This window comes from Uloborus diversus, chromosome 5, assembly GCF_026930045.1.
Source record: "Uloborus diversus isolate 005 chromosome 5, Udiv.v.3.1, whole genome shotgun sequence".
Lineage (NCBI taxonomy): Eukaryota > Metazoa > Arthropoda > Arachnida > Araneae > Uloboridae > Uloborus > Uloborus diversus.
Genome location: NC_072735.1, coordinates 94,953,948 through 95,197,740, shown reverse-complemented (window position 1 = coordinate 95,197,740; position 243,793 = coordinate 94,953,948). Strand labels below are relative to the sequence as shown.

Here is a 243,793-nt window from a genome sequence, read left to right as displayed (position 1 = left end):
ACTGAGCTTCGGCAATCAGTTAAACGACCCGAATTAGTGTTATTTCTCAGTCCACTTGTTAAAGTGCATTCCATCCATTTTTATTATGTCTTTTAAAAAGTCATATTCTATGAAACTATGTGTCATTTAAAATAAAATGACTTTTAAATTAATTCTTTCGTAAAGTTTTGACTTGGAATTGCAGTTTGATTAGAATGTGAGTTCTTATCTCATAAGAAATAACTAGTCGTGTGTAAAAATAGAACAGTAAACATTATATTTTTATTTTGCATTTAATACATATAATTTTTACAACAATGATAACTTATTAATGTCATTTTTACAAGGATTTCAAAGTGATTTCTTCGTAAAACAGTCTTACAAAGAAAATCAATGCAAGCCGCGGTTTTGCTTCCGAGGAATAAAACAGCGTTGTAACAACAGCTTCAAACATGCAGAACCTTCACTAAAAACGTAGAATTAGCATGCGTACCACACAATCAATTGAAGAGTTCTAAAACCAATGCAAACGAAAGTTTGTGCGACTAAAATGTGCCAACTAAAAACAAGTTTAAAAAGGGCTTCAGCTCTTTCAAATCAAATGGCGTCAGCAATGTAGTGTCATACATCCGTCGAGGTCATTAGAGTTGTGGCTTCAGGAACGAGACAAAAATACCACTTCCGTAGTTACCCTGACATTAGTTTCCAAACCTTCTGAAAAAGAATATAAACTAGTCTTAATGACGTAAGAAATAGGTATACAGAATATATATTTAAAATATGCAAGTATATTTTTAATACTATTGATTATCAATTTCAAAATAAAAACTTTTTTCAAAGTTTTTATTTTGAAATAGTTTTTTCAAAAATAAAAAAATTGAGGCAGTGAGAATGTAAGTGGACATTTTCAAGTTTTGAGTAAAACGCGTTTAAAAATAAGGTCCTAGGTAGACTTTCACCTTTCATCGATTTTTTTTTTTTTTTTTGAATCATGCTGAATAATAAAACCTGTCAGGACTACTAGTACTATCTTCTGCCCCAAGACAGAGCAGAGGTATTACCTACTATTTGTACTGGTTATCTCCAAATTTTTTAACTTGCTACTTGTATCCCTTTGCTTCACTTATTCTAAAAACAACTTGAAGTAATGGATATTATTTTATCATGTCGATAGTTAGTGATATAAATAACTAAATAAAATACACATAGAGATGATCGAATTCGGCACTAATTCTGTATACAAGAAAAAAAAAAAAGCTCACAGCCTTAGTTCTTCGCAAAATGCTCCGTTTTCTTATTGTAAAGAGTTGTAGCAATAGTTTTTAAATTTACTGGTCTTAGAATCTATACAAGTTCTACATTTCTTTTTCGACCGCCTGTGGTAATTTATTTGATCAATAAGTTTCTTTATCAAAACAGTAAAATTGGAAGCAAGAGTATTGAAAATACCTTTATTTTGCTAAGCTGGAACGATCATTGTCATATTACTCAATTTAATATACCTTTAATAAGAGTTAAACATCAACACTTTCCTTTAATGTGCATGTTTTTCCCCAGTATAGTGGTAAAGTTCGATCATTGGATTTTTTTTTCATGCAGGCTAATGACTAGTGCAACCATATTTTACCTTCTAAGAGGAGGGATTAGCCACAACGCTTCTAACATATGAATGTACAGACATATTACGGTTAACATTATTAGTTGAAAACAAATGTTGACGCCCTCTCCCCCCCCCATCCTGGATGTACCCTAATACTAATCATTGAACAAAAAATTAGATGTGCTTTTAATGTGCTTGAATGTTTGTTTATAAACAGTAGTCAAAATACCTAGTACTCGTAAATAGAACGTCGTTTTAGAGAAGCGGTAAGATGTCTAATCTCAGGAATAACAATAAAAGGTATCATACTGATGCTTTGAAGCGACGATATTATCTAAAAAGATGTATGCGTCATAAACACGCGGAATTCATCAAACTACGAGAGATTTTCCTAAAACTTTATTCCTCGGTGGTGCGTCGACATCAACATGAAGTAATAGACTGGACTATACATCAATAAAACATGATAACGCTAATGAATGTCTAAAAATGTATAATGCTTTGTGTCAACTAATACATATCACACCTCTGCAATGAAAGTTACATAACTTAAAATTTGGGGGTAAACGTACTACTTAAAATCTAAATTTAAGGCCTTTTCTTGCCACAAAACCCCCACAAAGTTAACGTACAAAACTGGTGTGCATTGTTGTAAAAACAATGTAATCAATATGACACGTCAATAAAATCTCATAATTTAGGAAGAAAACTTTCGAACTTTAATTATGTATTATTGATTTAGACAACAAAAACTAACCACTAAACATCAAATTATATATATATATATATATATATATATATATATATATATATATATATATATATATATATATATATATATATATATATATATATATATACACTGATAAGCCAAAACATTATGACCACCCAGTCAGTAACGCGTTGTGCCACCTTTGGCCTGCAAAACAGCTGCGACTCGCCTTGGCATGGATGCCACGAGCTCTTGGTAAACGTCTGAAGATAGATTGTACCAAATGTTAATACAGCGATCACGCAAAGTTGAGATATCTTGACATGGTGTTGTTACAGCTCTGAGCTACCTTTCCATGAAATCCCAAATGTGCTCTATAGGATTTAAATCCGGCGAATTTGGTGGTCAGGGCATTGATTGGCAACCACCTTAGGCGGTTACTTCCATCTGTACGTGATTTGTTCCGAATCGGTAGCGTTCCGATATCGGAACATCGTGTTTCCGAAGCAATATTCCGAGAGCGAACCATGAGCTTACTACGAACGCACCAAAATTCCCAACGTGGTATTTTTGAGACATCTGGGGGCGAGGTTACCCAATTTTTCCGGTACCGGACCATATTCAACCAATCACAGAGCGTCTTCAATTTTTACGTCTTGTTTACTTACGCCATTGTGGTCTTCACCTTGTCATCTGTACTTTGCTGAAAGAAAGTTTCGCAGCAACATAGTACTCAAGGATTAAAATTAGTTAAATAGCGACAAAGCGGCAAAAAATAAGTTCTTTTAATATTTCTTACGAGTATAATTTGATAATCAATGCTAAATCATACATATATTTAGTGTTAGCCGAACAGCTGTACTTAAATGTTAGCGGTGCATTTCATACGATATTATAGTTTTAAGTTTGTAGTTCATTTAATTTGTCTTAAATTTGTAGAAAAAAAAAACTATTTCTCTATTAAATACAATGCATTTTCAACGAATATTTATGGAACATAAAATCTGTCAGTGCAGCGAATATTATTATTATTTTTTTTTGTTGTCGTGAAGATGTATTGCTTATTGATTTACTAAACAACTTCTTACTTATATTTTGATTTTTGTACTACTTTGATCACTTCGACACTTTTACTTATAGTTATAATATACTGCGAAATATAATATATTGCATACATTCGTGCCATTCAATCATGGGTGCAATTTTAGTGGGAAATAAATTCATCACCTGCGGAGTTGGACATTTGATGGCTGTAATTCTTCTTTTATCAACTCATAATTCCGTCCCTATTAGGTTTATATGGGTGAGAATGGGTGGAATGGCTTCCTCTAGATATCCGAAACGCCTACCCCCAACTTTTCAGTACTGACCTTGTTGACATTGACAGTTCGGAGGAGATATAGACACACGCACAGAAAGTTACGCAACGGTATTTTTGCGCAAGTACTTAATAGTATTGATTAAGTGTGATTTATTCTTTTATTTATTTATTTATTTGTTTTTTTTTTTTTTTTTCAAAATTTCTGGTTTAAGATCTGTTTTTGATAATGTCAAGTTGTTTTTAGCTTTCAGATTTTACAAAGCTAAAACGCAGAATAAGAAAATAATAGACAAGTAAAATGTTTACTTTTGCACATTAAGTTACAACATATAATAACAACGTTAAAATTGCGCAAGTAACAATCAGTCTTTTCGTTAAAACCAAAAATGTTTGCAAGAAAAAGAAGTGGTTTTTCGTAGTCTTGAAACACATGCCTGTAATTTTTGTTTATGCAATTTTAATACAATAGAGTCCCGAAAACTCGGCCTAATATGGACCGAAAAGTGACCAAGTTTAGGAAAACGCTTGGTTATCGAGAATGCACATGCAACAGGTTTTTTGACGGCGAATTTTACGCCCTATGGTGGCCAAGTTTTCTGGATTCTGCCTGGTTATAGAGTGCCCAGTTTTTGGAGCTATCCTTTATTGCCAACATTGTTAGTAAGAAATATGTGCACATTGATCTTGATTTCACACAGATAAACCTGATTTAATATATATTAGTTAGAACATGGAAGCATAAATCTTAAACCTTTATACCAGTTTTTTTTTTTTTTTAATTTCGTTAATGTTTACAAAAGTCAAAATACTTTTCAAAATTAAAAAAAAAAAAACATAGTTATTTCTTACCGTTTTATAATTGTTTTTAAAATTTAAAAATTATTTTCTTTAACTTTTTTTTTGACGAATTATCACGGAGATGAGTCTGTAACGTGCACTGATACGACTAAAAAGAGGTTCAAACCTGCATTGGGGGTTGGTCATATAGCGTACAACAGTGTAAAGCTAATAACTCGTTGATTTTTTTTTTCTTTCGGAAAATTGTATCAAAAACTTTTTTCACTAAAAATATTTTGTTTAGAAACTTTTCAAGAATATTTAAATTTATTATCTGATTAACTTTGCAATATCAACCTTCCAAATGTACAATCATAATTCAATTTATGCAGAAAGGATGTACCGAACAATTTATAATATATTTAAATCACAAATGTAGCTCTCGTCGCTATAGCAGATGTATAAAACTAATCTATCTATCCGGCATCGGAACTGAAATTCAGAAACATATTTTGTTGTCGGTAATTTTTAACCCTTTTCCGAAACGAATTACCGAAATTGAAATATTCCGAACAAATCAAAGTAAGAAATTTCGGAAAGATGACGTCATGCGTCACGTGACAGCTTCCATTTTGAGAGTGGAACACTTTCCGGATAGATGGAAGTAACCGCCTTAGTGATTAGTATTGTAAGTTTCTGTCAGAAAAAGTCTTGGCTCTGTTTCGGCATACACCACAGAGGACAAGACAGCTGAGGATAATCAAATTCATGTGCGTTCAATTCCGCTTCTGTCAATCTCTTAGTGTTTGGACTTATGTCGTCAAATGAACAGTACCTTGATTCAATCGCTACTTGTCTTTTTGTCTCTAATCAGAGTACAGTAATCTAATTCAGAATAGTAAAACATTCTGACGAATTCAATTTGTAGTTATTTTTTTCTTCATCTTTATTCTATTTCTTTATTTCATCGTTTTGCTCTTGTTCTTGCTTTGTAAACTCCGCCTTGATCAATCAATTGAACTTTTACAGTTAGAAGAAAAATCTTTTTTAGTGATTTAAATATAATTTAGAGACCGTTTCTGAAGTTAAGTAGTAAAAAAGTTTAAAAATGCAGGAAGAGTTCTTATCTAAATGACTCTTAAAGTCGGTAGATAACATAAGTTCGAATAAGTCATAAATCTACAACTACCTTTTAGCTAGTTAAACTTTCGTGAAGTACGTTGCTATCTATGATAATTAAAACTTAAAAACATGATAATTGAGCTCATTCATAGATATTTGGCAATACAAATATTGTATTTAAGAAGCTCACACGGCAAAAAAAAAAAAAAAAAGAAATTGTTGGCATTGTAGGAATTAATCAGGGTGATTCAAAAAGATGGGCACAAGTTCAAATTGCTATATTTTTTGCATTGTACTTGAGCTCTGTCGAGTATATTTGAAAGAAGATGCTGCAAACGTTTGAGTTCTAACTACTAGAGTGTTCCGTACTGTTCTGTAGCGTCAGTTGTTATTGAATTACTGCTTTAACAGTTGTAAGCGACCTGCTTTGCTCTTGGCACTTCATTTCTGGCCACCGAGATCCCCTTCTCTCCTTATTGTTTAAAAAAAAAAAAAAGAAAAAAAACTATATTCACTTTTATTTTAATATAAATGTATAAAGAGAGAATAATTTATATTTAATTTGCTTTAAAGATTGTAAGTTTGTCAACTCAAATTTGAAACAATTTTGAGTAAGTATATATATAGAAAAAAATATCTTTTAAAAACGCTATTATACTACTGACTGGACTAGACTTAAAGAAAACTTCGGAAACCGGCATTATTTTGTGGTTAAATGTAATCCAATTACTAAAAATGAACATTTATTTGATATTCCAAATAAAACGCATTACGTTTGAAAGTAATTAAACAGTCCCTTCTACTAACAATCTTAAGTTTCATACTACAACACCATTCTAGATACCGTGCCTCAGCCAAGCCAGCCGGAGACTTGAAATAAACTTTACCAGATTTACATTTGCTATTTCTGTTGAGTTCAGGCACGTTTCCACAATTTGAAAAGTTTCCGATGCCCAAAACTCACAAACATATGCTTGCTTTAATACAGCTTTGAAATTAGATAGTTTACTTAATAAAATCAACTTGTTTACAATGGAGTTGTTTCCTTCAGTCAAAAGTAGTACTTTTTGTCGCTGAAATTGATAGAATAAGCAGAAAAAAAATGACATGGACCCAGAAAATACTTTTATTTTCCCAACAGTTATTTTTTAATTAATTTTTTAAAATGTCCTATTTTTGAAACAAGGCGTGGTCTTGATGACGTCACAAATGATGCACTTTGCCGCATCTTTCTACCGCGATTCCACGTTATGATAATCAAGAAGCGAATTAAATTGCGCTATACGCTTGCTATCAACCATATCGTTGCCGATACAGGTGAGTAAAGATGAGAATTAAATATTTTGCTCTCTGAATGGCAACACAGAATGGCATTTCATCATTTGTGATGTCATCGGACAGAAGCATAAACATTGAAAGGGCGCCAATTTAAGTATTTTTTTAAAAATATTAAACTCAGACAAAATATTTAAAAAATGGTCAGATCCTATGTTTTTAAGCATGTTCTTTCAGAAAAAAATACTTTTAAAATTTTGGAAACGACCCCATTGCTAGTACTTTTCATTATGTTTTGCAACTAAAAAGCGGAATCGGCAGATCTTGGAACAGAGGAAATAAATTAATAAGAAAAAAAAAAAAGATACTCACAGCGTCTTGCCACGCCAGGATTCAGATGAGCCTTCGTTCAGCAAAGGGAATGACATTGAACCGGGTGTAGCACACCCTGGGTTATGCACTTCCTCATGCAGTCCGGGCCCCTTTTCCTGAAATCAATCTGAAGGCGCCAAGGGACTAGGGTTCGTTCTCTGCCGATTTCTTCATCCTCCTCTAGGTCCTTTAGAGATGCTGCTGGAAAAGAATAAAAGAATTTATATATCATTTCGGCATCCAACCGTCTTATGGCAGAAATGACTTATCTATTTCAAGTGGATGACGTATCGCTTTTTACAAGTATTGACGCATCTCAAAAGGTTGACAAAGTGCACTAAGTAGCATCGATATGAAATCTGAATTTAATAATCATTCTTACCACAAAACTAGTTAACATAACTAGTGCGTGATGATGTAGCAACAATGTAATCAATAGTGGTACATTTTCATGTAACTGGGAGGTAATTTTGAGGCACAGTTTCCCTTTTTTAATCAGTAATTTATGATTATCATTTTACACTAAATATAAATTTGCTATAATTTATTATAGAATAATTCTGAAATAAGAAACATTTCAATTTAAAAATGTAGCATTTTAGAAAAAGTAACCCACACTTAAAACGAATGATAAATAAGGTGGTGAAAGGAAAATAAAGAAATCGTCAAGTGCCGTTATACCCCTAAGCTCTACTCTTACCCAAATACTATATTACGCAGTGACTCGTTTTTTAGAAGTTCCGAAACAAGTATATGTTTTGTATTTGCTCTTGACTTTGTATACTATTTGTCTTAGTAAACTTTGCCCAGAAAAGCTATTTTGTGCAACTGAAGTATAAGAGCTAGTGTAACTTGTTTTAAATTACACTTGCTCATAATGATTGAAAAAAAATCATAAATATATCACGCAATATGCATTAATTTGGACTTTTGTGCCAATACAGTTTGAAATGTGCACACGAACTGTTATAATACAAAAGCTCGAAATAATTATAAAATTAGTGTTTTCGGAGCAAATAACAGTTAAGTAACATTGGAATGACAAAGAGAAAAACAATACTAGTCTTTTCTCTGCATTCGTATTCGCAATAGCATCGACTGCGACTGCACTGCACGATAGAAAGAGTACGATGAAATATGCAAGACATAACGTAAAAGAATACTTGCAGGAGTAGAAAGGGAAAACGGATTTTATTTTTGAAATCACTACAATTTATTCTTGGTAACAATTCAACGGATGAGATTTTCAGTGAGGGCTCTTCTCGTATTTTTAGATCAGAAGAAAATATTCTGGATTGCCTTCAACTCTCGCCTTCAACTCTCGCCTTCTTGAACATTAGCAAAAAAAAATGTTAATATTCATTCATACAATAAACACATCTAAATGCATGGAACAGCATGAAAGTAGTTCCCATTTTTAACTGAATTCAATTAATAGAATGAAAAGTTATTATTCCACAAGTGCCCTAAATTTCTTCCTCGGAGTTGAAATTTAAATGACGTTATTTAAATTTGCGTGATTTTGTTAATTTCTTTCCTTCTATTATAATTAATGAAAAAAGTGTTGCAAACCAGAAAGCTTACACAATTATCAAATAGTGAAAAATGAATAAATAAATAAATAAGTAGCTTTTGAAAGAGTACGCAGTAAAATGTTTCTGGACGCATAAATTGTTCACCATCGTTTCCCCGTTATCGAAATATGAGGTGTTAAAATCTGTAAATTTTTAAGAGAACTCACCATATTTAGCGAGTTTCTTGAGTAATGGAGGACAGCTTTCACACACTTTGCGAGTAGATATCGTGCTACATTTTGACGGTGAAATCACGTGTACCTTAAATGCCTCGCCAAGTCTTTGAATTTGGCGCTTTTCTGAAAATTTCGGCTGACTTTAAGATCTTAAGTCTCAAAAACGGGGACACGAGGGCAAATAATTTTTGTGCCTAAAAATGTCTCAACGTGCTCTTTAGGCTGCTATTTATTTGAACTTCATTATCACACGTTCATTATTACACTCTTCATGTGGTTCCCCGGTAAAAATCTTTTGATGGAACACTATAAATATCTCGTAAATCGCGAGACTTGATCCTCACTTACTCTAAAGGTAAAAAAGTGCTGAAAAAAAGTGAATATTTTAAGAACTACTTACGTGTTCTTTGAACTGTCGCACTTCCTAGCTGATTAGTCTTCCAAAAGTAATGAGTTTGCTGCGGAACTAAGGGGAATAAAGAGTGAAAAAGGTTGGACATCTCTTTCATTGCTGCATCTGTGTCGCGGTGTATCCGGCTGCCATCTGCATAGAAAAAAGAAATTTAGTTCACCAGGTCATGAAATCAACAGCAGCAGAAAAAAAATATATTTTTAAAGTGAAACTATCAAACACAAACTGTTCACGAGATAAAAATGTAAAAGAAGTCGCTTGCGATAACTATATACTGTTTGTTTTGGTTTATTGACAACATACATTTCGAGTTCCTGTACTTGGTCACACAGGACCCGTTTATGAACTCACGTCCAAGATGACAGATAGCACAATACAGGCACATAATGTAGGACAAAATTTACAGCACAGAGAAGGAAGTTACAACCAGGTCAACGGCCGGGAATCGAAGCCATCATCTCGGGATTACTACAATGACGCGCCAACCAACTTTGATACCGAGACCCCACTACATACTGTTCACGGAAAAAATAGACCGAAAGTAAACAAATAGTTTGCCAGAAAATTTGCTACTTTGGATAACTTTTGGGGAATTTCTCTGGAATAAAAAAAAGATAAACCAATACTTTTAGCTTTTGTCGCCTACTTGACACCTTTTGATCTTGTTCAAATTTAATTTTACACCTCATTGAAGCAATTCCAGAACATGAACTATTAACTAGTATACAAATGATAGCTTTAATTCTTTAGCAGGGAAAACAATGCACCATTCGAGTTAAGTAATTAATTGCATTTGAATTATTCCCAATTGATACTTTAAAGGGGAAAAAAAACAAAATAAAGTGTAAAAATTCTGGATCCAGCTAAGGTTTCCCAAACATTAATATGCGATTCAAGACAGCATGCTTCGATCGATTTTTTCAAAGTGTTTGAAAAAGATAACACAGAAAAAACATTTTGAATACTCTGCTGCATTTACAATGTAGAAAGACATTTGAGATTCAGATGGATTTTTGAGTCTATTAATGATGTCTAAAAATAGAAGACACTTTTAGTTTAACTGAAAAGGGAAATAATGTTTCCAAAAATAGAATCTCTGCAATGGAAATGTAATTGACTTCGACTCGGGGAAGAATGCAAATAAAAAAAGTCCTATTTTCACTTTCTGATTTGAGCACGTGCCATCTAAAATTATTATCTAAGCCAGCGAAAGATAATATGGTACACATAACCTCAATCGTTTTTCAACTGATTTTGGTCTTGCCCGTTAGGAATAAAAGCAGAAATATCAGATATATTTCCTTGCCCTTTCAGCAAATGATGCTATTTAACACAAGTAGTTGAAACTAAGAGTGCGGAGGAGAGGAGAAAGTGACCAATTCCGACTCCAACGCTTTGAATTTTTGAGTTTTCGACTCCGACTCCTTTACCCCAAAACTAATACGAATCCACGATTCCGTCTCTTACTTGTTAGCCATGGAAGAGCTGTGTACAAAATGACAGACTCCAACTTTGACTCCTGGAATTTAAAGCCGACACCTGTAACCGAAAATCAGTACGACTCCGACTGCGTAGCCCTGGTTGAATATTCAATATAGCCTACTGCATTCAAAGTTATCCTGCCACTTAGGGGAACTTTAAGCCACGTAAGAACTGGGGTATAAAAATAAATAAATAATTAAAAAAAATAACGAAAGTAGTGCAACTTCAAAGCATACAATGTTTTGAAGTAAAAACTTCTTTAGGCGCGTTGAGCCCTTTTGAGGTGGAGAAAAACCAACTATTTCATGACACCGAAAAATCGTCACCTCACCATACAGCGCATGCGCGATTTTTCTCTGCTCCTTTACGTGCGATTTTTTCGTTAAGATTACGAGGCTGTCGATTCTCACCCTAGTGAACGCTTATTTAGGCGCTGGGTATTTTGTGAGATGAAAAAAGAAGAAAAAACAATGTTTCTGATATCGGTAAGATATTGTGTTTGCCGTTGCCACTGTGAAAATGGATAGCTAATTGATATAGTTGTGGTTTAATGTCACTGGATAAGTCTTCTAGCGCAATAGGAGAATTTCTGTAGAAAAATGAATTTATTTCTTCTAAAGACGCTATTGGGCCCTTCTCCAGAAAATGTAACTTTTGAACGCAAATAGTTTTTGGTTTCGAAACCTTTTGTTTTCTTTTTTTTTCATTATTACATGAAAATGTTACCTACCAGAAGTAACCATAAATAATGACCCAGCTAAGTTACAATAATTTTACTCATACATAAAAAAAATTAAAAAATGCCTTGTTCATGGAAAAAAAAAAAAACTTTTAATGTTTAAAAATTGAGGTCAGTTAAATATCAGAGTAGTAATTGTGCAAACAATCGGCTATTTTAATGATTAGTGGGAACATAATATTAAGCTCTCTTAATTAAAGTACGGCTTGATTAGTAGTTTCATATGTATGTTAAAAAATAGCATTTAGCAAATTTGAGAATATACTGGCAATTTATAATTTTGGTAGAATGCCTATTATTGATGTATTTCCCCTTCATCATTTATTTTCACCTCAGAAACAATGACATTCATAAAGTCAGTCACGGAGGTGAGGATTTTTCCATTCATATAGGCATAATAGATACATTTTTCAGGGATTTTTTTTTTCTTCGTTGCTACAATCTGCACATGTTAAGCATATGAAAACATGTTCCCTTCTTTATACTTCCTTTTACAAAAATGGAAGTATTGTATTCGCGAAAAAATTGACTCATGACTGCCTATTTTCTTTTTCTTTTTTCTCTTCAAAATATTCAAAATTTTCTCTTTGAATACAACATCTCTAGATTTCTATCTTTTATAAAATTTCATAGAATATTACAATGTAGGAAGAGCAATTTGAACAACTTCAAAAATATTTTCCAAACTAAGAACAGGATTATTGAATGATGCAAAAAACTTTGTACAATATTTCAAACTCATTTACTTATTTATTCATTCATTTATTTATTTATTTTTTTTTTTTTTGGTAAAATAAAGAGTTGGAATCCTTTTTTATCACCTTGCCAGGAGAGTGCAGCACTAGAAATTTTAGTTTTTTTTTTCAATCAGGCGTTATAAAAAACAATTGAGGTGGAGCAAAGTTGAACGACAAGGCTGAAAATTTCTCCAAATAAATGTACTTGAAATATAGAGTACTGTATTTTTCTCCATGATATTTGTTCAGTTCAAGCCCAGTGGCTTAAAATGCGAAACCTTAGGCTTCGTGCTTCCACGCCGCAGCATGGTCAACTGAACTTTTTAGCGGGTTGATAAAATGAGTACTAACTGTGCTTGGGAACTAAACCCTAGGGTTTCCGCGTTTAGGTCACCACCAAACCAAAACCTCTGCTCTGCATCCTTAAAGCCCTCTGTCACGAGAACTGAGATGGGAACCCATGGGCTGCTGTACTATTTAGTTTAGATTTTTTGTAGTCGCTCAACCTCAATTTTAACCAACATTCAAATGATAAAACTGTAGCCATTTTATTTTGCGTTATACTATGCTTAAGTGGCATAAAATGAGTGGAAGAAAGAAAAAAATATGTGCTTTCTAAGAAACTATAAGAAGGCCAAACTTCTGAATTGATTTTTTTAAAAATGCAAAAACTAATGTGTTAATTGTGGAAAATAATTTATTTTTTTAACTAATTGGAATACGTTTCTTGATTTTTAATGACTAATTCACGTAGACATAATTACATTATTATAATAAATTTAAATGGGATATCCTATCTTAATGTCTCTGAATTAATTAGTTGCATTAAAATATTTCTTTTTCACCGAAATTAATTAAGCCTTCACTTGACTTTTTTTTGGCCTTCGAAATATTAATTTGAAAGTTCAAAGTTTGGTATTAATTGAAGATCTTGTTTACAAATGGCGTTAAGTCGGCTCTTTCCATTCTTGAAAAAAACGCAATTTTTTTAATGTAAGATTTATTATTGAATTTAAAGAAAAGATAATTATCTCCTGTTATCTATAGATGATAATAAATTCGAAATTAAATGGTTAAAATAATCCTTACAGTAAAGTTATTTATAAATGGAAAAAAAAAATGACATAACCCTTTTTGGAACAAAACTGGATGACTTACGCTCTTTTTGGAACAAGCCGAGAAAACAAAGATGCTCAACAAAACGTGTTAAAAAAAATTGCCCATCCTAAACATCATTAAATAAACAAAAAATAGTTTCTTCAAAAAAGAGAACTGCTTTCTTGATTCCAATAGTTTATTTGAAGAAAAAGTGCGAACTTGATTTTGACTTGTATCCCCCCCCCCCTTACAAATAATCTCTTTCTATGAAACAGCACAGATCATTCAAATTTATAAAATTTAGATCAATTAAACATTAATTCCTCTTACCATCAAGCACAATGGACCAAGTTTTAAAAAAATGACAAAGCTCAAAATTGTCTCATGTTTTGATTGGAAAACTAGTAAAACTAAAATTAATTCCAAGTTATGAACAAGAAGTAGTAAGAGACACTACTAATTAAACCTAGTATACTTGGGCATTCAATGGCTTCTGGCCCTAAAAAGTCTTTACTTCTAAAGATTTCTCCTAAACGTCACATAGTTTGAATTAGTAAACTGACAGGATTTAATTCTTTTTAACTCCTTGAAGGTAAGATTATTTTCCAATAACAAAGCGGAAGAATCAAAATAGTTTTAGCTCATCTGCAGTAGAAGAATTGTTTGGAAATTGTTTTACATCTGGTGACCAATTGACAAACCTGTGGAATAAGTGTCGTTATCGATTCCCCAAAGACCGCGAGATTTCGATATTAAGTGTGACAAAGGATAAAGTGAGCGATGAAAATTATATTCAGGCCAGGATCTATAAATTTTGGACCCAACTGCAACGAAATTCGTAGGGCCCCTCCCCATAGGCCAGCAGTGTATATTGCAACGTTAATAAGTCTTAGTGCTAGTCTTTTTCAATTTTTGCAAAAAATTCTCGGGCCGTTGGGCCCCTTAAGAACATGTCAACCCCCCCCCCCCTCCTTCCGCACTGCGTGATCCGCGGTTACGCAGATTCGGATCTAACTACATTACTTAAAAAAGTTTAATTATTTCCAAACGCAGAATAGCAAACTCTATTGTTACTTCCTTTTACAAAAAAGAAGTGTTGTATTCGCGAAAAAATTTTCACTCAAAATTCGGCCATAATTTCCATTTTGCTCACTCCCGAATTAATGTTGAGTTTTTTTTTCAACTCCACCACACGCGGATAAGTGCCTAAGAACGTATAAAAACCCGAAGTATCCATTCTGACATTCCCCGAGTTAATTACAACGACTTTTCTCGTAACGTCCGTATGTACGTATGTATGTATGTACAAATGTGCGATGTGCGTATGTATATCGCATAACTCAAGAACGGTAGGCCCTAGAAAGTTGAAATTTGCTACGTAGATTTCTAGTGGGGTCTAGTTGTGCACCTCCCCTTTTCTTTATATTTTTTTCAATCCCACCACACGTGGATATAAGCCTAGGAACATACAGACACCCGAAATATCCATTTTGACGATCCTTGAGTTAATTACAACGAGTTTTCTCGTGACGTCTGTATGTACGTATGTATGTGCGTATGTGTGTATGTATGTCGCATAACTCACGAACGGAATGTCCTAGAAAGTTGAAATTTGGTACGTAGACTCCTACTGGGGTCTAGTTGTGCACCTCCCCTTTTGGTTGCATTCGGGTGTTTCGAAAGGGATCTTTTGCCCCTTTTTGGGAGAAAATCATTGTTAATTTCGATGTATACTCAAGTGGTGTTATAATTTGGCGGACACTTGGCGATGTATCGCCAATCTTTTGGTCGCCAAGTTTTGTCGCCAAATTAGCGGCAAATTTGGCATTTTTTTTTTCTTTTTTTAAATCTGGTTTCAATTTGGCCACTGGTGGTGATATTAGAGAGCAAACTATTGAATCACATTAAAATTGCCAATAATGGGAAAATGACATTAAAATTGGAGTAAAAGGAAGTCATGTGATGCACACATCAGCTAGTTTTATTGTAATGTAACATACATGTGTATCTGATACTTATACACATTTACATCTTAAGATAACTTATGGGTCAATCCATTTGAAATCACCCAAAAAGAATAAAATTTGTTGCTCGACATTTTTGATTTTCCTAATTTTTTACTAGTTATTTCTCACTTCTAAGTGAGTTCAAAAGCGTTGAAAGAAATTTTTTTAGGATCATACTTTTTTTAACGACCATTTTTGAGTTTGCTTAGTTGCCGTTTTTGGACCAAAAACAAGTTTTACGTAAATGCATCTAACTCTGTAAATTTTACAGATTTAAGACAAAACAAAATCCTACATCATCAGAATAATGTCCTAGATATGATTCGTTCGCAAATATTATTTAAAGGGTCAGAAAGGTGAAGAAAAAAATTAACTAAAAACTGTAAATTAGCATAAAATACGAGTTTTAGTGCTGCAAAATTAGTAAAAGGAGGAGAGTCTCAGCTCTGTTTTTTTTCTTGTGTAAACATAATATAGGGCTACTTGTTGTAAAAATTTTAAGCTTGAGAACTTTGTCCTTTTTTTTTTGCAAAATTTTTCAAAAATTGCATTTTGGCAAAGTTTAAAGTCAAATATCTCAAAAGGGACTGAGTGAAAAATTATGAAATTGATACAGGTAGCACCTCTGTATGAGATACGAATATGATAACAATTTGATGACTGAGGCTCAACTGGTACTAGAGTTATGGGGCATTAAAGTTGGCCAAATATTATATTTTCGCAAAGTTTAAAGTGAAATGCAAAGTTTAAAGTGAAATATTTCAAGACAAACTGAGTAAAAAAAAGTGAAATTAATACAGGTAGCACATTTTTATGATATGAACCTGTGATAACATTTGGTGACAGTGATTACTGGTATCAGAGTTACAGTGCATCAAAGGTGGCTAAATATTGCATTACACATAATGTTAAAAATTAATTCATAGAAAAGCTCCTCTTTCCAAACATATAACAGCACCAAGTGTTCCTCTTCTTTCATAAATTAAATTCATGCAATAGAAATATGCACAAAAAATAAGCAAATGAAGAAATGAAATAAAATGGACAAGCATTTCAAAGCATATAACTCTACATACGAGGGTTGATCCAAACGTAAAATTCCCATCAATTTTACAAATACACAGCACTGTCTATTCTCATTGAAGTTTACATCGTTAGAAAGAAAAAACGTTTCTCTATTTTTATACATAATTGCCATCTTTTTCTCTGCATTATTGTCGACGGTACCCTAACTTCTGTATCGAGTGTCACAGAATATAATAATTAGCAATATTAATTCATTATTTTTTAAAGCATAACAAAAACTATATTATAGCATACCGTACGTCAGGGTTCGTAGGGATTTAGAGAAACTTAATACTAAATTATCAGGGATCTTTTCTTTTTAATTTTCTTATGAAGTAGAGAAAAAAACGGTTCTTAAGCAGAATAAAAAAAAAAGAGCTTTTGATATTTTTAAGGTAAGAGAATCTCATCTTTCGAATGGCTTAAAATATAGTCCACGCTGCTTTAAGTATTTAAGTATACCACCGAGTTTTCTTTTAATTAAAGAAATACCCTTTTCAAGCGAAAACAAGGAATAATTGCGTATTTTCAAGATCAAACGGCCAATTAGCCATTAGTTACAGCAAAGGGCTCTCATATTTATTCCACGCAAATTATTATAATAAGGTACTTGAGATCCAGTATGTAAGAACGTTCATTAAAATATGTATTAGCTAGGACTTCATATTTGGTCAGGGCACTTTGTTTTGTGGTTATGATGTCTAGTTTCGTTTAAAAGACTAAATTCAATTACAGGTATCCCTCGTATAACAAGGTTAATTCGTTCCGTGTAATATCAAAACCGTGTTATACGAGACTTTTTTTTATAAATACTTTTTTACTTATTTTTTAACATAATTAATCATGTACATATCATAAACCATGTCAATGTGTACCGTGTTGTATCGAAACCATGTTCCGTGTTATATAGAAATCGCATTATACGAGACCTTGAAATAAATGTAAATCAAGGAATGTGTACCGTGTTATATCGAAACCAAGTCATAAGGTGCAAATTTTAAAATTGCTGAAATTTCGGCTCAATAGAATATACAAACGAAGACTGGCTACCAGAACATACAAAGACCCACTGATTTAAAAATAAGAGTTGTTATAAACAATAAAACTGAATTATTTTACATACCTCAAATTAAAACTGTTATGCACAACAAGAAAAAACTTGATCAACTCTCTTTAACAAGAACAAAACGCATTCTATAAGAAAAAACTCCGAGCTTTACTATACCAGTAAAGTTCGTCTGAGCAACAACAACAAAACAAAATATAAAATTCGCAACTCCAATAAACTATAGAGGGCATTTTGGAGGTATTTTTGCCACTCAGTGTTATTGGTCTAACATGCAGATTTGTTTCGAACCCATTTCATTGGAAACAACCTTTGATGTAAAGCATTTACAGAAAGTTATTTTTATTTGATTGTCTTAAGATGATTTTCGAACAACCTAAAAGAGTTTATTATAAATGCCTAGGAGAGAAATTCGAAACGTTTGACGTAAGCAACGAAATAAACAGAAAGAAAAAAAAACGTTACCTATGAAAATTTAAATTATTTTCTGCATGCGCTTTACATTAACCGACTTATTTATTGATTCAGCAACTCTATAACTATGTATACTTTTCACACAAGCAAAAATCTGCAAGCCTTTGGTTTCATTTTTTAACAGAAATGATTGAGTTTTTTTTTTTTTTTTTTTCATTTCAAATCTTTGATGTTATCAATCTTATTCATCTTTCTTATTTTTGGAAACGATTAAATTCAAACTATTTACATGCAGAAAAACGATTTAAATTTCAGAGCGATTTGTTTAAAAGTAGGTGCTTTTGTAAAGCATGTATAGAATTATTTTTACTTTGTATACTTATTTTTTACTTAATCAGAGTCGAAATTTTTATATTGAAAAAAAAAACTTTGCTACTATAATTAGTTTCTTCTAGATTTGTCTATTCCCATATAAAACGAGAAGTCATTTGAATTGAAAATATTATTATAAAAAGCATTAATAATTGGAACATAAAACACTTACCAATCTAAGATAATGACAGGAATTTTTTCATTATTGTTTCTCTCTTATGTAAATAACAAATTGGTTTTTTATATTAAAACTACTTTTTACTTCCTTTTACAAAAAAGGAAGTATTGTATTCGAGGAAAAAAATTTCACTCAAAAATCGATCTTAATTTTCATTTTGCTCACCCTCGAATGAATATTGAGTTTTTTTTTTCGAATCGACCACACATGGATAAGTGCCTAAAAACGTATAGACACGCGAAATAACCATTTTGACGATTCCCGAGTTAATTACAACGAGTTTTCTCGTGACGTCTGTATGTACGCATGTATGTATGTGCGGATATGCGTATGTATGTCGCATAACTCAAGAACGGTATGTCCTAGAAAGTTGAAATTTGGTACGTAGACTCCTAGTGAGGTTTAATTGTGCACCTCCCCTTTTGGTTGCATTCGGGTGTTTATAAAGGGGTTTTCCCCCCTTTTTGGAGGGAAATCATTATTGATTTCGATGTAAACTCAAGTAGTGTTATGATTTGGCGGACACTTGGCGATATGTCGCCAGTCTCTTGGTCGCCAAGTTTTGTCGCCAACTTGGCGACAAATTTGGCGTTTTTTTTTTAAAATCTGGTTTTAATTTGGCCATTGTTTGTGATATTTAGAAAGTTAACTCTTGAATCACATTAAAATTGCCAATAATGGGAAAATGACATTAAATTGGAAGAAAACTATTGGAATTGGATTTAAAATTGGATTAAATTGGATGCACACATCAGCTTGTTTTTTAATATACATAATAGAGATAAAATTTAAACTCAAAATTGATAATAGGTACTAAAAAAAGTGCATCTAAAAGAACTTGGAGTGCAAAAAAATTGATAGTAATACAGTTGTTGCTAGGAAATTGATGTTAGTGTGCATATCAGCTCATATGTAATTTCAATAATATTCCTTATTAAATTTTACTGTTTTTATGCTTAAAGTTTGTCTTTGTCCTTCATGTTCCTTGAAATTATGTTCTTGCTAATGATAGTTTGAAAATACCGCAACCAAAACATCACTTCATACTAAAAAAAAAAAGTTTACCCACTTGTTTATTTATCTGTATTATGAATTTTTGGATGGCTTAAAAAACGTTTTTTGATGGGACAATTTTTTAGCACGCGTGCGGTGCAATTTCTTTCCCCTGACATAAGGTCATTCTTACCTCATGTTGCTATTTACAACAAAATAAATTTTCTAAGCCTGATTTCTATAAAAAAGCGAGCGTAGTGAACGAATGAGTGACGATAGAAGGAAGATTCTTTGAATGGAATATGAGCATGTGTTAGCACATAATTTTTACTTTAAAAATAAATAAACTATGAAATAATTGTAATTGCGACACTCTACCGCATTGACAATGAAAAATAGCAACTATCAAAAACTGACGGTAATAAAAAAAAAGCGTTCTTCATTATTCAATGTCTAGATTTTATAAGAGGTAATAGGTTGTAGTGGAAGAAGTTAGGTTCTTGCTTCATTTTTTTTTTTTTTCAGAAAAGGAGATCTTTAAGTTGAAATAAAATATACCATACATTCAATGTATAAATATACGATATATTCCGTATTTAATTCATTTATTTTCATTTAACTACTAAAAATATTCTTTTTAGCTCAACTTTTGTCATTATTCCATTTCTATCAAAAATTAAAAAAAAAAGAAATACTGCTTACGTTTTAATTACTAGTTTTTAGAAACAACAATTAAGAAATAATAAAACAATAGTTACTATAATTCAACAGTGTGAAGAGCTGACACCCCCCTCCCCCAGTTTGTAAAAAGTAAACAAAATCTGAGAAGCTTACTAGAAATAAAAAACAATAAAATTTCTCACGTGCTAAAATTATTGTCATTCTTACGAGCATCACAGAACACGTAGAAATCACTGCGAGAGATATGTTTTTACTTTTACTCTTGAACAATTTTTCCTGAGTTTGCCTTCAGTAATCACATATCCAGAGAAAGATATTGTTTCTTCAATAAAAACGACAGAAATATTTCTCTGATACACTCTCCTTAATGTGCAAAGGCGAAAAGAATTCGTGTTACAAATGATGCCAATTTAAACATCGGAATCTTTAAATTACGTTAGCTTCTTTGATGTCGTCTGTCGAACTTTTGTTTATCCTTAAATTTATTAAACGTAGTGAATTCTATTTCTCGAATACTTGAATTTAAAAACTTTATTGGGATATGAAACGGAGAATACTCTGTTTCTTGAACGGGTTTGTTTGTTTTTTGCTATACATGAGATATTTTTAGTTAGTATATATGATTTAATACACACATAATGAATCTAGAAAGGCAATTACATATTCGCAACTCCAACGAACTATAGGGGGCACTGCAGTCACTGACTAATGGCGAACGAAAAAACTAAAACAAACGCGTGTGGTAACGAAGAAAATTGTAATAAGTCTAGTAAATTTTGTTCGTATGCATGATTTTTTCGCTTTATTCTTTTTAAATTAATTTTAAAAGTCTTGTGGATATTCTGGCCCACGTAGAAAGAAATGAGATTCCAAGAAGCATTACTAAACGTCAAAGATTAATGCAAACTACGTAGTTCGTAGTTCTAAGCAGCTATTTCCACGATGTTGAATTCGATATTTATCAATTCTTGATAAAACTAAATAATTGTGGCCTGACAAGAATAACAATTTATGCTAGAAAATTCAATATGACATTACAAATTATTATCGAAAGAAGATGATACTTTTTTGCCTTGCTTGGCTAGCGCTTATTGTTTTGCATTTGTAGCTGAGTTATTTCTCTCGAATTCCCGAATCGGTTAGTTTAAAATTTTTCTGTTTCGATTTTTCTAATTTCTGAGCTACGATTTAATTGTGTCATGTTATGCGAATCATCAACAAAATTCTCACGGATATATGGTGGTAGTTTTCTTTTCAGTTGATTGACCATTATTTCTTTTTACTTATCGAATTCTGTAATCTTACTACCATTTTATTCCACTCATGATAAAAATTAAAAATGGTTTAACTAAAAACGCGAAATCTCGCCAAGGATACTTAGCTCGCACAATACTAAAACTATAACCCTAAACAAATTTGGCGAAACCTTTCAGCTGAGAATAAAAGTGACAAAATAAATTCTTTATCGGTTAAACATTTTTCATTTCGTTCTACGATAATATATTCACGAAAAGATTTTGCATACTGTCTATTCCAACTAAATGCTGCTGTAAAATATGGTTTGTTAAATTAATTTAAGATAAAAAAAAACCCATATTCTTACAAATTCACACAAAACAATAAAATTTTTACCTGGTATAACAATATCCAAGTTTGTTAATCCAGAGTTTTCTGGTGTTAACGCGCTTTCACCATTTCTCAATCAAATCACTTTTTAGAGGGAAATAATGAAAACTAACATTATTTTGAGGAGCTCGAACACTTTCTGTTGCTGAAAGCAATCCAAGACACATCGATTGCGTTAATAAATACTCAGAACAAACTGCCTATGTTTAAGTCAACAGACTTACGTGGAACGCAATGTGGCAATGTTTTAGTTTTTCCGGCAGTTTTGTAAATCACCGCAAGGTAGCGTATTCGAGCGCTGGATTTGCGAATTAAAATTTATTTATCTTATATTTCAACTTACTTACAGTGGCTCCCAAAAGTGTTTGTACACCTATAGTCCGGTCAATTTAGACAGTGGAAATAACAAAAATTCCGGGAAAGCTAAATTTTTCTAGAGACCTTGGGTTTAGCATTACAAATAAAGTGCCAAAAGTCCCCGTCGATCCCATGTGCGCTAAAATAGTTATTCAGGGTCAAAGGTCAAAATTTTAGGTTTTTTGGATTTTTCTCAAAAACGGTAAGTTTTATCGAAAAGTAACTCAGACCAAAGTTGTAGATCTCGAAATTCTCTACAAAAATGGTCCTTATGATTTTTATCTCCAAGACCAAACCATTTTCCAGATATTGCGTACTCTCAAAAGACAGCCAGTCACTTACAGAATCCCCTCTACTCGCATGGCCTTGAATAACATCTGGCTATTCTAGTCCGTGTGGCGTCGTTCACATACCCAGGGGTGCCCAACCCACTAAGGTCATGGGCGCACCCCTCAACATCGCGGAGCACCCCTCAAAAGCAAGAACCCACCTCCAAAAACTGAGAAAAATACCCCTCAAAACAATCCCCCTAAAATTTCGATGGCTAAGTTTGGGCCATGACCTCTTCTAGGTGGGCTGACGTACATGCTTCTTTTAGAGTTAAACGTGCAATTCGAGTGAATAAACGTATTTATTACAAGCGTCTATTGTTTGTGCTGATCAATATTTAAGAAAAATTTCACAATTTTGCTTTATTTGCAACAAACTTTTGACTGAAGGTGAAACTGTTGTGCTTGGTCGTCGTGGAATGACAACTTTAATCGATGCAAGTGTCGGGAGAAGTTATAAGATTACTGATTATTTAAGAAGTCAAAAGTCCGTTACAATTCGTGTGGATTGCATAAAATCATACACCCGGAAAAGTTCAATCTCTGCAGCAACGTGAGGATTTAATTCGAAGACCAAATACTTCAAAAGTAAGTCCTCCTCGTACTGCAGTGCGATTAAGTGAATTTGTATCCTGCTTTTGTTTTCAAAAACACTGCTTATTTTGTGGCTGTGAAGCGGATGAGGAGGCTGAGAAGAAGAAAGCGCAGAATTATCGCAGAAATATTCATAAAGCAGCGACTAAATCATACTCAACATTAAAACGTGCAAGGGCAGCTCTTGGTACACCTCCGAACGATCTTTAGCTAATTTTAAAAGGGATTCTTTGAATGCAAGTGTAGAAAATTTAAGAATTTTTCTGCGATAATTTTGCGTTTTGTTCTTCTCAGCCTCTTCATCCGCTTCCTCGCCACAAAATAAGCAGTGTTTTTTACAACAAAAGCTGGATTCATATTCACTTAATACTGCTCTAGTACGAGGTGGACTTACTTTTGAAGTACTGGATATGTTCATTAGGGAGGATTGAAAAAAATCAAAATCTGATAAACGCTAAGTAATAACCCGGAAAAGTTGTCTTTTGTAGAGATATTTGGTTATGGCAAAAAGATTCCGTCCGCAAAAAATATCTTGAGGTGTCGCTCCGCCTTGAAATTGATTATAAATGCATAAAAACTGGAAAAAGCTACAATAATTTCATCAAGTATCAAAATTTGATAAATTTGATGTTATCGCTCTTAAGAGCAGGCTTTTTGTGTACACATTGCATAAGATCATTTTAATAATAAACTGTATTTTAAAGTTTCACACATGCGTTGAACCTTGAATTTGACCAATATAGTGCCAGAATTGATTAACACAGTGTTGCTCCGTACCGAAAGAAAAAACATTAGAAGTTATGATTTGTAAAAGTTTGCTTTCATATTAATTAATTCTTACATAGATAAGGAAAAAAAGAGCAATAAAAGCATTTCTTATCTAGTAAAAAAAATGTTAATTCTCCACTTAGCCCATAACTTTGGCTCAAAATGTCAAATTAACCTATGAAGAGAACGAAAGTTAAGTATAAAAATTTTAAAATATAAATGTGACTTGCAACAGCCCACATAAGTCACCCTTTAAAACAAAAGACGTTGCCAAAGAAACTTTAATGGGTTTTGAGCCCTCAAACTGTAACCACATTGATTACAAATAAAACATAAGTTTGGCGTGCGAGTTGAACTATTTTGCTTCTCATAATTTTCAGTCTTGATTGAAATTGTGGCTTGATGGTATTGTAGCTTAATATTTCTAGATTCTAATCTGAATCGAATAAATCCATCCCTTTTGGTTAGACAACAAACTGTACCTGACACTTCTTTCTCTTATTTTACCTATCGTCTCGCTGCTTTAGTATGACATGTGAGGTTTTGAAAGCCATACTACTCAGTAGGTACGCCATCAAGCAATTTCTTTCAAAGTTTTATCGAAAGTCCCCTTTTTGAAAGAGGGAGCTGCCAAGTTTAACCAGTTCTGCTTATCAATGAGCTCATAGTACTCTCTCAGCTTCAAAATTGAAATCTGGAATTATAAATGTTCTTCGTTCATCTTCGAACTGGTCGTCGTAATCCGTCTCGAAACAAGTTCTCTGATGGTCATTCGCAATACCTAGTGTTATATTTTTTAGATTCTCAAAGTAACCAGTTTGCAGAACAAGAGCTGATGATCCAAACATAATACGATGACAATTTGAAGAATTCGATTGTACAGCGAAAATTTACAATTCCAGATTTCAACTTGAGTTCTTTGATAAGCAGAAGTGGGAAAACTCGGATCATATTCTTAAAAAAGGAATATCAGATAAAACTTTAAAAGAAATGGTGCTTGATTGCGTAACTATTGAATTATATGATTTCCAATATCTCACGTTATACTAAAGCAGTGAGACGACGCGCAAAATTAGATAAAGAAGCGTCAACCACAGTTTGTTATCTAACCAATAGAGATGGATTTTAGAATCTAGAAATCTTAACTACAATGTATCACTAACTCCAAGCATTGTCAGGAGTCAAGATGATAATGCGACTCGCCAGCCAAACTATGTTTTATTGTATGAAATGTGGTTACAGTTTGAGAGCACAAAAAACATTTAAGGGGGGGGGGTTAGAGGAGTATTTTTCTCAGTTTTTGGAGAACGCTCTTGTTTTTGAGGGGAGCTCCACGATATTGAGGGATGCGCCCATGCCCTTAGTGGGTTGGGCACCTCCGGGTACGTGAACGATGCCACACAGATTAGAATAGCCAGATGTTATTCAAGGCCATGCGAGTAGAGGGGATTCTGTAAGTGACTGGCTGTCTTTTGAGAGTACGCAATATCTGGAAAATGGTTTGGTCTTGGAGATAAAAATCATAAGGACCATTTTTGTAGAGAATTTTGAGATCTACAACTTTGGTCTGAGGTACTTTTCGATAAAACTTACCGTTTTTGAGAAAAATCCAAAAAACCTAAAATTTTGACCTTTGACCCCGAATAACTTTTTTAGCGCACATAGGATCGACGGGGACTTTTGGCACTTTATTTGTAATGCTAAACCCAAGGTCTGTACAAAAATTTAGCTTTCCCAGAATTTTTGTTGTTTGATCACTATTTTTATGTCTAAATTGACCGGGCTACTACGACTTTCAATGAAATAGGACTCTATCCAGTGGTTAGAATTAATATTTCGGAATAGGTATTTAATTATAACATCTATGCTCGATTTTCAACAAAACTACATGAAATTTTTTTAAAAAATATTAAAACCTAATTTTTTAAAAATCAAAAACCAAAAAGTGCCGGAAATTTTATCTCACAAAAGTCTTCCTACACTTTAAAAAAGTCTATATATTATTGAATAATCTAACTTTTTATTAAGTTATTATTTAGTAGAATATCATGCAGTATCAACAACTTTTTTTAAACGTCTGGGAATAAATTTCATTCTTTTTTTTTTTGAGCAATCACGATTGCTTATTGTTCTCACTTGACCGTTTTTGGCGTCCGTGCCTTTTTCAGCTTGGACCAGGCCTGCAGCACCACCGTCCACCGGCGGCGGCGCGGCTGGTCCTGAGCACTGTCCCCCGAAATCCACTTTTGCTGGGCGGTGGCGTCCATGTCCCACACACACGAACGCCTACACACACACACACACGAACGCCTACACACACACACACACACACGAACGCCTACACACACACACACACACGAACGCCTACACACACACACACACGAACGCCTACACACACACACACACGAACGCCTACACACACACACACACGAACGCCTACACACACACACACACACGAACGCCTACACAGACACACACACACACACACACACGAACACCTACACGCACACTCACGTACACAACACTCACTCACACACATGCATACATACACTTACGCACCCACGCACCCACACACATGCGCCTACACAAACACACACGCTCGTGATTGCGAAAAACATAATTTGAATTCAAGATGCCAAAAATTCAAATTAATTTTTTTTTTTTTTTTTTTTTTTTTTTTTGCGTAATTTCTGAGTAAGTGCTCAACTACACTTCGTCTTCTGTTTCTAGCTCTATTTTAGTTTCAAAGCCGTTTTTTCGTAATATAGTCTCCAGATATATATCTCTAAATATGTTACATTAAGTTTAAATATAGAGATTGAAGGGATATTTTCTACTCTTTAGGACAATTTTTGAGGCACCAGACGCAAACGTTGAAAACCGTGTGCTTCTTATCGTTATTTTGATAAAAACAAAGTTGCTTCCGATAACCAAATTTTTGGCTAAGCGTTTAAAATTGGTTTTTAAAATATTTAAATGAACAGCTTGATTTATTATTTCATCAAAAATTCCAAACTACCAAGTCCTGATGCTGATATGCACCCTCACACTAGAACACCTTCACCGTCCTGATTAACTGGTCAAACTCAGTTCAAGATTAAATTCCTAATATTTTCTTCTATTCACAATTATACAATAATTTAACCAAAAATGTTGAATTTATCTTCATCTGTAAGTAAGACGTAATGCCAAAACGTTTTGAGCTTATTTATCATTGATTTTGCGACGAAAAACGTTAACTTTCTGTTTTTCGCACGACCAAGGCAATTTCTGCGGGAAGAGGTCCCATTTAATCTAGCTAATCAGATAACTTGGCGAATAATTTTAGGTGAAAATTAAATGTAAAAAGTTTCATTTAACTCTGCAGAAACCTTTACAGCACTCAAATGTGTATTTTTCATAAACTTTTTAACTGCAATTGTCCGATCACGCTTTGTCAATTTTACCGATCGACCTTTTCTTACCTTGTTTTCGGTGCAATTCTTATATTTGAAGCATTTTTTCAAGCACTTTACTATAGAATGGAATGAATTAACTAATTTAGAGACATTTCAAACCATTTTACCGCTACTGCGAGGAAAAAATTCAAATTTCGAATGGTGTTTGTGGTTTTTTTTTACGAATACCAGCCATTTTAAAGTAATAAGCACAATATTAAAGAATAAATTAACAAAAAATTAAAGCCAAATGACTTTTAACGGTCCACACAATGCAAAATAATAAAAAAACGACATAAGATAATTTTAATCATGAATTTATTCGAAAATATTTGAGTGTACGATGACTTTTGTGGCGTATTATTTCTCTGTCTCTTCGTTTTTTGACCCATTTCAAAAAGAAAATCCGTCAATATCTCGAAAAAACCAGAGGGTTTTATTTAGACTGACATAGGAATGATGTGAAAAAATATTGGACTTCGAATTCAGTTTCGCGTTATTTTGGTTTTACTAAAAAATTTCAAAGTGTACGAACACTTTTGGGAGCCACTGTATATACCAAAATAACGCAAAACTGAATTCGAATATGAAGTTCAATTTTTTTTCACATCATTCCTATGCCATTCTGAATAAAACCCAGTAGTTTTTCTCAAAATATTGCCAGATTTTATTTTTGAAATTTCTCAAAAAACGAAGAAAAAGAGAAAAAAATACGCCAAAAAAATCTTCGTACACTCAAATATTTTCGAATAAATTCATGATTCAAATTATCATATGTGGTTTTTTTATTATTTTTGCATTGTAATGACACTGTAAAGTCATTTGCCGTTAGTTTTTTGTCTATTTATTCCCTAATATTCTGCTTATTTTAAAATGGCAGGTATGCGTAGAAAACAACAAACACGGTTCGAAATTTGATTTTTTTCCCCCCTCACAGTAAACATAAATTGGTTTGAAATGTCTCTAAATTAGATAATTTATACCATTCTATAGTGAAGTGTTTGATAAAATGCTTTAAAGACAAGAATCGGATCAAAAACAAGGTAAGAAAGTGTCAACTGGCAAAGTTAACAATGCTTGATCGGAGGTTTACAGTTAAAAAAAATATGAAAAATACACATTTGAGTGCTGAAAAAGTTTCTGCAGAATTTAATGAAACATTTTACGTTTAATTTTCACCTAAACTTGTTCGCCAAGCTCTCTTATTAGCTGGATTAAATGGGACCTCTTCCTGCAGAAATTTTCTTGTTCGTGCAAAAAACAGTAAGCTTACGCTTTCCGTAGTAATATCAATGATAAATAAGCTCAAAACATTTTGGAACAAAGTCTTACTTATAGATGAAAATAAATTTAACATGTTGGGTTAAATTGTTGTATAACTGTAAATAGAAGAAAAAATGAGGAATTTAATCTGAAGAACTTAGTTGAATTAGTTAATCAGGACGGTGAAGGTGCTCTAGTGTGAGGGTGCATTACAGCAACAGGACTTGGAAATTTGGAATTTTTTGATGAAATAATTAATCATGCTGTTCATTTAAATATTTTAAAAAGCAATTTTAATCTATTAGCCCAAAATTTGGTAATCGGAAACAACTTTGTTTTTTATCGAGATAACGATAAGAAGCACACGTTTGCGTTTGGTGACACAAAAATCGTCCTTAAGCTTAGAAATATCTCCTCAATCGCCAGATTTAAACTTAATGGAACATATTTGAAGATATCTGGTAGCTAGATTAGGAAAATACACCATTGAAACGAAATGCGAACTAGAAACAGTAAGACTCGAAGTGCGGCTGAACACTTACTCAGAAATTGCACAAAAAAATAAAGAAAAAACAATAAAATCTATTCCCAGATGTTTAAAAGCTATTGTTGATACTGCATGATATTCTACTAAATAATAACTTTGTAAAAAGTTAGTGAATAATCTAATTTTTTGACATTTTCTCAAAGTGTACGAAGACTTTTGTGAGATAAAATTTCCGGCAATTTTTGGTTTTTGATTTTTTAAAAATTAGGTTTTAATGTTTTATTAAAAATGTTCATGTAGTTTTGTTAAAAATAGATCATAGATCTTATAATAAAATACCTATTTCGAAATATTAATTCTAACCAATGGATAACAGCCTATTTCATTGAAAGTCGTAGGTGTACGAACACTTTTGGGAGCAACTGTATGAGGAAAGAAACTAAGACGTTATTCCACTATCAGTATTTGTTATTGGTTGAATCATTTCTTTTGATTTTCTAAGCGTATAAATTTAATGAGACTTTTTTTAGAATGTGAAAAAGTTATGTGCATTAACATGATATTATACACTTAAATATTGAACTAACGTATGTTTGTTTTTGTTTGTCAAACACTGATTCTTATTTACGATGTTTTGCATACAACTACTTTGGAACACTTAATACCTTGTGAAGAGCGTTTGGATTTGCGAATGCATTTAGTGTAATGTTTCGTAATTCAGTTTTTAAGAATATTTACAGATCTATATTCATTTTTGGAATGGAGATGATTCTTTTGTTGTCAAGAAACTGGTTTTGGAAGTCCTGCACTATCGAATTACTCCTAATAAGTTTACAGAAAAATAACCACTACGATTTCGTTGACTAACATAAAACAATAACATATAGGGTAGACCAGGGCACGTTTACGTAGATTTTTTTCAATGAATTTTCTAATTTTTATGTTTTAACTTAGGAAATTTTAATCATTGCGGTTTTATGAAGCAATTAATAGAGTCCAAATCGGTATATTCAATTTTGACCGATTTGTCGTTCAATTTGTGTTTTTAATGTTTAAAAAAATTATTTTTGATTCCAAGTCGGTTACATAAACTTGCCCCAGGCATGGAGCACGTTTACGCATATTTATTTTGACACCTAACGTGGTTCTGTTAGGGTTTTTAACATAATGTCTTACCATCTCTAAAAGAAAGCAAATTTATTACAGTCTGAATAATGTATAAAGTTGAAACTGAAGGAGCATGAAGACAGCACTATGATTGCAAGCTATAAGATACGAATGTGTAACTTAATTAAAAATTAAGTGGTAATTTTGAAAACTAAATAGCCTGAAAATACTAAAGTTTTGAGACAGTTCGGAGATAAAAAAGTCAGGGCACGTTTAGAAGTACGACACAGTAAGAATGTGCTTTTATGGTGTCAGACGTCAACGCGTAAACTTGACCCGTCGTCAAGTTTGGATTTATTTTTAACGTGCAAAACATTTTAATAAAATTTTAGTTCATACAAATACAATTCTCAAAAAATGATAAAATTCTGCTGATTTTTATATATTTGTTCTTTTTTAACTAAGTATTATTTATTCACATTAAGCTCGACTAATGTTCAAAAACTTGTGAGAATGTTTTCTAGGGAGTAGCATCAATATATTATAACTGTTGGTTCTCCAGTTATTATTCGTTTTAAAACGAGCTGATGTGTGCATCACATGATTTTCTTTTACTCCAATTTAATGTCTTTTTCCCATTATTGACACTTTTAATGTGATTCAATAGTTAACTCTCCAAATATCATCAACATTGGCCAAATTGAAACCAGATTTTTAAAAAAATGCGACAAAACTTGACGACCAAAAGACTGGCGATATATCGCCAAGTGTCCGCCAAATCATAGCACCCCTTGAGTTTACATCGAAATTAACAATGATTTCCCCCAAAAAAGGGGCAAAAGACCCCTTTAGAGAAAACCGAGCACAACTAGACCCCACTGGGAGTCTTCGTACCAAATTTCAACTTTCTAGGACATACCGTTCTTGAGTTATTCGACATACATACGCACATATGCACATCCGCACATACATACGTACATACAGACGTCACAAGAAAACTTGTTGTAATTAACTCGGGAATCGTAAAAATGGATATTTCGCGTATGTTTTTTGCGAATACAATACTTCCTTTTTGGTTTACCAAAGGAAGTAAAAAGGGCACTGCGTAAACGTGCCCCGGTCTACCCTACACTATATGACCAAAAGTATTGGAACACTTTCAAAAATTCACATTTTTAAAGGTTTCTCAAGAACTAAAAGACAAAGTGCTTTCTAACTTTTGCCACGTAAAATATATGCTCTAGGTGTCATTTTCCAAAAAAAGTTACGTAACTCTTGTGTTTAGAGGATCAGTAACAAATTGAGAAAAACAAAAACGGTTTCTGATCATCATTCATCATAAATAGCTGAGAATAAGCAGTAAATTTCAGAAATTAGCTAGCTGATTATGTACAATTATTTTACGTATTTTTGAGCAAGTATCACTGATATTCACGAAGATGTGAGCATTTCTTTGAAAACTACGAATTTTTTATCTGACGGTTTTGGGCTCATAATACACAACGTTTTTCATCAAAGCTTAACAAACTTTCAGAAAAAGTGACAGCATACAAGAGAAGCGTGATACTAAAGTTTGAAGTCAAAATAATGAAGATTTGATGAACTATGGAAATTTAAAGCAATTAAGTTTTTACTGCGCATGCGCGACAGATAGCAATTTATAGCTTTCTCAATCTAAAACCCAACCAGATTCTTTAACTCATAATAAAATTCCAGTTCAATATCTTAAAAATTCAGAAAGTTATCAGCGATTTCATGAGCTGACTTTCAGCAATTCTTGGCCAGACGACGAGTCGTGAAAGGTTGATCGCAAGTTTGCAACATTTGCTTGCAATTGTTCATTGTAATTCATGATAAAAACAGATTATTTACGTATAATAATTAATATTGCGCTGTTAAAAAAAAGAGAAGAAAAAAAAAAGAATGTTCGCATGATGTCTCTACGTTAGGATTTCGGAATTGTTTATTAAATGTCGCTACGTCAGTATTTCGCAATTGTTTGCTGTTAATTAAATGTTTGTATTAAGTATCAGTTTTCAATCACTATTTTACACGCTATCATCATCTTATATCTGGCTATTAACATTTACTACAAAAATAGAAATTTTAGCAAAACAAAGTTGTTATCGTGTAAAAAGTAAGCAAGATTTTCAAAGAAAATAAGTAACTCAAAAAATAGCACATGTCAAATATTGATACCTCTTAATTGGAATGGCAAGAAACATGACGTAAATGATATTTTCATTAGTAGTTTTGAAATAATGCGATGAATAGTTTTCCTTTTTTGTCTTTAAAAAAAAAAACTAATGGGAAAACAACAATGGGATAGATTTTCTGTCAAGAATTTCCTAAGAGCATTGAGAAAAATACTTCCGACGAGCTGAAAATACGAGCCTTTATAATAATAAATAATGAGGCTAGTTATAACAAGTTAATACGCATATTATTTTTTGCAGGATATATAGTTTTGAAAGCCCGGCATCTAAGTAAGTTTCGTGATTATTGCCAGTGTGTTGGAAAACACTTTATTCCAACTTTTGCTTCATAAGTACAAATTATTGCACTTTCATATTTTGTTATGTATAGAGTAGGGGAATGTGGGGAAGAGTGAAATACCGGGGCAGAGTGAGATGGTGAAATACTTACTATGTTTTTAGTGCCACTTATCTGGTAATATTTTAACAATCTAGTCGCACGCGTAATCTATTCCAGTCAAGAAAAAAAAAAAAAAAAAAAAAAAAAAAAAAAAAACGAAAATTAATGCATATGATAAGATAGCCAATTTTTTAAAATTGATTCTTATATTGTAATATTTTGTTGTAAGTCAAAAATCTTTTTTAAAATTATAAATGATAAAGTCCATGTTATATATATATATTAACATTTTAAGCAATACTTAAGCCCTACAAACATTCGGTGCAGTATTTATTTGTTTAATATTAAGCATATTTCTATTTTAAATGCTTTGTGCAGTTAGTCAAGGGCATGCGGGGCAAGGTAAAATACAGTAGACTCTCGTTTTAGGCGGGGGTTACGTTCCACGGAAATGCCGCGTAAATCGAAACCGCGTAAATTGAGACCTAATACTAGAGTTAAAATAGGGCTTTGGTTCCGTAGATAACAAAATACTTCCCTCTAGTGATGACTAATTGTATAATAAGTTTAACGTGTAGTTATATCGATTTTTGTGCACAACACATATAAAGAAAACATAAATTAATTTCGTGTTCTGTTTATAAAGTGGAGCTGGCTTTGATAGTCTGTTGGCACTCATTAAGAATTTTTCTCTGTAATTCTTTGCCGCATTGACCCATGATCACTTGCATCATTTCCCTGACAGAATCTTCCTTCACTAACAAATTAGAGACATCATTTTTATTGTCTAGGAAAGCCTCAAAATTTTCAGTGTGAACGTTTTTGGTTGTGCGTCACCGACGTCGGTATCGTCGTTGGTTTCGGTGTCCTTTGTCACTCCTAAAAGCTCTACTTCCAGTGAGTTCTGAACTGTGAGAGTTTAATAACTTTACTTCTGAAAAGAGCTCTGGAATCAATCGCACAAAATTTCTCCAGTGACCCAAGCTCGATTATTAGCACGCCAAAATGCAGTTGATAACGCGTAATCTGCAATCTTTAGGAGTTTGGATTTTGAAAGAGTGGAAAATTTTATCTGTTTGCATTGCCGTATCCGCGTAAAACCGAAACTCATCCGCGTAAAATAAAATAAAGGTGTCAAATCTTAAACCGCGTATAATCGAAACCGCGTAAAATAAACACGCGTAAAACTAGGGTCTACTGTAGTTTATTTCCTTTACTGATTCAATAATTTACAAAATCACTTACGTATTCATTTGTTAATCGATTCATTTAAGTTCCTTCACTTAGTAGTTCACTTTTTTTATTCATTCATTCATTTTATCACTCAATCACTCTTTTACTCACTCATTTTTTTTCAATAAATTAATTAATTTATTTAATTATTCGTTTATTACTGCATTATCTTTCTATTTGTTCACTCCACCTTTTATTTAATGATTTATTTGATAAAAAAAATATTTTTTTAATAATCGAATTGAAAATATTTTATTTAAAAAATATTTTATTTGTCAAAAAAAAAAGGGAGAGAGAGAAAGAAAAATTTCCACTTTTTTTTTGAGGGTGCAAATTTATTTCCAAAAAAAAAAAAATTTTAATGCAACTTCTCTACATAGTATAAAATGAAGTGTCCAAAAAGCGTCTGTTTGTTTGAACTCTTAAAACTCGAGAACTACCCAGCCGATTTTGTTGAAATTTTCACAATTTGTTCCTTTAAGTCCTGAGAAGGTTTGCAGACAAGTTCGAAAACAATTCGATGAATAGTTCTTTTTTTATTCCAATTTAGGGAAACTTTTTACATAAATTCCCGAATATGGGGGTGAAAAATTACTCGCAATTAGTAATGTTATATATCGTTGGAAAGAGAAGAATTTTCTGCGTTCAACGCAATTTGTTCCAACGCTCTAACTTAATTGCGGTGGGAGTTATTTAAGTTTTTAGCTAGAATTTGTTTAGGCTTAGCTGAAATTTAGGCACTATTGTCTTCATTAAATTTATCAATAAAAATTGAAGGAATTGTCCTACAGTTTTCTTTTTGACACCATTGAACAGAGCTACCTTTTTTACTCCAGATCTAACTCGACCTGTGGTCGGAAGTTTAACCCTCTATCTCCATTAGAAAATAAAGTTACAAGCGAATTAGCTTTGAATTGATGTTCAAAAATCTGTTCTCTATTCAAGTTTTTAACCATTTTATTTTGCGTTTCCACGGTAACGCTTGAATCCGTTGTTTAATTTCTTCTTTCTCATTTTCAATTCTTAAACTTATTTTACTGTGTTTCCATGGTTACGCTTTTTCAAACCATCTTTCTCATTTTATTTTAATTTCTAGAAAGTATTTTAATATCTGTCGTTATTGTTTGGAGGGGAAATTTCGCATGATGTTTTTTTTTTCTTTCATTTGAGCTTGGTTATTGAATGTACTTCACTTGACACAAGGGTTATTTTCAAGGTACACCGGGCAAAGTCGGGCAACGCAGCTAGTTTATTATAAAATACAAAGTTCTTTCTTTATATACTGTAGTTTTCAAAATAAATTTCTGATTTGTTCATTTTGGAAATGTCCAGCCCCCTAAACTATTTCACTTTGCCCCACATTCCCTTACATATTATGAACGAGTCCAAGAACTCTTGGCTTGAAAAAAAATCTGCTGCCTATCTTGGCAAAGAAAAAAATGGATATGATTTTAGATTTTAAATTGTTTTAAAACTTATGAGAACAATTGTATTATATAAATTAGTTACAATTATATTAAAAAGCAATTAGTAACAGAAAAATCCTTTAGGCATCAATCAAATAAATCTCTCACTGCTAACCAAACGTCCTTCTATCAAACAAACTATTTCAGTTATTTTTTTTTCGGCAGGGCTACGGAGTCGGAGGAAAAATGGCCGACTCCGACACCGGGAATTTTAGAGCCTTCGACTCCGACTCCTTTACCCCAAAATCAGTCCGACTCCGACAGCTGGTAGACTTTTGGTCTTTGAAGGAAAATGACAGACTCCGACTCTTGAAATTTGAAACCTTTGACTCCCGACTCCGACTCCTTTAGCCCAAAATCAGTCAGATTCCGACTCTTCAACTTACAGACTCAGACTCCACACTCCTGGTTTTCGAATCCTTTCTTACAATTTAAAACTTATTAGAAAAACTATATGAGGAATTAGTTACAACGATATTCGTAGTCAAATGGAGTCGGGTAAATCTCTTATCGGAGTATTTTAGGCGTTTGTTAAACACATATCTCAATGATAGCAATATATGCTTTCTGTGAAATACAGTAAACTCCCGATTATCGGCGGTCGGATTATCCACATTCGGATTATCCGCGGGTCTTTTCACATTTTCCTCAACGACGACAACTTCGTCATTACCTCAAGCCGACGATTTTCGTTTAAAATAAGGATCTTACAAACAAATCAATGTTAGTTAAACTGTTATCCTGCCTTGCTCCTCTTTGCATGTAAACTGCTTGCCGTAATGAGCTTTAGATTTTAAAGGTTTTTTTTTTTTTTTTTTTTTTTTTTTTGAGGCATAGAACTTTAAGTCGGGAACACTGTTTGATCTGTGGGCCATTTTGATAGTTGTCACTTGTTTTGTGTTTAGTTTGGTTTGCCATTTCATCATGAATAGACAACAGGACGGTGCAACACGCCACACAGCGCGTGTCACAATTGATTTATAGAAAGAAACTTTCGGTAAACGAATAATTTCGCTTAATGGACCCGTGAATTGGCCTGCGAGATCGTGCGATTTAACTAGAGATCCTACATACGGACAGATTGGACAACTTCAGAACGGCGGCTATCTTATGTCCAAAGATGCTCAGTCCTCGTAGACCGTAATGCATCTTCTACCCCAAATATCACTGCACATTGTATCGAAAAAATTAGAGGCTGGTTCTGATTTTATGAAATGAAATGTGAAAATCACAAATATCTGTTTGTTTTTTATTTTTATGAACAAATTTTTTAGAAAGCATTTTTTCTTTATAAGCGCTATGACGATACGAAACGATTGACGCCGGGTTTCCCGACTTTGAACTCACTCAGTTTAATGAAAATACGAGGAGAAAAAAAAATAAGTCTGTATTTAAAAGGTTTAATATCATATATTCCGTGGGAAAGTTAGAAATTCACACAGCACAGCATTTCGGGCTGACGACACTTGGACTAAACATGGCAGATAGCGGCGCGCTGTTGTCCAATCTCTCCGTATAGAGGATCTCTAGATTTAACTACGCTGGACTATTTTTTGTGGGGCTGTGTGAAGTCTCAGGTCTACACCGATATAGGATCTCTAGATTTAACTACGCTGGACTATTTTTTGTGGGGCTGTGTGAAGTCTCAGGTCTACACCGATGAGCCACAGACGATTGACGCCTTGGACAAGAACCTTCGCCACATATCACTCACATACGGCTCCCATTACTGCAAAAAGTGATAGAAAATTGGACTTCCCGATTAGACTTTCTCCAAGCCAGCCGAAGTGGCCATATACCAGAAATCACATTTAAATAAAAATGGCAAAGAATCATCTTTCGAATAAAGGCGATTTATATCATTTAACGGTGTTTCATTTGAACCTGAAGTTCTATACTTCTAAAAAAACACCCTTTACATATATTTTTTACATTCAATGTTATCCTTTTTAGCTATAATTTAAATGTATGTGTGAGTATAATTCATATTTTTTAGCTATTGTATTCATTAGTATCGTTTATTGCCATTTTCGCTTAGCTGCGGCTACCTTGCCACCTTATTCCGCGTATAATCGGGAGTTTACTGTAGTTGCTTTTCAGATATCTAACTCCGTGAATTGTTTCACACAACTTTATATAACGTATACGTCATTTAAAGACATTTACCTAAACTTTTACTTTCAGCAGTGGTTTGTTTGAAAGGAAATGCTGACGCGTGAAATAAAGAACTTTCGTAGGATGAAAAAAACAAGAGCGAAAGCAACATGCAAAGTGGATTTTCATGTCAAGAAACGTGAAATTATTCCATTCATTGGAATCAATTAAGTGGAACCTGTGTGATCTCGGCAAATAAGTCTTACCAGAATGGTAAACATGGAAAGGTAACCTTTAAGAAGATTTTGAAACTTTTATGCTATATTTAGAACGTACCTAACAGCTAAATAGTTGCTGTCTTTGCATGTGTAGTCCTAATTTGACTGTCTTGCTACAGAGTCTGATAAAAGCATAAGAATTCTCAAAGATGGCAAATAATTCAGTAATTATGTCTAAAAATAGTATTTTAATGTAGGGTAGACCGGGGCACGTTTACGAGGATTTTTTTCAATGAATTTTCTTTTTTTTATGTTTGAACCTAAGAAATTTTGGACATTGTGGTTTTATAAAGCAGTTAATGAAGTCAAAATTTGTATATTCAGTTTTTGCTCAGCTTGTGTTTTTAACAGTAAAAAAAAATGTTTTTTGAGTGCAAGTCGATTGCGTAAACTTGCCCCAAACACGGGGCAAGTTTACGCATCGAGCGGGGCACGCTTACGTATAATAAAAATGGTACCAAGGAGTAAGTGACATAGATATTTAACCAAATTTAAATGGTTTTTTTTCTCTTAAAACACTTTGAAAATAAGAAAATCACAAATAATTGAAGAACATTTTATAGGCTAAGTTAAAATCATAGGGCTGTTTGCTAATTGAAAGCAGAAACTATTTAGTCATCTTCTTTATCATTGTTAGATTTTACTGACAAAAATAAAGTGTTTCTTTTCGCATACTTGTCATGGGACTGCGTTTTAACATCTAAGACATTGATCCCTGTCTTGTCCTTTTTTCGATTGGTTGTCTTTCAAACAATAGATGCAAAAACAATTTTCGAATTCGTAAACAGAATCGTTCATTCATTTCCTTTTTACAGAGTGTACTGACTTTTACCCTATTGCAGGTTTTGGTTTCATACTTTTTTCTTTGATATCTTCTATTTCTGCTTCAATAGAAACTTGTAAATTTTAAAGTAATTTCTTCTTTTTTTTGTTCTGCCCACTTTGTTTTTTTCTTTGTAGCTTCTAACTGCTCTTGTCTGAGGGCTTCTTTAATCGGAGTATTAGTTAGGGGGGAAAGAGGATGCTCACAATCCTTTCCTGGTTCCTAAGCTTTGGTCCTACTTTTTCAAATGGTCTCAGTTTGGGTAATCCCTATGTGACGATGTGGAAGGCCTAGCGGGAGAAATACTTGGATTATCGATAAGCCTTTTCATTATATCTAAAGTGGTTCTGTTAGTGTTTTGAACATAATGTCTTACTACCTTTAAAATAAAAAAATAAGTATTACAGGCTGAATAGTGTATAAAATGAAAGCTGAACAGGTATGAAGACAACACTATATGAATGAAAGCTTTAAGATACGAATCTGTTACTTAATTAAAATCAATGGGATTTTTAAAACTAAATAACCTGAAAATACTAAAGGTTTGAGACAGTACAGAGCGAAAAAAGCGTCCGGGGCTCGTTTAGAAGTTAAAGCCAGAGTAGTAAAACACAGTAAGAACGTGCGTAAATGTGCCCCGATGAAAATGCGTAAACGTGCTCCGTCGGCGTTTGGATTTATTTTTAACGTGCAATTAATTAAGCATTATTTATTCACAATAAGCTTCAAAACGTTCAACACAAAATTTACTCGGTAGAAAACAGATTTTCCTTTCCGCATGCTAAACCGAAGCTCGACTGATGCTCAAAAACTTGTGAGAATATTTCCTAGGGAGTAGCATCAATCTGGTATGATTGTTGGCTCTCCATTTATAACTGGTTTTGAAAAAAAGGCACTGCGTAAACGTACCCAATGCGTAAACTTGCTCCGGTCTACCCTATATTGTACTTTTATTGTGCTGTTTTTAACGTGCTGTAATCTAATTAAGAACACATGGAAGTACTTTCACTTGATTCCCGTTAAAATTGAAATCAAAGTATTTCAAGTTTTCAGTTAATCATACTGGAAGAATATCAATTTCTGCAAGAGATTTTGAAGAAGTTATAAATTTCACATTTTACAGTCAACAACTTTTATGCGGATTTTTTCTGCGTTGTGTGGGTGGGGTTGATAATTTATAATTCCTAGACTAAGAGTTAGAAATTACGGAACTTTAAGGCTAAACATTTTTAAGGAATGAATATATCTCTCACATAGCAGGCTAGAGTTTTCTTATTTTACGAAGGAGATTTATTTTTCTTGGAAATAAGCAATTCAATCGTTTAAAAGGTATGCTTGAAATAGATACAAGTCAAAAGATAGTTATAAGTTCGAGTTTTCTGCATGGGTAAGTAGATTTTTATCGGTTTTGAACAAATTTTTGATTTATATAAATTTCATTCCCATCGTTATGCATTCGTATGATCGTAGTTTCATATAATCTAAATTACATGAATCTACGATCATAAATTCTACACCAAAAAATATTCGTAATGGCCCTTAATTCATTTGAAATTAAAATAAAACGTAATTCAATCGGTAATAGGACTTAGTATTGTTATATAGGATATCTTCCCAACAAGCATTTCGGCAATAAACTCCCAGGCTTTCTTTATTTATTACTTTTTAGCTTTTATCAAGTTTATGTTAAATTTAGAAACTTCCAACAAAACAAAAGAAAATCGAAATCAAAAAGCAAAGACGAAAAAAATATATCTTGACATTCCAGCTCAATTATCTGAAATAACACGAGGGTTGAAGATCATTTAACAAACACATAGAACAGTTGTTTTCTAAAAAAAAAAAAGTGTTTGATTCAACTGTTCTCTATAACCTCATTTCAATAAAAGAAATGGAAAAATTTGAATCAGAATTGTATTCATCACGAAACCTTAATATATATTAAGCCAGCAAAATAACTTGCTTCCTAAATAGTTTTAAAGAAATATAGCTCTCTCTCTTTACCTTTTTCTCTCAAAAATACTGCAAATTAGCTAAGAATAAGCTGCAGTAATTTGCTGTAAAAGTGATATTTATAACAGTAATATGGATAATTTAGTCAATCATTTTAAACAAGGAATTTTGTTTTCATTTGCTATCTTAGAATTCGGTATTCTGATTTGCTAGCATACGTGTTATAACAGGAGAAAGTCCATAGTTATGTTCCTTTCTCTAACGGATACCAAACATATTCGGTTTTTAGGTTAAATTTAAGTCTGCTGCTCATTAATGAAATATATTCGATTTCTTTTTAATCTAATTTAACATTAAACGCCCTTGAGATCGTGACACTTTGTGCTATTTTTAGAAGAGCATTTTTCACGGGGTGCAGTACAAAATCTGCAATATTTCATTCACTGTAGTATTTCTTTTTCAACTGCATGTTGTATGAATACGCCATTCTTACACCCTTCTCATGAACTTTCCTCAGATTACTGTTTTGTACTGCTCTAGATTAGTGGTCGCTGGTCACCAACCTGTGATCATTTCATTGAAAATTGCTACCAAAGAATCAAGCCTCATACGCCGAAAGTGGCGTTCACGTGTTTCTATTTTCACGTCTTTAAAACAAAAAGTATTATTATAAAATCTTGATATCATTCTTAAAAATAATATCGAGCTACGACTACACGCTACCAATCCTGTTTGATCCCTTCTCTTGAGTCTCTAGTAATTGTTATCTCGATTTTTTACAAATATTTTTTTTTCGTCGTTCATTTCCGACCGAATATTTCAAACTAAAGTAGTAAAATCAACGATTTTTGACGTTTTTACATCTACTCGTATTTAAATGGTTCGTTTTTACGATCATAATTTTTCTTTATTTGTTCTTTATTTATTTATTTTGGTAAAGGGCTCGTTTTTGCATTTACACCTTTTACAATTCTTAACTCCCTGAAAAAATATAATATTAGGTAAAAAAAAATTCTAACTAATCAATGAAATGAACTTTGTATGAGCTCTCATTTGCTTTCAATTAGTAATAATTGCCTACATTTGTTATTTAAAAATTTGTAAAATATTTCTCCCCTTTGTTGTGTACTTATATATTTATATCAAAAATATATCGAGTGAAATGCTGTTTGTTATTTTTGTAGAGTGTTAATCTTTTAAGTTGTTGCTAATATTCCTAATAGCAAATAGGGTCTGTCGGGGTAATTTGGGTATAAAAACGACCTACTTTGAACTTTCCAGTATTGTAATAAATTTATCTATACATATTTTTTTTCTTGTTCTTGTTTCAGCTTAGCATTATGATTTTCCAGAATAGTTTTCTACAAACTACATGTTAATAGACCCATTTGCATATAAATGGTAAACATAAGTTTCACTATACCCAAATTACCCCATGGATGGGGGAATTTGGGTATAATAATGGTTAAAGAGCAAAGCATAATTTTAATAACTATCTAACTCGATGTTTTTTAACTTAGGTTGAATGTAGGTACAACAAAAAAATTGGGATAGTATGAAAACTAATTTTTTTAAGTGTTAAGATGGATTTTAGACTGAAAATAGCACAATATGACAAGCCGTTAATGGACGGGAAGTAGTTTTTTGTTACAGAGCATTTAAGCAAATTTAAACAACCTTCCAATTTGTTTTTAGCATATATGACCTTGGGTAGTGGGGATGCACATACATGTCTATGTTTGTAATCCAATAAAATTATTATTTGTTCTTCTGATTAGTAAAATGTAATGTATACCCAAACTACCCCATGTTTTAAAATCATTAATTACATGAAAACTAATTACGTTAAATGTTTCAATTAAATGCCAAATAAAAGTAAACATATGTAATGTCCACATACTTAAACTTGAGAAACATACGGTCACAAGTTAATTAGCAGTACACTATTTGGAAGTAGTTCATTTGCATTGCATTGACATCTCCGAAAAGTTGACTTTTTTTAATCAATTTAAAAAAAAAAACTGCTGGCAGCATTTTTTCAGCATGTATTCATAGATAAGGATGATGTTCACAACTGTGAATTTTTGTAAGTGTATCAAATGAATAGTTTTCATTTTCCTCAATAAAATATAACTTACACCCAAATTTCCCCGACTACCCAAATTACCCCAACAGACCCTAGGTTATTTCCTTTTTGCGCTATCTATATACTTTTTTAAAAATGGCTACCAAAATTGCAAAAATGGTTACCATTTTTTTGTGACTTTGGTAGCCAGTGACTACCATTCAGAATTCCTAGTCTAGAGCTTTACCGTTTTGATACGCATCTGTAAGTGACATCTACACATCCATTGAAACGGCTGATAGTAGCACTTCTCTGAGACAATTTAACTTCCGAGGGAGAGGCATAAGAGGCGAATAAAGATCGCCATTTAACTGAGACCGTGACTTCGTCCCAGGCGAAGGCGCAAACATTTAAATAAACCCAGCAGCCGAGGATAATTGCTCAGAGAAGCGGCGAAGTTTGCCCAGTGGAAAATTTATTGGTTGGCTGAATCAAATTCATTTGTCCAACAAATTAAGTCTCCGAAGGTGGACGGTGGCGATGCGTTCCGTTGTCAGAAAGGGGATGTCTGGGTGGAGAGTTGACGGTTCTCCCGTTAAATTCGAACTTCCTACGAAGAACGATCAAGATGTCAGAACGTTGTTTATAGAGATTTTCTGTCAATACAAAGTTGAAAAGATTGTCGCGGCGGAATCAGTTCACTCTAGTAAAATTTCAGAGTCAGAAAAGTAATAAAAAGTACAAACGAGGCAGTTAGAAGCAAAGGAATGTTAGTGTCAAAACTAAAATTTTGGGGATAACTAGTACATATGGTACTTGGACCTCTCCTCTGTCTTGGGGCAAGAGATAGTACTAGTAACCCTGGTAGGCACTGTTATACGGCATGATTTAGAAAAACCTTTCAATGAAAACCTACCCAGGACTGCAACTTTAAACGCGTTTTACTCATAACTTGAAATTGTCCATTTACATCCTTTTTCTTTTCACTAACTCAAATGGAAAAGACTAAAAGAGGCATAAGTAAAAGAAGAGTGATATAGTAGCGGAGTAAAAGAGATAACTATCACTAAAATCAGACGGAGTGGTAATAACTACGAGAATGGGAAAGAGAACTTTTTTTTTTGTAATTTAATTTTTTGTTTCCTTAGTTGTTGAGAACCTTTCTGTTGTACACTGATGAAAATAATCAATTTGCTAACTTCGAATTTCTGCAAATTTTGTGCCTCTTTGAGTTTTTTTATTTGGGCTTTCAATCATGTTGTGGTATTTTGCTTCTCAGATTTTCATGTAAACTCTTAAACTTTTTTACATACAGAAAAACATTATATATTAACGTCAGACAAATCTCACTTTGTACAATCATGCCTGCGTATGCTTACATATCTTCTCCTAATATAGAATACGCTCTGTTTCCTATTCGAAAAAAAAAAAATTAAACGTGCTTGCCTAGTTTTTTTATACAAATCCATGTATGGTAATGGTCCCCTGTAAATTATACAGGGGAACAGTGATTTGGTTTTCATAGATCTGTGGCTTACTTTTGACTAATATATATCCTCTGAGTTCAAAAATGATCTCAGCTTTAGCCTAGCACGACAAGTTTTAAAGCTACATAGATATCAAAGCTACGGATTCACAAAATATACGACAAAAGAAAAGCTTTAGGCAAGCTACAATTACATGCACTGCGTACATGATACAACAAAACTACCCTTTTCTGTTAGTAACGAACACAAAATTATCATACATTCCTTGCTGGATATAATTTTTTTTTCCGTGATTATGAAGTGAATTGAAATTAATCACAAAAAAATAAATAAATAAATAAATAAACGCTTGGTTTTAATTTAAAAACGTTCATATCAGTCGTTAGGAGAGTAGAATCTGTAGTTCTGTGATACTCGCTGTTCCGTGGAAAGTGGTCACGGTCGAATGAAGCTTATAGAAAAAACCTGAAGAGGTGGACGAAAACTAATTAGTTTTTAACCAGCATGCCGATTTTTTTCCCAAGCGACTTAAAAATTAATCTCAACAGAAATTACGTTTTTTTTTAAGCTTCTTTTCGACAATCTACTTAACTTCCCCCACCCGACAGTGCGGTGCAGTGATTAGACGCTGGTCTCTTACGCCCAAAGTCACAGGTTCGAACCTCGCACCAGGCGTTGGATTTTCAAGTTGAAAAAAATTGACAGCGTCCATATCGTATGATTTTGTGGCATGTAAAACATCACTCGAGAACTCGTTTGGCTTGGAGTGCTCTTGGTAAAATTAAATTTCTAGTATAGTTTCGCATCGAAGAGAACCATTTTATGGGGAAACTAGCGTCAGAATTCTCATGGCAAGGACATGAGCCTATAGTGGTGCTACATAAAGGCAGGGGCGGCAAATAGGGGGGGGGGGTCAAGAGGGGGCGGTCGCACCCCCAAATTTTATGAGCAGAATGATAGAAAATGGGTGAATTCAATATATGTAAATCGGAAATCAATGTTCATTTTTAAAAATCTCACTGGTTCTCAGTAACTATTTGATGAAACTCGACGCTACTAGAGACCCAGATTAGAAAAGGTGTTTTTCGTTATTTGGATGATGACTTAAATTCATGAAGTATTTTCTGGCCCTTTCAGAACATAGAAAACTGATAGAGAACCATGGTTAATTTTAACTAAAGAAGACATTGCCTCATTTTGGCTAAATATTTCATACTTGTGTGCCCAGTGTAACGATGGTATGTCCAATATGAGGCTCGTGCAAAGTGGTGTGGCTGCATGGTTTTCACAAGAAAATTCCTTGATATTTTACATTCACTTTTACGCTCATTTTTTAAGTGTATATTTATTTAACGAGGGTTCGTCGCTTTCTTCTGCTAGAAACACGTTTCAGCTGCTCAATGCATTATATGCTTTCATAGAAACTTTTTAAAAATGCATGTGATTATTGAATTAAAAAAAACATATCAACAAATACCTTTTATGGGGCTATATAATTATGCAATCGCGGAGTGACACAAGATGGTCTTCAAGAGTTAAAACCATAAAATTTTTTCTCTATAATTTCAAAGCAGTGATTTGACGACTGGAAGAATTATTGCAAAACGATTCTTTCAATGGTGAAAAAGTTCATGCCCTTTACCATGTATGACTTTGTTTCAATTTTTATTCAATTTGTTTGTATTGAGGAATTTTTTTGAAAAATGCTTTACTCTACCAAAACATCTTCAATCTGCTACCCTTAATTTTCGGACTATTCAAACCACAGTTCAGTCTACAATTGATCTGTGCAGCATACTACCATAGTTCAATCTACAACTGAACCTGAAACTAGATTTTATATGGATGCATATTTCAGTCAATCGTGAAACTTTTCAAAAAAAATCTTCTTCCGAGCCAATTTTAAAAAGGCGCAAAAAAAAAAAAAAAAAAAAAAAATGTGACGGAAACTCACATGATGTAAAGTCAAACATTGTTTTTTTTTTTTTTTAAATATTTTGTATGAAGTAATCGATTCAGTTTCGAATGAAATTAACACAAGATTTGATGATAATTATTTTTCTGTATGGTTGGCTCTATATTATCTGGATTGGATGTTGAAAACGAAAAATAAAATATTTCAATTATGAGTAAAATTTTTAGCATGAGGCAAGAAAAATTACAAGCAATGTACCGACAGACCAATTATCACATCCAGACTGCAGTTTCGTCCTTGTTATGGACTCATCAGTCTGGAATAGTGAATAACAGAGCTGGATGCAGATGACATTTCATTGAAGCTGAGAGCGCCGACAAGACTAGATTATTCAATAATTAAAACTTAAGCCCCTCAAAATTTTTGAAATTGTCTGGGTGATTTTGAAGAGCAAGATATAAAAAGTGTTTTCATACATAACTTTGTTACTTCAATTATTTTTTAACTATTCCAATCAGCTCGGCTAGAAGAGAAAGATTTTTTTTTTGTCTCAGGAGGTTAGAAAATTATTTTCGAAACACAATCGGCAAAAAAAAAAAAAAAAAAAAAAAAACTTCTATTTTTTTGTAGTGACAAAACAGCACGACACTGGGCACTGACAGATTAGTAACACGATTCCCTACTCTTCCGAATTCCAAAAATCATGCATTAAAACTTTCCCAAGAGGTATAAAAACTTTAGTATCGAGATGTTTTGTATGATAACTTATTAGAAAATGAATCAAAATTTTAATTGTTTTCAAACACAAATTTTTATTCATAGTAAACCGATTTTATGACCACTCCCTGTTAGCTAATGTGTGTTTTGTACCGCACTGTAGTAATACATTTTTAAGAAACTCGACCCCCCAAATGAAATGCTGAAATGCCGCCCCTGCATAAAGGAATGGTTGCAATACCGGGGGATCGTACTAGAGAAAAAAGGTAGTGCCTCCATCGCAGCCTCATTAAAGAAAAACAAATTTAAATTGTCTCTAGGCAGTGGAACATAGGCTTGCCAGACGTCCAGGTCTGACCGGGACAGTTCCGGTTTTCAGGTAAAATCCCGGTGTCCCGGCCGGTTTACTTCAGGTCCCGAAAAAAGACAAATTTGATTCGATAACCCAAAAAGTCTAAAAATAATTAACTGTGAAGAATTATTTTGGATAATAACTTTATCATTTAAAACATAGACTTGTAAAATTAATATCAGCTTGTGAGGATTTTTACAACATTAAAACTAAAAAAGAGTTTCGAACTCAAATCCTAGCGAATAAAAAAATAAGGTAAATATTTTGTTCAAGTATATAGTAAATATATTAAACTTGAATAAAATATAAAAATGTAATATTTTTCAAGTATATTTATATAATAATGTTTGTTCAAGTATATTAATAATAAATATATATATAAATAATATATATTTATTATTAATATAAGGTAGGTGCGGGTAATAAGGCCTACCTAAGGGAGATTTGGAATAAAATGGGAAGAAAAGGATCCGAATCAGCAAATTGCAAATTTAATTAAAGTACCATTCAATTACTACACGAAAATAACAAAAAACGGCCTTTCTTGCCGAAAACAAACATAAAATTAATTATTTAAAAAACCTTCAATTAGGCCTTATTATACTACGGTAGGGTAATAAGGCCTAATATTTTAACACTCGTAAATAATCAAAATAAGCTATTAACATTGGTAATTGAAATCATTTGTAATATCCTTAAGCATTACTCATGCTGAAAATCTTCAAAATAACAAAACAAAAAAAAAAAAAAAAAAATTGAAAAAAAAAAAAAAAAAAACAGCCGTCAGGGCACTCAAAAATATCTTTGTCATCGGCTGTCAAACCGACGCATTGCTCATGATACCACCTGTTGCATTTTGAACAGGGCCTCATGTCAATAATTTTATCCTCCTCACAAGCGTGACAGTACCAACTAGCATCGTTTTTTTTTTCGTATTTTTTTTATCGTCTTTCTTTGAGGGTTGACGTCATTTTTTGCTTTTTTCTCTTTTCTATATTCATCAAACAGTTCTTTGGTGACTTTAATTCCTCGATAATTAATAGATTTTCTTCTTAAAATTGATGTTTTTTCAGTATTTTTCACTGGAGTACGCATAAGCTCCTGAAATGCCTTTTTTTTTAGTGGAGCTAGTGGTACATTGTCCTCTTCATCGTCCGAACTAGAACCGTAAACCATGCCGTACGTCGCTCCAGGAGGTTTGTTTGGGGTACTGTTAATTATTTCATCTTGTGCTGTCGATGTGGAAGGCCTTGGGGTTATTGGCGTGAGGGAGGTGCGAGGTTGCGAATTTTTTTCTTGAAATTTGTCAGCTTCGGGAGCTGGAATTTCTGTTAATACAGACGGAGCAAAAGCTGTTTCTGAAATAGCCTGTGGATTCAATGGATACAAACCAGTGGCTTTAAAGCCGCTTGTAATGTTACTATGTGTCATGCATTTAGACCAGACATTTGAAAGAATAACATTAAACCGTGCCTTGTTGAGCTTTTTGTCTGGGTTTTGTTCCATAAATGATAAAACTTCTGCATCCCAGTGGTGTTCAAATGATCGATAGACGGCTTTATCAAGGGGTTGGAGTTCATGAGTGGTGTTCGAAGGTAAACAGTATAATGATATATCGAGAGAATCGGCGACTTCAACGATTGTTAAGTCTAGGTGACAAGCCGCTCCATCAAATATTAAAAGGGACTTTCCTGCACTTTTAAATCTAGATAGGTGTTTTAGAAATTCTGTAAAAAGTTCATTAGTCATGTAACCCTTTGTAGATTTTTCTACCAAAGAACCCGGTGGCAAATTATCATATAATTCTGCCTTCAACCGTTTGCCTTTAAATATTATCATTGGTGGTATAGCAGTACCAACTGCATTTACACATCCAGCTATTGTGACACTTTCGGCGTGTTCCGAAGACTGTAAATGCACTCTTTTAGTCCCCTTACAGTCTGCTGGTGGTGAACTGTGAGACGGCAGCCTTTCTCATCCATGTTGTATATTCTTTCAGGATGACTTCTCAAGTCCAGATTATCATAAATTTCATTCAGTCTGTTAAAGTGATCATTAACGATAAATTTGTTAAGCTTTTGAGCTCTGGCCGGGTTCATAAATTGAGCTTTTCGTCTAGATATTTCCGGGTGTCTTTTCATAAATGCTTTAAACCAATCTTTACCAGCAACTTTAGCAAGTTTATTAAAATTATGCTTTATGTTATTAAGCTCACAAAATTTATAAACCAAGCGTCGGAGAATACGTGGTGTCACAGGCAACCCTACTTCAGCAAACCTCAAAATTCTGATGACAAGATCAGCTTCCTGGTCATCACTGAGAATAGATTTTCTACCAAGTGTTTTTTTCAAACTTCCGGTCTGGAGATGGTTTCTAATGGTTCTCCTGGGAACATTATACCTCACAGCTGCTTTATATGAGCTCAGCATACCTCTTCTTACTGCTTGGACAGCCGACACTAAGTCATTATCAGACCACAGTGCTCGTTTGGGGGGCATCGTGATGTAGGCACTAAAATAAGAATGAACCAAGTCGTAAACAGCCGCAATTACTAATAAACACTCATACCATGTTGAGAAAGGTTCAAAATAAGATGCACAGCTGAAAAACTACGTTACAAAAAAAAGGAGTATAATAAGGCCTACGGTCAACTTTCGTAGGCCTTATTAGCCGCTGACGTCGAATTTAAAAAAATACAAAAAAGTACAATAATTCGATCATATTATTTCCCTCAGACATGAAATATCGATAGAAGCATTCACGACAGATAACTGTAGCGCAAAACTATGCATAAAAGTATGATATTACAAAAATTACTTACATTTCAATCTGACGATTTTTTATTATTCGTGTCTTACAAGCGTTCCGTGAAAATGAATCTGGGCTCGCTGGTCAAAACAACTGAGCATGGCGTTGCGACCAGTTTGAGGTGCCATCTGGGAGTGTAAACTATCTACGATAGCGTTTTTGAGCGGCCACAACCATTTTAAATTATATTTTCGCTGTTAAGGCCTTATTACCCGACAGGCCTTAATACCCGCACCTACCTTATATAATTTATATAGGGAAAGGTTGCCGTCAATGAACCACATAACAGTTTTCGATTTTTTTAGAAAGGAAATCTGACTCAAATTTCCCGTTAATTATAGGAATAATTTCTCAGTATATTTCTCTTTGAATAATAATCACTTTTATGATAAATATACACAATAAAGAATGAAAATTAAAAATAAATATTTTAACATGTGGTCCAATCAAGAATATCGGTTGCTATGGATGGACCATCGAGTTTCTATCGATGAACCATCTTCTCAAATTAAAAAAAAAAAAAAAAAACAGTGCATAACTTACAAATATTTATAACTAATGATCAGTAAACACTATACATAACAATAAGTTACAGAAAAATATATTTATTTTCTAAAATGTTTTATTTTCGGATAAGAGGAACATAAAAAAAACTCCAGCACTCACACAACACACAGCTGTTGTCATCACACCTCGTTCACCACTTGATATTTTCCCAACCTGTGCAACACTGTTCTTAGCTAACATCTTTTCAACCTCTTTTGAACTGTTGAGAATTTTGTTAAGTCGATTTTGAAAATTTTCGTTTGACGCAAGATTGTACTTGCTCTCTAAAATGCCAGAGAACATTTTTGACCATTTTATTACTGAAACCAGAAGCTTAGTCTCGAACTACCAGAGACTATGGTATTAACATAATTTTTGTCTTAAATAAATCTGTGGGACATGTTATTTTTCTCAGCCTTTTGAAAGGCCAATTCCCCCAATTTTTCGGAAGTAATTCCATAAACTTCTTCTCCAGTTTCAAAATATGATTCACTAATCATATTCCTATTTCGGAGGGCTTACTCTGAAATTTTTAATAAGTGACTAAGGTAAAAACAAATCAGTTTTTATCTTCCATGCGACTGTTTAAAGTTGCTTTCAGGACTCGGTATTGTAGGCAAACATTGTTAAGGTCCACACCACCATTTCTGTAAGCTACTGTAGCACGTTACATGCTCTCACTTGTCCACTGACCATATATGAGCCGCTCAGAAGCCAATGCGGTTAAGTCCATTTTTGGATATTTTCTGATTTTTGGAAATTTTGACGAAATAAATATCAATCTTTTTAGTTATTAAAGGATTTACTCGTTGGTTATTTTTTTCATGGTTATACAGCACTTTTTTTAATAGCTTCTGAACATATTGTATAATAATTTCAGAAGCCATTGTGAATAAGTCCACCTTTTATCAATATTTTTTTACATAAACTTTGAAATAAAAAATAAATTATTCTTCTTCCTTCGATATTTGTTGGCAACACTGAAAAACAAGAAATTCATTGTACAAGAAGTCATAATCCAGTGGCAGATACTTGAATTCAGATCTTTCTATTGCAAAAATGTATAACCTGTATGTCGAACAATGTAATGAAGAGCAAATTGTACCAGTAAAGGAAAAGTTTTATTACCATTTATTTTCGACAAAAGTTAACTTACAATTTAAGCAACCTTCAAAAGATACTTGTGCAAAATCTGATTATTTGGTAATAAAAAACAATCTACAATAGATGAAGAAAAAAATGCAGCTGAAGTTAAACATACAAACACTTGCGAAATGCAGAAATTGCGCGTAATTGAATAGTATGGCTAATGATCGACTAAGAGCTTCAGACGAAATATACGTGTTTAGTTTTGATTTAGAAAAAGCATTACCATTTCCGAAACTATCCACATCAGTGGCTTATTACAAGAGAAACTTATTTATATACAAACTTGGTTGCCATGATTTAAAAACTAACGAGGGCTACATGTATGTTTGGCCTATAACCCAAGCATCGCGGGGTTCACAAGAAGTGTCATCGTGTTTAACTAAACACATTAAACTGTACGCAAAGGATTTTCAAAAAATTATAATGTATTCAGATTCATGTTCAGGACAGAATCCAGAAGAATTTCTTTCCACAAAACCATTGGAAGAAGCTGTTACCAACAGAAAAAAATCAACAAGTGGACTAACAGTCAATTAAGTGGCTTAGTATGAGATGCATAAAATTGGAAAGGTCAAACCCAAGCAGCATTAAGTTCAAACATAATTTTGACGAGGATGATACCTTTCATGTAATTGATATAAAAAAAAAGAAAAAATAGGTGGCCAGTGAATTTAAAAAATATAACTCAACCTATATTCAGAACAATTTCAAGAGAAACAAAAAAAAAAAAGACATCATATGTTTATTAAAGTATACACCTCCAATTAAACACAACTTTTACAGGACATTAAGGACAACACATGGAGATCAAGATTTACATTTAAATAACTCGTAAGAAGATGGTGTTTGTTATGATGAATAAACATAAAACTTTTGACAATAAATGTTATTTTATTATTTTTACATAAATTTCTTATATTTTTCATCTGCCAAAAGGTATAAGTCCTAAAATTTTTAAGATGCTGTCATTATTTCAATAAATACTTACGTTTTTATTTACACATCCTGAACATATCTTGTTTTTTTGCAGAGTTTTCATTTTGAAAAAAGATTTTATACACTTTTCTAATTAAATTAATACACCAAGAATTTTAAAAACTAATGTATCAAAAAACATTAATTTTCTCAAATTGTGTGATTTGGACTTAACCGCATTGGCTTCTGAGCGGCTCATATTTTAGTAATTTTGCATTCTTTTGGAACAGCAAAAGTATTTAAAACTGTATTATTATGTTTTAAATTTTCAATCAATTTTATACAAAAAATTGCCTTGAAAACTTTAACAAAGTATAAGAGTTTTCATGAATTACTAAGATTATTTTTTTCATTGTCATATTTATTTTAAACATTGAACAATTGAGCAATTTTGAAAGGTAATTGACCTGAAGTTAGCACTTTTTGTGGGATGTCTTTTCATTTATAAGCTCATTACTTTTTGCATTGAAAAAGGCGTTCCCTATAACGCCGAAACACGTGTCTACTGTAATTGGCAATTTGTGCTTTTTTGACTTTTTTCTTACTTTATTTTGTCATGTGGTCCATTCATGGAAACACTTAGTGGCCAAGCTGCGTCATTTCGAATATTTTTATACGTGTTACTGCTGTGATGAATCATGATGAAACATGAAGTATGGGTAATTGTACTTGAAAAGGCACCCTTTTAGGTAGATGTTCACATTTAGATGATCAGTGATATTCAAAGCATGTTATAACTAAATGGAAATTTCAAAAATTTGTAAGATAAAGGTAGAAATATTTTCTGACCGATTAACAATATGATTAAATAATGTTAGCTACTTGACGACTCTGCAGTAGACTGTTTTCAGACAAAGAAAGGTACTAAAACTGATTACGCGTATGCACAAACTCTGGTACGGGAAATATCTTTGCGGTCTAGTCATGGAACCGGTTCATTGACGACAACCTTCCCCTATATTAAATATTGTTCAAGTTTAACAATAAGTAAGTATTGTTCAAGTTTTCATTCCTCATTCAAAGTATATCTTCTGACAGAAATAACTAATAAATCTTAACACGTAAGAAATAAACAGTTTAAATTTATCTGCTTGTCTCCTTTATTACTACCCCTGGCTATGGCTCATAATTAGTATTTATTCGTAGCATTAAGAATGAACTACCCTCTAAAACACGTTAAAAACCAGCCAGGGGTGTGTTCCCTTCAAAGCGGTTTGGAATGCGAAATTTCCAAAAATTTTGGGCTGACAACAAATTCTAAATTTTTCTAAAGCTGAAAAATTGTCTTATGTTTCTTTTCAATAATTTTTGTTCGCATTTGTCTAATTTTTGGGCTTGAGTTTCACATAGTTTCTGTAAATTTAAGCCTTTAAAAAATCTACTTGAGTAAACTGTCATCTCTAGTTCCGGGGGGTTTCCGGTGAACATTTATGTCCCGTTTGAATATTTCAGAAATCTGGCAAGCCTAGTGGAACATATATGAGGCATTCTGAGATAATGCGAACTAAACCGAAATGGACTTGATCCACTTTAGCTCTGAATGACTCATACGGCGCTCTGATGTCTTTTCTCATTAATAATATTCTAACTAAGCAAACCTTGGCAACACCAAGTAATCTTGCATATTCAATGCAGGGGTGCTCCCCCCCCCAAAAAAAAAGGGCGAGGTCGCATCCCTCTAAATATCGCGAAGACCGCCCCCAAAGCAAGAGCTCCCCTCCACATGAGAAAAATATCCCAAAAAACACCCCCTCCCCCTAAACATTTCAATGGCGCAGTTTGCGCCACGACCGCCGCCCCCCCCCCCCGCAGGTAGGCACCCCTGTTCAATATGAAAAGACTGTAGATGAGAATAACAAACCCGAAACTATCTATAACATAACATAATATAATATCTGTATATGTAAACCCATTTCGTAACTATTTGTACAAAAAAGTATTTTTAGCTGTCTCGAAGAGAAAAATGCAATGCATGTTTAAGTGAAGTGTAGCAAGATTACTGAAATTATTTAATTTTAATAGGCAAAAATGAGTTTTTTTACCTACAAGTACAAACGAGTAACTAAAATGCGATAAGATACCAATTCGCAGTAAAAAATGCAAGCAATGATTGCAATTCATTTATTTTTAATTTAAAATGTTAAAAAAAAAACGCAAACATGAGCGAAATAATGAGGTATCGATAATATAATTATGGAAATATTAATTTTTTCACTCCAAAATACGAACATAAAGTTTCCTAAGTAATTATCACAAAAACTCTTAATAGACACTGTAAATTATGGAAAGGATAATCTATGGTAGTACTTTTTTAAAAATTATCACAAAAGAAATGTTTTCGAATGTTTAAGATTAATTGAATTGTTGTAGATGATGAAAGATATGCTTGATGCTTTTAGAATATAAGTAAAATTTATATTTTTTTAACGATATAAAAATTGATTAAAAGGGGAAGAGATGAAATAAAAGAAAAGCATATGATACTTCGTTTTTCATTTGAAGCATTTAAATACATAGATTCTATTTCTCAAAAAAGCAACATTGTATTTATCTTTCTGTAAAATTAAAAGAAAGTTCACATTTGTTTTTATAACATATGTAATTTAAATTTCTCTTTCATCTTTTAAAGTTTCAATGCATTTCAAGGCTAAAAATTCAAATTATTGTGATTACTTTTTCTGTAAAGAGTATAACTAAATTGTTAATAAATTAGAAAGTTTTTATGAAACTATTCAGTGCGATACTTAATTAACCGCTGTAAAATAAAAGGATAAAATCAGTGGTAATAAAAAGCGTTTACACGGAAAAGCTGATAATTATATGATTTTTAGATTTTTTTTTAAACACGATTATTGGAGTAACAACAACAACAAAAAAAACATGCTTTGAACTCTGGAAATCAGACCGGTATTACGAGTCTCGTATTTGTAAACAATGAAAATAGACGAATGTTTTGTCGTGCAATCATGTTTTTTCTGATTTATTTATTAGGTTATCTCATTTAATTTTCAGATTGCGGAAAGTTGAAAAAATTATAATAATTACCACAAAACTGCGGGAAAAAATAACACATAATTGATACATGCACATCCACAAACTAACATTATTTTAAAGAATCCTTTTCTTTCCTCCTTTTTCTTAAACTTTTTACAAGTTAAACACTATTGGCTCTCAATTAATTAAAAATATATTATTATCAAAGCATTTAAGATGCAGTCAGTAAAGGGAAATTTTTAAACGTGTGGGATAATTTTTCCTACTTATTTGGTATATTTTACTTCAAAAAAGAAAAAAAAAACCTCTTGAAGGATCATTGCTGTACTCAACTGGCAAGGCTATGTTATCAATTTTTCCACTCTTTACGCTTCAAAAAGAACTTGACAATCCTGTACACAGATAGCTGTACAAGGGGATGTCCACAAATTATGACACGCTTCATGGGGGTGGGGGTTCATGAAACTGTGAGAGTTTGTGACAAGGGGCAGGGAGGGGGTAACAAGAAGTGTGACATCGTACAATTTTTAATAAAATATGTTTATGAAAAATGGCACGACATGTGATAAAAGGGGAGGAGGGGGGTGGGGGCTAAGGGATGTAAGGCACTTTGTGACGAAAGGAAGGCTGGACTGTTCAGAAATGTTGCGAAATAGTGTGACATTATTTATGGACAGCTCCTAATCCAGTAATTATGAAGTTACTTGTTGGATGCTGCTCTTGAGTACTGATTTAAAGTTGCGAAAGTCTGTCACCCGACATTGTAATCTTCTGCGCCGTCGCACAGCAAAGGGGTGAGTATAGGGTCACTCCTCCCCCCTTATTATAAAAAAAAACCTCAGTTTATACACGCATTATCAATTTTAACACGATAGTTTTTGCACATGCAATGACTATTATAACCAGCCTCCCTTTCTTCAGATGACAAATTTTGGCTGCGCTAGTTATTCTACGTCATATAATAGATTGCAGAAGTCTTGTGATGTTATGAAATAAAAATGAAAGATTTTTAAATTTTGATTTTTTAATTTTAATTTCAACTTTTTTTATGACTTAAGGTTCCAATGTTGTTAAAATTTACGCTACTTTTATTAAAATACTGTCAGCTTTACTTAACCGTGTAACGAATAAGCAAGTGCCCTACTTACAAGAGCACCTTCCAGAATTGTATATTGGCAATGTTAAATATCCCGGTTTAAATAATAGTATTTCCTCTGAATAATCCACTAAGACTGAACTCTTTTGTAAATATTTTGCTAAGAAATTTTTTGAATAAACTAAATATAACAATATAAATGAATGAAAAAAACGATAGGAAAAGACCGAGCTAAAAGATGTTTTAGTGCTGGAAGCACAAAATGAGGACCTCCGAAAAGCTCGTGATTATGAACGTTAAATTTCACTACAAAACATGAAATTTCTCTAATGCTTTAAAAATACCCTAAATGGCAGACTGGCTTTAAACCAGGTTAATAATTCATATCACAGCGTTACTATAATTATTATTTCTTAACTTTAATATATACGGAACGCTTTAGGAGTTTCTCTTTTATTTTACGCAATAGATATTTTATTGCTCTTAAACTATAAGTAGAACAGTTAAAAATTGAGAAATTGTTGGTTAAGTTTATCTTAAATTAGCGCTTGTTTATTTTTTGATTAATCCGTAGTATGTTGTAATAGTAACTAGTCGTCGTATCTTTTGTACAGCTAAATATCAAATAATAATTTTTAGAACGATTATGATTACTATTTTTGAAAAGCGAGGTTAGTTACTAATTGGATGCTGTCAGAAAAGGTAGCCATTAGCAAATGTAGCAGAAATGATGTAAGCTATATTTTTAGGTCTTATGGACAAGCCAGTCTATTTTTAGTTGAATGTTTTTTTCTTTGCAATTTGTTTTTAACGCAAATAAACCTTATTTTGCGCATTTGTCTTTGCGTAATATTGACACCAATCCTTTTGTTTTCCAAGAAAAGAAATGAAGAAATAATAAACTTGTTTTTTAAAGGTTAAAACACATTTTTCTTTTTTTGGTTCAAAGTATTCCAACTACCTCAAGATGATATATTCAAGAAAATGAAGTCGCACTTACTATTTTGCATACATACATTCAAAGTAGCTAATGAAGTAATTTGATAAGTACATTGTAGCAGAAAGTAGAAGAGTAGAATAAATTTTTCCTATTTTGTTCATCATACGAAACTTTTGGCTTTAACGAATAAAGAAATGTACATTTTCTCGAACAGCTCTGTTCTTAGCAAAGTTCCGAATCAAATCATTGAGAAATAATAATGATGCTGAATCTTCATTCTTGAGCTCACTTGATTTAGTGCCAATTAAAATGCCTGAATCTTTCTAGAAAATCAAGTTTTCATTTTCCAATTTTTAGAATTTTTAATTAAGCATAATTAACTTATAAATTACTTTTTCCTTTGTGTTTTGTAATTATTTCATGTTTGATTTCGTAGGGAGATTTTAATACTCGGCCGGAGTTTAATAAAGTTTTTGTAATACTTAAATAATAGCTGCTGTATGCAAATAGAATTTAGAAAAAAGTCGAAATCAAATAAAATATTCAATTTATTCATCATGAATTTATGCAAGGGTTGAATGTTTTTTTTTTGGGGGGGGAGGGGATTTTTTTATTTTTATAATTTCACGAGAAGTGCAATAGTCATCAAATACGCTCAACAAGGACAGTTTAAACTTTTTCAAATTATAGTGAAACATAACTTTAAAAATTCTAATAAAGGGGTCAAAGTATCTGAAGCGTAACTTAAAGCGTTCTGTCTTTTGATTAAATTTCGATCAGTGTTGATAACCACGGGAATTTTACTTATTTTTTTATTTGTGGTTACACATTTATCTAATTTCGGTCACCAAATCGCGGACCGCCGGCAATTGTGGTTATTTTGTGCGAACCTTAAACAAACTGAAATTCAAATCTAATTATAACTTATTCAAAGTTAAACATAAGATTAAAATTATCAATATATCATTAAATTTCGGTCGCGACTCATCGATGATCCTCACTAGCCGTTCTTGGCTATCACTTGTAAGGTAAATATGAGGAATTTATACAAAATACATAAATAATATAACCCAAAGATTAAGTTCCGTTTTGTAACACACTTAAAAGAAAAAAAAAGGACCAATTTGAAACTAACCTTTATTAAGTAACTAGTGGTACCCGCACGGCTTTGTCCGTCGTAGAAAGTTAAAAGATCATTTGGTTCGCCTGTACATTTACAAATGATGAATTTGATGAATTTCTTGCCAATTTGCTCACCCATGGTCGAAAAAGGTAGCTTGCTCGTCCACGTTATTGTAGTTTGCTATTCCACGTTATGGTAGTTTGTTCTTCCACGTTATGATAATTTGCTCGGTAAAATGTTCTTAAAATTAGAAAAGAAAAAGGACAAAATCGAATTTTCAAAAAAATCGCTTCGAGGTGCTCACCCCTATGCTACTGACTCATTTTGTGCTAAACTTCCTGAAAATCGGCCGAAAGGTCTAGGCTCTATGCGTGTAACAGACAGATATTCAAAGACACAGATAGCCAGACACACAGACTTTCAACTTTATTATTAGTAAAGATGACCTGAAATGAAATGAAACATTTTGACATAAACTTTTAACTAATCGTTTTCTTCAACTGTTTCCACACAAAATGACTTAAATTTCTCATTATTTTTGCAATTATCAATGGCTACGTCGCTTATTCATAAAGTACTTTAAAAAGGTGAATTTATTAGTCTCGAACATTGAAGACGAGTTTTTAATTTAAATGAGTATTAATAGAGAGAAGAGCCCCTATAATTTCGTCTACTTTGCCTGGTACTCGTAATAAAAATCAAGTGAGTAAAAGACGATAGTGTTTACAAATTAGACATTTAGAGTATACTTGCTGCGTTACCCGGCTTTGCCCAGTCTACCTTGAAAATAAAAATTGTGTCAAGTGACGTATTTTCAACAATCAGGCGTGAAAAATAAATTAAAAAAACATCATGATTTCCTTTCCAAACAATGACGACAGATATTAAAATACTTTTAAGAAATTAAATCCAGAAAGATGGATTTAAAATGCGTAACCATGAAACACGAAAAAAAATAAGTTTCAGAAATTAAAATGCGAAAGAAAATGGTTCACAATTTGAATGAATTCGAGATTTCTTAAACTTGATTTAAAAAGGCTTGTAACTTTTTTTCCTTTCGAGATAAAAGCTTATTTTTTCGACCAAAGGTCGAGTTAGATCTGGAGTTAAAAAGGCCGCTTTTTCCAATGGCGTCAGAAAGAAAGCTGTGAGACAATTCTTTCACTTTTTATTGATAGATTTAATGAAAAAAGTAGTGCCTAAATTTCAGCTAAGCCTAAAAAAATTCGAGCTAAACACGCATATAACTCCCACCGCAATAAAGTTGGAACATTGAAACAAATTGCGTAAAACGCGGAAAATTCTACCCTTTCTAACGATATGTAATATTAATATGTGCAAGTAATTTTTCACCCCATATTTGAGAATTTACGTGAAAATTGGAATAAAGAAAGAACTATTCATCGAATTTTTATTCGAACTGGTCTGCAAACCTCTTCAGGACTAAAAGGAACAAACTGAAAATTTCAGCGCAATCGGCCCGCGTAGTTCTCGATTTTTGCGAGTTCAAACACACAGATGCATTTTGGGAACTTCATTTTATACTATGTAGAGAAGAAGGTTCAATGGGAACGCTCAAAGCAAGATTAATTCATACTCATATTGAAACATAGAAATAAATTTACGAAAAAATTTCAACAATACACTTAAATAAACTTTAGTGAGTTTTTTTTTTCTTCTTCTTTTTAAGAGAAACTTTTACACCAGTAACTAAATAACTATTTTGATAGAAAATTGTATACTGGCGTGGGCAGGTAAGCGATAGTATCTGCATGAATGAGTTTTCGCGATGCTTCAAGAAATCCGCATTAGATTCAATACTAATAATAGGGGAATGTTGAAACTAGACGTTTCTTTCGCTCTTTCTTTTCAGCGGAAACCAAATAAGCAAGCTTGTACTAAAAAGCTTAAGTAAAATACATAACAAAAACGCAAAAAAGAGAAAAATGAAAAACTTGCAGTTATTGCCCTTTACCTGCCCAACGGCAGGAAAGAACAATTTTATTCTTAATCTACCTGCTAATTTCTTAATATCTTTTATATGCTACTTTGTGAATAAATTTATCTCGCATTTTATCTATAAAAGCTAACTTAATAATTTGAATTTCTTTTGGAGATAAAAAAAAATGTGATTGAGAAAACATTGTCCGTTACGTTTCATACACTTTTCGCTAGCAATTCACACATTTTCCGCGTCTAAAATAGATTACCAAAAAATCACTTAAGGAAGAAAGAAAGAAAGAAAGATTTTTTCCGTCCCGAAATATCGTTTATTAAATTCATTAGCTCGACGTTTGCATAGCGATTTTTTTCTCAGTAACCATTGAACAGATTTAAATATCTAATATTTCTCGCACCATATATTTATCAGAAGAATAAACCACACGTTGCTGCGAGGGATTTTATTTGAGGGAATTTACCTTGTCTTTCTACTGGAATGAATAGAAGAAATATACCTTTCAGCAATTAAAATATGGAAAAATAAATTACAGTATAACCCCGATTTATCGATTGTCAAGGGACTGAAACAGTTATCGTTAAATCAACGATATCATTAAATCAAGGAGCATGGGCATTCAATACAGCCAAATCCGAACCAATGAAACATATCACTGAATTAAGGAAATCGCTAAATCGGGTATCGTTAAATCGAATTTATACTGTTCTACATTTTGATCTCGAATGAGAAAAAAAACAGAGTCAGGCATTTTCTTTTTTACAATTTAGAATTCGCCACTGATTTTTACTCTCTGATAAATGATTGTTTTCCGAGCGATTATAGTACTTGATTCAGATACACCTATACTGTTCACCTCTGGCAAGTTGAGCTCCGCTGCCCGACCGATTCAACGATTCCATTAGTTGAAATAGGGGTGAGGAACAACGGCTTAAGAACTTGCGGATTTAGTTGGTAGTGTATTGCCTATTTGGCGAACAATATTACTGTTCAGGTACCGCTTTTAGCAAACGGTACAGGGTTTTCTCGCCAATAAAAGGGTTGCAACAGTAGCCCAACTCTGTGCCTAACAATTCCTTTTCTTACTGATTGCCTTGAAAGAAATGTTCAAGGCCATAGCTCAACTTGTCGAAGATGGACAGTAGGAGCGTTCTACTGCCTGTCGACGGTTGTAATGGAATTGGCAAGCAGCAGTTAAGACGATTTTATCTAAATGGGGCAGGGGGAGGGGATACGAGGAAAATTTTTATGCTCGTGTTTCTTTATCATTATGGTTGCTTAATTTAGACTCTAACGCAAATCCGTATTGGCAAACTGACCGTGAAAACTAATAGGTGCGTCCATTTCCGCAAGTAACTAGATGATCGCCTTTCCATCTCATCGAGGATCAAACAGTATGTATGAGCAAAAAATTTTAAAATAAATAACGAAAATAGACTGGTTTGGAAATACCTGGTACCAAAAGTTTGTAGCAAACAAAAAATAAAGTAAAGAGCAAGATAAAATAAATCACGAATTAACAAAATAAACAAAAAGAAGTACTGTCCGCCTCTGGCAAGTTGGGCTCCGCTGGCTCAACAACAAAAATGCTTAAGAACTTGCAGATTTAGTTGATTGCCCAACTCTGCGCCTAACAATTCCTCTTCTTACTGATTAATCTCCCTTGAAAGAAATGGACTTGCTCCAAGCCATAGCTAAACATCTCGGAGGCGGACAGTAAAATGTTCAATACCACCAGCGTTTGACTTTGACCTTGTGAGTGGAATCAAATTTTATCTCTTAAGCTGTTTTGAAAAGGGAAAATAATACACCAGAATGGTAAGAAGAGGAAAAAAAGTAATGAGAAATTTGAAATTCGGTATAAAATTACTTACTTAAATCGCTCGTGAAATCCGAAACGTATCGAAGGGATATCACTTCTTATAGAATTCGTAAAAAAAAGAATCAGTGCTTACTAAGGACTTTTTGTATAAATCAAAATTTAAAAGAAATGTCAAAAAGTTTCACTGCCTTTGCTGGAAATTCCTCCAAAAGTACTTTTGCTGATATCATGCTAAAACCTTGAACAATCACTCAAAAGCAAAATTTACCTAACATAAAGACACAATAGTGGCTCCAGAAAGAATGCTGTACCAAAGTCTGCTAATTTTTAGTTTATTCTCCATTATACGTCAGATCTGCCGTGGGCAGGTAAACGGAAGTATCTGCAGAAATGAGTTTTCGAGATATTTGAAGAAACGAGTTCTAGATTTCATTCTAACAACAGGGAAAGTTGGTATTAGACGATATTCTCGCGCTTTTTTTACCGAGGAAACCAAATAGTAGCTTCTTTACTAATATTAAAGCTGAAAGTCTCACTGTCCGGAGGATCTCTGGATGTCTGGATCTCTATGACGCGCACAGCACCTAGACCGTTCGGCCAATTTTCATGAAATTTGGCAAAGTTAGTTTGTAGTATGGAGGTGTGCACCTCGAAGCGATTTTTTGAAAATTTGATGTGGTTCTTTTTCTATTCCAATTTTAAAAACAAAATTATCATAAGACGGACGAGTAAATTACGAAATTATCATAACGTGGAAGTGTAACGTGGTGCAAGCCACTTGGCGAGAAAATTCACCATACTTTAATTGTAAATATACAGGCGAACCGAAAGACCTTTTAATTTTTCTATTACGGGCAAAGCCGTGCGGGTACCACTAGTATACAATAAAGCTAACGTACAATAAATGACCAAATAATAATAATAATAATTAATAAATAAATAAATAAAAATAAAAATAAAAATTTGCATTTTCTTTCTTTTACCTGCCTACTTTTAGATTTTATGTATCTTAAGTTCCATTTCATTCGTATTCCTTTTCGAAACGATTTTCTCAACAACATCGAATACAGCCGCCCGTTAGTGACTAAATCTTCACATCGCACTTTCAGATTATTATTCAGTATATAAAATCATCTCTGTATCAGTACTTAAAAACACTACACAGTTGAAAGGAGAAAATATTTTGCTCTTTAAAGTTTCATTCCCTTTCCAAAGAAAAAACGCACAAAATGTTATTTTTGAAGCATCACGGCTCTTAAAAAATTCTAGACTTTCTTCCCATATTAACAGTTGTTGATATGAAAAATGTGCATCTTAAGGTGAAAACTATCGAGTTTTCTTAATATCGACACATTGAACATTTCTTTGAAAAGCTATACAATAAATATACATGCAGAGCACCTTTTTCAACTGGAAGTGAAATGCATCACATTGATTGATATTATTTACGATAAAGCAGTCGTACATGAGGAAAATATTTTCGATTCGTACTTTTCCGATACTTTTGCATTTTCTGATAGTTCTCCCAAGTCCGAATAAAACATCTTTAAAATTTCAAAATGAAGTAAATATGTACTGTAGATAGTGGGATATACGCATGCGAGCAAAGTTATTTTATGCAAAAACGAATCTTTATTTACAGCCTTGACTCATGGGATGTTGGCAAATCGGCACAATAACTTCACACCTGTAGATTCAAGTCTATTGATTAAAGCCGCAGAGATAACGTGGTTTTTACGTTAATTCGCTTAACCGTTTAACCGCCGAACTATTGACGGATGATCAAATTTGAGTAATATTTTGAAATTATGTCTATTTATGTCTAGTAAATACGGAAATCAAATAAAATTTCCAGAAAAAATGTTTTTACTATGATTTTCAGTGTGTTCCATTTTTGGAACATTGGCGTTTTGCATGAAGGTTTTTTTTTTTCAGAGAATTTTTTTAAACTAAGAGGTTTTGAATGTGGTTTTTATCTTAGCATACTTTATTGCGGAAAAAATAATATTTTAAATTGCATTTGTGTACATATCAGAATTCAGAAAATCCAATACTGAAATATCTAATGCCCATCATATGAAAGGAAGCGTTGCTGGTGAAGTCGTTTGTCGCAATGGAAACATTTCTTAGTCGTATTTTTTTGCACACCGCGCAACGTCCTTGGGATGCAGATACAATATAATGTCCGTCAGACATTCTTGACCGTTTATGTAAATGACAACGAGGCCCTGGAGGACTTTCCACTCGTACTTTTCTTCTTAGGAGGTGAGTTGTTATTTCTCTTCGGAACTCTAAATGCTTCATCTTGACTTCGTGTAAATCACAATGAAGTAACCAACTAGCTACAACTGAAATATTCAGCGCATTACTAAAAAGATTCCACCACCATTTTTTACTCCTCAAATGAGGTCTGTAGCTCCCTAAAAGTTTATCCAAGACTTCCACACCCCCCATTCCTTCATTGTATCTCTTGATAAGATGAGGTTGTGGCACATCTATCTTGCATTTCTGCGCATTTGAGTAACATTTTACAGATGCAAGTGGCTCATGTGTATAACAATTAGATGCTACTGTAACCACTGCATTATCTTTCCAGCTGCACATGTACACTGATCCATCAGATCGATAGTCAAAATTTCCGCGATCTTCTTTAGAAAGGGCTTTTTTGGATTTCCGTGGACAATGGCCAGTTCGGTTTTCACGAATTGTTCCTGTTGCTCGTACACTTTTTTTTGATAGCTGAGAAATTAAGTCATATGATGTAAAAAAGTTATCAAAGTATACTTCATGCTTAGACGTGTCAGTCAAAACTGATAATAGATCATTTAGATGTATCTTCTGCACTGCTCCAATACATATCTTCAGAAGGAACAGAATGGTACCCACTCAATAGCAACAAACCAAAAAATTGTAGGATTTCATCTCTGTCAACATCTATTCTTCCTCAGTGATATTGCCTAGTTCATCAGGGGGTAATTGGCATATATCTACATCTGACAAATCCGAATCTGACAATGTCTCTAAATAAGCCACAGCTTGTTCTACAGTAAGAAATCTTGTAGACATTTTTTAACATTTTTGAACAGTTGGTATACGTCAAACAGAATTTCGTTTCGCCCGAAAACAAAGCTAGCGAATTATTGAACTGCATTTAAAATATGAAGAATAAAACTCTCACTAATATTATTTTTTATTATTACGTGACAATGCAGCTGTCCGAGCAGGTGTGGATTCAGAGCCATATAGTCCGTCAAACAGAAGACTGTTATTATTTTCTTTGCTAACGAAACGTCAAATCCTTTCAAAATATAAACTTACTTGGTTTTGCCAACATCTACATCAGAGTACATTCAAAATGAGAAAAAAAAAAGAAACATATATTACGAAAAATGAAATTTCCCCTTGGAAGTCGAACGATTTACTTCTTGGAAATTTGACTCCCTAAAAGCGCCAATGTTCCAAAATTGGAACATGCGATTTTGAAGGGGTACACCTTTCGGAAATATCATTGTACATTTCTAGAAGCATTTTAAAATCATACATTGAAGTATTTTTCACAACTATAATAAATATCATCACATTTTCTGAAAAAACCAATTTTTGGTAAATTTTATAAGAAAAAGTTGCAAAAAGCTAAAAAAATACTCATCTTTGAAAAATCACAACAAATATTTGAAAACATATAAACAATCAAGCAGGAAATCAAAAAATACTTTGAAATAAGACTAAACTGTGTTAAAAAAAACTTGTTTATTTTAACGTTATTTCTTGGGAAAATTTTCACTTAAATATGATGTTCCATTTTTGGAACATTGGCGGGTAAACGGTTAATTAACTACAGTAAAGCGTCGCTGGTGGATTTAATTTTGAAGTAAATTCTTCGCAAAAAGGTTTTGATAAGGTTTTAACAGTTGTACACTTCACCCTTAAGGTGATGATTTTTACTCCTGTACTGTCATATCGGTTTTTGCAAATAAGGTTGCCCAACTAAAGAGAGGATTTGCCGTGAATAGATTTAGATGTTACTACTGAAGGCCGAAGGGCCTTCATTTATTAGAATCCATTGAAATTGTATTTTCGTGTAAAGCAATTAAAGTCGATTTCGTGTAATCTGGTTAAACCAATGTAGATTCGTCATTTTCGATTACTAATGGACTGGTGATCTTTGAATCTACGAATAAAGGAATTTGTGATAGAGGATGAAGTAGAAGATGAATCTACTCGTGTTTATGTCAACTAGGATTGTGTTGAAATGTATGTAAACGGATTAGAATTTATTTCTTCTAAGTGCTCGTTTGATGACGTCTTACAAGCTGTTTACCATCAGATTCATTTACTTTCATTATGGTTAATTGATGGAGAGCTGTTTTTGAAGCTCAAAATTTGAAATGAAAATATGTTATTTTTCTCGCCTTTGCATGCATTTCGTACCTACAATTGTTGTTTTTCACAAACCCAAAAACAAACAAAAGAAAATATTTATTAAAGATTGGATTAGTTTTAACTAGCTGTATACAACAGCAAAGACACCTAAACATATCATTTGAGGATTTTATACAGGTGTCGCGAGTTCTACCAGATAGTTGACTAAGAACAACACATAAAATTTGTCGTAAGCACAAATCCACATGAGCACAATTTTCAGAACTTCAACAGCGAATTTTCTTCTAACATTGAAGGACCACAATTTAATTATGATTCACATTTACCACAACGGCAACAAAATAAGTTGTTGTCTTCGCTGTTGTCTAACAAGTGGTTTCGATGATTTTTACCTCACAGCTAATAGCTTTTCTATTTCACTGTTCGGCATAGCTTCGTCAACAAGTTATAATAGTCAGGAAAACTTTTCGTTGTAATCCGGCATAGTTGTGTTACAGAACATACTGGAGCCCTATTCCTTACAAAAATTTGTTGCATTCTGCCTTGGAACGACATCATTACTTCTTTCTCATACCGTTTTCGCTTAGAAGTTTTGCACCGACTGAAGGAAGAGTTATGACGTCAATCCAAAGTAGAACACAACCGATTCTTTTCTGGAGAAGAATGTTCTAAAATATCATCCTCATCATCATCACTAACTCAACAAAGCATTCTGTGCCCGAGCCTTTTCCATAAGTTTTTCCAGTTGGATCTATTTTTTGCCTGATTTGTTTGAAGTCTCCTTCAAAACAATTCAGCCATTTAATTTTTGGTCTTTCCTCCCAAAGTTTGCCAGTTGGTCTTGCATGTAGAATCGTAAGTGGGATGGACTCGAGAGATATGCAGATAACATGCCCTCCCCATCTTATTCTTTGTGATATTCCATTGCAAGTATTTTACTACGTCCATATCAGAATAATATCTGTATAATCCAACGTGATACTTTTTTCTCCATACTCCCTTTATTTTCACTTCCCTAAATTTTCCACGTGAATTTTTCTTTCGAAAATTGACAAAAGAGACCTCTGTTTTTGGTTCACGACCCATACCCTTTTCGTAAGCAGTTTTAAATACCTTGAATAAAAATATTTTTTCAGTTAAGCGCTTTTCTTTATTTTACATTTTTACTAATTTTTGAGTTTTTTCATCTGTTCATCTTTAAATATGTACTAACCAATTACCTCGTCTAAAGGCAAGATGGAAAGATGAAAACATCACAAGTTTCAAAATTCCGTGCGTGCCAATGTTTTATGGTATCATTGCTAGTGATGAATACAGATGTGAGCACGCTTGCTCTTACAGAGAGCTCACTAATAGCTGTATAAAAGATATTCAATCAACTTCTTAAGTCTTAGGTAATTAATAGCATCAAGAGAAATAAATTTTAATTAAAATCCCTCTCTTTTCTTGTCATCTGTCAAAGGTTATATCAGTTTAGAAGGGAAAATGCCTTCAAGAATATCAATGCTTGTCAGCTTCATGTAACTCCGAAGAAATTAAGCTTTATTTCATCGGCTGCAAAGACTTCTCCAAGTCTATTCATTAATGGTAGCTTAATCTTTGCGAAATCCTTCGAATGGGCGTAAATAAATAATTAATCTCGGGGTGTTTTTTAATCAAGAAAGCATGTTTTGGTAATGGATATAATAATGAGGGATACCCGTTGACTCGTTACCAAAATTTCTGATTAATTAAACTTAACAAATTAAACATTTCTTTTCGTTTAATGTATTTTAAATGAATGCGAGTACTGGCAATGACTAAATGTTAAACGTAGCATCTGTTATGAAGTTGAAACTAGTTATGTGATTAAAGAGAGATTTTAGCGTAAAAATTGCATTGTATATTTGAAGGTATTACGGTCTCTTTATTTCTGTATAAAAATTTAATCAAGGGAAACCGGTAAATTTTATTTAAAAAAAACGTAGTTTGATTAATTTCAAAAAAAATAATAAATTCGTTTTATGAACGTTTTTAACAAGTTTAAACCAGTCAATAATACTGATTAAAATCATTTTAAACGAGAATAAGTTATATAAAAGCCCGGATAAAATATTTCGAGAAAAACGTCGGATTGAGCAGTTTATACATTTTTTGTAAACTAAAGAGCAAATCAATGCACCATTTTCGTTTTTCATTTTAATATTTTTCTTTCCTCAATATTTATTTTCAATTAAGAGAGAGTTCAATGCGCTTATTTTTATTTTTTCCCCATGTGGTTTAGTTTGCTAAAATACGCTTGTTTATTAAAATGATTCTGCAAACGTATTCTAATTCAGATACAATAAGTAAATTTGAAAATGTTTAAAAATAAAACGGACTATTCTTTATTTATATTAAATGGTATTTCGCTTTAATAGACATAATTTCTCTAAACATGTGTGTAAGTAATGTTGTTATTTGCTGAATCCATTTGCACGGGCGCGATATTTTTCCTCATATATTTGCCCTATATTCTCAGAATTTTAAACTTTGACACTCAAATTTGATATATTCAAGTATCTGGGACCATTATGTATTACATTATGAAGTATAAACTTCTTAAAAAGTTTTCTTTTGCTTAAAAACGATCTGATGTGTGCATCACATGACTTCCTTTTACACCAATTTAATGTTATTTCATCATTATTATCAATTTTAATGTGATTCAATAGTTAACTCTCTAAATATCACCAACAATGACCAAATTGAAACCAGATTTAAAAAATAAATAAACACAATTTTAAAAAATCGCCAAATCTGTCGCCAAGTTGGCGACAAAATTTGGCGACCAAAAAACGAGATAATCGCCAAGTGTCCGCCAAATTATAACACCACTTGAGTTTGCATCGAAATTAACAATGATTTCCCTCCAAAAAGTACAAACGACCCCTTTAAAAACACGTGAATGCAACCAAAAAAAGGAAGTGCACAACTAGATCCCACTAGGAGTCTACGCACCAAATTTCAACTTTCTAGGACATACCGTTCTTGAGTTATGCGACATACATACGCACATCCGCACATACAAACGTTTATACGGACGTCATGAGAAAACTCGTTGTAATTAACTTGGGGATTGTCAAAATGGATATTTCGGGGGTCTATACGTTCTTAGGCACTTATCCACGTGTGGTCGGGTTGAAAAAAACTCAACATTCATTCAGGGCTGAGCAAAATGGAAATTAAGGCCGAATTTTGAGTGAAATTTTTTTCGCGAATACAATACTTCCTTTCATAAGAAAGGAAGTATTGTATTCGCAAAAAAATTTTCACTCAAAAATCGATCTTAATTTCCATTTTGTTCACCACCGAATGAATGTTGAGTTTTTTTTTTTTTTTTTTTTTTTCGACTCGTTCACACGTTGATAAGTGCCTAAGAACTTATAGACACGCGAAATATCCTTTTTTACGGTTCCCGAGTTAATTACAACAAGTTTTCTCGTGACGTCTGTATGTACGTATAGTATATGTAACTGCGGGTGTGCGTATGTATGTCACATAACTCAGGAACGGTATGTCCTAGAAAGTTGAACGTACGTAGACTCTTAGTGGGGTTTAGTTGTGCACCTCCCCTTTTGGTTGCATTCGAGTGTTTCTAAAGGAGTCTTTTGCCCCTTGTTTGGGGGGAAATCAATGTTAATTTCGATGGAAACTCGAGTGATGTTATAATTTGGCGGACACTTGGCGATGTATCGCCAGTTTTTTTGGTCGCCAAGTTTTGTCGCCAACTTGACAACAAATTTGGCGATTTTTTTTATTTTTAAATCTGGTTTCAATTTGGCCACCGTTGGTGATACTTAGAGAGTAAACTTTTGAATCACATTAAAATTGCCAGAAATGGGGAAATGACATTAAATTGGAGTAAAAAGAAGTCATGTGATGCACACATCAACTCGTTTGTAAAAGGATGTAAAGAAGATGATTTTTATTTGTTTCATGCGTGACCCCTATGTCACGCCCGCAACACCGTACACATTATTTTAAAAGTGCAATTTTTTTTTTTTTTTCGAAAGTTGGTACTTCATTATATTATGATGCTTACTGGTCCCATTTATTTGTATGTATCAAATTTAAAAGCCAAAGTTCTAAATTCCGGGAATAAAGTGCAAATATATGCGAAAAAATATCGCGCCATTGCAAATGAATTCAGACATGTTTAGAGAAATCATGTCTACTTCGATACAAAATGCTATTTATTGTAAATAAAGTGTAATAAGTTTTTTATTTTTAAATTGTTTCAAATTTCTTTATTGTATCTGAATTAGAATAAGTTTGTAATGGTTCCTTATTAAATATATCACAATTAAGAGTCAACGTTTAAAATTCTGGGAATAAAGTGAAAATAAATGCGAAAAAATATCACGCACGTGAAAATAGATTGAGCATAATTCAAAACGCAAACAGGGAATTTCTATGCGCAAAATCTATTAGAAGTAAAAGTAGTTTTTTTTAATAAAAAATGAAAGTGAAATTTAAATTGAAAAAGAAAGAAAACTGGAGTGTGTGAAAGCGTACGAGAGCTGGTTGTTTTAAAATGACTGATTCAAACATGGATATTCCATTAATATTATGAGCAGTAGTCGAGGATTTCATGACGAAAAAAGTTCCACATTTTATAGACGTGACATTACATTCTACGAGATACTTTATGCGAGTTATGACAAATATTTTTTCTGGGATCTCAGATATGAAATAGTTATCCATTTGCGTAAATACTTGGGCATTCTGAGTCTATCATGTACAGGATGGTTAAAATATGACAGTGTGTTCGTTAACAAATGTAACAGGCATGTATTATTGAAAAAATGATCGAGACTTTCTACAATAAAGTAATCTATTAAGATGTAAGCTTCTTATTAAAAAAATATATTGCTAATGAAAGGATGAGTTTTCAGCAACTAAACTTATTTTTTATGAAGTATTGCAGTGCTAAATAAAAATTTATAAGGTTTGCTAGTGCTGGTAACCGATGCGTATTTAGATCACACGATTTCAAACGTACAGGTTCTAAAAATTGAATTCGCATTTATTTACTTAAATTTTAAATTAGCCATTACTTTTCAAGCAAATCTGAAATGGGATCGTTTCCAATATTTTAAAAGTATTTTTTCCTTAAAGAACATGCTTGAAAACATAGGTTCTATTTTTAAATAATTTGTTTAAGTTTAATATTTTTAAAAAATTAAATCGGTGATCTTTCATTGTTTATATTTCTTGCCGATGACATCACAAATAATGAAATGCCATTCTGTGCTACCATTCTCAGAGCAAAATATTTAATTCGCATCTTTACTCACGTGTATTGGTAACGATATGGTTGATAGGAAGCATAGAGCGCAATTTTAATTCGCTTCTTGATTATCATAACATGGAAACACGGTACAAAGATGCGCCAAAAAGCATCATTTGTGACGTTCTCTAGACCACGCCTTGTTTGAAAAATCGGACATTTTGAAAAATTAATTAAAAAAAAAAAAACTGTTGGGAAAATGAAAGAATTTTCTGGCTCCTTGTTGTTATTATTATTATTATTATTATTATTTTGCTTATTCCACCAATTTCAGTGACAAAAAGTACTGCTTTTGACTGAAGGAAACAACCCCATTGAAATGATTGTTATTGAAAATGGAGAAATGTAGGATTAGTTCAGGATATTCTTTTGTCATTTCACACAGCAAAAACGACTAATTTGTCTTTTTTTTTCTTTTTGCTAGAAAGCATTTTTTCTACTACATTCAAGTTCGTAATCTCCTTTGCAAAATCTAACATTCAGACTAAATTATTTCTGTCAAAATACAATGGCATTTAAGAAGCGCACAAAGAAATAGAGCTACTTTTAATTATTCAAAGACACTTAACGATTTAAATATCTATTCAGGATCTTATTGCTCAAAAAGTTCAAGAAGCTTGAGTTTCCCCTCAGAATTTTTAGGGGCCCAAATATCACTGTAAAATTCTGCTTAAGAATTCCAGTTTTAACTGCGTTTTCAAAGAGATTGCAAGCATTTGAACTTGCTCAACAAAAATGCTTGAAAGAATTAAATTATTGAAAGTGAGGACACATTTGATAAAGTGTAGCTACAAGCTAGATTTCAAATGTGGGATTTGATTCAACTCTGTTACAATGTACTTTTATGACAGTTAACTTCTTTTGTTAAGTGTCATATGCGTTTCAAAATGTTACCACCCATATTAGTTGGGAATTCAAGGGCAACATATGTAATAAACAAAACTTCCGTCAGTCGGTAAGGTAGAATAAACGTAACGCTGAATTCGACTGGGCCACTTAGCATTAGTCTGCGTTTCATCAATGTGCATAGAAAGGTTAGAAAAACCCCAAACAATGAGTTGGGGGTACTATGGAGCCTCTTCATCAGTGCAAAAAGCTCACCAACACAACCGAAAGTTGCGAGAGAACTGACAACAACCAAGTGGACACCGATCTTTATACCAAAGAAGGCAACCAATAGGAATTCAGGACACAAACCAGCAAACAACCAATCGGCGAACAGCATGTCAATCCCGGGCTCAGAGCAAGGGGGAAGAGACAACCAATCAGAATCCAGGAGATAAAAAGAGTGAGAGACGACGAAGAAACTAGAAAAGGCAATTATAGAAATTGCTTTCAAATATCATTAAAAAATGGAGTGCGACTTTCGGATGTGTTGGTGAGCTTTTTGCACTGATGAAGAGGCTCTATAGTAGCCTTAAAATAGCTACATCGTCGCCTCAGAGCAACAAAAAGATATCTAATACCATAAATAACACTAAGATATCTTACTGTTGCTCTGATGTGACGATATTCTGTATTTTCTTCAATATTTGTACTTTATTTACGTTGGTTTTTCACTTTAATCATAATGAGTTGGGGGGCCCAAAATGAGATCGTGCTTCCCCTAATTTAGAAGGTTAATTGGGCCCTGTATCTATTCATTAATATTCGTTGACTTTGTCAATGCCTATTACAATTATTGATCAAATGCATCCAGTCAAGTCTTTAACTAACGCTAATATACTCAATCGACTGATTGACTGAGGTTCAGCTGTGCTGGTAATAATAGTCACATGCAGTTTTGTGATGCACAATACAAAAAGTCAGAAATCAAAGTTCGGTATCAGAAGTTTAAATTTGCATTCTATTTTCCTGTTGTTGTTGAAAGAAAAATATGTCTCGTTGGCAACAATAGTGGCACATTCAAAAATTCTAAAATGTAGAAATTATTGATTTAAAATCTGGATGCTCTTTCTTGCCACATTACAGGCACAAAGTTAATTTTTACAATAAATTGGTGTGTTAGGACACACAGATAATATAATTAAGGTGACTATGTGTCTCGTTTTGAACGGGACGGTCCCGTTTTAATATAATTTGTCCCGTTGACCCCGCACATGACTAAGGAAAGCTGAAATGTCCCGTTTTCTAAAGCGACATAATGAAACACTGGAAATGTTTCAACCTAAAGTCGTCGGATGGAATTTTTAAAGTATTTTCACAGCAATAATTTGAACCATGCAAACTTCAGCATACTTGTTGAATGTCTAGGATCGCACAGACACCCGAAATATCCATTTTGACGATCCCCGAGTTAAATACAACGAGTTTTCTTGTGACGTCTGTATGTACGTATGTATGTCGCATAACTCAAGAACGGAATGTCCTAGAAAATTGAAATTTGGTACTTAGACTTCTAGTGGGTTCTAGTTGTGCACTTCCCTTTTGGTTGCATTCGGCTGCTCCAAAGGGGGTCTTTTGCTACTTTTTGGGGTGAAATCATTGTTAATTTCGATGTAAACTCAAGTGGTGTTATAATATGGCGGACACTTGGCGATATATCGCCAGTCTTTTGGTCGTCAAGTTTTGTCGCCAACTTGGAGAAAAATTTGGCGATTTTTTGTATTTATTTTTTATTTATTTAATTTTTTTTTAAGATCTGGTTTCCATTTGGGTACTGTTGGTGATATTTAGAAAGTAAACTGTTAAATCATATTAAAACTGCCAATAATGAGAAAATTACATTAAATTGGAGTAAAAGGAAGTCATGTGATGCACACATCAGCTCGTTTGATTATGTTGGAATGTTTAAGTGTAAATCAGTTAGTCTAACTGAAAACCTTGATTTTCTGCTGTTTTTATTTTTTAGAATCTCAATTTAGATTTGTCACATTTATGGCCGGTGAGCAATGTGCAGTTAAAAGTGACTGACTGGAAATATCGCGCTGTTAATCTACAACACGTGCTCTGTGTTATTGCTATTCATGAAGTTAAATGCAATTTTTACTTCCTTTTACACTGCTCGACATTGGAAATGCAACACCAAGAAGGATTGTTCAGAAATTTACCCAAATTTCAGAGTAGACTTACATCACTGAGTTATGTAAATGATGTGAAATGCGCAGCTCTCCGATGCACGTGAAGTAAGATATAAGGGAAGGAACTTGTAGAATGGGCAATATTCGTGTCTTTATTTCTGACTGAAGAATTATCGAAGAAATTTTGTTTTTGTCTTGGAGGATACGTGTAACACGAGAGAATGCCAGGCCGCCGTCAACGAAGGCACTTCCAGTAGATAGACGATATTACGAGGGGTATGGTGATTGGACTGAGAAGGGGAGGTTGGTCCGTACGTGAAATCGCGGCTGATACCCACATGGATGCGAGCAGTGCATCGGTTGTGCCGAAGATGGTTGGAACAGCGAAATGTGGCAAGATTGAGGGGTGCAGGGGCAGCCAGAGTGACGTCAGAACGCGTGGATCGACAAATCCACCGATAAGCTGTAGCAGACCCACAAGTCACTTGTTCCTCGATTCTGTTGCAGGTGCAAAATACCCTGAATGTTCCCGTGTCAACCAGAACCATTTCCCATCCTATGGTCGCACGGGGTCTGCAATCACAGCCTCCGCTAAGAAGACTGCCATTGACCCCACAACATAGACAGCAACGTTTAATATGGTGCCGGACTAGAGCGACGTGGATGACAGAATGGCGAAATGTCGTGTTCTCAGATGAGTCTCGCTTCTGTTTATCCAGTGATAGTCGCCGCATACGTGTGTGGCGTCGACGTTTAGATAAATCTATTCCGGCAGTAGCTGTGGAACGTCCCACCACACGACAACGTGGCATAATGGTTTGGGGCGCAATTGCATACAATTCCATATCACCTCTAGTTCGTATTCAGGGCACGATACTTGGATAATGTGCTGTTGCCGGTGGCAATCCCTTTCCTTCAAGGGCTACCTAATGCTCGATGATTCCCGAGTTAATTACAACGAGTTTTCTCGTGACATCTGTGTGCACGTATGTGCGTATGTATGTCGCATACCTCAAGAACGGTATGTTCTAGAAATTTGAAATTTTGAATTGCGTACAGTTCCATATCACCTCTAGTTCGCATTCAGGGCACTATGACGGCCCAATAATACTTGGATAATGGGCTGCGGCCGGTGGCAATCCCTTATCTTCAAGGGCTACCTAATGCAATTTTTCAGCAGGATAACTTCCGACCACACAGTGCTCGCATCTGCCAACATGCTCTCCAAGGCACACAGATGCTTCCCTGGCCACCATGCTCTCCTGACCTGTCACCAATCGAACATGTGTGGGATGTGATTGGACGCCGTTTGCAAACTCTGTCCCTGCTTCCTTCAGAAGACGAACTGTGGCAAATGGTTGAAAGGGAATGGAGAGCTATCCCTCTGGACACCATCCGCACCCTTATTGACTCTATACCTAGACGTGTTTTTTCGTGTATCGCTGTCCACGATGGTCCTACATCCTACTGAGCCGAAGCCGTTCTCGCTCTGTATTCTGCCTATCATTTTGAAATTAAAATCACTTATTATTCCTTGCTGTCTCTGTCTTTTTTTTTTTTTTTTTTTTTTCAAATTTCATCACTTTCTGATCACTCCTTTTTTGGTGTTGCATTTTCAATGTCGAGTAGTCTACAAAAAAGGAAGTATTGTATTCGCAAAAAAATTTTCACTCAAAAATCGACCTTAATTTCCATTTTGCTCACCCCCGAATGAATGTTGAGTTTTTTTTTTCGACTCGACCACACGTGCATACATACCTAAGAACGTATAGACGAGAGAAATATCAGTTTGGCGATTCCCGAGTTAATTACAACGAGTTTTCTCGTGACATCAGTGTGTACGTATGTCTGTCGCATACCTCAAGAACGGTATGTCCTAGAAATTTGGAATTGCGTACAATTCCATATCACCTCTAGTTCGTATTCAGGGCACTATGACGGCCCAACGACACTTGGATAATGTGCTGCGGCCGGTGGCAATCCCTTACCTTCAAGGGCTACCTAATGCCCGATGATTCCCGAATTAATTACGAGTTTTCTCGTGACATCTGTGTGTACGTATGTGCGTATGTATGTCGCATACCTCAAGAACGGTATGTCCTAAAAATTTGAAAATTTCTACGTAGACTCTTAGTGGAGTCTAGTTGTGCATCTCCTCTTTTGGTTGCATTCGGATGTTCCTAAGTGAGTTATTTACACCTTTTTCGGGGGAAATCATTGTTCATTTCGATGCAAACTCAAGTGGTGTTATAATTTGGCGGACACTTGGCGATATATCGCCAGTCTTTTGGTCTCCAAGTTTCGTCACCAACTTGGCAACAAATTTGTCGATTTCTTTTTGATTTGGTTTCAATTTGGCCACTGTTTTTGATATTTAGAGAGTTAACTATTAAATCACAGTTCATCATTTATTGAAAGCTTTAAAGACGTTTTCTTATTTCGTTCGGAGAAGCTTTTGAAACATTACCAACTTGTTTTTTTAAACATTTACATAGCAGAAACGGAAGCAGGGAGAGGGAGCACGTGGTTAATAGGGTAAAATAAAAAAAAAATAAAAAAACATAAGTTTGAAAACTTAAAAAAACATATAAAAAATTTAAGGAATCGATATTTTAATTTTTTCAACCTTTTTAAGTTTTGAAACTTTAATGTATAATTTTTTTCTATCTCACACCTTACCCCTTCACCGTTACTATTATATATATGTTGAAAAAAGCAGTAATAATGTTTAAAAAGTCCCTCCTTGCAAAAGAAGTCTCTGATGCTTTAAATAAGTGATGGATAGAAAAGTAAATCACAGTTTTCAAAAAAAATCTCATTTTGTCACATTTTGTTTAAAAAGCTTTTAATCCTTATTAGTGAACGGGATAAGCTAAATTTTGTGGAACTTTAGCTTCTGTCACTGACCTGAGAGTTTTATGAAGCATTGCAAAAGCACATAATATTGACACCAACGGAGGCTTACATAAAATATGCGTTAAAAATACTCTGAAATGAAGCATAAAGCAAATAAAAGTGGAGGCTAATAGAAGGAAATTGACTTCTCATTTCTTTCAGTATTTTCGCTCTGTGTTTGCTGAAACCGACATATTGTTGTTTGCTTAAATGATATGAAAATTTGTGCTGCCGAAACATAAGAGACGTTTCTAATATTTTTTGAGAAAATGGACGAAAGCTTCATAAATAGCTTTTTAAGTTTCAGTATTTGTACTGAAGAGTGTTCTCGATGGCGTTTTTTTTTTTTTTTTTTTTTTTTTGGGAAAACTCATCGCTTAAGTTATGTTGACAGTTGAAAATAATTGCAGCTCTGAGTAGTAATATGCAGATTTAATCCCAGGTGGTGATATTAAAGTTACTCTGTTCGTGCTCGAATACGGTTATTGGTTAACCCGGACGGTTAATCACATGATGGTTGATGACGTCATAGAGCAAGAGCCATTGAGCGCCAGACCTACGTCACAGTATAAAGACCAAAATGTTTTCTGCTTAAGCCCATCACAGCAGGTAAGAAAGGTTCACTGTTATTTAGGCTGAGTGGCGCTGACTTTACCAGGAAACAGGCAGCAAAAGTTGCGTCAAAAACAGAGTCAGTCTATGTCAAGTGACCTTGTCGTTTTCCCCCACCATCTCCGATTTAATCGAAATTTTAAAGAGGTGCACCTACGCCTTTGAAACTTACCTATACAAATTTTCAGCTTCCAAGACCCAAATCCTGAGCATCCAGGCTCCATAAAAAAAAAAGGGAGGGGGGCTTCAAAGTGGCGGATCGGCATTGTGATACGAAATATCATGTTTATCAGGGTTCCTATTGGAGGTCATTTTTGGAGCCCACTTTTTTTTCTTTTTAAGGTATCCTAGATCCTTATGATTTGTGTCTTGAAAGCTGAAAATTTGCAAAGGATAGTTTTAACAGCCTGTCTGTACCTCTGTAGAACGTCCTCCAAATCGGAGATGGTCGGATAAGGACCACTAGGTCACGTGACATGGAATGAATGTAAGATATTTAGCTTTTGCAACAGTTTTACGCATCTTTGCTTCCTGTTTCCTGCCAAAGCCAGCTCGACTCAACTTAAATAATAGCGACCCTTTCTAACCTGTTGTGATACCGTGAAACGGTCCAACTACGGGTCACTTTTCGATTGTTTTCAATGAAAATTCCGTGTATATTTTTTATTTAGAAATTTGAGGACTTTAGCAATGGTAGCTATACATCTCATCTTTCAAATAAAATGTTTAAAAAAAATCTAATTTGGAAAGAAGAGGAAGGGGAATTTTTTCCCCGTGGCCCATAGTTGTTTCCCTAGGGGTGGCAACTATGAGCCACCTCATTTTAACCTAGAAAGCACAGTCAAAACTTGATCTGACCTATTGTTGACTGAGGCTACAAGTTGCTTGTGCTTGAAACTGCATAAAGAATTTTATTAGTCCATCATCTACCTTTTTTAAAAAACTTTTAAAGGTATAATCATCATTTGTTGTCTCGAGTGATTAATAAAGTTCAACAAGGTAGATGTAGGTAACGTTCTTTTTTATCTGCCTAGGTTTTGTCATAGAAACATTTGAAAACTAGAAAAATCTTACGACTAAAGGCTAGGTACCTATACTCAGAAGGTACTATACCTAGTCTCAGAAAATGCGTAGGTCTGACAAGTTTTAAACAAGATCAACAAAGGTTTTGAAAACTGAAATGTGAAATCATATTTCTCATTCCAAATCTCATCAAAATAAATAATTTTTTAAAATTAGCTCAGTTTATATTTGGTCCGGATTTTAGTCAGCACCTTCTGCAAAAACTCCCATGAATACGGGCGATAGGATGATCCCTAAGCTTTCTTCTGTCTTTTCTTACCATTATTTACAATAAATAACACAAAATATGACAAACATCCCTACGGAGAATAAAATGAAGCTTCAAGCCACTAAAAACCATGAAAAATAGGTGGCCCATTGTTGTGGCTCTTCTACGAGTGTGTCAAATCACTCAATAAGAACGACTAATTTATCGAAGGCACACGACAACAATGGCAATCTCTGATAAAACGTATTTAGCTACCTAAATGGTTACATTACCTGGGGAATTTTTTAGGAGCTCGTAAGTTCAAAAAAGAAGCCACTAGAGAGCAAAATCATCACCAAAACAACAGTGACCCATTGTTGCTCCTTTGGCACAAAGTTGTACCATTTTACGGTACCCTTACGCAGAAAAATTTTGGGCCTTTATACTTTGATGTAGATCTGGATCTCATGGGCTCTTGGACTATCAGTCCGCGGTTAGTGAGTTGTTCTGATTTTGATTGCTAAGGAGCTGATATAAAATTTTAACACAAAGTCTGGTGTATTTTTCCTTCAGATTTTCATGTGACACACATTTTGTTAAAAGTTTTGTATCTATTCAATCATTAAATTACAAATTATATTTCACAAAAAAACTCCCTCATTTTTAGAGTATTTATATGAAAATACAAAAATATAAAACAGGGGAGCAGGGTGAAAATGCTTGGTATTTTAAGTTTAAAGTATCACAAAGCAACAAATTCATTTTAAAAAAACTTTCAAAGGTGCAGTGATTTGATACAATCTTATTGTTTATTTGAATCATCAGCTAGTATACATATAACCAAATTCTCAAGTGAGAAAAAAATAGAGATAATCTATGATATGGGAATTTCTCGTTATTTCTGTATAGCCATAGCTGAATAATTAAGTAAAAAATTAGTGAAGCATTTTTAAATGCAGAACGATAAGTTAAAAAAATAACTTCAAAAGACTCTGCAGTCAGCTTTCTGAAGAAAAGCTTTCTTAAAAGTTTGTTTCCACCTTACAGTTGTTAACCTGTTTTTTTACGACTGTCTAAAAAGAAAGAAAAAGAAAAAAAACGGACTTCGCCAAAACTATGTGTTTAAAATTTTATTTGTATTTTGGTGTTACTGGTTTGCACGAAGTACACCAATAAGAGCTTCACAGCGTAGAAATGTTCTTTTGTAACTGATTACGATGAAAACTAGAAAATTACCACGGGTTTCATTCAAGACTACACTAAACGTTTGTTCTTTCCATTAGATCTAATAGATAATAGGATAAAGTCAGAAAAATGAACATTTGCATTATCATTTAAGTTCTAATTAATTCTCGATTTTTTTAGATAGTTAATGCAAAAAACTTATTTAAGTAATTATAATTACGGCTTTGACGCAACTCAAAGAGAATAAAGTTGTAACTTTTCTTAATTATCTCTTTTATGTTTTATTTTAAAAAAGCCTCCTTTGTTAAGGTTCACAAAGGAAGAAATTAAAACGTGTTTCATTATACGTAAATTAAAAGCGCTTCATGATTATGAGAAAATATTTAAGAGCGAAATTAACTCAAATTTCATTAAGATACATTAAAATTTTTCGTCGCTGGCGCAACTGAAAGCAACAAACTGTCTTCGATTCTAAGTTCTGAAATAATCAAAAACAATGATAAGTTATTTCATATAATTTGCTTACATTATATACTTATTATGGTGAATACATTACTTATTTGTGTTACATTCAGACTAATAGTTAATCGTGTGGGGAAAAAAATGAGCAATTAAGATGGAGCAGCGTTTTTCAATATTTTTTGACCCGCGGACCGACAAGAGCTTTTGAAAAAAAAGAAAAAATAGCGGACCGGATAATTTTGTTATTTTTCTTCTCTTTCTTTTTTCTCTCATTCTTTCCTTCTTCTCCCCCCCCCCTTTTTTTTTTTTTCTACTAGAAAAAAAGGTACTTGAAGACTATTAAATACTCGTAAAAAAATTTGGGGTTTTTTTTTTCAGTTTTTACAAAATATAATAATAATAATAATGAATTGATTAATAAATATGTAAATAAAACTTTGCTTGGTGTTAAAGACCTGGTGCAAAACATATTTAAACGTTAAGAATAAGATAAGTATTTATGGTAGTAATCATACAGAAGTAACAAACATTTCTGATAAATCATAGAAAGGTACGAAAATAAATCACCAAATTCACGTAAATATTTTTATTAGTATGGTGTTTTCAGTTTTTGAGAAAGGAATTTCTTTTTAAAAGGACGAGCATAAATGTCTGAGGATCGATCAAATTTCTCTGCTGACCGGTGCCGGCTAGACGAACCACCCATAGAGAATCGCTACGTTAGTGTACAGTTTGAGTACGATGACTCTTAGCAACTTGTATATTTTCTTTCTGGATGAAAACCAGGATAAAGATTACTTACCTCGCCACCATGATTCTCCTCATTTTCGCTTTTATTGAAACTTTTAATCTTTTTTTTTTATTTTAAAGACTTTATATCTTTATTAGTCGGATTACTTTACATTTTTATGGAGCTTTTAATGTCGATTAACTTATTTGGTGAGTTATTTAACATTTTTTACATGCATTAAATTGCACTTAATTTGAGTATTTTTCGTGCATTTAAATGGCTTGTTTTATTTATAAGGTGGTATATTTAGTGTTTTAATAGAACTTTTGATGCAATTTAATGACATATCATTTTTTTTATTTGACGGATTATTTTTCATTTTAGTGAAGAACTTTTAATGCTTTTAATGATATATCATCTTTTTATTTGACGGATTATTTTTCATTTTAGTGAAGAACTTTTAACCTTGTTTGGATGCTGATTATTTACAAACTAAAAATAAGAAAATAAAATGTTATGCATCTAAATCCGTAGTTTCTATGTTGCCATACAGTTGTACAGTTTCGCAAACTTGGAAATATATGTAGTTTCCATTACGATAAATCGATTTCCTTGCCAATGCAAGCTCATCCTATTCTACACTTCAGCTGTTAAATATATTTCTGCAAAAGTTACATAATGATAAAAATAATAACATGCAGGATGATTCTCAATTGTTTTCGAAAAATTAAGAGGGGGTGATAGTGCGCATCCACACGACCAATAAGTACGTAGGAACAGTGGGTCACATCTCATTCTAAGAGGCAGAAAAGAGGAAAGTAGAAACGGATCCTACGAGCTGAAGCAATTGACTACCAAGTAATTGACTGATAAGACTATGAAGAATTTATGGCATGCAAATTTCCTTTGAGAAGGAGGAGCATTTGCCTTAGTTGGTACCGGAGAAAGGCAATCAAAGCAAACGCTGTCCTTTAAAAACGACACAATACTGCTGGTGTCTCCTGTGCAACGACAAGCCTTGTCGGAATTTTGAGTTTTTCACGACCCAATAAATTCAATCGTGAAACTTTTGGTATCGTTCAGTTGCTTTCCCAACACTGCTGTAAGTTCAGGTACCATTTGTAATATTCCTCTTTTCTGCCTCTCAGAGGGAAATGCGACACAATGTTCCTATGTAAATACTGGCAGTCTAGATAATGTGCTATCACCCCACTTAATTTGTAAAAACAATTTAGAGTCACCCTATCTATTTGCGGAAGACCAGAATTGGTGAATATCAACATTCACTGGTGATTCATCTTAATACAGTCGACTCCCGCTACAACGCGATCCGACTTACGCGAAATGGCTATAACGCGAGTTTTTCAGGAGCAACGAATTTTAGAGCTACAGCGAATTTTTCGCTCTCAACACGAAAATATTTGGAAAGGAATCTTGATGCTAAGTTGCAGCTTTGTTATTGACTACTAAACATTAATTCGTGAATGTACTTTCATCCTTTCAGCGTCACTGACTGCGGAAACTCCCACGTACCGCACTATAAACATAGCATTGTTAGTGTGTATGTATCACACCCCTCATTTTTCATTTATTTATTCTAAATAGAAAGGTGATGAAATATTGTGGCAGCTAGACATACTGTTTCATCCAAAATTTTTAGATGAAAACAAAAAGCGAAAGTTTGCGACAATTTAAGAGGAGGTGAAGATTCTTGATACGCTTGAACAACTAGAAAGTAAGTCGAAGGTAGCACGACAATTAGATATGGGTGAATGTTTCATACGTATAATTAAAAGTAAGCGATCCGTATAAGTCCAGGGGGTCCCAGAGGGGTGTTACCATAGATGTAAATGTTATAATAGTTAATGCGAAGCTACTGTATTTAAAAAAATATTAGAATAACAATCAGATTGCGCATAGGATAAATCATAATCTTCAATTTTTAAGTTATAAATGTAACTCAGTTTATCTATTGTATAGTACTATTACAGTGCAATGCTTTATTATTACTACATACTATACGTACCGTACTGCTTCATTTTTATGTCTCTCTCTCCCATTGATCATTGATTTTGTGCATCGTAACAGTATTTTATGTTGAATAATGCAATTTTTTTTTTAAATAGGGTAAACATTCAGCTCTTTATGTAACGAACGGTAATATATACTAGTAAAAAAATGGTCAAAAACAGTTCAAAAGATGTTTAAATGTCTAAAATGACTGAGTATGTTAATAAAAAAATCATATACATAACACTTTTCCACAACGCGAAATTTCGACTTACGCGAGGAGTCTTGGAACGCATCCCTCGCGTAAGTCGGGATCCGACTGTAATTGGTCTTTCCCAAATCTTTTTGCTATGATAATATTGCTTTCATCGGCAAGTGTTGACATTTACCGTGTTTTAGTCTTTTTCAGTAATAAATGGGTGTAATGTATCCACGAAATTGAAATTTGAACTTTTTTTTTGCATTCTTGCATGTTTATTATAACATGTTTACTACGCGTATTTGTGCTTCAATACGTATGAAGTAGTTCCTTTTCGTAAAACTAATTGCTTCATAGATTACTTGCAAAAGATCTTCTGTGGTATAAGAGTTGATTGGAGTAGATTGAGTTTACTTGTTCACTGATTTCGGGAAACCCCGTTGTGAGCTAGCAATTACGAAAGTCGTATCTGAGGCGAAATAAAACTCCTAGATAAAGTGCGGAACAGTATTTATTTCAAAAAAAGGCACCAGAGTAGGTAAATAATATATTAACTCGTTGGCAAGTTTTCCAAAATGAATATGACCTTAAATATTTATGATTTAGGTAGCAAATTGTATTTTTAATACTTACAAAACAGTTTTTAAAGGCATCAAAGAGACTAGTTAGATTGAGAAACTTATTTGCGGCTGTCTTTTTTTTTTTTTTTTTTGACATGGCAACATTAATACCATGGCCAATACTGAATAAGTTACGAAACAAAATACTTTTGGTTTATTCCATTTCTTACTTAAAAAAACAATTAATTTGGATTTTTAAAATAAAATTTAGTAAGCTAGGTGATTTAGGAAATGTTTTATCTTTAGCTTCAAGTGAATTTCCGAAAAACTAATACAATAAATTGGCATGCAATGGCGCACCACAGTCCCCCCACCTACTAATTTAATTGATTTATCGGTTTTTAAAATGCAATTACAAGTGGGTCACTGAGGACCATTTTCATTAAATTTGAAGAAAAGCTTTACAAAATACCACGTTTTTTTTTTTTCTCTTGAAAACAGAAAAATTAGCACAGCGCAGAGGACCTCAGAATAGTTGAATCGGTTTTTGTTGAAAGGGCGGAGTTAACGCTTGCTTGCAAATGGGCTTACAAAAAGTGATTCAGTTTCGCAGCAGTTATATTATCCGAATCATTGATGTTGTTAACGTAAGCTATACAGTAGTCTTTTGCAGTTGGTGAATAATTTGTAGATAAGCAGGTTACCGTAGATAAACAGGTAATAGGAACGCCTCAATAATAATTTTAAAAATTGAACGGTAGATTTTTTTCTTTTTCGTTTCTAATTTAGGTAACTGAAACTATTTAATCGTATAAATGAGAAAGATTTTCATCTAAAATATCTGCAATAAAAAAACTTTTAAGAGAACAAAAGAGGGCTGCATAATTCATCTTAGCAGAAAATGCTTTATTTTCTCTGAATTTTCAAGTGTTCATTCATAAAAGAAGATCCAAATTGAAATTACCAATTCCAAAAGTTTACGTGACGTAAACGCCTGCCGCTTCGAAACGAAAATTCAAATTCCTTTCTTAAATCCTCTCTTTACGAGAAATATCTACTTTTTAAACGCAATTATTATTCAGAGACATTTAAACTATTCAAAATCTCGTTCTTTTTCTGAAAAAAAAGTCAAATGTAATTTCTTTATTAGCTTCAATGTAGTTCTGCCATTTTTATTTCATTCACTAGTTGGAGAAAACCTAACCTGATAGAGTCGTAATGCTGTGGTTAGGATTTGCGTCGCCTTCACAATGCTGCCAGGTTAGGCTTGCCCCAACAATATTATTTAATTTTTTGAGGGATAGCCAAGGCATGCGTCGAACATTTTAAAGTGCAATCAAGTCTTGATAAACCGAAACTTTTTTAAACGAAACACCTTTAAACCAGTTTCCTAAAATTTCATTTTACGGTAATAAACAGTATCACTTTAAAGTCGCCGTAATTTTATGTTTTTAAATGCTATTAAATTCGGAAGCGATATAATCTGAAAGTTTTATGAAGTATTTTTTTACAACATATGCATGTGTAACATAAGAAAAAAAGCATACAGTTAAGTACAGCACTATTGGTAACACAACAAAGGCTGAAGTTTACCAGATTATATTTTATTAAATTAACATAGTATTATCTGCTGTGTGACATTTATTGAACAAAAAACAATACAGGCGTCACTCGTATAACACGGTATTTGTAAAAAAAGGTTTTGATATTACATGGCACAAAATTTGAGATTATTATAACACAAACTCGATATTACACTGTAAAAAAACTTGAATTTAATACTAAATGGTTTTGATACATCACAATTTTAAAAAAAGTTAATTTTCGTTTTCGTTCAATACATTGTTAAAATATTGAAAGCTATTTCAAACTGAAAAAAGATTCTTTTATATTGCTCTCATGAAACTGATGCTCAAATCATATAAGTTATCAAAAAAAAAAGTGTCCGTCTCCGGCTCGAAGGTTTGATTTGGCCATATAGCACTCTAACTTTTAACTTTCAAAAACTTCCTTCATTTTTCTTATCAATGTTCTAAAATCAAAAACATGAAACTATTTTCTTCTTTCCAGTAGCTTAATAGTTGAAAAATAACATTAAACAATAGCTAAATTCTGTATCTCAGAGCCAGACTAACGTAAGTCCAAAAATTGATTTTCGGTTTATTAGTGCATTATATGCAGAATCCTATTCCGCATAGAGCCATGTGAACTGATTTAAAAAAAAAGTCCACATATATATAATAACCGATGATCGAGTTACTCGCGTGCCTCAACAATGGAACTCGTGCCACGGCTTAAAAATTTGGTAATGTGTTTTGGTAATGTTTAACATGCAGGCAAAGACTTTATTGTGACGAGGCTGAACTCGATCCGGTATCTTAACTGTTTTACTGGTAAGACTGTGTCATTTCAGGGGAATGAAGAAACGGAAAAATGGTCAACAATGAACGCTACCTACTGGAATTTAGGGTTAACCCAATGGAGTTAGGTTTACCATTTCAACTATCAAAATATTACCAAACAGGCAATGGCTTCGTTCAAATGGAGAAGCAATTTTCACCCGTCATACCTTGACGGGTGACTTTCTAGTAATAATATTTTTTCGTTGTTGTTTTGCTCTGAAGAACTTTATTACTACAGAAAATCTCATACAGTGGACTCTCTCTATTCTGAACACTCATAGGACAGAACAAAAGCGTTCAGATTAGGGGGGTGTCCATTATGTAGGGAGACTGTAAATGCATGCATATATATTCTATTGCGTTTATGGGCTATGTTCAGTACTTTGCCAAGTGAGCTATACCAGTTTTCGAAATAGAGGTGCTAAATTTTGGATTGGAGGCTGGTGCAATGTCTGATTTAACTCAGTAAGACGTAAACTCTTGTATTTCTTTCTTTTTTCTTTTTTTAATTCAAAAAGTTTTACGTCACATACAACTATAAAATATTGCAATACAAATATCGGTACAATACCTCTAAAAAAAGAAATTATTACAATATGTTTTTGCATTGTATTTTCTCATGCAAAGTACATGTTATCCTCCAACTGCTTAAGTGAAAAGGTTTCCGTGTGATTCTCAACCACATATTACTTGTATGTAAACGTACTTTAAAGGTCTTGAATGGTTGGATTCTTGAAATGCAGTTCAGTAACATCATGCTCCCATTACTTAGTTGCATGATTTTAGGGCTATTTCACAGTATTTTGTCCAAATGTAGAGACATGACACTCATTTTGCCATAACTATTGAATTTACTGCTTCATTAGCACATCGTTTTATTTTAAGTTAACCCTACCGACACACAAACGCAAAATAAAACAACGTGCCAATCAAACAGTAAATTAAATAATTATGGCAAAAAAGTGACATGTTGTGTACTCTACATTTAGGCAAAATACTGTAAAATGTCCCTTTATGAAATGCAGCACTATCCCACGAAAATAATCTTTCTTCTTCTTCTCTTCATCTTCTTAATGTTCTTCAATCATTGCGACAAAATTGAGAAGGTATTTCAGGTTTTCCATTTTGATTCATAGGGATTACCGATTGTGAACATGTTCAGTACATTGAGAGGTAATAATTGGGCGAGGTTAAAAATAGCGTTCATAATACTGAGGTGTTCTTATTACTGAGTACAGAGAGGTCAGCCTACGTTTAGTCTATGAAGTTTCATTGGGATCATCAAAATATGTTCAGAATATCGGGGTGTTCATATTAAGGATTGTTCAGATAGAGTCCATTGTATTTCTTTTTTGATTCTATACGTTTCGTTCTTTGTAAATTAAAGTTCAAAAAGTTTGTTTTTATTTTAGAAAGTAAATAGCGAAAGGTAAAGGAAAGGTGAACATTTTATGATTTATCGAACGTTTTCATAAAATTTCCCACCTAAAGACATAACTTCGATGTAACACGGTACATACACTGGTGTGCAAAATTAAGGACGAGACGGTTTTTTCAATATAACTTTGTACAAAAGCTTTCCAAATCAACACATTTAATACCGTAAGATCCCCAATACGTAAGGACATGTGTAATGTAAGCAACACTTACTAAAAGAGAAATCAGAGGGATAAACGATGCGACTAAAGGCCGAAACATCCCTGTGATGGGTATCCAGCAAGAAACATCCGGTCTTTAGTAGGGGATATGATCTCCCCCGACTGCTAGGCAGGTTTCACAGCGTCTGCCCATGCTGAGAATGAGGGTGTCAATGAGTTGTTGAGGCATTGCTGCCCATTCGTCTTGCAGCGCCAATCGAAGCTCCCGAATCGTTACTGGTGGTAAGGTACGAGCTGCCAAACGTCTGCCTAGAAAATCCTATACATGCTCGATGGGATTGAGATCCGGAGATCGTGCCGGTCAATCCATACGTTCAATATCCTCACTCTCTAAGAACTGTTCGGCAGCTACTGTGCAATGACATGGTGCATTGTCGCCCATGAAAAGGAACTGCGGACCCATAGCGCCTCTAAAAAGACGCACATATGGAAGAAGAATCTCGTTACAATAACGGGTCCCGTTGACTGAACCTGCGTCGAAGATGTGAAGGTCTGTACGACTACCAAGCATGATGCCTCCCCAAACGAGAACACCGCGACCTCCATACCTGTCCCTTTCAGTGATGTTCGAGGGATGATTGCGGCTTCCCCGCTCTCTCCAGATGAGTATGCGATGAGAATCGCTACTCAGACTGAATTTGCTCTCATCTGTAAAGAGTACTCGTCCCCATTCATTTTCTCTCGAATTCCGGTGTTCCCGGCACCACAGAGAACTCCTTCTCCGATGGGCAGGCGTTATAGGTACACACCGTATAGGGCGTCGTGCAAACAGACCACCACCGTGCAGTCTTCTGGCCACGGTAAAACGCGATATCGGTCGTCCAGTCGCCTGTGTCGTGTGTCTAGCGATTTCTCCCGCTGTCTACCGCCTGTTTCTTCTGGCCTGTAAGACAATATACCGGTCATCTGCGGTGTGGTTCCTCGTAGACGACCACTACTGAACCCCCGGATAGCTGTTCCTGTAGTTTGAATTGTCTCCAAAGTCGTGAAACGATGCTGTGAGCAATTCCGAACTCTGCAGCCACACTTGTCACACTGCGGCCTTCCTCCAACCTCCCAATGATTCGACCTCGGGTAAAAGCATCCAGATGTCGTCTAACAGATTGATTATTCGCCATTTCTCGCTGAGGCAGCAACTCGGTGTGATTTTAACTGCTCTACGGCGTGCAATCTCTTTGCCAGAAATACTGATCTTACACCGACAACATGCTTTATACTACTCAGACACTCTCCCATTACGTCTGCCTGCATATCTGCGCATGTGCTACCGTACATCACCTTACTTAATCTCCTGATTGGTCTTTCTGTCCACTCTGCCTCTTCATTCAGCTGATATGCTAATTTTTCGACTTCGTCCTTAATTTTTGCACACCAGTGTATTACCTTGATTTATATAATTTCAAAGTTTCGCATAACACGGCTTTGACATAACACGAAACACGGTTTCAATGCAACATGATACATATCGCCCTGATTAATAACATTTACTTACACAACTAATTTCAAACGTAAATAAAATAATTATGTATTTAAAAAATAAATAAGTTTCGTAAAACACGGTTTCGGTGTAGCACAGTACGAACTAACCGTGATATCCGAGGGACACCTGTATAGTTAAAACCATCCCATATAAGGGTCATTTTGTAAATGTAACGATTAAATCCAGTGTTGAATCCGAAATTTTCGATTTTACGAAGAAAGTCCGGTTTCAATAATTCGGTTAATCTAGGTTCAAGTTTATTACTTTTATCAGTAACATTTCGTAAACATATCAAACACTTCAGTGAGAACTAGTAGAGAAAAGAAATATATGACTGTTATGAACTATTAATTTCACTTAATTTGAAGTAAAAGGGGTAAAAATCACCCTTTTGTTTCTAATCACGGTGCGCCAGTAGTGGAAGTTTTACTAAATGTGTCACTGTTTAGCAGCTGATGATCTAGAGAAAACAATCGATTTTTCTTTTATAAATGGATACAAATGATTAAGAAATAAATGAGTTTCTCTGAAATGCGGTTAACGCAAAAAAGTAAAAAGAATTCTAATGCGAAAGATTTAAATGCATTCTGGCAAAGAGTAAATTGTTTCCTTTTCATAGAAGAAAGAGTATTGCGAATAAAACTTAACTACAAATTATAAGAAAAAACTTTCTTTCTTTCTCTAAATCTGTTCAAGTAAAGAAAATAAAAGTTGATTACATTGTTTCTTTTTCCTATTGATAAAAAAATGTTGTTTACTGGTTGAATTTTGAAAAAATATTAGCAACTAGCTGCACTGCCCTGCGTTACACGGTCAACCTCGAAAATAAAAGTGGTGTCAAGTGATGTCTGTTCAGCAATCAAGTTTAAATAGAAGGAAAAAAAAAAGCGAAAATTTCTCTTCGACGTGTAGAAATAAGCAGTTTTATGACTAAAAATTAAAATTTAGGCCTCTTTGGATTTTTTAAAATTCCAAATATTCAATTATTATTATTAACTAGAAAATCGCCCGTCATGGTATGACGGGTAAAAATTGTTCTGCATTTGAACGAAGCCATTGCCTGTTTGGCCTCATTTTGATAGTTGAAATTTTAACCCTAACATCAGGGGGTTAACCATAAACTCCAGCAGGTATGTTAATTGTTTTTGTTTTTTCGTTCCTCTGAAATGACACAGTCGTACCAGCAAAACAATTAAGTGACCGGATCGAGTTCAACCTTGTCACAATAAAGTCTTTCCCTGCATGTTAAACATTACCAAAACACATTATCCAATTATCATGCAGTAGCACGAGTTTCATTGTTGAAACACGCGGGTTACTCGATCATCGGCTATTATTTATGTCAGGATCGGCATAAATTTGATTGAAATTTGAAAGGAAAACTGACAAAAAGATCCAATTAACTTCAAAACTAGCTCAATCCAAATTTAGTTTCAAAGTCGAAACGGGGTGAGTAAATCCCTTCTAGGGTTCACTCACCTCTTTTTAACACTAGTTATTGTACTGCACTCTGGCTGGGAGCATGCTCCTTTCTATTTTTATTTCACTGTATTTTTATTTCTAAACAACATTTTAACACTGGCTTTATTTTATTTTTTATATTTGTTCATTCAAATAGCCTAGAAAATATTTTTAGATATAACAATTAGACAATACTAACAATTTAAAATAGAAAACATATAAAGTTGTAAAGCAAAGGTTATCCAAACGAAAATTAATTTCTTTGGAAAAATTAAATGGACAGAGTGTCGAATAATTTTCTCAAGTCTGTAAACTTTATAAAAATAGCTTTAGCTGGTTTTGATACTGAAAGCCTCAAATAGTTATAGCAGTATATTTATGCATTGAATATAATTCAAATATTATTGGTTCACTTGCTCTGTCTCTAATAATGTTAGGGTGAACTAGTGTTTCAAATTGAACAGCTTACAATTTCTATTTAAAACTCCGTTTCAAATTGAACTTGTATATTTTAAAGACAACTCCGATATTTATTATATATTGAAACTTATGTACGAAGGTAATTTTAATGCATGTTAGAGATATTTCAGACAAAATTTATAACGCATGAGGAATTTATAAAATTCGATTTGCCAATGTGGATTTTTCTAAATTGGGCAAAGGAAACATGTTCTCGGAATTTGCTTCGAAGAAAGTTAAAATTGTTTAAAACAACAGGATTTCGAGAAGTATCGAATCTTTCAATACTGATGGAAGTCCAGCCCTATGTTTGACATTCTTTCGGTTTTAGTGAATATTCTTCGTCAAACTAGTATGTGTCTTTTAATTTGAATTTTGGGCCACTTTTTTCAATTATTTCAGTATCATTTTATATTTTACATATTTGGTATTTAATATAAATAGAGCCGGCATTATTTGCAAATTTATGTGTCCATGTGTTTTTTTTTTTTTTTTTTTTTTTTTTGATGTTAGATACATTTGAAAGTATGAAAACGGAAAATTTTCAAAACGCGTACAACCTATGTGCTTCCGTGTTTTCACTTCAATTCAGAATGGGAGGGGGGAGAGTACACTACCTTGTATTGGAACATTTCTCTGTTCCACCTTTAGTGAATTTGAGTGACTCAGGTTTTTGAGTTAAAAAACTGTTATACCATGATTATAGAACAATATTTCAAACTTTTACATGTGCCTTGATCAGTAAAAGTTTTTTCAGGAAAAGTTCGATTTCTGATGGTAGAAAAGATTTGACTGGATGGAAAGGACTAGATAAAAATGTAATTTGTGTGAAAATTGAAAAATTTAGACGTGAGTTATATTTAAGGAAAAATCAAACGACATGTTAAGTTGAAACAAATCGACAACTTTTTTAAACGGTAAGATATGTTAGCTGTTATTTCATGGCACTGGCTAGTTATAGCATACTTCAAATCATTGAGAAGAAATAAAATAGAGGGAGTGAAAACTTTCATTCATGAAACAAATACCCCGAGTCAGGTGACAGATTTTAAAGCAAATCATTGGAAGAAATGAGGTTTCTTTCGCTTGTTTCACGCAAAACCTGCCAACCATTCGTCGTTGCTGAGTCACGTGACCTGGGGTCTTTGGATCAGCTTTTACTAAGCCAATGATTGGACTTGTTCCCTCCATTTTAATTCCTGCTCTAAACTTCAAATTCTTCCCAACAATATTCCTAGAAGCTGAAAGAATATTTTCAATTTTAAAAATATTAAATTACAAAAATTCATGTCTATTAGCAGTAAGTCCAGAATAAGAATATTTATTCATTGCGATAAAAGTAAAAATAGAATTAACTAATTCAAAGGATCCAGAAGCAGCAAAACGTTAGATGAGATGCAGTTGCATGAGGGAGAATAGTTTTAAAAGTCTATTAAAAGACTCAGAAAATTGAGTTAACCTGAGGGCGGTATCTTAAGCATGTCTGTTACTGGTGCCATTACCCTAGTGCGAATAATTCAATTTTGTTTTTTATTTCTGCCCATACAACTAAGTTTTGATTTTGATAGGTAGTACATTATCTAGAAAGTGAAAATATTCAGCAAGTGTATTTTAGTACGTTAAAAAAATAGTTTATGTACAAGTTTAATATAAATCCCTTTCAGTATACATTTAAGAACTAGAGAATATTTATAAAACTTTGTAAAACAAAAACGTCTTCCATCACAAGATAAAATGTGACGCTTTGATAATAATTCTAATGATTTTAAAAGGGAATGGATTGACAAGTGGTTTTTACCTTATCACAGCTGATCGAAACAATTGTTTCAAAACCTCAAATCTGTCGCTATGTGTCATACTTGTGGTCTGTCGAAATATGAAACGTTCAATTACGATTTCTTTTACGAAAGTGCAAGTTCGTATAATCTCACATATGCCTTTATAATAATATTAGCGTATGGAGAGGATTTATAAAGCATGATTTTATGAATGAGTGACATGAGGTATTAAAATAGGGTTTTGTCATTTACATTAGTTTCATCAGAAGTTAATGAAAAAATGAATTATAAGCTAACAAACTCGATTAATGTTTTTCGTGTAGTAATACCTAATGATAGAGTACAAGTTCTTAGTATTGCATCAAATAATATATTTAGCAACAGCAAGTACTTGAATATTCTTTACGTGTTTATAGAAGTAATTAAAATAATATAAGAATTTTATTTCAGATTATAATATAAAGTCGGTTTGAACGTGCGTTTGTGTGCTTGTAAAGTCGCGATGTTCCAAAGAACGAATAGCACTTCATTCACTAAATTTGTCTTTCTCTTCAAAGTGATTTCTCCAAAATTTCATTTTTTCATTTCGTTTTTATTTATTTCACTTTTAAGAAATTTTCGCAAATTTTTAATTTTATGTTATTTGAAGGACCTGTTTTTTTCGATCAAAACTGAAAAATTTCATTGCTTCTAAGAATAGTTAACTATTGTAGCTAGTAAATGTTTAACTGATTTCAGTTTAGGCTTGCATATGAATAAGTTATTTGTTTATTTTTATTTACCGTAGTTGATATTTTACTCTCTTAATGCTGTCATTGGTGCAAATTCGTATTTTGTGAAAAATGAAAGCAGTTTCTCGTAAGAACATTATGCTTTGTATCTTTTTGATTTAATTAAAGGGAAATGTTTAGTATTCTATTGCTTCATTTTTTTCTACTTTTGTGCAAAATTTTAAATAAGAACTGTCGACAATGGCTACCAATTTTGTCGCCAAACTTGACAAGGTATGGCTAAATCAACTGCAAGTCAATCAAAAGAACCGAGAACTGAAGAAGGCAGCCGCTCAACCATCTCACTAGTTGTAATATTAACTTTTGTAACCTGTAACTTAGTTATGGTTTTGGTATATGAAATACACAAATAAATAATTTTAAATTTTTTTTAGCATGTAGTTGTAGATCAAACGGCGTGTTATTCGTTTCCTTCTTTTCTATAATGATTAAATAAATTTTGTATGATGACCAATAAATTAAAAAGAAAACTGCCTGGTACGAAATCTTTACTATAATAATAAAGCTGAAAGTCTATGTCTGGATGTCTCTTATACGCATAGCGCCTAGACCGCTCGGCTGATTTACATGAAATTTGGCACAAAATTATTTCGTAGTATTGGGGTGAGCACCTCAAAGCGATTTTTCGAAAATTCGATTTTGTTCTTTTTCTATTCTAACCTTAAGCCACCATTGGTGGATTTAATATCTCTGCAGCAATACCGAGCAAATTTCCATAACATGGACGAGCAAATTACCATAACCTGGATGAGCAAATTAATATTGGCGAGAAATTCATCATCCATTGATTGTAAATATGCAGACGAACTAAATTACCTTTTAACTTCCTACCACGGGCAAAGCCGTGCGGGTACCGCTAGTTTTGAATAAAAACAACTATCATTTCTGTTTTAAATCATTTGGTTTCAGCAGTTTAGTATAGAAGATATTGTTTAAGATTAGTGAAGAAGTTTCTTGAGTTTTGTCTCATTTTATTAGAAATGCCGGTTCCACTGGAGACTACGTCAAGCCTCTAATTTCTAAAATATTTTTCTTTCTTCTGCGGCATATTTAATCCAATGTTTCAGTTTCAAAGTTAGCACATAGTTAGAAAGCAACAAAGAGACAGATCCAAATTAAATTGATATCCTTAATTTGAGAATTAGTGTTGTAGTAATTAGTACTGTCTTCATTCCAATTCTTAAACCATTCATATTTATTTTTCTTTCTTTTTTAGCAAAGTTGATTACTAAGTGGGTCTGCAATTTATAAGTTTTTTTTTTAATTTTTCTTTAAATGATGTACATTTAATTCAAATCAATAGATCACTTTTTGTTATGCCTAAGAAAATACGACTGATGTCAATGTGTTTATACGGGGAAGTTTTGCAACTAAACTCTCCAAAACACTAGCTTTATGCACTTTTCAAGGCTTTTTAAACACGTGTCTGTATTTTTTGTTACAAAACTTTTCCTCAAATATGATTATTTTTGGAGACTTGAAAATGCATGTTTAACAATTAGTTGCCTTAAAATCATTCAAGGAAAAGCTTCTTTTTTTAGATATTTTTTCGCGTAATTGGAGCAATTAAGTCATTTTTTTCTTTTAAATTAGCACTTATTTCCAAAAATGTTCAGAAAAATTGAAATAGTTTGTGCAAAGTAAACGGCCTTTGAAATTTGGCGAAATTACGTTACAACGTTCTTATGATGTTGAAAAAAGATTATATGTTGTTGACAATCATTAAAGGCTTTGAAATACTTTCTTCACGTATTTATGTGAGGATTAACATTTTTATTCAAATTTATTTCTTTTTTCTGAATTTCAAGTTTGTAATTGTTTAGGAAAAAAAACCTGTGTGGTGTCTTGAGCTTAAAAACTTGTCATGAAAAACTTTTCTTATTGTTATAGAGTTTTCCGGTAATATGAAGAAACTTACTTTATTGATTTTTTTTCTTGCACTTTCGTAATGTTTTCAACAAAATGTTTGAAAAATAGCTTACAATAAAAATGTTTTTTTTTTCTCCTGAAAACTCCTTATTTATTCATTAAGCGTCACCTGTGAATTTTCGGCTACGTACTCAAGTCTTCTAAAATAAAGTGAGAACAAAAGGAAGAAACTTAGTTTAATTATTTTTTTCTTGTACTTTCGTAATATTTTCAACAAAATGTTTGAAAAATAGCTTACAATAAAAAAAGCTTTTTTTTCTCCTGAAAACTCCTTTTTTATTTATTAAGCGTCACCTGTGAATTTTCGACTATGTACGCAAATCTTCTAAAATAAAGTGAGAAAAAAATTGAGCTTTGTTGATTCCAATGTCCTGTAAGCAACAAAGTGAAAACTCCGTAAATATCAATTTTTCACTTGTTAATAAGCAGAGCTAATATTAATTGAAATTAAAAATTCATTTATTTTTTCATCATTTGCTGTATAACCATTTTGTTTAGTTTTGCACACTTAAGAGGACCTACTTCCTGTTATTTTACTACGAGTAAAAACTAATTTTATTTGAGGTTTTTTTTTTTCTTTTTTCCTTTTCTTTTCTTAGACGCTTTTCTTGTACTTGCTTTGTCTTACTTGAAACAAAAGAATAGCAATTGTAAAGTTGATTGTTAATAAATGAAAAAAATAAATTTCAAGGCTGACAAGAAACCATAGAATTATGAATAATGAAAATTGACAATCTTTGGAAATAATCCAGATTTTCGAGGCTTTTCCTCATTTCAGGTCATTTATAAAAGCATTTAAAACCTTTTTTTTTTCACTATTTGCATTAGGGTAGGCCGAAAAGAAGGAAAGTTAGAATCTTGATTTAGAATATCCAACAAAAGTTGCGTATCTGTAAGTAGAATAAAAGCATAAATTATTATCAACTTTGAGCTACTCCTTAAGACCTTTGCGGTGGGTTCTGGGCTGTTACTGTAACAAAATATAATTAAATTTTTTACTAAAAGCTGCACTGTGCTCATCTATTGCAAAAAATAACTTGACTAAAGAAGAAAAAGTATTTATATGTGCAAAAAAGCTATTAAAAAAGTCAATTTTTAATTAAATTTGCAAAAATTTACGGCTTATATGGGAGCTAAAAACTGTAAAGAATGTAAATGATTTTAAAGATATGTTAAAGAATGTTACAATGAAGCATTTAAATGGTATTAGCACAAAATTTTTAAGCATTTTAATTTTCAAAAAAAAATAATAATAATAATAATAACTTTTGAAAAGTGACTATTTTTTCCTGTTTTTGGAGAAATTCAAACATTAGTATTGGCCTCAAGGAGTTGTTCATTCGTGATAATATTCTGGACTTGTATTTTACTTACAGATGCGCAACTTGTACTGGGTATTTCAAATCAAAACTCCAACATTTGTTTTTGTTAGCCACATGTTTGGGAAATATCGTTGCTGAAAAATTGTGCCCTTAAAGTTTTTATTCATAAAAAGATTTTAATGTTTAAGATATGCATTTGTACAGTTTTTGCCGCTTTTTCAATAAAACCTAACATTGCAAAATGATTTTGCAACCATAATCCATGCTTAAATTAAACGGAAACTATGCCTTTTTTAAGCATTTTTCACACTATCTAATTAAGAAGTAAAAACAGAGGAACATTTTCAAATCGGGTTTTGAAACATCAGACATGGAAAGTTTAAAATAACGATTCTTCTCAATGATGCATTTTCCCACCTACAGATCAAATATGGCAAAGAATTTCATGGAACGAATCTTTGAGCGTTCTCCCTTTTGATCTTAAGGATCTTTATGAGAACTTCTCCGGCAATTTCTGCCAGTATTTATACCACATGCTGACTCAGATCTCCGGTACAGCTGACAGCGAGTAATAGGATTAACTTTCCTGAGCTAGTCGTTGCTCATAAATTTCTGCCTCTCAACGTATTGTTAATAGACTGTTTTCTGCAAATTGCCGAAAGGAGTTATAATGACTTTTAAAGACGTATATTTCTCTCTTTGTGTTTTCTTCCAAAGAAAATCTACTTCTTGTTGAACTTTAACAAGAATTACAGAATATATTCAAAAATAGTAGTAGCTTTGACTTTCTGCCGTAAAGTTAACTAAATAGGCTCCGAAATTTTGCTAAAAAGATTTAAAAGTTATGACATAAGGCTGATAGTTAAAAGACTAACGCTGTGCAAGTAAGGAGTTCAAACATTCATTTTATTTTATTTATAATCACGCCGAATTTTGCTCTTTATTTTCGGATATCGCTCTTTTTAGAAAGCAATTCCCATTCAAAAAAATGTTATGTGCTCTTGGCTAACTATTTGTTTTCTAACATAGCTCTTCTTTTTCTCCAAATATTGCATATAAATAGATCTGAATGCTCTTCAATTATTTCGGAGTTATATTAAATTTTTGGGGTTTGGACATTATAGATATTTAGGATGTTTCTAGAGTATTATGTGTTTTATACAGGGCTTAATTTCTAACAGAAGAAGAGCAGGATCCCTATAGTCTGCAGGACTTATTTCGATGCCTAAATCGTCTGTTTTTCGTCAAAAATTAAAATATTCCCTTTAAATTGAAAATTGCAGGATCCGTATAGTCTGCGGGACTTATTTTGATGCTTATATATTCTGTTTTTCGTCAGAAATTTAAATATTCCCTTGAAATTGAAAAGAAGGAAAAAGAGCTGTGTTTCTGTCAGCTACCGTGCAAATAAAGCCTGGTTTTAGGAGATTGCTAAAAATATATTGCACACGTTTTAATATTTGAGGTTTTTAATTGATACACAATATTACCTTTACACATGCATTGAAAGTAGTTGCCAAAACTGTAACGATTATATTAATGCTTCTTAAACGATTGACAATCTTTGTAGTACTTTCTTGGATTATATTACATCATTTATGTATGAATGTGAGTTGAAAAAATGCTATGTTTTAGTATGCCTAACTTTTACCGCTTGCTCTTTTTGACGGAAAGAGGCAGAGGCATATTTTGCATCCTTTTATTCAATGCACGCATGAGCACTTTTTTACATATAAGAGGAAACATGATATCATTTACTTCTTTCTAACATTTTAAGTCATGTGTTTGGAAATAATCTAAATTTTACTAAAGTTTTAATCAATAATTTATTCTATAATCAAGCATATACCGAAAAAAGTGGAAAAAGTAAGTAACTTAATTTGCTTTAGTCAAATTTTCAAACGCAATCATAGAATGTTTCTATTTTTTCTTTTCAATCTGCTTATAATTGCTGCTCAAGAGCAATATAATCCTCCTGTAATGTGAAACTTTCTTCTGTTGTTTCCTAAATGATTCAAGGTTTTTTGAGTGTCAATAGAACAATTTCAACAAATAATAAATACTCACCGTATAACGGGGCAATACTTACAGCTTTTTATTATTCATCATTAAATAGTGTATATGTTGATTATTGTTCAGAGCTATTCTGCCGTGAGCAGTTAAAAGGCTGCAACTACAAATTTATTGTACGTTAGCACGATATTACCCATCTAGAAATTGGTACCCATAAATTTGAAAAAGTGGATAGTTTTATCTATCTGGGCTCTGAAATCAACATTAACAACAGTATTAGTTCTGAAATACCAAGAAGAATTCTGCCGTGTGCAGGTAAAGGACAGTAACTGCAAATTTTTCGTTATTTATTTTTTTTGCATTTTTGTTATCTATTGTACGTTAGATTTATTGTACAAGCTTGCGCTTATTTGATTTTCGCTGTAAAAAATGCGCGAAAAAACATCTAATTTCAAGATTTCCCTATGGTTAATATTGAATCCTACACACATTTCTTCATATATCTCGAAAACTCATTTCTGCAGATACTGCCGTTTATCTGCACACGGCAGAATTGGTGCTGTCCTTAGATGTTTCTACGGATTGAAAATGTACTTAAAATCAAAATTACTCCAAAGGAAAATTAAACTTTTAATCTATAAATCTCTTATCAGACCTGTACTCACATATTCCTCAGAAACCTGGACATGACACAAAACAATGAAAATGCCCTTGGCGTCTTTTAACGCCGCATTTTAAGGGCCATCTTTGGAGGAAAGGAGGTTGATGGTATTTGGCACAGGCATGCAGGCCACGTTATAAGATTAAATAAAGAACGATCAACAAACGAACATTTTTTGGCTAAACTTACAGGAGTTAGAACAAGGGGTCGACCTAACCTCAGATGGGTTGATTGCCTTGAAAAGGATTTTTCAACCACAAAAGGGAAAAATTGGCATGCCAATGCCAAGGCCAAAAAGAAAGAGGTGAGGAAAAAATTGTTGAGAAGACCAGGGTCCATCGAGGGCTGTCGTGCCCTTGAACAAGGAAGGATTGTATGTTAGCATATCTTTTCAAGATAGCTTATTTGGATTCCTCTGTAAGAAAATCGCGGGGGAAAAAACAACTCCAACATTTTTCTATTTTTAGTTTTGAATCCAAAACGCGTTTCTTCAAATATCTCGAAAACTCATTTCTAAAGATACTGCCATTCACTTGCTTACAGCAGTATTATTAACTATTCGTCCATAAAAGATTAATTCACTATGAGGAGGGAAGTTTTTCTAAAAAAAGAACAAGCAGTGTTTTACGTCTTTTCTGCTAAAAAAAATTATCTTCCGAAGTCGATTTTTTATCTAAAGACATTTTTGTTAGCCATAAGGGAAATAATTTTCGCCAAGTTGTCTCACTTTCATCAAATATCAGAAAACTTATTCTAAATCTGTGCCGAATTTAAGATTAAAATTAAATACTCAGTTCATTCATAGCTTTTGATAAACGTAGAAAAGGCTCATGTTTTAAAAGAATAAGCCTCAAAAAAAAAAAAAGTCATTACAAGATGTAGTAAAATTTGTAAACCTCGTAATAAAAATTTAAAGTACCTCTAGGTTATGGACCTTAGCAGTAAAACTTGAACTAATGACATAATGTATTGAAATATACCTGATGCTGGTTTTCAGATGTATTTAATCATTTATATTTATTTTTGGACAACTTTGTGAAATCATCAAACAATATGCAATTCTTCTTCGTACAATAAAGTTTTTTATTGAAAAAAAAGAAATAAGAAAGAAATAGTGGTACCGCCCTGCTTTTTGGGATTGCATGATAATTTAACAGCACATGTGAATTATATCCCCAGAAGACACATTTTGCAAATATTTTCTCACTTTTGAAGGAGAAAATAACATTAAGGGAACTGCTATCTTCAGCATTTAAATACTCGAAATGGTTTTAGTTTCCTGTGAAGGAGAAAAATGTATGAATGTAGGAAAACTCTTGGAGCACACTAAGGTTGTTAATGTTCCCTTTATAGAGCTGAGAGATAAATAATACATTTTATTTCATTCACAACTACTTCAAAATATTTTTAAGTGAGAAAAACATTCCCATCCGTCTAAAAATACAGAATAAAGCAGAAATCTGGCAGTGACTAAAAATACCACTTTCTTTTAATGAAATATATACCAGCCTTTGCTTAAAGCTTTGTTACAAATCCACTTTTGCTTCAATAATTCTTTAAATGATGACTCTTTTCTTGTGAAAATACAGAAAATTTATTTTCAAAAATGTACAAGAAAGGCGTTAACAATAACTAAAATATGCAAGTACGCAAGCATTATAAAACTTGCATATAAAGCATAAAAATTTTAAAAAAAAGACGGTAAATATATATTTACATCCAAATACTATAAAACAGTAAGGCGAAAGTACATCGCAAAGATTCGTAGAAACGGAGCTAAAACAAGCTTTTTAGTCAAGTTAAGAAATTCTCATTGATACAGGTGCTATGTACTCGTATATACTTTTAATGATTCATCTACAAGTTTCCAATAAATTCTAGAGACTTTAGAGGATACCGCTATTTCTAAATTTGAACTTGATCTAAACATGTCTTGTTTCAGTTTGTAACTGGTTTTTATGTTACTGAAGCAGGTTTTGTGGATTTGATTTAATGCTATCATTTATTTTCCCCCTTAACAACAGCGATTTTCGAGCTAATTTGTTCAAGACATTGGAATATAGTTAAGTTCTGGTACCTCAAACACAACACAAGAGGAGGCAAATTTATCAATTAAGTTACTAATCATCGTATATCAAATCAATTTACAGCGTGCAGAACCTCGAACTAACAGAGTAAAACCGTCATCACCTACTAAGAACGTTGAAGTAAAATGGATTTTTGGCTACGGTTTTCGATATGATTCAACCCGAGTCGTTCTGCCGTTTGATAGTCTAGATAAAGGGGTGACAAACTATGGCAAAAAAATTCTGAAAGCTCATGGGTGGAGCTAGTTTTTATACTAAACGTCTCAAACGAGATTTCTTTCTTACGATTTGGATTTTGGGCATGATTAATATTTGATACTCTGATGTAAATTAAATCTTTATGTTTTAAGCCTCAGTTTAATTTCCAGTTCCTCTTTAATGCAAACATGATTTGTATTGATTCAAAGAACTAAATTGAATCAGCAAAGAAGCATAAATGCATTAACTAGGAAAGTACCTATAAGCAAATTGCCTGATTCCCGATTAAATGGCAAAAATAATCGACTGTCGAGTTATTATAATGATAACGATTTTTAATGTTACAATTTTTCCATCACCTTTTTTAGGATTTTTTTTTCTGGATTAGTTATTAGTTTGTTTGTTTCTATGTGCAATGATTTTGTTTTCCTCATTTTCGTTAAAATAATGTTTCACAATTTTATTCAAGTTGTGTAAATCAGTTTTCTTATTGTTGTTAGTAAAATTTTGTTCTGTTGTTGACTAGACAAGACAACTCAAATATATAGTTCATAGACTATTGTGTGTGTAGGTTCTTTTAACTTAAGCATCTATTTTTTTACGATCAGCAGCCATTTATAGCAAGTCCTTTACAAATATTATAAAGCAACCTTAAAGCTCGATGATAAAGGTAGGGTGTAGAGAAATGTATAGACACATGAGATGTGTGCAACATTGTATGTATGATAGATGTGCAGATCAAAATAAAATAGAAAAGTTAAATTTAAAAAAAATGACTTCGCTTCAAGTGCTCCTAAAATTAAAAATCAAATCGTATTTTATAATAAAAAAAATATTGAATGAAAGCATAGTGATTTAAGAAGAAAATTATTAAATATATGTTGTAATTATACGCATAAACAGTGAATAAAGTAACTGAATAACATAAGAAAAGCTTAAATCTGAGTGTTCCCTCACACGTTTTGGGGGGAAAGGTGGAATTGACAAATACACAAATAAATAGCCATCCCATAACTTCCTGCTTTATATATATACTAGCAGCGTTGCCTGGTTTTGGCCGGTCTACCTTGAAAATAACCATTGTGTTTAGCGAAGTATATTCAATAACCAGGCATAAATGAAAGAAAATAAATCCTCATGCAAAACTTGCACTCCAAACAATGACGACAGATATTAAAAGATTTTAAGAGATTAAAATAAAATTTGAAAGATGAATTTAAAAAACATAACCATGGAAACACAAAAGAAAATAAGTTTAAGAAGTGAAAATGAGAAAGATGGAAGTGTAAACAATGGAGTCAAAAAGCATTGCCAAGGAAACGCAAAATAAAATGGTTAAAAACTTGAATAGAGAACAGATTTTTAAACTTCACTTAATTCGCCTGTAACTTTTTTTCTAATCGACATAGAGAGTTAAACTTTCGACCTTAGGTCGAGTTAGATCTGGGGTACAAAAAGCAGCTCTTTCTAATGGTGTCAAAAAGAAAACTGTGGGACAGTTCCTTTATTCTTTATTGATGGATTTAATGAAGAAAGTAGTGCCTAAATTTCAACTAATCCTAAAAAAAATTCGAGCCAAAAACACAAATAACTCCCATTATGATTAAGGTTGAGCGTTGAAACAAATTGCTTAGAACGCGGAAAATTTTACCCTTTTCAACCATAGATAATATTACTATGTGCAAGTAATTTCCCCCCCCCCCCCCCATAATTTAGGAGTTTATGTGAAAATTGGGCCTGAATTGGAATAAAAAAAGAACTATTCATCGAGGTTTTTTTTTTTTTCGAAATGGTCTGCAAATCTCTTCAGGACTTAAAGGAACAAATTGTGAAAACTTCAGCGAAATCGGCTGGGTAGTTCTCGAGTTTTGCGAGTTCAAATACACAGACGCTTTTCGGAGACTTCATTTTATACTATGTAGAGATTAAAGAAAACCGGATTAACACTATAAATATTTTAATGAATTATTTAACAATTTTTTAATTTTATATTTTTATTATTAAAAATTACATTTATTTATTGTTTATGAACTCATTCAGCATATTTTTTAGTTATACGCATACATAAGTAATTTTAATTTAAAAAATATTTCCGCAGATTTGATTAAAACTTTCCGATTATAAATAATCAGTGAAGTAGCCGATTATAGCCAATTACCGATTACTGCCGATTAGTCGGTGCATCCCTAGTATAAACCAAAGAGTACGTTGAACTTTTCTACTACTAATTTTTCAATTGCAATATGTTAAATTGCTTATTAATATTAACAAATCCCAAGCTATAAATAATATAACATCAAATGGCAAAAGACATTTCATTTCAGTATTAACAATTCAGCAACATAAACACTTACAAAGCACACAAAAAAGCTATTATTCTCCAAATCGAAAAAAATAATATAAATAAAATGCATAAAAAGGCATTTATAAGTATTTATCTACAAGTGATGAATAAACATAACAATTAAGATTTGAAATACGCATAAATAGTTATGGAAATGAGGGTTAAAAAGAACAACCGTTTCTCTTCAATTGAAGTCAAAAGAACTCTTTTGGATTGTGGAATAGACATTTCTCACGCAGCTGTGAGGAGGAAGGAAGATATTCCACAGTACCATGCGTTGTAATAGTAAAGATTCATTTATATGATTTCTAATGCGACGATCAATGAATTGCTAAATATTAGAACGTTAAGCGAAATGAAGCAAATATTTTGAACTTATTTTCCATAATGCAATTGGTACATGGTATTCCTATTATCGAACTGTACCATTATTATGTATTCTTCTATTGTTTGGCATTGATTGAATTCAACTTTTCTCTGCATTTCTCCAACTGGTTGCTTACACACGGAACAATGAACAATGCAGATTAGTTGAAAATTTGCGAATATGTTTTACTGCTCCACAGACAGGCACCTGGGGAGCCCTGAGTTTACATTATTGGGAGGGTGGAAATTCGCAATTTTCCGATTGGAACTCCAAGTTTTGCCGAATGATAAAATATGGGTATGCACACAGAGAACATCTAATAAAAAGGGACATTCAGACATTTAAAAAATGCAATATTGCAGCCATGTCCTCAAACAAGCCGAATCGCACGACAATGTTTTTCGAATTTGGATATTTTAAGTCTCATTAAACTCTTGTATGACAGACATAGACCGACAGGCACCCACACTGGCACACACGACACAAATGTGTGTAAAAAATGTGTGTGTGTGCGTGTGTGCGTTCCGAAGTTTCAACTGTTTCCTCTTTCTCAAAAAAAAAAATAAATAAATAAAGAGGAAGAAATAGATAATCAAAAATACTGAATTATTCAGTGTAGAATGTTTACTCTTTATGTAAAAAAATCTAGGTTTAATTTTCTTGACATATTTGCACAGTCTGTAAACAATAAAAAATGTTACATTACATGGTTGGCTTTCAACTTAGAGGCAGTATCAGTGCAAATAATAATTTACCTGTGGAATAACGAGAAAAGCTCATACCTTTCAATTTCTTCATTATCACGTGACAAGTATTCGTACATGTTTTGGAGAGATGCTTCATTGTCGGCCAGTGATTGGGATTGTTTTAACCATTTAAGGACCATGTTATAGGACATACATTTCCCCCAATTTCAGGTTTATTTGATAAGTTGTCGAATCGATTTTCCCTCCTTGTTATTGCGATATCGGAACCTCAATATTAGAAAGAAAAAGAAAGAAATGTTATTGTTTAAAAATTGTACTGTAATTCATTTTTATAAACAACGCAAACTTCAATATTCTACTTCAGAGCTTAAGGGGTCATTCCTTAATTACGTAAGGGTCCCGAGGGAAAGGGGTTGGAAAATCTCTACATACCCTTACTTTGGGGGAGGGGGATCAAAGCCATTCTTAAATAAAATTTTCCAAGTCGATATTTTATGTTCGAAATCTCGCTGTCAAGTGGTTTGACAAAGATCATATTTCATTTGCACCTGTCAAGTAAAAAACGTATTAGGATGAGCCGTTTTTTGTTTGTTTTACGAAGAATTAGTAGTGTAAAATATAGTAAGAGTCGCACTATGTATGGCATGTTTTATTTTAATTAGTAACGCATCAAAAACAAAAAAATGCTGAAAAAAACTCAGTCAAAACTCTAACTTTTTAGTAAATATTTCTTTACACAAAAAGGTTTTTAAAAGTAACTAGAGGACCCGACAGACGTTGTTTTGTTAAAACTTTGTAAATTGAAAAGTTAAAGATTTTCAATAAACTATCAAGTGTTTGAACCACTCTGTTGAAAAATATATCTAAAAAAAAAATGTTTTAAGCTGCTGTGGGGTCAGAATGCATATATTTATTACAACTTGATTTATGTAACGCCTACTAAGCAGTTGTTTTATTAACTATTTTTTTCCTGTACTTAATGGTTTGCGCCATCAGCCATACTCAAAGGATAAAAAGCGGTCTCAGATATTAAGTGTAAAAATCTAACTACCCATCTAGAACAAACGGGAAATCCCGTTGCAACATCCCCCATATGAAAAAGAATAAAACAATCGAAAGGATATCGTTTAGAAAAGTGATAAAGGTAAAAACAGTTCTCTGAACAAGCGAAAATCACTCATCCCCCAGCGGTCCGATCTTTTCAACGAAAACTTTTAAAACTTCATATATTGCTCAATTTGTTTTATCCACCAAAGATAAAGATCTTCCACAGAACTGATCTTTTGTGTACAGAACTACCGTGTTGTAATTTATCTAGGCGAAAATAAAATTTGTTTCGTCTTTAAATTCCATCATCTTTTCCTTTAATAATGTACTGATTAGTTAGATAATCCTTAAAGTATTCTCGACATTGGTGCCCAAACTCAGAAAGATTTCAGCCGAGAAACAAATACGGTACTTTCTGCTAGGTACGGTACTTTCTGCTCATTTGGTTAGGAAAACCTAAAGCACCAATCACATAGTTCAACTACGACGACAGAACACACGTTTTGCGTGAACCTTCCAGTACTTTATTTTAAAATATATCACGGGAACTTAAAATCGTTGCCTTCAAGAAATGAAGGCTTCACTCTCTATCTCTCTCTCTCTCAACGTTTTACCTATTCTCAATTGACATATATCACAGTAGGAAATTTCATTACAAAAAGCAGAGCTGGTTTTCTTATTGTCCTTTGGCAACGGGTTAAATATTTATTTAATTTTCTCGCTCAACAATAGGTAAAAATAAATTTTTATCATTTGGGAGATATAACCATCCAATGTTTGTATTAATTAATTAATTTACAAAAACGTTTCCGATTCAATCCATCGTGCTTCGAAACCATGCTTGCCACAACTTAATTACACACAAAGAATTTGATCAAAATCGGTCTGGCCGTTTTTAAGCCTTATGGTGACAAACGTCTGCACAGAAGTTTTTTATACAAAGGTTCCAAAAAGTGTTCGTACACTGACAACTTTCAATGAAATAAGACCCTATCCATTGGTTGGAATTATTATTTCGGTATAGGTATTAAATTATAAAATCTATGATCAATTTTCAACAAAACTACATGAAAAATTCTTTAAAAATATTTAAACTTAATTTTTTTTAATTAAAAAACAAAAAGTGCCGGAAATTTTACCTCACAAAATTTTTTTTACACTTTAAAAAATGTCTATATATTATTGAATAATCTAACTTTTTTAAAGTTATTATTTAGTAGAATATCATTCAGTATCAACAACACCTTTTAAACGTCTGGGAATAGATTTCATTCTTTTTTCTACCCTTTTTTTGCGTAATTTCTGAGTAAGTGTTCAACCACACTTCGAGTGTTACTGTTTCTAGCTTTATTTTCGTTTCAAAGTCGTATTTTTGTAATCTAGTCTCCAGATATCTCTAAATACGTTACATTAAGTTCAAATCTGGAGATTGAAGTGGTATTTTCTAAACTTTAGGACAATTTTTGAAGCACTATAGACGCAAACGTTGAAAGCCGTGTGCTTCTTATCGTTATCTTGATAAAAAAAACAAAGTTGTTTCCGATAACCAAATTTTTAGCTAAGAGCTAAAAATTTGTTTTTAAAATATTTAAATGAACAGTATGATTTATTATTTCATCAAAAAATTCCAAACTACCAAGTCTTGATGCTGATGTGCACCCTCACACAAGAATCCCTTCTCCGTCCTGATAAACTGATCCAACTAAGTTCTTAAGATCAAGTTCCTCATTTTTTCTTCTATTGACAATTATTCAACAATTTAACCAAAAATGTTGAATTTAATTTCATCTGTAAGTAAGACGTTATTCCAAAACGCTTTGGAGCTCATTTATCATTTATTTTGCGACAAAAATGTAAGCCTTCCGTTTTTTGCACAAACAAGAAATTTCTGAGGGAAGACTTCCCTTTTAATCCAGTTAATCAGAGAACTTGGCGAACAATTTTAGGTGAAAATTAAATGTAAGTTTTTTTAATTAAATTCTGGAGAAACTGTTACGGCATTCAAATGTGTATTTTTCATAAATTTTTTAACTGTAAATCTCCGATCATGCTTTGTCAACTTTGCCGGTTGACCTTTTCTTGCCTTGTTTTCGATCCGATTCTTTTCTTTAAAGCATTTTATCAAGCACTTTACTATAGAATGGAATAAATTAACTAATTTAGAGACATTTCAAACCAGTTTACCTTCACTGTGAGGAAAAAATTCAAATTTCGAATGGTGTTTGTGGTTTTTTACGAATACCAGCCATTTTAAAGTAATAAGAAGTAATAAGCACAATATTAATTAATAAATAAACAAAAAATTAAAGCCTAATGACTTTTAAGGGTCAACACAATGCAAAAATAGTAAAAAAACGACATATGATAATTTTAATCATGAATTTATTCGAAAATATTTGAGTGTACGATGACTTTTGTAGCGTATTATTTCTCTGTCTCTTCGTTTTTTGACCCATTTCAAAAAGAAGATCCGTCAATATTTTGAAAAAACTACAGGGTTTTATTTAGAATGACGTAGGAATGATATGAAAAAATATTGGACTTCATATTCGAATTCAGTTTTGCGTTATTTTGGTTTTACTAAAAAATTTCAAAATGTATGAACACTTTTGTGAGCCACTGTATATTAAGATTTAATAACAGTGAATTTATTAACGATTCCAGTGATGTAAGATTTGTTATTTTATGGGTCATTTTCTCTAAACTGTTAAATTTCTTGTCCTTGCTCCAATAATAACAAATTAACTTGTACAGAAATAAAACTGACGTTAGAATGCTTTAACAACATGTTTTTATGTTTGCAAAATAAGCTACAACAAACACTATATTATTATTATTAATTTAAATAATTTTTTTACACGATAAATGTCATTCCCCTGTGTGTCCCTACCTCCACCTTAAAACAAAATTAGCTCTAAAGATTTAGTAAACCATGTGTATTTGTAAAGAAATTGTTGTTTAACCTCTTAACAACTGTTGTGCAATGTTGTAAAATAGAAAATAGACTTTTCAAGGTTTGCACAATTTTTTAAAAAAAATAGTAAAAAATGTCCTTTGATTTTTTGTCATTCCCCTGCCTAAGAATGGAATTAATGTTTCTGACATCTGGTAATAGTTATATTAGCCCATAATTTAGTCTTTGAATTGTGGTCTCATCGTAGAAATAATCTCAATTGGTTCTTTTTGCAAAAAATACACGGAGTGAAGTATAAGTGGGGAATCTCAAGTTAAATCTTGTTAAGTATTTTTAATGAATGTCCATACCCTGTCTCTGATAATTTATTTAATTTTGTAATTATCGCTCAATGAGTGATTGACTTTTGTTTGTATACAGTTTTTCCGCTTTATTTTAAGTGACATTGATTTTTGTTGTTTGCAGTTATGACAATATATAAGTTAACTTTAAGTTTTCTCATTCCCCTGCCATGTGTATGGGAAGCAAATGACCACAATAACTTTTTTTTTTTTTGCGCACCACGACATTGGATCTTTTTCAATTTCATAAAAGTAGTGTTTCCTTTCCCACAGAAATTATAATATCGTCAGTAAAATGCATTATTTCCTCAAACGATCATTCCCCTGTTACAGTGAATGCCTATCCTTGTGCCCTGTCCAAATTGCGCTGTTTAGGGAAAATGACCCCTATACATTTTGAACAAGAAGTTCCGTCTAGAACTATACGAGCTCCCGTATACCCATACTACTTTCTAGTACCTGATCAATATTCTCAAAAATAGCAAAAATCGCAAATTGTTTCAAACATATTCATTTAATATTTTAAGCTAATTTCTAGGAATAAAATATTCCTCACTTATCTAAAAAAAAATTAATTTGAATTTTGACATCTTGAATTCAAATTATGTTTTTCGCAATCACGAGTGTGTGTGTTTATGTGTGTGGGAGGTATGTGTGTAGGGGGGTATGTGTATGTTTGTAGGCGGGTATGTGTATGTGTGTAGGCATATGTGTTTGTGTCTGCGTGCAGGTATGAATGTGTGGGTAGTTGTGTGTATGAGTGTTTGTGTGTGGGGGGGGAGAATGTGTATGTGTGTGTAGGCATATGTGTTTGTGTCTGTGTGCAGGCATGAGTGTGTGGGTAGTGGTGTGTAGGTGTCTGTGTATGTGTAGGTGTCTGTATGCATGCGTGTATGTGTTTGTGTGTGTAGGTGTATGTATGTATGAGTGTGTATGTACGTGCGTGTATGTATGCGTGTAAGTGTAGGATATGGACGCAACCTGGAGACGGTTTTCGCTCGAGGAGCAGCATCGTGAGGCCGGCCGGTCGACGCGACGGTGGTGCTGCAGAGGGTGTTGGCGGGAAAATAAAATGATAGGACATCAAAACAGTCAAATAAAAGCAATAAGCAATCGTGATTCCTCCAAAAAAAAAAACGAATAAATAAAAAAGCAGCATCTTTTAAACAAAGCAGTTAGTACACTTTTTTCCATTAAAAAATCTTTAACAGCTTTCAAAACGAAAAAATAATATTTAAAATTAATAAGCTCATTAAAATAAATACATCATATCAAAAAAAAATTGTTTATTTTTCTCCTGTCGACAAATTTAATTTTCAAAATGAATTAATGCACTTACCAAAATAAATAAAAACAATAAAATGTCAACTTAAAAGAATACTTTTCATTGTCAAAAAAAAAAAAAAAAAAATCGTCTGCTCATATCTTTATGCACAAACATAAATGTCTTTCTTGTTTATTCGCCGAAAACTGAATACCTAAATTAAAACTTAAGCGTGAAAATAAAAACAAGTCATATCAACAATAATTAATTCACAGTTAAAACCATAGCTGCGGAGTCGGAGTTGGAGTCAATCTCATTTTGGAATAAAGGAGTCGGAGACGAATATCCAAGAATCGGAGTCAGTCATTTGTCCTCCGTGTATAAATTTCTGCCAAAGATACGAAGCCAGAGTCGAAGTCGGGGAGTCGGAGTCTGATTAATTGTCGGGCACAGGAGTCGGATTCGGAGTCAGGTGCCCCTAAATTCTCGGAGTCGGAGTATAGAGTTTGTCGTCAAGAGCTATTTCCAACAAAATTTGTTTGAAATAAATCCGCCTTCAAGTACGGAATCTACATTGACTTTAAGTTTCAGGGTAGGCGCTAATGTTAAGGGATTTGAACTGTTCAAAATTGAACGGAAAATTGTTCAAATCAAAAAGATGTTTTATATACGAGTTTTCTATACCAGTTCGGAATTGCCTTGAATTTCCCCGTAGGCGCTAATGTTAAGTTTTTTTGAACTGTTCAAAATTGAGCGAAAAACAGTTCAAATCAAAAAGTGAAATATGCGAATGAGATTTCCTTGCCGAGATCTTTCGAACAAAAAAAAAGTTTGTTAAAATCAGACTATTCATTCAAAAGTTATTTGGGGGGGGGGACAGACCGACGGACCGACAGATAGACAAACCGACAGACATTTTTTCCCATCTCAATACCCTACTTTCCAATTTTTAATTTTTCGATATTTATTTAGTCATTTTATTTATTTTTGACTTTTTTTTGTTTTTCGCTATATTTTTAAAATGCATTAAGCCTTCTTACATGCTTTTTTCTTCTTTTTCTGGGTAAGTAGGCTAAAAACGAACTGGAATTTCATGAAAGAATAGGGGGAGTGAAAAATCTTACGCACCCATACATTGGGTTGGCGGATGGGAAGGGGGGTCAAGAGGTGCCAAAGTCATCCTTACCTAATCAATGAATTACCTCTTTCGGCCGTTTCGTCCTGTTTCATGAGTTGTACAAAACATGCTTTCAAAACAGTGATAAATGACCTCCTAACTCTATTGAAATTTTGCGGTGCTACGGATTACCACGAAACAATCAAAACAAAATCCTGCTTCATGGGGAGAGCTGGGAAGCAGGCCTATGCTTTCTCTATTTGATGTCTGCTCTCCGGTTGTCAATAACTGCCTTTGCGACAGATGTAGTGTTAGAACGGAAAGAAATGTACCAGTAAAAAAGTGTACTTAAGAAATTCCAGTACTATTCAATTGTTTAGGGATCCCTTTTTAGTGAGTGGAGTGGGAATGAAATTATTTGTGCTTTCTCTTGTATTCTTACAAGGTGAATGCAGAAACTCCTGCTCATCGACACTCTTGGGATAAAAAGGTTTAATCGTCATTATCCTTTTGAGGTAACATTTTTAATTAAAAATTGACAGTAAATAAAATACTAAAAAAAAAAAAACGAAAAAGCCAAATTGAAGCAAAAGTAAAAAGAACCATTTTTGCACATTAAATTGTTGCTTAAAATAGTAAATTCGTTTAGCTAATGTAAGGATATAGCAGTTTTTAAATTGATTCACGACGTAATTCTGATATGTTTAATACATAAATCAAAAATTTGTTTACCATTATCGAGAAAAAGGGACCCCATTAGTTTTGGATCTTTTTCAATAGATGGCCATATCATAGTCTCAGCCATCATGGTGTTCATGCATCATTAATATTACTATTACAGACTATCTGTTTTCGTGTGAAAGTGAAGTGAAGTTGTTTAGTAAATAATCGTGAAATATAATAAAAGACTAACAATTCAGGTAATTAATTTAGTGGAACGGAAATTTTCATTAATTAGTTAAACTCCTCCTTATGACTTACTAAGCTGATTTAATCTAAAATAGTTGAAAAGCTCCATAAGTGCTTACTTTTACACAGCTGTAGTAAATATATTTAAATTACTTCACTGCCATATTTTCTTCGCTCTACTTCATTCGGCTGTGTAATTTTAATCATAAAAGGTACTAAAAGTTTTCGTATGTATAAAGTTCAAATATCTTTACTGAGATAGAAATTGACGGGTTAGAATGATAGTGGGGTAAGTAAAAAGTTTTGCCGTTTGGGTTACAATGGATTTTTGTTCCTCTTTTTTCCTCTATTGAGCGTACTAAAAGCACAAAAAAAAGTTAAAAGGCATTGGTCACTACGAGCGCACGAAGATTCTCCAAGTGAGAATGATACTGCAGTAAGTAAATTTAGATGTCGCTTATTGGATCAGCAGCAAGAATGTTTTGTGCTATCTTTTAATTAACAGCAGTCCTTACATGCATTAATTTTCTTGCAGTAAATCCATGGTAAACGTAGAAGGATAGTGGCGCAATTAATTTAAAGTTTCTTTAAAACTTCTAAAAAAATGACTCATATGGCACGGAGTAAGAGCGGCGGAGGGGGGGTATCACCCCTCTTTAGTGGCCAAAAATAGCCTAAAAATGCATTTTGGGGACTTATATTTAAAAAACACTCAGCCCCCCATTGATGCCTAAAAATGACCCTTATGACCTCCTCTCCTTGAAGTGATCACTTCCAAAGGCAGAAATTGAATCCACTCTGGTTCATAATAATCAAAAAAGTAGCCATCTTTAAATACAAACCTCCTCTTGAAATTGAAATTCACGCAGTCTTGTTTCTTTTTCTCCTTCCGTACTAATTTATTTATTTTTGCCGATGTTCTTACAAAATTTTCATTTACTTCAAACTATGTCAGACTGACATACACTCCTCATATTCTAACCACGAGAAATGAAATTCATTTGGTTTCATTGCACAAAACGAAGGAAGGAGACACGATAAGACTTTCTCGTCCTTTGGTATCTTATTCAACATGGAAGCATCGACCTCAGAAGTCCAGAGTGCAAAATCAATGAGCTCTTTCTAATGAAGGAAATAAAACTGATTGAAATTTAAAGTTGCATCCACTTTCATATTAAAACTATGATGACACGGTCGATTGCTTTTGACGCATACCGAAATGAGTTTTCGTGGTCGCTTCGATTTAGTTGAGTCGGCTTGGATAAAACCAACTTTCAAGATGACGCGCAAAATCCAAATTATTCATTAATGATAGCATTTGTCCGACAGAAACCGCCCGAGCATTTAAACAGCGTATTAAGTCACAATTTGGGCGGTAGAGATTGTGAATGGGTATATGACAGTTGGGAGGTTTGTATTAGTAGATAATGTAAAGTAAAAATTGCGTGTGTGTGTGTTAACATGATTGCAATGAGAAGTACTCTCAGGTTAATGAATACACATATAATCTGCTATTTACTATAAGTGTATTAGTGAGAAACAAAAAAGAAAACTACAGCAAGTTAAGTTTATGAAAAATGTCAAATTTATCATTGGTAGCATTCTTTTTGCGTGGATCAAGCAATCGTATTTGTCATGAATTCAAAAACCTCTATTTGGTGTGTGGCTTTATTGTCGATATATCAAGGGTTCATATTGTGGGTGCCTTAGAAAGAAGTGAGGGGTGAGTAACCATGGTAACAACAATATTTATATAACAGAATGGGGGTCATGAAAAAATTCTAAGTATTTAAAAAGTGCCGCGAACCGGAAAAGTTCGAGAACCCCTGGTCTATTATATTTATATCTATATCTATATATAAAAATGGAGTTTGGTAAATTTGTTCCCTAAGATCTCAGAAACTACCCGGCAGATTTGGCTGAAACTTTCACCGTTTGTTCTTTTTGGAACTGGGGAGGTTTGTAGACCAGTTCGAAAAAAATCCGATTGATAGTTCCTTTTTTATTCTAATTTGTCCAAATTTTCGCATAAATGCCCAATATGACGGTGAAAAAATACGTGCACATATTAAAATTATGTGTCTATCTAAAGCGCTTATTTTTCTGCTGAAGATGGCATCTGTTAGAAAGTTCTAAGTTGTATGAAAAACGAGTTATGAGCTTTTTTGTTCCATGTTCGAAGGCTTTCCTCAACCCCAATTCATTAATTAGTGTATCATCAACTCTCAGTTCATAGTTAGAATTGTTGAATGTTTTTGTGTTTCGTCTGACTGTTTGAGGCTTTTCTCAAGTCAAATCTTAAAGTAACGTTTTCCCCCAAGATTGGCTAATAATAACTAGATTTGGTTGATTATTTTCCATTTAAATGGAACTTTAGTGTAATTAATGTTTTTTTTATTATTTGTGCTGATTGGATTTTTTAATCATTATCCAATCTAACAGCAGAAATCTCGCCAAAATTTATGCAGAAAAATTTCAGTAGCGGATGCATTTGGCAGTTTTTTCAACTGTCGCGGTTTTTGAAGTCAAAGACTACGTAATTCGCAACTCCAATAAACTATAGGGGGCGCTTCGATAAAACAAACAAATGCCGGAACTTATAACTTGCTTTAAAGCTAATGAATGTCAGTAATTTTTCATCGTGTTTGTGGGAAGCTTTCTTTTCTATTCCTCTGAAATTACACACCACAAACTGTTTGAAGCCTGTAATTTAGCCCAAAGAAAACACGTGGAACAATATGTTTTACCTTTTTCGGCAGTATTGTTAATCACCGCAAGGTAGCGTATTCGAGCTCTGGAGTTGGGAATAATGTTTGTAAGCTTTCACCATGTAAACAAAATATCGTCAATCAAAGAATCTTTAAAGACTTTTGTTTAGCGCCATTTTATGGTGACCAAAAGTATCTTAGCATATGACGACAATATCTCTTTAACAAAAATTAGTAATATAGCGTTTTTCAAAGTAAGGAGGGGAAGCATTATCCAAGGTATCCCAAAACGATTCCCGCAAATTCGGTAACATTTTAAATCGCACCAACAACCCACAAAAATTGAAATTTTCCAAAGTAACTAAAGCAAGTTTAAGGGGATCACGGGCGCGCGGCTACATTTTTTTAAACAGTTCGTTCTTCAATAGACATACAGAGAAAGTAAGACTCCGTGTAAAAAAATAAATAAGTATTAACTGACAAATCTTTTTAAACATGTGAAGTTTAATTTCATATTTCGGAAATTCTTCAAATTTGTATACGCTTAAATTTTGTGTTTTCGTTTCTAAATTAATACTATTTTGCTCTTTTTACTTACTGCTACTTCAGTTTTATGAGTAAGGAAGAAGCTAGATTTTAAATCACGTCAAAGAGGTGTGTTTTAAGTTCTTTCATTTAAAACAGAAAACAAATGAAAGTAACGATTGTTTCTCATAATTATTGCTAACCCAGGCAACGCCGGGTATTTTTGCTAGTATTTGATAAAATACAATATTATAAAAGGAAAAAATGATAGTAAAAGATACCTTTACCGCTTTTTCATATTAATTTTCACTTACAGCTCGAATAGTTTACGAAAGTCAAACCAAGGGTGCTTGAGAGCCGTTACCTGCGGTGAAAAGCTAGAAGATCAAAATGATCCTTGACTTTCTTTAGAGGTGTGAAATATAGTACAGGGTATATAGTATAGGAGTCTTGAATATTTTTGTTTTAAGTCGTATTTTGTCACTTGCCGTAATTTAAAACAAAATAACAATATCCAACGACGAGATTAATTTCTCGTTTCCTTTTCGAACCATAAAAACGCATTTATAAAGATAAAACCAGAAATCAAACATTTCATACCTAATAATCTTCACTTTTAATTCATATTTTTATTGTTTGTCATTCATTTTCAAAAATAAAGCAACTTACAATCACCAATGGCAACATTGATTCAAATGGTGTTTAACTTATTCGAGGGAAATTTTTAATGCAATTAGAGGAAAATTTTACCTCTAACTTTATTCTTTTGTCCAGGTTTCACAAAATGGTAAAATATTAAAGTTACTCATTTCATGAATTGCATTAACTGTTTTATTATATTTATATGTTATATCGAAGTTTGGTAAGGGTGACTGTCCCTCCAAAGAGAAATGGCGCACCCCCCTTCCCCGCTAAAAAGGTGACGAAGCCTCCCCCTCCCTCAAAAGAGAAAATTTTCTCTGAAAACAGCCCCCGTAAATTGGAACGGCTCAGTCTACGCCGAGCCCCCCTCCCATCTCACTAGTTGATACAACTGATTTAGGACTACTTTGTCAGTAATTCATCTTTGACTATTTTGTCAAAATTCGTAATTTAAATATAGGTGCCGTTGCAGTCATCTTTGTTATCTGCGCAAAGGAAAGAAGTAAAACAAAAGACCCACCTGTTTACGTGGGATGTGATCTGTCCTATGAGATTGGACAGGATAATGAGTTCATCTACACAAAATTGAAAAGTTTTACCTTTTTGGCTAATTTTTTAACCACCGCTAGGTGTCGTATTTAAGCTCAAGAATTGCGAATAACATCAAAGGGGATTATGTAATGATTAAAACAAACTTAAAAAAATTTGCGTTTACAGTTTTCCTCATCAGTGCACTTTAATGCTATTAATTAATTTTGAAAAATAAAGCAAGAACGATCATTAATGGCAATATTCGCTTATGTTTCGGCTTTAAATTAACCTATTTGAACAAAACTTATCAGTAATCCAGGGTTTTTTTTTTTTTTTTTTTTGCCTTTGAATTTATACTTTTGACATGTTTTACGTAGTAACAAAATATTAAAGTTGTAAATTTTAAATTACGTTTATTTATTTTTTAATTTAAATGATGTTATACTATATTTAGAACTATATTTTCAACTTTTTTTTGTTTTGACTTTAGTTAAAAAAAGATTTAACTCGGTTTAGTTATGATTAAAACATAATCAAAATTTTTTGAGTCTACGATTTTGTCCACCAGTGTTATTGCTAATTGAACAACTATAACTTTGTTATGATGCTTTGCACTGATTTTGTAAAAAGCTAAAAAAAGAGAAGGAAAAGAAAGAAAGTAAAAGAAAAATGATGCAATTAAAGTGGTTGAAAATGGATTCTGTTCGCTAATCGTTCAGTACGCAAGCGATTAGCTTGCTAATAGTTCACCAAGTACATTTTTCTTTCTTTTATCCCGAACGATAATTTCCTTATTAGGTAGCTATTTTTGTTATGATGGAGGAAATTTTCTTCGATTGCAATACCATCAATAAATTGGATATCTGTTGCATTTAACATCAAATTTCTGAGAAGAAATAACTATTGATACACAAATGTTTTGTGGAAGGACAACTTTGCGTTTAAAAATGAATAAATCATGCCAAATGAATTGTAAACGATTTCTTTTGTACTAATCGTAGATTTTCATAAACATTATACGTGATAAGAATTAGGAATGACTTATTCCATTCGTTTTCTACAATCAGAGTTAGTCATTAGGGGTAGCTTTGGCATACAATTATCTATTTTTAACTTCTCTACTTGTTTGCAAAAAAGTTATTGCACTGCTCGTATTGACATAAAACTGAGGAGAAACTCTTAAAAATATTGCATAGTTATCCAAAGTTATAAAATAATATTTATAAAATACATTTAAAAAGAATTTTTAACCCGGTTCAAAGTAGTTTGACAACGTAGGGTAATTTTGAGCCATGTGTGATATATGAAACCTAAACTGTGTTATGAAAGTAGTGCAAATTTAAATGTGTAAACTAAATTATGTTAAAAAGTAGTTCAAATTTGAATGTGTAAGCTAATTTGTGTTGCAAAAGTTGTGCAAATTTGAAGGTGTTCACTAAATTGCGTTATAAAAGTAGCACAAGTTTGAATGTGTAAACTCAATTATGTTATAAAAATAGAGCACATTTGAATGTGTAAACTACATTGTGTAGTGCAAATTTGAATGTGTAAAAACTACTCATTTTTTATTCTCAGCATCATAAGAGTTCTATAATTATTTTATCGCATAGAATATTAAAATATAAGAGACGAGATGTTTTAACAAATGGAAAATCAGCATTCAAGTCAATGAGAGAATTGACAACCTGCCCCTCTCCCCTTCGCCAGGTTTTTTAATAAAATCTTCGGTGTTGCGAAAAATTGGATTCTTAGAAGTAAGTAATCTAAATATAAACCGTTCTGGATCCAAAATCATGCTACCCTTAAAAAGATATCTTCTAATGCTCGTCTTACGGCATAGCTTTTCAAAAAAAACCTGAGGATATCCAAAATTGGAGAAAAGGCGTTGCTACCTTTTGCAAAGAAATTTTTTTTTATCAAAAAGAGACTGCTTCAGTGCTTTCATTTCTAAAACTGATTACCGAAAGGATGGTAAAAAGGTTTTCATATGTGTGAATAGGTTGCAGAATAAATCCATGGTTCCTCCTAGAGAACTGATAAGAGTTGGTAGAGATACTTTAACAAATGACAGAGATATTGCCAAGGCTTTTAACTCGTTTTTTTTTTCCTTCAAAAAATTATTTTTCTGAAAAACATTTTCGCAGAAAATTCATAGGAGGAATATTCGGAACTTAGCTTCGTCCCTAACCCCCGGACATGAGTTTTTTTTATAAAAATTTTGTCATTTCGGAACTTAAAGAAGCTTTTCGACGTGTAAATTGTCGCGAGTCCCCCGGACTACAAGGGTTCCATCCTGAATTTCTGAAACAACTTAGCAAAATTGCGCTTATTGTGCTTTTGGAACTTTTTAATTACAGATAGAATTCAAAGGTTCCTGTGGCTTGGAAAAAGGCTATTATTATCTCTTTATACATGAAAGATATAAGACCTTTTATTGAAGGTCATGAAAAGAATCATCTCGTCTCGCCTGAATTGGTATCTTGAATCAAATGGTCTTCCTTCTCCAACTCAATCCGGATATTGAAAATATCAGTTTACTAACTATCAAATAATTCATTTGAGTCAGCCCATTAAGGATTCCCTGGATGAGAGAGGCTCTGTTTTGGACTTTTTCGTAGATTTTGAGGCAGCTTTTGATAGTGTTTGGCAACTCAAGTGCATTTATATATTACAATCCTTGAAGATTTGCAGCAATATGAATTCCTGGGATTAAGAACTTTCTGTGCCAATTCAGCGTTTCTGTGCTCCCCGTTTCGGTGATACCACTTCTTGTTATAAACAAACTGAAACTAGTCTACCCTAAGGTACTGTAATCAGCTTTACATTATTCAACATCGTTACTAATGAACTTCCTGACATTTTCACTTCTGATGAATTGACTAATACAACCCTCTTTGCTGCCGAACTCGCTATTTGGCGCAGTGCATCAAAAGCGGATCCCAAATTGAAAAATATACTGAATACTCGAGAGGTTATGTTCCTGGTTTATCGAAGGGGAGCACATGATACTAAATGGGGATTTACTCGAACGTGGAGACCTATAATGTATTTTGTAGTTTAGGTTATAAGAGGAAGAAAATGTGATATAATGTTCCTCTTTAGTGGTGGAGAAAGCGCTTACAGATTTTCAAAAATGTAAAAATAAAACAGTTACATGGATTTACTTCAGCGTGCCAGATATTGATAATGTAGATGCTCCAATGTATCTGATACTAAAGGTATGTTCAAGTTCCTCTGCCGACTTGAGTGGGAGGGGGAGGGAATAAATAAAATAAAAAAAAGGATTCGAGCGCGTCAGATATTCAGAGAGAGAGAGTTCAAGTGAACCCTTAAATTGCTCCCATTCGAAAAACTGAAGCTTCGGAAGTGACGCGAGCTCATAGCAATTTTTTGAAAATGCAAGAAAAAATCGTTATGTTGAAATATTTGAGCGTGTCTGATTTTCATCCAGAAGGTACAGCTTAATGTTCCAGTCATCATAGCCTAATATTTGACAACTATTTATAGGGTTACCACACCTCTACTAATTTGGGGATGCAAACAATTTACAGGAATTCGTTTCTTTGTGTTGCTTCTCAGGTTCCGGAAGTTAGAACCTGAAGTTAACTGAGAAAAACGTCCCACTGTATCCCGAACTATCCTCGAGCTGCTGCGTTGGCCGTTCTTAGACTTTTAACCGACCAATGCCAATTTCATTTTTTAATGCCAATTTCACTTAGTTACTATGAAAACGAAATTAAATTCATTTGTTCAGGCGTTGATTTCAGTTAATTACGTAACTATGTGAAATTTCTGTTGAAACATTTCAAAGAAAGAACACTTTTGCAATAACTAAGTCAAAAATACGTTACCGTAAACAAACTCCCAAAAATAAATTCCAAAACTGATGACGTAGGGACTTTATAATGGATATTATGGATATTTTACAAAATTGCGTACTTTTTACAAAATGTTTGACATGTAGCAATTGATAAGTGTTGGTCTTCAAGTTACAGCCACCTATAAAGCATTTTTAAACTGTAAAGATTTTTTATTTTTTTTTTGCCACCAAAAAAAAATTATGATTCTGCAAAGCAGTGTTGCTAAAAATTGTTAAAAATATTCCTGTATTGTCAATTAGACTGTTTAAAGCCCACTTTCCTTTTTAAAAAGCTCAATTGCTATCTTTAAACATTTTCCTCGCTCTTTGGGAACTTTTCCGCTTCGATGGCTGCGTGTAGTCCTTAAGAATGGTAACACCAATGCTGTAGTCAGATGCACTTCTGAAGTGCACACGAGTCACGTACACTCTATTTACTTACAAATTTTCTTCAATTGTTTAACTTCTATAAATTTCGATTTTACTTGAAAATACTGCAATTTCATCCATCTATACATAAATCCAGAGATTGTAAAAGATACGAATTGTATGGTACAAAACTACTAAGAAATTCTTCTGGAAATGATGTGTCCTCCATGTTTTTCAAGCAATCAGGCTTTTTTTTTTTTTTTTCATGTTGTGAAATTACTCCTTGGCATGTTTTTAGGAGTAAAATTCATTTTAGAGCCGTGAAAACTATCTACGAAAAAACTTGGAAGACCATAGTAGCAATCAAATTCATAAAAAACAAACTTTCGAAGAATGAAATGGAAGATGGCGAATTAGGAAGAGATGTGTATTATTTTTAAATATGTCTAGGTTCCATCACACATACACACAAAAGTCCACACACCCCTGTCTTTACTAACCAATCGCGGCCAGCTTGAAACAGCTGTATGAACTTTTGAATGTAATACCACTTTATCTTATTGTCTTAAAGGCTGTTCATAAATCTGTACCTCACAGCCGGAACAGTGTGACTTACCTAATCGCTAGTTTACAGGAAAGAGGGAAAACGTTTGTCCGTCTCATGCTAAGGATGGGACGCGCGCTCTTTAAACCCTGATAAAAATTACAAAGGATTTTTTTTTTAGAATTACTTTCACAAGGCTCGATGCGAAATAGGATTCTACATAAAATGCACTCGTAATTTTTGGACTTAGCTAGTCTAGCTCGGAGGTACAGAAATGATGGTACACTTTTTTATTTCAACTTTTTCCACCTTTCCCCCCTTTTTCACAAAGTGTCACATTTCATCATACCCCTTCTTTCCCTTTTGGCCCAAACTGTCACAATTTCACGATCCCCCTCGCCCCTCAAAGTGTAAAATCATTTGTGGACAGCACCTAACTATATTGAATCTTTACAAATATATATAACATGGGCGTTCAAAATAATAAAGGACACACTCCACAGAGTAATCACTAGCTAGAGGCTAGATTTGATCAAGATTTATGAAATCTTACTGCTTTTTCTTTTCTTCTTTTCTACAGTATAATATATTAAATTTTTTTGAACCGCTCTAATGCACACAACAAATTGTTTATTTTACTTCTTTAAAGTCAACATAAAGTGTAAAGGTCAATTAACCAACGAAGTACAGTAAAAAATTTTTTAGTAAGTTATATTTTAATGGACTCAGTAATAAATAATATCAGGTATAAAACTGCATTTTTCTGTGCTAAGGTCACTTCAAATGACGTTCTCCGTAAAAAAAAAAAAAAAGGAATTTACTAAATTATAGTGTACGTTATTTTTGTAGGTTTTACTTTTCAAACCTCTCATTTTACGTACAACTCTTGCATACTTCTTCCTTAGCATTGCATAAACATACTTTCAATGTATAACATGTTAATTTTCAGCACCTTACTTATCAATGTTACAATAAAATTACTACCGAGTCTTATTCAAACGATATGGGTAATACGGCTCTAAAATTTTGCGTTCGCAGTGGCGGATTTATAGGTTTGGAGGCCTGTCGCAAATGCATTTTGGGGGCAATGTAAAGCATTTATCGTGCGTATTCTTGTATCCCCTTCAGAGGTGCCCACCTGCGGGGGGTGGGTCATGGCACAGTAAGCACCATTGCATTTTAGGGGGGGGGGTGTTTGGGAGCTCTTTCTTTTTTGGGGGATCTTCACGATGTTTAGGGGGTGCGCCCCTGCTCTTAAGGAAGTTGAGCATTCCTGCCACTTCGGGGCCTCTTGCAATTGCGACATTGTAAATCCACCACTGTATCTTCGAAGGAAAATTTGAGTGACAAACTTTTTTTCCATTTATTTCTTCTTCCACACACTGTTTATGCATTCAAAAAATTGTATTTGTTCGTGCAACATATTATTACATTCCGTTCACTATTAATTTCTGTTTCTTTATTTAAATCTCCGTAAGAGTGAAATAAAATATTTTCAAAAAGAAAAAAAAATCTGTCAGTTTTCCCTTTTTAGTTTTATTTGCGAGCTAGAACAAATTAATGAATTAAACGTTTAGTTTCTTGCATTTTTATCCCCACGGTCTATATTTTATTTTTAGTTTAATTTAAAAACTAAGAAAAAATTTTAATCAAACCTTTGTTCTTCGTTTTTTACATATTTTCTTCTCTATCTGTCAGTTTTGCTTTTTTTTTTTTTTTTCATTTTGAAAAATAAGGAATTTTCACGAATCAAGCGTTCCTTTTCTTGCACGTTTTTTTCTTTCATTCATCGGTTCTTCACATTATAATTCAATTCGAAAAGTAAGAAAATTTTGTGAATCATACGTTTCTTTCTTTCTTTTACATTAGTTTTTTTTTTTTTTTTCGTTGTTTAGTCTTTTTTTTTTTTTTTTTTTTTTTGAGAACTAAGAAAATTTTATGAAGCAAAAGTTTCTATCCCGAAATGTTTCTTCCTACAGATATTTCTTTAAACTTTAGAAATTTTCCAACAATTATGATTATAATAATAATACAAGAAAAAAACATTTTTGACGTCGTTGAGAAAAAGTATTTTGTTATCAATTCATAAAATTTCTTTTGCTGCTAATATATATATACACTAAAGCATTAAAACTAGTCAGTGCTACTTTGAAAAAATAACAATAAAGTATGTAAATTGTGTACTTACCGGATGTTTCGACTTTCATCAAGAATATCAATACTACCGTGAGCGAACAATACACGAACATATTCTTTCTGCGAGTCATCATTTTAGCAACAAAAAACTATTACAAAGAATGAAACAATTTTTTTTCTCACGCAGCGGTATCTTGATCTGTTAATGTTATTGTAAAATGTTATTTAAAAAAGAGAGTTTTTGGCGGGAACAGCGAAGGGAATGTTTTGGAAGCCAGTGTTCGGAAGCGAATTGGAACGAAGCAGACGCGCAAAGCTGAAAACTTTGAGAGAACTCCCGCTTTTCGCTCCGGATCTCGAAGCTCAGGTGTCCATCGTGAGCACACACGGTGGGCGATTCTCTCGCTCCCATTGGTCGAGAGCAGACAGGTAGGTGGTGCCTGCCATCTAGCGTCGGGATGTCAATTAACACCCACGTAATAACGAAAAGCATTTCAAAGCAATTTTGATTTGACTGTGAAATAAAAAGGGGGAGGTAGTTTACTTTCGTTCTCATGATGTAAATTTCTATTTTGGAAAAAAGAGAAAGCGCAAAAACTTAAATTGAAACTTACAAAGAAACATTCTTATTAGTAAAAATCATTTATTAATATTGTGAACATTTTGACTTTTTGTACATTTTCTTGTAAATGCAAATTGATTTAAGAGAAACAAATCTGCGCATAAAATGTAAATTGGTTCACTTTTTCTTTACTGTGAAATAACATCTATAACAAAATTAGCAGCGCAAGTAATTTCAAATCAAAATCAATTTTTTTTTAAATATTAAAGTTCAATTTTTTCTTATTTTTCAAATTCTATAAATTTTTATCACATTTTATTTATGTTTTAATAATCATACTGAAGTGAAATTATTGCTTTAGAACTCACTGTTTCCTAATTAGCTCTTTTTATGGTCAAAAACGGTCTTCTTTCATTCAAAAAGTGATTATGGGTTATCACTTAATAAATTATGAAATAAACAGATTTGTCTTAAAATTTCACTTCAGCACACTTTCTGATATCTCTTGAAAACACTGAAAATTGTAAGTTTCTGTCATTAAAACTTTTTGAGGAAAAAGGACAAAAAGTTCAACAATTTCACATTACAAGTACAGATTACCCTTAAGTAATGTGAAAAAGAGTAAACTTAAAAATGAATTTAAGTTCATTCTCTCAAAGTTCTATATGTTTTATTTCATCATATGTTTTATATTTTGATACTGACGGTGGCGTCTCAGTATTATTTCTTGGCTCAGTAACGAAAGTATTTTATGAGATAGGGGAAGGTCGTTTAGTATCGGACAGCGGGTAGTATCGGACAAGGACTGCTTTTTAATTCCGCCGCCAGGGGCAGCACGTACTGAGTCAACATTGTGTGCCGTATTGGGGAAGAAAGCCACAGACGCCATATTGGTTCAAATCAACCTTTCTTTCTGGTGTGCAAAGCTAGTTGTTTGTTTGTTGAGAGAATTGCAGTGCACGAACTTAACTTCTGAGGCATATATTTACACATAGAGTAAGTTATATTGTTTCATTGTTGTACCTTTAGACTGATAGTATATTAATCTAAGTATTATGAGCTATAAAAATGTCTAGCTTAAGTAATAACCTAGTGATGGTATAACAACTGTAGCTTTACAGTCGGGTTGTATCGGATAAACCAATTTTGGGTTGTATCGGACAAAGTTACTGGCACCAAAATAAAATACTGACGGTGTTTTTCTTTGTCCAGTAGGTTGAAATGAAAAAATCACGACATAAATGAGATGAAACAAATATGAACGAAGCCATTGAAAAAGTTGGACTTAATAGAATGACAATTAGAAAAGCTAGTGAAAGAAATATAGTCCCAAAAAGTACTTTGGGTGATAGGATCAAAGCTTTACGGGAAAACAAAGAAGTGGTAATGAAGCCTGTCTTAGGAAATCACAAAGTTCAACCTAAAATGAAAAACAAAGAAAACACAAAAAGAAAGTTAAAGTATGATGTAGAGCCCCTGAAAACGAAGAGCTGACTCACTGCATAATTTACAATGAGACATTTGAAGAAGATTGGATTCAATGCCGAACGTGTAAGGGTTGGGCACATGAAAATGTACTGAGCTACAACCGGACAGTCTTTACTACACATGTGATTAGTGTTCCAAAGTTTAAAATGAATTTGTTTCAGTTAGGCCTAAACCAACCATAGGCTAATTTTTCAACTTTTATAAAAAAAATTATTACTTATTTTCATTTTCAGACTTGTAGACTCTTCTAAGTAACCAACTACTTTGTTCGTTTCATTTTTTTGCACATTAAAATGTAATTTATGAGCTATTTGTTTTTATTTCAACATTTTAATGTTTTGTCCGATACAACCATCCAAAATTTAAAATTGGCCAAAAATAGAGTTTGACAAAAAATTTTTTTTTAAATACGACTCCATGTTTTTTTTAACCAAAGTTTACAATCTATGATAGGTAACTTAGTACAGCATAATTTAGTGTAAAAACTAATTCTTTACAAATAAAACAAAAAGTGTTGTGATTGAAATGGCTTAGGTGTCCGATACTACCCGACCTTCCCCTACGTCCGTTAGTACGCAAAAGAAATTATTCAGATATTGTTTATGGAAATATTGAAAAATTAATTGCATTACTTAGAAGTAGAGCCCTAGAGTGTTTCATAAAGTTCATGCAGTAGAATCTAACGTATTTGGAATCCCGTAAGGTGTTTTGTGCAACAATTAAATGATCAGCTGAAATACGTTAAATGTTACAAAGTAAAAATTTTATGAAATCGTTTACAGCTCTTACTTTTTGCTTTCAAAATCATGCACTTTAAATTTCAGAATTCGTTTATTAAATCATACTCTATTTTTCACGTTTTACTCCATCGAACAAAAAACTAAAAGTAGTACCCGAATCTTTGAAATTTCATCGATTTTTGGCATAAGTATATCATTAAAAATGTTATGGGTTTATATGCAAAATGATTTTAACTTCGCCTGTAGACTAATATTAATAAATACTTTTAATCTGTTGAAATGTTTTCTTAAAATATTAGTTAAAAATTTTTCGTAAAGTTTTACATTTAAAGCTGCTTTCTACAAAGCCAATCCACCTATTAGATGTGAATTCACACAGAATTCAAACTATTGGCCCAGAATTATATGATACGTTTCTCTTTTATATGTTCAAAGATGAAAGAAATATTGTTCAAATCAAAGTGTAAAGCATAAGAATGTAGCTCCTAGCGTTATGAAAATCTTTGAGAGAGATTCTTGATTCAGACTATTCTTTTGAAATTTATTCGTGAAAAAACATGTACTTAATTATTTCTCATACTTCAAAAGATTAATTAAAATATTAACATTTTTAAACACTTCTTCAAAAAACGTAAATTTCTTTCTTGACTCAGTTTTTTTTAAGCAGTAATTAAGCAGTAAATGGAGTTTTCGTGTGCATATTTTGATATTTTTTCTCACAAACTTTACTGAAAAAAAAAAAAAAAACACGATATACACAGCATAATTTGAAATTTAAAAGCTGTACTGATGTAAAAATTTAAAAAACAGATTCGGATAAATATTGAAAAGAACGAACAACACAGTAATGAAGTGACATAAAAACAGATAAATTTTAATTAAACCGTTACCGAAACAAACGATTTTAATTTAATCACTTATTTTTCTGTCTAATCACTCTTGTTTCGGCATGAAAATCAAGTCACGTAAGCTTTTAGAAATAACAGTTGTAAATTCATCTTTTAAGGATCAATTTTAAGTCCCCTTTTGCACGCAATGCGTTTCCTGAAGTTCAAAAGCACATGTATTAATACTTCAAAATCTTTAAAACAATTGTTGTGTGAGAAAGAAAACCTATGCACGTTCTGTGCGTTGTATTGTAATTGTTTAACATTACATTACATTACACCTCAATTTCCCCCGTAAACCCCCCCCCCCCCGCTCATTTATACAGGCTGCTCGTATTGAATTGTTTTATGCAATATAATCTATTACAGGCTGTCCTTATGTGATGTCACATTTTTTCAGAAATTTTGACCCGCCCTCCCTATTTGTCACAAAGTATCACACTTCTCCTTACCTTCTCCCCTCCTCCTGTGACATGTTACGCAGGTTTTAATGAGCATATTGTTATTTAAGAAACGTGTTATGTCAAACTTGTTACTCTTCCCTCTCCTTCATCGCAGAACTGTCACGAGTTCATAAGCCCCTTCTCCTCAAAGTGAGACATCACTAGCGGGCGATCTCTAATAAAAATTAAAAATGCGGAGGAAACCTTCAGAAATTTTATTTTTCTGGTAAGAAAAAGCACTGCTTTTTTTTCGATACTGTACTTTGCATCGCATTTCTCATGGTTGAAAAGTATTTTAAGCGGCAGGATAACTTTGAACAAGGTTAATAATGCATTTTAAATGGTTTCTGTATACAATTTTTATTTCTTAAAGTGATAACAATACAATATTTTAGGATTTTCCCTTCATTTTTATGCCAAGAGTTGCAGTAGCACATCTTAAGTTGTAAAAATCTTCTGTGCAGACGTTTGTCACCATAAGGCTTTTAAACGGCTGGACCGATTTTGATCAAATTTTTTGTGTGTAATTAAGTTGTGGCAAGCATAGTTTCGTAGCGTTAATTAATGTTAATTAATTAATTAATTAAAACATTAGATGGTTATATCTCCCAAATGATGAATATTTATTTTAACCTATTGTTGAGCGAGAACTGAAGTAAATATTTAACCCATTGCCAAATGACAATAAGAAAGCCAGCTCTGCTTTTGTAATGAAATTTCCTTTCACGCAAAACTGTCGTCATAGTTGAACCATGTGACCGATTCAGTGCTTTAGGTTTTATTAACCGAATGATCAGAAAGTACCATACCTAGCAAGATCTGTTTTTCAGCTCAAATCCATCTGAGTTTTGGCATCATTGCCAGGAATACTTTAAGGATTATCTAACTAATCAGTACATTATTAAAGGAAAAGATGATGGAATATAAAGACGAAACGAATTTTATTTTCGTCGAGATAAATTACAACAGGGTAGCTCTGTACACAAAAGATTAGTGCAGTGGAAGATCTTTATCTTTGGTGGAAAGAAAAAATTAGGCAGGTATGAAGTTTTAAAAGTTTTCGTTCAAAAGATCGGACCGCTAATCGGTCGGAGTTGGCTTCGCTCACTGATCGGCTGGATTACAGTAACGTGGTGACTTGGCGATTTTGGCTATAAACAATAGAATTGCGTGATCATTTGTTTACATTTTAAAGCTACTGTTAATGTAATTTATTGTATTTTTGTTTATTTGGCGAAATATTTTAAATTGAAAATAATTATTTTTCGTTTTTAAGGAGTTATTAGTGATTTTATTGAAGAATGTATTTATTTTACATCGGGAGGGGGCGATGAGGGATTTTCCCTTATTCAGAGAACTGTTTTCACCTTTATCATTTTTTTAAACGATATCATTTCGATTGTTTTATTCTTTTTCATATGGGGGATGTTTCAGCGGGATTTCCCGTTTGTTTTAGATGGGGAGTTAGTTTTTTTCACTTAATATCCGAGGACGCTTTTTATCCTTTGAGTATGGCTGAAAGAACAAACCATCAAGTACGGGAGAAGAAATCGTTAATAAAACAACTGCTCAGTGGCCATTAGATAAATCAAGTTGTAATAAATATACGCATTCTGACACCAAGTAGCTTAAAACATTTTCTTTTTACTTATTTATTTCAACAAAACGGTTCAAGCACTTGATAGTTTATTAAAATTTTTAAACTTTTCAATTTACAAAGCTTGAACAGAACAACGTCTGTCGGGTCCTAGTAACACAATAAAAATTTGAGTGCGGCCGTCAGAAACCCAAAAATTTTGGATCAAAGTTACCCTTAATGGTCAAAGTTGCGATAAATTGCAAAATAGTTTAAACCTATAAATAAAACCAGCACTAACTCGTTTACCGTATTTTGGAATCATTAGCTGTGCAAAACAATGTAGTTTCCAAACAACTTGCAAATATATATTTCATACACATGTTTTTAAGCTACAAGAAACGCCTAGCTTCGCTTCAAACTACATATACCTTTGAAACTGGCTTTTTTATTTTTAAGTTTTTTTGCAAATTGTTGAGCAAATGCGTTGAATTGCGCATCATTGAAAAATTGATCTTTATGATATACCATTGTTTATGAAAGTGCGTGAATTATTTTTTAATTATTATCAAATTAAAGCTCGTTTCACAAAATAGTTTGTCTGAAAACAGCTCAAATGTGACTTATTTTCTATCCTAGTGTTTTTTATGTCTATGGATTTGTTTTGTGATGAAACCAACAGCCGATTTTTTTTCTCTGCAAACTATGAGTAACAATGGCTTGGTGTCTGGTCACAGTGTCTAATACACTCTAAACCTACTCGACAGATAATCGTTTATGTATTATCTGTCTGGAATCATTTTTTGTGATCAGCTGTCTGAATCTTTTTCCCCTAATATCTATATTATTGCCAATACGATCAACAAGGGATTGTCGCTCAAGTACCATACAGCTTTTTTTTTTTTTTTTTTTTTTTTGACTTAGTGCTTGTTATGGTTTAAAGAGCAAAGAAAACAAAGTTAAATCAAGATTATCTTGAGAAAATTGCTCGACTTAAGTGCCAAATGTCAGACTTTGGCAAAAGTTGTTCAAACTATTTATGTAGAAATGCTTAGTGATAGAGGAATTAATGTCATTAGCGGAACCGTATAATGGATTTTTATTCCAAAAAACTCATTAAGTGTTGCTCAACAAATACGTGGGATATAGTGTTGCGATTGTTCTGTTTGCATTTTATCAATGACAGCTTTTCCTTTTTTTCTATTTAAATATCTTTCTTACATCTTATTTTCTTGAAAGATAAATTTTACTTCTTTATAATTATGCAAGTTTGCCGCTTTTCTCTTATTTTATTTATTTTGTAAAAAAAAAAAAAAATAAAAAAATGGAATTCTGAAATTTTGAATTCAAATTATGTTTTTCGCAATTACAAACTGGGACAGGACCCTACTCATTGGAGTTATTGCTTCTAAATACGGCTCCTGTCCCCCCAAGCCTGCCTCTCCTCCTGGGCGGTTACGTGTGCATAGTTGTGTGTGTAAGTGTGTAGGCTTGTGCGTGTGCGCACGGACCTGTGTGTATGCATGTGTGAGTGTGTGTGTGTGAAGTCGTGTATGTGTGTGTGAGCGTGCGTGTGTGTAGGACATGGACGCCTCCGACCAGTAGAAGCGGATAGCTCAGGACCGGAGCAGCCGCGCCGCCTGCAGAGGCCGGTGGGTGATGGTGCTGCAGAGGCCCCTGGTCCAAGCTGAAAAAGGAACCACAACATCATGGACGGTGAAGTGAGAACAATAAGTAATCGTGATTGCTCCAAAAAAATTAATTTGAATTTTGACCTCTTGCATTCAAATTATGTTTTTCGTAATCACGAGTGTGTGTGTGTATGTAGGCGTGTGTGTGTGTAGGTGTATGTATGTGTGTGTATGTCTTTGTTTGTACGTGCGTGTATGTATGTGTGTAAGTGTAGGATATTGATGCAACCTGGAGATGGCTTTCGCTAGAGGAGCAGCATCGTGAGGAGCCGGTCGACGGTGATGCTGCAGAGGGTGCTGGCGGGAAAATAAAATGATAGCACATCAAATCAGTCAAATAAAAGCAATAAGCTATCATGATTGCTCAAAAAAAAAACTTTTTCTTTATTTTATTCCGTATTTTTAATGCCCTAATCGTTTGCTTAATTTTCAATTCAAACTTTTGCTTTTTCAGTACAGTTCATTTTAACTTTGGACTTGGGTTTTTATTTTATTTAACGTTTGTCCTCTTTGATTTCCTTCTCCATTATTTTGATTTTACCGGGGTATTAGCAAGGACGGATACAAAGGAGGGGCTCGGTGTAGGGCCCTTTGAGGGACCCTACATCGGTTATTTTTCCGAACTGAAGTCCTAAAACGAAAGTGTAGGCCATCTTTAATGACGTTAAGGGAAGGAATGGGGTTCGAATCTCCGTCCAAAAAACTTATCGAAATTAAAGTTTCAAAAAGGCAATTTTAGATGATCGTTATTGATGTTTGGAAGAACAGTTTAGAGGCCTTCTCTCAGGAATTTTGCAAAGTTTAAGTCTTAGTGTTGGGGGAAGGAATAGGTTCAGTGACTTTCCTGACACTGAATTTTCTAAAAGCGCAATTTTAGACAATCTTCGATGATGTCAGAGAAAAAGGACTTCGAAACATTTCCCGAAATTATCAAGAAAGTGAATGAAACGCAAGTTTACAATACCTCTTTCAACGGAAAAAAATGGGAATAGGTTCAAGGACCTCTTAGTTAAATCTCTATATTTTAGTTGTTTTAAATAAAAATGATGAAGCAGCCCTCCACCCACCCAAGCAGGTGTTAAATCAGATACACAGTAAGAAGCAGTAAGAAGTAAGATACAAAACAATCGCCTCCTGCTTGAAAAATTTCTAGATCCACCCTTTAGTAACAGATACAAAATTTCTACAAGTGTCAAAATTTCTCCCGCAATGTGCTTTGTCTTTTTAAAGCTTCAGCAAAATTTCTTAACATCAGTTCAATATATTCAACTGAATTTTCCTTTATGATCTCTCAAGCTCACTTATATTTCTTAAACATGGATCCCAAATTTATAATTCACAGACAAAATAACCAACATTTCAAATATGATTCATTGGTCATATATTTACAGGTTACTCAATAAAGTCGAATAGATGCAAAAACCTGCAAGAATAGGTAAGTGCTTTTCCTCAAATCCTTTATCCTCATGCACATAGATCTGCATTAAAAAACACCACCGAGTAAAAAATCTTTTTAAAATATGGTAATGAACAGGAAAAGAAAGGAAATGAATATTTTCTTGGACTCAGAAATTCCTGAACATGTAAATGACTTTCGTGGCGCTGCACGGTTACATACATCTTTTTTTCCCTTTGTCTTGGATTTTAGAAATTTTTTGCGTATTAAACATCCGTCTTACTCTTTTTCTAACTGAAAAAATGTATTCAGCAATTTATTTCAATGTTTTTCAATGAACACGTCGTAAAGCTATTATAAACTTAAGCTTAAAGTTGAAAAGAAAATTAGACGGAAATAAAAAGACTAAAGCATCTGATCGGGATCTGGTTGAAGACTTCCGATGTCTGAAATCTCTTTGATGAAACTGTTGTGGTTTGTTAATTGTGGATTTCTTTCTCATACAGAATAAATTTTAAATTAACGTAAATGATATAAAAGCTACTGCCATAAACACATAAAATGAACACCCATCGTTTTCTAGAAATAAGGACAATTTCTAGAGCTTAAAACTCTAGTTATGGTTTTCATAATATTTTTGATGTTTTTTATTAATCACTTTAAACTCAACCTTATCTGATGTAAAAAGATGAGATCTACGAATAATTAAATTGACTATATTTTTTTTTTCATTGTTACATTAAACAGTCATTGAAAAGATTTTTTTTTTTTTTACATAACTGAGAAAATCAGAAGCTCGTGATTATTCCACAGAACCTTAATCCTAAATTTTACTTTATGCATTGAAACACCTGAAGTGGTTTTATGTGCACATTATGAGAAAGGTTAATTACAGTCAGAATCTCTCAAGGATTTTAAAGATTAATTCGTTCAATTTAGAACAAATACTTAATGATAAATTTAGTGAACGCAAATAAACAATTTGCTGCATAATCAATAAGATTTTGCAAGAAAGCATCTTCTACATAGTGCTGATAGTGGTATTGCCGAACAGCAATAAGTAAAAAATAATAAATGCAATAATATAATTATAATGACAAATAAAAAATAAAATAAAATCCCACTGTATTTATACCTTTATGCTGTATTCTTCAAAATGTTCTCGGAGTACAAGAAGCAATTCATCTGTTTTTCTGCAAATAACTTTGAAACAGACTGGTATAATAAAAATATCTGTTCAAGAAAACTACACAGTACATATGAAACGCCAGATCGTATCTGAATAAGACTGTCTAAACAATCGATGAATTTAAGAAATACTTTCACATGCAAAGCATGGTCTCCAGATTTATCACCGCCTTACTTCTACTTCTGAAGAGCTTTGAAGGATTTCTTCATGAAAATGAATAAATTAACTTTTGCAGATGAAACCAAGATAACATGTACAACACAGTTTTAATAGAATATCAATTCATGATAATATGGAATCGCAAGAGTTTTTTAGTAATGAATGTTTATTTTCCCGTTGTACAAAATTGTTGCTGCATCCTATTGATAATTAATTTGATGAGATATTTCTTTTTCTAAATATTAATTAAGAAATTTTCCACATAAAAAAAATCTTTAAAAATGCCCATGAGCTATCGATATATCGATTTCAAATAACTACTCCATAACCATTAAGAAGTATTGAACTTTTTTCAAGTGCTTAAATACAAGCTCTTCTCAAGAGTTTGAAACAAATTAAGTAGTAAAAAAAATTATTTTTCTTTTGACTTCTTTCCTATCATTCTGACTTTTGTTGAATTTTATGCAATTTAGTAAAACGAAGTAAGGGCAAAATTGAATTTAGCATTAAAAACTGGGCTAGCACATAAGAAGGACCAGATTTCAAAAACTTTCATCATTTAGGAAACTTTTGCACTTATGCTATGGGGCCTAAATATCGTCCGCTTAAAGTAACTTGTATACCAAACGTGTAAAAATTTTGCAATTTGTATGAAATTGGTTTGAAGATGTTAAAACACTATCTGGCCAGTATTTTACATGTCTGACAGGTTAATTTAAAAAATGTCGAGCAATAACATTTTTCAATTTGTAGAAAAAATTTCCTAATACCACCTACTAGAGCTAAAAACTGGGTGCTCCTATTGTCACTTAGTATAAAACATGTGGGAACACACAAAAAAAATCATTTCAGAACCAGTGTTAGTTTATTTTTTCAACAGTTTGCGAAGATCATGTAAAATGTGTAAGTGAAATTTATAGGGACAACCAGTTACATGCGTATCTTTTTCTTTTGTCAAATTTTTCAAACAGCCAATGACAACACTTCTTAGATTTTAACCAGATTTCAGCGTGCTCGTTACCTGAATGATTTGTTTCGAAAATACCTCACCATGCTGTCACTGTCATGTACCTTTTGACAAATCTTAGCACAAGTAAACTTTTGACAAAATTTGATGATTTTTTGTTTCTAGATTTTTGATTGTCAGAGATTGGATATTTGATTGTCGTGTTATTAAAACGATGCTTCTCTCTCTAACCATTACTATACCGTAATATCCCCATGGGGTATTTTGGGTATACTAAACTTATGTTTGCCATTTATATGCAAATAGGTCTCTTAACATGAAATTTCGAGAAAGCTATTCTAAAAAGTCCCAGTGCTCAGCTGAAGCAAGAAAAAAAAAAGAGAGAGAATTTTTTCAAAAACTAAAACTTGCAAACTAGTGCAAATTGTTATTTGTTATATACTATCTACCCAATCTTTTTACTTTTCATAATAGCCTTATTCTAGCACTTCCTACAACACTCACCTGCATGCAAATGCGCATTTTGTGCTACAGTACGAACCTTTGTTTCGAAAAAATATCTTTTCCGAATTTTTAATCTGCTCAGATTTCTCAAATCCCCTTTTGGCCTCTAGACAAATGGGGATTTGAGACCTCTGGGCCTCTGGCTGAAAGCGTAGGACACCTTAAAATTTAAGTTTTAATCATTGACACACTGATCAATAAGTTATAGGGGAAGGTTGCCGTCAATGAAACACATAACAGTTTTCGACTTTTTTTAGAAAGGAAATCTAACTGAAATTTCACGTTAATTACAGGAACAATTTCTCAGTGTATTTCGCTTTTAATAATAATATTCACTTTCATGATAAATATACTCAATAAAGAATGAAAATTAAAAGTAAATATTTTAGCATGTGGTCCATTCATGGCTAATGGTTGCTATGTATGGGCCATCGAGTTGACATCGATGGACCATATTCTCAAATTAAAAAACCAATACATAAATTAAAATGTTTATAACAGTGATCAATAAACACTATAAATGACAATAAGTTATAGAGAAATAGATTTATTTCCTAAAATGTTTTATTTTCGGATAAGAGGAACATAAAAAAAAACCCAGCAATCACACAACGTACAAAAGTTGTCATCACACCTCGTTCACTACTTGATATTTTCCCAACCTGTGCGACACTGTTCTTAGTTAATGTCTTTTCAATCTATTTTGAACTGTTCAGAATTTTGTTAACTCGATTTTGAAAATTTTTTGTTTGACGCAAGATTTTACTTGCTCTCTAAAATGCCATAGAACATTTTTGACCATTTTAAAACTACCAGAGACTTATAGACTTTTTGTCTGAATTAAATCTGTGGGACATGTATTTTTTCTCAGCTTCTTGAAAGGTCAATTCCCCCAATTTTTCGAAAGTAATTCCAAAATCTTCTTCTCTAGTTTCAAAATATGTTTCACTAATCATATTCCTATTTCGGAGGGCTTATCTCCTAAATTTTTGATAATTGACTAAATTAATAACAAACCGGTTTTTATCTTCCATGCGACTGTTTAAAGTCGCTTTCAGGACTCTATATTGTCAGCAGACTTCATTAAGGTTCATGCCAATATTTCTGTAAGCTACTGTGGCACGTTACATGCTCTCACTTGACCACTGGTCATTATTATTTTACTAATTTTTGCTTTTTTTTTTTTTTTTTGAAACAGCAAAAGTATTTGAAACTGTATTATTATCTTTTAAATTTTTAATCACTTTTACTCAAAAATTTGCCTTGAAATAAAAAAAAGTATAAGAGTTTTCATGAATTACTGAGATTATTTTTTTTTTCATTGTAATATTTATTTCAAAGCAATTGAGTAATTTTCAAAGGTAATTGAGCTGAACTTACAGCAATATTTGAGATTTTCCATGAATGAAACACTTTGTCAGGTGTTCCATTCATTGAAACACCTAGTGTTCCAATAATAGCAACTGTGTCATTTTGAATAATCTTATAAGTGTTACTGTTGTGACGAATTATGATGAAATATGTGTGGGGAATTGTACTTGAAAAGGCACTCTGATAAGTCAATCTTTACGTTTAGTTGATCAGTGATATTCAAAATATGCTATAACTAAGTGAAAATCTCAAGAATTAGTAAGGTAATGGTAGAAATCTTTTCTGACTGATTAACAATATGATTAAATAATTTTAGCTACTTGACGACTCTGCTGTAGACTGTTTTCCGACAAAGGAAGGTACTAAAACTGATTACGCGTCTGCACACTTTCTGGTACGGGAAATATCTTCAAGGTCTAATCATCGAACCAGTTCATTGACGGCAACCATCCCCTACACCTCGGAAAAATCCTGTTACTGCCGTTTTGAGTTTCAGATTTGAATTGCCTAAAATTTATGAAGCATTAAAAGGCACTGCAAGAAAATAGATCGATACAATCCAAATATTTCAAGCAACATTTGTAACCCATCGTCTCAACAGTCATTAATTTTGATATTTATATTCAGTTATCGTTGGGGATATTAGCGTAGGCAGTAAACAACTATCTTTTTTATCTCTCTCTCTCTCTCTCTCTCTCTCTCTCTCTCTCTCGCTCTTCAATCAATTTTTAAAAAAATTTCAGGAAGTATAGAATTGAAAGAGAAAATAATTGGTATTAAAAGTAAATTGAAGAACATGCACTGATTTGATCCAAACAAGACGAAGGAAAGAGAGAAAAAAACAACTTGTTTATACTTCAAATGTAGAAAACAATTAAGATTTACCCACATGAACTTCGGGATGAAAACGGAAGATGGAAAAGTTTTTTGATTATGAGAAAAACGTCGAAGAAAGTTTAAGCCCGATCTAAAAGTGCAAAAAGGAAGTTTCTTTTAAAATTTTCAGTAGTACTCTTACCTTTTCAGGCGAAAGATTTAAAATATTTCAAATTGGTCTTAAATTGGCATTGACATTTCAAAGCTTTGCTCTACGTCAAAGCTATTTCTGTTATGTCATAGGAAGATTTACAGACATCTGTAAGAATTATGAACAAAAATAGCAGGTAAAAGTGAACAAAACACAGAAGAAATCAAGTTTGATCTAAACTTTCCGGCATCTTGATTGATCAGATATAAATCTAGAGAAATGCTTGAATTTTACTTACAAAAAAACTTAAATGAAATATAATTTTACATTTATGAATGTAAAGTTTTACATTTGTCATTAGAGCTTAGATTATATGCATAGTAAAATCATCAAAACATAAATGTAAATATGCACTAAAAAACGTAAAACATGCACTAAAAATGCATAAAATATGCGTCACTAAAAATTCAAAAATATGCACTAAAAACTCCGAGAATATGCACAAAAACCTTTTTATTCACGCGAATAAAAGCTTCCGTATCTGAATAAAAACAAAAACAGCCTTTCTATTCTTGCATTTTTTTTATATTTTTGGCTATGATGTGCTCAAAGCATTGCATCCGCATTATTACCACACAGACTCTCCTTGAATTTTTTTTTTTTTTCATAACTGACTACCAATTGGTTCGATTACATGTATAAAAGATTACTAATGAGAAAATAACTGCCTTTATCAACCAGCTTGCTTGAGTGTTTACCGGACTTTCTGTTGCCATATCTCCTAGTTCGCTTATTTTTCAACTTCCTTTTACTAATAGCAGCTATCAGCAAGCGGTTTTGTTGCCTAACATTTTCAAGCAATCACTTTTAAATAATAATAGTGGTATAGTGTTTTCTTCGATCTCGGTTATGAAATAGTAAAGGGAATGTATCCCTTCACAAATCGAGGACTGTAGCTTGGGTGGTAACTTCTATGGATGTTGCGCAAATTCAAATAAGTTTTGGCGGGAAAGCACGAATGCAAAAGAGTTCATAAAATATATCTAATATTTTTTTAAATCGGAAGAATATTTCTATGAACTTGGTTCTCACTAAAAAGTATGGAACAAAAGAAGTGTATGATTTCTTGGTTATAGCACTCAATAATTGTAGTTCATCATAAAATCTTCTTTTTAAGGTTAACTGTAAATCAGCTAATAAAATTAAAATTAAAAATTCAGCGAAGAAGAAACATAGGTATGGTAAATTCTATTCGTACAAAGCTGTATGCCGCCAGATTTCATGTAAAATTTGCTCCAGACGTACATGTACCCTGCCTGTCCCCGCAATATAGTGCCCTGCATCCGTTGAAATTTTATGGACGAAATATAATTAATGATTTATCGGGGAAATTTTTCAGAGTTAAAGTATTCATATTTTTTATAACCTCTAAAATTAACTTGGGGTCTCACCCACGAGATGGGTATCACCCGGGGGGGGGGAGCGTTCCCTCTCAAAAAGGTTCTTTACTCAGCAAAAAAGCTTTTTATGTCTGAAGTTACAGCTTTCAAAATTGAAAGCACACAACTTGATCTTATTTGTTAAACATTGAAGGGTAGCAAATTAGTCCTCTTCAATTTACTCAAAAAACCCTTTTTTTTTTTAAATCTCACTTTTTAAATTGTAACTATTGGAAAGTTTGATTTTCAAATTGAATTTCTAACGTTATGCAACTTAGGTTCACAATAAAATACAAAATACGAAGTTTTCAAGAAAGAGAATTACTATTTTAATCTCTGATTAGAGGTCTCCCCCCCCCCTCCCATGAGGGAGGAGGGGATATTGAAAAAATTAGACAAATAAATAAATAGAAAAAGCCGGATTCGGAGTCGGCCATTTCCCATTTGACTCCAAAGCATTGGTAAAAACGATGCAAATGTAAGGTAAATTGGTTTCAAGCCACCTTTTGCTGTAAGTTCCTCCAAATATGCTTTTACTGAAGCATGTATGTGATTGCATTTTGAATTACGCTTTCATTAATCAGGATTTATAATATTTTGTGTAGCTAACTTCTATTTTCAAATAAAAAACATAGCTTCGGAATAATTCTCTTAAAATTATTTACTGAAAATAAAGGACAAAAAAGAAAAAAAACAATTACGATAAATTTTGAGAAACTGGGTGAAAACTTATGAATGGTTAGACAAATTCAATACAGTTTGCACATTTTTTATTAAACAAACGGATATAACTTTTCACGTCTGATTAAAAAGTTTATTCTAAAACACATTTTAATTGTTTCTAGCACAACTCGAATCAAACATATAGAACATAAATTTCTCGTTGTATTTAGCTATCGGCGAGATGGTTTTTTCAAGAATGGGAATTTAGGAAATTCTCTTCCAAATTCTTTTTAACTGGGATAGAAATAACATCATCAGATGCTGTGTTCTCATAATTTTTTTAACCATATTAAACTACAAAGTTACTTTTAACGTGACAGTAGAAACTATGATAGGAATTCATCGTCTTTTAAAAAGAAGTAATATTGTTTTAAGCTAATGCATTACCTGTAACATTTATTTTTCAACCAAATTTTATTTTCAGTTGCGTTAATAACTTAATTTTAAAAGTTTTATCATCATTTTAAGATATTATTTCATATACTCTTTGAATTTAGTACATTATTCCACATAGAAATACTTTATTTCATACCGCTGTGTGTAAAATTCCATATTTCTTTCGAAATTCTTCATGCTGACAAACTCTTGGTAAAATCACACATGCTTATGAACGCTAGCTCAAGCCCTTCAGTTTTTAGCCTACTTTCCAGTAAAAGTTTAAAAAAAAAAATGAATGAAGACATTAAAGGTGGTTATTGCATCGCAAAAATATCGCAAAGAACAAAAATAAATAAAGTGCAGTAGATTCTCTCTATTCTGAACACTAATGGGACCGAACAAAAGTGTTCAGATTATGGGGCTGTTCATTATATACGGAGACTGGAAATGCATACATATGTATTCTATTGCGTTAATGGGTTATGTTCAGCACTTGGTCAAATGAGCTGTACCAGTTTTTGAGTTAGAGGTGCTGAATTTTGGATAGGCAGCATGTGCGATGTTCAATTAAACTCAGTAGAGGACCTAAACTTTTGCATTTCTTGCTCTTAACAAAGAACATGTTCAAAAACGCACATTCAAAACGAAAAATCCAAAAACTTTTAACATTAACACCTACTGAGAAATTTAAGGCAAATATATTTGCTGAACATAACAGCAGATTTTGCTTGAAGAAGAAACTTGGTTGTTGAAAGTTCTTGACGAAGAGCCTGATCATAAACGAAAGTTCAAAGTTAACAGTTAAAAAAAAATTAACATAAACGTGTAGATCCCGAACTTAAAAGCGGTTTGCTACAAACAAACTTTGTTGGCAGAAGCTCTTGACAAAGAACATATTCATAAACGAACGTTCAAAATGAATAGGGTGAAGAAGTTAATGCGAACCATATTAGAATGATTAAGACAAATTTAGATCCAGAACTTAAAGGCAGATTTTCTTGGAACAAACTTCGTTGGAAGGAGTTCTCGACAAAGCACATGCTCAAGAATGAACGTTTAAAATGACAATTACTTTTTTTCAAATTAAAGCCTAAAGGAAAATTTATTATGTTTTATATTTTTGGCGATGAAAAATAAAAGAAAATTTAGGGTGTTTTTTTTAATTATTATTATTATAATTTACTCAAAAGAAAGAGCTGCAGACTATTTTATTTTTGATGGAATTAGTTTTTTAAAGTGCACTTTTATTAATATTATTTATTTAAAAAAAAAAATTTCTAAAGTTTAAGTGTTTCTTTTTCTTTTTTATTAGATCTGGCGACGAAGGGGGAGGGAGAGAAAGAAATTCAAGGGAATGAAATTTTTAACCCTAAAGAAAGAGCTGCTATTCATTTCACTTTTGACACAAATTATTTATTTTAAAGCATTTATTTTTTTACATACCTTTTTTACTTTGCAAACGACTAAAAAGTTTTTTTTAATTGAAAAATTCTTGTATTAGCTGCCTTTGTATCGCTGTTGTTACATTATTCATATTAATTTTTTAGCATTAATTTTTTACATATTCAAATTCATAGTATGGGTTTAGAGAAATTTATGTAGGGAGAAATGTTTCTTGTAATTCTGTTTCTCAATTGCCTCTCGCAAAATTATACGCTTAAATGTAGGACAAAATAATTTATTTGAAGTGCTCTCAAAATCCATTAATGGTTGAAACTTACTGAAGAGTTTGATGCTAGAAGTTCGGTATCATCAATATCATTATTTTTTTTTTTTTTTTTTTTTTGTGCAAGAGATGCATATTTGTTCTTTGAAATTTGTTTTTAATGTTAAAATACTAATATTTGAAAAAAGTTGACGCAATTTGCAACCTCAACTAATAGAGAAAAAGTTTATCTTCTGGTAGAAAATCGATGTCGTGTGCAAGACAGGAAAACAGGCTCGTTTATTCTAGACGTATCTTCTTGTTTTAATTATAGTTCTCTCATATACCGCATGTTGATCAGTGCTAATTCAAGAGCTTCCCGTTGATCAACACTTATTCAGAATAGCCATATTGGTCGACGTTTACATATGATGCCCACAATAAATATTCTATTCAGCATGCTTATGCTAATCAAACATCACGTACCCTATTACTTGGTTTCAAATTAGAATAAACGACTCGCGTTAACAGAACAGCAGGTTTAAATAAGGATACCTTTGCCGCCAACGCTTTCCTTCAAACATATGCTATGAAAACTAATTTTGAATGTAGATGAATATTTGTTTAAAATATTTGTTCAAAATAGCAAACAAAAAATCAACAGCTTCAAGTTTTTTCAAAAATTATATCGAGAATAATTTAATTTCTACGCATAAGTTTAAATATTAGTCTTTAATTTCTAAATTAATATTTTAAAAGTAATTATTTTATTACTTTGTGCTTCAATGGATTGGATTTATTTTTTAAGTTCCATTCTTGGACAGTGGTTCCAAAAGTGGTCCATATGGACTCCCAGGGGTCCACATAACTTTGAAAGGGGTCCACGGCTGCGAAAACAAAATTGGGGGGCATAAGATGCAAATAAAGGTTCGCAAACCTGGATCCCTTATCGATAAGTTATTATAAAAATTCCGCCATTCTATTATAGGTGCTATAGAACATGAAACACAATTATTACTTATGTACTGAAGTAATGCTTATTAATGTGACAAGAGTGCAAGGTTTTACATGGCAGAAAAACGAATTTTCCCAAAATAAGTCTTCTTTTTTTTCTTTTTACTTAATTTGGGAGAAATAAAATTGTTTCTCTCCCTCTTTCTCCCCCTTTTTCACAGAAAAAAACTCTGATCTTGTTTTCCTTTGTCCCTAATCTAAATCCGCTCTTGATTCTCATGCATACTGCATTCTTCTGATGATTTTGGAACACATTTGGTAAAATTTTTCCTTGTATCATATTATTCACTGTGTTTTGGAACGTTCAAATCTAAATACAGGCATTGCGTAATTAATTTAAGAAACATAGGGAATCCACGAAAAACAGAAAACATAGCAAGGGGTTCACGGGACAAAAAGTTTGGGAACCTCTGTTGTAGTGTAATTTTAAATAAAACTTCGTTGGACTTACTCGTGCTAGTTAAATCTATAAATTAAATTTTAATCTTCAAATCATGGAAACTTCAAACACCATGCACACATTTCCATTTTCGGATGAACTGCAACATCAATATATGAATTATCAACCAGCAAACACCTTTCTAGTTATTCTTAGCTGATTGGCCTTTGTGTCTATTGACAGAGAAATACACTGAGATTGAATTTTAGTTGGTTAACGGTCTTGTTGATCGAATGTTTGCATAATTAAGTAATAAAAGCAACTGAAATTTAATTGGTTAACGATCTTAATGATTGAATCTTTACGTATATGTAATCAAAGAAATACACATAAATTGAAGTTTAATTGGTTAACGATTTTGTTGATTGAATATTTAAGTATCTAGATAATCAAAGAAACACACTGAAATAGAAGTTTAAATGGTTAACGGTTTTGTTGATTGAATGTTTGTGTATTTTGGATAGCATTTCTGGAAAAGGACTTAACAAACAAGTACTATATGTTGCTCTAAAAACAATTGAATGCGAATGATAGCTAATTATTTTAAATTGAATAATAATTTTAAAAATGAATTGAGAAAACCCTAAAAAAAACCAATATTCTATGTGTATTTCAAAAAAAAATTTTAATTTAAAATTTTATTTTCGTTACAAATACCTACACCTCAATTTAAAGAATTTTTTTTTCACTGTTAAAATAAAAAACGAGTAATTGTTTTTTCCTTTTCTTCTGGTGACAACACGTGGTCATTCAAATTTCATTTTAACTTCTTTGCAAATTCTGCACAAAATCGATTCTAAATCGAGTACGGAATAGAAATAACAAACAATCTTAATACAGGAAAACTACAGAACCTTCAAAACCTAAAATACTTTTGTAAGCAAACATTTCAGCTGTAATCGAATTTGGAACGTTGAACTTAAAGCTATGCAAATTTTATTAAGTAACCGCTTCGACAGACTTAAAACTTACATATCTTTCGGCTGCCTGGGAATACTTTCTGGAAGAATTTTATGGGATTTTCGTTTTTAAATAAGTTTAAGGTCATGGTTTCGGTTAAGAACTAATTTTGTAATTTATGTGTTAAAATATTCTTTAATCTTTTTGGGCGAGAAAACACACACCATTAGAAGAAAAGTTCCTTTTTAAAAAACATTGAGTTTAAATTAATTTTATTAATTATAAGTTGAATTATTTGGGGAAAAGAAAAATAGCGTCGTGGGAGAAACAGCTGAATCATCAAGAAGCAATACAAGTTATCTTTTTTCAGTTAGGCCATTGCAATTTGCAAAAGCTATTCCTACTTTTAAAAACAAATTTAAATAACAGCAGACACATTTTTCAAAATTTGGGTCGCCTCTTCTTCCCTAGTAAGGGTTTAAAATATAATGAAAAAATCAAAACGAGCAAAATAAAGGCGAAAACTTAAATAAAGTTTGAAATTTTACATTTGAATTAACTTAAAATAAGTTGAATTTAAACATGTTTTAATAAATACTTTGCGATGACTTCAGGTGGGACAAATAACCGCAAATAAGAATCAAATTTTACGTGAAACTTTCACACACTTGTTTTGGAGTTACATGAATCTCTTTTTCATTCTACTTTCTCGTTGAAATTTTTATTAAAGGGAATAAAAACGCGAAGAAAGTCTTAATCCATCGCAAAAATATTGCTAAAAACAAAGAAAGTGAAAAGTAGGTGGTAAAATAGAAATTTTAGTGAATGGTTTTGAGGTAAGGAGAACGTGTGTCGGTCAGTCTGTCTGCCCTCCCCCCAACTTCATGTTTGAACAAATTTTTGTGGTTCAAAGATATCGGCCACAGCATTTCATGTCCATATTTTAATTTCTGCTTTGATTGATTTTTTGTTTAATTCTGAGCAGTTAAAAAAAAATCAACATTAGCGTCTAGAATTTAAAGCAGACTGAAATTCCAAACTAAAAGGCAAATATGCTGAGGGAAATAAAATTTGACCAAAAGACGTACAAAAAATGTTGCATGATTTTTTTTTTAAAGAAATGTTTTGAACAGTTCAAAAGAACTTAACCTTAGACCCTACGGGAAAATTTGAAGCACATATTACTCATATACTGAGTTCGGCGATTTGAATCATAGACATAGTTAAAATATTACCAGATTGATAGTGCACAAAACAGAGTAAATATTTATCCATTTCACTTTATCCCGCTATATTACTTTTCCTCGCTTTCCCCTATTCATGAAACTGCTTTTTTTCAGGTACCGTAAAAACGTACAACTTTAGACCACTTTATGAGTATTTTCTTCATATTTTCTTTATTTTTTGCCAAAAAATGGTTGAGAATTTAACCATACAGTACCATATATCCCAGCTGTAGAATGGCGCTTCGAAACAAAATGTAAATTACACGGAAAGGGAGGGGGAATTTTTTGCATAGTGTATAAAGTTTGCACATGGTGGTGACAACTTTAGGCGACCATATATTTTTAACCGACTTCAAAAAGGAGGCGGTTATCAGTTCATACCGTATGTATGTTTTTTTTTTGTTTGTCCACTCATAGCGTCTCACCTAGTGAACCGATTTTGATGATTCTTTTTTTAATGGATAGAGGATGGCTCAACTTAGGTCCCATTACTTTGTTTGACCATATTTGTTCTTTAGATAAAAAGTTATGGGCAAAAAACAGTAAATTTCCCTATTAAATGATTAAAATCATATTGTAGCGAAGTTCGCTCTTTTCATCCGTGGATAACGGTGGCTCAGTGGTAGAATTCTCGTCTAACACACGAGCAACCCGGGTTCAAATCCCGACTAGGACAAACTGAATTTTACTAAAATTTCGTTTCTACTGTTTCCCGTATTTTCTCAAATGTTCTATTAATTTCTGTATCTTTTCAAGTCTGGAAAATTCCAGCACTTTTTCAAGTTGTATATAAGGAGATGTAACGTTCATTCGTGGTTCTGAATAAAGATCTCGAGTTGAGACTAACGGGTATTCGCTTCATTTGGCTTTCACATTGTCTTCGCTATCTTCATCTACGCGACAATATGAAACTCATTGTTATAAAAAATTGGAGCCATATAACTGTAACATTAATAGTAATTGTAATGATAATTTTGAATAAAGGCTTTTCTAAAGCAATATAGTGGTATAGAGCCGCACTTCTTACTAGGTAACTTCTTACTTTTACTGAAATATCTACATTTACACTAAAAAGAATGAAATAAAAAAATTTTGAAAAAAAAAAATAGAACCGACTTCAAAATTGCTCAAAAAAGTGAAAAATAATTTTATTCTTTAAACACCATCGATAATACTTTTAAACATAATTTTTGAAGTTGGCGCAAAAACAAAAAGTAAAATCCATTGTAACCATGCTTCGTTCATATTTTTATCAAAAAATCATCCAAACTTAGGAACGAAACATTTATATCGTTACTCAAATATGCTGTCATCAATGCGTAATGCATGTGGTAGTGAAGAAACTGGACGTGGTTAAATTTATACTTGTAGTTGAGTTATGGCTGTGAATGATTTTATCGATCGTTTTTGCGCCAACTTCAAAAATTATGTTTAAAAGTATTATCGATGGTGTTTAAAGAATAAAATTATTTTTCACTTTTTAGAGCAATTTTGAAGTCGGTTCTATTTTTTTTTTTCAAAATTTTCCTTGATATACATTGCTAAATCGCTCCGGTCTAAAGTTACAATGCATAGATCGTTCTGTTCCAATCCCGTACACTGCAAAAAAAAATTTAAAAATTTGTGCGTACTTTTTCTGATTTTTTAATTTTTTTATACTTTTTGAGTCAATTTCAGGTTTTCTTAAATAAAATCAATTGTAAAAAATACAATATTTTATTCAGATATATAAATATGAACGTTAGATAGTATGAAAAGCAACTAGTAGGTACCTACTCTTGGATTTTATTTATTTATTTATTTATTTTATTATTATTTTTTTTTATTGGGGCATTTTTGTTTATCATTTTTTACAGGGGCTTGATACAAATTTTGTTCCAATCGGGTAGGTTTCTTCGTTGTCGCAATAATTTATTCATTTTTTTTTTTTTTGTACTAAATGACATCGGGGGAATGAGGCCAACACCAAAATTTACCCTTTTTTGCCTTCCTTGTTGAAATTTGGCTATTCTTGATCCTTGGATCACTTTTTCCATTAGTTCAGGCGAATGGTTGACGTAAGAAAAGGTTGAGGTAAGGACAGCCGCCTATCTTTTTTCTTTTCCCTGAATTCATGTCCAAAACCAAAGAAAATCCGAAAACTAGAAAAAATGCTCAAGACAATACAAAATTGTTCTCAAAATATTGACAAATGACAGTAAAAATGGGTGGTCTAAAGTTGCAACTCGAATTCCCATATTTTGTTTACTTCGAAACGACAAGTAAACAAAGCAACATCAGGATTCGCCGACAAGGCTAGATCATCTCAGATACCTAAGTAATAAAGTACTAAACTTATCTTCGGAGAATTCAATCGGCAAATATAGGTTTTGAACGAAACTTAAAGAGCTGAAGCAAAAATTTCAAAAAACCTCACAACACAAATGAATTTTGAAACGAGCATAATAACACTGGAGCTTGGGGTAAACAACATGAACTTCGCCCGACAGCACTTGCGAACCTACTGAATTTTTTTTAAAGACTTTAGCTTTGCTTCAACTACCACAAGGCACATACTACCAGATTTCTTCAGTGGTCTAAAGTTGCAACACTGGTCTAAAGTTGTACGGTTTTACGGTACTATTCGTATATTAATAACATTAATTTCGTTTATCTATTTAAATACTTACTCGACTTTAATTAGAGACTTTGATGAAACGTATGTATTCATAAAAGATCGAGTTCTAAATTTTTGAAACTTCATTTTCATTTAAAGTTCCGATTGATCGCCGGGGTTCAATAAAATCCCACAACAAACTACTCCAGGTCAACGCTCGTGGAAGCCACTTTTACCATTTCCCTTTAACCTCTACGGTAAAATAAAATCGGCATTCGATAATCTTCTTCCGCTGTTTCCAAAATATCTTCTTTTTTTAGAATTTTCGCATCAATTAATCATTTTATACATGAAATTTAGAAGAAAATGAAAACGAAAAATGTCGTTAACATTTGACACATGTTGCTGAATGGGCAATTTTTAAATTAACGATTAAAAATAAAGTGGACTTTTCGCATTCGAATTTATTTTTATCGTATGCAAAACTAAACTATTAGAGAGGGGAAGAGAGAGGAAAAAAGCAGAAACATATATTTATTTTTGATAAATAGTAGTTATGAAAGTTAGAATGCTACTCTACCACATCGAGTATTGCACTGGATTAGTTCAACGATCTTGTGAGAAGTTTGTATCCGTACTATTACGCACATATTAATCCTTATGTTAGAAATCTCCCAATAGTAGTTCTCATTATAAAAGGCAATTTTGTGTCAATTATGTACAGCTTTTAATAGATTAACTAAATTTTTACTTTAAGTAGCAAGTGATCGTGCTTTAAGTTTCGTCATTTTTATCGATCAATCAAGGATTGCACTTGGTTTTCTTCGGTGGACTGACGTTGATGATAAACAGAAAAAGTAATACTTCAATAATTATTGGGTCGCTTTTTTTCTAAATAGATGCATTTAACATTAGCATAACACATTGTGTGTTTTAAAAGTGTATAATATATGAGTGTGGATATCCATCCTTTGCCGCAATTCGTTGACAGATAAAATGTTTGTAGTTAATTTAAGCAAGGCTTTGGAAATGCGCCCAGTCCAGACGTAAGCACAGTTGCTGAGCAAATTTGTGATATCCGGGATTTCACGTCTCATATCAGTTCCAGTTTCTTATTGTTCTGCTTTATTAACCTCGTATGGGGAGACATGATTTCATTCATGTATTAGCCCCATGGGGGGGGGGGGGCGCGTGATCTCATCAGAGTGTTCAAAAGAGGGCTCAGAGTCTGAAATCTTCAGGACCCCTGTTCTGGCATAGATCTTTAAAAGGGATAGATAGGCCTTTCTCCTACAGCGCAGCGCATTTCGCCCGGAGAAAGTGGGGTCATCATGATTCTTCCGAGAATCACGTGATCAAGGGACATCGTGTCTCCCACTTTTCGGGCAGCAGGGCCGGACTAATACTCCGTCAGTCCGTGCCCCGGCACGGAGTAAAAATTTTTGAGGGGCGCAAAATTGCCAAATCAAAATAAGAAAAACATTTGCAACTGAGCGGCTGAAAAAAAAAAAAAAAAAAACTAAGTTCTCTGGAAAAAATACTGGCACCATCAACAAATGAAGAGGATGCATCGCAATATCCCTTTATACCGTAGTCTGCACAAGTTTGAAGTAAAAGATGTTAATTCTTTTACAAATTACAGAGACTTTAAAAGCATTTGAAACGAAGGAGAATCATCAGTTGGATCAACACCAGCAGGGGCGCCCCGAAGGATTTTTTGGGAGGCGACAAATTCTCTGCCGAACGGAGCTCCAACTTTGCAGAATGATAAATTTTGAATATGCACACATGTACTTACATCTCTAGTAAATAGTTACATTTAGGAATTTAAATGTTTCAATTATGTCTCCAAATTTGCAGAATCGTCAGGCAAAATTTGCCGGATTATGAATTTTTTGGAAGATCACAATGACCATCGGAGTGCCCATAGTCTCCAGGAAGGGGGAGGAGAGCGGGGTAAACATCCCAGTTTTTCAGAAAACGGGCAGCCAATTTGATTTTACTAATGTAACGAAAGGAAATCCTTCGCGGCGTTAAGATTTAAAAGAAAAAAAATAACGAAAATTACAATTTTTTTTTCTGTAAAATTTGAGAACAAAATGCAAATTTGAAAAATATATATACATATATTTAGAAAAAAATCAGAGAACATCTGTACTAATAAGAAAAACCAACTAAGAGCCGCTGAGATGAACGTTTCAATATCTTTAAACAGAAAAAAAAAGCCACTGTTGTAGGACTAAATTTCGCGAGCCGTAATTTTCACGAAAAGGAAGATAACGGTGATTTCGCGAGTTGAAAATTTCGCGATTTTTTTGTAAACAGAAGCGAAAGTTGAAAAATCCGACGTAAAAAGGTTTTTTGCTAGATTTAAAATTTTCGAATTATGACGGGGCTGCGAAAATTAAAACCTCGCGAAAAAAGTGCTTTTACAGTATTCAGTGCAATTCGGAAACTCATAGCAAGCTTTAGACAAAAAAATGTATAAATTTATAAATAAACAAGATAGCGTCTGGGGAGCTGATGTTTTTCTGTTTCTGTTTTTCTTACTTTAATTTTTTTTCTTACTATGAAAATCTCATAGCTAAATGCTGAAAAATGTATGTGCCGCTGAAATACAGTTCAAACAGATAAAAAATCAAAGTAAGAGAGAAAGAGAGAAGTGAGATTTAAACGATTGTTATGAAAAGTCGCACCAGAAGTTGTTAAATGATTGAAGGGAAAAAACGAAGGTTAAAACAAGAATTCTGCAGGAGATTAATGAGGCACGATATTTAAAATGAAACATAGTAGAAAAAATGACCATAGTTACCGCACAAAAGTCAAAAATAAAATAATAAATAAATAAAAACACCTCCGCCCAAAACAATGAAATATTCTACTGGACTGTAAGCGTTTGAATTCAAACATTTTAAAATATAAGATAAGGGCGAAAATTTAAAAAAATAATATTGCGCTTTTAGGACTGTAATTTTGAAAGAGTTCCTAGGACCAGGGGCGGCAAATAGGGGGAGCAAGAGGGGGCGGTTGTACCCCAAATATTTTGCGCAAAATATTAAGAAATCGGGAAATTCAATTCACATAAAGCGCGAATCAGTGATCATATGCAATAATTAAAAAAAAAAAAATCTGCAGACGATCTTTAGTAAAAGTTGATGAAATTCGAGACCTGTCCAGACACGAGCAACTGTTTTTCGCTATTTAGGGTAATAACTTAGAAATTCATGAATCATTTTCAGAACTTCCAGAATAAAAAACAGATGGAGAATAAGTTTGTTTCAACTGAAGAAGAAATTTCCTCATATGGGTTAAATGCCTCATACTTTTAAGTTTAGAGTTAAGATGATGCGTCTGCTTCTAATGTGAAAGGGCAGTGCACAGGTGTGACTGGCCCGATTTTTACGAGAAGTTCCTTGGTATTTTGAGTTCATTGTTGCGATTATACAGTGGCTCCCAAAAGTGTTCGTACACCTACGACTTTCAATGAAATAGGCCATTATCCATTGGTTAGAATTAATATTTCGGAATAGGTATTTTATTATAAGATCTATGGTCTATATTTAACAAAACTACAAAAAAAATTTTAATAAAACATTAAAACATAATTTTTAAAAAATCAAAAACCAAAAATTGCCGGAAATTTTATCTCACAAAAGTCTTCGTACACTTTGAAAAAATGTCAAAAAATTAGAAAATAATCTAACTTTTTACAAAGTTATTATTTAGTAGAACATCATGCAGTATCAACAAGAGCTTTTAAACGTCTGGGAATAGATTTCATTGTTTTTTCTTTTCTTTTTTTTGCGTAATTTCTGAGTAAGTGTTCAACCAAAGTTTGAGTCTTACTGTTTCTAACTCTATTTTCGTTTCAAAGCCGCATTTTCGTAATCTAGCCCCCTAGTATCTCTAAATATGTTACATTAAGTTCAAATCTGGAGATTGAGGGGGTATTTTCTAAACTTTAGGACAATTTTTGAGGCACCAAACGCAAACGTGTGCTTCTTATCATTATCTCGATAAAAAACAAAGTTGTTTCCGATTACCAAATTTTGGGCTAATAGTTTAAAATTGTTTTTTAAAATATTTAAATGAACAGCATGATTCATTATTTAATCAAAAAATTCCAAATTTCCAAGTCCTGATGCTGTAATGCACCCTCACACTCAAACAACTTCACCGTCCTGATTAACTGATGCAACTAAGTTCTTCAGATTAAGTTCCTAATTTTTTTCTTCTATTTACAATTATACAACAATTTAACCCAAAATGTTGAATTTATTTTCATCTATAAGTAAGACGTTGTTCCAAAACGTTTTGAGCTTATTTATCATTGATTTTGCGACAGAAAGCGTAAGCTTACTGTTATTCGCACGAACAAAAAAATTTCTGCAGGAAGAGGTCCCATTTAATCCAGCTAATCAGAGAACTTGGCGAACAATTTTAGGTGAAAATTAAACGTAAAATATTTCGTTCAATTCTGCAGAAATTTTTTCAGCACTCAAATGTGTATTTTTCATAATTTTTTTTAACTGTAAACCTCCGATCACGCATTGTTAACTTTGCCGGTTGACCTTTTCTTACCGTGTTTTCGATCCAATTCTTGTCTTTAAAGCATTTTATCAAGCACTTCACTATAAAATAACATAAATTTCCTAATTTCGAGACATTTCAAACCAATTTACCGCTACTGTGAGGAAACAATTCAAATTTCCAATGGTGTTTGTGGTGTTTTTCAAATACCAGTCATTTTAAAGTAATAAGCACAATATTAAGGAATAAATAAACAAAAAATTAAAGCCAAATGACTTTAAAGGGTCAACATAATGCAAAAATAATAAAAAAATGACATATGATAGTTTTAATCATGAATTTATTCGAAAAAATGTGAGTGTACGATGACTTTTGTGACGCATTATTTCTCCGTCTCTTAATTATTTGACAAATTTCAAAAATAAAATCTGGCAATATTTTGAAAAAAACTACTGGGTTTTATTTAGAATGGCATAGGAATGGTGTGAAAAAAAATTGAACTTCATATTCAAATTCAGTTTTGCGTTATTTTGGTTTTACTACAAAATTTCAAGGTGTACGAACACTTTTGGGAGACACTGTATTTAAAATGTACGTTCAGTTAGTGAGTGAACATTGATTCCTCCTGTTAAGAGGCATATTTGAGCAATTCAATACATTGTATACTTTCATGGAAACTTCTTACAAAAGACACGCCATTTTTGAAAAAAATTCGTGCATCAACAAGTACTTTTGTTGGGTTTACTTTTGTATTTCTTTAACTGAGAGGTACAAAATGGTATGCAAAAGTTAAAGCTAGAACTCTTGATTGAGCTCCTATTAAGAATTTCTTGTTAATTTGGAATTATTAGACCCATTTAAAAAAATATTTAAAAAAGTGACAAAAATTCACATGATGATGCAAAGTCCTATGTTTGGCTCAATATTTTGTATCAAATAATAGATTCATTCAGTTTCTAATGAAATTAACACAAGATTTAGTGATAAATCTAAGTTCAATATTATATATGCAGGTTATTGAACAAGATAAATAAAATATTTCAGTTACATGTAAAAGTTGTTGAACGAAGCAAAAAGAATTGTTTTGTGAAGAGCCAGTGTACTTCAATGATGAAAAATGAAGACTACACTGTTAAAACTACAGGATGCATTCGGCACCTTTCAGGAGTGAAACGCTTGTTCACCAGCGGCACCCAATACGGAGCCGAAATCGCCCCTCTAAATAGGGTGAAAAACAGGCACCTTTTAAAAAATAGGCAGCCGGGGTGAAAAGAATGAACCTTCGAAGAGAGAAATGGCACCCTTACTGAAGATCCCCCCCCCCCTCCCCCGTATTGTGTGCGTTTTTGAATACAGTTGTGTATTTTTCTTTTTTTAATAGTTTTGTTTTGATTCATGATAGTCTACGTTTTGCACTCTTTTCACATTGCGTGAATTCAGTACTGGAAATGATTAAAACTTGTAATTACAGCATTTGACCATATTTCAGAGTTTTCAACATAGTTAAGAAGTGCTCACGGCTTTAATTCATCTGATCGTTCTCTACATCAGTGTTTCTCAACCTCTTTTGACCAACGGGTCGGTAAAAACAAATGAAAAACATTGCGGACCTGTGAAATTTTTATCCTTTTCTTAAAAATAAATAAAATTAATAATTATAATAACTCTCGGCGCTGTAAAAAACTTGTGAAAAAATTCTGCGTACTGATGAGTTTTTTTTTTTTTGTTTTGTTTTACAAAGTAATATTAAAAATGAATAAAACAATAAATATCTACAGACTTTATTTGGTATCAAAGAGTTGTCACAAATATATTTAAAGTTAAAGACGAGTAATTATTTGAATAATCATAGTTAAGTTAATGATCATTTATAACCGCACCGAAAATAAAGTGTAGATGTACTTATGAATTATTTACATGAACAGCCAAAAATATTCTGGGATATTCAAGTTACGGAAAAACAAAATCGTTTCTCAAACGTTCAAAATTTCAATCAAAATAACAATAAAATAAAATGCGCATAAAATTTTTCGACAGTTAAAAATTTAAAGAAATTCCTAACACTATCGAATAACCGCTAACAGGAAATGATTCAAACACTTGAACGAAAAAGCAAAAGAAAAAGATAGACGGAGAGAGATTTCTTTTTTATTTTTTGCGCTCGCTACACGAAGCACAAGAATCATTTTTATTTAGGCTCTCACTTGTTGATTATTGCAAATATCATTGCGGTTACTATTTCGGTGATTAAATGTTGCTTATCGAGTACTCAAGAAAATAATGATAGATACATTTAGTAGCGTTTTGAATGATGGAATTTTCACGACAGTAACGGTAACCTGAAAATAAACAACTAACGGTACTACGGTATCGTAACGGACTAACGGTAACTAAAAACCATTAAACGTACTTTTAACTACGTTTGAAAGCCCTAAAAGCTACAAAGTGATCAAAAGCTGTACTTACTTATTATTTTAAAGAATTATCCTACAAAAGTTGAGATTTAATCCAATAATGTACTTCATTCAATGTGAAAGACGTAGAAGCCACGCGTAGTGCAACCTATCATTCGTCCGCCATATTGAAGTGGTTGAATGGTGAATGTATGCCGGAAGCGCATGCGCCAGCAAGTCATTTAGCGATTGCTTGCTGTTTTAGCACCCCTGTCTACGACTGTCTGCTACTTTCGCACCTCTGCTTTACTTCCTGGCCAGTATGGCACCCTTGGTCACCATGCTTTCACCTTAGGGGGAATATATTCACTCGTCTGGAACCTCTGGTTATAACAGTGTAGAGCACAAATTTTAAACTTGCGTGGTTTTTTTTAAGAGAAAATTTTTAAAGATGCATATTCTAACATAACTTCGTAGCTTCAATTATTTTTCACCAATTCCAATCAACTCAGCTAACTGTGAAAGATCATTTTCGTGTCTCACAAAGTGTGCAAAACGTAGACTATCATGAATCAAAACAAAACTATTAAAAAAGAAAAATACACAACTGTATTCAAAAACGCACACAATACGGGGGGGGGGGGGGATCTACAGTAAGGGTGCCATTTCTCTCTCCGAAGGTTCATTCTTTTCACCCCGGCTGCCTATTTTTTAAAAGGTGCCTGTTTTTCACCCTATTTAGAGGTGCGATTTCGGCTCCGTATTGGGTGCCGCTGGTGAACAAGCGTTTCACTCCTGAAAGGTGCCGAATGCATCCTGTAGTTTTAACAGTGCAGAAGGTTAGAGATTTTTTTTGGTGCATGATGGGACAAGCAAGACTTTCATCTTCAGCTATACTGCCAAGAGCATGCCACTGGACATTGACGGAATATAGTACCAAGATTTCCTTTTTTTTTTCTGGATTCCAAAAATCGAACATTAAAAATTTACTTTAGAAACGGCAGTATCAAGATCTTTTCCGTTACAGTTTACTATAAAATAAATTAAAAGCGTGGAAATTAAAATTTGAATTTCTCTAATGACCTTACTTAAAAAAATGTACTGGTATTTTATTTCATATTGAGAAAATTCATGTTTAAAAAACTCGACCCCCCAAATGAAATGTTGAAATGCCGCCCCTGCCTAGGACTAGTGGAAAACCCTAGAACCCTCTAACTTGATTCCTATAACATCATCGAAGATTGTGTACAGTTGTTTTCAAAACTTTAATTAGGAAAAATTTCGGAGGAAGTCTGCGCGAATCTTACCCTTTCCCCAAACGTCATCAAAGATTGCTTACCAAATTTGCGTAGTTATAATTTCAATTTTGAAAAGTTTTCGCGGAAGTTCTTCCGAACCTTTCCTTTCCACTATTAAAGATCAATTTTTGTTTAAAACGATTTCAATTTCGAAAAATTCCGAAGGGAGAGGCACTTAACTCTCCTCATCCAGACATTCCGAAGATCGTCTAAAACTGTGATTTTGGAAATTAAAACTTCTGACAATTTACTATGGAAAATTCTCCAATCCCATTCCTTCTCTTAAGATGGCTTACAATTACGTATTTTGGACGAAAAATGTAGGGGGATGATCCCAGACCCCATCCTGTTTCCTTGCTTCAACAAGTGTTGCTTGCCGACCAAGTGGTGTAATGGTTAGGCGTTGGCATCTTACGCCTGAAGACACAGGTTCAAACCTGACTCCAATCGATGGATTTTCAAGAGGCATAGAATAGACAGCGCACAAGTCGTATGATAAATGCGCATGTGAAAGATCCTTCGATTATTCGTTTGGCTTGAAGTACTCTCGGAAAAATTAAATTCCCAGCTCAGTTTCGCATTGTAAGAGCCCAGGTACCTCCATCTGATACGGAAACTAGACGTCGATATTATCGTGGTACGGTTCCACATGAAAGAATGGATGCTACATCGGGAGATCGAATTAGGTCTACAAAAGTCAAAGCCTCTAACAAAGCGCCAATAGAAAAAAGACCAAGATTGTTAACAACTACAATTTGGGGGGGGGGGAATTTTCCTCTCTAGACGTATCGACAACTCCTTCTTCCCTTCCCTTTTTTCAAATTTTGTTTACAGAAATAAAATTTCGAACCGTTTAAAATTTTGTTTTGAGCTTTCAAGTTCGAAAAATTCCAAAGTAAGGTCCCCTTAACATTCCTTCTCTTCCTTATATCATCAAAGATTGTCTAAAATACAGTGATTTCTCGCTTGTACGCGACCTCTGTTATACGCGTTTTTCAGTTATGCGCGATTTTCTCACGGGCCCGGCCAGTGATATAGGAAAACAATGTTAACTCTTGTTCATTTATACACGAAACCTAAAACGCACATTTCACTTATGCACGATATTTTTTTTTCAAGCTTTAGTTAAATCACGTATATTTACGCTTTGTTTATCGGAAGATTTGTACACTTCTTGTTCTGTCTCTTGAAATGCATTCACACGCCTTTATTTTATTGTTCGGATACTTCAAAGAACGCGTTCTTTTTTTGCACAAGTGTGCAATTGGGGGTGGAATTAGTCTTGTAATTGACATCGAGAGGAGAGAACGGATTACATAAGAAAAGGTTGACGTCACTAAAAATCGTGGTCAAGCGGTAAGCCCTGACGTAGTCTATCCAGGATCTTTTACATCCTCGTCTGAATATGTGACATTTTTTAGGTTTTTGGCGAATTCGCTTACGTACTGTACAGTGCATAAAAATGTCAAAACGTACAATTTCAAATTTTTCCTTTTTATTAAATTACAATGCATAAACAGAAATTATGTGCGTATTTATTCATTAGTATTCATAGTGAACTATTAGTATTACTTAACAGATGTGAACTTATTGCTTTTAAGTGGACTTTTGGGTTTTTCACTTATTCGCGAAAATTTCGTTGTCCCCTTTGGTCGCGTATAAGGGAGAAGTCACTGTAGTGTTTTCAGAGCTACTGTTCGGAAAATTTTCCAGGGTGTAACCCCTGAACCTCCTATTTATGCGCAAAATTTACCCATGACACAATGTTCACATTGCTCTTTTTTTCTGAGCAATCACGAATTGTTTACTATTTTCAATAAAACGTTGTACGATGTCCGTCCCTTGATTTTATTTTTCTATTATAATGCAGGCTTCCACGTGCCTCGGAATCGAATTATTTATACGACCTTCTCGACTGTACACAATCTTTTTTTCACGAAAAAGTACCCAGCACACAGCATTCAGAACATAACAACCAGCCCCTGTCATTCATTTGATTTTTAAAGTCTTGAATTCCAATTTTCGTTGCGATAAGAGCCATTAGTAGAACCCAACGAGTAAAACCTAGGGAGTAGGGTCCTATCGCAATTCGTGATTGCTAAAAACATAATCTGATTTCAAAATCTCAAAATTCAAACTATTTATTTATTTATTTGCACATAGAAAAAGGATTAATAATATGCATGTAACACACAAGCATAATTCTACTAATTCCAGATTCCACATAGATAACACAAGTCCCCTAATTTGTGTGCTCATATTCTAGTAAGGACTTCCACCTAAACCAGACAGTAGATCCACTCTCTCTCAGACAGCTGTCTTATGAATAGAGAATTGGAAGTCACCAGAATCAAATCTGTCAACCGATTTAAAAATTATTATTAATATTTACAATTTACATTAACTGCCAAGTTACTTTGACACATTTTATGCGTTTTCCAAAAAATGTAAAAAAGAGCATGTATTTTTTTATTTGTTGGGAGGGGGGGGAAGGCTCTTTATACATGCAGTTCACAAGGGGCGCAATTTTTCCCTTTTGCACAGAGTGGTTCAAAAGTTAAATCCGGCTCTGCGGGCAGCAGTGATATAACAATGCGAAGCGTCGTTAGAAGTCTAGGATTGTCTGAAGATTTTCATTATACTTATGTGAGAAATCTCTATATGTGTGAATCTGAGATTTTCTAGCGAAAGAGGGTTTGATGAATTTTATTAAAAAATAAAGACATAGTGAGTAACAGAAATCTTTCTTTCTGTTAAAGGCAAAAAAAAGTCCCCATGCAGAGTCGAAATTAAGAATATTTTAAGCAATTTACTATAGATACCGAGCATTATATTAAATTACTAAAAACAAGCGATGGAAAATTAGTTATAGTATGTCTCCGCGAAAAACTGAATTTTTAGGTTTCCTAATTTCTATGAAAAGTGTGCCGGTAACATATGAAAAGTATGTAGGTGCCCCAATTCCAGTTCTAAACTGCGTAATGACTTATAAGCTTACTCAGGAAAGGATCACCTTGAAACTTTTTTTAGTGCGATCAGGTTGTGAGGGGGGATTCAACAATAATCGTCGGATAATTTCGAAGTGCAAAAAAAAAAAAAAAAAAAAAAAAGATTATTCATTCATACGGAAATTAAAGAGTCCAGTTCTTCAAATTGCGCTGATTTTAACAATCTTCAAATGATAAGATTAAATTTTAAGCGTAACAAAAATGCTTTGAAAGAAAGCCTTTTCTTCCGATTCCTTTGACGACGATTTGGAAAATTCAGAAATCATCTCAATTAACATGACGCAGTATATTAATGATGTTTGTGACTACGCTGGATTTTTTGTCCTGCAAGTGCACTCTGTTGTGAACTGCGAAGACTGCAACGCAGTCTTAACTACAACAAATCAAAAAATAGACCTAATAAAATTTAAGAATTTTGGGACACATTCAAGTATGATAACTTATTGCAAGATTGCAGCCATTGAAATATGTACATTTGTGAAGAACAACTGAGCAAGAATGTGAAAAAGTTTTGGGAGTAAAACAAAAAAATATAATGTTACTCATGAGACCACAAGAGTTATGCGAAAAATTTCAAATTCCGTTTTTCTAAGTTTAAATAAGCATATGTTGGAAACAGAAGCAGCAGATTTTCTCGTTAAAAAGTTTATAAAAATAATCGTTACTAAATATTTAAGCGTTAGAATGTATCGCGCAGTCAATTCAAACAATGAAAATAATTCACAAAGACCAATAAGTAGGAAAGTAACAAAATTAATATTGTTAAGGGACAATAATCACTAGTTTTCTTCACTCTCGAGTTCAAATTGTCAAAATTATCATAGTCTGTAGGACGAAAAAAAAAAAGAAGAAAAGAAAAATTATGGAGGGGGCGGAAGTCAAATGACCATTCATGTAGTTTATAATTGCAAATAATTTATTTTCTGAGTACTTAAGAAAAAACACCGAAGTTGCTTAAAAATTAGGAACAAACCAAAGTTATTGGTTTGGCTAATATAGTGTTGGTGCGAAATGCATGCGAATATTAGAATATTATTTAATTTAGTTGATATTCGATACTATTTACATTTGTATTTTTAATTGGTTTATAGTTTTAGATCGGGTTTTATGTTAAATTGTTGCACTGGCTTCAAAAGTTGTGGGAAAAAGCACGCATTGAAACTATTTATCTGTATTTGAAAAATTTGATTGAAATAAAAGAAAATTTATATGGTCAATTTTTGTTTAAGATTTTTGAAGACGTCTTTTTCTACTCAGTATTTAAAACACTTGAAAAAAAGTTTAAATAGCTTGTGCGCCTGCTTCAAAAGTTATGATGGGAAAAATCTAATGGACCATTCCATTGAAAAGCTGTCATTTTGTCCCGCATTTCATTAAAAAGTAATAACTTAAAAGGGTAACAAAAAACATTTTTTGTAAACCAAACGATTTTTTTTTCATTACGAAATTATTTGCGATTTCGTAATGAAAAAAAAAAGTTACCTTTTTTAATTATTACTTTTAGTGAAAAATATGAGGTGTTACGAGAGGGACAGAGTGTTCCGTTTTTCTTTAATAATGGGTAAAATGCTTTAATTTAACCCATGCTTAAAGGGGGGTTTAACCCATGATTAAAGCATTTAACCCATGGGTTAAATGCTTTAATTTCCCTTAATTGTGCAAATGATCGCGGCGCAAAGTGATTCTCTTCGATAAGGGAAACAGTTTCTTGTGAGGCGAGTCCCTTGATCACGTGATGTCCAACGGGGGATGTTGACGCGCGCTCTGAGGAGAAAAGTGGGGAGAAGGCACATCTATTCTATTTTAAGATCTATGTGTTCTGGTAAGCATATCTATAACGCAAAAAATACTAAGATTTGGAGCACATTTGGTGCTCAAAAAAATTGTTTTGTTGCAAAATACATTGGATTTTTTTTCCTTGCAGTGTGAAATGAATCACAACAGCAATAGCAACAAGTACCACTGGCACAGAAATTTCATCTGCTTGGCAGTCTTTGGAATTTAAGAAAACGTAAGATCGAATTCCACCATTTATTCTTTAAATGCATGTGCATAATGAGCAGGAAAAAGTAAGTATGAAAGATTTTCCTTTCTATAAAATATGTTTAAAATTTTAGTGTATCTAAGCCCATCAGAAATATTTCTCTACTTAGCTTTGTGGTTGCTGGCTTACATATTAAATCAAAAAGATCAAATTCTTTAATTCATTGTTCTAGCTAGATGTTCAAGATTCGGTGTTTTATTTTACGAAATTGTAAATATTTTTTTTCGATTCTTAAACATATTCCAGTTATGTCCTAGAATTAAATTTTTACAAAAATTTTAAATGTCTATAGAAACACGTTTCAGCCTAAGGAGACGTTTTCTCGAAGTTCTTCGAAAAACTTTCATAATCGAATTACATTAATGACATTTTGTTTTACAAAGCTGAAGTTTAATAATTGCTTTGAGCAACATTTCCATTTCGCAGCGGAAAGGGATTTTTCCAATTTTTTCCTTTAACATCTAGAAATACTTTACTTGAAAGTAAACTGTTTTGTAATGATTTAGTTTGTTAATTTATAAAATTACAATTTTATGACGTTAAGTTTTATTCCGAAAATCAAACCTTAACATTAAACATTTACTTGTAAAATTATCACTGTATTAGTTAAATTATCCCAATAAAAATAAAACTCCAGGGATTAGGATAACTCGCAAAAAATGTGCTTGTTAAGACTTGATCATAAAATGTTATCAGGTTTCTCGTAAAGTTGAAGTGATGAACTAATTATCAGCACACATAAAAATTGGTTTATATTTGCATATGTGATGTTTTTAACCCGTACGCAAAAAGGAAAGAGTTATAAGTTTTACGTTCGCATTTTTGTATATGTTTGTAGTATCGTATCTCCAAAACAAATAAACCGGTTTTTTTTTTTTTTGTTTTATTCAAAAGATAACTTGACCGAAATTCCATCTTTTGAAAATTTGATTACCAGCAAAATCAAATTAAAAGTTCAGAAAAATTAGCATTATTTTGCCGTTTTCGTAGTGAAAGCTTACTCACTTAAAATATTAGAACAAGTCGAATAAAAGAAATTTTCCACTTATGAGATGGAACCTGTTCGGAGCTTCCAAAATGTATTAGAACTGAAATTGAAACCTTTTTTGTTTGTTTTACTCACTAATTTTTGGCTTTTACGTAGTATTCATGCGATTGGGAACGATTTCATTGTGAATCATAGAGTAAAGAAAGTTACATAGCCCCTGTCTATGGTAAAAAGGAAGTGAAATTGTAGTTGGAGCTATGGGATACAGCGGTGCAATGATGGGCTGAGTTAAGATAACATGATTTCTTCGTGAGAATAGTTTTCACCAATCTCGAAAATAGACCGAGTAAAATAACTGGCGGATTGGTTTACATTTTAATTCATGTTTTAATGCAATTTTAAATCGTGCTTCATAAACTTGCAACAATATCTAAGTTTAAATTAACAACCACTTGAGATTCAGGAATGGAATGTTTTGAATAAAAATGTATCTCAAGATATTTAGCAAGAAGCTAAGGATCTTGGGATACAGCGGTGCAATTTCCGGCTTCAATTTTTTTAGTATAGCGGGGCCTCTCTATGTAATTTCTTTACTCTATGATGTGGGCAGATAAGGAGAAAGCTCAATGATTCAAATTTTATCTGTTTCCACTTTGTATTTGAAAACAAATAAAATGCTTGTAATTGCGTTTAGTAAGAAGGCTTTGTTCTATGTGTTCAATTTTTCCGTTTGATTTTTATTTTGCTACTGGCAGAACCTAGTAGTTGTGATTATTTTTCGTTTCTATGAACTTAATATCGTCTTTTCCTCTTTCAACCGCTCCTAAAGAAAAAAAGGAAATAATAACTGAGTTAAATGCAGAAAAAGCTCAACCACGAAGCGATAGAGGATGAACTGGAAGCGGAAACAGAACACTTTACTTTGCACGTAGGATCAGCGAGAAGGTGCAAGTAGTAAACTTTTTTCTGCTCGTTCGGTCTCGCTGATAACATCTGCATCAAAACGAAGTGTTCCGCTTCCAGTCAATTTGCAAATCTCTCCGTGATCAAGCTTGCGAAAAATGATGAATAAAAACATTTCATGGAAGGATTTTCTTTCTTTCTTACTTTCTTTCTTTACTTAGTTTTTTGCTTTTTATTTGAATTAATCTGTTTTCTAAACAATTTTCTTCTGTTCATGTATGTTTTGAGCACAACATACAGTTATAATTTTTAATCCTCCTGTCCTTAATTGCTCCTTAATTACCAGAATTTCAAAGCTTGAATGAGACGAGAAAACAGAACATTATAACCAGCATTTCAGTGGGTGACTTACGTAAGCAAAACTTCTAAAAATGCGTAAATTGAACACTGCGAACAAGTATCTGCTTAAAAAATATCATGCTCCATCAAAAAAGGAAAAGGTTTCACATTGATTATGAATGGAACAAACAATGGAGGGTACGTAGCATCCTGAATAACATTAAGAATCAATTAGTTTTGCGTATACACTTTTCGAGCTAGAAACGTAAAAGAGATTTTGATTATCAACAGAAATCGGGGAAACGAATAGCGAAAAAATATTGCCAATACTACAAAATGCTTGATGGGATGAAAACTGGATATGCATTAAAAATTCTTTAAAAAATGCCTGTACAATTGAAAATGCTGTATAGCATTGTCATCTCTTGGCAAGCTATTTTCCTCTTTTAACTATTATTCATTCAACCGTTCACGAAGTGTTTTAGAGGTAACAAATTGAACCTAAAACTTGATAAAAAGCTTTATTCTGGTTTAGATGTTTAAAGCAATTATACGTAGTTCATTTTGTAAGATACTTCTTAATTGCCGAATGGTAAAATATGTTTCTATTTCAAAAGTCGTAGGTTCCATTTCAGCATCTCAAAAAATTAAATTACTAAAGTTTTTCCAGCTACAGCACTGTATGTATAGTTATAGTATTAACAATAGACCATGTATAACGAAAAAAGTAACAACAAATATATCGGTAGCTCAGCCGGAGTATCGGATAACTTAATTTAAAAAGAATGACTCTCCTAAAAATATTAGGGAGCTTCAAAATTATTACACAGTACCGATGAGAACATAAAAAAGCAACACTTTTTTAAACATAGGAAAAAAAACAGACACAGTAATATTCAGTAAAAAATTAAGTCAAATCAATATAGATGGTAGTTGATAGGGATGTTATAGAAGACAAAAGGTTTGCCAGAAAAGTGATGAAAGGTATTTTTAGAAATAATTTTGGTGACAGAAAGCGTGAAGAGGATTTTAGCAGGTGCGTGGGACAGGAAGTGGAATGTCCAAACATTTTGTTAGTAGACCAAGCAAATTACAAAAACTAACTACTAATCGATACAAAATTGCAAATGAACTGCGACGATTAAAGAAAAATGTTGAATAAAGCAGAAAGTAAAAAGGTTTGAATATTTTTTTGCACTGCACTGAGAAAAAGCAAATTTGAGATTGATTGTGAGTTGAAAATTTGGAGATGATTGTAATTCCCCCCCCCCCCCCAAAAAAAAGAGAGATTTTGTCACAAGTGCATCAATACAATGTTCCAAACTGCTCACCGTTCAAAAGAACGGTCGTTCATTTTAAAGATTCGTTCTTTTTGACCCGTTCGTTCATGAACAACACATCCCTATTCCAAACTATAGTTAAAGTAGAGGTGAATAAAATGTAGATTCAAAAAGTATATGTTGATTTTTGTTTAATATCAACATTCCGATACTTTACCTATCACTTTTAAATTATTGTAAATGTTTTGCCGAAGTAAGTACTTATTAAATTCACTAAGCATACGTATAGTAAGTAATGCTTTTACAATAGAAGACTTCGTAAGTACTTACCTAACGTGTGAGGAGATGATGTCAAATAAATGTTACGGAAAACTCAAATATTTTTCTTGTGAGTAAAATTTATCAGCATTAAGAATGGATTAGAATTATTAAATTCTGAAAAACATTTGTTGTCTTCTATATTTCTTTTTTGAAAGTTAAAATATTTTAATAAAGTTAAAAGATGCTGAAACTCATACATCCGTTATTTTGCATTTCTCTGTTTTATAAAAACTTTTACTTTCTGGTTCCGTTGTTGCTGCCGATTACTCTCACTGTCTCTCCCTGAAATCAGTACTTGCGGTTCTCTCACTTTAGCATAAATATTTTCTCTTTTTTTTTTTTTTTTAAGTTCACCATTAAAAATTCGTTCAGAGATAAAGAAGAATGTTACATAAAAAAATTTATGGTCGTGAAGAAAGCCAATTCTTTCCTTTTAGAGTCGTGTTCTAAGACACTTGTTCCACTAACAGTCATTGATTTTTCAATTAAAAGCAAACAAGGAGTTGTAAGTAAAAGAACAGAGTCATTTATGACTCTCTACGCTTAAACATCTTGCTTAGTTTCACCATTTAAAAATATTTCTGATTAAAAAAATTAAACAGAGAGTAAGCCACTTGGAAAGTTTTTACTAATTGATAGAGATGTCATTGTACCTTATCTATTACTAACATACCTTTCCATGCGAAAAGAAAATAGTTGTCTGACTTCTTTTAAAACTCATAAAATTAGAGTATAAAGTTTTTTAAAAGTACAAAACTTAAAATTCTTATTAATGCGAAGTAAAGATGTTATTCATTTACAAACTCATCTTTCAATTTTGCATGTTTAAGCTTAATTTCATGACTCTTTAATTACTTTTAAAGATGGTGTGTCCATCCTTGAAGGAAATGTCCATTTAAATATTTAATCCCAAATGTAATGAGAAGAACTTTTAAATAGAACTAAATTATCCTTTATAGCAACTTATTATTTATTGAACTTAATCCTTTTTAAGAGAAGATAAATGTTTTTATAATTTAGGAAACGTTCCTTTCTATTCAGTCACAACATATCGTTCGTCATTATTCGTTTTTAGATTACTTTTCTATTAAAGTGAAAGAAAGAAGAAAAAAGTGAAAAAACGCTGATAGTCCAGTCATCTGGTAGTTTTACTTGGAAAGTTTTCCGGGAGTTTTGAAAATTGGTAATTTTATACATTTTGATGTGCTGTTTTCGAATTTCCACTTTGCCACCTCGTATCTTTGCCGCTCGCGCCGCCATATTGAAAAAACGGCGTCTAAAAGCGGTATTTTGAGGATATCTCCGTTCTGACTTATTTTACGATAAAAACGTATTTTCAAAATTAAACTAGAGAAAATTTCCTACAATTTATGTCATAAGAATTTTTTTCGTAAAATAAATAGTTTCGACGTACGAGCGCCGCAAAGTATTATTCAACACGCGTTATCGCAGAATAAGTCGTTCCCACACTACTTCGAGGTTTAGTTATCGTAACATATCGAGGAAACGCAGAGTTTAATTAATAAACATATAGTACAAACACAATTCAATCGATTTACAAGTTAATTTACTAACTGCATAAAAACTGACAATCCACAAACTAAAATTCTTTTTGTGGTAAAAATGAGCGACGGAGCAATACAGAAGCCAAATTCCATTTCAGTCATTTCTTCCTATCTGCACTAAAACACCGACTCTTTCAACCAAGCGCCACGTGGATTCTCCTCTCTCACTTTCTGAAATTTAGACCGGTAGAATTCAATAGAATATTTTAGTCTGCGTCATCAGTATACTGCGTAATTGTTGTAGGCGAAGATGTAGATTTTCTTATTCTTTTGACAGCTCTATCTAAGCGATCAAACATATATATGCTCAAACCAAGAAAAGGAAAAATTTCGCAACAAATACATACAACTATCAGTATACGACAGTAAGACAGCCGCAGATCATATTTTATTCTTGCATGCCTTTAGTGGCTGTGATACAACATGTGCCCTTTTCAATCACGGAAAAACGATTATTAATGTACTTCGAAAAAATCCAAACTTAAGCAAGTCTATTAAAGCATCCAAAAATCCAAACGCTGATCATTGCTAAAGCTGGAGAACACTTCCTTCTTGACTTATACGGTTACAGTGAAGTGAAAAGTAAAAAAAAGCAAGTAAAACATGATTTTAAACTCCTACAGATATGAATGCTTCGTAAAATCCGCATATAAAAGTAAATTTAATGTTTCATCGCTACCTCCAACAGAAGCAGCAGCAAGACAACATTCTTTTCGATCACTATCACCAGATTTAGCAGTGGTGTGGGAAGGAAAAAAAACCAGAGCTGCAGGGGTGGAATAGAAATAAGAATTGGTTAATTTCTCTGTTATGACGTTTGAATACACAGCTCCACAATCCTTACAAAGACATATTTCTTGCAAATGCAAAAAAGGATGTCAAAAAGCCCTATGGATGCAGAAAAGCCGGGTTAAAATGCTCCGTTATATGTACTAATTGTGCAGGTGGTAATTGTGAGAATTCGCAAAGTTCATCACATGATGGCGGTGAAGAGGAAGAAACGGAGACGGTTTTCGAAAAAACGAATGATGCAATAGAAAACGAAGAAGCTCATGATGAATTTGATGATCCCATCGCAGATGATACCGAAGAAATTGCATGACGTCTCAACAGGGGGCGGATACAGGATTTCATTTTAGGGGAGGGGGGTCATGCTCAAGAACGTAGTCTTACGTAAAAAAAAAATCTTCTAACGAACAACACCTGTAACCCCCTGCAAAAACTCTTCAAATATACAAACAAAAATCATTGAAATAATGAAAGCTCTTCAAACATGCTTACAAAAAACATCGAAATCATTAATAAAAATCATTTTAAAAGTTTTCAATTGAAATAATTTTCCAATTCTAGAATGTAAGCCGAAAATTTTCAGAAATGACAACTCAGTTTTCGTAAATTTCGGATCACAAAACCCCTGGTTGATTAAATATTTGTATAGTACTAGACACATATCCATCTTAGATTATAAATTTGCATGATACTCGACACATCCATCTTGTATGCAGAAAAATAACATTACTTAAAATAATAGTAAAACAACCACTTAAAATAATAGTAAAACAACGCTTAAAGTAAAAGTAAAACTTGCGGCGAAAATCTAATTAAAAAAAATATTCTTTAAATATAATTCGGACTTGATAAATTACTGCTCGACTGATTAATTTCAATTGTGAATATTGGAGGTTGACAAAGACGTCGCAGTTTCAGTCTAATACAGGAACTCCAGATATGTTTCCATCGGGGGGGGGGGGGGGCATCAGTTTTTTCAACAGTCCAAAAAAGGAGACTACACTGCTTTGTCACCCGAGCGCTTCAGTGTTTTTCTAATAGGTCAGGGTTCCCAAAGTGGGTGCCGCAAGGAGGAGCGAGGGGTGCTACAAGCTGTCCATGTTTTCAATATATGTGTATAATTAAAATAGATTAGGGTGCCGTGAAAAAATAGTAATTCGTCAAAGAATGCCGTGAGTCGGAATAAATTAAGTACCCCTCTGTTACATGTGGTTTTTTTTTTAACAGACGCGTTTTTTTTTCGACAGGGTTTCCGTCTAATACGGTGAGCTAGTTTACGAGATCCTTGGTATAATGAGGTTTTGCGCTAACAGGACACTCGAATTTTACATTTCCTGCACGATACTAAATCCAAAACGCTGATTTAAACTAATTAACTATTTACAGAACATTTAAAAATAAGCTCAGCACGGCTAAAAACGAAACTGTCTAAAAATTACAACAGAAAGAAATTATAATCTACAGAGACTTTACATAAAATAAAATATTTACACACTCAAAGGTTTTATCAATTGAAGCGATGCCGGCAGCTTTGGATACAGTTTTAAACATACAACAAAATTTAATCAACTATCGTTGATTAAATTTGCTGCAAAAAAAATCGATCGGGCGTCAGACACTTCTTTGTTCCTTTTCATTATACTGGCTCCCGAACACAGCGCCGCAGATTAACTGTCTCAAGAAAAGCTATTTTACTGTCTACATATTTTAAATACACATAGTATAAATGACTGGTAATACCCCCCCCCCGCCTCCCCCAAAAAAAAAAAAGAATTCGAAAACTATTTACTGTTTCTTATTATGTGGTTTTGTCAAGCAGTCATATTCACTACTTTAATGCAATGAACCTCAAAACAGATCACAAAGTACTGTCGCAGATTTTTATGGGGGGGGGGGGGTCATGACCCACCATGATCCCTCCTCCATGTATGCACTTTTTACGGTTTCGATCAATTTTTATTTTTTTTTCGAGCATACATTCAAATACTGTTGCGGGTTGCGGGGGTAGAGGACCCCATGACCCCCCATCCCCTTTGTATCCGCCACTGCGTCTCAATCGATACTGAAGACGATGAACCGCTGTAACTTCTGGTCCATCAAAAACATCTAAGCGAAAATGCTGTTAAATAACACTTTTTGGCGCTCGAACGCCTAAATTATTTATTTTGCAAAAAAAAAAAAAAACTATGATATAAATTGGTAGAAAATTTTTTCTTGTTTAATTTTGTATGTAAATTAATATATATAATGCATAAATAAATGTTGTATATATATATATTTTTTTTTGTCGCAAAATAAGTCAGAAAGGAGATATCGTCAAAACACCGCTTTTAGACGCCATTTTTTCAATATGGCGGCGAGAGCGGCAAAGATACGAGGTGGCAAAGTGGAAATTCGAAAACAGCACATCAAAATCTATAAAATTACCAATTTTCAAAACTCCCGGAAAACTTTCCAGGTAACTCCCTTTTTTTCGACCAAATGACTGGACTATGAATTCATCTTGAAAATATCGCTAAAAACGAAAACAAAAGTCAAAAAATAAATAGAACAATTAAATAAATATCGAAAAATCTAAAATGAACATGTAGGTTATTGATATAGGGAAAATGTGTCTGTTTGTCTGCCCCCCCCCCTAATAACGTTTGACTAAATAGCCCGATTCTAACATTTTTTTTTTTTTTTTCGAAAGATCTCAGGGAGGGCACATTATTCTCATGTTTCACTTTTGGATTTGAAACATCTTTCGTCCAGTTATGAGCACTTCTGAAAAACTTAACATTAGCGCTTACGGGGAAATTTAAGACAAATATAACTGCTGAACTTCAAACGAATTTGCTCCAAACAAACATTGTTGGAGATAGCTTTTGATGAAGAACATTGTTTCGCGCCAAAGAAAGTTTCTAAAATTCGAAGATTATTTCACGAGAAATTCAACTTCTTCAACATTTCCAAAAGTTGCGAGGCAGCGGAATTAAATGAACTAGTCCTTAGATTTTCTGTCTTCTAGAATTTTCTTAGCCAAGCACGATTTGACCAACAACGGAAACATTTATAAGCAAGTTGTTTACTTAACACCGTAACGACATAGGTTAGATAAAACACAACATGAGGAATATTTCATTGCTACAGCCAGGCTCCTGCGAAATATCTGCTAAAACTGTTGAACTGCTAAACAGTCACGAAGTGAGTAAGTTCTGCTGATTTATAGAAAACTTAAAAGTCAATTCAATTTAGCTCTTATGAGCGCCCGAGTAGCATCAACTCATCGGCCGATGATCGGCCGTTCATCGAAATCCGATCAAACTTTGATCGGTCGATGATCGGCCGATGATCGGATTCCGATGAGTTTTCATCGGAAATTGCTTCAATATGTCTCATCGGCAATAGTAGAATCCGATCATCGGAATCCGATGAATTTTGCTCCCTATACCGATGAGATTTGGAGCAATATACGAGCAGTGCTGTTCCGAGGCGATGAATTTTGGATAAAAATACGATGAGATTTGGAGCAATATACGAGCAGTGCTGCTCCGAGGCGAGGAATTTTGGATGAAAATACGATGAAATTTGGAGCAATATACGAGCAGTGTCGTTCCGAGGCGATGAATTTAGGATGAAAATACGATGAGAAGTAGTAATAACTACGATATAGGGACAAGCAGGAGGGAAAAAAAAATAACAGTGGGAAGAAAACTTGCAGGAGGGGCATTTTCGGATGACGTCATTTGGGAATTAATAACTCGTTTTTTAATAACTTGTTTAATTAATTTTTAATGTAACACTAATGTCGCTCTAGCCGGGAATCGAACCCTAGACCTCTGGAATACGAGATGCATATGCTAACCACTAGACAAGTTATGCTCGCTCCAAGGCGGAAAATAATGTATTAAATGAAAAATCATCTGTGCGCCATCTATCGGGTGGCAAGGCCATGACAGATTTCTGAACGGAAAGTGAGAATTTTATTCAGTGAATATACTTATGGCACTAGCTAGTGAAGATTCGGAGTCAGTAATTTTGGGAGTCAAATTGAACGGAGTGGAATTATTTTGGAGATAGAGAGAAATCATTTAAGAGCCGGAGTCTCATTTTGTTCGCAATTCCAGTGAGGTAATCGGCGTTGGAATCGTGGAGTTAAAGTTGAATTGATTTTGCAGCAAATTGGAGTAAACCCTTCCAAAATCCACGAGTCGGATTCGGAGTCAAAGTCTCAGTCATTTTTCCTCCGATTCTCAAACTTGAATGTTGATCCGTATAGCCTTACGTTTGATCAGTAGTCGGATATTCGAATAATAAAACTTATCCTATTTTAGCAGTTGGGAGATTTCCAAAAATTTTAGATTGGGAAATTTTTTATCGGAAAATTTAAACGACCTACTTTTTTTAAGATGAAATGTAACTCGGCAAATTTTCATCGGAAAATTTGATCGTTACGATCTCTTTTTCCGATGAAATGTAGCTCAGCAAATTTTCATCGGAAAATTTGATCGTTACGATCTCTTTTTCCGATGAAATGCAGCTCGACAAATTTTCATCGGAAAATTTGATCGTTACGATCTCTTTTTCCGATGAAATGCAGCTCGGCAAATTTTCATCGGAAAATTCGATCGTTACGATCTCTTTTTCCAATAAAATGCAAATCGGCAAATTTTCATCGGAAAATTTGATCGTAACGATATAGTTTTCCGATAAAAAACAGCTCATCGAAAACAGTTCTCGGATTCTGATCGCAACGATATCAGCGTGCATTACGCGATGAGTTTAGGAGGAGTCGATGATCGGCCGAGCAAAATCCGATGAGTTAATGCTACCTGGGCGTTTTCCATAAACATGTATAGAAAAGATCGTTTTGATTCGAACAAATTTTCGTTTAGTGTTGAATAGTTTAGAAAAAATTTAGCATTAGCGCTTATGAGGAAACTTAAGGTCAACAAAGAGCTTAAAAGCTTAAAGGCGAATTTGCTTCAAACAAATTTTGTTGGAGAAAACTCTTGATAAAACTCTAGTTTGGAAAGGTTTTTTTTTTGAGCAATCACGATTGCTTATTGCTTTTATTTGACCATCCTTGGCGTCTGGTTCCTTTTTCAGCTTGGACCAGGGCCACCAGCACCACCACCCACTGGCCTCTGCGGGCGGCGCGTCTGCGCCGGTCCTGAGCTATACGTTTCTCCTGGTCGGAGGCGTCCATGTCCTACACACATGCGCGCTCATACATACACACATACACACACGCGCTCATACACACAAGCCTTTACACACATACACACACGCCTACGTGCATACACACAGGTCTACGCACACACACAAGCCTACACATGCACGTACGCGTGCCTACATATACACACACGCCTGCACGCACACACACAACTATACACACGTAACCGCCTAGGAGGAGGGGTCGGCTTGGGGGGACAGGAGCTGTTTCTAGAAACAATAGCCCCCTTGAGTAGGGCACTGTCGCAACTCGTGATTGCGAAAAACATAATTTGAATTCCAAATTTCAGAATTCAAATTAATTTTGAAAATTCGAAAAGTTTTTTTTTTTTATTATTTAGCTAGTTTAAGGATATTCAGTAAGGTACCGCCCTATAGCCAGAGTTAAGGCAGAAATACTTGAAATACACCGCCAGCTTAGTCGATTCCAGCCGAGGACTGCAGTTTCGTGCTTATTAGCACTCATCAGCCCGGCATAGGAGTGACTGAGCTGGAGGTGGAAATCCTCTTAAGGAAATTTCATGTATTTCTGCCCTAGCCCTGGCTATAAGGCGGTAACTTACTGAAAATACCTGCCTTGTCTTCAATCTTCGAGTCGAACCGAACCATTGCTTCGGTCACTCGTCTGGTCACTGCTAATTCTATATTAGCTAACAGTTTGTTTAGCACTTTTGGCTTCCTTAAGAGGATTTCCACCTCCGACTCAGTCACTCCTATGCCAGGCTGATGAGTGCTAATAAGCACAAAACTACAGTCCTCGGCTGGAATTGACTGAGCTGGCGGTGTATTTCATGTAGTTTAAGGATGTTTTTTAAATTGTTCAAAAATGTTTAACATTAAGGACTACACAAAAAGTTATTTTTTTTTGGCCCCAAACAATTGCAGAATCTGAATACGTTCTGAATTTTTTGGTTTCAAGGAATAGAAGAAAAAAGTTACTAATAAAAATGTTAGTAACTTTCATTTGTAACTTTTATTAGTTACTAATAAAAGATACTAGTAAAAATACTATATTTTGTATTGCAAAATATTGTTTCCTTAGCATTGACGCAAGTCAGAGGTAAGCATGACTGAATCAAAATGAAATGAATTCAAAGCGCAAATGTTTTTTTACCAGGGCTGCGGAATTGATGGAACAAAGGCCAACTCCCGATTCTGACTCCTAGAATTTTAGGGCCGCCGACTCCGACTCCTGTACCCAAAATCAGTCCCAGTTCAACTCCACGACACCAACTTTAACTCCGCAAATTCGGCAGAAATGCATACTCGGAGGGAAAATGAAAGACTCCAACTCATTTAATTTTGAAGTCTTCAGCCTCTGATTCCGGCATTCCAAAATCAGTCCGACTCCGCAACCCTGGTTTTCACCTAATATACACAAAATTTTACTAATTAAACGTGATTTCAAATATTCAAATAATAATATAAACAAAAGTTTAATAAATCAAAACGTGCTTTCAATGTTACGTTTATTCATTAATGCATACAATTACCATAGATTTAATTGATAAGTTCTTCAGATTTATAACAAAATGTGTTGTTATATTCTTTTCTTACACATCTGTATTCAAGCTGTTGATCTGAAACATAAACATATCAAACAACTACCATTTAGTAAATTTTCTTTGAATAAAAACTGATACTCCTACGTTACAACTAATTCAGTAATTAAAGCTTTTAATATGAAAACCAGTTTAGATTCAATGCGCAAAAGGTACTAAGGAAAACATGATAGTAATTGCATACAAAGCGTTAATTATGTTTGCATTCATAAAAATGAATACGGCCAAAAAGAAATCATGCTCTTAAAGCTTCAACTTTGATGATCATCTATAGTTAAAACATATTGAATGTTTCCCTTTACAACAACGAATGTTGCACACTTTTTTAAAGGTTTTTCTTTTGTAAGGGAATATTCTTAAACTTCAAAATAAAAATAAGTAAAACAAAATTACTGGCATTTGAAATCTTAAAATGATAATCTTATAATGGGTGCCCTTTGCAAAAAAAAACACGTGTTTTTTACATTTGATCTTATCTTAGTAAATTAGTTTTTAAATCTAAAAGATATCAGCTTTTCAAATACAGTATCAGTTTCAATAAAAGTTTAAAAAGGGTTTTTTCCTTCTATTGAAGCATTTTCCGTAACTTCAAAGAAATAGCTTTTTAACAAAATTCAGCATAAGTATTTTGCTCTAAATCTCACGTTTTAAAACCTAAAATTAGTATTAAATACGTCTCATTTTATTTCCTTTGCTGCAATGCAAAGTATATTTGAGCATAATATTAATTTTGAGGTTAGTGTATTATTAAAAAAATATATTTAAAGATATAATGCTCTGAAGTTAATCATAATTTTTAAAACCTTCATAAATATAATGGACAAATCATTCTTTTGCACAGTGTAATTGAAACTTTCGCAAACTTAGCGTTTTCTTTAATTTTATGATCGATAAGCTTCTTAAGGAGTTATTTTAAAAATTTGTAAAGAGGTAAGTTTTATTTCAATTGAATGTAGATACTTTTTTCCTTATAACTAATTGTATGCATTACATATTACTCATTCAAATCTCAGAGCACAGCTTTCTAAGAGTGTAATTTTCTTCAAACAAACATTGTTGAAAATAGCTCATGATGAAGAGCACGTACAAAAAGAATTTTTTGCTTTTGATACTTTCGGGCTTTTTTTTAACTATTCAATAATAATAATAATAATAATAATAATAATAACATATACGCTTACGGGGAAATTTCAAACTTTCTTAGGAGCTATCCAAAAATGATGTCACACTTTCTTTCGACAAGCGCAACTCGAGGGTGGTTCAAAAAAACTTTTTTTCAGCTAGAGTTCAAGACATCCTTTTTTTTTTTTTTATTTACTAATTAGTATCATGCTGTAAAAGTTTTAGCTTCTTATTCAAATTTTAAGAGGGTGCTCAATGACCCCTCATTTTAACATGAGCCGTAACATAGAAAATGTCAAATTTAGAAACATCTAATTTTACCAGCTGTTTTTTTTTTCTTTTGTAAATAGTTATTCTATTGCAATGTATATTCATTCTACTAGTGTTTATTATAATATGTAGCATTATTTTTTCAGTTCAATTAATTTTTAACCCCCTCCACATATTTATGATGTTTAGGGGAAGGGGGTTGAGCACCCTCTTCCAGTTGAAATAGGAAGCTAAAATTCTTCCAGTACATTTTTTATTTCATCATTTCAATAATTTGATGAAATAAAATATGTTCAAATGTTAAAATTTCATCATTTCATCAAATTCTTACAGTTAATTTTTTTTCATCATTTTTTATTTCATCATCCACAGTTCTAAAAGTATTGAGGGGTATCCTGTTGAAAAAAAAAAAGTTTCTCCTATATATGTATTTTTGAACAACCCTAGTGACCTCCTTTCCCCGCTTTTGCTGCAAAATGTCACATTTTGCCTTACCCCTTCCCTCCTCTTGTCACGTGTCACACTTACATAAGCGTATTGTTATTTTAAAAAAGGAGTGATGTCGCACGTCATGTTACTCCTTCCTACACCCTTCTCGCCAATAAGGAGATGACGTAGTTTTTGAGCAATCGCGATTGCTTATTGCTTTCATTTCACCGTCCTTGGCGTTGTGGTTCCTTTTTCAGCTTGGACCAGGGACACCAGCACCACCGGCCCCCGGTAGGAGCGGCTGCGACCACTGCCTCCTGGAATCCGCTTCTTCAGGTCGATGGCGTGCATGTCCAGCATACACATCCGCTCATACACACACACACACACGCTCATACACAAGCCTTTACACTCATACACACACGCCTACGTGCATACACACATGTCTACACACACACAAGCCTACACGTGCACTTACGTGCGGCTACACGCACACACAACTATACACACGTAACCGCCCAGGAGGAGGGGCAGGCTTGGGGGGACAGGAGTCGTTTCTAGAAACAGTAGCCCCCAACGAGCAGGATTCTGTCGCAACTCGTGATTGCGGAAAACATAATTTGAATTCAAAGTTTCAGAATTCAAATTAATTTTGAAAATTCAAAAGTTTTTTTTTTTTTTTTTGAGCAGTCACGATTGCTTATTGCTTTTATTTCACCGTCCTTGATGTTGTGGTCCCTTTTTCAACTTGGATCAAGGACACCAGCACCACCCGCCAACCGGCCTCTGCAGGCGCGGCTCCGAGCACTGCCTCCTGGAATCCCTTTCTTCTGGTCGATGGCGTCCATATACTACACGCACGCGTGCACACACACACACACAAGCCTTTACACACATACACACACACACTCATACACACAAGCCTTTACACACATACACACACACGCTCATCCACACAAGCCTTTACACACATACACACACGCCTACGTGCATACACACTGGTCTACGCACACACACTAGCCTACACAAGCACGCTCGCGCGCCTACACATACACACACGCCTAACTATACACACGTAACCGCCCATAAGGAGGGGTAGGCTTGGGGGGACAGGAGCTGTTTCTAGAAACAATAGCTCCCAATGAGTAGGGCCCTATCGCAACTCGTGATTGCGAAAAACATAATTTGAATTCAAAGTTTCAGAATTCAATTTTTTTTCATCTTAACTGTTACCAAAAGCAATGAAAAATAATGCGTAACTAGCTGCGTGCTCGACGTTGCACGGGCTACCTAAAACAATGAAAGAGATTCTAATGCGTTAAGGAATAAATAAAAGCACGTAATGCAAGGTTTGCAAAGCACCAGTAGAGCATATTTTTGGCAAAATTCTCATTAACCTCAATCGTAGTTATCAATGCTACAAGTTATGAGTATTTTCAATTAGCACAAAAGAATATATGCATTATTATGAACTATAATCTGTGTCTACGTTAAACTGAATTACATCTGATAGACTATATCTGAAATATTTATGTACAAGTACAATCAGCTTTTTACAAAAAGTGATATATACTGTTTGGCTGCTTACGTGAAACTAAAGCACCAAGACTTAATAAATGCCAATAAGCATTAATTTAATATCAAGTCATTAGATTCCAATTAAGCTTTAGTTAAAATCTTTAAAAACAATCTTTTTTGTTCAACTCTGTTTCACTTAAAGAAATCCAAACAATCTTAATTTAGCTTGTTCTTTTAACGATACAAAATGTATTTCAAAAGTAAAAATAGGACGGAAAAAGAGAGTTATTACAATTCGAAAACTCACCCATGTGAAGGGAAAAAGTCCAACAAAATAATCATAATTAGTCGCACATCCTAAATTTACCAAAATATAAGGCTTGTAATGATAAACTTACACTACAATAACTAAACATAACTAAAGAAACAACTTTCATATGCTGAAAAGAGTCGATTCGCAACTCCAATAAACTATGGGGGCGCTGCAGCCACTGTCTAATGGCGGATGAAAAAGGTAAAACAAATGCATGCCGTAACTTATAACTTGCTTTGACGCTTAGTGAATGACAGTAATTTTTCATCGTGTTTGTGGGAAGCTTTCTTTTCTATTCTTCTGCAATAAGATTACACCACAAACTGTGTGAAGCCTGAAATTTACCCCAAAGAAAACACGTGGAATGTAATGTTTTACCTTTTTCTTTAGTATTGTTAATCACCGCAAGGTAGCGTATTCGGCTCTGGAGTTGCGAAGAACGTTAGCTGTAAAAATATAAAAAAGAGCAGACGATAAAATAAAGGTTATGTCCGAATAGAGCAACCGATTTTAAACTAATTTGAAATAAAATTCTAGATGGAAACGTTGTTTTAAGATTAGGATAGCAGCCAAAAAAAATCTCTTTTAAAACAATTATTTGAATTTTGTTTGCTCACCCATTTGCAAAATGGCAACAGAAAAAAAAATAAAAATTCCTGAATAACGTAATGTTAATTAACGTTTTAATTAATATCTCCGCTAATTGAAGTCGTACAATGGGGTGATTTCCTTCAGTCAAAAGTACTACTTTTAGTCATTGAAATGGATAGAATGAGCAAAAAAAAAAAAAAACATGGACCAAGAAAATACTTTTATTTTATCAACAGTTTTTTTTTTATATTAATATTTTTAAATGTCCGATTTTTCAAACAAGGCGTGGTCTTTATGACAACAAAAATGATGCACTTTGCCCCATCTTTCTACTATGTTTCCACGATATGATAATCAACAAGCGAATCAACTATTGCACTCTATGCTTGCTATCAACCATATCGTTGCCAATACACGTGAGTAAAGATGCGAATTAAATATTTTGCTCTATGAATGGCAACACTGAATGGCATTTCATCATTTGTGATGTCATCGGCAGAAGCCGTAAACGATGAAAGCGCTCCTATTTAAGTATTTTTTAAAATATTAAACGTAAACAAATTTATTAAAAAATGGTCAGATCCTATGTTTTTAAGCATGCTCTTTCAGAAAAAAATACTTTTAAAATTTTGGAAACGACCCTATTACGAGATTGGACTTATTGCTTTCTTTGGAAAATTTTGAATTGATTGGTATCTCGTTCGACTCCCGATTCGCAGCGATTCTCGAGAAAATATATCTTCATATGGAGAGACAGACGGACACGAACAGAACTTAATAGTATGGATAATTATAAAATTTGTTTCGTTAATACGTTTAACAAATTAATATCAGGGCAGAAATTATACATGCATATAGTTCAAGTCAAGTCATCAGTTTAAAGAATAATCCACATTGCTTAAATTCAGACTTAAAATTAGTATGTTAACTACTTTTAGCAAAATTAACTTTATAATTACTAATATTATTCATTGTTTTTCCCAATAATTAAAATGAGGATTTCTATAATTGTTTAGTTTTTTCATTGTTTATGATTTATGTTCTTTATAAAAATATGCAATTTTGTTGGGAATCTGCTTAAGTCAGGCGCAGAAAGAACAAGAGTGTGACGTGAGAGAAAACGTGAAAGTAAAGCGGTAATTCAGAATTTAAGAAAAGAAAAGATAAAATTTTCACTTCTATGGAGTGTCCTTATGACTCAGAATTTTTTATTTCATCATATTTATCCCGCCCCTCCCCTTATCACACAGGGCCACACATCACCTCACCCCCTACCCTCTCTTCGTCACATGCTATACTACGTATGCAAAGTGGTAAAAAAATAAGATGCTCCTAGTTATCCTCCTCTTTTCCGTTGTCACAAACTGTCACAATATCTCACCATGTCACAAACGGCTTTTCCTCTCAAAACATAACAGTATTTGTGGACGATCCCACTGCAGATTTTATAACGTTCTTGCAGTATAAATTGTTACAAACTGTCACAATATCTCACAATGTCATGAACAGCCTTTCCTCTCAAAACATAAGTGTTTGTGGAGGACCTCAATACAGATTTATTAGCGTTCTTGTATTCGAAATTTTCACAAACTGTCACAATATCTCACAATGTCATGAACAGCATTTCCTCTCAAAACATATTAGTATTTGAGGACGACCTCAATGCACATTTTATAACGTTCTGATATTAAAAATTGTCACAAACTGTCACAATGTCCCACAATGTCATGAACAGCCTTTCCTCTCAAAACATAACAGTATTTGTGGACGACCCCACTACAGATTTTATAACGTTCTTATATTAAATTTCAATCAAAAGTTTTCTATTAATTTACTTTTGGAAACAATAGGTGTTTTCTTGATATAGTAATTCAAAACTCTTCGCTGTAAAAATAATGTGATGTTTCTGCGTCAGAAATTTAAAAATTGCCAAAAAAAAAAAAAAAATCCTGCAAAATGGAAAGAATGCACTGAAAAAGAACTTGCACGTTGCATTGAATCTTACAGCGAAACTGTTACGTAAAACGCTTATCAACATTTTTTTCGTCAGGAAAGGAAGAAAAAAATCTTAAACGATTTTACTACAGATATTTTTCCCGACTAAAAGAAGCACAAAAGCGTCATTTGTAAATTTGTTTTTAAAACTAGAAATATTTTTCAGAACATATTTCCAATCTTATGAATGTGACTACGAGATGAATGTTTTAGTTTCCTTTTAAGTTTCATGTTTACATTGGGAATGGTGCTGTTTCAAAAGGAATAGTAATTTATAATTAGCTTTTCCAATTTAAATAATCCCTCGTTTGTATGTTTTTTTTTTCTCTCTCTGTCCCATTCATATCAGTCTAAGAACAAAAAATTTTACCTTGACAAAAATAATTTTAATAACATAATCATTTTTAAAATTCTTCCTCTTTTATAGCGACGATATAAGATGTGGTTGAATATAATAAGTTTAGATGGCTAGAGAAAGCCTTGCGACTCTAGATGTCAAGAAGGTTTTCTTACAATTACTAGTTTTAAGTTTGTATTTCAGTTAGATGTAAGAATTATAACTCTAACTGAATAAAATATAAAGAAATAAACTAACTCTGTTTATTTCTTTACATTTTCAATGATGCTAATCATACTCCTATTTAAACTGTGGGGCATCTCTTTCGCTTAAATTGTGTGGTAGTCTGATTTTGTGTTGCTAACCTAAGCAGTAAATTTACTTTCAATTACCTCCCAAAAAGATAATCACTTTAATTAACCTGCAAAATTTGTATTAGTTGTTATTTTAAATGATATATAGCATAAAATTTTTTATTTTTTAAAAGAAAATTAGGTGGTGAAATGAATTTATATCTACCATTTTAAACAGAAATTGTTGCTGTTTCTGCGAACAGCAAAAAGTCTTAGTATGGCTATGTCCATAAACATACCGGGTCCCCAAAGATAAGTCTGTAGCAATACAGGTATCCTTCGTATATCACGGTCAATTCGTACCGTGTAGTATCGAAATCGTGTTATACAAGACTTTTTTTATAAATGGTGTTTTTACTTATTTTTTGAATTAATTAATCATGTACATATTATAAATCATGTGAACATGTATCGCGTTGTATCAAAACCGTGTTTCGTGTTATATCGAAACTTTGTTATACGAGACTTTGAACTAATGTTAATCAAGAAAAGTGTACTGTGTTGTATCGAAACCAAGTCTTAGGGTGCAAATTTTATAATTGCTGAAATTCCGTCTCAATTGAACATACAAACGAAAACTGGCAACCGAAACGTATAACGGCCCATTGATCCAAAATTAGAGCTGTTATAAACGCTACAACTTAACTATTTTACATACCTCTAATTAAAACTGTTATGAACAGCGAAAAAAACTTTATTAACTTTCTTCCCTGAGAATAAAACGCATTCTAAAAAATCTGAGCTTTTCTATAGCAATAAAGTTCGTCTGAGTAATCAACGAAATCTATATAAGTAAAACAGAGAATATATGTGTATGTGTGTATGTATGTATGTTCCCTAAAAAATCCACAGTTTACGTCGGATTGCGACCAAGTTTGGTAGAAGGTACTTTGGCTCCCGGAGAAGGAACGCATGGGGGTTTTTAAACGCCAAAAAAGAACCGAACCGTTCAAACTTTAATTTTAGGGCCCCAAAATGGTATAAATGGCTCTTTTTCTACTCGAAATAATTATCCAATCAGTTCAAATTCAGCGTCATTCGAAAGCCCGTGAAAAATGCCCCTGGAAATTCCTGATTAATTCCTTCAAAGTTCAGAAAAAAACAAAGCTGTAAATTCACCGGGAATTTAAAAGCAATTTTAAGCCTAATGGAAAAGAATTTCATATCGGAAAATTATCGCTTGCGCGATTTCATTTCAAATTAGCGTGAAAACCATTCAGAAGGTTGCTACTTTTTTTTTTTTTTTTCTCGACTGTGGCTAAATAAAATGGGGTTGTATCCTTCAGTCAAAAGTACTACTTTTAGTCACTGAAATTGACAGAATAAGCAAATAAAATAACATGGACTCAGAAAATATTTTCATTTTCCCAACAGTTATTTTTTAACTATTTTTTTTTAAATGTCAGATTTTTCAAACAAGGCGTGGTCTTTATGACGTCACATATGTTGGCGCATATGTTACCGCATTTCCACGTTATGATAATCAACAAGCGAATCAACTATTGCACTCTATGCTTGCTATCAACCATATCGTTCCCAGTACACGTGAGTAAAGATGCGAATTAAATATTATGCTATGTGAAAATGGCATTTCATCATTTGTGATGTCATCGGTAGAAGCGTAAACAATGAAAGCGCACCGATTAAAGTATTTGTTTAAAAATATTAAACTTAGTCAAATTATTTTAAAAATGGTCAGATCCTATGTTTTTAAGCATGCTCTTTCAGGAAGAAAATAATTTTAAAATTTTGGAAACGACCCCATTGTGTTTTTGTTTTGAGGTAAAAATATCTTCTTTTGATTATTATTTGACGATTCGTCTTTTTTTTTTTTCGTACTGCCAGCAAAATATAATCAGGAAGGTTGTGTTTTAATTTATTCGTCAATTTTTGATTTGCCGTTTTCTTTCTTTAAGAATGATTATTTTGACGGGAAATTTTACAGTATTTTTCCTCTCTAATTGAAGTCCGATTGTTGAATATGCGTCACTTGACATAACTTTTATTTTTTGAGGTAGACCGTGCAAAGCCGGGTAACACAGCTAGTAATACATAAAACAAAATTTTTAAAAACAGTTTTATTTTATTTTATAATTCGTTTCGACTACATTTTATTTATTTATCGTTGACAAATTAAGCTTATGTTTAATTCAACTGTTATTTTCTTGCAATGCATTCGAAACAAAATCATTTTCATCTTTTTGTTCTTAGAACACTTAAAGAAAAAATAAAATATTTAAAAGTCAAAAGTTAGTGTTATACGGGGAAGTCAAACTTTCGAGCGGAGACACAATTTTTCGTATTAGTTTCTTAAAAACAACGAAAAATATTAGAGTTATCATCATAAAAATTTTAACAGCGTATCAAACAAAAATAAAATTCCATCTTTTGAAATTCGTGTTGCATCAAAACCGTGTAATATTAAAGTCAAGTTTTGTATTGTGCACTATCGAAACAGTGTTATAATAATCGCAAATTTGTTAACGTGTAATATCGAAACTATGTTGTACAAGTACCGTGTTATGCGGCGCCTGTACTGCGATTTTTTCCTGGGTATGATTGTCTTCAATTTCCGTCGGACATAGGATGATAGACTAAGATTTTTTATACTTGATATTTTGTTGCGTATTTTCACTGTTCTTGCCAACATCTGCTGCCTTGTTCTTGATATTTGAAATTAAAAAAAAAGAAAAAGCGTTTTTATTTTGTACTCCACAACCTCAAAATTACTCCCCAAATAACCGATTGCTTTTTACTTTCTTCTATATCTAATATATAGAAAAAGGTATTGGATTCGTGCAAATTTTCAAATTTCGAATTTTGACGGATTCGAACGTTTTGAGGTGTACTGAGTCCATTTCGACTATTTTTGGAAAATGTCTGTCTGTCTGTGTGTATGTGTGTGTGTATGTGTGTCACGTCTGTGTGTGACCAGTTTTTTGTGGCCGCTCTACAACAAAAACTACCGCATGAAATCGAACGAAATTTGGTACACATATGTGCCGCTAAGTGAACTTGTACCCATTGGTTTTTCGCGCGAATTCCTCAAGGGGGGGTGGAGCAATGGGACGTTTTTTGAGTTGCGCGTGCTTGCTATTCCTCAGGAAGTAACTGGCGGAATCAAATAAAATTTGGTCCTGGGTGCCATTAATAGGAACAGGTGCTGATTCAATTTTGGTGTCAATAACTCAAACGGGGGTTGAGCTATAGACCGTTTTTTGTCGTCAATTGTGACTGCTGTATCTCAAGAAATAATGAACGGAATGAAAGAAAAATTTATCGGCAAGTAGCCCTTAGTGGGTACAAGAGCTGATTTTATTTTGGTGTCACCAGCTAAAAAGGGGGTAGCGCAATCACCCGTTCTTTTTTTCCATTGTGAGTGCCCTATCTCAAGAAGTAATGCTACGTTCTGGTTGAAATTTGGAATATATGTGAATCCATATGTAAACAGGCTTCGGTTCAATTTTGACGCCAATCGCTACAAGAGGTGTTGATTTTTTTTTTTTTTTTTTTTTTTTTTTTTTTTTTTTTTTTGAGCAATCACGATTACTTATTGCTTTCATTTGACTGTTTTTGGCGTGCTATCATTTTTCCCACCGGCGTGGCGCCACCCTCTGCCAGCACCACCCGTCGTGTCGGCCGGCCTCACGATGCTGTTCCTCTAGCGAACGTCCATATCCTACACACACACGCATACATACACGCACCAACACACACGCACACACAAACACATACACACACATACACAAACACCACCATACACACACATACACACATGCATGCATACAGACACCTACAAATACACACAACTACCCACACACTCATGACTGCACATAGACACAAACACACATGCCTACACACATACACAACCCCCCCCCCCACACACACACACATACAAACACACACTCGTGATTGCGAAAAACATAATTTGAATTCAAGATGACAAAATTCAAATAATTTTTTTTTTTTTTTTTTTTTTTTTTGCGAATAAAAATTTGCAACTCCAGCGTTCGAATACGCTACCTTGCGAAGAATTACAAAACTGCCGACAAAACTAAAACTTTGCTTTCCATGTGTTCATTTTGGGCAAAACAAATAGTTTGTTATGTGTATTTTTTTTATTTGCGTAACTCATCATTTGGAATCGTCATCCGCAACAGCGTAACATCAAAAATATCTGATATAAACTGTGAGTACACATTTTATATATCTTGTTCTGAGTGAATTTGAATAAATATCAGTTTTTCAATTCGATGAAAAAGAAACGAACTTAACAACATTGACTGGACACTTTTCCTTAACCTAATTCCACATAAATGATTTAAATAACTTTGTTACTACAGTATCCTACTGAAATAGACAGTATGCAAATAAATTTTCTTGAAAATATTTATCGCAGAACAGATTGAAAAATCCAGAAAGAACGTTAAGAATTTGAACAATAAAAAATAAAAGTTCGCCAAAAATCTGTTTATAGGGTTATGGTTTTAAAATTGTGTGAAAGAATAATGTATCTTGACAAGATTTCGCATATCAGGTAAATCATTTCCATGACGAATGAATTAAATGCATGATTTCTTTTGATATTCAATCATATAATCATAGAAATAAATTATCTAGTGTTAAACGTTACTCTTGGCAGTCTGTCACGTATATGCACTATGTGACAAAAATGTCAACAAATGCCGGAAATGTCACGAAACTGAACTTAATATGTATTAATGTATAGAAAAAAACGGTACAAAATGAAAATGCCGTTCGAAGCGAACCAAAAATTTATGAATTTTGAATTCACCATCGTGAAAATGGCTGCTTCAGAACAACTTACTGTGTGTTATGCATATTTTTTTACTTTCGTAATACTTTTTGATTTCTAATCTCTTTCTATATGGGTCAGAATAACCAAAAGACTTTGAAAAATCTTTTCAAATGAATAAAGAACAAAAAATCATACATGCGAACAAAAATATCTATCATTTCCTAAGTTTAGAAGCAATTTATATGTTACAGCGTGCGTTTGTTTTAGTTTTTTCATCGGCCATTAGACAGTGGCTGCAGCGCCCCCTATAGTTTGTTGGAGTTGCAAATAGCTTTATTAATGCAACAATAAGAAAGATAAATCGTAATAGATTGTCGTCTGCGTATTTCTCGTGATTTTAATTGTATGGAAATGATCGGAAATATTATCTCAATGATGTAAAATTTTTAACTGTTGCCATCTTATGTTTGTTAACAAATAAAATATTTGTAATTAATTCAAGCAAGGCTTTTAAAATAACTTTCAATTTTCGCTCTTTGCTTTGCTTTTGCAATAATTCAGACATTGGGATGGTCGTCAAGTTTTTGCATGTGTAATTTTGTTTTTGTTGGGAATATTGCTTCCTCATCAAGCATGGGGAGGGATCAGAAAAAAAAAAAAAAAAATATATATATATATATATATATATATATATATATATATATATATATATATATATATATATATATATATATATATAGAAGAAAGTTTCATGATGGCCACAACATACTAGTTTATGAGTGTTTTGATAAACAAAAAAAGTTTCAGAGAACAATTAGAATTCGAGTTGATATCCGAAAAAAGCAATGAATTTATACATATTTTATAAATGAAAGGAAACTGTTCACAGTTTGTAAGATATCTTGAAATTTTCTTAGTTATATGGAAACTATTAGCTGCGTTGCTCGGCTTCGCCCGATCTATCTTGAAAAAAAAACCATTATGTCAAATGAAGTATATTCAATAACCAGGATTAAATGGAAGAAAAAAAAACCATTATGCAAAATTTCCCCGCCAAACAATGACGACAGATACTAAAATACTTTTAATAAATTAAAATAAAATGAGAAGGATGGATTTAAAAGGCGTAACCATGGAAACACAAAATAAAAAAAAGTTTAAGAATTGAAAATGAGAAAGATGGAAATAAACAATGGATTCAAAAAGCGTTACCATGGAAACGCAAAATAAAATGGTTAAAAACTTGAAGAGATAACAGCTTTTTGAACTTCATTTAATTCGCTTGTAACTTTTTTTCTAATGGAGATAGAGGGTTAAAATTTCGACCTTAGGTCGAGCTAGATCTGGAGTAAAAAAAATCAGCTCATTCCCATGGAGTCAAAAAGAAAACTGCGGTACAATTCCTTTACTTTTTATTGATGGATTTAACGAAGAAAGTAGTGCTTAAATTTCAACTAAGCCTAAAAAATTCGAACTAAAAACGCAAATAACTCCTGCCGTAATTAAGTTAAAGCGTTGAAACGAATTACGTAGAACGTGGAAAATTCTACTCTTTCCAACCATATATGCTTACGTTCGACGAGCACGACCGGTAGCGTCCGGTTAGTTAATCACGTAACAGCTAATGATCACGTGCTCCAATCAACTGCTTAGAATGGTAACCGATTCGGTAACCAGTTGATCATAGAACGCTGCGGTTTGTAACCGGTTACTTACTGGTCGACCGGTGAGGTTCGTCGAACGCAACCTATCTTATTTCTTTAAACGAGCAATTCTTGTGGGTATGTATTCGGAACTCCAGCGCTCGAATACGCTACCTTGCGGTGATTTATAAAACTGCGAATGCAACTAAAACATTGCCACGTTGCGCTCCACGTGTGTCTGTTGACGTAAACACAGGCAGTTTGTTCTGAGTATTTATTAACGCAATCGATGTGTCTTAGTTTGCTTTCAGCTACAGAAATTAATTCGTCCCTTAGTAGTATTCTCGAGCTTCTCAAAATAATGTTAGTTTTCCTTATTTCTTTCAAAAAAGTATTAAATGGTGGAAGCATAAACAAGAAAACTCTGGATTAACAAAATTGGATAACGTTATACCAGGTAAAATTTTTTATTGTTTTGTATGAATTTGTAAGAATATGAGTTTTTTTTAATCTTAAATTAATTTAACTAATCATATTTTACAGCAGCATTTAGCTGGAATGGACGGTATGCAAAATATTTTCTTGAATTTATTATCGTAGAACAAAATGAAAAATGTTTAACAGAGAAAGAATTTGCTTTATTCCTTTTATTCTCAGCTGAAAGGTTTCGCCAAATTTGTTTAGGGTTATAGTAGTTTTAGTATTGTGCAAGCAAAGTAGCCTTGGCGAGTTTTCGCGTTTTTAGTTAAACCATTTTTAATTTTTATCATGAGTGGAATAAAATGATAGTAAGATTACAGAATTCGATAAGTAAAAAGAAATAATGGTCAATCAACTGAAAAGAAAACTACCACCATACATAAACTGTGAGTACACATTTAATTTACTTTGTTCTGAGTGAATTTGAATAAATATCAGTTTTTCAATTCGATGAAAAAAAAAACGAACTTAACAACATTGACTGGACACTTTTCCTTAACCTAATTCCACATAAATGATTTAAATAACCTTTGTTACTACAGTATCCTACTGAAATAGACAGTAAATGAAGAACTTACTGTGTGTTCTGCATTAATTGTTTACTTTCGTAATACTTTTTGGTTTCTAATCTCTTTCTATATGGGTCAGAATAACCAAAAGACTTTGAAAAATCTTTTCAAATGAATAAAGCGAAAAAATCATACATATGAACAAAAATCACAACACTTTTAGCATTTTCTTCGTTACCACATGCGTTTGTTTTAGTTTTGAAGTCGGCCATTAAACAGTGATTGCAGTGCCCCCTATAGTTCGTTGGAGTTGCGAATATATATTTATATTTTGTATCTCGGAAACGGCTCTAACTATTTAGATGAAATTTTGGATTTAATTGTAGTTTAGCATTCTATATATAAGTTCATCTACATCAGCGTTTTTTCTGTAAAAACGCGATTTTTTACAAAAAAGAGTCTTTTAATATAAAGTCTAATTGAGTTCAGCCCTGAAAAAAATTGTGAATTGACACATAAGGCAGAGGATTTGCAACCATAACAATGAAAATTTGTCCCTTCTCGCTTTAAAATTTTAAACTTGCTTAGGGCTGCCAGGTTTGGCTGATATTAGCCACTTTGGCTAATTTCAACCGCACTTGTCTAAAAAGAAATTCAAAAGTATTATGTAAATCGATGTAAAGCTTTTTTTTTTTCTTTTTTTTTAAGCAAAACTATGGCTTGACCATCTTATTTTATTTTATTTATTTATCTTCTTTTTAACATTTCAAATAATTTTATATGTTTTTTAAATCACGCATTTAAATTTTACTTCGAAAAAAAAATGTTTATATTTTGTTAAGACTGTTGTTGTTATAATTTGTTGGTGTGGTTTGTGGATCATCAGTTTTTATGGATAGCATACTGTATGTAGCATTTTCTGGCGTAAAGTGACCAACTACACTAAAAGTACTTATTCCAAGTGAAAATCTCGATCGGGATAAAATCGTGAATCGCAACATAATATGGAAGGAAGTATTGGGTTAAAACCGATTTTACCATAGTAAAATTGACCCCAAGTTCAAAATCTTTTAATTAATGACAGGAAAATTGTGAAGTGGAAACAAAAATGTAACAGATAGTTTAAAGGAAAATGTTGATTTAATTGTTTTCATATTCGTTGTTTGGGGGTACATTAGTGTTATAAGATGGTCGCGGCGCATTTTCAAACCTAGCAATTTTTTCATATTTATTATCGCAATGTGTGGTCTTAGTTTTGGCAATACCGTGCGTTAAATATGTATACGAAACCAGCTCAGAGCTTCCCTATGTGGATGACTGTGGGGGAGAGGAGGCCTGTATTCAACAGTAGACTTCTTATAGCTGAAATAATTATAATGCTGATGAAGTGATTACATGTATAACTCTCGTTTTTCAGAAGCATATTCAATAACTGGCGAGAAACTTAATATTTCGTTAACGTGATGCTTTTCAAGTATATTTGAAAAAGTATCGAACCTTAGAAAAACAGGGGTAGACAAAAAAAAAAAAACTTTTAAAGCCGAGCGAGGCTCGGCTTTAAAAGTTTTTTTTAGGCCCCATACATTGGTTACAATTAATGTTTCGGAATTGGTATTTAATTACAAGATCTATTATCTATTTTTAACAAAACTACATGAAAATTTTTAATAAAACATTTAAACTTAATTTTTTTAAAATCAAAAACCAAAAGTGCCAGAAATTTTACCTCACAAAAGTCTTCGTACACTTTGAAAAAATGTCAAAAAATTACTAAATAATCTAGCTTTTTACAAAACTATTATTAAGTAGAAGATCACACGGTATCAATAACAGCTTTTAAACGTCTGGGAATAGATTTCATTGTTTTTTCTCTCTTTTTTTATGCAATTTCTGAGTAAATGTTCAGCCGCTCTTCGAGTCTTACTGTTTCTAGTTCACTTTTCGTTTCAATGATGTATTTTCGTAATCTAGCCGCCAGATATCTCCAAATACGTTCCATTAAGTTTAAATCTGGCGACTGAGGAGATATTTCCAAGTTTAAGGACAATTTTTGAGGCACCAAACGCAAACGTGTACTTCTTATCATTATAGTGATAAAAAACAAAGTTGTTTTCGATTACCAAATTTTGGGCTAATATTTTAAAATTGTTTTTTAAACTATTTTAATGAACAACATAATTCATTATTTCTTCTAAAAATTCTAAATTTCCAAGTCCTGATGCACTTATGCACCCTCACACAAAAACACGTCACCGTTCTGATTAACTGATCCAACTAAGTTCTTAAGATTAAATTCCTCATATTTTCTTCTATTGACAGATATACAACAATTTAACCTAAAATATTGAATTTATTTTCATCTATAAGTAAAACGTTGTTCCAAAACGTTTTTAGCTTATTTATCATTGATTTTACGACAGAAAGCGTAAGCTTACTGTTTTTCGCACGAACAAGAAAATTTCTGCGTGAAGAGATCCCCTTTAATCCAGCTAATCAGATAACTTGGCGAACAATTTTAGATAAAATTTAAACATAAAATGTTTCATTCAATTCTGCAGAAACTTTTTGAGCACTCAAATGTGTATTTTTCATAATTTTTTTAACTGTAAACCTCCGATCCCGCTTTGTTAACTTTGCCAGTTGACCTTTTCTTACCTCGTTTTCAATCCGATTCTTGTCTTTAAATCATTTTATCAAGCACTTTACTATAGAATGGTATAAATTAACTAATTTAGAGACATTTTAAACCAATTTATGTCCAATGTGAGGGGGAAAAAATCAAATTTCGAATCGTGTTTGTTGTTTTCTACGCATACCTGCCATTTTAAAATAATAAGCAGAATATTAGGGAATAAATAAACAAAAAATTAAAGGCAAATGACTTTACAGTGTCATTAAAATGCAAAAATAATAAAAAAACACATATCATAATTTTAATCATGAATTTATTCGAAAATAGTTCAGTGTACGATGACTTTTGTGGCATATTTTTTTCTGTCTCTTCGTTTTTTGACAAATTTCCAAAAAAAAAAAAAAAGGCAATATTTTGAAAACAACTACTGGGTTTTGTTCAGAATGCCATAGGAATGGTGTGAAAAAAAAATTGAACTTCATATCGAATTCAGTTTTGCGTTATTTTGGTTTTACTACGAAATTTAAAGGTGTACGAACACTTTTGGGAGCCACTTTATGTAAAAATTAGGCCTAAATTGAAATAAAAAAAGAACTATTCATCGAATTTGTTTCACGAACTGGTCTGCAAATCTTTTCGGGACTTAAAGGAACAAACCGAAAATTTCAGCGAAATCGGCCCAGTAGTTCTCGAGTTTTGCGAGTTCAAACACACAGATGCTTTTTGGAGACTTCATTTTATACTATGTAAAGATAAAGCCAATATCTAGATTGCTTTTAAAAAATTTTGGTGATCAGAAAAAGCCTAAGGGTTTAGCAGATAGTCAATAATATTCACACAATATGCGTTTTTTTAAACAAACTATCTTCAGAATTTATTCGTAAAGCATACAAACGCCATAGTGAGTTGAAAAATTAAAAATTAAATTGGGAAAAAATTGTTTAAATTTGATTCGATGTTAATGCAAAATTTAACTACCCTGAAACCCCTGAGAATTCTTTCCTAAAGTTAAAAAAATTCCAGAAAGTTAAAAAAAAATTTTTTCCAATTGAATTCTTGAACTTTTCGAAGGAATCAACTTTGTACAATGGAAATTAAAGCCATAGTAAAAAAATAATCCAGATTTTATTTTATATTTTTTAATATTAACGAATTTACGTTTTGAAATTAAGAACTGAATTTGTGTTGTCAAGAAAAAAAATGAATGATTCTCAAGGCTATAACAATCTTGCTAATGTTACGTCAAGTGATTTTAGTACAATTACTAATTTTTTATGCAATTGAAAATGATGGCTTCTTTTAATATGTTCAAGTTTTTACAGTTCAATACATAAACTTAACGACCGTACCATAAATGCTATTTTAATAAATCATAAAACTATGAGAAGCATTTCATGCCAGACTTCAGTCTGTTTGTGCGATACGCTGTTACATGCAATTTTCAGTACTTTCTGTAATTTGGTCACGTCTAGACGGATTTTTGTATTGTGATATTTGTATCCGTCTAAACATGGAAAGTTGTTTTGAAGTGAAATGAAGGTTACACTGTAACCTTGGACTTCTTTATCAAATCTAATGAATGAAAGTGAAATGTAGACGAATTTTTGCATAATTTAGAATAATTTCTGAAAAGTGAAACAATTTGTGAGTTAGTTTATTCCTCTACTGACTTACATACCAGTATAGTATAAACTTTGAAAGAATGATTTTGATTATCGCTTTTATATAAACTAATAGTTTCGTTTTGACATCGAAGAGACACATTTTTGTTTTCAGAAAAATTTATTCAACTGTTAAAAAGGTATCTGTTAAAAAAAAAAAAGGAGGGTTCCATGGGTTAATTTTAGTCGTTTCCTACGGTCAAAAACTGAAAATTCTGCGTTTCGGGGGAGATATATTCTCCATTCCACATAACCCCTCTCAAGATGCACCTCTGAAAGGTATATTTTCATATAATTTGCAAAACCACTTTCGAGAGAGAGAAATTCAGCCTATGTTCGGTAAAATCGATGTTGGTGTAAGGGAAACTAGATTCGTTTTGTTTTGAAAGAATACCTTCTTATTTGTTAAATAAATACCTTTGTACATAACAAGGAAAATAAGAAATAACAACGTCAAATAGCGCAAATTGCAGATTACTTCAGACACGTGTTTCGGCGTTAAAAGAAACACCTTTTTCAATTCAAAAGAAATGAGCTTATGGATGAAAAGACATCACACGAACTATTTCTTATTTTACCTTTTCATTTCTTGTTTTTATCTTCAAAAAGTACAAATCATACCACGAAATGCCTCTCATTCATATCCTTAAATACACAAACATATCACTCAATCACTTGATATAAATTTATAACCCATGAGTTAAACAAAACGAGTTCAGAGTAAAATTTTATTTTCTTCAAATAAAACTAATAAGTTTTGGAGTTGAAAATTGCAGAATAAATTTATCCATCTACACTTTTATTTTGGATTAATTAACTGCGGAAGTGATTTATCACGTTAATAAATTTTATCTGCTAACTGCCAATGTGATGTGTTTTTAACCGTGAAAATTTCTCATATTTGTATTTACCACATTAAATCTCCTCCATAATATCCTACTTGTTTCTTTCGAATTTAAACTGTCGGAAAGATTTAAAATTAACCTTTTCATCGCATATGTAGAATAAAAAGGGTACATCTATAATGTGATAATCAAATTGGAGTAGAGCCTCTTTCATTCTATTTTTCCGATATAATGGTTAAAAAATATTTTGGAAATAAATTTTTAGTTTTATTTTGCAACTAGCTGCGTTGCCTGGCTTTGCTCGGTCTACCTTAAAAATAAAAATTATGTCAAGTGATAAATAAATTTAAAAAAAAACATCATGCAAAATTTCCCTCCCAAACAATTACGACAGATATTAAAATACTTTTAAGAAACTAGGCGGCTCCGCCCCCTGCTCGTTGACGCTCACCAACCCTCGAAGATTTCTTCGCAATCTTATTTTATTCGCGAAGATTTAAATCGTCAATTGGAAAGAAACAGATTAAAAACGCATTATGAGCTCCCTTTGGAACAAAAAGCACCCCTTCCTCGGATTTCAAAAAGAAAAAAATGTACCAACTTGCAGAGCGATAAGGGCTGAGAGACTCCTGAGTATTGCAAAACTGCAGTTGTGTACGTTTGAAAAGTTGCTTTCATATTCATGGTCTCTAGTAATATTTTTGCTCTTTAGCTCGAGGCTTGAATTGAGTTGAACCTTAGATTTTCCCGTTAAAATCGAAACCCTTAAAATTTGTGAATAAGAAGAAAGAAACCAAACGAGTTGAAAAGACGTAACTATGGCGACGCCAAATAAAACATCAATAATTTAAATGGAAATGAGATATTTCGAACTTGATAAAATCTGCTTCTAACTTTCTTTCTTTGGAGATAGAAGCTAAGTTTTTTGACCATAGGTCGAGTTAGATCTGGAGTAAAAAAAAGCCGCTCTTTCCAGTGGTGTCAAAAAGAAAACTGTGGGACAAGTCCTTCTCTTTTTACTGATAGATTTAAATAACGAAAGTAGTGCTAAAATTTTAGCAAAGCCAAAAAACGTTCGAGCTAAAAACGCAAATAACTCCTGCCGTATTTAAATTAGAGCATTGAAAGAAATTGCGTAGAACGCGGAAAATTCTAACCTTTTCCTACTATATGTAATATTAATGTGTGCAAGTAATTTTTCACTTCTTTAATAGGCAATAATACACAATTTACGTGAAATTTGAGCTTAAAAAATTAATTACAAAAAAACTTATTTGAATTTTAAAAAACAAAACCCCAGGTGCAAACCACCGGGACTCGAAGTAATTTTGTACAAAATTTCAAGGCTATAGTTGCTATGGGGTCTTATGGACGCAGGCCATCCACAGACTTCCTTTCAAAATTTTTTTTGACCTTACATTTTTTTTTAATATAAAGAGATTAAATCGAGAGAAATGGATTTAAAAAGCGTAACCATGGAAGCACAAAATAAAATAATAAGTTTAAGGAATTAAAATGCGAAAGAAAATGGTTAACAATATGAATGTAAATGAGATTTTTTGAAGTTGATTTAAAAAGGCTTGTAATTTTTTTCCTTTTGAGATAGAAGCTTAGTTCTCTGACCATAGGTCGAGATGGATTTGGAGTAAAAAATATCGCTTTTTCCAATGGTGTCAAAAAGAAAACTCACTTTTTTATTGATATATTTAATGAAGAAAGTAGTGCCTAAATTTCAGCTAAGCCTAAAAAAAATCGAGCTAAAAACGCAAATAACTCCCGCCGTAATTAAGTAAGAGCATTGAAACAAATTGCGTAAGACGTGAAAAATTCTTCCCTTTCCAACGATATGTAATATTAATATGTGCAAGTAAATTTCACCCCCATACTTGGGAATTAATGTGAAAAATGGGCCTGAATTGGAATAAAAAAAGAACTACTCATCGAATTTTTTTCGAACCGGTTTGCTAACCTTTGCGGTGCTAAAAGAAAGATACTGTGGAAATTTCAGCAAAATCGGCCGGGTAGTTCTCGAGTTTTCCGCATTCACACAAACAGACGCTTTTTGGGGACTTCAATTTATAATATGTAGAGATTTACAACACATGTCTGACCAACAAAGTAATTAAACAAAATAAGTAGATTTTAGAACTAAATAATCTTTTCCACATGTAGTTTTTTTGAAGTAGGAGCAATGAAAACAGTCTAGATATGAAATAGTTCCTTAAAACACATTTTTCTCTCTGTTTCCTTCTTCATTTGTTTTCTTTTATTTCGATCAGGGAAATTTCGGTTTTACTCCTAACAGAAAAAACTAAACTTGGACGCATAAATAATTTGCCCTCGTCACCCCGTCATTGAAACACGTGGTCTTAAAGAATGCTGAAACAATATGAAAAGTCCTCAAATTTGGCGATTTTTGGTGAGAAATGGAAGATATCTATCACACACGCGCTTCACAGATAGATGTCCTGTCCAGCGACGAAGGTGAAATTACGTGGTACCTTCCATTTCTCACTAAGTCTTTCATTTGTTCTACTTTTCTTGAAATTTCGACAGTATCTAAGACTTCATATCTCGATAACGGGGACACGAGGACAAATAAGTTTTGAGGCAAAAAATATGTCATTATGCTCTTGTGATTGTTAATTTTTTTCATTCACATTAATTCTGTGGTTTCCTGATGAGATTGGCTCAGCGCCAACAATCGCTATCGGTAGCAAAGCGATTTTTCTCACCCCTATTTTAACAAATGAAATCGATTAAGCTTCATCCGATCGGAAGCCAATTTATCAGGGGCGGATAATGAAGAACAAGTGAGGAAAATTTTGTTGAGTCCCATTTTCTCTTTGGCGTCATAAATAAAGTTGAGTAAATAAGTAAATGAACAGAAAAATAATTTATCGTGTAAAGAAAATAAATATCAATAACATATTCCAATATAGACTCACGAACAACATATTCCAAGAAATACTTGTATTGCGAGAATCAAGCAAAAACCTTTGCCTAAAAACACAAGTTGTGATTTCCTCTGGTTTATCTCGCATTTCTTTAAAATAAAACAATGCATTTGTGATGAAATACTAAGAAAAAACAGCAAATAGATCGCTCGGGGTTTATGGTATGGGAAAATAGGGAGGTTTGACCCATAGGGAGACCTGACCCATGAGGATTTTTTCCATGAAAAGGATATTAAGGCTAAATTTTAGTCATATTATTGGTTGACCAGTCACACAACAGTATTTTGCAGGGATTTTTGCCTTTCAGAATCATCAGAGGTTTTCACAAAATTCAGTGTTGAATGATTCTGCCTCTAAAAAGTAAATTTTGAAGGTTTTGGAATTTTTTAGATTTTATCCACCAGTTTTGAGGGAAATGAATTTTAAAAGTAGACATGCTTTAGTCTCTTTTCTGGCTATCTATTGATGTACAGTAGTTTTATATAACTTAAATCTAAGTTGCTAAAAAATTAAGGTAAACAGAAGAAAGCTAAATTGGAAGCTTTAACCCCAAGCTAACTAGGGAGAATTGACCCAAGGACTGATATGATGTTTTTGTTTAATTTGATGTTATTTTAATGAATTTTTGTTTTTGAATAGATAAACATTGTGATTTAAGCCTAATGATTTGATTTTATTGATCTAAGCTGCTAAAAACGTAAGGTAAACAAGAGAAAAGTATTTAGGGGGATCCAAGCTAACTAGAATGACTTGACCCAAAGAATAATTTGATGCTTTTTCAATGATTTTTTGTTTGTGAAGGTCTAAGATATTGTGATTTAGACCTTAATGATTTCCTTTTATTTAAGCAATAACTTTAATGTTGTAAATGTGAGGAGGGGGGATTTTTTTTTAACTTAAAGAATAAGTAAAATATTTTGGTTTAATAAATTGTTTTTATTCGACAAAGAACTACAATACTAATGATCTTTAAGCCCAAAGATTTATTTCTGAAGTAGCAAAAATATCTGGCGTTGTCTGGGTTAGTAATAATTGTGAGAAATAATGAAACAATCGCTACTTTCATTCGTTTTCTGCTTTAATTGAACGAACTTAAAACACCGCGCTTTGATGTGATTCACCCATAAAAGTAAAACAGTAATAAGCATAAAGACTGAAACAGTATTCAGTTAGAAACGAAAGCACGACATTTATGCAAAAATTTGAAGAATTTCCAAAACATGAAATTTCACTTGTTTATAAAGATTTATCTTTTTTTTTTTTTTTTTTTTTTTTTTTTTTTGAGCAATCACGATTGCTTATTGTTCTCACTTGACAGTCCTTGATGTTCCGGTTCCTTTTTCAGCTTGGACCAGGCCTGCAGCACCACCGTCCACCAGCGGCGGCGCGGCTGGTCCTGAGCACTGTCCCCCGGAATCCACTTTTGCTGGGCGGTGGCGTCCATGTCCTACACACGCATGCTCATACACACTCGCCTACGCGCGCACGCCCTTACACACATACACACGCCTACGTGCACACTCGTAAGCCTACACACACACGCACACAACTATATACACGTAAGCACCCAGGAGGAGGGACATGCTTGGGCGGGGGAGCCATTTCTAGAAACAATAACTCTAACCAGTAGAATCTTGTCGCAACTCATAGTCTACAGCTTTTTCTATATGGCTATTGAAACACAATTTTGGTGCGAGTTAAAATATTACCAAATTTGTCTTAATCGTTTGGGATACTCCCCCTCCCTACTTTGTAAAACTGTCTGGAACTAATTTTCGTGAAAGAGATATTGTGGCCAAATACTGAGATATTTTTGGTGATCATAAGAAGATGCTAAGTATTTTTTTCCGAAATAAATGGTAAAACTTGGCCAGTGTTTGAAATTGTGAACAAAGAGAAACTAATGAAAGTTTTTGTGCTGGTTATAGATTTGCCTAATTTAGTTAGCGGATTACTTTAAATTTTAACAAAAGTTTTAAAGATTATTTTAATTGCGATATTTTGGTTACATGGTGAAATGAAAGCCGAGAAACATTATTAAGTAGTCTTTAGCTGCAAAAACAACGCCAGTTGAAAAGATTGCCTTCCGTTATAATTGAATCGTTATGATTAATTATTACTATGTTCTTATTTCTATGAAATTAATATTTATATTTAGTAATTTATTTCCAATTGTATGTTTGATGCATAAATTCGTTTGTAAGTGTAAGTAATAAACTTCCACATAATATTTTGAAAAACTCTGTCTCTCAGAATAGGAAAAAATAGGTTTTTCTTCCTATATGTTAAAGCCCAATTGGTAAAAATATCTTTATGATTGAGAAAAATGGATGTCATACTTGAAATCAGCGCATCCAGTAGAATGGAGCCACTCAATACCGTACAATCACTTTTTCATTACCCGAATTTTGCAGACCTGTGTAATTTTTGACAATAAACACTTTCTATTTTTCAACTGTTGCCGAAATCAATTGTCTTTTTACTTCATTCCGCTATCGATTATTGGCATAGATGAGGATAAAAATCCTAAAAAAACAATAAATGTCATGCTTGCTCCAGAGAAGCCTTGATTCAAAATTTTTATTATGATAACTATTAATATTGCTGTTGTAAGGCAACGAATTTTTGTAACAATCGGTTTAATATTTATTCATTTAATTAAGAAATTGCATGAAATTTACTGTTTTCCATCATAACTTTTTAAACTAAGTGTTTTTGGAATAAATTATAGCCTAAGTTGCTTCCTGATAATGTAACTATCTATGGTGAAAAAACGTTTAAAATCCGTCCAGTAGTTTTGAAGTTTACCCCGGACATACATACAGAAGTAGTCATTTATGTATATAGATGAGGATACAATTCCTAAGAAAGCAATAAATTTCATGCTTGCTCCAGAGAAGCCTTGATTCAAAATTTTCGTGATGATTACTATTAATATTGCTGTAGTGTGGCAACGAATTTTTGTAGCAAAAGGTTTTATATTTAATCCTTTAATGAGGAAATTACACGAAACTTATTGTTTTAAATCATAAAATTTTTTAATTAAGCCTTTTAGGAATACATTATATCCCAAGTTGTGCTAACTGATAATGCAGCTATCTATGGTGAAAAAGTGGTTAAAATCGGTCCAGTAGTTTTGAAGTTTACCCCGGACGAACATACATATATGCATACAGAAGTAGCCATTTATGTATAACTAGTGATACCCGCACGGCTTTGCCCGTAATAGAAAAATCAAAAGGTCTTTTGGTTCGCCTGTATATAACTGAAATATTGTTTAGGTCTTAACTGATAAAGTTTTCGATTAGACTTCTGCTTTTCTGCTGATGTGCAATAAGATTAATTTTGAAAAAATCTGTAACACCTCACCTAAAGAGTGAACATTTGTTCATTCGCTTCAAGTATCACTTATTAAAGCAAAAAACACCATCAAACCTGAGTTTTTTATTTCAATATCTATGAGTCTTCTTACATTCATGCGGGGGTCATGTCTCCCTAGGTGTTGGGTCAAGTCTCCCTATCTCTAGGGACACTTGACTCATTTGCAGACGTGATGAATATAATTCTTTTGCACCATTTTCTACTTAGAATTATGCTATTATTTTTAGCCACATAATAATGCGCAAAATGGGAAACTATTTATGTATATTTTTTATTTCGTTTTAACTATTCTACAAGAAAAATAAAAAGTAAAAATCTAAAAATTGATTCAAGTCTCCCTAGTTTCCCTATCTCATTATGAGAGAAACCCATAAATGAAACTCAACACTCGCATAAAGAAAAAAAAAATTCCTAGGGACGGTTTATAACCGTTGGTTTAAAATAGTAAAACTTTTGCAACAATAAAACATTCTTCATTTGTAAAACCACAAATCCATAATTGTATACACTAATATTCGTGACCAAAAAGAAGAATTAAGTATTACGCAATTAAACTGAATGGAAATATCGAACAACGGAAGTCAAGGAAAATCGAAACAGAACTGAAATAAGTCTGCCCAAAACCCAGCGTCAAGAGCCATAAAAACTCTTATTCAGTAAGCATCTGGCAGAAATGCTTTTTCTCCTATAAATTTGCCCACTGCTCAAAATAGCACATGATGTCTTTTTCAGCATATAGAAATAGTTTTTTTTTCTTTTTCTTTTTTCTTTTTTCGAAATGCCATCAGCTCTACAATGTTTAAGTTCTAGAAAGAAATGCAACAGGTGAAATCGATGAAAAGTAAGAATAGAATATTTCCCTTTGCCCCACTACCCCTCTATATCTATTTAGTTAAGTTTTTAGCTATGTTAGTGAGCAGATATGATGATTCAACTATGTCAGAAAACTAAAATGTTTTGAAGGCGTTACTGTAGCTAGGGGTGCCCACCGAGGAGGGTTCATGGCACAGACTGCGTCATTTAAAAATTTTTAGGGTGTTGTTTTGAGGGGTATTTTCTCCTTTTGGATGGGCTCTGTGCGGTATTTAGGGGTGCTCCCTTGCTCTTAAGGGTGTGGGCACTCCCATTGTAGCAGTTTTTGCACAGACTATTAATATGAAAGTGCTGCCCCCACCTTCTCCTCCTCCTCTTAGAAAAAAAGCAAATCGTCATTGGAAACCAATCAAAATCTTTAAAAAATAGTTCTAGCAAAATTAAAAATCCAGAAGAAATGATGTTTTTTAAAAAAATTATTTTGTTTATTTTAATTCATATATAGGCGGAAATACCTTTCTCCGGATTACGAAGAAAAAGGTTACTTGCTGTTTCAATTTACTACTCAAATAATGAAATTCCTATACAGATTTGATCAGGCTAAACTCACAAATGAGAAGCTGCAGTCTCTGGCTAATGACGACTAAAAAGGTAAAACCCAGACGGAGATTCACTTGCGTAGGATATGATCTGTCCAATGAGACATCTGCCTTGTCCAAGCAACATTGAACTGTTTTACTTCTTTGCATGCTTTCTCAAATCACAGTAAGGTGGCGTAATCAAGCTCTGAACGAAAAATATGATCCTTCGAAAATTTCATATTTTCATACGAAAATATGAAAGATATTTCGATTCATATTTAGAATCTTCGAAAATTTCATATTTTTCTAACTGTCTATTGGAGAAAAACCAAATATTTCCGATGAATTATTGGTGATTGTTGACATTCTCAAGTTTCTATATTTCACTATTTGCACATTGTATTTTTTATATGTGTTTTTGTTTACTTAACCGCTAATACAGGTGAAGAGGGGCAAGAAATTCCTTGGGGATAATTTCCTGTTTTGGGGCAAGTTGTTGCTCGGAACAACGTGCCCCACAAAAGAGAAACAAAACTTGCCCCACACGCACAAGTCCTTGAAAAAGTAAGTTATAGGATCGATAATAAAACGTAAATTGTTTCAGCGTACTATTTTAAGACGTAAAAGGTGTTTTTTTAGAGGTATAGAATTTTATGTTCAAATACAACACCGTTAAATGATATAAATCGCCATGAATTTGGCTTCATTCGAAAGATGATTCTTTGCCATTTTTATTTAAATGTGATTTCTGGTATATGGCCACTTCGGCTGGCTTGGAGAACGTCTAATCGTGAAATCCAATTTTCTATCACTTTTTGCAGCAATGGGGGCCGTATGTGAGTGATATGTCACGTATGTTCTTGTCCAAGGCGTCAATCGTCTGTGGCTTATCGGTGTAGACCTGAGACTTCACACAGCCCCACAAAAAATAGTCCAGCGTAGTTAAATCGCATGATCTCACAGGCCAATTCACGGGTCCATTAAGCTAAATTATTCTTTCACCGAGAGTTTTTTTCAATAACTCAATTGTGACACGCGCTGTGTGGCGTGTTGCACCGTCCTGTTGTCTATTCATGATGAAATGACAAACCAAACTAAACACAAAACAAGTGACAACTATCAAAATGGACCACAGATCAAACAGTGCTCCCGATTTAAAGTTCTATACCTCTAAAAAATACACCCTTTACAACCTATATTTGCTTAAAAACACCAAAGAACAAAGCACTATCAATTAAAGTTCGTGAAATAGCTTAAAAATGAAAATATTCACAAAAGTAGATCAGTGATGCACGTGCTCAGCTTTTAGTATACTGGATGCCACTGGTCTCGCTAATATGGCTGCCATCGGTGCACTGCAACATTCCATTGTAACAGGTATATTTACAAAATACATTGTCTTTTTTCTTTATTGAGCTATTTCAAAGAGAACTACGCACCCGCGGAACTTTTAGCCCCGCTCTCCCCTGCATCGAAATCGAACAAAATTAATTATACTTTACTCAAACTTAAAAAAATTTTAAATTATCCACTTATATACAATTGATATGAAAGCCCAAATTATCGAGACTGTACGGAAATTTTGAGCAATTATCAGCATAAAACAAACTCAAATAAGTGAATCTTTAAGAAAATATCTTACAAAATATTTTTATAAGACGCGACAAATATCGTTTTTCCGAAAAATATTCCCAACAACAACTTTTAAGGGGAACTATGACCTTCGTCTCAAACTATAGCAAAATGACCACGTAAGAATAATTGAGAAATACTTCTTCAGACAACAGACACGAAATTTCGTCAGAGGTCTTCTACCTTTTACCTGTCAATTTCTATACCTTCTTTGTTAAAAGATTAATATCATTACTTATCTGGCTATACTGGCCTCCCCCTCTCCTTTTTCCCCCTATTAAATACGATCGTTGACATCGGTTTTTATCCGAGAGATGATCGACAGCCTCTACGCTCACCAGTGGCGAGTTTAAGCATTTGAGGGGTCTATTGCAATACTCTTCGGGGAGCCCTTTGTCTATTACTCATAAAATAAGCATTCTTGAGAGTTTGGTTTAATGTATTTATAATTAATTTGTCACTACTAATCTCAATTAATGAATACACAGCACTGCAGTCTAAAATGACTTAAAGCTAGTTTTGCTTTGAAAAGTGTTTTCTACAATGAGGGTGCTTCCTTCAGTCAAAAGTACTAATTTGTCACTGAAATTGATAGAATAAGCAAAATAATAATAATAATAACAGTTATAACTTAGAGCCAGAAAGTACTTTTGTTTTCCAACATTTAATTTTTAACAATTATTTTTTTTAATGTCCAAGTTCTAAAACAAAATTTTTCATCGTGTGACGTCACAAGTGATGAAAGCCATCTTGAATCGGAGCCTGTGGTTGTCTTTTCTGGCAAGATTTGGCTTTTTAGTGATTTTTCACGGCGAGCAATTATTAGGAACGAGAATTGTTAGTTAAATAAAATATTCATTTGTCGAAGTTTGGCAATGTCCTGAAACGTTATTCTAGTAACCCTAGTGACTTGCTCGCTTGTTACGCCAGCGGGGAAAATGAAAACTACGAATAAACGTCTTTTAAGATTTTTTTTTTTTACAAGATAAATAAATCCAAATGAAGAAAAGAAAGTAACTCGCCCCATGTTTTCGACCATACTCGTTCAGAAAGAATGTTTTTGAGAAGTGGGAAGCAATCCAATATTATATGTTGCTAGCGGCACCCGCACAGCTTTTCCCGTAGTAGAAAATTGAAAGTTCATTTTGTTCGCCTGTATATTTACAAATAATGGATGATGAATTTCTAGCCAATTTGCTATGCTAATTTGCTCGCCCATGTTATGGTAGTTTGCTCATCCACGTCATGATCATTTGCTCGTCCACGTTATGGTAATTTGCTCGTCTATGTTATGGTAGTTTTCTCGCCCATGTTATGGTAGTGTTCTCGTCCGTGTTATGGTAATTCGCTCGGTATTGCTGCAGTGAATTAATTCCACCTATGGTGGCTTGAAATTAGAATAGAAAAGGAACAAAAATGAATTTTCGAAAAAAACGCTTTGAGGTACACACCCTCGTGCTACAAACTAATTTTGTACCAAATTTCATGAAAATTGGCAGAACGGTTTAGGCTGTATGCGCGTCACAGAGATCCAGACAGAGATCCGCACAGATATCCCGAAAGAGATAGATATCCAAACAAACCTTGAGCTTTGTTATTAACTAATGGTTCCCGCAGAACTTTGCCCGTAGTTAAATTAAAAGGTCATTTGGTTAGCGTGCCTACTCGAGACGGCAGTGTTACAGATCAATTAAACTGAGTAAAAAAGAATTATCATACAGACACACACACGTATGTATGTACAGTCTGATCACCGATGATGTGAAGAGGCAAACATCAGGTTTATAAGCGGAAATGGGCGCATCTATTAGTTTACAGCGATGGTAGTTCGTTATAGATTTGCGCTTTTGCCTCTTAATTATTTAGACTAAGTTTTGTAAAAATGACTATTTGTTCACGGCAATAATTCTTCAAATCTAAACTATATTTGATCTGTATTCTCACTACTAAAATTTATTGATTTACTTTATTTACAACTAGTGGAACCCGCACGGCTTTGCCCGTAGTAGAAAATTAAAAGGTCTTTTGGTTCGCCTGTATATTTACTAATAATGTATGATGAATTTCTCGTCAATTGGCTTGCCCATGTTACGGTTCCACGTTATGATAACTTGGTAATATACTTGTCCATCTTATGATAATTTTGCTCTGGAAAATGTTCTTAATATTGGAATAGAAAAAGAACAAAATCGAATTTTCGAAAAATCGCTTCAAGGGCACACCCCTATGCTACAAGCTAATTCTGTGCCAAATTTCATGAAAATCGGCCAAACGGTCTAGGCGCTATGCGCGTCACAGAGATCCGGACAGATATCCAGATAGAGAGACTTTCAGCTTTATTATTAGTAAAGATATGATTTTGAGCTTATATATATATATATATATAATGAAAACGAAACGTAATGAATACGAAATGAAAACATTTTATTTTATTTTTGTTGTTTCCGTAGAAACTATTATTGTTTTTTCTCATTTTCAGCTTAGGAAACGCAATAAACGAATAAGACCCTAGTGACGTTATAAAACGCGTACATCAATATCCCATCGCTATTTTCCCTTCTCCCCTGCTAGATTCATTCGGATGGAATCTTCTTAACTTGGCCGATTGCTAAATTCCATGCATTTCGTGGTCAAACTGTATTTGTGACATACTTCCCAAAAAGGACCAAAACGTGTAAACCCGTCAACACTAGACAAACAAAACTTTTGCAAACTCAATACTTTTTTCTGCATTCAAAACATGCAGATGAAAATAAAATTGCAGAGGAGAATCGTTGCAAGGTTTCTACCGAAGCTAAATATTTTTTTTTCGAACTAGTTGCATAGAATTATTTTCAGTCAGCATTCTAGAATCATCTCTGTACAAGAACAAAAAAAAAAAAAAAAAAAAGAAGATTTTGAAAAGTATACTTCAAGCATCTTATGATAGCGTCTAAAAGTACCCCTAATATTTTCTCAATGTAATCTTTCTTTACTAATAATAAAGCTGAAAGTCTCTCTGTCCGGAGGATGTCTGGATGTCTGGCTGTCTGTAGGATATCTGTAGGATGTCTGTGACGCGATTAGCGCCTAGACCGGCCGATTTTCATGAAATTTGGCACAAAGTTAGTATGTAGCATGGGGGTGTGCACCTCGAAGCGATTTTTTGAAAATTCGATTTTGTTCTTTTTCTATTCCAATTTTAAGAACAAAACTATCATAAGATGGACGAATAAATTACGAAATTATCATAACGTGGAACCGTAACATGGGCACAAGCCAATTGGCGAGATACGAAATTATCATAACGTGGAACCGTAACGTGGGCACAAGCCAATTGGCGAGAAAATTCACCATACATTATTTGTAAATATACAGGCGAAACAAAAGACCTTTTGATTTTTCTATTACGGGCAAAGCCGTGCGGGTATCACTAGTTATTATTACTAATAATAAAGCTGAAAGTCTCTCTGTCCGGAGGATGTCTGGATGTCTGGATGTCTGTAGGATGTCTGTGACGCGCATAGCGCCTAGACCGTTCGGCCGATTTTCATGAAATTTGGCACAAAGTTAGTATAGCATGGGGGTGTGCACCTCGAAGCGATTTTTCGAAAATTCGATTTTGTTCTTTTTCTATTCCAATTTTAAGAACAAAACTATCATAAGATGGACGAATAAATTACGAAATTATCATAACGTGGAACCGTAACGTGGGCACAAGCCAATTGGCGAGAAAATTCACTACACATCATTTGTAAATATACAGGCGAACCAAAAGACCTTTTAATTTGCTATTACGGGCGAAGCCGTGCGGGTACCACTAGTATAAATATAAAATACTTATAAAGACCTTCTGTGGCCAGCTTTCGGATTCTTTAGAACTTCTTCAGATTGCAAATCATGTTGGCAAATCTTTTGGACGGTGGATTATATATACTGCAGAAAGTATAATTCTGTATTTCTATTGATTTTTCTTTTTTTTAAATTTTTAGGGGGGGGGGGGGTCCCCACCATTTTCTAAGGATGGGCGATGCAGCTAAGCGCATTGTGCTACCCTACTAACGTTTCAAATATTTAAGTAATACTTCATATGCAGTCGGAGACTTCTCACCTTTATTAAAAATAATTTTTTAAAAACATTCTAGAAGGCACACGAAACAAATATGAGTTCGAATAAAGTAATACATTTCTTTATCAGTGCTCAAAAATAAGAAACAAAATCAGCTTGTGTCCCACCGAATCTAAGAACTGAAGAAAACAGAATACTTAGATTGATATTATCGTACAATTGAGAAAGTGTGATAGAGACTGAAATTTTCAGGAAACAGCTGTCCCTGTCCATATTTACTTCTCTTCGAAAAAAGAATGTCTATGCTGCGATTATTAATCCACATTAAACAAACAAGTCTCGACTACAGCTAAGTTTACTTCTTCTTTTTTTTTTAATTAATAATCAACAAAACAATATTATGATTTTCCAAAAATCTTTCACTCGAATTCCCTCCCCACCGGCCAGACGTGACCTATATACGATGTAACACCAACTCGCAGTTCTGCTTCTGAATGGACAACGCAACTTGTCTAGTATGATGTTTCGCCACTGCCATGCTAAACAAGTTTCAAAATAAGCTTGAATCTTTACAAAATATTCTTTCAAATTTATAAATTAAAAGTTGAATGCGATTTCCGAAAGATTAAATCTATGTGGAACGAGTACGGAGAGAAGCGAAAAACTGCTTCAACAGTTATTTGACTAATTTGAGATCTATGATAAAGAATAAATAGTGCATTGAAATTTATAGAAAAAGTGCGTTTAGATTAATCTTTCTATTCATTATTTCTTGGAAGTTTTGAATTCATGTAGACAAAAAAAAAATATAGTATAACAAGTATGATTTTCAAAAATTTCGATTTCAAACAAATCCTTCAAATGAATAACATGTTTTTTAGTACTTTTATGAACTAAAAATAGAACTTAATTCGAATTTTTCTGAGCGCTTTTAGAATATAACTTAAAAGAATGAATAGTTTCGTGAAGTTTGTTTGCAAAAGGCATGGTATAATTTTAAAGATTTAGAAAAAAAAGTCATTCAATTTGTTTTTATCACAATTATTATAAGGGAAATTTTTAATGGTTTTTGAAGTTCACGTTCAAAAAATTTTTATGATTTCGACTGCGAGTAAAAGCAATTAGTTGCCAATCTTTTTTTTTCCAACTCGCTTTTTCGTTAACCAAACATTGTAACTAAACGGCTAATTAACTTTTGAATTGCTAATGAAGCCTAAAACTATCAGTTTAAATGAAGGTTAATAATAATTAATGGCATTAACGTTATTGTATATTCCAGTGTTAACCATACCTACAGTTAGCAAATTACTTCATTTTATAGAAAATGTTTTCTGGCAACAAAAAAGAACAAAAATAATTCCGTTCCAGTAAATTCCTTCTACCATCGTGCTGTACTGTTTATGGTGAAGATATGTTGTTGGGTTGAAATTTCTGGAGACAGAAGGGACTAATGTGTAACCCAGATGAGGTTCAGGAGCGTGGTGAACGATACCAATATTTTTAGTCACTACTTATTCTACTCAGTTGACACGTGGCGATTGGCGATCACTAATTTTGAAAGTATCTCTCACTCAGAAATACTCAGCTGAAACATGTTGCCTTAACAGAATCGAATAAAACTTCACAGATACTTTTCTCAATTTTCAAAGTAGGAATTTGGTGCTTTTGTTTTAATTCAGACGACTGAACATCGGATCATGTGTTCATTGTTATTTGACAAAAGAAGAGATTCGTAGAGCAAACCTCCTATTACTTACGGTAGGATCCGAACCGCTTGTACTTGACTGCAGGGCCGTCCCAGGGTGGGGGGGGGGGGGGGTGAGCGGAGTAATCGCACCGGGCGCTACGAAATGAGGGGGCGGCCTCTCGTTTCGACAGAACACGACGACATTCACACGAAAACGACATTTTCAGGAGGGGCGCCTTGCGGCGCCCCCTCATTTTGTGTATCATAGTTACCCAGTCATAGACACACAAAATAGAGAATCATTGCAATGAATCTCTATTTTTTCTAGGGCACGAAAAAATTCCACTCTCTAAGTCTCCAAAACATTCGTTTCTTTTGTATCATTGAAGCAGATGCAATTTCTGAGAATATAACTGTTTAGAATCAAACAAAAGGCACTTCTCCTTTGTCTAGCTCTCACCAAATTGGCTTGAATTATTCCCCTGCGTGCAGTGACATAACCCTAAAAAAGTTAAAAAACATTTTTTTTTTTTTTTTTTTTTTGATCGGATAGGAAAAAAGGTCAAAAGCTGTCCGGTCCAGATTTTAAAACTTTTAGTTTTAAAAAACGCAATTTTAATCTTAAAAACGCGATTATAGGACATGTTTATTGACGTTACGGTAAGGGAGGGAGTTCAGAGACTGTTAACGATCGATTTTTTTTTTTAATAAATTGAAATCAATTCCTTCTCCCCCTGCAAGTTTTCGAAATTGAAGTTTCAAAAAAAGCACCTTCAGAGACACTTTGTAGATATTATGAATAGGAGGATCTGGAGCATTTCCCAAGAAAATTGTTTAAAATTATGGTTCAAAACATTTCAGCAATGTTTCACTTTCAGGGGGCTATTCAACTTAATTTTTTTTGTAAGTGACGTTTAAAAAACACATTGCTTGTGATATTAAAGAAAGGCGGCATGGGGACCATTGCAAGAATATTTTCTTAAACTCATGTTTAAAATGCAATTTGTAAGGCCATATTTTGTAATAAAGCCAGTGATTTTTCGAAATTAGAGCTCCAAAAACGCTATTCTGAGTGATTTTCGATGTTGTTGAGTATTTGTGGGCTTCTTCCTAAATCTTTTCTAATAAGTATTTGATGCAAAAGAATAACATCTTTGATTATAACATATATGAAAGCTGTTATTAAGTTGGTTCAAGTAAAACCAAAAAACTCTTCTAAAGAATCATTGGATGAGTCCAGATCGAAATTTAATTTTGATGTAATTTACTTCGATCAATACATTTTCTATTTATAATCAGCAAATTATTCATTCGTGTTCTTAGTTTGATCAATATGAATAACCAACTCAGTTTTAATTGCTTGTTTTTTATCTAATGGGATGAGATTTTACTAGATAAATATTTAAATTTTTAACATTTCCATTTTTCGAAAAGCTTTTGGATCATTAATGTTTTACAAATATTCGAAACAGATCCATTGCTTGTGTTTTAATTTGTATTATGCATAGCCTTATAGGAGGGGAGGGCTTTTGATGCTGGGGTATACATTTGAAATTATCATAGTTTCTTCAATAAAAGGTCGCGTTTTCGGGGAAGCGGGATTAATTTGAGGGGGGGGAGGGGGATTTATGCGAATAATAATAGCAATAACAATATATAATAATAATAACAGCCCTTGCAGGGGGGAGCAGCCCTAGCATCATGATCTATATATTAAGATCTGCAATAGAGAAAAACCTACGGAAACCTTGAAATGTAAAATATTCTAGAAATTTATTCTAATGATAAAGCTGAGGTGCCCATTTGAAAAGGGGGGGGGGGGACATGAGGCTGACAATACCACTGAGAGGAGTTATTTTTAAAGGATTTTAAACTCTCTTCACTGGGGGAGCTCTTTTTTTCGGGGGGGGGGGGATGACGCACAGTGGGGCGAAAACGACAAAAACCGCTTAAAAGGGTAATTTTTTTTCTATATTCAACCAATTGCGGATTAATATATTTGCACAGGCCTATATCTTAGGCAATCAGAACTAGAATTTTGGAGCCTTTCGTCCACTACAAAGTTAAAGATAGCCTTTAGAAGGTGAAGAACCATGAATGAAGGGGATTTAAACAAATTTCTTTGAAGCAATTTATATATTTTTATCTTATTAATGGCTGGTATATTTAATTTCTCTCGTGTCCAACGATAGTAAAAGAACAAAAGAAAGCATAATCGAATATTCAAAACAGATAATTGGTTTTGATCAGTACCGAAAACTGAGGAATTCAAAGTTATTTTTTTCAAAACGCTCTCCAAAAAAATTTCCTCTTAGAAATTAATATTAATTAGTTACCAATGGTCTGTAGAAATACACAGAAAAGTAATTAGTTGCGTAAACCTGCGAACTTTGGACTTAGAGCCCAAACAAATCGAGAAAAATCCATTATAACATGCCTGAGTAAACAAACAAGCGAGAGAGGTTTTTAAAACACTTTTAAGCGCTTTTAGGCGTTTACGCCCCACTGTGTGACGCTCAGTACAACTGAGGGGTGTCGTCGCAATTGGGGGATGTGCTTCCCTAACTATATTATTTTTATATTGAGATCTGCAATAAAGGGAGGCCATCGGACATTTTGAAAGCTAAATATTAAAGTAGTTTATCCCAATAATAATTGCTAAAGGCAGACTTTATATCTGATAGAATCAGAGATGTTTTTTCAAAAGGATTTAGCCTCTTTTTTTTTGAGGATCCTGTTTTTTTTCGGGGCGGGGAGGCTTGGTGAAATTGAAGGGAGGGGGGGGGGCAACGCACTTGGAAAGAATTGGCACTCCTAGCTACATAATCTGCAGTACAGAAAAGTCATCGCAAATCTTGATCCGTAAATATTTCAGTAATTTATTCTAATAATAATAGCTGAAGTAGAAGTGTCCTTCTTTGGGGGGGGGGGGCATGAGACAGACTTTACCACTGAAATATTTAATGAAATTTTTCGAATGGATTTTAGTTTATTTAATAAAAGGTCATGTTTATTTTCGGGGGGGGGGGGGAAGTTCGTTTTAATTGGTGAGGTCATCTTTTGGGGGGGGGGCACTTGGACATATATCTATGCATATCGAGATATGCAATTGATAAAAGTCCTCGGTAAGTAATATTTCTGTAATTTTTTTCAATAACATTCGCTACAACGAACCTCCTCCACCGCTCATATGGTAAGGGGGGTCGCAAACACAGACCAAATAGTTGAAATTTTACAAAGGGTACTTGAAATATTTCAAGTCTTTGTGAAATAGACCTCATTATTGGAAAATAACATTTTTAGGGGGGAGGAAGGTGCCATGTAAACTTTCGAGAGGGGGGGAACACCCATATTTAAATCATCTGCACATTAAAATTTTTTTTTCCTTTACATAATTTGCAAAACCATACAAGTTCAGAAATTCAAGTTAATTCTCGGTTTTCTATGACAATCGATGTCTCGCAAAGAACCGGAAATCTTAATATATGCTACCCAAATTCCGCAACGTATGTTTGATAAGTCAGATCAAATGAAATATCGGATCTTGAACGAAAAAAATATAACCCCGCTGGTTTCGATACTAGTACAGTAAAAATAGGGGTTGGACCCAAAACATCCAAAAAAAAAGCAAAACCTGGTGCAAATTGTTTATTACCCACCCAATAAGAACAGGTAAAAAGTCCCACCCCCATTGTGCGTCGGGTTTTGGAATGGGGGGGCATCTAAAAGTTGCTGTTTTGGGTATTTTTCCAGAATTTTTAGAGTGAATTTAAAGTGAGAATATTATGTTTTACTAAATTTAAAAGCATGAAATTAAAGGTGTTTTGACCCCCAAGAGGGATGACGTAACCCTCCAATGCTACAGAGCCCCCCTATCCCCGTAAAACGAAGCAGTACCTCCGAACCCTCCTCCATACATTTCATATGGAAACATTATTTTATGCTAAGTTAAAGTTAGAAATCGAGTGTGTCTATTTTCCAAGATCGATGATGCACCTCCTCTCAAAGCTACAGCACCCCCCCCCCCTCCGCCAAATAAAATAAATCCTCACCCCCCCCCCTCCCTTTTATTCCAAGTAGAAATATTATTTCATGCATATCAAAAATGCATTAAATCAGGACTGTCCACCCCATAAGAACAGTAGCTCACCTCCCAAAACGAAATTATGTACTAAAATATTATCCTTCCCCCCACCCCCTCTAATGGTGCACATTTGATTAAATGGCCAGAAAAATTACGCTGAACTGTTTTTTGCTTTCAAATGATTTCTCCTAAGCTTGTAACAAAAAGTTTTCATTATCAAGATGTTTTTTGGAATATAGATCCTCAGCAAACTCGTTATTGTTGCAACTATGTCTAACACAGTTTGTGCATATAATTGAGCACTTCAATCCAATTTCAGGCTTTTCAAACATTCACTATATCCAATGAACTCCTCAGAGCAAGCTCAAGATTTGAGACGCAGAAAGTCTTCTATAGCAGAAGGCTTGACAGTTGTAATAGGACGCAGATTATATTTATGTGGTGCTTTCTTTGCACCCATCAAAAATGACACTAGCTATCCCATACTTACAAATTACCTATACACTGCATTGCTGGCATATTTCCTTGAAGCTTACAGATCATTATCAAAAATATGACCAAGCAGGTATCTTCCATCTATTACATATGAGGCAGTGAGAAGCAAAGGGATGCAAGTGGCAAAATTAAAAAATTTGGAGATAACCAGTACAAATGGTTGGTGAACCTCTCCTCTATCTTGAGGCAAGAGATGGTACTAGTAGACCTGGTAGTTGCTTCTATACAGCATGATTTAGAAAAGAAAATCAATGAAAGCCTACCTAGGATCTTATCTTTAAACGCGTTTTATTCAAAACTTGAAAGTGTCCACTGATTTTGAGCTGATATGACACCAGCTGTTCGTTCTCTGATGGTGGATGAACCTTTTGCTTCAGATAATAGCACTTTAACACTCCGTCGGGCGCAAACTGATCTATTAGGCACACCTCGAATACGTTAGTTAGCCACGCGCCCTCAATAGCTTATGGAAAAATGTATATTCATTTTCTCAAATAAACTTGTTACATTCGAAAATCATGAAAAACTTTTATTTCTCTTCTTTGGTGTTTGTAGTTGACATTTTTTTCGTAAGAAAATGTGAACATGCGTAGAAAAAGATCAGTAGATCAAAGTGTGCTTCCCAGGCTCAATGCGCCCGATCATGTTCTACAACATATTGCGCCCGACGGAGTGTTAACTATACAAGATTTCTTTCCTTCTGAAACCAGATTCATCGAATACTGATGGAGGATCAGCGCATAACTCGTACCAGAAGTTTTTTAACAATTTGTTATTCCATCTTTACTGTTCATACCATTCGGTGTAAAAGATGGTTTGGGCTTACACATCTTTACCGATAGTAACTACTCTCGTAACAGAAGCTAAGACATAACTGTTTACCTCCTTTACAAAGAAATGCCACAAAGTTGTTTGCCTTTCAATATCCTTTGATGTTACTACCCGAACGTTAAAGGTCTCATCGCAACTCACCTTATCATCAACGAGCAATACCACTACCAACTTAAGAGGGAAGAAACTTCTGGGGGCTTTAGAAACGGATTGTGATTTCCAAACTGGGAGACAAAAAGGTGTAAATATTTAGCATTCTATTATTGTATTGCTCATTGCTCTCATCAAGACTTGTTCTATCGTTGAATCACTACAGGTTCTAGACCACCTGAATTTGTCACTGAGTTAGATCGTTGGATAGCTGATGTTTGATGTGATCAAATTTTTTTTTTATCGCATAATGTACTCAAAAGTGTTGAAAGTATATGTCCGCATATTTAGCATAATTCACATAACCAGCTGCGTAAAAGAGAGGTAGCTCGGCGTTTGCAAATGAGAACCCACACCGACTTAGAGGGTGTAGAATTGCAGCATTGCCCGTCTCACTATTGGCAATTTCGGTTTGTCCCCCCTTAGGTGATGGCAAAAGATTGTAGAATAGTTGAAGTTTTTTAATCAAGAAGAAGTAGGGAAACTTTGGTCAATTTGGACTTTTTTTATGCTGCACAGGAATTTTGTTTTCCAGCGCTCTAAACAGTTTAATAACTCCAGTCACAAATAATTTGGTTACTGAGCTCGCTTAGATCTTTTAGAATTATTATTCTGACATTACTATATCATTGAATGGCATTTTGTACTTCGGAAAAGTTTAAATCAGGGAAATTTTTTCGTGAACTTCACTGCAATAGTTGATTTTAAAATGTAAATTCAGCCCCTCCCCCCCCCCAAAAAAAAAAAAAAAAATGCGATGGCGCACCTCTTAAGTGTGACGGAGTATCCATCCAGAATAAAAGCCCTCAAAAAAGAAAGAAATATCCCTTGAAAAAACTGCCTTAAAAATTCCAATGACGCAAAGCTGCTCCATGAACCCCCCCCCATCCCCCCGCCTGTGCACCCCTGTTAATTAGAATTTTTTTCTGTGAGAGTTTATTATTTTACTATTATAGCGTGATTTCTGCGAGATTTGAGAATTTTTTTTAAGTAATAGAAATTATTTTTATTTAAATAGAGGATTATTTCGTCCCCTCCTTCCCCCCAAAACCCGACGCGCAAAGTGCTGGGACTTTTTACCCCTTCTTGCTGGAAGGGTAAGAAGTAATTTGCAATAGGTTTCACTTTTTTTTTTTTTTTTTTGGATGTTTGGGTTTGGCCATTTTTTGGCCTAATTTTTACTGTACTATACTACTTCAATGTCAACTCGCAACAACGCAATCGGTATTTTCTTGAAATCAAACGCGCGAAAAATGACGGATCGGAAGGCTTTACTTCTCAAATACGGAAACTTACGTACATTTTCGAAGTCCGTACTCTAATAAAAACTGCTTAAGCTTCCGAAATGATATTCATCCAATGGAACAAGCGTCTCTCTGTTGTTGGATTCTATCTGAATGAAGCAAGTGAATTTTATTACGGCAAACCCTGGCTTTAGACATGGCGCGGTGCTGCATTGGAGCGTTCTTAGCACCAAAACTGGCGAGGTACATTTTTTTTTTTTTTTTTTTTGTTCTGCAAAGCACGAAAATACTGCAAAATTTTGCTCGTATTCATAACAAGGGAAAAAGACATGAAAATCTGCAAAACTTCTGGGAAATCTGGAAGAGTTGGCAGGTATGATCCACTCATTAAGCGCAAAGAATTATAAATAAACTAGAGGACCCAACAGACGTTGTTCTGTTCAAACTTTGTCAATTGAAAAGTTGAAAAATTTCAATAAACTACCAAGTGTTTCAACCGTTTTGTTAAAAAAAAATAAGTAAATAGAAACTGTTTTAAGCTGTTTGGTGTCAGAATGCACATATTTATTACAACTTGATTTATCTAGTGCCCACTGAGCAGTTGTTTTATCAACTATTTTTTCTCGCGTACTTGAAAGATCTTCATAGATTGTATGGTTTGTTGCTTCAACCATTCTCAAAGGATAAAAATCATCCTCAGATATTAAGTATAAAAAAAATAACTTTCCCATCTAGTAAAAACGGGAAATCCCGCTGCAACGTTCCCCACATGAAAAAAAAAATAATAAATATAAAAAAAAAAAGAAAAACAATCGAATGTATATCGTTTAAAAAATGATAAATGTAAAAACAGTTCCCTGAATAAGCGAAAATCACTCCCCTCCCACCTCCCGATGTAAAATAAACACTTTCTTCAATTAAATAGACTAAACCCTCTTTAAAAAAACAAAAACAATTCTTTGCAATTTAAAATATTTCACCAAATGAACAAAAGATACAATAAATTACATTAACAGTAGTAAACAAATAATCACGCAAATGTATTGTTAAGGCCAAGGTCGCCAATCCACCAAGTTCCTGTAAACCAGCCGATCAGTGAGCGAAGCGAACTCCGACCGATTAGCGTTCCCATCTATGGAACGAAAACTTCATAAATTTGCCTAATTTGTTCTTTCCACCAAAGATAAAAAATCCTCCGCTGCACTGATCTTGTGTGTACAGTGTGTAACTTATCTGGTGTGTAATTTATCTGAACGAAAATAAAATTTATTTCGTCTTCAAATACCACCATCTTTTCCTTTAATGATGTACTGATTAGTTTGATAATCCTGAAAGTATTTTTGCCATTGGTGCCAAAACTCAGATGGATTTGAACCGAGAAACAAGTGTTTTTATGTACGGTACTATCCGATTATTTGGTTAGGAAAACCTAAAGCACCGATCCGATCGCATGGTTTAACTACGACGAAAAATACGCGTTTTGCGTGAACCTAGTGAAGGAAATCCGATTTCTTCCAGTACTTTACTTTAAAATATATCACTGGACCTAAAATCGTTGCTTTCAAGAAATGAAGGCTTCACTCACTCTCTCTACGTTTTATCTATTATCAATTGACATGACACAGTAGTTAATTTCATTACAAAAAGCAGAGCTGACTTTCTTATTGTCCTTTGGCAACGGGTTAAACATTTATTTTAATTCTCGCTCAACAATAGGTTAAAATAAATATTAATCATTTGGGAGATATAACCATCCAATGTTTAAATTAATTAATTAATTAACAAAAACGTTTCCGATTCGATCCATCGCGCTTCGAAACCATGCTTGCCACAACTTAATTACACACAAATAATTTGATCAAAATCGGTCCAGCCGTTTAAAAGTCTTATGGTGAAAAACGTCCGCACAGAAGATTTTTATATATTAAGACTAGAGGACCCGACAGACGTTGTTCTTTTCAAACTTTGTAAATTAAAAAGTTAAAAAATTTCAATAAAACATCAAGTGTTTGCACCGTTTTGTTGAAAAAAAATAAGTAAAAAGAAAATGCTTTAAGCTGCTTGGTGTCAGAATGCGTATATTTATTACAACTTCATTGATCTAATGCCTACTGAGCAGCTGTTTTATTAACTACGTTTTCTCCCGTACTTGATGGTTTGTTCCTTCAGCCATATTCAAAAGACAAAAAGCGTCCTCAGATATTAAGTGTAAAAAACTAGCTACCCATCTAGAACAAAAGGGAAATCCCGCTGCAACATCCCCCATATGAAAAAGAATAAAACAATCGAAAGGATATCGTTTAAAAAAATAATAAAGGTAAAAAAAGTTCTCTGAATAAGCGAAAATCACTCATCACCCCCCCCCCCCCTCCCGATGAAAAATAAATAGCCATTCTTCAACTAAAAGGACTATAAATTCTTTAAAAACGAAAAACAATTCTTTGCAATTTGAAATATTTTGCCAAATAAACAAAAAATACAATAAATTACATTAACAGTACACTGTTAAAAATTTTCCGTAAAATTTACGGTAATTGTTACTGGCATCCATGTTGCCAGTAACTATTACCGTAAAAATCAAATGTTACTGTAAAATTTTACGGTTTAATTGGTAGGCCGCAGCAACCAATTGGCGCTGGGATCGCTTAAATCTGGGATCTCCGGGGGGCCGGCGCTATGATCTCCGGTAAAAATTACCGTAAAAATCAGCGATGCGTTAGCCCGCCATTTTACAGTAACAATTACCAGAAAATCTTCCTGAATTTTTAACAGTGTAGCTTTAAAATGTAAACAAATGATCACGCAACTCTATTGTTTATAGCCAAAGTCGCCAAGCCGCCACGTACTGTAATCCAGCCGATCAGTGAGCGAAGCCAACTGCGAACGATTAGCAGTCCGATCTTGAGAACGATAACTTTTTAAACTTCATATATTGCCTAATTTGTTCTTTCTACCAAAGATAAAGATCTTCCACTGCATTGATCTTTTGTGTACAGAACTACCCTGTTGTAATTTATCTGGACGAAAATAAAATTTGTTTCGTCTTTAAATTCCATCATCTTTTCCTTTAATAATGTACTGATTAGTTAAATAATTCTTAAAGTATTCTTGACATTGGTGGTGCCAAAACTCAGATGGATTTCAGCCGAGAAACAAATGTTGCTGGGACACATCACAGTAGGAAATTTCATTACAAAAAGCAGAGCTGGCTTTCTTATTGCCCTTTGGCAACGGGTTTTTTATTTCAGTTCTCGCTCAACAATAGATTAAAATAAATATTAATATATTAATCATTTAAGAGATATTGCCATTCAATGTTTAAATTAATTAATTAATCAACAAAAATGTTTCCGATTCGATCCATCGCGCTTCAAAACCATGCTTGCCACAACTTAATCATATACAAAAAATTTGATCAAAATCGGTCCAGCCGTTTAAAAGCCTTATGGTGACAAACGTCCGCACAGAAGATTTTTATATATTAAGATATGCATTTTTAAGTCATTATTTCAATTAGCTCTTAGTTTAGTCCGGTCAGATAATATATCGGACAGATTGAAATCTGAATATCGTTACCCCGGTAATAAATATATATCGATACATTACGGTACATCGGTATATCGCTCATCCCTATTGCCCAGTCCGTTTGTCGATTTCTGTATCTTTTTCCATCTGGATAGTTAGTCTCTTTTCCTTCTATTTTTGTACAGTTAAGTGTACTTTTTCATTGATATATTTGTATTCTATTCAATTTATTACATTTATTTTTAACCATCTTCTCATTTTATAACTGAGCGCTTAAGCTTCCAAAATCTTGAAACAGTTCCTCAAGGCATTGTTTATTTGTGCATTTTCATCCATGCTGTTTGCCTTGCATTTATTTGTCACAAAGGCTAATTGACTTTATCAATGCAAAGAATTCGAATAATCATTTACTGTTAATATCGGCTAAAATTACTTTGGACTACGTGAGGAATTTTCAAGTATATCACATCTTGGTAGTCATTATTCTCCAGGTATCTATTTTCCAACTGATCAATTGCGTTTTTTTAATACAAGTAATTTATTGAACAACCTTTTTTCAAAAACCTTGTTTGCAAGAACAGTTGTTAATAAATCCCTCTATGAGTTAAATTTCAATGAATTGATGAAATGTTGACAAAAATGTGATGTCATTCCCAGGGCCACCCCGAACTAAAATTTTGTGAAGGCGGAAATTTTCAATTTGCCGAATGAAACTTTAAAATATTCCGCATGGAGCTGCAAATTTCTTCGATTGATGATAATTTTGTCGAATTTAACTCCAAGTATTGCCGAACCGTGAGACGAAATTTGCCGAATAAGGAAAATTTTGGAAGGTCAGTGACCTTCATTTCCGAAGAATAGTTCTTTTTAAAGATTTTGCAAATCAGTTAACTCGTTAAAAAGTTCGAATGCTTAGTCTCACACACATGTTTAGTAGGGTTTTTTTTTTCCTTTTTCAATTTCTCTTTGAACTTACGCTCATGAAATGAATTAAATCTGAATTTTAGCATGCTTCAAAACGTTTTGGATGTGAAATGAATGAAGGAACTTTAAATTTACTGGCATATCCAAACTTTTTGTAATCAGTGCTGTGCCTGTTGCTTGTTATATTCGGACGAATCTGTCTTTCTTTATAGAATCTTACATCAAATAACGTTTCCTATTTTTTTCAAAAAGGATTATTTCAGAATTTATATGTTTTTCTAGGGAAAAAAAAGTCGGTTAAACCAAGTTCTAACAGAATGTTATTCAATTCTGCGAAAGTGTATTAGTCATTCAGGATAACTTTGAATCTTAGGGTATCAACCTTAAAGTGCCCCACTTATATTTCAATAGCGTTCATGCATCTATTGTCATGCAATCGAAAAGCAAACTGGTTAATCATGATATAGTTGTCCAAAAGTTTGACAAATAATAGTTATAAAAACCATTTTAACGAATTAAATTCATTCAAAAGTATTTGATCATTTAGTTTAACTTTGAGTCATGTAAGAAGTAAGACGAACATTTTTTTTTCCCAATAACAGGAGTTAAAATATGAAACCGGAATTACCCTACAGATGGTGCTAGCCATCAGTTTAGAGATCGCAAGACCGCTTCTGCAACACCATCATCTATCTCCCTCTAACAGCTGACAAGGATTTTAAACCACAATAACCCACGTTAAATGCACTGGTATATTTTTCTATGACCTTAAACATGTCAGCTTTTGAGCCTCCGAGTTACCTATATCAATTCCAACCATGCTTGTTTGCAGTGGCGGATTGGTTGAAAAAATCGGCCTTGGCATTACGAGATGTAGCGGCCCCATAGCTCTTATAGATATTAAATTTTACTTAACGATTGGGATATCACTTAAATATGAGGACTTAGCTTTCTGGCTTCTGGGAGTCATTAAAGTATTAGCAACATAAACTTAATGGAAAGATTAACATTGAATCTGAAATAGTGGGATCCGGGGGGCCTCTATAGCGAAAATTTTTGAAATTGTAGTCTTAAAAGCTCAGTTTTAGACAATATTTGGTGATGTTAGGGGAGCGTTGTTCAGGGTTTCTCCTGCTGCAATTTTTCGGAAGTGGAAATCCAAAAACTGAATTTTAAATTATATTCGAGTATATGGTATGAAGAGTGGTTCCGGGGGCTCTCCTCTGAATTTTTTAAAAAAGTATTAGCTCTGAAAACGCAGTTTTAGAAGATCTTTGGTGATTTTAAGTCGAGATAGATTCCGAGGCCACCCACGAGAAAATTTTCAAATTGAAGTCTTAAAAGCCTGTTTTGGTAAAGACTAGGGCGCCGGCAGTTACTCGAAAGTTAAGTTCCAAAAACGAAATTTTTGCTGACCTTCAGTGATGTTAGGAGAAAGAGTTTTCAGGAGGTTCACCCCGGAAAATTTTCGAAATTGAAGCACTAAAAATCAGATTTAACACGTTCTTTATTGATAATGCCGAGAGAGAGGAGGGGATGGTGCACTTTCTCAGAAAATTTTTGATACTGTTAATTTAAAAAGACATTTTTAGACCATCTTTGGGAATGTCAAAAAAATGGGAGAGGTTCGAGTACTTTCCTCCAGCAAATTTTCAAAACTGGAATTCCATGTTAAGGCGGGAGTGGATTTGGCTGGTTACTTATGAAGTTATTTAAAATTGAAGCCCAAAAATTTTAATTTTACACGATCTTCGATAATATTAGTAGGGGGGGGGAGGTTCTGGGGACCACGGAATTCTTTCGACATTGGTTTTTATCAACTTATTTTCTTTTTAAACTGAGGGGCCCGAAACCGTGAGTTTGTACAGCATACAGAATACTTTATGTTTCGTCAAAAAATGTTTGAAACTCACATTTCGTTGGCCTCTGGCCTTTCATTTGATGATTTTAATAATCTAGAGTCTTACATGCTCCTCAATGGTATTTTAAGATTGCATTTTTTAAATAATTTTACGGAAAAAAAAATTTTTTTTCACTTTTATTCCAACTGTTATAAACAGGGTCGCTGAGAGCAAAAGCGGGCCCAGGAAAAAATGACATAGGTAAATTTTTTTTCACAGGCCCCCTTCTACACCTTTCACCATTAAGATATTTTACCCTCTGCACGAGTTCAATTCCGAGCCGGGCCCCTATTCTCCAACTAAGCTGACATGACCTCATGTCACGGCTTGTTGTAAGTTTCATTTTATAGCAATTGTGAATTTTCATTTATAAATAGAAGCGTCAAAGAGACCAAAAGTATTTTAACTTTTTACGATCGCTAAGGTTTCCCCTCTTTTTTTAAAAATTTATTCATTTATTTTTTATTACAACACTAATAACATATTGGCAGCCCCAAGGTCCGACTAACTAAAATTGAGGCCCTAGGCCCACATTAATTTGGGGGGCCCCTGAAGACTATGCAGTGTTTGATTTACATTTTTAAAACACGGCATTTTTGAGGGCCTCTTTGTCTAATCAAACAACTATGTATAAATCACTTATGTACATTTAGGAATCCCCTTTGGGCCCCCTCATAATCGTGACCAAGTGAATTCGTTACTGGCAGAATGATTAAAAATCCCCCTTTGAAGAAGTTTTTTCCCAATTTATAAATCATATTTTTTTATTTTTTAAAAAATACATGTATTTCTCATATTGTTGCAATGCTATGCATAATTCTTTAAAACATTTGGGGCCCCTTAGGAACATGGGGCCCAGACCTAGACCTAGTCAGCCTGTGTGGTAATCAGGCCCTGGGCAGCCCAATTTCAGAAATCCCCTCCCCCCTCTTGGTGTCGGCCCTGCCTCCCTCCACCCGCAAGCTTGCAAGCTTAAAAATGAGCTGAGGCTGTGTTTTGCGAATTTGCGTTATTCTAAAAAAATGCGAGGAAAATTTATTTTTCTGTTAGTAGACAGGCCTGGAAGACTTGGCTGTTAGTTGATCGGCCCGAAGCATGACCGGCCGACCGGGCAAATGCCCGGCTGCCCGCCGGCTGTATCCGCCACTGCTTGTTTGTTTTTAGCAGCTCAGCTGAGTTTATTTGATTTGCCGTTAGTTTCGGCAAGTTGCTTTCAATATGTGTTTTGTGGCTCTGAATATTTAGTCTATTGTTTTAGGTTTCAGGCTTTCAAGATTATCACATGTTTGGTATGTGGTTAAAAGAACAGCATGCTGGCCTTGTTGTAAGACTTAATTCTATTTCAGTGAGCTATTCACATTGAAACTTACTAGAGAAAGAGCTAGATTTCTGTTCATCAATGTATTAATCACTAGCTCTGTTGCCCGGCTTTGCCCGTTTTTTTTTTTTTTTTTTTTTTTGAAAACAAAAATTGTGTCAAGTGACGTATATTACACAATCAGGCATAAATAAAAGAAAAAAAATCATCATGCAAAATTTCAACTCCAAACAATGACGACTGATATTAAAATACTTTTAAGAAATTAAAATAAAATGAGAAAGATGGATTTAAAAAGCGTAACTATTGAAACACAAAATAAAATAAGTTTCAGAGTTGAAAATGAGAAAGATAGAAACAATGGATTCAAAAAGCGTTACCGTGGAAACGCAAAATAAAATGGTTAAAAACTTGAATAGAGAACAGATTTTTGAACTTCATTTAATTCGCTTGTAACTTTTTTTCTAATGGAGATAAAGAATTAAACTTCCGACCATAGGTCGAGTTAGATCTGAAGTAAAAAAGGTAGCTCTTTTCAATGGTGTTAAAATGAAAACTGTAGGACAATTTCTTCACTTTTTATTGATGGATTTAATGAAGAAGCTATTGCCTAAATTTCAGCTAAGCCTAAACAAATTCGAGCTAAAAACGTAAATAACTCCCGCCGCAATTAAGTTAGAGCGTTGGAACAAATTGCGTAGAACACGGAAAATTCTACCCTTTCCAACGATATGTAATACTACTAATTGCGAGTAATTTTTTACCCCCATATTCAGGAATTTATGTGAAAATTGGGCCTAAATTGGAATAAAAAAAGAACTATTCATCGAATTTTTCTCGAACTGGTCTGCAAACCTTCTCAGAACTTAAAGGAACAAATTGTGAAAATTTCAGCGAAATCGGCCGGGTAGTTCTCGAGTTTTGTGAGTTCAAACAAACAGACGCTTTTTGGACACTTCATTTTATACTATGTAGAGATGTTACCCGATTTGTAAATAGATTTTAACCATTAATAAATAAATTATTTTTTGCTTCGGCTCTCGGGATGTTGCACGTGATAAATTATATATATAAAAAAATTATTCTTCAGTAATTTTGTTCTCGCTGATACTTCGGAAATTCATGAAAACATAGCTTCAATTACAACTTAACAATATTAGCAACGAGTGACGATAAGGAGACAACTCCAGAAAACCTTGCTTATTCTAGTATGACTTCCAACTACTACATAAATCGTGAGTACTCCACCAGAATTCGTTTCTACACCCCCACTCTCCTTGTGAAATTGAGTTCAGCCCAATTTTAAACTTTTGAAAACATGTTTGCTACCAAAAAAAAAGGTATTTTTTGACAGCAAAGTTACGTAGTTTCAGCTATTCATGGAAATTTTACCATTTTATGACGATGTTTATGAGAGCGAAAAAACCTATTATCTTAAAAACAAATATTAATTTACTCACAATATAAATTTTCAAAGCATATAAAATTTTGAAGTAAATCAAATATATGTTTTCGGTGTTGAAATCCATAAATAAATAGGCTCATGCCATGAATGGAATACTCTTGTTCACATGAAATGTGATAAAAAGCTGCCTTTTCTCTCTCTCTCTCTCTCTCTCTCTTTTATTAACGCTAAGTTTTCCCAAGAATTAGGCGGGTGGTCGAATACGTGTTTTAATGACTTAAAAATTGGCCTCAAAATAATCAGTAAGAAAGGATGCTTAAGTATTTGAAATTGATGAGTCATTTAATTCATGAACTATGCATGATTTAATAAGCCTTACAAAACGAAAATTTACCTTATGTTTTAGTTATTTTCCTAAACTATCAGCTGTAGATTTTAAAATCAATTTTTGAAACCGCATAAGCTTGTCGTCTTGCAAATTTATTGCAGAAAAGAAATCATTCAAACTAGCGTAATATTCATAACAATAATATTTTTAAAATAAAAAATTTTGCTCTTAAATTTACATGCAGTTATTTCACAAGACTCCAAGAACATCAGTTCATGATTGCAACAAACGACTGATTCAATAAAACGGCCTATTTAATAAAGCTGGATTTTGTTCTGTTTTTGACGGTTTGATTTATTAAAGCGGCTGATTCAATTAACCACTGGTTCAATTAACCGGTGTCCACTGTATATGTATTTAATTTCACAATAAAATCATAAATGTATTCCTCAACCACGCTACTTTCTGCGAAACTGATAACGGATAAAATAATGTGTGACATTTTGATTTGAGTACGTAGAAAAAAAATTGCAAACATATTTAAGGTATGCTTGAAATTTACTCACTAAAGTGCATTACATATTTGAATGAACTATCAAAAATAAAACAACTGAAAAGGTAGAAAATATAAACTTTCAAACTATTTAAGTTCTTTTGGTTTAGTTAAAATTACGAATAAATTTCTACTTTTTACACCTGAGCAAATGCGATTAACACGGAACTGATTTATAACATCTAGAAAGAGGATTTATTTTACGAACTGTATGATTAAAAGTTGTAGAATCAGCAAGACCTAAAATTAAGTTATTAATGCCATAAAAAATTGATATTCGAGAAAACATTTGATTTATTTGATTTAACTATAAAAAAAAATGGAACTGGAAAACATCGAAATTATTCGGGAATTTTTATTGGAGAATAAGTTATTTCAGATTATTTTTGAAATGTGAGTAATGACCTCATTACGAAAGTCATTTAACATTTCTAGAAGTTTAATTAAAGTATTATCTACGAAGAACTTAGAAAGAACTTAGGGAAATAAAATTTCAATTAATGCTTCAGAGAACAGAATTTTTCCGAAGAAAATTTAAATTTGTTCGTTCCTGTTTATTGTCTTACAATAGCAAGTAAAATTACCAGCAAAATAATCATTGACATTTATTTAATTTTCAATGATTAAACATATAAACTACTTTAGTAACTTTTCATTCTTTTTCCGTTTTATTGTTTTATTTATTTGTTTTATTTATATGTTCGTTACTTTTGAATTGCGTTTATCAATTTTAATAATTTCCACTAATTGCTTATAAATTCTTGCCCACTAATCATGTTTTTTTCCCCCATTTATAACTCTCCATTTATTTTTTTGCATTAAAGTACCAATGGTTTCTACATAAATAATTTAAGAAGAATTTTTAAATGTTTTGACCACTTCGTGTAACAGAGTGGATAAATAAGCCTCGAGACGGTTCAAATACTGTTATTCTGTCTGCCATTTCAAAAGAAAAAAAAACATTACTGCAAATGTAACAGAATGGACTTTCCTCGTTGTTTACAATTTATTTTATTTATAAAAATATACAATTTTGTTGTGAATATATGCAAAAAATGTGTACATACATGTATAAGTTTCAATTCTATCGTGTGTTTTTATGACACAAAGTTTTTTTTTTTTTTTCTTTCTTTTCAAATGACTGTAACAGTAGAAAATGATGATAAAAACAAGATTTATAGAAGTTTTTTTTTTTTTTTTTTTCAATTTGTATTCCTATACTTAGTTTTATGTTAAAAATATAGTTCAACAGATATCTTTATAGATTGTAGCTGCATTGCTGTACAGTTCTATATCACATTTTAAGTCCTGATGATTTGAAGCTGGACATTTGTGAATTGCAGGGTTTTTTTTTTTTTTTTTTGAACTCTTAGTCCATTAGTTTTTTAAAAAAGACTTTAAGAAACAAGTTTTAATGACCCCTTAGGGACCCCTATCTTATTTGCGGTATGGAAAAACGGCACTGAATCCGGAACGCCTAATATAACTAATTCTTATTACTGAACAAAATATTTTTACGCCCATCATAAATTACTAATTTACGATTAACTGATACTTCCTAATGCACACAATTGCATAGAGAATTAATCAAAAATATTTTTAAATGTTAGTTATACTTAAAATCAATTTTTAAAAAATATGTGTTATAAAAACACGTTAGAAGTAAAACTTTTTTATTTTATTTTATTTTCCTTCTGAAGTATCACTTCACTCCCACGTTTTTCTCACGGCACGTTCTTGTTCTTTCTGCGCCTGACTTAAGCCTATTCACGACAAAATTGTATATTTTAATAAAGAAAATAGATTATAAACAATGAGAAAACTTAACGATACTTGAAATCTGCTTTTTAATTGTCGATAAAAACTATGAAAAATAATAGTAATTTAATATTATAGTAATTTTAAAACTAATTTTGTTAAAAAAGTTACCAAGCTAATTTCAAAGCGGAAATTCAGCAATGATGATTACGCTTTTGAACTGATGACTTGACTTGAATCAAAGAAACTTGTATTATTTGAAAAGTTTAAATCCACAAATACATGCCTGCTTAAGTTCAGTCTTAAAATTAATTTGTTAAGTTTATTAACGAAACTAACTTTTATAATTATTTTTCATTGTTTTTGGAAACAATTAAAAAACTACGTCACTTCCGTCACACAAAAAGTTTGCCAATCAGAATTTCAAAGCCCTCGCATAAAAAGTTTCACCTCAAAAATCAAAAGAGCTGTACTATCTTCGTCAGAACTACCCATTTATGTGTTTATTTATTTTAAGACGCGATGAAATAAAAACGCAATCAGTTTCACAAAACTAGAATTCGATCGCATTGTAATTGCCGTTCAATAGGGCAATATCCTGCAGAACGAAAAATGTCCGATAGGCAAGAATCGAAAACAAGATATTTTGAGAAAATGTTTAATAAAATTTAATGGTTCAGTAAGTTGAATTTCAGAACTAGGAAGTAATGTGTCTATTTCAACAAAATTTTGAAATTCGATGTTTACAAAACATTTTTGAAAATAAATACATACGCATGAAGTAACCGAATATTTCAAATATTTAACGTTATTACAAATTTGGGAAATATCAACCTCTTTTAAAGTGCACCAATTATGATAACTATAGAAAGATTAGAAACATAAAATGTGTTTCCTAAAACATTATTTGACTTGTATCACTTAGCCTAAGGGTTTTAAGTTCCAAACAAGTGCTGTTGTAAAATTTTATTTTACGTATTTAACTTTTCTTAGTGACAATTGGCACTTAAGAAGGTTTAAATGTTAGTATTCATCTTGAAAAAAAAAGGTAGAAATCTCAGCAATTTTTTTTTAATTAAAAAGTTGTCTTTAAAACCAATTGCTCTATTTCTTGCATTTAATAATGAAATATATTTGGGTCTTAAAGATCTTCTACTATTGAGCAATCAAAATTTCATATTGTCCTCACTTAACCCAAATTTAACGTCTAAGTCAAATTGCTCAAAGTCTGTAATCTTTATGATTGGTTGATACGAATTGTGTGATCATTTTTAAAACCATTGAACAACTTACACTAGAGTTTTCATACAGCCTTCAGTTAAAGGTTTACATTCATCGGAAATTCAACCGCTGTTTTCATATAAAATAATCTTACTTTCTTTAAAAAACTTCAAATATTAAAAAAAAAAAAAATCCTTCTTTCAAACTTTGACGTATTCATGAAACTATTATAGCAAACGTAAACTTTTGATTATTATACATTTTCACCATAAAAGCTATATGGTTAAAATAATTGCTAAGTTTAATCTATCAACACAACCAAGTTTTGAAATAATATTTCAGTTTACTCGACCGTTGTATAAAGAAATTGGATTTATTACAAGCCCGCTATTTAACTTTAACTACTATAAACTCTTAGACACGGTAATTGTGAATGAAGCTGGTTTACGGTAACGTGGTCTCTTGGTCATATTTCTGGTAAATAATGAATTTCCAAATTATTCTGCATTTTAATGCAACATTTAATTGTGTTTTGCAGCTCAATTTGTTTTTGTGGTAAAACTTTGTATTTTGATGGAACTTTTGGAACGAATAAGGTGGTAACATTTTTGAAAACTCGTCATGACCGTGCTGCCGTTACTCTGCCAAACTTCGATTTTTAAAAAAATACGTAAAAATCATATGTGATACTATAAAACAAACATAAACTTAAAATAAAGATTTTGTCTTCATTTTATTAAAAAATATTAGAACTGTCTCCTTAAAATTTTGCATCATTCAAAACATTTTCTTGTGTAGTTATGAAAAATTGTTTGTAATGAGTTTATTATATTTTGCGATGCTCATGAAATCAAAAAAAAAAATGTCTGCGCTCATTTTTGCTGTTATTATTCTTCTTATTATTATTATTTTGAATCCATCTATATCTGCTATGACTATGTTAACGCAAATGTTTATTTTTCGTAAAGAAGCTTTCTTTACATTACTTAGATTAACACATAAAACGCATTTTCACGTACAAAATATTGTTTTGCGCAGTTTTCAGGAGAATAATGCTATTTTTAACACTGTTTTTCGGCAAATGGAAGACTACCTAACGATTCAAGAAAGAACCGATATGCTACCTCAGGATTCTGAAAATGTTCTTACAACCGCTGAAACGATATACACTTCCATATTTAATGATGCACGGAGCAGGGAACAGACAGAATAATTTTCTGTTCGTGTTCAGCAAAATATTATTGTTTCAAAATTCTGTATGATGCTCATACTTTCTGCATAAGAAACACTCGACGGAATTGGTACATTTAATTTTCAGCTACTTTGGAACAGTTTTTTTTTTTTTTTTTTTTTTCAATTCAGATATTCTATGAACAAGAAGGTGACTTATTGAATAACAAAAAAAAAATATTTCTTGCATTATAGCGAAAGTGAGGATTGATATAATTTAAACATAATGTCTTAACTGAAGTTAAATGATACTATTACAAATTAATTATACATACTGGCCAAAAGTAATGCAAGTTTGAGTTGAACAACGAGAAGAAATGCAACATTTTTTTCAAAATTAGCCTGGAAAACACTTTTCTCCCTCTTTTCTTTTTATTTGTATAAAAAAAACACCTTTTTGCAAACAACGTGCCGGAAATTTGTGACACAAGAAATACCCGATAAAATCGATCGAGAGCTGTGTATTAAAATATTTTGTAAAAAAAAATCTTACTATGTATTCATTATGAGACATCATTTCAGAAATGTGAAGAAAGAGTCATATAGCTTAAAAAGCTCCAAATGTCAACAAAAAAGAACAATTTCGTCGTTAAAGCAGTGAAATGTTCGAATAATCATATGTTTTGAAAAGAACGTGAACTATATTTTTCCGAGCTACCGTAAAATATTTCCCTTCCGAAGGTTTTTTTATCCAAAATAAATCGTTTCAACTGCTCTGGCATATGTTGTACATAAAGACGAATAAACGAACAGATGAAAAAGGGCTTCTATCTTCAATTTTAAAAAAAAATTCTTATCCGTTTATCCCCATCTTCTAGAATATGTTATGAAAAAGTGCGCATTCGATTCTAGATAAGATTTATCAAAAAATTTTCTCAATGATTGTGCTACATTTGTATGTCACTCAGAATTTCACTTGATAAATTGGTGTCTTCTGAGTAGCGTTCTACTCTAAAGAACCAACTACTTTACTTATTTATTTACTTTAAAAAAATACACTACAGCGGCAGCCGCTTACATGAATCACGTTTGTTCCAAACAGTTTTGATTCTATAAAGAGGCTGATTCAATAAAGCAGCGAATTCAATAAAGTAGTATATTGTTCAGTTTTTGACAATTTGATTTATTAAAGCGGTTGATTCAATTAACCACAGATTCAATTAACCGGCGTCCACTGTACTAAATATTCACTATAGAAAATTTAGTTACAGTAGCAAGACTGAATTGCGAATAAGGCAGAAATACAATCACAAATTTAACTTTTAACAAGGAGTTCCGTCCAGAACTAAGGGAGCCTACTTTCCGACATATCAGCATTGGCTTTCTAGCTTCTCTATTAAACAGTGCTCTTAATTAATGTTCTCTTAATTAGCTAAGATTGCAACTTATGTCAAATACACCATTTTGCATATGAGGCTGATTTCTAAACATAAAACATGACTCTCTCAGTTAAAAATTAAAATCAGATGAATTAGATACGGAAGAAATTAATAAACAAACATATAAAGTAGCAGCACCTTTAAGCAATGTAAAAGCTGCTAATATATTAGTATTTCCAAAAAACTTTTTCAAAAAATAAATGAATAAAGCACACCAAAAGAAATACATTTTACCAAAATAAAATGTCGCTTAGTTAATTTCAACCGTTTATTACTTTTCTGTAAGGGCCACTCAATTTCAGCTATTTTGTCGTATAATTTCACAAGAGGTAATCCGAAGAGCAAAATTACAAAAAAAAAAAACTCCCATTAATTACTGTTGAATTTAAATGCGTAAAAAATAAATAAGAAAACAAATAAAGCAGCAGCTCCATTTAAATAATATAAAAATGGTTAATACAATTGCGTTTTCTAAAAAAAAAAACTTTTTTAATCGTTTTCAAAAGTGTAAAGATTTAAGAATAAAATCCAAATCAAAATAAATAATTGTATCAAAAAAATTATCATCTGCAGCTCTTCTTTTGGGAAAAAACAAAACGCCTCGGATTTTATTTTCGTCCGATACCAGAAATTAAAAAAAATAATTAAAGAAACTTAAAAAATAAGCAAAAATTCCTTTTGAATAAGTTATTTTTATCAAAAATAAATCGCTTGCAGAATCGCTCTTTCTGCTAAAAAAAAAAAAAAAAAAGTACTCCTAATTTCTTTTTATTTTTCGTTGTCAAAAATAAAATAAATAAATAAAAACTTTAAAATGTAAATATAAAGACAAATCCCCTCAATAATTATTATTTCACAGTAAAAATGTTTGAGCTCTGCTTTCATTTCATTTTGATTCAGTCATAATATCTGTAACTTGCATCAATGTTAAGTCTATGAGAAATGGTTTTTCGATTTTTAGTAATAATTTTTTACTTATTTCTTGAAACCAAAAATTAACATATTCAGAATATGCAGATTTAAAAAAAAAATTTTTTTTTGACAAAAAAATAGTGTTTAATGTTTTTATTCTTTGGGATAAAATTTTTTAAATTCTCCAGTGGGCGTTTATACTAAAAATTTTGTAATTGTTCAAAAAATTCCCTTAAGCTAACTAAATCAAAAACGTACTTTCTGTACCTGTTCTACGAAATCAAGAGCTTTTTCCAGTAAATCTGTTTGAATCAAATCCGTTTTTAAGATTCGGATCTATCTTTGCTTTTAATTTCTCCGTAGGTACGAACATCAAGATTTTTAACTGTTTAAAATTGAACGAAAAAATGTTGAAATCAAAGAGTGAAATATGGGAATTAGGTGTCCTCGAAGAGACCTTTTGAGGAAAAAATGTTTGTTCTAGTTGAACTACTCACTCAAAAGTTACTAAGGGTGGAGGGACAGACAGACAAACAGACCGACAAACAGGCCGACAGACAGACACATTTTCCCAATCTGAAAACCATACTGTCCGGTTTTTAATGTTTGCTTATTTATTCAATTATTTTACATGTTATTTTTTCATTTTTTGGCGATATTTTTCAGAATGTATTAAGCCTTCTTTCGTGCTTTTTTCTTCTTTCTTTCACTTTTACGGGAAGGTGGGCTAAAAAGTATAAATATGTAGTTTCAAAATCAATGAAAGACATGTCAAGAATGTTCTCTAGTACATGAATAAGCAATTCCGTTTGTAATGGACAAAGGTCGATTTCATTTATTTATTTTATGTTATTTTTATTTTATTATTTATTTATTTTGTTTTATTAATTTTTTTATTTACATTTTTTATAATTATTTTATTTTTTAATATATATTTTATTAAAAATATATATTAAAAATGTAAAATATATTTTAATATATATTAATAATAAATATATTAAATATATATTAAGAATTAATATATTAAATATAAATATTAAATATATTTTGATAGATGTATTTTTTAATTTTTTTTTTTTACAGTAACATTTGATAACGCGCCAGCCAAAACGTCTATAGTCTGTTTTTCACGAGAAGGCACTTCGCAACGCCTTCGCGAACGCAGAGTTCCATTTTACGCGGGTGTGATCGGTAAACACAGTCACGCGCTTCTAAACAAGACAACTGGACAACCTTAACTTGGGCATTCATTTTAATGTGCAAAAAAGTCTGAGTGTCCTTTACATCATTTGCTTCACTTGTCTGTAGTCATTTTAGTTATTCTCACATTTTAAAAACTACTGCTTCTATAACAAAATGCTATATGATCCGAATATACATTCTGCCGAGAACAGTGAAATAGAATCATCGGATACCATGTAACGAAGGCGGAGTCAAGTGCTTTCTCGGGGAAAACGAACACTACACTCACGAAATGCGCGCAAAAGTTTGAATTTGTTTGGTAAAAGTTTTTGCAAAAAAAGATAACAGCCAGGTGGTTACTCCTTGCTTCTAAAAGTTACAATATTGTATAAAAGTATTGCAATCTATGTTTTCATGTGTTTTACTCATACCAATTATTATACAAACAGAACAACGATAATAGTTAAAAAAATTGTACCATAGTACATAAAGTAACCACAAAAAAAAATATTTATGCAGTAAAAATATCTATGCAGTAATTTTTTAAAAAGCTGTTAAAAACTGTTAAATTTAAAAACTAATAACATTGATGGTACTGGGAAATCGTTTCTTTGTCAAAAGTTGGAGTTGTGTCTGGGAAAACCAATTATTCAAAGAAGTACATCTTTTAAAAATGAGTGGAACATAAACGCTACGGCATTCTTCCACAAAAAATAAGTAAAAAGCAACAAAATTGTTATGAATGAAAACAATTGATTTACAAGCAATTAAATTTTTACAAGTTGATGAACAGAAGATGCAATATCATGCAAAAAAGAAGAGAGGAAAACAACAATTAATTTTTAAATGAACAGTATAAAATGACATCCATATAGTCTACGATTCCATTACAAGTTTCTACCCGCATCTGCATTTTAAGCAAAACACATTCCTCATATTAGAGCCGCTATATAGATACACCGACGCATCAGCCTAAGTTTAGCCATTTTGGATCGGATTTTTCATTGTTGCGCTGCTAGGGTTACCACAGCAAAAGATTCGGATTTCGCCAAATTTGCCAAAAATAATATTTTATTTAATAAATGATTCACGTGTGTGTCGCTAATAACGCTGGTAAACAAAGATTTTGTTACATGAAACATTAATAGTGCTTCTAGGGCAATTTTTGACGCTGATTTCAAATATCTAATCGGAATTTTTCCATCACCCACAGTTTTTGTGTAATCGTAGGTTTGAAGTGATTTTTCCCGTGTTTTCCTATATCACCTCATGATAAAAACTCATCTCGTCATAAAGACTAGTAGAAATGTGGAGATAGATAGTCAGATTTGCTCAGTGGAAACATGGTGTTCAGTCTTAATAGCACCCATTTTCGTGATATACGCTACTTGAATTAAATCATTTTTTTGTGCTTTTACAATTGAATGCAAACATAAAGATCTTGTAGATTTTTACTGCAAGGAAAATGCCTTAGTATACTGTAATATTATTGACTCTATAATGGAGATTTTTGTACTTTAATATTAAACAGACGAGACTTGTATTAATTCTTTCGAAACTAGTTAAAAAGCTGTACTATTTCATGATTGAAACACGTTGCCTTCGGTATCACTAGCATATTCAGTAAAAATGAAGGAAACACATAGAGATTTGTAAAAAAAATTTAGATAAAATTTTTGTACAACACATATCATGGGACAATTATTTCTGGCCAAAAATTGAATTAAAGAAATTTTATCAACTGCTTGGTTTTAACACAATTTACACAATGCTGTTTTCTTCTCTGCAAATGGGAAAGCAATGGCAAGAAGAATTTAAAGAAAAAAAAGACTGCACCTGTAATTATATAGGCTTTTTACATTAAATTAGGCCTTTAAAAACTTTATAGAGACTTTGTAACACTGGTGCTGAATTTCAATACTTAAAACCGCAATTGTGCTATGTATTTTATTGGTGTAAATAATAATGGTGTAATCGGTGTATACGTATCTTTGGACTCATCTCTCCCCTCTCCCCTTGTCCAAGTGAATAAATTCTTACTGATTAATGATGGACACTTAAGAGGAATGTTCGGGATGCCAAATATAGAAAGAAATGAACAATAGCTAAGTTTTTGATCATCATTTTAGTATTAATCATGCATGTGAATATGCGTATTTTTTTTTTTTTTTTTTTCAAACTTTAGTCTAATGTTACAAAAACTCTGAGTGACGGAGAAAAACTGTTTGCATATTTGAATTCTGTGCATCATTTTACACTAAGATCAGGTATTTTTCTCCATGTAACAAAAAAAAGTTCTTTTTTGTAGACTAGTGTAATTGCTCACAGTGAACAATCACCAAACGCGATAACTCGCCAGAAAAGACAACCACTCAAACACGCGTTCCGATCCAAAATGAATAATCTTAAGCTGATGCGTCGACTTGTATATATAGGGACCTTACCTCATATATATACGAGCCAATTCACTGATCGAGTAATACTGACATCATTAACAATGAAACTCGCGCCATTGACCCGGTAACTTAACAGTTTTACTGGTAAGAATGTAATTTAAGAAAAATGAAGAAACGAAAAAGTGACCAACAATGAACGTTACCTACTAGAGTTTATGGTTAATCCACTGGAGTTATGGTTAAAATTTCAACCATCAAAATATCATTAAACAGACAATTGCTTCGTTCAAATGTAGAAGCAATTTTCACCCGTCATAACTTGACGAGCGATTTTCTAGTTTTGATATACTATTCTCACTTTACCGGGTTTCCTTTCAAAGTATGGATACAAGTATGGGAAATTCGTGCCACCATATTGGATTTTAGGATACTAAAATCCAAGTGCTTTTTTTTCAGTTTTCGTTTGATGTTTCAATAATTATTTAATTGCATGCCAAATCATTAACTTCTTGAGTCTGCTCGTATTATCCGAAACGACAGCTCATTGCGAGTTCGTTTCAATCGCGATGAGGAAATTTCTTGAAAAAAGGGAAAACAAACGGATCACTGCCGGTAGAATTTTGGGCCTACATTTTACCAGGTGCAAAGTAAGACTGAACAAATTTGGTCAACTGCTGGGTTTAATGTAAATGGCTGTTATAGAAAATCCTTACTCCCGGTAATTAGTCATTGCGTTTCCTTTGTAAACGCCGCCCTTTAGAAAAGATAATAAATGTGGCAACTATAGCTGAAACTCAATCCGATTTTAGAGGAGAGAAAAGTCTCAACTATCGAATCCTCCTTCGATGCAAAGCCTTCTAGTGGTATAGTCAGTTAAACAGAAGATTTTCGTACCGAAAGCCTGGGTTCAAACCCCACTTCATCCGCTCAAGCCCTAAAGGTTTATATCCCACTTTTCCTATTTAGATCTTCATTAGATCCCACTTTCCCCATTCTCAATTAGATTCCTTAGCAAGTCACAGGTTCAGTTCATATTTTCACTTATTATTAAGCCCAACATAAGATAAGACGGTCGATTGTTTATCTATACTAATAGTATAAAGAGAGAGGGCGGAATTTTGTGTGTTTATATGTTCGAGGTACTCTCTGAAACCACTGCACCTATTTAAAAAAATCCTTCATTATATGAAAGGTGCTTTCTTACTGAGTGACATAGGCTACAATTCGAAAAAATCTGATAAATAGTTCTTTTTTATTACAATTTAGGCCCAAATTTCACATAAATTACCGAATATGGGACTGAAAAATTACTTGCACATATTAGTATTATACATCGTTGAAAGGGGTAGAATTTTCCGCGTTCTAAACAATGTTTCAATGCTCTAACTTAATTACGGCGGAAGTAATTCCCATCGTTACGCTTTTAAAATCCATCTTTCGCATTTTAATTTCTTAAAAGTATTTTAATATCTGTCTTCATTGTTTAGAAGGTTAATTTTGCGTTTTTTTTTTTTTTTTTTTTTTTTTGAGCAATCACGATTGCTCATTGTTCTCATTTGACTGTTTTGAATTCCTATGATTTTATTTTCCCACCACCTCCACCCCCTGCAGCACCACCGTCGCACCGTATCCTACACACACACGCATACACACACACGCCTACACACACATACACACTCATGCCTGCGCACAGACACAAACACACACATAAACATACACACACTCATGCCTGCACACAGACACAAACACATACACACACACATACACATACACACACACACACTCATGTCTGCACACAGACACAAACACATATGCCTACATACACACACACACATGAACGCCTACACACAGCACTGCATATACACAACACACACACACACACATGTATACATACACACGCACAGGCACCCACACACATGCGCCTATACAAACACACGCGCATTCATACATACACACACGCTCGTGATTGCGAAAAATATAATTTGAATTCAAGATGCCAAATATTCAAATTAATATTTATTTTTTTTCTTTTATTTAAGCATGATTGTTGAATATATGTCACTTGACACAATTTTTATTCTCAAGGTAGACTGGTCAAAGCCGAGCAACGCAGCTCTTAATATATAAAGATTTGAAAGTTACTGTTAATGTGATTTCTATTTTTTTCTTTTTTTGTTTGTTTGGCAAAACATTTGTTATTGCCAAAAAAAAAACATCCGCTTCATTCGCAAAATGCTGGGTTCCGGTAGCGTGGTCACTTAACGCGTTAGGTACTGAGCAATTTTGCCTAGGACTTTTGTTTTAAAGCTACCGTAAATGTAATTTATTGTTTTTGCGATTTGTTTCAAAAGAAAAGAAACTTTTGATTTGTTTTTATCCGAGTGAAATGTACGACATTTTCTTCTTTTTTTCTGACGATGTTTTTTTAAATCTTTTAAAAGATGTATTTTTTTTTTTTTCGTTAGACGGATGGATTATGATAGCGTGGTTGCTGGGCGAGTTTGGCGATAAACAATATACTTGTGGAATTATTTTTATATTTGAAAGATATTATTTGATATCTCTTTTTGTCGTTTTCGCGAAATATTTTAAATTGCAGTAAAAACCGCCTCACTCGCTAAATAGAGTTTTAAAGCAACTGTAAATCTAATTTAATGATTTGACGAAAAGTTTTAAACTCCAAAGAAACAAAAAACTTTAATAGTTTTTTTTTTTTTTTTTTTTTGAAAAGGTGTGTACGTATTTTATACAAAGAAAAATGATCATTTCACATCAAAGGGGGAGGGGTGTCAATTTTTTTAATTCACCAGATTTCCTTTAAATTTTTAGCGTGGGCATCGCTGTGCGGGTACTGCTAGTTTAAAAATAAATAAAACCAATGTTTATTTCATAAATTTACAATGTTTTTAAAGACAGACTTTTTATGCGAATTCTTTGAAATTCTTCTCCTTAACCTTTTTGTGTGATGGAAGTGACACAGTTGTTTTTTAATTGTTGCTAATAGTAATTATGAACTTAAAATACTTTTATTTTTAATTGTTGCCAAAACTAATAATAAATAACTGTAATTATAAAGTTAGTTTTGTTAATAAATTTAACAAACTAATTTCAAAGCTGAAATTAATCTGCGCATACATTTGGATTTCGTTCATTTTGATATTTTTAAATAATGCAGGCTTTCGAAGATTTCTTCGATTCAAATCAAGTCATTAATTTAAAAGCATTGCTTAAGTTAAGCCTTGAAATTGGTTAACTTTTATTAGAAAAATTAACTTAAAAATTACTATTATTTTTCATTGTTTTTGGCAACAATTGAAAAGCGGATTTCGAAAATTGTTTAGTTTTCTCGTTGTTTATAACCTATTTTCTTTATTAAAATATACAATTTTGTTGTGAATATGCCTAAGTCAGGCGCAGAAAGAATAAGAGGGTGGAGTGAGGGAAAACGTGCGGTGAAGTAACAGTTCATAAAGTAAAAAATAAGGAAAAGATTAAAGTTACAGTACTGTCGTGTGTCTTTAAGGCACACCATTTTTCTTTTTATTGGATCATTTTTTTTTTTTTTTTTGACATGCACGAGTTTTACCTTTAGTATTACTTATAAAACGGATGCATTTTTTACTATTTTGTTTCTTCAGCATAATTTCCACTTTTAGAAAGTTACCGAAAAAAAGCGAGTAATCCTTATCCAATATGGCGGTTGGCCCTTTTCAGCAAAACCGTGACATTCTTAGTCAGAGATAGATGAGCGTCGATGCGTGGTGAGATATGGATGGGATGTATGAGAAATGGAAATTCTAGTTCTCATAACAAGCTCGGAATGGCTTTCAAGGTAATGTTACATCTTGAAAAGCTTAAGTTTGTATTGAAGCACGGAGTAAACTTTCTTTTTTAAAAAACTTAAAACACGGAGTTCTTTTTTCAAAAACTTCATGCTACTTTAACCATCCAAGTTAATTTTTTCTTTTGTTCAAAATATTTTATTTTTATATTAGCAGTAAAAAGTTTGGTTTTCAATATTTTTAATGCCATGAAATGCATTCTGTTTGGCAGAAAAGGAATTTTATTGAAACATTTTTTTCAAACTAGAAAATGAGTTGTCATAGAATCGTTTAATTCAAAATACCTGTCAGAGTGGCATTTTTTAATTTCGAAAATTCATTCTTATCATCGTATTATTTTTTTCAACAGGTATTACGATATTTTTTACTGGAAAAAACATACTGAAATGAATAGTGTGTTTATTAGGTCGTGTGCTAACAAAGAAAATTCATTAAAAAAAAAAGAAAAGTACTTCAGATTTTTTTTTTTAAATTCTTAATCATTATTTAAAAAGGTTTTTTTTTTTTTTGCACAACGTTAATAAACTTCTACGTGTGCACTTTTCGTAGTTCTGAGAAGGTTTAGACGATTTTTAAACTATGTGCCAAGCACTAACGCAGCCAAAGTTCATTTTCTAGCAGGTGAAAATTGAATCATAACAGGTTTTATATGGAAAGAAACTGTAGTACTATAAATGGCAATATGTCTTAAAAACAAAGAGTCTGGAGGGTTGACCCTCATAAGCACTTCGCTATGCCCTGATGGTTTTTCTTACATCGACGACATTTTCAATGTTTGATGTTTGTGCCTCCCCTATTGCTTAGCCACTATTTTATCAATGGGGAGGAAACTTGAGGAGATAAAAATCAACATGAAAAAGAGAGTTGCGTATAAATCGTTAGTTTTTTTTTTTTTTTTTTTTTTAAATAAATGTTCCCAATCAGTGGCAGACTTTATAAGCACTCTGTGTGTTACTTTTGATAAAAACTATTTCATTTTTTATTAGTTACATTTAATATTGTTTTGTAAATCAAATTAATAAAATATAACTAATGCGCTCTGTCTCCTGTTCGCTTTACGGGAGAAGGGGGTGGGGGAGGGTATTAGTGAATTTCCGTTTTTTATTCTTTTTGAAAAAATAGTGAAATATCATAATTAGAATTTTTAGCGTTCAATAAAACACTAAAAATTCTACAAGCCCTTTATTAGAAGTTTTTATTGGGAGAAATAAAATTAAACTCATTCAAGTTATTACTTTGCTAATATTTTTACTTATTGCAAAAATAGTTTCACACTAGCTTTTACCCGCGGCTTCGCTCACGTTGATGTAGTTATTTTTCAATCGGTTGAAGTTAATGGTCAACAGAAACTTTTCGGAAAAACTTGGAAGACACCCAAAAAATCACACAACATAAATCAGGAAAACGTTCAGAAGTTGTAAAGAAGTTAGTTTGGGTAATTCTCAAAAAATCCAATTCGAGTGAAGTCAACAATTCGTAAATAAAGTCAAACATTTCCCTTGTAATCCCGATCCCCTTCAAATGATGTCCAGCGCTACACCGGCTATCTAAATTATTGTATAGCTTCTTTTCGGACAAATCGTCCCAAAATAGGGTCAACGGTCACTACACATCCTGATTAGAATAATGTCCCTTTAAAATGAGAACATCAAACCTTTAAAACCCGCATTAGAAGGAAATCAATTGTTTCTAAATAACTTAAACGGTCGTGATTAAAGTACCAAAATGTTCACAGTATAAATACCATTAAAATCAGCGTAAGCACAACAGTTTTTTTTTTAAAGTTCCCTTTTAAATGAGGACAATAGTACAAAAAACTTCTCATTTCGGAAAGAGAAACATTCGCTAAAGGTTCTATGAGAATAGGGATATCAACGTTTTCAAATAACACATCTCCCTGTGAAGATCTCGTCGTGATTGATACCAAAAATCTTCATCAGTACAGGTCCGATAGCATAAAAAACAAATTTTTAAAAAGAGACAAAAAAAGAAAGAAAGGGCAATGTTCTCCATTGTTGCCATTAAAGTAGGGACATTAACTCCACAAAATCCTAATTAGTATCCTTAATCCTTAAAAGCACACACAATCCTAAAAGAAAAAAGAAAATTAAAAGTTTCATAAAAATCAGAAATGATTCACCAATGCGCTAACGTAGCCATCTGGTGAGACTGGAGATAAAAACGGATTCCGCGAATTAATTTACATTTTAATAGTAGTTTTAATGTTATTTGAGCGTGTTGTTTCACTAATTTGGCGTATTAATATTAACTTCGGTACCTTATACATAGTATTTAATGATCTTTTTACCAAAATT

The 243,793-nt window shown here is 33.0% G+C and overlaps 1 long non-coding RNA gene across 1 annotated transcript; it reads right to left on the bottom strand.

Moving 5' to 3' along the window:
* Positions 1 to 264: 264 nt before the first annotated feature.
* On the bottom strand, positions 265 to 126,048 carry LOC129222491 (uncharacterized). The gene is made up of 4 exons (XR_008580590.1): positions 125,760 to 126,048; positions 9,309 to 9,452; positions 7,159 to 7,359; positions 265 to 690 (listed from the first exon to the last, which is right to left on the bottom strand). It is a non-coding gene; the product is annotated as an uncharacterized LOC129222491 (long non-coding RNA).
* Between the last annotated feature and the right edge of the window lie 117,745 nt (positions 126,049 to 243,793).